This window comes from Sturnus vulgaris, chromosome 7 (genome assembly GCF_052056855.1).
Source record: "Sturnus vulgaris isolate bStuVul1 chromosome 7, bStuVul1.hap1, whole genome shotgun sequence".
NCBI lineage: Eukaryota > Metazoa > Chordata > Aves > Passeriformes > Sturnidae > Sturnus > Sturnus vulgaris.
In genome coordinates, this window is record NC_142249.1 from 4,480,491 (window position 1) to 4,729,205 (window position 248,715).

The 248,715-nt window shown below is 53.4% G+C and overlaps 8 protein-coding genes, 6 long non-coding RNA genes and 22 other non-coding genes across 39 annotated transcripts; 19 read left to right on the plus strand and 17 right to left on the minus strand.

Moving 5' to 3' along the window:
- Positions 1-21,285: 21,285 nt before the first annotated feature.
- COL6A2 (collagen type VI alpha 2 chain) lies at positions 21,286-46,235 on the plus strand. 2 transcript variants are annotated; one of them, XM_014889906.2, is made up of 28 exons: positions 21,286-21,511; positions 25,540-25,677; positions 26,355-26,953; positions 27,401-27,421; positions 28,611-28,676; positions 29,075-29,128; positions 29,210-29,254; positions 29,444-29,470; positions 29,801-29,827; positions 29,974-30,018; positions 31,304-31,357; positions 31,757-31,819; positions 32,108-32,170; positions 32,660-32,749; positions 33,507-33,569; positions 33,949-34,011; positions 34,136-34,198; positions 34,667-34,729; positions 35,147-35,197; positions 35,532-35,567; positions 35,809-35,871; positions 36,119-36,181; positions 36,371-36,406; positions 36,616-36,661; positions 36,785-36,937; positions 37,109-37,561; positions 37,838-37,876; positions 44,874-46,235. In XM_014889906.2, exons 2-28 carry the CDS (start codon positions 25,569-25,571, stop codon positions 45,479-45,481), a joined length of 3,063 nt encoding a protein of 1,020 aa, XP_014745392.2. In that variant the 5' UTR covers positions 21,286-21,511; positions 25,540-25,568; the 3' UTR covers positions 45,482-46,235. The 2 variants fall into 2 exon arrangements, with proteins under 2 accessions (XP_014745392.2, XP_014745393.2); XM_014889907.2 differs by lacking the exon at positions 44,874-46,235 and adding an exon at positions 40,549-41,829.
- A 356-nt stretch (positions 46,236-46,591) lies between these two features.
- Positions 46,592-48,934, minus strand: LOC106861492 (uncharacterized). Of its 2 annotated transcripts, none has more exons than XR_015804744.1 (4): positions 48,751-48,934; positions 48,286-48,321; positions 47,790-48,040; positions 46,592-46,951 (listed from the first exon to the last, which is right to left on the minus strand). It is a non-coding gene; the product is annotated as an uncharacterized LOC106861492 (long non-coding RNA). The 2 variants fall into 2 exon arrangements; XR_015804743.1 differs by having other exon boundaries at positions 48,746-48,932.
- An 849-nt stretch (positions 48,935-49,783) lies between these two features.
- On the minus strand, positions 49,784-56,194 carry FTCD (formimidoyltransferase cyclodeaminase). Its single transcript, XM_014889910.2, has 14 exons — positions 56,013-56,194; positions 55,068-55,251; positions 54,587-54,715; positions 54,386-54,474; positions 53,988-54,167; positions 53,762-53,899; positions 52,813-52,944; positions 52,094-52,155; positions 51,296-51,425; positions 51,024-51,185; positions 50,598-50,641; positions 50,379-50,517; positions 50,026-50,121; positions 49,784-49,932 (listed from the first exon to the last, which is right to left on the minus strand). Exons 1-14 carry the CDS (start codon positions 56,064-56,066, stop codon positions 49,846-49,848), a joined length of 1,626 nt encoding a protein of 541 aa, XP_014745396.1. The 5' UTR covers positions 56,067-56,194; the 3' UTR covers positions 49,784-49,845.
- LOC148223105 (uncharacterized) lies at positions 51,291-53,559 on the plus strand. The gene is made up of 2 exons (XR_015804745.1): positions 51,291-51,556; positions 52,840-53,559. It is a non-coding gene; the product is annotated as an uncharacterized LOC148223105 (long non-coding RNA).
- A 274-nt stretch (positions 56,195-56,468) lies between the features above and the next one.
- On the minus strand, positions 56,469-56,552 carry TRNAS-CGA (transfer RNA serine (anticodon CGA)). Its single transcript has one exon. It is a non-coding gene; the product is annotated as a tRNA-Ser (tRNA).
- Positions 56,553-56,678: 126 nt separating this feature from the next.
- On the plus strand, positions 56,679-56,750 carry TRNAP-AGG (transfer RNA proline (anticodon AGG)). The gene has a single exon. It is a non-coding gene; the product is annotated as a tRNA-Pro (tRNA).
- A 927-nt stretch (positions 56,751-57,677) lies between these two features.
- Positions 57,678-57,749, plus strand: TRNAA-UGC (transfer RNA alanine (anticodon UGC)). Its single transcript has one exon. It is a non-coding gene; the product is annotated as a tRNA-Ala (tRNA).
- A 300-nt stretch (positions 57,750-58,049) lies between these two features.
- Positions 58,050-58,121, minus strand: TRNAP-AGG (transfer RNA proline (anticodon AGG)). Its single transcript has one exon. It is a non-coding gene; the product is annotated as a tRNA-Pro (tRNA).
- Positions 58,122-60,105: 1,984 nt separating this feature from the next.
- Positions 60,106-60,189, minus strand: TRNAS-CGA (transfer RNA serine (anticodon CGA)). Its single transcript has one exon. It is a non-coding gene; the product is annotated as a tRNA-Ser (tRNA).
- A 126-nt stretch (positions 60,190-60,315) lies between these two features.
- TRNAP-AGG (transfer RNA proline (anticodon AGG)) lies at positions 60,316-60,387 on the plus strand. The gene has a single exon. It is a non-coding gene; the product is annotated as a tRNA-Pro (tRNA).
- A 280-nt stretch (positions 60,388-60,667) lies between these two features.
- On the minus strand, positions 60,668-60,739 carry TRNAA-CGC (transfer RNA alanine (anticodon CGC)). Its single transcript has one exon. It is a non-coding gene; the product is annotated as a tRNA-Ala (tRNA).
- Positions 60,740-61,303: 564 nt separating this feature from the next.
- TRNAA-UGC (transfer RNA alanine (anticodon UGC)) lies at positions 61,304-61,375 on the minus strand. The gene has a single exon. It is a non-coding gene; the product is annotated as a tRNA-Ala (tRNA).
- Positions 61,376-65,213: 3,838 nt separating this feature from the next.
- LOC106861481 (feather keratin 4-like) lies at positions 65,214-80,079 on the minus strand. The gene is made up of 2 exons (XM_088167608.1): positions 79,956-80,079; positions 65,214-68,792 (listed from the first exon to the last, which is right to left on the minus strand). The coding sequence occupies exon 2, from the start codon at positions 65,912-65,914 to the stop codon at positions 65,630-65,632; it is 285 nt and encodes a 94-aa protein (XP_088023734.1). The 5' UTR covers positions 65,915-68,792; positions 79,956-80,079; the 3' UTR covers positions 65,214-65,629.
- On the minus strand, positions 70,642-70,723 carry TRNAS-GCU (transfer RNA serine (anticodon GCU)). Its single transcript has one exon. It is a non-coding gene; the product is annotated as a tRNA-Ser (tRNA).
- Positions 71,298-71,371, minus strand: TRNAT-AGU (transfer RNA threonine (anticodon AGU)). Its single transcript has one exon. It is a non-coding gene; the product is annotated as a tRNA-Thr (tRNA).
- On the minus strand, positions 71,968-72,039 carry TRNAA-UGC (transfer RNA alanine (anticodon UGC)). Its single transcript has one exon. It is a non-coding gene; the product is annotated as a tRNA-Ala (tRNA).
- On the minus strand, positions 72,377-72,448 carry TRNAP-AGG (transfer RNA proline (anticodon AGG)). The gene has a single exon. It is a non-coding gene; the product is annotated as a tRNA-Pro (tRNA).
- Positions 72,692-72,773, plus strand: TRNAS-CGA (transfer RNA serine (anticodon CGA)). The gene has a single exon. It is a non-coding gene; the product is annotated as a tRNA-Ser (tRNA).
- Positions 74,172-74,243, plus strand: TRNAP-AGG (transfer RNA proline (anticodon AGG)). The gene has a single exon. It is a non-coding gene; the product is annotated as a tRNA-Pro (tRNA).
- TRNAP-CGG (transfer RNA proline (anticodon CGG)) lies at positions 74,820-74,891 on the minus strand. The gene has a single exon. It is a non-coding gene; the product is annotated as a tRNA-Pro (tRNA).
- TRNAA-CGC (transfer RNA alanine (anticodon CGC)) lies at positions 76,027-76,098 on the plus strand. The gene has a single exon. It is a non-coding gene; the product is annotated as a tRNA-Ala (tRNA).
- Positions 76,642-76,723, minus strand: TRNAS-UGA (transfer RNA serine (anticodon UGA)). The gene has a single exon. It is a non-coding gene; the product is annotated as a tRNA-Ser (tRNA).
- Positions 78,180-78,261, minus strand: TRNAS-CGA (transfer RNA serine (anticodon CGA)). Its single transcript has one exon. It is a non-coding gene; the product is annotated as a tRNA-Ser (tRNA).
- Positions 78,505-78,576, plus strand: TRNAP-AGG (transfer RNA proline (anticodon AGG)). Its single transcript has one exon. It is a non-coding gene; the product is annotated as a tRNA-Pro (tRNA).
- TRNAS-GCU (transfer RNA serine (anticodon GCU)) lies at positions 79,575-79,656 on the minus strand. The gene has a single exon. It is a non-coding gene; the product is annotated as a tRNA-Ser (tRNA).
- Positions 79,801-79,873, plus strand: TRNAM-CAU (transfer RNA methionine (anticodon CAU)). The gene has a single exon. It is a non-coding gene; the product is annotated as a tRNA-Met (tRNA).
- A 106-nt stretch (positions 80,080-80,185) lies between the features above and the next one.
- Positions 80,186-80,267, plus strand: TRNAS-GCU (transfer RNA serine (anticodon GCU)). Its single transcript has one exon. It is a non-coding gene; the product is annotated as a tRNA-Ser (tRNA).
- A 184-nt stretch (positions 80,268-80,451) lies between these two features.
- Positions 80,452-101,374, minus strand: MCM3AP (minichromosome maintenance complex component 3 associated protein). The gene is made up of 28 exons (XM_088167609.1): positions 100,588-101,374; positions 100,285-100,508; positions 99,573-99,651; positions 98,176-98,323; positions 96,997-97,193; positions 95,859-95,998; positions 95,273-95,470; positions 94,799-95,067; positions 94,461-94,623; positions 93,750-93,910; positions 93,038-93,282; positions 92,061-92,251; positions 91,353-91,453; positions 90,377-90,508; positions 89,619-89,732; positions 89,321-89,473; positions 88,720-88,917; positions 88,356-88,424; positions 87,529-87,663; positions 86,966-87,119; positions 86,287-86,545; positions 85,870-85,967; positions 84,647-85,037; positions 84,272-84,529; positions 83,666-83,795; positions 82,830-83,024; positions 82,049-82,199; positions 80,452-81,923 (listed from the first exon to the last, which is right to left on the minus strand). The coding sequence occupies exons 1-28, from the start codon at positions 101,357-101,359 to the stop codon at positions 81,765-81,767; spliced, it is 5,484 nt and encodes a 1,827-aa protein (XP_088023735.1). The 5' UTR covers positions 101,360-101,374; the 3' UTR covers positions 80,452-81,764.
- A 245-nt stretch (positions 101,375-101,619) lies between these two features.
- On the plus strand, positions 101,620-102,427 carry YBEY (ybeY metalloendoribonuclease). The gene is made up of 3 exons (XM_014889912.2): positions 101,620-102,020; positions 102,107-102,175; positions 102,290-102,427. The coding sequence occupies exons 1-3, from the start codon at positions 101,682-101,684 to the stop codon at positions 102,374-102,376; spliced, it is 495 nt and encodes a 164-aa protein (XP_014745398.2). The 5' UTR covers positions 101,620-101,681; the 3' UTR covers positions 102,377-102,427.
- Positions 102,428-102,429: 2 nt separating this feature from the next.
- Positions 102,430-110,353, plus strand: POFUT2 (protein O-fucosyltransferase 2). Its single transcript, XM_088167610.1, has 9 exons — positions 102,430-102,603; positions 103,211-103,461; positions 104,532-104,676; positions 104,968-105,078; positions 107,236-107,302; positions 108,747-108,872; positions 109,340-109,520; positions 109,770-109,893; positions 110,183-110,353. Exons 1-9 carry the CDS (start codon positions 102,431-102,433, stop codon positions 110,334-110,336), a joined length of 1,332 nt encoding a protein of 443 aa, XP_088023736.1. The 5' UTR covers position 102,430; the 3' UTR covers positions 110,337-110,353.
- Positions 110,354-111,178: 825 nt separating this feature from the next.
- On the plus strand, positions 111,179-116,791 carry LOC148223128 (uncharacterized). The gene is made up of 2 exons (XR_015804746.1): positions 111,179-112,458; positions 114,499-116,791. It is a non-coding gene; the product is annotated as an uncharacterized LOC148223128 (long non-coding RNA).
- A 9,602-nt stretch (positions 116,792-126,393) lies between these two features.
- On the plus strand, positions 126,394-133,489 carry LOC148223129 (uncharacterized). Of its 2 annotated transcripts, XM_088167612.1 has the most exons (5): positions 126,403-131,010; positions 131,314-131,381; positions 131,496-131,819; positions 132,525-132,673; positions 133,306-133,489. In XM_088167612.1, exons 1-5 carry the CDS (start codon positions 130,890-130,892, stop codon positions 133,325-133,327), a joined length of 684 nt encoding a protein of 227 aa, XP_088023738.1. In that variant the 5' UTR covers positions 126,403-130,889; the 3' UTR covers positions 133,328-133,489. The 2 variants fall into 2 exon arrangements, with proteins under 2 accessions (XP_088023737.1, XP_088023738.1); XM_088167611.1 differs by lacking the exons at positions 132,525-132,673; positions 133,306-133,489 and having other exon boundaries at positions 126,394-131,010; positions 131,496-132,501.
- A 507-nt stretch (positions 133,490-133,996) lies between these two features.
- On the plus strand, positions 133,997-135,419 carry LOC148223130 (uncharacterized). Its single transcript, XM_088167495.1, has 5 exons — positions 133,997-134,110; positions 134,270-134,407; positions 134,643-134,819; positions 134,952-135,107; positions 135,270-135,419. Exons 1-5 carry the CDS (start codon positions 134,000-134,002, stop codon positions 135,417-135,419), a joined length of 732 nt encoding a protein of 243 aa, XP_088023621.1. The 5' UTR covers positions 133,997-133,999.
- A 34,436-nt stretch (positions 135,420-169,855) lies between these two features.
- LOC148223131 (uncharacterized) lies at positions 169,856-170,644 on the plus strand. Its single transcript, XR_015804694.1, has 3 exons — positions 169,856-169,975; positions 170,135-170,272; positions 170,508-170,644. It is a non-coding gene; the product is annotated as an uncharacterized LOC148223131 (long non-coding RNA).
- Positions 170,645-235,885: 65,241 nt separating this feature from the next.
- LOC148223132 (uncharacterized) lies at positions 235,886-236,674 on the plus strand. Its single transcript, XR_015804695.1, has 3 exons — positions 235,886-236,005; positions 236,165-236,302; positions 236,538-236,674. It is a non-coding gene; the product is annotated as an uncharacterized LOC148223132 (long non-coding RNA).
- Positions 236,675-245,039: 8,365 nt separating this feature from the next.
- On the plus strand, positions 245,040-245,828 carry LOC148223133 (uncharacterized). Its single transcript, XR_015804696.1, has 3 exons — positions 245,040-245,159; positions 245,319-245,456; positions 245,692-245,828. It is a non-coding gene; the product is annotated as an uncharacterized LOC148223133 (long non-coding RNA).
- Positions 245,829-248,715: the final 2,887 nt, after the last annotated feature.

Below are 248,715 nucleotides of genomic sequence, written 5' to 3' on the forward strand. Positions count from 1 at the left end.
TCTTGCTTTCACACTTCAGTTGAGCACTTGCCCAGCTCATGATGATCCTAACCTAATGCTGTGCTTCAAGTGAAATATTCATTCCTCAGCAAGCTTTAAGAGGGGATCATTGTCACAGCTGGCAAGTTAGGCTCATATCTCCCATGCCTGGGGAGGAGGGAGGGCTGGACTGCACTACCCAAGCTGTGTGCAAGCATCTCTGGCCTCTAGGGCTGGGGCATGGGACACTCAATTCCCAGGGCTGGGGTAGAGGTGGGTAGTAGAGCATCCCTCGGCATTGACACTCCCACTCAGGGCAGGGAGGCTGGACAACAACCAAAGGAAAGATGGGCAGCAGCCTTTGGGGAGGGAGGAAACCCTAAAAGAAGCTACATAACTGCACTCCTTCACTTACTGATCTCATGGTCCTACAGTGAAACCAGGAACCTCGTGAATAACCTGATGACTTGTTTTATGGTTCAAGCTCCATTCTGGAAAATCCCTCTGAGCCCAGTTAGTGGGATTTTTAATATTTTTTTTTTTTTTTTTAAGAGCCGAGCTGACTTTTTCCCAGCGAGCTCTCTTAGAGTACTGTTTCTATAGGACCACCTTGGAGTTAGGCACCTGGGCCCTAGGGAAACCCACTAACTCTACTATACATTGAATTAAGGCCTCATCCTCAGCCCAACGAAGTCAAGGGAAAGGCTGCCATCATCTCCCAGGGTCTTTGACTCACACTCTACAGATATATTGACAAAGGTGCTATCACTTACGTGGGTGATGTGGGCCCTTGGTGTTTACACAGTTGTTTCCAGGACCACACTGAAAATGTGGTTTGGCTGGGTGAGATTTTGTTTCAGCACTTCTATTGGTGCTCTTGCTATGAATTCATGCACTTCAGAGAAACCAACAGTGACTGCCAGGTATCGGCACCCCAAACTCTTTACTTTGTATCCAAAACCCCATTGTACCAGTTAGTTTTATTTTATGCCTGTGTTTTACTAAAATTGTCCACTTTGGAAATTTGTCAAATAAATTGTTTTCCACAGTCTCTTTGGGTGTTTGTCTGATTTGACTTCCTCCCTCCCAGGTCTTGATTTTATATCCTGAGAGATCTCTAAAAGATCCTTGGGGGAACTCCTAGGCCCATGCCTCTGTGTCCCAGGGCTTGTCACAGCTTTTCACTGTGGATTCAAACAAAGTCACTTGTTCCTCAGACAGTGAGGACATTGAACAGAACATTGTCTCACGTCCTCCTCTTAGTCATGCTGCCTCCACCTCTGTGGAGATGCGTGTTGGGTTCCCTGCAGTGCTGGGGACACCTCACTCACAGCTGGCAAGTCTGAGGAGCAGCTCTGGGGCGGCTCTGTGGGTGGCAGCTGTTTGTGTCAGATCTCCTTCCCTCCTCTCCGTGGAAAGTCGGAAAAAAAATACCTTCACATTTGCCCTAAGAAAGGTGGCTTTTGTTACAGCTCAAGAAGTACCTATTAATGGCTTGCCACAGTCACTGGCATGAGTCAGGCATGGAGGAACGTGACAGGGACAAGCCCTTGGGCTACTCGTTTGTGGCTAAGGATGCCCAGCCTGCAGGATGGGCTGCTGCCAGCAGAAAGGGGTGGGAAAGGGAGCTTCTGCACACTCCCTGCTGTATGTTTCCCCCTCACATCCCACCTGGGACATATCCAAGGCAGGGATGTAAAAGGCACCTAGGGAAAGATCTCCCTGTCTTTGGGCTAGTTTACAGCTTTTTGCTAAAAAAGGTAGGTGTCAGGAGGGATCTTTCCTGCTTCTGTTAATTTTCCTCCTCCACTCCTAATGCCTTAGCATCTTGCCTCTGCAGAAAGGAAAAGAAGATCCCAAACCAGCAAAGAAGGTCAGATTCTGAGCCTCAGTTCTGGTGTGTTTGTCAATTTTCCCCATCATTTCACCATGTCATTTAGAGAAAAATATAAATGTTCCCTTAAATTCCAATTTGCCCAGAAGAAATACCATTTTAACCAGAACCGGGTGGCAAGCTGGCTTTCCAGGAGACAGGGACCAGCAGGAATTTTTCAGAAGTGCCCTGTATTTATGCCCCTTGTATTTAGCAGTGTTGCCCTGTCTCTCCACACTTGTGCACTGCTCAGGTAGGACTGTGGAAGCCCTGTCAGATGTCTGGGACAAAGCTGGCCCCAACATGCTGGACTTAATTTGTCTTCCATTTCTGGTGATATTCACTGCCTTCTTTTCAGTCTCAGTTTTTGTGCTTCCATTACAGGGAAGGTCAAAAATGCCTCTGCCTGCGGGTCTGCTTTGTTAAACTTCAGATGTTCTCCAGATGTTCAGCGAGGGTGTTTATATAACAACAGCAGAATTTGGGCCACATTTCTCTGTTTTTCTCTGACTAAATGCTCCTCGTTTGAGGCAATGCTGATTCACAGCCCTTCATGGGAAGGTGACGGCTGGGGAAGGACTGGATTGCTGAAACCATTTTACCAGTGTGGTAGGACTCCTAAATCATATACCCAGCTGCTCTGGGATGATTTCAAACTGCTTATTTAAGAGTCTTTCCTGTGCCTACGACTTTCCCAAGAAGTGATCTGTTGCCTTGCCTCTCCTAGCTGTGACAGCCAAATAACTGAGTGTTCAAATGCCTCCTGCTCCTCTGTGTTTTGGGGCTTGCTTTAGCTCGTATTCCCAAGCATGCTTTAGTTTAGGGCATGCATTATTTAGTCCAATTACATGACTTTTCCTCTTAAAAGAAGTAACATTTTATAAGGAGAAAGAATCGTGGGCAAATAGTAGAGAAAAGACTGTAACCTGTTAAGAAATAAGGAAATATGGGGTTGACACACAGAATTAATTCTCAGCAAACTCAACACCATGGAGGAAGACTATTCCCTCCCTGTCCCCAGCACACACTATCACCATCATCATTCTCCATCTCCAGGTCAAGGATTTAGAAATGGTGGCCTCCCATAATGCTGCATGGGATGAAGGAGCATGACCATAATAATTTTAGTTTTTGCCAATTCCCATCCATAATTAGGTCACTTAGATTTTAGGAACCTATGTAATAATGGGACTAAATAAGTTGTTATGGTCTGGCTAGGCTGAGAAGACTTTAATTAGACAAACAATTTATTTTTTATATCTACACTTAACAGTGCCTTCCCTGGTTGTCCACAGCTAAGCCCACAGGCAAACACAGATGCTCTACCGAAGTCTTGCTCATCAAATATTCTTCTCATTGTTTTAGGGAGTTCAGGCTGCATCCACAGTGTCTGTTTTCTATGCTTTTCCACAGAAAATGTATATTGTATCAGCAGAGATTCTAGAGGATGTATGGTAGGAGAGGGACTGCAGCCAGGTGGGCCTTACCAGGAAGGTGAGATGTACTTCTGAGCACAGTAAGGGGCACTGTTTCATTTCTATTTCCTTATTTTTCTTGTTTCTTTTAGTTTCTTACAGGTGTGGGCATCCCTGTCACACACAGAAACTACAGAGGTGCTCCCAGGAACACACTGCAGCAGTGACATGTCCTTCCACAGAGGATAAGGAATGTATGGAATTATATATTTACTTATTCCCCTGAAGTATTGCTGCGGCCCTTCCACCTGCCTGCAGCCTAAGCAGAGCAGCGCTCCTGGTCCCATCCATCTCTGCAGACACCAGCAGGAAACACTTCTCTGCTTTGTCATCCGTGTGAAAATGTTGGCGTTTAACATCCAAGCTTCTGAACCAGACAAGAATGCAGCTGGGGTGTCTCTTCTTGATGGTAATATATTAAAAAGGGAAAATGGAAAGAAATAGCAGAAGTTGGAGGCAAAGCAGACCCTTCCTACCCTTTACCACGTACATCTGGAGAATTTTTTTGTATTTTTTCTTCACTTTTGGTTATGGCACTTTAGAATCATAGAATCATAGGAGAGTTTGGGTTGGAAGGGACCCTAGATATTATTTTGTTCCAAACCCTTGCTGTGGGCAGGGACACCTCCTAATAGACCAGGTTGCTCCAAGCCCCTGGACAACACTTTAACACTTCCAGGGATGGGATGTAAATAATTCTTCTTCCTTGTTCTGGATGCCTCTAAAGGTCTTGGGAGATGAACTGTTTCTTGAGATGAATTTCCTAGAGGGGAAAAGCCATGCAAGAAACTTCGAGGGCCATCTATTGCTACATCATCTGATTTGACTGCACAAAGCTGTAGCAGTCTTGGTACAGCCACAGACTTCAGGCTCTGCCTAAGAACATTTTTTTTTTCCATAATCTAGTGACCACATTAAAGATGCTGCCTCATCAAACTCCGGTTTCTGTAGCCACCAAGAATAAGGCATAAGGAGGTCATTAAGCCCATTTTCTACCTTTATGGTATGTTTTACCCCACACAGAGGTCATGTTCTTCCTTCCCTTGTGGAGTTACTTATCAGCTGAGGTTTCTTACTTGTGCTTTCTTTTTTCTCTCATGACCTGACACTCAGTTCTTGTTTTAGGTGTCAGAAGCCTGCAGGAGAACAACAAGGTCAGGCTGTGGCAGAAAGTCCAAAGGCTTGTTCCCTAATATTGAGACCTCTACCCATCATAAAGGTGGTGTTGGGACCTGGCAAAGCCATTCCATGGAGCAGATTAAAAACCTAAACTAGACTTCCGGCTAGAAAAACCCCAAGACAATTTATTTTGCACAGTTGTCCTGGAGACTGGGAAGGGATTAAGTCACAAATTGTTTGTGCATGGGCAGCTTTGAAAGAACTTTTGAGGAAGACAACCTCTGTTTTACATGTGGATCAGTAGAACACAGCTGGAATTATCCTCAAGCTTCTACCAGCCAGCAGCAAATCATTTTTGAAGCTGAAATCTCACCCGCTATCCTGGAAAATATGAGCCTCAGAGCTCTCAGTCAGAGGCAAGCCCAGGAGAGGCTTGACAAGGGGAAATATACAGCATCCTTCTGCAGAATCAAGCTGAGGAGGAGAGATAGCCTGCCAGACCTCGTGGTGCCCACATCCCTCAGATGTGGCCTTCCTGAAAGAGGTTGGATGGGGCTTGGAGCAACCTGGTCTAGTGGAAGGTATCCCTGCTTATGTCATGAGGGGTTGGAACAAGATGAGCTTTAAGGTCCCTTCTAATCCAAACCTTTGAGCTAGTCCTTTCTCAGGATCACCTCTGCATCTACTTCATTTTTTCCTTCCATTGAGGTTGGGCCCTGAAGTCTGCCAGGCCAAAAATCACTAGAAGTTGGTAGTTTCATTACTAATCTCTCCTTGCCCTTTGCATAAGGGGTGATGCTCCTTGATGTCCTTCCTGTTTTCCAGAAACAAGCTTTTCTAGTGTTAGGAGTGGGGGGATTAACCCCTACTGTCATTAAACCTCACGTTAAACCTCAGACGCTGGTACACACCAGAAGGGGACTTCTGCAGTGTCAGAAATGCCTCTCTGGCAGTCACACCGACCCAAACCAGCCCATCTGCACGACTTGTGCTGCAATCCAGGCATCTCAAGGCCAGCCCTGGCACCCAAAGCCTTTGACACAGAGGTTTCAAGACATGTCCTGTAGGTAAAAATTTTGCATTCTGTACTTGCAATTCTATATTCTGTTTGCATTCTATAGAAGCTCCCTTCGCCTCCTCTGAAGCAGTGGCAGGACAGGCCGCACGCACTGTGGGTCTGGGGACGCCATTTTGGAAGCAGGCTTCTCCTTGTGGCACAGGCCTGGTGTAACAAAACCCTAAAGGTCCTTAAATATGAGCCTAAGGTTGCCTCCTTCAGTTTTGGTCTGTCTTTCTTTTTCTTCTGTCCTCACAACCAAATCCCATTCCCCTCAAGCAGCATTTTTCATGGCTTAAGAGAAAGTGAGCAGGGCAGGGACCAGCAGCAATAAGCTATGCCCCACCATTTTCAGTGCTCCAAAAGCAGGGGGGGGAGGTGTGTGTGTCAGAGCCTGGTTGCTGTTTAATTGCTGGCTTGGCTTTAGAAAGCACTTCAAACCTTCATAAATATGGAAGTGCTTGTGCATAACTTCTGAAATCCCTGCAAATCCCTCTCTTGCCCCCAAAGAATCCAAACCCTCAGGAGCCACAACGTTGTTTGCTCTTTCATCTGAGTCATTCTTACTTCTGCATAAATGGGAAGTTTGGCCTGGATTATTTCTCTGGATTTCTGATAGCACCACTGGTGGTAAAATTATCCCTGCACACAACATTATGTTTTGGTTAACGTGAGAGCTGAACAGTGACACACAGTATTTTCCACAGGGCTTGAAGTCCCTGAGATTTTTCAGGGCAGCTTGTAAACCCAGCTTTTCTGGAGCAAGCCTGTCCAGGATAAATCCCAGGCCATGAGTTGCACACTGCAGATTTTCCTGGCTCCAAGAGCCAGAAGCACTGGGCACGTACCGAACAGGACACAGCCGAGGGATGAGCCCCATCTGGAGCTCCACAGCTCCTTTGAAATATGTGTCAAAAGGGGTCTGGCATGCAGGGGAAATGAGAACATGTGGCAGATTACTGTGCCTGAAACCAGCCGTCCCCACAGCAGCCCAGGATGTGCCTTGAGGGGCTGCAGTGTCCTGCTGGAAGTGCTATTTACTGCTAGGCAGAAACAGGCTGACCTTGCACAGGTTTCCCTCTGCACCATTCCCCCGGGCCTCACAGCTGCTGGGGAATGTTCAAAGAGGGACTCCAACATGGGGAACAGGAAGGGGAAGCTGACTGAAGAGCACCTGAGGTCACTTGGAGAAGAGGAGACTGAGGGGAGACCTTGCTGGCATCTGCAGCTTCCTCATCAGGGGCAGTGGAGGGACAGCACCCATCTCTGTGTGATAATTGAGAAAAGATTCGTGTTAATCACAAAAGCATTGGAGTTTGTATAAACCAGAACACTAAGCTCTGAAGTGAAGCATGGACACTAGATAAAGGAAATTATATAAAATCATTCTGTTTAAAACCACCTTGTTATGTTATATTATGTTATATTATGTTATGTTTTCCAAATAAGTTGCATCTACTACCAGCTTGCAAAATCAGACTTCCCAATAGCCCTTCCTGCTTTTGTTTGATCAATACTGCCTATCTCAAGGACCAGACTCCCAGAACTTCACTGGTGGTTATCTACAAGGACCAGATGGTTATCTGTGAAACTATCACCAGATTCTGTGAATTGGGATAAGGATGTTTATTCGACCACCACTGCTTACCTGGCAAAATTGTGACAGCTAGAAGAACACAAATTATTGATTACAATGAGAAACCACAGTATAAGAAGAGGCTGCAGGCCGGGGTTCAGTGGAGCGTGGAGTGGGCAGTGACCCCTCATGTTCCCCAGCACTGCTTGCTCTGTCTATATCAAATAAAACAATCTAAATTTTGCTGAATATTGAAACTTTTATTTCTCATTTATAACATCTGTGATCAGTGACAGGGCCGAGGGAACAGCTAGAGCTGTGTCTGCAGAGGTTTAGGTTGGAGATCAGGAAAAGGTTCTTCTCCCAGGGGGTGCTGGGGCACTGACCAGGCTCCCCATGAAATGGGCACAGCCCCAAGACTGCCAGAGCCCAAGGAGTGTTTAGAAAATGCTCTCAGGCAGAGGTTGAGATTGTTGGAGTGCCTTGTGCAGGACCAGGGCTTGAACTCAATGATCCTTGTGGGTTCTTTCCAGCTCAGGATATTCTATGACTCTGTGATTCTAAAAACACAAATTGAGTGTTTCCTCTCCTCATCGTCACTAGGGGATTTGGGATCTCCTGTGAATCCAGGGTTCCTCGGTTTCACATTGTATGTGTTTTTTTTTTTTTGCAGAGCCTGGGAAGCCCCTTATTGATGTGGTAAGACATGGCCATAAACCACTCTGATGGTAGATGCTCCATGACTGAATGGTGAGTCACGCATGGCATAAACCAGGCATTGTCACATCCCAGGATCTGTCTCACATACTTTAAACGAAGTAGTTGACAAAGATATTTGAGTAATACTTTTTGTTTGTGATGTCTGGGGGGTTGTTAGGTAAAGACAAGAGCAGGAAAACTATTTTGGGACATATTTTGCTGGAGAGGTGCTGCAAAACAAAGAAATTAGCAGTTTACCCAAGACCAAGACTGTGGGAGACATGGAATCAGAACCTATTTCCTTTGATTCCTGTATGCAACAGATTTTGTAAAAGCAGGGCCGAGAAGTGAACATGTCTGGAGTAAAATTGTCCAGAGCTGTATCAGACAGGTCAGAGGGTGACAAACTTGTCCATACAAGTCATCAGTTTTAAAGGGGGCCCTGGTGGCTGTTTCAGAAGTGAATGGTTCCTTAGGATCCCAAGAGTTCACACCACCCTTCAGCTCTTGCAGAGTGATATGTATTAGGAAGAAATATTTGGAAATCTTTACTCAGAGGGTGGTGATGCCTGGCACAGGGTGCCCAGAGAAGCTGTAGCTGCCCCTGGATCCCTGGAAGTGTTCAGGGCCAGGTTGGACTGGGCTTGGAGCATCCTGGGATAGTAGAAGATGTCCCTGCCCATGGCAGGGGGTGGGAATGAGATGAGCTTTAAAGTCCCTCCCAACCCAAACCACTCTGATATTCTCTGATTCTATGATTTTTATGCTATTTTTCATAAGCTTGCATAGTTGAATCAAGCCTGTGACCATTTTGTCTCCAGTTTGTTTTCAGTCCCATGATTCTGATAGCCAGATTAGAAGCATGTGTTCACTGTGCAGTTTTGAAACTGAAACTGAAAGGCTCAGTTGACCCCCCAAACACAGTTTTTGCTGCATTAAAGTTAATGACTTCTTGTTCAACACCAGATAGGACTTAGGTGCTGCATCAGAAAAATAGATTTATTGCAGTGCACTTTTTTTTCCAGGAAATTTGCATCAAGATCCTCCAAAAAGACCCTTGAATTCTATTAAAATGTTTGAAATGTAGTCTTAAATTTTAATCTCTCAACGAATCAGAGTCCGATAGCTTTTACTGATACATTAAGAGAAATGTAATAATCAAGTGATTTTAACAGGACCAGAGGTAACAGGCACAAACTGAAACATAGGAAATTCCACCTAAGCACTAGGAAACACTGGTTTTTTTGGAGTAAAGCACTGAACCTGGTTGCCCAGAGATGTTGTGTGTTCTCCATCTGTGGAGATGCTCAAAACCCTGGACACTGTTCTGGACATCCTGTTCCGGCTGACCCTGCTCGAGCCATGGCTTTGGACTGGATGGTGCCTGCCAGCCTCGACCATTTAGCTGTGACTCTGTAACTCTGCTGGTCACCAGAGGCAACAGAAAGTCCTCCCTGCAGAGTCCTGGCTTAGTCGAGGTTTCAGAGGGCTTCAGGGTTTCACTCTGCAGTCCCTGCTGCAGGCACTACATAAGGCAAAGGAAAATTATAGAGGAATCTTCTCCCCTCTTGAGTACATCACCTTGACTCAGAAAGGACTTGGAAAGTATGGGTTAATCTTTATAAGCTTAGAAAAGGTCCCTGACTTCATATCTCAAGGTAATCCTGCTGGATTTGGGACCACCCCTGCTTCAGAGCACCCAGAGCCAGGCTTCAGGAGCTGGGCACCCCCTTGCTTACTGTTTCCTAATGTCTTTGTGCTTCTGATCACCAAGCTGTTTCTGGAAATAGCGGAGGGATGGCAGAGGACATCTGCATGGTTTTTGTCTGTGTGAAAGAGCAGCAGTTAAAGAAAGTACAGGATCTTGTGCCGACTCTGCTGCTTATTCATCCTGCAGTAACTGACTTGGCAGCTGGTCTGACCCCATCCCTTATAAAAACGTTTCCATTTATGGCTGGGATTTTTTTTCTCCTTTTGCCTCCAATGGTCACACAGCTGGAAAGCCTCCAAAAGGGAGAAGCTGTGGGTTTACATCGGGAGAAACCAGCTGTGTATATTCATACCTTACATTTGAAGCCTCTCTCACAGGAACACGCCACCCAGGATGCTCCAGGGATTCCTTAAGGGATCATTTGGCCAGAGGTGGGTGCTGTGCCTGTCTGGTGGCAGAAGCACAGATGTCATTGTGGTTGTCAATATTTTCCTTGCCCAGGGCTCAGATAAGCTGAGAAGGAGAAAGCTGCAGCCATGTGACCTGGTTGTCCCTGCGAGCAGCTGGACATGTCATGCCTGATCCTGCCAGGGACCCAGGAGAAGGGTGGCCATGACAGCAGATGCTGGAGACCCTCGGGTCTGTGCCCATCCTGAATAGCTCCTGAGTGCTCCTTGCTGGCCTCTGGGAAGAGAGCATCTGGTCACATGGACTCAACATGTGGGATCCAGGCTCTCTCCAGTCGTTACAGATGTGCAGGTTTATGCTGTGCTCTGCTCCAGCAAGACAATGGAAAAAAGCATTCCTAGCTTATGAAGAGCTTTAGGGCAGATAAAGCAGAGTCATGACCCGAGCTGGAAAAGGGATGTGCCTCTTGTGAGCTTATTGCCTTGCCTAGAGCTGGAGCCTCTGGGGGAATGGCACTGGGATCCTGCACCCCATCTCGTGACTTGTCTTGTGCCAATTCTCCATGTCCTGCCCACATGGAGGACATGGATCAGTGGCCTGATAACAACTGAGAAAAAACCCAAAATAATTTTCCTCACCCAGGGCACCAGATGGGGAAAAAATAACTTATCTTTCATTTAAAGCCAGATTTCAGCAAGGCACTAAAAATCCTGTACTTTTTGCTCCTGCTCCATGTATTTTTGTGGAAATTTAGTGTGTGAAAGAAATGGCTGCAGGTGGAGTGGGACTCCCTTCCCTGCCTACCTTTTTTTACAGATAGGGTTCTAAGATGGGAGCACTGACCTGACAGCCTCCTCAGGTCACAGAAAACCTCACCATGTCTGAATTGTTTCCTTTCAAACCTTTGGCTGGGTTCTGGATATTCTGTAGAAACACGGGAATTCTGGAGAAAGCCTCTGCAAACGGAGCATCAATTTTTCCAGCCAAAAAGGCCTAATCTTTGCCAGAGCTGATTCCTCCACAATCAAAGCATTCAGCTCTTCTGAACAGGGAGTCACCATGGGAAGAACAAACACGGTGTTATTGCTGGGACCTGCTGAAGGAAGTCCTGTCTACAGCTCTTGTTATGACAAGGATTCAAGAAAAGATCAGAACCACTTAAAACCACCCTATCACAGTGTAGAATCCCTCACTCTCATCCCTAATCCCCAAGTTATCCCTTTCCAAAATCATGAGTCCTACCAGTCCTTTCTCCACCCAAACAAGGAGAACAGGAGCTCATAAAGGAGTGAGACCCCAAAGTGCTCCCCCCCGATCAGGACCCACACTGGGATGGGTGCTATGCCAAGGGCTTTCCTGATGGCTTGGATCTGGGACCATCTCACAGGGATGGAAAGTCCAACTGGAGATTTAGGGGCTCCAAGGGGCTGCTGATGGGGCACTAGTGGGGAATCCTGGTTGGGGGGCAGCACTGAAACTGCCACCAGAGAGAGGAGAGTGACCCCACTATCACCCAGAGGGGAACCCCAACATTAGCACAGAGAAATATGGGGAGCTGGGAGTGGGTGGGATGCAGCCGATGGCTCATGAGAACAGGCTGCTGGGACACAGAGTGCAGGGCAGGAAATCTTTTGGAGGCACAAGTGGAGGGATATGTGGAGCAGTGGGTCAATCGTGCTGTTCTGAGGGGTAGCCCCATGGAGTAACAGGGCATGGAGACTGCAATAGGTGAATATTCAAGTGATGGATGTGTTTTGGGAAAGATGGAGGTTATTGTAGGACCGCCATAGGGGCACAGAGTGGAGATTGTCTCCTATGTGTGTTTAAACTTGTAACACCTTCTTAATTTTTGGTGTTTTGTAGGGTGAGGGAGTTATCATGTGCCACTCAAACTGTCCATGAGGAAAGGTAGCACCTGTGGAGTGTATCTGTTAAAGATGTGATGATGATGATAAACGACTTTGTCATGAAGGAATGATACAAACACATATCTGAACGGCAGCTCTTAAATATATATTCTTCTGAAATATGTGCTTAGGGCTGCATGAAAGCAACTCCCAGTTCTGACAAAGGTCCCTTAAGTCACACAATGCTCTTGAAACTGGGGCTGGGGCTGCTTATAGGTGTGAGCAGCTCCAAGGCAGCAAACCCATTTGATCTTTGCTGGAATTTCTGGTGTGCTCCAGCCATGGATTTTTCTTGTTGGCTGCAGCATCCACACCCAATGTTGCTGAGGGACAAAGACCTAGCACCTCCTGTGCTCCCACATCTCTTCCCAAAGATTTCAAGAGCAAAACCTTTGACTGAAAGTAAGCTTGCTGTTTGCTCCGAGAGGCAAATCAGGTCAGAGGCTGTACCAAACCCAACTGCTAAGTCCTGCTGCCAGCCCTCAGTCCCCCTCCTCCAAGGAGGTGTCTGTCCACTGTGGTCTCTCAATGGGATCCATGTGTTCTTGATGAGAGGCCTGGAGAGCTTAATCATCCCTGGCCCGGGGTTTTCTATCAAGCACTCCTACAGCCTTCAATTATCTGGATTCCCCAGAAAGGATGTGGGAGGCTGATATCCCCACAGGGCTTCCAGTGGCTCTTCCACGTCCTTCCCCCATCGCTGCTCCAGCATCCTTTCTCACTGTGCTTGTCCTCATGCCTCCCCGAGGGTGGAGGCTGCTGGATGGTACCTCAGTCACAGACTCACCTTTTCTCTCTTTGTGTCTGGCAGAGATGTGCTGAGCAGACCAGCCGTGAGCTCTGCCTTGGAGGCAGGGAGGTATGCAAAGGAGAACCTGGGCTGCTCTTGGGGATCCTCATGTTGGCCTGAGCTCACACAAATTCAGCTATTAAACCTTGAAGCTTCTCCTGTGAGCAGGTGAACCTGCCACAACCTCTACCACAGGTTTAGGAGAGGCAAAAATTTTTTACTTCATGGCAGAGCACATTTTTAATTCATTGACAGCAGTTTTGCTGCTGTCTGAAGAGGCACTCAGGTGGGTAACACGAACACTTTTGGGACTCTTTAGAGTGATCCAGGGGAAATCTCCATGTAAAGCAAAACTCTAGCTTCTATGCCCAAGAAGACAATTATTTTAAAAATGAATAATGCATTATTTCTTGTTCATTTCTGTGTCTCTCTTTGCATTTTTATCTTTGCAGATAGAGTCTGCCAGAGCCTGGATGGAGAGCAGACAGAGGGGGGGTGAAGAAGTGTAGGTATAAGAACTGTAGGTAAAAATAAGAGCTGCAGGTAAAAGAAGAACAGTAGGTTAAAGGACTGTTTGTAAAAAAAAAATGCATGTAAAGGAAGTGTATGTGGAAGCCAGTGAGTACATGCCTGCACTTCCCCTCCTCGCTCTTCATTTTGTTTATCACACACTGAAGCTGGAAAATCTCAAGCCTCTTTGGACTGCAGATAAGCATTCCAGTTCAGCTAGCAGCCTTAAGGAAAACGAGCATAAACATAAGATAGTATTTATTGTGTGCATGATTCAAATGATTTCATTTGGTGTTGGTGATTGAGCTCGTGTTAATGCTCCAGTTAAGTGCACAGACTTTCACTTGCTCTGGTAAAAGAGGATGTTTTATCTCTGGCAAAAATATTTTAATGTCCTTGTGACCCTGACCTCTTGGCTTGATTTAAGGTACCATCAGAAAGGAATCCAAGGAAAGACAGAATATAGCTCTCCTAACTCACTCTGCAGAGTACTTACATTGTCTCAGGGGAATACCTATTTAAGAAAGAATTTGTTTTGTTTTGTTTTGTTTTGTTTTGTTTTGCTTTGGGGGTTTTTGTTGGGGTTTAGTTTTTGTGGGGTTTTTTGGTGTTGCTTTGTAGTAACACCATTGAAACCAGCTCAGATAAGAATCTGTGTCTTAACACTGATTATGTATCTAATTATATTACATTTCTTACATTCCCAAAACTCCTGTTCAAACTTTTATGACATTTGGTGTAAATACAGTTTACGATGGGAGAGGGGAATTTTTTATTCCCGTGTGGTATTTGGCCAGGAGGACAATTCATTACGGAATTCTAAATTTCTTCAGCATAAAGAGAGCCACGAATGGGACGAGTGCCTTGTTTTGTGTTAGAGCAAGAATTCCAGCATGTGTGTAAGGGAAGGGGGAGGTGTAAAGAATTGTGCCAAAAGCACAAGCAACACCCTGCTGTACATGACCCGGGAGCTGAGCCGAAGGGCTGCACAGGGTTCCCTGGATCTACATCAAATACGTGAGGAGCAGCAGCAGCCATGGAGCAGTGGAAAAGCTCAGCAAGCCCAGGAACAGCAGCTGGGAGGCTGCCCACAACCCTCCCCAAACAGGGATGTCTGGAGAGCGGGGCAGCTTCCAGCAGCCTCCACCTCGGTGGAGGGAAGTGTTGGGAAGGAATTAGGAAAACCTTATAAATCCGAGTGCCTAGCAAAAGACTTTGAGAATATGGAAAATATAAGTGAAATAGAAATGGTAGCAATTTTCGACTGTGTGGCTCAAAGCAACTGAATGCCTGAAGGCCCCTTTGTTTAGATAATGTTAGATGCTGCAAATACTAAGAAGCAAACAGACATCCTCCCTAGGCATGGCAGGAAGGGTCCCAGATAAAATTTAGAGATAAGAAAAGCAGGAAAACATGGTAATATAGTGATTCCTATAGGTTGCATGCAAATGTTAGAAAAATTGTATCTTGTATTAGATTGGTTAGTGGAAATTAGAATATTCAACATAGAAGAAGATTTAATGTATTGTAAACGGGAAAATCTCTCTCTTATGCTGTTACTCTCTTCGTTCTTACTTTCTTAAGCTTTCTTCTTTTACTCTCGCTCTATCCCTCTCTCCCTCCTGCTCTGAGCTGCTGCTGCAGTTCCTAGCAGGGCCTTATATAAACCCATGCCCTACGAAATAAACTGCAGACTTCAAGACCAGAATAAAGAGAGCGCCTGAGTTTGTCCTGACCGTCCCAAGGCAGCGATTCCTACAGGGAAGCAAGTCCTGAAGGGCTCAGCACATAAAGCCAGGCCAAGGAGGGCTGGAGACAAGTTGGGATTTTGCTTCCTGAGTGGATGGTTGAGGTGGACACAGATTTCAGGGGTCTCACTCCGGTTCTGAGGAACCTCTGTGTGTGTGCCTGTGACATACACTGTTAGCAAGACTTGAATCAGCTGCAAGAATTTGGGGTTTCAAATTATTTTGCAAATTATTAGGATTGCAAATTTAACCTTGAAAACTTTGGCCCTGTAGTGAGGTCATGAAAGGGGCAACAACAGAATCCATTGCTCCAGGACTGCACTGGTCTTCCAGAGATTTTGGGGGAATGGAAGTGAGTGAGCAGACACAGCTCCCTGCCAATGCAGGAGCTCATTCCTGAGACTCCCCCTACCTCCTGAAGGGAGGTGAGGATTAGGGGTTTTCGAAAGCCTCAGTCTAATGCTTTCTCTTGATGAATATCTTTAGTAGCAAGTTGCAACCTTGAAGTCACAGATTTTCTTTTAGGATCTGAATAACAGGTCCCTACAGCCAGCAAAACCTCTCATTGGTTTCAGTGCTAGGTTTTTTTCACATTTCCTTTCTAATTCCTCTTTACAAGTCCCATTGAAATGGGAATTAGACATAATCTGCCTCAAAGATTCAGCTCCATACAAGGGCTAACGTTAGAAACATTTCGTTTAAGACCCGAGGGCAGAATATGGTGGTTGCAGAGACAAAACTGGGATTAAAGACATGATTACCATTTCGAATAAATCAGCTCAATTACTGGCCCCCAGGAGGCCTTGCGAGGCCATGTCCTGAGGAAAGTCACTGAAACCAGGGCCAGCTCCCTTCCAGCACAGCAGCCCACATTGACATATCCCCAGATTCAGGGGGGAAAAAAGCCATTTTTCCCCTATCTGCTCCATTTCAGCCCCCTCTTTTCCCAGGATGAGGCAATAATTAATTCCTTTCCTTTCTATTTATACCCATTAGTCATTGCAAAAGTGTCCCCCACAGATTTATGGTTCAATATAATGAGTATGTCTTGAGGGAATATTATTCATGCAGTTAGCTGAAATCTAAAAGAGAAAGTCTCTATTTTATTTGTAACTTTAGCCAGAGTAGTCATTTTGGGTGGGGGCAGGGGGGATTGGGAGGTGGTGCTGTAGACTGCACCTCCAGGCTCCAGAAAATGTTTAGATAGGAACAAAAATGAAATTTCTTTCCTAGATTTGTACATGGCATTAAGGACCATGGGTGGGGTGGGATGGGATGTGACTAAGTTTAAAAAATGTACTTTTTTTTTTTAACCATCACCAGTAAAAGGCTAGAGAGCGGGATGAGGTTTCCTCTACAAACTATGTGGGGTTTTTTTCCCTTAATTTCATGGAAACACCACTGCAAGTTTTTCCTTCTCGTTTCTCTGGTGACAAGAAAACAAAACATATGCAGCTGGGTCATTCTGCTCTCTCTGTATTGTACCACGAAGCCCCAAAGACACACACTGTGTGTTTTAACTCTTTTCCCTCCCTACCCAGGGCTGCAAAACTACAGGTGGCTACAGAGATATCCTGGATATCTTGGATATCCAGCATGTGCTCCACACCACAGAGGCATCAGCCATAAACTCTGAGGTCCTGCCCTGCCAAGGGAGCTGAAATGGAGTTGCTTCACTATGCAAAGGTTCTTTTCCATGAGTCAACAAGTTTTGGGACTCAACCATCCTGACTGGATGCCTGGAAAAAAAATGTGCTGCAAGAAGGGAAAGCATCAAAAAGCACAGATTGGGAAACTGGTAAAAGGGGAAGTATTCTGGGAGAAAGGGTTTCAGCTTATCCTTTCCCCACTCTGTCTCTTTTCTCTGCCTGCCCATTTTTCATAGAGTAAAAGAATCCCCCGAGCAGGAAGGGACCCACAGGGATTATCCAGTCCAGCTCCCAGCCCTGCACAGACACCCCAACAATCCCACCCTGTGCATCCCTGAGAGCATTGTCCAAACGCTCCTGGAGCTCTGGCAGCCTTGGGGCCACTTCCCTGGGGAGCCTGGTCAGTGCCCCACCACCCTCTGGGGCAAGAACCTTTTCCTGATATCCGGCCTAAACCTAAATAATTTGCCTGTTGTGTTCACATAATGATCTTGTGTTGGTGCTGCCTGGCACTGCTGGGAGAGCCCTGGGCACTCATCCTTTGCCTGGCATCGAAATGCCTGAGATGGCTCTGCCACCCCCTCCATGATAGTGAGCAGTCCCAGAAATGCTCTGGGATTTTGCCCTTCCAGAAGGGATCAGCTCCAGAAGACGCTGACCCACCATGGAAAAGCTGACTCTAGACTATAAGCTTGGACTGAGGAACTGAAGGTACTTCTAAAATAAGTTCATAATGATGGCCTTAATTACTCTCAAGACCCTTGGCACAGGACCATCCCTTCTGTTTCTTCAAGCTGATGCCCTCAAACCCATTTTGAGAAGGGAAATCTTGAGCATATGGGAGCTAAATATTAGACCAAGGGCCTCCACACTAGTGGGGTCTAAACAACTATTTCAGGAAGATTATTAGAACTCATGGAGAATCAGGCTCTCTCACCACCATATCTGCACAGCCCAGAGTCCCTGGGATATCTTCATCCCCTAAGGATCTTGAGCTCTAGCAAAAAAACACAAAGCTACAGATACAGGCCTGTGCCTGGCAGAGCTTCAAAACTGCTGTAAGATTGGGAAAACCTTGGGGCTGTTTAAAATAAAATTCTAGAAACTCCAAACAGTCCTTCCTCATGTGTTAGCAAGCAACTATTTGCAAGCACACAAAAGCTGTGTATAAAAACTGGATGCTAAGTAAATAAGATCTGCAAGAACACAGGGGTCTAGAAAGTTAACACTGGGATATTAAAATAGGAAAAAGTATACAAAGCCTCAGATTGTACTTGTGTGTTCATGGGCACTCTCTAAACATCCTGGAGCAGTTGGCTTTAATGGCCTAAATCTCAGGAAATGCTGCTAAAATATGGTATCAAATGAATATTTGCTTTTTTTCTTCAAAAGATTGCCCTTTGTGCCTCATCTTACCATAATTTGAGAATGTCAGGCTCAGTGAGGGCTGTTGCTCATGCACATGAAGTGGACTAATCCAGAAAAATAAGTTTATTTTCTTTTCTTTAATATATATATATATATATATATATATATATATATATAAGTTCCTTTAATAGATATCTTCTCCTGGGCACTATCTGCCAGAGATGCCTTGGAGTCAGCCAAGTCTGTTTTGGGAAGATGGTCCAGCACAGGGGATTTGTAATGGGATTCTGCTGGAGACCACCTAATGAAGAAGAGGAGGTGGATGAAGTGTACTTCAGACTCTTGGAGAAATCCTTAGAGCCACGGGCTGGACATAAGCACCACAAGAGGTTTCTGGAATGGTTTGAAGGCAGGTTCCTGATGGAGCAGATGAATGAACCAGCCAGGACAGATGATCTTTTGGACCCACTACACAAACACAGGGAAGAGCTGGCTGAAAATGAGAGGGTTGGAGGCAGTCCTGTCTGCAGGGACTGGGATACTTCAGGGGGTGAGAGAGATCAGCAAGGCAAAGAGCAGAATTACAGCCCTGAGCCTCAGAGGGGCAGGGATTTGCCTGTTGGGGTGAAAGAATACAAACACATTGTATGAATCGAGCTCGGAAGTCACAACCCTGGAAGTGTCCAAGGCCAGGCTGGACAAGCCTTGGAGTGACCTATCTAATGGAAGGTGTCCCTGGCCAAGGCTGGAAGTGGAACTGGATGAGCTTTAAGGTCCCTTCCAATCCAAAGCATTGCTTGGTTCGTGAATAGGAAGCAAGAATTTCAGAAAATTGCAACTACAAAAGAGCATAAAATCCATCCTTCTGTTTGTCATGAGTGAAAACGCTGAGAATATCAACTGCATACTCACAAAGAGTTGAAAACCAGCATCCATTGTTCTCAGTAAGCATTTAACAATCTTGGCCTCATTTTTGGTTCTCTGCTCACAGTTAGAAAACGAGGCACTGCTGCATAACATCAAAATGGTATGAAGGGTGGTTGCAATTGCAGACACAGAGGCACTACAGTAGCTGCTTTCCATAAAGCTGTTTCACATCTACACACATGGTTTAAAACGGGGAGTTCACATTTTACTGGGGGCTACAAGTTAGATGATAAAATAAAAAAAATTAAAAAAAAGAGCAGATACACAGTTTATAAAGGAACAACTAAACAAACCATAAAACACATTTCAGTTTACAAGGGAATGTAAATGAAAGAGTAGCCATCTGTGCCTTACTTCCAATTCTATAGAGTTTTAGAGGAGAGCAGATAATTCTTTCTACCCTTCATCTTCCTCCATTTCCTCTCTCTCCATTTTAAATATAGAGGAATACTCAGTATCTGTTCAGTACAGTGTGTTCTTGAGCTGCAATAATAATTTGCAGGTCAGATAGGATCATAGAATCATTAAGATTGGAAAAGAACTCCAAGATCACCAAGTCCAACACAGAGGGTGAGTAACTAATTCATATCCACGCACATTCTGTGCAAAACATCTTTACATTAAATCCGCAGTTCCACTGAAAGGAGGAAGCCAGAAAGGAAATTTATTTGAGGATTAGGAAAAGGAGCTAAAGAGAGCACACCCATTTTCCTTCAGAGCTTCCTATGTCCTCATTCTTGAGAAAAAAACCCTCAATTGCAGAAAACTAGCCCAGGCCTTTAAAATCAGCTCTAGAAGAATATGTAAAAAACGGGGAAAACCCCCAACAAACAAATAAATTAAAAAAGCAGCAAAATGTTTTGAGGTTTTTTTGTCCCATTTTCCACCACTTCAGTGTGCCTGTGTGTCAGACTGCCCCAACATAAGGCAGGAACTTTCCAGGTGTGCCCATCTTATGACAGAGGTGTGAAGATGACAATATTCCTACGAATGTCATGCAAATATCTAGGCAGATGAGAAACACCAAGATTCCTTTTTCTTATGGAGGGAAAAGTGTACAGCAGGGAACTGTTCTGTAAAATATAGAGGGATCCTCTCAGGGACAAGGCATTTTGTCATGTCAAGCTGCAAGGAAAGTTTTGATTTGACATGAGAAAGTTCAAGAAGCACACTGAGAAAGTTAAATGTAGGTCCTTTGCTCAAGAAACTGCAGAAAAAAAGACTAGACTCGCCAGTCTGGGAGGAGAAGAGGGAGATGTGGAGGTGTGGGTCTGTGCTCTGCTCCTTTCCAAACTCTGGGCACTCAGCAGCGCTGCAAGGGACAGATGTGCTGTCCAGTTGTTTGTGATAAGGCTTCTTGCTGGAGAAACAGCTTCTGCAGGAGCAGGTTCACCTGGAAACAGCTGCATTGAATGGATTAGAAGCATCACAGGTGGGTACCCATGGACATAACAGAGCTTGGACACAGCAGCAAAGCAGACAAAACACATGGCCTGGAATGAGCAAATCATCCTGGATCACTGGCAGCAGGATGATTTGCTCAGACATCTCAGGTGCTGTCTGGTAAATGGCTGTCAGCAAAAGCTGGACCCTCCTCTCCACTAAAGATGCTCCAGAGGAAAAGGGACCAACCCATTCAGAGCTGCAGGAGAGGTCTTGGAAGGCAGTCGCCTCACAAAATACTTTTGCTCTTCAAAACAAAGTTATAGCTCAAGGAACAACAGGCTGTGTTCCTGAAAGTCACTGCTGCTCTCCATATTTTTTATTGGGACATTTGCCCCTACTTTTCATTTAGCAGAGCTAAAAATAGCTCATGAATTTAAAAGTAACTTTAAAAGTACTACAACAGCAAAGCCCTTGAGCTCAAGGAGTGTTTGTACAATGCTTCCAGGCACATGGAAGCACATTTTTGGTGCCGTTCTGTGCAGGGCCAGGAGCTGGACTCGATGATCCTTGTGAGCCCTTTCCAACTCAGACGTACATGGATTACAGGGAGTACATGATTGCATGGTTCTATGAACCCAAACCCAGAAGTTAATTAACTGAAACAGGTAATACTCAGACTTGCCTGACTCTGAGCAAGACTTGGATATTTGCAAGGGCAAATGATTCCACGATTCTGTGCAAAGCTGCGTTTTTTGAAATGTTCTTGTTTTCATTTGTTCCACTCAGGGCACATTACTAGGATGGAAAGAGAAGTAGGACAGCAGAGGGGAAGAAAGTGAAAGACTGTTTGATGGTATAAAGATGTGGGGCAGCAATGCCAACCCCAAAAAGGGGCCTCTCATCATGGAAAAATGAGACTTCTTCCAGCTCCCGTAAAACAAAGATGCCTTCAGCTCCAGAGGGGACAGCCTCGCCCCAGCCCAGCCCGAGCCGCGTGGGAGTGGAGGGGAGGGACCCTGCCAGGTCTCGGTAGACCCACAGTGACTCTGCGTGGATGTTCGGAGCTACTGCAAACGAAACTCTGCCCGATTTTGGAGGAGGAGGAGGAGGAACTCAGAGGGCAGTTCCAGGCGGCCGGGGAATAGCGGGACTGGGCTGGAGCCGCCTCCGCTGCTCTTCCCGCTCCCTCATCCCGCACATCCCAGCAGCCGGAGCCGCCCTCCAGCCGGGGATGCAGGAGCCTTCCTGACACTGGCCACTCCACAGAGTCCTTTTTCCTTACGCTTCGGAGGGATTTGAGGGAGAAGTTTTGATGACATCATTTTCCAGGTAGGCAGACTTTTTTTCACTCCGAGTACAGGGGTTCTGTGGAGCTCCAGCCGGGAATAACAGAAATCCTCCTGAAATTTCAGCCTATGCCTGCTGCTGCTTACCGACTTTCCAGCAAGGTGCCTATTTCACATTTAGACAGTACCTGCTATAAGAGAATATAATTTTTTTTCCTTTGCTGTCAGGTCTTGGCTAGTTTGGACGTTTTTCCAAGGTTTTGGGGTTTTTCCAGGCGTAAGTAGTGTGGGCCAAAAACTGCCAGGGCCAGAGGTCTAGCAAATCCCTTAGTGAAGGGGGTGGATTTCTTGAACCAAAATCTTCCCCGGGGTAACTGAGCTGAGTTCAGCAGCTACAGGGAAGTGATAGCAGCAGGGCAGAGACTGCTCTGCTGCATGATTCGCCCTTGATTTTGGGGATTTCAGAAGATACGATTTAGACTCATCTCTGGCCCTTGTCTCCTGTTTATGCTGAATTATATCAGCACAAGCTCCTCTATTTTGGGAGGTGGCAACACATTTAGGAATGCCTGTGAATTCATTGCACTTGGTGTCAGGGGTTTGCTCCCCCCAGCCTTCCTGCAGCCCAGGCTTTCCCTGGCTGAAAATCCCGGGATAATTACATTGGGAGACCTGGAGAAGATCTGGAGTCCCTGTAGCTGACACCTCTCCCTTGGGTGCTCTGCCCAGGGATTAAAATTAAAAGGCACGTTTGGGTAGTAGCTGCAAAGAGCAGCGAAACTCCCTCCCCATGCAGAGCACAAACCACGGGCACACAAAGGGGAAGGAAGAGGAGGTGCATTTATAAGAGTTTTGTTCCAAATGGGACATATTTTCTTTTCTAGTTTCACATATCAGACATTTGAGTGGAGAAAATGCTGCATGCACAAGCGAGTGGCACCACAGGCGTTGCCTGCCGGGCATGGCCATGGAAAATGCTGGGACTGAGCAGCAGGGAGGCTTCAAACTTTATTCTGTATATTTTAGCACAGCCAGCATAACTTTCCTGTCTTGAGAATAATGCAATTTGTGTGGCTTTAAATTTATATGGCTTTCCATAAGCTTCTTGAAGGCAGTGTTAGCTTAGAGAGCAGAGCTTATTGATTTTTGTGAATTTGGGAACAGTTTGCTCAGTTACAATGGGTATTCTGGTGTTGGAGGAGACATGCACAGTGCACCAGGGGGAACTTCAGGAATATAAATGCATGGGATAAGGCAGACCATGGCTCTGCCTGGCCAGGTGCATGAGGTGACATTTCCACTGCATTGGGATCTGCTCTAAGGGATAATCAGATGCGAGAGTGCAAATAACCATTTGCACATTTGAGCCACTGCAAGTAATTTGTTTGCCATAATATCACTTCTGGTTCAGTTGCTCATGCTGGGAAGAGAAGCAAGCAGAGAACTTGGATCTTCCTGCGAGGCTACTCTTTTTGCAGGGCTCTGTCTAGATAAATCCATATATTTTTCAGTTATGTGTCTAACAGCCAGGTTACCTGGGATCTCCATGTGGGAGCAGCAAGGACCATGCATTTTTCTGCACCTGAGGTAGGAGCACAGACCCTCATTCAGGGAGAATGGTGCAAAATAGTGCCCTCAAAAAATGTTCAGAGGACCCACTGCTTGAGATTCCCTATTGTTTTTCCCTTGTGTGCATCTCATGGGGAAAGAGGTGATGCACTCAAAAATACAAATAGTGAGAGAAGGCCTCAAAGGAACAAAGGTCCTGCTCTGTCAGAGAGAGAAAAGTCAAGGATAGAACAGGATGAGCAGACCCAAATATTCAGGCATTATGACTCAGCTCTCAATTTGCTCTTTGAGTTAGTTTTTTGAACCGTGTTCAAAAATTGCCTTCAACATGCACAAAACAGTTATTCTGAAATACTGGTGAAATCTGAGGTTTCCATCTTGGCATCTTGCAGCAGCAGGTGAGACTTTAAGTCAAATATCGGATGTTATGGGGTTTGGAACTGCACCACAACAGCCGGTGGTGCTCTGAGGATGGCAAAATGGGCAGCATCGACCACTCCACCCTTGGAGGCCCCTGAGGTGGGGACTGGAGCTCCCAGCAGCCCCCCACCGTGTATCCAGGGGGGTTAATACCAGGTGGGATGCTGGGAGAGCAGGAGACTAACATAGCTCAGGGTGCAGAGTGAGATAGAGGAGATGGTGCAAGGGGACCCTAGGGAAGTGAGCTGTGTCTCATGTTTTCAGGAGTCGCTTTCCTGCCTCGTCATTCTGCCCATGGAGAGTCCAAGCATGTGGATTCACTGACCCAGTCCCAGGCCTCAGGGGCTGTGGGCAGGAGCTATCCTGGTTGCCCATGCAGGCCAACTGCTCTGCTCTACAGTGCTTTCCCACTCACATACACAGAGGGAAAGAAGGAGGCAGAGAGGGAGGTGGTTAAACTCAGGATGCAATGATGAGTCAGACACTTGGCCAAAGCCCTCAGTGCTCCCAGCCTCTCCAAAAGTTAATGTCTCTGTCTTCCTCAGCTAAAGGCTGGCTCTAAAATGGTGCTGTCTGAAGGCTCAAAGCTGTTGTGTCCTACAAAAGATCAGGATCTCCTGCACCCCTGTTTTATCACGGGCAAACAAAACAAGGAAAGCCTGCAATAGGCTTAGAGGGGTGAAATCTTGATCTTAACTAAAGTGCCCTTTTAGCATCAAAGTGTTTTATCCTTACCATAGCACTTTTATTCTCTGCAGCAGCATGGAAGTTGAGCCACGCTGACTTGTGCAGGGGCTTCATGGAATCATGGAATGGTTTGAGTTGGAAGGGATGTGAAAGACCATCCCTTCCCACTCCTTGCCATAGGCAGGGGCACATTCCACTAGACCAGGTTTCCCCAAGCCCCATCCAGCCTGGCCTTTGTCACTTCCAGGGATCCAGGGGCAGCCACAGCTTCTCTGGGCACGCTGTGCCAGGGCCATCCCACCCTCAGAGGGAGCAATTCCTTCCCAATACACCACATAATCCTGCCCTCTGGCAATGGGAAGCCATTCCCCCTTGTCCTATCATCCAGGCCCTTGTCCAAAGTTCATCTCCAGCTCTCTTGTTGACCCTTTTTGTACCGACAGGTGCTGTAAGGTCACCCCAGAGCTTGTTCTTTACTAGACTGAACAATCCCAATTCTTTCATAAGAACAAGCCCTAGTGAGGAGGAAGGCTGTCACTGTTGTAGGGTCTCAGCAGCACTGACACCAACCTTTCCAGCATAAACCAGTTTGCAGAAGCCTGCAGCTGGCACTGTAAACTGGAATGGGGCATGTCCCACCAGGCAATAGCTGGGGCACCACATGAGAGAGGTCTCAAGGGATGCCAGGGAGGGCTGAGTTGCCTGTATTCTTCAGTAGTGCTGTTCCTCAGGCAATCCAGCTGAATTGCTCACCTGCCCTCCCCCTGCTTTGCCAGTACCACCAAATGCATATTCAAGGTCCCTTCAAGCCTTGGACTCTTCCAAAAGTTACCAAAAAAAAAAAAAACATTCAAGAAAGAAGCTCTCTTTTTGGACTGGATTCAGGTCTTTTTTTCATAACAGACATCCCACAAGCTCCTTTTTGGTTAGTGTTGAGATGGCCACCATGCAGAGAAGCATCTCTGGGCCACCACTTGTTGGCTGTTTCTGGGGTCCTCTAGACACAAAGGTGAGCATCTCCCTCCATAATCTGTGCTGTTGACAAGTATTGCTTGAGTGTTGCCTGAGAATATCCTTTCAAATCCCATGTTCCTTTGAGCACTTCCATACATTCCTAAGAATTTTTCAGACTAGATCTCTAACTCTACTGCTGCTTTAAGTTGTCATAACCCTACATGAAATAAACTCCCACATGCAGCTGGGCCTTGGAGGCCTGGTGATGCTTTGAGCACTGAAGATGTGCATTTCTTTTAGAGTTTTTTATTTTTCCTCTCACTTATTTATTTTTCCTTTCACTCCGTGGGTTTACAAGGAGCATTGGCTGGCTTTGTGTCATGCCAGCAGAGTCAGGAGATTGTGTATCATGTTTAAGGTGTAACTTGTGTTTTCCCACAGGCATCTGAATATCCTGAGGGGCCACTGAGATGTTCCCACAAGCCTTGTTTCCCACACTCCTTTGTGTGGTCCTAGTTCCTCTCCACGCTGCTCAGCTTGATGTCGATGTTGGGGATGTCAGTCCTACCTCCTGTGCAGGTATTAACCAAATAATTTGGGTCACCTATGTGGGCAGCAATTTTAGCAAAAACAATGCTCAGTTGTACAATCTGCTTGCCAGGAACTGACAGTGAGACATTCCACCTCCCCGGGCCCTTTGCACTCCTGTGGTAACAATCCATCTGTGGGAAACACTGTCCTCCACCCAAACCCACCTTTCCAGGCTCACTTTGGTGTGCAGAGAGGTAGAGATGGAAAAGCTGGGGTCTGCCAGTAGTGGTCTCTCCCAGCAGTAACAAACACCAGTCAGTGTCCAGCACTCAGTTCTCTATCCAATGCCAGAAAATTGTTCACTTTAAATCTGGTGATTTCCCCACTTTTCAGTTACAATGCAGAGGTGATTGAGGGCTCCAAGGCTGACTCCTACCAAAAAGAGCAAGATTTTCAAGATTGATTCAGTACTGAGCAGTGCTAGATTAATGGTTGTACTCGATGATCTTAGAGGTCTTTTCCAACCTTAATTATTCTGTGATTCTGTAGCAGATCTTAGAAGTGCTGGTCACTGGGGAACCATCTGACCCAAACGCAAGTGTCACTTGTAGATCTAGGTGGGACTTGTGCCTTTTCTGGCATCATTCTTGGTCCAGGTGTCTGGGGGATAGCAAAGGGGGTGCATGAAGTGCTCTGACATGGTCCGAATAAATGTCCCTGTGCAGAAAAGAGGAACTGCCCCATCAATGTCTACTTCATCATCGACACCTCGGAGAGCGTGGCTCTGCAGACTGTGCCCATCCAGAGCCTTGTGGACCAAATAAAGCGGTTCATCCCCATGTTCATCGATAAACTGGAGAGCGAGCTCTACCAGAACCAAGTCTACATCACCTGGCAGTTTGGTGGGCTCCATTACTCAGACGTGGTAGAAATCTACAGCCCTCTGACTAGCAGCAAAGACATTTACCTGCCCAGGCTGTCCGCCATCAAGTACCTAGGCCGGGGCACCTTCACGGACTGTGCAATCTCCAACATGACCCAGCAGATCCAGACCCAGATGGCCAACGGCGTGAACTTCGCGGTGGTCATCACCGACGGCCACGTGACGGGCAGCCCCTGCGGGGGGATGAAGATGCAGGCCGAGAGGGCTCGAGACATGGGCATCAAGCTGTTCGCCGTGGCTCCCAGCGAGAAGGTGTACGAGCAGGGCCTGCGGGAAATCGCCAACCTGCCGCACGAGCTGTACCGCAACAACTACGCCATCACCCAGAGGGACACCCTGGAGATCGACGTCAACACCATCGACAGGATCATCCAGGCCATGGTGGGTGCAGGGAGGGGAGCGGGGAGCACAGGAGGAGCAGCTCACGGTTGGAGGATGCTGTCCCTTCTGTTGGGTTTTGGAGATGACCCCTAGTCGGGAAAGTGGAGCTTTTTTCTGGTACTTAGCCTGGACCCCTTAGTTTGTGCCTCCGTTTCTCAGCGTGTCTGGGAAGGCTGCCACCCTAATCCTGGCTCTTGCTGAAGACCAGGCCATAGCCCAGCCTGCTCCCCATCCAGGGACACGTGGAAGCATGTGCCACATGAGACCTGCTCATCATAAGCAGGGTCTTTGAGACCTTAGCTGTGAGGTGCTGTTAATCAAGGGCTCTCCAGAGGGCATCTCTATAGTCAGGGTCCCTTTACCACCTCCTCTCCGGGTGAGCTACTGTCTCCCCCATGGGATTGAGCACCTTAACTGATCTTCTTCCTCCTGTTCTCTCCTTTGCAGAAACACGAAGCCTACGGTGAGGTGAGTGAGCAGCATCTTTATGCCTTTGCCACGCTGAATAATGGCTTTAAAGAGTTAAGATTTTTGCTAAGGGTAGAAGTAGTTTCCATGACCAAGATGTAAGTTAGGTAGGTAAATGGTAGGTTAATAATTACTAGATGCTTAGGCTAGAGCTAATTGGTGTAATTATCTGTTGTCATGAACTTACGTATAGAAGAATGTAAAATAAGTAAACCGTTAATCACAAAGCACGAGGCCTTGGATCGTGCCAGAGGGTCACCAAGACCTGATGAAGACTCTCCTGACTTCATCCTTTGAGACCACTGACCCATTTCAAGACCACCGACACAATTCAAGAGAAGAACTGCACACGTGTGAAGGACTAATAGTCTCATTTTAATATCAGATGGGGATGGGAGGTGCTGTATTGTATTGTATGAAAGATCTTGGGGAATAAATAGATGGCAAAGAACCTTGTTCGGGGCGGTCACACCTTTCAGAGGTGACTCCCATGCCACCCGCTGGTGAATAAACATACCACTTTCTAGCTTTAATTAGTTAGAGGGTCTTTGTCCGTGATAATGCTGGTTTTTAATGATTCAACACAACGGGGTTTTAAGTTGCCCCAGTTAGAGCTGACCAGAACAGCACGGACCTGCATGGGATGGGTCTCTGCCCACCTGTGGATCAGGGCAGAGTCTGGGGATACCTTACCATCGCCTTACCCAGGGATTATGATGGCATCCTGGACTCACTCCCTGCCTCCCCCTCGCCTGCAGTGGGTTCTGGTCTATGGAATAGACTTGTTTCATCACTTTGGAGGCACATTCCATAGGTGCTGCCCCTGCTGAAGCTCCTGCCCTGCTGGTACCACAAGGGCAGGGTTTGGCACACAGGTGGGGAAGTATGCAAGGGGTGCTCCAAAGAACACCAGCCCAGATGAGCAAGCTCCCACCGCCTCTGGCACTTGGCAGTCTTGTTCTTCCAGTCTGGGCCCAGAGTCAAACTATAGTAAACATGATCATGGCAACTTTCCACTCTTAATTTACGGGCAGCATTTCTTTGTGTGCTTGCTGCTGCCTCAGCCCTGACACAACAGATTTTAAGCCTGAGTTGATGGGGAGAGGTGCGTGGAGAGCCATGGGTGCAGAGCTGAGCTGAGTTTGGGATGCACACTGTCAGTACCTCAGTTTAATTTCCTGTATTTCAGTGCTACAAGATGAGCTGCCTGGAGATTGCAGGTCCACCTGGTCCCAAGGGATACCGAGGGCAGAAGGTAAGTTGCTCTAAGCTGTGGGAGAGGCAATAATGTCCCTGCCTACCACAACCACTGCAGGATGCCCTAGACTTCACCTCACCTCAACTGCCTTCTCAGGTAGCACCCAGGTGGTAAATATCCCCAGCATCTGTCTTGGCCCTGGGAGACACAGCCAGCACTGGTGTGCCGATGTCTGTGCCAAGGCTGATGCACTGCCAGCAGTGCAAAGGGACACCCGAGCACCTGAGGACATCAGGACAGTTGTCATTGAGTTTCCCACTCTCAGAGCAGAGCTCTTACATGCAGGGGGTGTCCCACTCTCCTGCTCCAGCTCTGTGTGCTCTGATCTCCCAGAAACTGCCATTTTCTCAGTCAGCACCAAGCCTGGACTTACGCTGGGTTTTTCCTTTCCTTAGGGTGCAAAGGGGAACATGGGTGAGCCAGGCTCCCCTGGGCTGAAGGGACGACAGGTGAGTTGTGGAAAATCTTCCCCTCGGTTTGCTACGTCTCTGATGACCTCAAGCTAACTCCCTGCGCCTTCCTTCCCGAAGGGCGACCCAGGCATTGAAGGTCCGATCGGATACCCTGGTCCCAAGGTGAGAATCCCAGAGCCGATGGCTGAGCTCTTTGCATTCTCTGATTTTTGATAAAGCAAGAGAAGCTTTGCTTCTCCCTTTCACCTGCCCATTTCCCACCTCAGACCCCTGCACTCAGCTCCTGCTCATTGCCCAGACACTAACACAGAGATTTTCTCTTTTTTTCTTTTTTTTTTCCTCTTTGTCCAGGGCGTCCCAGGGCTGAAAGGAGAGAAGGTGAGAAAGAAGAGACAGAATGGCTGGCTGGGCACTTGGCAGGGGCCACGCTCCTTTCTGATGCACAGAGGAGAGATTAGCTGTGATGGGGAAGGATAATAACAACCCTATTAACGTGTCATTGTAGACCTGGGAGGCATTTACAAGGGGATTGCGGGGCCTGTCTCCTCCTTCAGGCTTTGATCATGGTCTAGTGAAGCTGGAATGGGTTTAGGATGTAAATGGAAGGAGAGAGGGAGGTGGTGGGGGGAACAGGGACCGAAGGTGAGGTTGTGGGGGGGAGAGGGGGATGCAGGCAGTGTCTGACTTCCTGTCCTCTTCTTCTCCCAGGGAGAAATTGGATCTGACGGACGGAGGGTAAGAAAGAACGTTTTCTAACTTGCACGTTTTTCCAGCTCCCAAATTCCTGGACTGTGTGTTAATAGATCCCTCTTCTTTTTTTTTTTTTTTTTTTTTTTTTTTTTTTTTTTTTTTTTTTTTTTTTTCATTTCCCATGATCCAAGGGTGCCCCTGGCTTGGCAGGAAGGAACGGCACAGATGGACAGAAGGTAACTGGGAGCACCGGGAGCATGCCGTGATGCCGCTGCTGCTGTTCCATTTCTTTACCCTCTCTCATTCCCACAGGCTGTTTAGTTTCTACTATCCCACATGCCGGCTTTCTGTTCCTGTGAATTTATCTGTACATTATTCTGCATGTCCTGTAGAAATGCTTGAAGTATTCAGGTCGCAGGAGTGAATTTCAGAATATGCTGGGTTGGAAGGGACCCACAAAGATCAAGTCCAACTCACACAGGATGCCCCAACAATCTCACCCTGTGCCTGACAGCATTGTCCAAACTCTCCTTGAGCTGTGGCAGGACTGGGCCTGTGATCATTTCCCGGGGGAGCCTGTCCAGTGCCCCACCAGCCCCTGGGGGAAGAACCTTTTCCTAATATCCAGCCTAAATTCCCCACACAGCTCCATGCCTTTAAGTGTCATCCCTCTGTCAGCAAGCTCTCTGCAGGACCTGGATATGTGACCTGGTCTGTGCACCTGCTGAGAAGGTGATAAGGCCAGATAATTTGGGTGTAGATACCTTATCCTGCATGTAAGTGAGTCCTACAGGACATGGACACAGAAAGCTTCACAGAAATTTGGGATCCAGGGCAGTTGGTCACTTCATCTCTAAACCACAGCTTGTACGTAGTATTAAAGCCCTAAAGCCAAATTCAAAGGCCTCACACCAAAGTCCCTGGCTTTGCCCACTGGTCAGCACACCCTGGTTTTGCACAGTTTCCTATACCCAGCCTAGTGTATCTGTGGGTAATAACAGTTCTTCCCACTCCTCAAGTGCTGCTGAAGGTCTAAAACATCCTTCAGTCGTCCCCCCCTCTCTAAAACACTGAAGTCCTTCAGTTCTCCCCAGCCTCTATCCTAGAGCTGGCTCATCACTGATGACAGAGTTGTTTTGGGACACACAGCAAGGCAGTCCCTTCTCTCACGGTGTCTGTCAGGCAGAGTGGTTGCTGCACATCTGAGCTGCTCTGACAGGAGAGGCATGAGAGGACCAGCACAACCCTGGACGTGAGTGACCACCAAATCCAGCCTCAAGGACATTCCTATCTCTCAGGGTACACTCATGGGATGAGCCTGCCTGATTTCCTTTAGTCTGCTTTCTTCTTCTCTACTTTTCTCCCTGCTTAAGGAATATACTTGATATTTATTCTCTAGCTGGTGACAGATAAAGTCAGCAGATGATGCTAACATTATTAACTGTCAGCAAGAAAAGCTGTGTTTTCCTATCAGCCACTGATAACTACTCAGTCTTTTCCTTTTGAATGTAATCTCTCCAGGGCAGGCTGGGGAGAATTGGACCACCAGGATGCAAAGGTGACCCTGGTGACAAGGTAGGAACGCTTTACTCTTTCACCAGCATATCAGCTGTGTAGCTTCTGAGTGAGGTACATATGTAGAAAGATGGCCAAGGAGAGGTTACTGGCCCATTTTCCCACTAACTGTATAATTTGATCCCAGATTGGAATGGGGATCACAGTTTGATTTTTTTTGTGCCTCCTTTCCATGGCAAGCAAGCTGGTAGCCCCTAGTGTCCCTCTCGTCCACAAAGAGAGAAGGAACTGCCCCTTTCATCAACATTAGCAACAAGCAAAAACTACTTTAGCCTCTAGAGCAACTTTATAAGCACTGGCTTAGAAATGTTATTTGATTAGAAAGTTTTATTTGATTTATTCTGCATGGAAATTATTCCCAGTGTGAAGTGTGTGGTTCTTTGTCGTTTCCCTTCCCAGGGCCCTGATGGCTACCCAGGAGATGCAGGAGACCAAGGATTAAGAGGAGATCCAGGCATAAAGGTATAAGTGCTCTGGTCAGACAGCAGGGTGTGGGCAGAGGCAGCCAGTGGGGACAGCTAAACACCATTCCCCATATTTATATATATATATATACATATATATATATATATCTACATATATATATCTCTTAATCTTTCACTACTTATGGAGCCCATAGGCTTTGGGATGGGGATCCCATCACGAGGCACAGGAGCTGAGGGAAAGGCCTTGCTGGCCTTGCTCCTTGGGCTACTCGTGGTGCAATGTGCTGGTGAGGCAGGCAATGACCATTGACTCTGGCTGTTTCAGGGGGATCCTGGCCGTCCTGGTAGCAGTGGACCCGTGGGGCCCCCAGGAGAAAAAGGAAGCCCGGTAGGTTCATGCAGCATTCAAATGTCTCCAGTGTTTTACTGTGGTCTGTTCATAAAATCCCAGAATGGTTTGGGCTGCAAGGGACCTTAAAGCTCATCCAGTGCCACCCCCTAGCATGGACAAGGACACCTTCCACTAGCCCAGGCTGCTCCAAGCCCTGTCTAGCCTGGCCTGGAACACTTCCAGGGCTGGGACAGCCACGGTTTCTCTGGCTTTGGGCAGGACCGGATGGATGCTGTAAAGAACAGTTGACGAACCTGTTGTCAGCTGATGGAGTGAAGGTGAAGAAGGATCACTCTGCTCCAAGGCTGGAGCCCCTGCTCATGGCAGTGCCATGTGGGCATCCTGGGTGTGTGGAAGCAGAACCTGGGTGCTCATACACCCTTCTGCTTGATGGGGGACCACTTGACACAGGATAAAAAGGGGGCGGGGGTGCGGAGTGTGCACGCCTTGACCTCTCTTCCAACAAACTCTATTTTCTTCTCCAAGGGACTTCCAGGCAACCCTGGAGCTCAAGGACCTGCTGGAAGCAAGGGAAGGAAAGGTGAAGTGGGACCTCCTGGACCCAAAGGAGAGGCTGTAAGTGGCTGAATAGATCCTTGGACATTAGGCACACTGCAGGAACCTGAGGCAGTTTCATGGATGAGTGCTGAGAAACTCCCTTGTTCGCCTTTGTGCATCCCAAAAGATGTGCAGATGCCCATCTCTCCCATCCTCGCAGAGCAGAACTCCCATATTCCTAAGCCTGATGTTAACTGTTCACCTTAGAGAAGCATCCTGTGTTCCCACATAATCACAGAGGCCTGGCCTCTGTGGATGCCCAGGGACACTTTGGTGTTCTCTGACAAGTTCCTCAAACCTCTGGCTCCTTACAGGAGCTCAAAGAGTCAGGATCTGGCAGCCATTATGGCAGAGCTCTGTGGAAAGGGCAGTGTCACATATCAGTGGTGCCACGCACTGCAAATTTTGGGGAGTGGGTTGGAGAGGATGGGCCCTGGCACAGCTCCACCAACACCAAGGGGCCAGAACCCAGCCAGCCTGTGTCCTTGTGCAAGATCCAGTGGGGAAAGCAACACTGGATGAGCTGGAAGAAAATCACAGTCTGTAACCCTGAGGGAATGAACTAGGCATGTTTGTGGTCGCTGTGGTGAAACAACAGTCTGTCTGTGGCTTCCCAAAAGGAAGCATGGGCATCCCTGCTGCCCTGCTGCTGGGAGCACACTTGCTTAGGGGGCAGGTGTACATCCCTTGGGTCCGGAGGGAAGAGGGAGGGCAGCCAGGGGTCACTGCCCATCCATCCTCTCACCCCACTTATGTGACTTCTGTGCCTGCCAAGGGGCGACGTGGAGATCCAGGGACGAAAGGCAGCAAAGGCTCTCCTGGAGGCATAGGAGAAAGGGTGAGTAAAGCAACTGCCCAGATTATTGCAAATGAGCCCCAAATTAACAGGGCTGAGGTATGTGTAATGTGCTACGGCCCAGCCATGCAGTGTTCATGCAGTGTCCATACAGCACCAGAGCTGGGAATGCAGATCCCACTGTGCTGTGCTCCCACTGTGCCACTGACACCAGGTACAGCCCCCTCCTCCAGGGTTTGGTCCAGAGAGGGGGCGAAGGGCAGCAAAGCTCAAGGCTGAGGGACACATTCAGAGGGCACACTGCCCTGACACTGCTTTAAACGAAGAAACACCAGGTTTGAGAAGGACATCATGGAGCACTGCCGTGCACACAGACAGCATTGGAGACATCCTGACCGGGAATATCTTTCCCTTCTCACAGGGAGATCCCGGTCCAGAGGGTACTCGTGGTCTGCCCGGTGAGGTTGGAAACAAAGGAGCCAGGGTAAGCATGGAACAAGGCTTGGTGACAGCCAAGAGGAAGGAGGAGCACTGGTACTATCCAAGGCAGCTTGCCTGGCTTTCCTCCTCATGCACTGTGTGTTCCTGTGTCTTTCTTTGCTCTGCAGGGCGAACAAGGACTGCCAGGACCCCGAGGCTCTTCGGGTGCTGTGGGAGAGCCAGGCAGGATAGTAAGTGACATTGGGGCATGTGTGTGACCATGCCCTCCTTCCGTGGTGAGAGCTTGGCCCTGCTGACACAAGCTGTCTTCACTGTCCCTCCCAAGGAGAGCATGCATGACCTTCTCTCAGGGAGGCTAAAAATCGGGTCTTCCTTCCCATGACAGTGTGGAAGGGATCTCTGGAGCAGGTGGGTCACTGGGGAGAGGGAAGATGAGACTCCACAAGCCCTCATTTGTCCTGGGTTTGTGGTTAGTCCATCATACCACTGTGGCAGTAACCCTGTGACATCCAGATGGCTCTATGGGCATGGGAACCCCACTGCTGAGACTGTCACTGCCACAGTAAACTAGGAAGGGAGATGGTCCTGCAGCACCATTTTGAGAGCTGGTTTCTCCAGCATGGTCCCCTGTGTGCTGGAGGGCAGCAGGGAACATCCTCACTCACTCCCTGCCTTTTCTCCACAAATCTGTCCTGTAGGGATCACGCGGGGACCCTGGTGACTTGGGTCCAAGAGGTGATGCTGGACCACCAGGACCAAAGGTAAAGTTTATGAAGACATTTGAAAAGGGAGGTTTGGGTTCCTATTTACTTATTTATTTATTTTTAAAAATTAAAAATAGGCAGTTTTCACAGCAGAAACTTGTGTGCCTCAAAAACAGAGTCGGACGTGAGCCTCCCTATGAGGCAGAGATGTAGGTCTTGCTCTGGCCAAGGCAGCTCTGATTACACTCCTCACCCTGAGCAAACTCAGGGGCATCCCTAGCACATGACATCCCTAAGACCCTGCAAATCCTTGCTCTGCAAAGCTGTTCCCAGTGCTCCAGGGCCAGCTGCAGAAGCCTTGGCTCCTGCTGGTATCTCACCCCCAGAGAAGATGAAAATGGCTGTAACTGTCACAGACGAGCAGGTCAGAAGGGCCAGGTTTGGTATCTCACGGGTCTTTTTCTTCTACCAAAGGGTGACAGAGGCAGGCCTGGCTTTAGCTACCCTGGACCCAGAGGACCTCAGGTATGTATTCCTCATCCAGCATGTGAGGAAATCTGTTTGAGTGAATGTTGCTGTTGGATCTGAGCAGACTGAGAAAACAGGGAGGGAGGAAAAAAATGCTCAGGGTCACAGATGTGTGGAGCCTGTGAAGGAGAAAGGGGGTTGAACACCCAGGGCTGAACCTGGCCACAGTCCATCAGGTGCTGGGGACCCCAGCTCCAGTCATGGTGATAGTCTCTGAAGCTACAGCTGCTCTTCAGCTTCTTGCCCCTCACTGCAATATTTGGGTGTATGGGTGCACAGTGTGGGGCCAGTCCTAGACAGCTGCTGACCTCTCCCTCCTCTCCTTCTGCAGGGTGACAAGGGTGAGAAGGGGCAGCCAGGACCCAAGGTGAGTGTGCTTGTCTCCATCACATGGGTTTTTTTGTACTGACTGGAATGCCAAGGAGTTTTCTCCCAGCCCTCTGGGTTAATGGCTGAGGAGCCAGCCCTGCCAGCAGTGCTCTTAGCTGCTCTGGTTTGGAGGATGCTCTCCCAGGCCAGGCAGGCATGTGTTTGTGATGCAGCAGAGCCAACCCTGAGCACATCCAGATGTGCTCCATGCTGGATCTGTTTCTCCTTCCATTGAGCAGGGAGGACGAGGTGAACTTGGACCAAAAGGAGTACAAGGGACCAAAGGAGAGAAGGGGGAGCCGGTAAGCAGACTCCCTGTACTGCCCCAGGGTCAGTGTCCCACTCCCACACCCCTGCCACATGTGCTGGGGATGACAGTGCCACTCTCTCTCTGCCTGGTGCCTGTCCCCAGGCTCAGCTGTGGCAGGCTGATGACTGTGTTTAGCCGGGCCGGGGCTGACCAGGAGGTCAGGAGGGGCCCTGAACACCGAGGGCTGCATTACCAACATTGCTCAGGAAATATTTGACCCTTCTTTACTTCTTCCCCAGGGTGATCCTGGCCCAGGAGGAGAGCCTGGACAGCGTGGTCCACCTGGTGAAGCAGGCCCTGAGGTACAGTCCCATGGCATTGTACCTGAGCAGATGCTGTTGGAGGGGACACAGCTGCTAGTTGTGTCCACTGGCTCACCGTGGGCCTTCCCCTTCTGCAAAAAGCCACATTTTTGATGGCTCTGACATCTAGTTCCCAGAAAAAGAACTCTTGGGAAATCTGTGCCTGAAATCCCTGTACTTTTCTTGCAGGGGACCCCTGGCCCACCAGGAGACCCTGGTCTGACTGTAAGTAACCCCTGCTACTCTTCCCCCTGGGGCAATCATGGCTTCTCTGTGCACAGCCCAACAACAAAACAGGACATCAGGTCCTGCTGCTGCCTGGAGGAGGTGGCCTGTAGCTTCCCATGGGATCCAGGGAAAGAGGGGAGAGGGCTGCCTGGAGGGAAAGGGGAACCTTAGAGGGAAGCATTTACTCTGCACCCCTTTCCTGGCAGGACTGCGACGTGATGACCTACGTGCGAGAGACGTGCGGATGCTGTGGTGAGCTGACATCACCTCTCCCCTGGGAAGGGGAACAGCTACTTGAGGGATTAGGACAGGGATTCCCAGAAGGTTCCCAGCATCACTGACACCTGTGTTTTCCTCCCCTTGCCCCTCTCCCAGACTGCGAGAAGCGCTGCGGTGCCCTGGACATCATGTTTGTCATAGACAGCTCCGAGAGTATTGGCTACACCAACTTCACCCTGGAGAAGAATTTTGTCATCAATGTGGTCAGCAGGCTAGGCTCTATTGCCAAGGACCCCAAATCACAGACAGGTCTGGACTCTGTGGGGACACAGTGGGGCATGGGGAAAAGAAAAGGGTCTTGGATCCCTTCAACCTCAGTGGTTATTTTCCAAGGCTTTTCAGACCAATTGGGGATCACTTTGGCTTTCTGCACTTTTCCCCAAGGATGCAGAGCCAAGTAATGCAACACTTTCTTGGCAGGTGCCCGTGTTGGGGTGGTGCAGTACAGTCACGAGGGGACTTTTGAAGCCATCAAGCTTGATGACGAGCGCATCAATTCCCTGTCGAGTTTCAAGGAAGCGGTGAAGCGCCTGGAGTGGATCGCTGGAGGCACCTGGACACCGTCCGCCCTTCAGTTTGCCTACAACAAGCTCATCAAGGAAAGTAGGAGAGAGAAAGCCCAAGTGTTCGCTGTGGTGATCACAGACGGGCGCTACGACCCCCGGGATGATGACAAGAACCTCGGGGCTCTCTGTGGGAGAGATGTGGTGGTCAACACCATTGGCATAGGAGACATGTTCGACCAGCCGGAGCAGAGCGAGACCCTGGTCTCCATTGCCTGCAACGAGCCCCAGCGAGTCCAGAAGATGAGGCTTTTCTCAGACCTAGTGGCAGAGGAGTTCATTGACAAGATGGAGGATGTGCTCTGCCCAGGTCTGTGCCAGTCCTTGTATGGAGCTGGGGTTTTGAGCCCCGGGGTTTGGGGTAGTGGGCAGAGATGTGTCCCAGCAGGTTGGCCAGCAGCTGGGTCATCCATGGTGGGGTCTGACCTTAGCCCTGGACTAAGAGTCCTTCCTCAGATACAAACCAACCTTTTGGGGCAGTCCTTTGGTGTTCTTTGTAAGAGACCTTGTCCTGCCATTCTGACTGCAAGCTGTGAAAGGGAATGGCAACACATGGCTCAGTTTTCCTTGTTTCTTTTCCTTCCAGATCCACAGGTTGTCTGCCCTGAGCTGCCCTGTCAAACAGGTAAACATTTCAAGTAGCTTCATGCCACCTGCACAGACTCTGGTGGGGGAAATGCACGAGGCTCAGGAGTAAGAGAGGGGGTGCAACCTTGTTCAATCCTTTTGGAAGGCAGGAGTTTGGGAAATAGTGTTACTTTACATGAAGAGACGCTCCAGGGTTTCATCTCCTGCTCTTTTCCTGTCTCTTTGAGCTCTCTGCACAGGTATGTATGAGTGCACTGTGTGAGTGCACCAGCGTGGCTCATCCCTGATATTTCTCCCCACCCAAATTCCCGGGAGCCACCAGGTTTTGACCTCCAAACTCAAGTCAAAATCCCCTTGCTAAACACCCACTCACATGACCTTTATAGCAGGATGCTCCTTGGGAGTGATGGGCAGAGCAGATATTAGGAATCGGCTGGAAAATGGCAATTTAGTGGACCCAAAGCTTTGGCTTCTCTAATGCTGGCTGTATTTAATTAACGGTTAACTCAGTTAAAGGAAAAGGCTGTAAGGTTCCTCTGGTGCTCTGTGTGCTGAAGGTAGCTTTATTGGCTCACATTTTGCTTGTTAAAGGGCAGATGTGCATCCCAAATTCCTAGAGATCCTGTCTGTGTGAGTCCCCGTGTCTGTTTAAATACTGTAGATGCACTCAGTGCTGATACACAGAGTGTATAGAGGACCACAGTTTTGCCCGTTCTGCAATTTTTATCTCTTCTCTTTCCATGAATGTTTTTGTGGCAGTCCCCAGCTTAAACTGAGCCTTATAGAGAATATCAGATTTCATTTTTAAATAAGTCCCTTTGTTTCCATGCAAAGGAAATGAAATCTGGTCCCAGGATATACAGAAATCCAGAGGAAATATATAATTATTCCTGTCTAAAATCTCTTGCTGTTATTTTTCAAAATACATCTTTTGAGTATTTGCATGTGGCCATGCCGGCAGCACAGTGTCCAGCCATGATGCTGAGCTCCTCTGCCATGTCCTCTGAGGAGCTTTGCCTGCACATCTGTGCACAAGGAGGTGACATCCCTAGGCCACACTGGTGATTGCTCAGGTATCTTCAAAGGTTTTGCTCTTTGCAGCCTTCCCATTTCCGAGGAACGCGAGCAGTGTCACGCTCATTTCTCCTGGGCTTGGGCCATCAAAGCCCTCCAAAGTGAGGGGAAGTTGTCAGTCCTTTCCGTGTAGTGCAGTTGGGTGTTCCTGTTCCTGATGCAAGGTGAGAACAGTTCGCTGGTGCCTGGTGACCTGGGGACCAGAACAGGAATGGATTGAGCAAGCATCTGAGGGGGTTCCCTCTTTCGTGATTCACTTAAGCTATGCCATACACAAACCAGGCTAAGTGTGGGCAAGACCTGCACCCCAGAGAACTTGGGAGGTAGAGTGATGTGGCTGGGTAAGGTTGGCCTCCTGTCAAAGTGCCCTTTCAGCATGGGCAAAAGTTGTTTTAGGTCTGGTAGACGAAATTTTAAGTAATAGGTTCAGGAGTCTTTGGGCAAGGAGCCTCCACCCATCGCATTGGATGGTCCATGCTGCACTGCTGTCATCTTTTAGAAGGATTTGCAGTGGTCACACTTTCCTAGTGGCAAGGCAACATGTTGGCTGGGATGGGACATAAGGCACATGACTGAGCCTGGGGCTTCTCTGGTTCTCAGAGAACATCCCATGAGCTCGTGCCAATTCCCATGCAGATCCTCTGGGCGGAGATGGTGCCCTTCAGAGGGAATGTGAGTTAGGCAGTGCACATCCAGTGCGTGTGTCCTGGACTGGCCAGACAGACAGATCAGGGAGGCAGCTAAACCAGCCCCGTTCTTGGCCCCATGGCTCAGTGTGGTGGTTCTGGCACTTGGAGGGGCAAACCAACTTCCCCAGCTTCAGCCTGGGTGTTGCCAGCAGAGCACAGGCAGAGACAGGTACCACACAAACCCTGTCTTCCCCCCATGCTGCCTCAGGGCTTTATCTGAGATTTTCCCATTTTCACAACCATCCCCTTGTCCCTCATCAGTTAGCACTGCTGTGCTGACAGGATGCTGAAGGGTTGAATGCTGAGCAAATCTGAACTAACCACTTGCTTTGTAGAAACCGCATGACATCCTGAGAGGCTCTTGCTAACCAATGCAAAAGGCTTTGCTTTGAGCTTTGGGGTTTTGTTCAGCGTTAAATTCAGCACAGTCAGGTGCAGACCGAGGCTCTCAGGGTCCCGACGAGCCCAGATACCACACGGCTTTGACTGGGGTCACTGCCCTGAGGCTGAGTGCCAGGCAAGGAGGTCACATAATGCCGTCCTTCAGATGTCTTTCTGCCTTACAGTACCACGTGTGCAGTTTGCACATAGCACAGTCCTTAGCTGCATGATGGGTGAATCCCATCTGCAGAAGGAAGTGGCCTTTTTCCTGAGCACTGCTCCTTCTCCATCATGCCTATGCCAGATCAGCAGGAACGGGGGAGTTCAGGTTCTGTGTTATTTTCTGGAGTCGTTCAGTTGATGTGTTAAAGATTTCAGGGCAAATCTCACGGTTCCTCAGACACAAATGGCAGAAAGATTTAAAATCTGTCTTTGGTCGTTACTTCTCTGTCCTCGTTAGCTCTGTTCTTCTCTGGTGCAGTGCAGGTAGGAAAGCCAGGTAGCTTTCAGAGACACAGCCACTGCTAGCAAGCCCTGAAAATATTCTTTTGACGCTCACTTGCAGATGACAGGAACCTTGGGAGCGTAAACCCAGTTATTTTCCGCCCCATGGAAGAGGGAGTCAACATAGATTTCCCCAGCACCATACACTCGATCGCCCAGTTCCTAAACTCCACGCGGGAATCCCAGGATCCCAGCATGTACACCCAGCTGGTGGCCACTTTGGCCTTTACTGCCGAAAAAGCCAAGTTTGCCACTGGAAATGAGCGGCAAGAGTGGATGGACTTGTTCATTGACACCTTCAAAATGGTGCACAGCGAGATTGTGGGGGACCCAGAGACCGTGCTAGGGCTGTGCTGAGACCTCTCTTGGGGGTCACATGGAGGCAGAGACTGAGTGGAGGTGGAACTCATCGCTCCTGTGTGGCAGAGGGGACAGCACAAGGGGAGATGCTTTTAGTTCAGTAGAGACAGAGACAGTGGAATGGCTTGGTTACGCTCATCTGGGGACAGGACACAAGGAGCAGTCCCCTCCAGCTTGGCTAGCATGGTGGCTTTTCTCAGCAAATGCCAAGGGATGCACTTGCTCTGCCTGCTGCTTTTTTGCCGAGAGCCTAATGATGCATTTTCCTCACACCTCCTTGCATGTGTCCTTGCTGACCCCCTCCAAAGCATCTTCTGCATCCTTTCTCTTGGTTACTACAGGCTCTCTCTGGGTCCTGCAGGTCCTGGCACCTGGCTAAGCAAGGTGCATCCCTGCTCACCACAGTGTTTCTATGGAGCCCCTCATGAACAGCTGGGGGTTTGGAGGGAAGGAGCAAGCAGCATGGGAGAGGGAGCAACCCTCTCCCTCCATTGGGAGCGCTGACACCTGGGCAGTGCTTCTCTCAGAAGTTGTGTGGGCTCCCCTGGCCTTTTTCTCTGCTTGTGCATTTGTGTTTCCTCTGTCATAATCCATAACATGCACATATACATGTCCATATACAAAAGGCAGATATTCTGTCATATAGGGCCAGGTGGTACAAAGCAAAACTCCTTGACTGATGTGAGTTGTTTAAAAGCAAGCTTGATGTAGTAGAGCCTACTTGATCCACACCTAGTGCTCCTTTGGCTCAGAGACCACACACCCACCACTGCAGGTCTCTGTGTTTAGACAAGGCCTGGTATCTCCATCCACTCAGCTGCCCCTGGTTGCACAAAGTCCGGCAGGCAAGTGCCATTCCCACCTCCAGTTTAACTGCTCTCAAGCTCTGTTTAGAGGTAGTGGGATCTCATGTGCAGACACAGGAGTAGAAGCGCTTACTCTGACTGACATGGTATTATTGCAATAAAGTATACTGAGCAAATGTTATATTTAATGGGCAGAAGGGAGATGTGCCATCTTCAAGAATGTGGCTGTAATATTTCCAGGTGTAAAAAGAGGAGCCAGCTGCCAAGCTCAGCCATGGGAATTGCCCACTTGGAACTTATTGCAGTGTTCTCCCGAGGTTCCAGCACTTTTTCCTCCCGGGGACAAGTTGTTCAGAGAACTCTGCTGCAATGAGTATAGAGTAGAGGGAAAAGAGTTCTGAGGGCTTTCCATGATGTGCTCTGTGTTTTAAGTCAAAGGCAAAAAAGATCAGCCTGTGCCTGAGTCTGGTCATAATTTAAACATTCCAGATAGTCTGTGAAAAGCCAAAATCCCTATTCTGTTTTGATTTTTTTTACCGCAAAATTAGTATGACTTAGCCTGCTTGGATGCAGGAGTGAACTCAGAGTAGTTTAGCTGCTCCAGCCATGATGCTGGAGGAAAGGCTGCCAAACCCCACTGATTTGAAAAGATCTCAGGGATGGAATATTTTGCTGAACAAAGAGAGGATTGAGGAAGATTTCAGCAAAGGGGGTGTTGATTTTATTTAATTTCTTCACACGGTGGACATTTATTCCTGGCAAAACATTGGAAACAAAGTTTTTTATTTCTCAAAAACCTTCAGCTCTTTAGAGGTGGGGAGAGGGAGAAAATGTCTTTTTCCATGAGAAGTATTTGTCCTCATCCTTGTTAGAGGCAAATGAGTGAAGCAGTGGTTTTTTTAGCATAATCACAGCTAAACCCTCTGATAAAACCAGATGGATTTCATCAGAGTAGCAGTTCCTTCAGTGAAGCCCTTGGGCAAAGGAAGGACAGTTAAGGAGCTGGGTAAAGGATGGTTCACACCTCCCCAGAGACACAGGAGGGGCTGGGAAGGGGGGAAACCCCAAAAAAGCCTGTGAGGTCAGTCTCCAAATTACTTTCATCTCCACTGTCAACACGGCGAAAAGTTAGAGGAAATACCAGTTCCTCAGGCTTTCAAAGAAGCAGAAGGTGATGTGATTGGGTGGAGTTGCTCTGCACACAGCTAATGGCAGAAAAATCAACGATATTTCTGCTTATTTCTGCTGCCTTTGTTAGGTGTGCTCAGCTGTCATGCACAGGCATTCATGATCCACATGAAAAGGATCAGTGCACCAGTGAAAAGCATGACAGGAAGATTTTAGTTGGCCTAATTCGTGGTGGTGCCTTTGAGAGCTTCTCTCCCTGTCAGGATGAGAATCTTGCTGCAGGAAAGGCTGGTCGGGTCCTCAGCCTCTCAGAAATGGGAACAAGCTGCAACCAGAGCTGAACAGGACAAACCCAAGGCTTTGCTGCCTCACATTCCCACGGGATAACTTATATGTGAAGGCACCCTATCAAAGAGCTGGAAGGCAGCCTTCTCCAGCTGTGAGGGCTGAGCAGCGAGCGAAATGTGTCTCTGGGGAATGCTCCTGTCAGATGTGCACTACGCTCTCACTGAAGCTCCATGGGGTGATGCTGCCCTCTGCTTAGCCAGGAGCTCTTCTGGCTTGCCTGTCATCTCAAAAAACATGTGGGCAGGCCTTGGAGGAGGCTGTTAACACTGCCCCAACACGATGCACAGCCCCTGCTCCCAGCTGCTTTCACAGACCCTCACGTAGCTCTTGCGCTGTGTGGTTGCAAGGGGGATTCTTTCCTGCCTTTCCCCCTCCACGGCAGCTCAGAGCAGGTGAGTGCAGGTGCTGCCAAGGCGAGGTGTCCTTGTGGCAACAATGCCTGCATACCAGGAACTGCAGCACCAACTTATGCAACATTTCTCATGGAAGACTGGGCAGAGGTGAGTATGTGCCTTTATTGCTTTAAAAGAGGTAACGAGAGGACAAAAGGCAATGGCCTCGGGTTGCACCAGGGGAGATTTAGATTGGATATCAGGGGAAATTTATTCACTGAAAGGACAGTCAGGCACTGAAACAGGCTGCCCAGGGAAACAGTGGAGTCATCATCCATGAAAGTGTTCCAAAAACATGATGTGGTGCTTAGGGATGTGGCTTAGAGGTTAACATGATAGTGCTGAGTTAATGGTGGGACTTGAGGATCTCAGAGGGCTTTTCTAACCACACAGAATCTGTGATTCCCTGATTCTGTGCTGAACCCAGGCATAGCACTGTTCAGCACCAGGAAAGTCTTTGTCAGGCTGGACTCGCTCATAGTGTGGAAATTCAATCTAACGTTACACGCCTACCCCCAAAGTTACCCCTGTTGCCAGAAATGGATGCTCAAGGTGGGGCTGCTCCAGAAGCTCCTGTTCCTTGCCAGTCATGCAACACGACGTAGCACCATCTTTTGGACTTCAACCTTTTGAGTCTCAGAGCCACAGAACTGCTAGAAAGTTCTATGGGCATTGCCCTGCTGCTAGCTCGGAGGGAACTCAGAGGAGCACTGAATGCATTGCACATAACTAAAGAAAAGGAACCCTGACTATCAGCTGACTCCAAAGATAGCTGCCTTCTTCTTTTTGTTTTTTCCTGAGTTTATTCACTGCATATATTCAAACATTCTGTAAAGCTGGACTGGGCTTGGAGCAAACTGGTCTAGTGGAAGGTGTTTCTGCCCATGGCAGGGGGTTGGAACGAGATGAGTGTTAAGGTTCCCTCCAGCCCAAACCATTCTGAGGTTCTCTGATTCTCTGATTTTACGATGAGAGTAACTCTGACAGTAGACCACTCTCCCAAGGTAATTGAGAGGTTTGAAGGTGCTGCTTGCCATTAATCTCTGGATATTCCTCTCACAAATAAGAGCTGGAAACTGATGTAGGGCAGTGGATGTAATTCTGGGACTGAAATGCACAGGCCTGCCTAATTTCACAAGGGTCTGCCATCAGTTCCAGAATTAACATTCACTAAATGCCCAGTAGCTGAGGGCATCAAAAGCAAAGCTCCTACATTTCGAGCTGTAGACACGCTTTGGCAGCAGGGTTGGGCTGGTCCTTCTTTGTACAAGGATGCTCAGAGGCAACTCCAACCCGAATTAACCCGTAGCCTTCTCATCCTCCCAGCTCCTGTCTTCTTCTTCCCCCTGCAGAGCTTGCCGTGGCCCAGTGCACCCAGCGCCCCGTTGACGTTGTCTTCTTGCTGGACGGCTCAGAGAGGATTGGGGAGCAGAACTTCCAGAGTGCCCACCGCTTTGTGGAGGATGTGGCCCGGCAGCTGACTCTGGCCCGGAGCAACAGCGACCACATGAACGCCCGGATCGCGCTGCTGCAGTATGGCAGTGAGCAGGACCAGGACGTGGTCTTCCCGCTGACCCACAACCTCACCGAGATCTCTGACGCCCTGGCGCAGATCAAGTACCTGGACTCGTCCTCCAACATCGGGTCAGCCATCATCCATGCCATCAACAACATTGTGCTCAGCCCAGGCAACGGGCAGCGGCTTGCCCGGCGCAACGCCGAGCTCTCCTTCGTCTTCATCACCGACGGTATCACGGGAAGCAAGAACCTGGAGGAGGCCATCAACTCCATGAAGAAGCAAGATGTCATGCCCACGGTGGTGGCTCTGGGGAGTGATGTGGACATGGATGTTCTGCTGAAGCTTGGCCTGGGGGACCAGGCAGCCATCTTCCGGGAGAAAGACTATGACAGCCTCTCCCAGCCCAGCTTCTTTGACAGGTTCATTCGGTGGATTTGTTAAAAGGAGGGCACACAATCCTTCTGTCACTGATATACACACTCCTGATATTACCTGTTGTATTTTCTCCCCCCTCTATGGTTGCTAGCCCAGAAGAGCTGCCCTCTGGGTCCTCCTTTCTAACCAAAATCCAGAGCTCTTTATAGATTTTCATGATGAAGAGTCATGTATCTTACATTTATGGTGCTAATTAAAGATCAAAGCAGGATACAGAGCCATATGAAATACTTCTGTAAAGCTTTGCACACACCAAGCCGTGACTTGTGTATGTACTGTAATCCTAGGAGGGCTTATCAGAGATGCAAGAAACCTTCCCAGTGCAGCAGGACCAATGAGTAACTCTAGTCTTCAAAAACTCTCAATATCCCTTAGTGCCTCTTGCTCCTCCTTTCTGGGAAGACCAGGATGGTGTGAGAGGTTTTTCTGCCTTCCACAGATGCTCCTTTGCGGGGTTTATCTATCTTAAATATTGAAAATCATCTCTAAGATCTTTATTTTCCTGCCTTGATTCCTTCTGTCATTCCGCCCTTCATCAGAACCTGCTCATCTGTTACTCCACTCAAAATTTCCCCTGAGAGGGCCAGCATGACTCCCAGCACCAACAAAATACGGAACAACTACCAGAGCTGCCTCCCAGTCATCCCAGTGTGCTCAAAGCATCGCTGGTACTTTCCTCCCACTGGTACCTGCTGAGCAATGCCCAGATTTGAACTTGAATTGTGCTGTCTGCAAAAATAAACAAATCTTTTTCACCCTATCCTGAAAAAGCCTTTTTTTCTGTAGTTGTGGGGATTGTAAAATTTATTTTCAGTGAGCAGCTGATTCTCCTGGTTTCAAGCTGGTAAATCCAGATAATCATGGAGTCACAGAATGGTTTGGGTTGTGAGGGAACTGAAAGACCATCTCATTCCATTCCTCCTGCCATGGGCAGTTTGCTCCAAGCACTGCTCTTGAACACTTCCAGCTGTTCGTGCTCCTCATCTGTTCGTGGGAGAATCCCTCTGCCATGGTAAACTCCTTCCTATAAATTATTACCGTGGCATGGAGAATGGCAGCCCCCATAATTACAGCGTCCCCCAGCCATTCCCTCTGCTACACCCGGGAAAGCTCACAAGGCATGTAAGGAGTTTTATGGGATCCATGTTAATAGCCAGCATCGTTGCCCAGGAAAAAACACACAGACAGCAGCAGATTGGAAATCAGCATGTGATGACTTTTAGCAGGCTCTCCCAAAAGATAGAGGGTGGAAATGTTGTCCATTGACTCAGAGATTCCAGGTCAAAGGATTTACAAGCTACACACAAGAAAAATCACTTGGCAGGTGATTTCCAAGGGAAAGGAGGAGGGAGGGGAGCGAAACGCCGAGGGTTCCCAGGAGGAGTTTGGCTTCATGTTTTGCTGATCACCGCGGAGCAGGTGGGACACGCCAGACGTTCAGTCAGAGTCAGAGCTGCTGCTGGAGCCACTAGAGTGCTGGGGAAGAGAAAACAACTTTAGGACAGCAGGAAAACGAGTCTCTGTCACAGCATTCCTGAGAGGGGTTAGTGACCCTGGGGTGGCTGCCCCATATTGTGGGAGGGCTGGAGGCTTTTTATGATTTTTTTTACAAGGCTCTTAAGGACAATAAAGGAAATTCCAGAAAGAAAATTCTCGCTCTTTGCCAGCAAGGACCAATGTCACAGCACATCACTTCCAGAGCTGTTTCCCGGTGAGAGGACCGGCTGGTATGATTTGTTTGGGAAATGCTCCCACCTCCAATGTTGGAAATGGGGCCTTGTTCAGCAGTTCCTCATTCAGACCTCCACAGGATGATGCCTATCCTTGGAATGGTATTTTCTGCAAAATCTACTCCAGAGCACTCTACTCCAGGAAATTACTTCTCCTTTTTTGGGGTTTTTTTTGTGAGGTTTTTTTGTTTTTAAGGGGGAACCAAACAGTTCCTTTGCTGCAAGACACTGAGTAAATGTCCATTATGGAAGCACGACTTGCTTCATTCAGGTGAGCAGGACAAAGTCCTCGGATTTAATACACTGCACTGTGCACCTCATGCATGTCACCACTTTAAATAGCCTCAAGGAATTTCATGGACTGCTTTTCAAATTACTCACTTAATATGACTCATTCTTGCCTATTTATTAATCTAACGAGTTTCCACATCTAAAAAAAGCTACTGAAGATTGGGCAGTATTCTCCAGCCACTACAGGGAAGGAGAGGAGTCCCAGGTGCTCGGGCCAGATGTTGTGATATGGGGAGGGGGTCCAAAAGACCACAGCAGAATTAGGGAAGGGCTCACTGCTGCCCCACTCTTACCTTGCCTTCATGGTGCTTGCAGTCCTTCTTCTTATGGTGCTTCTTATGGTGCTTCTTATGGTGCTCGTGGTGCCCATGGGGATGATGCCCATGGGGATGATGCCCCGGCGGGGGGTGCCCATGGAGGTGATGGCCAGGCGGAGCAGGGCACGGGGGGCAGACTGCCACGCCACCAGGGTAGGGACCTGTGCCAGGACCTGCATATCCAGGAGGGGCGGGAGGGCACACAGCAAGGTGTGGTCGTGGTGCGCCTAGGAAGAAGAGAGGGCTGTTGGTGGCCAGAGACAGGCTCTCCCCAGACAGACAGTGCACGGAGCTGGTGTACCCCGCCACACAAAGGGCCCACCCCGGTCTACCTCTCCCTCCCAAAGGACACCCCCAACCCTTTGGGATGGAGGTAAGCCCCCAGGTGTCTGTGGCCATGGCAGAGAGCTCCCCTCTAAGCCCCGATGGCTGTGTGGTACCCACAGCCTTGCCTGGCCCCATGGCCCCTCACCTTGGTTGGGATCACACATCCTCAGCGGTCTCCAAGCTGAAAGGGAAGGACAGGCACCATCAGTCACCTCCTGCCATGGGACATTGCCCGGCCAGCAGCTGGGTCCTGTCTCCTCTGTCCCACATGTCTGCCCCCAGCACAGAGACCATGCTCGCTTCCCCACGAGTGCCATCCCCCCCAGACTCTGACCGCTGTCCTATCCCTTTGCTGACAGTGCCCACCCCCACAGCGACTGTCCCCCCTCCAAGCACCCCCAAAGCCCAGACGTGTGGTTTCCGTTGCTAATGGACATAAACCCATACTGGCCCAGCCTGGGTGCCAAGCTCAGGTCCCCGTGGGCCACAAGGGACTGGGGACACGTGCCTGGGTGCAGCGCCAGCCATGGGGGCAGCGCACCCTGACCCACGGGCGCCTATGCTGCTGCTGCCGCCCCCGTGCTCTCCCGCTGCCCTGCGCTCACCAAACCTGCGGAGAAGTTCCCAGAAGAGGCAATGCCGGAACCACTCGGGATTCCGTCCTCGACACGGCTCTCCCGGCTGTCGGGCACCCTTAAATAGCGGAGCCCTGCCCCGGTGAGCCGGGGTGAGGCGGGCAGGGGTGACACCGGAGCTCTGTCACCGCGCTGTCACCATGGACACGCGAGAAACGTCAACGCGCCGCTCCCAGACGGCACAAAGGTCCCACGGGAATGATAAACACAGACGATGGAGGGCGGAGACTCCAGCCCCCGGCGCCAAGGGATGGATGGAGTGAGTCAGCTGGCCCCACCGTGAACCCCAACTCGGTGCTCCCCGCTCAGGCACAGTGCCCAGGAACAGGGGGGGTGACCTCGCCACAGACGGGGCCGCGGGACAGCAGGGTGCGGGGGCCAGGCACTGCTCAGGGTGCTGCCTCGGTGTGCGGGTGGAGGACACAGGACCTGCTGTCACACCCGGTCAACAGGGAGAGGAGGCAGGGCTGGACGCCCTGATGTTCAGGTTTTCCTCTTGGAGGATCTACTAGGAAGGTGCAGGGTTTCTCCCATCTCTACACACCCCATCTCCCTGCTAACATCCCTGATGGTGCCTCGTGTTTGACAGTGCTCCCTTCCCAGGCAATTCAACAGGCTGGAATTGTCACACACGTCCTGAAAGACACCTGGCAGAAAGGGACTGTGCCAGGTCCTAACCCAGATCTCGGGTAGGAGCGTGATTCATGGGGGTTTCTGGACACAGGGACTGTGCAGGGTCAGTACGTGCTCATGCAAAGGGATCTCCTTGCAGGCAGTGCCACAGGGATCCTGCCATCCCGCCATCCCTTCTGTTGGGACCATTGTGGTCCCAGGCACTGCCAACCCAGACGTCTACTTCTGCCGCAGAGATGGCAGGATGGAGCCTGGGGTCCAAGTCCCAGACAGCAAAAACCCCCCTTGTCCAGGGAGACGCCAAGGGATAGGATGCTGGATGTGCCTGAGCAGAGCAGCTCTCCAGAGCCGGATACCAGAGAGCCTAGGCAGGGACAAGAGTATTTCCCAGCTGTATTTGCTACTGCAGACCCCCCCAGAGCACTCCCGAGCCCTTCTCAGGCCACCCGCTTGTCCAGCAGTGCCAGCACGACCGCCGAGCCTTGCTTCGCCTCTTCCAGCATCCCGGAGACCTTCTGCGACATCTGTATGGGGACAAGACGCGTCACTTGCCACTCGTCAGGCCAGAATAGCCATCCGCTGGCCGCAAAGGGACACGGCGGCGCGGCTCGGCTCACCACACGCTTGAACTTGTCGTCGGCGATGTCCTTCAGGTTGATGGTGACATTGAAGTAGGCTCCGAACACGGCCGCTTCCAGCATCTTGGCTGCCACCTGGGAAAACTCGGGCTTGCCAGAAGCTGTCCTGGTGAACCAGCTCCACCATAGGGAGCTGAAGCAGGTCAGACCCAGACCCTTCCTCTGCAGGACTCCCACCCCGCACCACCCAGCAGCACGCAGCGCCTTCCAGCCTGTTGGCATTCTCAGGAAGTGGCTGACAAAGAATTACTGCGTGGAAACTCCTGGCCAGTTTGGGAAGCTGGACAGATGCAGCCTGGAGATCGGGGCGAGTGTATGAGCTGGGGCCATACCTGGACATCAGATTTGCAGGCCAGGTTGCAGTGCCGTGCCAGCTCCTTCAGAGCAGGCCAGAGCCCGCTCACCTTCTCTGCCAGGCCATAGGGTACCCCCACGGCCGTCTTCAGCCCCTGCTGCATGGCAGCCGTGCGCCTGGGAGGGGGAACAGCCCGGCCGTGAGTGCTGCTTGGCTGTGTTGCCTCGGTGAGCCAGTGCCCACCAGCCCAGCTCACCTCTCCTGCTCCTCAGGGGTGTTCTTGGGCAGCTTCATGGCTTCCTGCACGCAAAGAAAAGCAGGTTTGCTGCCGTCACCTGGACCATGCCTTATATCGGGGGTCAGGGCCGACCCCATAGCTCCCACACTCTTGCAAACCTCCCTTATGTGATAATGTCCCTTCCCCTGGCCCTGGGTTTAGTATCCCTGGAAGTGTTTGGAAAGCAAGCAGACATGGCACTTTGCCATATGGTTTAGTGGGCATAGGTGTCCTCAGTAGAAGGTTGGACTTGATAATCTTGGAGGTCTTTTCCATTCTTAATGATTTTATGATTCTAAGGTCAGAGCCCTGCTCCTAAGGAATCCAGAGCACAGCAATCCCAGCCCTCCTCTCAGCTGGAAAGCCCCCCTGTTTCCCTGCAAGATGCCTCTGGTGAGACCTCACCATGTAGCTGCTGAAGGCACGGGAATCGGCATCCACCATTGCCACCAGCTCCTCCATGGCCTGATGGAAAGGGGGGATCAGCTTCCTCATGATGGGGTCCAGGTCCTCAAACTGCCGCTTCCCATAGCTCATCAGCCCCACCATGCTGCCCAGCGCTGCTCCCTGCCGGGGTGAATCCTCCAGTAGGACACAGTGCCCACTGCTGCCACCACGCCAGCTCCACTTGGCACAGCCAGCACCCCCAGGGCTCCATCTCGGTGCGGGACACGTACCAGGGCTCCCGCAGCTGCGGACACGGAGCCTCCTCCTGGCGCTGCCGACCTCGCTCCGACTGCTCGCACAAAGGCACCCAGAGGCTTGGCCACCAGCCCTCCATCCACCTCTCCAGCCTCCACCAAGTACCTGCAGCACAGGTGGTTTACAGCACTCCACGTGCACCAGACAGACCCTTCTCACCCAACACCGCCCTCTCCAGCATCGACCCTGTGGATGAGTAGGGACCTGACCCCAAAAAACCCAGCCTAAGGGTCAGGGTAAGGACTGGGAACCCCGTGGGGAACTGGGAACCCCGTGGGGAACATGGGGACTGGGAACACAGGTGGTGTGGGGGTTACTATGCATTAGGCAGGTTGGACCGATGTAAACATCCCTCCCTGCAGCCATGGCCCAGGATGGGAGACAAGAACTTCACCTCATGGGTGGATTTCCCTTCCTCTCCCCCCACAGACTCATGTTTCCCACCAGGTGCTGCAGCATGTGCACCAGAGGCAGTGAAATTTTGCATGGGGATAGGGTAAGGAATTTAAAATTCAAATCTGGCCACGAAACCTGCTCTCACTGCCTGCTGAAGCAACCTGGAGTTCCCCCACTTCCCATTCAGAACCATCAGCATTTGGGAGCAGGGACCACCCTGTTCCTACACAACACCCAGCAGAGATGTCCCAGGCTGTGTAGATGAGCTGGGAGTAGCCACCACTCCCAAAACAAGCTGAGTGCATGATGTAGGCAGCAGGATCCCCCATCCAGGAAGGAATGGGCACCATGACAAGAAGTAGAATGTGGGTCCCTACTCGATGATGCGTTCCCGGGGGTGAAATGGAGACAGGGAGTCCAGGCCCAGACGATTGACCACCTGCAAGGAGCAGCACCGCTTCGTCAGCCCTGTCACCTCTGTCCTGCTGCATCTGCATTCCCCACTGCTAATTAACCATGGGTGAGTCAGCGCTGGGACTGGGTCACCACCCAGGGAGAGGACAGCTGGCACCACCAGCCCATCCCATCCCTGACTTGGGGGTGGTGTGCAGTCACCTCCAAATGACTGGGAACTGTACTGATAAATCATTAGCTTGCTCTTATCTAGCACGTTCCCCACAGGCTAGAAAAGTCCCTCCCTCCTGCAGTGGAACAGCAGAGCCTCTCTCTTCCTTTCCAGCTTACTTTCTGTCCTGGGAGAGCCTCCCATAATGCCACACACTGTCCTTTAGTTTTGGAGACACCTCCTTTCACTCCTGGTCTCCATGCAGGCAAGACAAGCAACTGCTACCCACACTCAATCCTCACGGGTCGTGATTCCTGCTCCCTGTGCATCTGGGCATCCTCAGCACAATAAAGCAACTTGTTCCACTTGCCGTCCCCCCCAAAATCCACCCTGGAGACAAGTGTCACGCCTGGGGCCTGAGGAGTCCCAAATCTCTGCTCAGTGCCACTTTGGGAGGCTGGTGAGGAGCGGGATGTGTCTCTCTCATGATCCCACCCTTAGCAGGGTAGGTAGCAGGAAAAGCCACATTACCAGCCTGATCTTCTGTTCCTCCTCCAGGATGAAGAGTTTTTCCTTCTTGATGTAAAACTCGGCTGCGTCCAGCATAGCCTTCTTGGGAACGAGGCCCACCAGCTGAGACCCCACCACAGGGAGATTCAATTCCTGCAAAGGACATCAGAAATGTGATTTTCCTCAGAGCTCTGCTGCCACTACTACCCCAGCCTGGTGGTCCTCACCCCTTCCCAGGACATGGGAAGTTCACAGAAAAGCTTTCAACAGAGGAGCTGGGGCTCTCAGCAAGTTGCTGAGTTTCTGGGGGTTTTGTGCCATCCAACACTTTGGCTGAGCTAAGTATGAAAGAAGCCAGAGTCTGACCTGAGGGTGGGGAAGAAAACTTGGTGGGAGACTGTGGAGGGAGCAGAAAACATTCATAAAGAAGAAAGTCTCCCTGCATCCTCAGAACAAGCCCCTTGGAAAACCATAGCTTAAAGATAAGAAATGGCTTGTGAAATGATGAATACAAAAAGGAATCCAGTTCCCGCCCTTGGTAGATCCTCGATCTTCAGTATTAGTGGCTCATTCTCTTTTAGTATCCGCAGGCCAGCTTTGAATGTAAAATCCCTCAGGGATTGGTTAGAATGTAGAATTCCCTTGATAATTGGTGCAAACTGTAAAACCCCCAAAAGATATAAAAACCCCTGTAAAACAATAACCGTTGGTATATGCTAGATTGGATGCCTTCATAGAATAAACTATGGATTTGTGGCTTTCTACATATCCTGGTTTATTTACCCCGCTGGTCTAAGAGCTCACCGCGAGCCAAATTTCTATCTGGGCAAGGCTCGGGAACGTGCTCTGTCGCTGAGGGCTGCAGAAGCGGTCTCAGAGATCCCAAAGGGAGCCCAAAAACCCAGCCAGCGACAGGAGACATCCTCTGGGAAGCCCCCTTGGGAACAAACACCCCAGGCCCCCCACCCACCTGCGCATCTCGGCATATCTCTTCATAGACGGTGTGGAGCGATGTGGTCTCAAAGTCCAGCAGGTTCGTCGAAACCTGGGCCATGTTCTCCTCCTCCAAATACCAGCCGATGCCCTGCACCTTCTTCAAGCGCCCGGGCTGCCAACAACTGCCACATTCAGGGCACAGCTCAGGAGGTGAGGGAAAGGCAGGCATGCTCCTGGCATGCCCGTGTTCCCAGGGGTACCTGGTCAGGGCCACGGCCCTGCTCGCGGATGTTGAGGGCGATGCGGTGAGCCAGCTCCTTGGTGCACAGCAGGTTGATGTTGTACGCAATAAGGAAGGTCCGAGCACCAGTCACTGTGGCCCCCCACCGGGGGACAAAAACTGGCGGCCCAAAATCAGGAGCCCACTCTGGTTTTGCAAGCTGGGGAGGAGAGAGGAGAGCGTGTGGGCTGGCAGTGCCCCAGGAGCACATGCCACCCTCCCAAGGAGGACATCTCCCTCTCCAGCTGGAATCTGCCATGATCACCTGTGTCACCAGCTCCTCTTGGTGCAAAGGGACTACACCAGCCCCTAGCATACTCCCTGAAGCCAGGGAAATATGGATCAGATCTGCCCAGCCTGTGCCACCACCAGGCTCACCTTCTCAGGGAGCGCCTCATACTCCCCGGCACGGATGGAGGGCAGGGCTTTCCTGCTCTCGCTCTGTGCCGCTGCTCCATACAGGTAAACTGCAAGACACAGCCGGGGGTGAGCAGCGCCAGGGAGGGGCTGGCACTTTCTCCAGCAGTTGGAATCATGGAGGGCGGGATGGAACATGGAGAGGTTCCCGACTGCACGCACCAGGCACACCCAGCTCTGCTGCCAAGCGCTGCCCGAAGATGCGGGCACAGGTGACACACTCCTCCATGCTGACGTTCCTCACTGGTACAAAGGGGCAGACATCCAAGGCCCCCATCCGAGGGTGCTCACCTGGTGGCAGGGCAGATATAGGAATGGAAGGTGGGAAGAACAAGCAGAGAAGAAGGGAGAACAACCCTTTCCCACACTCTCACAGACTTGACACATTGCTGTGAGAAAATTATAGAATCACAGAATAACCCAAGTTGGAAGGCACCCATCAGGATGATGGATTCAAAACCCTGGCCCTGCACAGGGCAGCCCCAACAATACCACCATGTGCCTGAGAACATTGCAAACACTTCTTAAACTCTGTCAGGCCTGGGTCTGTGACCACAGTCCCTGTTCCAGTGCCACGATTGGTCCCAGCAGCATGGCAGCCACCTTTGTGCCAGGCCAGCCCCTGAGCCTCCCCCACGCTCACCTGAGTGTTGGCTCATGTCAATGAGCTGCCCAGCCACACGGGCTGCACTCAGTGCCCCTTCCACCACAGCCTCAGGGGACCCCACAAAGGTGTAGACGGTGCGGTTGGTGGAGGCGCCAGCATCCACATCCAGCAGCACACATCCTGGGGTCCGGGAGATGGCCTGTGCCACCGCATCGATCACCTGCCAGACAGAGGGTGGGAGCAAGGGGGCTGACATGGCTGGGACTGCACATCAGCCATGACTTTTCAAGAGAGGGGACATCTCAGCTCTCCCCCTTCCCACTGATGATAGGGTTGAGGATGACCTCGTAATCAGGGGGATGCAGCCCTGCACAAGCATCCCACTCCCATCCAGGGGGTTTGGGGCACCCCTGGCCATGGTGAGGGAGAGACATCTGGTTGCTGCTTCATGTCAGAGTGCCACCACAAATTGCTGTTCCTGAGGATACATCTACTTGCCAGCTTTCCAACACATTTGGTTCTGCCAAGCCTCTTCCCTGGAGGAGATGGTGTTTTTACAGCCATGCTGGGTTTGCTAAACTCTCTTGCCACTGGCAGAGCCAAAGTTCAGTTGGAGGCTGTTGCCCAGGACAGACTCCATTAACCTGGACAGTCTTTTGGCACAGCAACTGCAAGCAATATTTCTCTGCAGAGGTATCCCAGACCAACCCCAGACCTGGTGCTACAGGTGCTGCAGGTGCTACAGCAACCTGCAGGCAACGGTGGAGGAGGTCTGAGCCCCCACTTCTCATCGATGTGCCATAAGGGAGCCAAGGCTACCTTTAGGCATTTTTGGTACTAGCCAGGCAGCAAGAGGTGCACGGCACTGCAAAGGAGGCATGGCAGAGTCTAGCAGTGGGTACTGCCCTGCAGGGGGAAACCTGGCTGTCAGCACCTCAGTGTCACCCACCCCTCCCTCAGCCCTTCCATGTACTCCCTCACCTCTTTGTTATTCCCCTCTGAGAAGTTGGGGACACATTCCACCAGCTTGGCCATGGTCCCAGGGTCTGCTGCACCCCTCAGTCCCCGGCTCGGGTCTTCACACCGTGGGGGTTTCCTGCCCTTTCCTCTCAGCAGCCGACCCGTTGCCTCTTTCCCAAGCCGAAGTTTGTCATTAACTAAATCGATCTGTGGCCAGAGGACAGAAAGGGGCTTGGATAAACACCATGGTACTGGCCCTGCTGTGCTTGGAACAGCTCCAGGCACAAGGGCTCTGTGGGGCCAGATGGCAAAACGCACCAGCACCAATTAAGGGATGAAGGAAAAAAATCTGCTGCAATCAGCAAGATGCTGTGGTTACCACACGGGACAGCCAAGTCACTCCTATATGACCACTATTGCCAGTGGAGGGGACAGCTCCTTGCAGGACCTCCCCTATGGATACTGGGTGAAATTCGTCGCTGTGAGCAGGATTCGAACCTGCGCAGGGAAAACCCCTATTGGATTTCGAGTCCAACGCCTTCACCCCTCGGCCATCACAGCCCCGAGCCCCGCGGCAGGGGGGACACTCTGGCCCCGGGCTGGACCGCGCCGCGTTTTGCCGAGAAGCGGGGAAGTGTCCGGGATGTCCCGGGCCAGAGCGGGGGTGCGGGAGGTTTTACGCACCCCGGCTCGTTGGTCTAGGGGTATGATTCTCGCTTAGGGTGCGAGAGGTCCCGGGTTCAAATCCCGGACGAGCCCTTCTTTTACCACATCCACTGCTCGCTAAGCCCACAGCTCGGCACACTGCAAGCGTGTCCTCACATTCCCACTCGTCACCTCCGTCCCGGCCGCTACTGCAGCCGGCCCACACTCACTTGGCACACCTACACTCGGCCCTTGCATGGCCTCTGCGCCTGCAAAATCACCTCCCTCCTCTGCCTCACAGTTATTCCCTGTAGGAAACGCTGCTTTGGGAGGATCGGGATAAACTCAGGCGCTCTCTTTATTCTGGTCTTAAAGTTCGCAGTTTATTTCGTAGGGCGTGGGTATATATAAGGCCCTGCTAGGAACTGCAGCCACAGCTCAGAGCAGGGCAGAGAGAGGGATAGAGCGAGAGTAAAAGAAGAGAGCTTAAGAAAGTAAGAACGAAGAGAGTAACAGCATAAGAGAGAGATTTTCCCGTTTACAATACATTAAATCTTCTATGTTGAATATTCTAATTTCCACTAATCAATTTAATACAAGATACAAATTCTCTAACATTTGCATGCAACTTATAGGAATCACCATATTACCATGTTATACTGCTTTTCTTATCTCTAAGTTTTATCTGGGACCCTTCCTGCCATGCCTAGGGAGGATGTCTGTTTGCTTCTTGGCATTTTCAGCATCTAACATAATCTAAACAAAGGGGCCTTCAGGCATTCAGTTGCTTTTAGCCACACAGTCGAAAATTGCTACCATTTCCATTTCGCTTATATTTTCCATATTCTCAAAGTCTTTTTTCCTAATTCATCCTTCCAACAATTCCCCCTCTTCCAACCCCCTCACCAGCCCACTCACGCCTCAGGGACCCCCAGTGCCTGTAAAGCCCTGAAGCCCCTTTCCCCAGCTTCAGCGGCCCGGGAAAGCAGCAGACACAGCCATTTTCCCGGAAAAAGAACGCCAGGGTAGAGGCTGTGGCAGGGGGATGTAGCTCAGCGGGAGAGCGCTTGCTTTGCATGCAAGAGGCCCTGGGATCGACCCCCAGCATCTCCATGTCCTTTTGCCTCTCCAGACTCCTCCCTGCTGGATGCAGGGCAGCCAGACACCCGCACATCCCCCCACAAAAAAATCCCTAGGGCTGCCTGTGGCCACGTCTGACCTGCCATTGCCTCCTGGTAGCCCAAGGCAGACAGCAAGGAAATGCCCGTGGAGATTGCCCTCCCTACCCAGCTGCTGTGGAACGTGGAGGCTCCCGGTGTCCCTTCCCCACGGGGTTCATGGTGTCTCTTGGGGTGACCACGGGTGCTTGGGGCACCAGCTGGGTGGCAGCGGGGCGCTGGGTGCCCAAAAGAAGGGCTCGTCCGGGATTTGAACCCGGGACCTCTCGCACCCTAAGCGAGAATCATACCCCTAGACCAACGAGCCGCGGTGCGCAGCTTCTCCAGCCCCCCCCTCCCCCGGCGCCCTCTGGCCCGGCACACCCCGGACACTTCCCCAGTGCCCGGCAAACGCCGCTCCATGCACACGCTGCTGCAAGGGGCCCTGCCTGCACACGGACACAATGCGTACAACCCTTTACAACCCTTCCACACCTCACACACGCCACCAACTCACACTTCCCACACTGCTCACTCTACTCCCCCCTTACCTCTACCTCCCCTCCACTGCAGGACCCCATGGACAAACAGCAAAGGGCCCCCATGCACGGACAGCCCCTGGCACACAGACACAGCCATTTGCTGCTACTGAGGACAAACACTGCTCACAGGGGATCACCTTTGCAGGATGCTCCATGGAGAAAATGGCAGAAAAAGTACTGCACATTGCAACTGCTGCAAATGGCTGGTGAGGGGCTTTGGGGGAAAAAAGAGGTGCTAGGGTGGGTGTGGACACACAAATTTAGAGAGCTAGGGAATTACACTTTGGAAATTCTTTTCAGGCCTGGATTTCTCCTGACTCTCAGGTCCACTCTTAGGCTGACAAGCTGACTGGAGGAAGTCTCCCAGGGTGATAACTTGGTGAAAAACAAAGTGGAATTCATAATAAATATTAACACCTGGTGTCTTTCCTGTGGGATACATCCTGAGGTACTGTCCCAAGGATGTTTTTCCCAATTGTCCAATGAACTACTGCCCTGTCCTAGCTACACGTAACACACTTTAAATACGGGCTGTCCATACAATAAAGTTGGCCTTTTTTCCCCAAAGAAGTAGGTATGTGTTGCTATCCTTTCTCTCTCTTTTCAGCGCAGTAACCACAGGGTGGGAGGTGCTGGACCTGGCCTCTCATGGCCACAGCAAGAGGCACCTCCCTGCTCCCAGTGATGCCTTGGGTTTTAGCTTTTATATTTTTCAGATTCTCTCCTGCTTAATGTGTAACTCTGAAACTTTATATTAGGTGTTAGTAAGTTCTCTTCACAGGGTATGAGAGGTTGGTTCTCTCACAAGTTCTCTCACCAGAATATTGGAGGCTGCACAGAACCCCAGCTGCCTCATTGGGCAGCTCCAGGTGATCCCACAAGGGCCCCACATGGCTCCTTGTACACTATGGTTTCCTCACTGTCTCAGCTGCAGGTTTCCCCTGACAAACTCTCTGATGTCTGGGCCCTTAAGGCAATTTAAAATCACAGCACAGGAACACAGGAGCAACTCAAGGTGGTTAGTCTGGGAAGGGACCCTAAACCATGGTATCCCCACCCCAGCCTGGGCATCCCAGGACCACCTCCCTGCCCTTGCACAGGGGATGGAGCTCAGTGGGAGAGCACTTGCTTTGCATGCAAGAGGCCCTGGAGTCCACCCCCAGCATCTCCATGTCCTTTTGTCTCCCTGGACCCCTCTCTGCTGCAGGCAGGGCTGCCAGAGCTCCCTAGGAAAGGCCTGGCGCTGCCTCCTGGCACCTCAAGCCTATGTAAAAATGCCCAAGGCTCTTTCTCTCCCCCGCCCGGAGACTGCAGGGCACTGGAACGCTTTTTTTCCTTCCCTACGAGTCTCGGGATGCCTCTAGGGGTGAACATGGGAGCTGGGAGGAGCAGTTGAGAAGGAGGGCTGATGGTGCACAAAACCTCTTGTGGGAGCTGGACCAACAAGGCAGGGTGCACTGCTCTCCCAGGGATGTGGGACAGGGTGATTAGGGAGCATCCACTCAGCAAGACAGGAAACTGTTCTATCTCCCCATGCCACTCCCCTCTGTATCTTTTTCCTCTCCCGAGTCTGCAAAACCTGGAGAATCCCGGGTGTGCCTCAGCCCCGGGGGCATCACAGTCCCTGCCTAGGGCACTGAGCTGCTCGCGAGGAAGGAGCGGGGCTGCCCTGGGCTCCAATGACCTTCTCATGTCAGCTTCTCTCGGGAACCCCAGGGAGGGCACCCCCACACTCCCCGCGTGGGTATCTGAGCGATGGGTAAAATCCGTCGCTGCGAGCAGGATTCGAACCTGCGCAGGGAAAACCCCTATTGGATTTCGAGTCCAACGCCTTCACCCCTCGGCCATCACAGCCCCGAGCCCCGCGGCGGGGGGGACACCCTGGCCCCGGGCTGGACCGCGCCGCGTTTTGCCGAGAAGCGGGGAAGTGTCCGGGATGTCCCGGGCCAGAGCGGGGGTGCGGGAGATTTTACGTACCCCGGCTCGTTGGTCTAGGGGTATGATTCTCGCTTAGGGTGCGAGAGGTCCCGGGTTCAAATCCCGGACGAGCCCTTCTTTTTGGGCACTCATCGCTGGATTCTGCGACGCTGCCTTACACAGGGGACACTGCGGGCCCGACACGGCCCTGCCATGGTACTGACTGGTCCCCTCCTGAGCGGAGAAGGGACTGTCGGGCCAGTGGGGACGGCAGAGAGTGGGGTCTGTGCTGCCATTTCGGCCGCACAGCCACGGTGCAGGGAATCTCCTTTAGGAAAACTTCATGTAAAAGGAGTTTATCATCGCCGCCTCGTGGAGAAAGTGGGAAAAATAAAAAAAAAAATCACAAAACAACTGGAGATGCTGGGGATTGAACCCAAGACCTCTTACATGCGAAGCAAGCGCTCTCCCACTGAGCTACATCCCCTGCCGTAGGGAGTAGTGGGAGGGCAGATTCTCCTGGCAATGCAGCCGTCGCATTTCTGTGTCCAAAGTGATGTTAGCGGAATGAGAGGCGGTACAGCCTCTCATCACGGGATGCTATTTGCAGGTAGCTAGGGGATGCAAGAGCTGATCATCCCGCACCTGGTCAGCAGAGAGCAGCAGGGGTGCAGTCCCCGAAGGAGGAGTTGTCCTAACAATGGGTTGTCTCCATAGCCGGGGCTTTATCCAAAAAACGGGTCGCTCCCAAGAAGGAGGAGCTGTATCCAAAGGAGGGTTTATCCAGGAGCTGAACTCATGATCTCTTGCATCCAAAAGTGCAAGACACCTATCCCTACATCAGCGTCTGGAGTGCTGCACCCCTTTTGCCTCCCCAGCCCTACAGTTTGGATTTTGGGGTATAGCGGAGGCTGTGCTTTTCCCCAGCACACCCACAGCCTTGAGGAGAAATTTCCAGGCCAGCCATGCCAGGAGGCAACCCCAGGGCCTTTTGAGGGTACTCTGGCAGCCCTGCATCCAGCAGGGAGGAGTCTGGAGAGGCAAAAGGACATGGAGATGCTGGGGGTTGATCCCAGGGCCTCTTGCATGCAAAGCAAGCGCTCTCCCACTGAGCTACATCCCCTGCTCTGACAGCACTTTGCTGCTGACCCTTGAGGCTCCATACTGCCTGCAGGAATTTGCCAAGCCAGGATATGGGACCAGCCCTGTTCCAATCCCTGTCACAGCCTCACATATCCCAGTGTGGCTTTGGGACAAGGGACAGGAGCTGTGAGTGCTGAGTAACCAGCAAATTCCCCCACCTGCTCGTTTTTCCCAACTCCCATGGGAATCAGAAGGGTGCTGGTGCTCCTATGGGTGCCATGGGGGCGCAGCTCCAGGGCAAGACATGGGGGATTTTTCAGGACACACAGCTCCTGAGGGTTGGGCTGCCTGTAGCTGTGCTGAGGTGGGAAGATGAACTGCTGCAGGAGTCCCACCTGCTGGGGACCTCCCTTCACACAAGGAGAACAGTGCAGCAAGATGATTAACAATCTTCCAATGCAGATTGTAACACATGGCTGTATCAGAGCAGAGATACCCCCCATGCAAACCCCTTGAGCAGACCGAAGGGAATTGGGAGGATGGTTCAGCTACACCTTTCATATCACAGAGTGGTGGAGGGGATCAGGCAAGGGAAACTGCACCCCACGATTTCCAGGTCTTGTAACCCTCCACAGACACCCAGCGCCTTCAAGCCCATGTAACCAGTGCTGAGAGGAGCTACCCCACATAGCAGTAACTACATCACCCTTCTCCTCTTTGGGAGGTATGCAGACACTTCTCAGCAAACGTGAATTAGGAGCCCTGGAATGTTTAATCAAAGAATTATTGAGTTTAAAACTTAGATTCCTTCCCAGGACCCTACAAACCATTGGGATCTGGGCTCCGCTTTTATTGCGCTCATTCCAGACTCTCCCTGAGGGCTGCCCTCCACAGCAAGAGCTCAGAGCAGAGGAGGGTGTAGGACAGCCAGGAGCAATGTCTGCTGGTGATGTGGGCTCAGGGTGACACAGGGCTGGTGGAGCTAACAGGGATGTGGGATCTAAGTCTTATGAGCCCCATTCCCACAGGGAGCACCAGGAGGGCTAGACCAGCATGCCAGTGCCTTTTAATTTGCCTGCTTCTTCCCCTGTGACTCACACATGTGGGCAGCCTGTTATTTTCCTATTTCATGGGATCTCCAGCCCCGGGGAAGAAGCGGAGCCCTTGGAAGAGCCACTGCCTGTCTGGCTCGCCAGGTGTGGCAAGGAGGGCACCCTGAGCCCCTCCCCTGTGCTTGATCCATGGGTGTCTGGGGTGGGATATCCTCAGTGGTGCCCTCTCCTCCCTCTTCTCCTGGCTATGCAGCCACTTTCCCCTTTCTCAATCTGGGAGGTTGTTCCAGGCTCCATCCAGCCTGGCCTTGGACACATCCAGGGACTAGCCACATAAGTCCCATCACTCTACCTGCCATGCCTGCAGGCTCCCAGCTCCAGGGCCTCTGTCTCTCACCTGGATGGCTCCAGGTGTTTTCCAAAGTGCTCTGGCCAGCAGTCCTTGCCCCAGTGAGGAGGATGAGGGATGCTCCCTGTTGATGCAGCTCACTCTCCCGGCATTGTCCTCAGCCAAGTGCCCCAGTGCCAGTCTGGGATACACCTTTTGCAACAAAGGAAAGGCACAGGTGGTGGGCCTGTCTCTTCATCCTTTCCCACTGCTGTGACACACCACAACTTTTGTCTTCTCACGTGGATGTGCAGAGAAGCTGCAGATTGAGGTGCTGTGTTGACCCACCAATGATCCAGCCACCACCAATCCTTCCAGCCCTATCACCAGCACCATGCTGCCTGGGGCTTCTAGAGTATCATAGAATATCCTGAATTGGAAGGCACCCATAAGGATCATCAAAGTCCAACTCCTCGCTCTGAACAAGACACCCCAACAATCCCACCCTGTGCCTGAGAGTGTTGTCCAAGCACTCCTGGAGCTCTGACAGCCTTGGGGCTGTGCCCATTCCCTGGAGAGCCTGGTCAGTGCCCTAGCACCCTCTGGGGAAATAACCTTTTCCTAATCCAGCCTAACTCTTCCCAGACAAAGTCTCCATTATGAATGGTCCCAGCATTGTTCACAGCAATCTCCCCTTTTCCACCACAGGTCTCTGTGCTTGTTCTTCCTCAAATCGTGACTTCCCCTCTCCTTCCCACCTCATCCACCCCTAGGGTGGGAAGGCACCCATGCTTCAGGAGCCTGAGGATATTGAGTGATCACAGAAGAAGGTTTCCTCCAAGGTCATGAAGCAGCTGAGAGAAGATGGAAGTTAGCAGGAGACATGAACCTCAACAGGTATGGGCCAGAGGGTGGCACCTGTGCCATACTCCAGACTCTTCTCAAAAATACTTCTGCTGCTTTTGAATGCTATAGGTGGGCAATGCTGGGGCCAAATCCCAGGACCCAGCTATTTCCTTCCATGTGCTTCCAGTTGTTGAGCAATATTTTTCATCCCTGTCTTGTTATGAGTAGTTTCTCACTGGAGACTTTGGCTGCATTGCCTCTACAGAAACCTGTATTTAGGGCCTGATCAGCAGGTCTGGGGGGTCCTGCCTGGGGGAAGGGCTGGCCTGGGGGAGAAATGTGGTGAAATCAGGACTGCTCTTGAGCTGGGAGCCAAGGAGGCACGGATCCCAGCTGGAGTCAAGGCTCCCATGGGAGACAGAGTCCCCAGACCCTCGGGATAGGAAGCCGTGGAAGGCACCAAGGTCATCATTTCCCTGTCTGCACTAAGACACCACAATTTTCAAGTCAAATCAAGGAGCTGTGTAGATTTTTGGAGACATTGGATTTTCGGAAAAAACAAAATATGTATAACCTCACCAGTGGAGTCATTCGGTGCAAAGCTACATAAAAAATGTCATTATTCTGTCCACTTGCTCCCTCCCGGACTGTTCTGTGCAGCAGGCTTGAGGAAGGCAGCTGCACAAGGCCCAGAGACCTAGAGCTTCCCAACAAAACTTTTTCTGGAATTCCAAAGCTTTCTGTAATTTTTTATTCAAAATTTTGCATCCTATCTCTACAGACAATTTCCAGAGCTGGGATAAAAAATATCTGAGCAGTCCATGGAAGAAGGAAACCTCCCTTCTCCTGGTGCCCTGGCCACTGAGCAATTGCCATGTAAATTTTCTCAAAATTAGGAGCACCTCTGGGAAGGTCTTCTGGGCAATAAAACTGGTTGAGCTTGGTCAAAGGCTTTTCATGACCAATAGGCTTTCAAGCTCAGCATAATCTCTCATTACCAATTCTCACAAGCTTTATTCAAATACTCCTATTCCTCCTTCCATCAATTGAAAAGGTTCTGCCTGATGAACCATAGCATCTTAAAAAGAGGCTTTACTCAATTCATGACATCTTCAGAGACTCCAGTGTCCCCTATCCATAAAGCAACTATTGTCTGTTCTTTTTTCACTCTTCGCTGTCATCCATTACACATAGGGCGAGCTTGGCATAGGAAGCCCATCCAAAGGAGCCCATCTCCCAAGAATCCCACTTCTACCTTTTTTTCCTGATTCCATATCCACCCTCCTTAGCTCAGCCCGCCCCCCCGCCCCCCCCCCCCCCCCCCAATCGCTGCAAAATGTAGGGTAAATGCCATTTTTCATGTCAAACCTTCACATTTCCAGCTTCCCGAGGAAACAGGCAATGAAGTCCGCTCCTGCGGGAATTCCTCCCTGAGCAGGTGCTTGCTATGGGGCAGGAGGAGAGATTTCCAGGATGAGAAAGTTGCCTTGAGACTGGTGTGGCAAACTACACACTTCTGTCAGCACAGGGAAGAGCTGGGCAGCAGAAATCCCCATTTCATGTAAAAAACAAACCTTCCCGGCAGCTACAAGCTGCTCCAGAGGAGGTCACCCCTCCAGGCTCCCGAACAAGGAACAACAGAAGACTCAGGCTACGATGTAGCAAGTCTTTAATTAGCAGAAATTGAACCAGTTCAGAGTACAAGTGCATTTCCAGAGCTCAATAAAGAAATGGATAAAACCCGCTTTGGGACAAGCTGATCCCTACAAGGTGTCCCCTTGCCCCACCACCCCTGAATATCATCTGCCATCTACAGCCTGCTAGAAGCACTTATTGCCCAGCCAGCAGCAAATGCCGTGTAGAACATGGAAATACAAAGACTTAGATAAAGGTGTACAGAGGCATGGTCCGGAGCGACAAGCTCGCACAGCTCCCATCCTCCTGGGGCAACTGCTGCGAAACCCAGGGGCATCTTCTTAGTCCTCTTCCCCAGTCTTGGTGGCGTGCTTCCCTTGCCCTTCCCGACCACGCCGCTGGCACGAGCAGAAAGGAGCCCGCCGGGCACACTCTACAGCCCGGTGCCCAGGCACAGCAGCCCCGCCTTGCCCAGCCCCCGGGAGCCCACGGGGACGCCGCAGTAGCGCAGGTAGCTCCCGACCGCCGCCGACGCCGTGGAGCCCACCGTGGTGTTCTGCGGGAAGGAGCTGAGGATGGGCCCGGGCAGCGTGACCACGACCGTGGGCGGCTGGATGAAGGCAGTGGAGTCCCCGCAGCGGCGGAAGCAGGGCTGGTTGCAGCTGGTGGCCAGGGGCCGGGGAGCGCAGGAGGGCAGGCACAGGTCGTAGCAAGGCATGGCTCGGCAAGGGTGCGCACCTGAAAGCCAGAGCCGGCGTGTAAAGGCAAGGCAGGGGCCGGTCTGTTCCTGCTGAGCCCTCTTGCAATACCTCACTTAATAAGAGGCATGGGAGGTCGAGGGTGTTCGGATGGTTTAGAAACGCCAAAAGAAGGCTTTCCCCCGCCTCTCCCCATAAACAGCTCGGGAGAATGAGGGGAGTTTGGTTTGACCTGCAGGTGGTCTGGGAAAGTTGGAGGCACCAGATGCTGGGACCAGAGAACAGACTCACTCCAGCTCTGAGCTGACAGGGAGCTTGTTTTGAGCAAGGCACTCACAAGATGCCGTAATTGAAGGAAAACCCACTTCAGTCAACACGAGGTGAGCCATCCCATCCCAAAATAAAAGGGACCTTTAATGCCCATCCATAAACAGGGACACATCGATCTCTGCAACCCAGGCATGTCCTGTTCTAATTTATTTTTCTCCTTCACACGGAAAATCGTGCAGGATTCTACTGATTATATGGTTGCAAACCCTGTAAGCCCTGCATCCTGCAACCCCTTGCACTCTTCATTTTGGGGCAGAAATACACCCTTTCCTGATGTCCTGTGCAGCTGCAATGGAGGAGGGAGGGGTGGGGAAGGGGATGGAGCCCATCTCGACTTACCCAGGTGGATGTAGCAGTGGCGGCAGCAGCAGCAGCTGGAGCAGGTGCTGGGGCCAAGCACTTTCCCCACAGTTTTATAGGGTGGCCCAGACCCCCAGGGGAGTGGGTGCGTGCCTTGCGCCTGAAAGTGCCCAACAACCAGCAGTTTTCTCCTGGAAAGCTCACCCGACTGATTAAACAGTTCCCTCTTTCATCTCTCATGTTTTGCTTCCATGTAATACTGAGTAAGATTGAAATGATTTGGGCTACAGGCATTAATTACCTTCCTTCCTAAGGCCAAGGGACATTTTAGGTCTTTATGCCACCGGGCAGGAGAGTGTTTCAGCAGAATTTAGGGCAGACATATCCCCAGCTTCTTCTCAGCACGACCAATTCAGCTGCCTGGTGCACCTGAGGTGAGACCAGGGATGTAAACTGAATGTAAGGAACATCTATTTGGACTGAAATCCTGTGCCAGGAGTCTCATGGATGGCAGGAAAGCTGCGGGGCTGTAGGAGTGAGGATATGAACAACGTGGACACAGGGATCTGACCTAGCCCAGCATGAGCAATTTGTTATGGGTTTGGATGCACTTAGAGGATTTTCCTTTTTTTTTTTTTTGTTGTAATTCCTCACACCTGGGGTATGAGTCCTGCTTGGAAGGCACATCAGATTTTAAAACAAAGTGATCATGGGCTCTGAAGTCCACCCCCACAGGTGACACACACCTACACTGGCTGATTTTGTGCAGGGAGTTGACTTCCAAGAGCCCTTCCATCACGCTCTTCAGATAGGGTAGTAGCAGTGAGCCAGAAGGTCACAGGTGCCCTTCCTCGTGATGGAGTGACATCGTCAAGACAGGGTTAATTACAGTAATTACAGGCTGTGGTGTGACAGCTGATCGCTCTGCTGGAAGCCTGTTAGCTACTAAACATCCAGACATCCCAACCTGCACTTAAACATGAATCACCCTCACAACAGGGAGAGGGACTTGCTGATGTCGTTGAGCTCTAGGGGCAAGGAAAGTTTGAAAAAGGCTTTTCATTTCACACCAGCGGAGCCCATTTGACGGAACAAACATCTCCTACCCTGGGATAAACCCTGACAGTACCGTGACACATGTACTATGGGTGTGTGGGGTTGTCAGCATCCTGTTAAAGACGTGCCTTGTGGGGCTTTTGGGGTCATTTGAGTTCTTGAGATGACTTGGCCATGATGGATTGCACAGAATGGTCCCTAGTAACTCCTCTCTGCCCTGTCTGTCAGGGCAACAAAGCCTTCCCAAGGTTCTGGGGTCAAACTCAACTATTTTTTAACATCATTCTGGAAGGGGAAAAAGGAAATCAGGTTTTCCAAGGTTCAGCAGAGGACATGGGCTTCAGGGAGAACCAACCTGGCAGCTCATGGAGTAAGGCAGGACACTGTGGGTTCATCATTCATAATCTCCTAAATGATGACTTGGCAAGCAGGAAAAGATGAGGTTTTAGTTTAAGCTTTACTGTGCTGCTTTTTGCACCACTCTTGAATAATAAATTGGTACCACAAGTGCACTTTGGACCCACAGCCTGAGAATTAAACCTCTCTTCTACCAGTCTGGTTTTCTTTCCCTTCATTAATCAATTTATTTTTTTCTTGTTTCGGTTTGGTTTTTTGGGTTTTGTTTTTGTTTTTGTTTTTTTTGGTTGTTTGGGGGGTGTTTTTTGTGCCTCTGTGGCTCTTCCTAGGTGACTCCCTTCCAGGCTTCCAGGCACAGGGTGGAAAGCCTCACTGTGTGTTTCAGTTTTGAAATCCAGTTTAACCACTTGAGGTTCTGCTCACATTGGACCATCATGTCCCAGAATAATATCTGTGGATGTAGTGATGCTTGGGATAAATGCAATGGGGCACTCAGAGGGGGAATGCTGCCAAATGTGAGCCGATCTGTGGACTGAAACAAATCCTTTTCCTAGACAAGACAGCAGGGGAAACAAAAGGTGCATGTTAGGAAGTTAAAATAATGAGATTTGTGTAATGACTGAATTTTTTTTAAAAGGAAAACAATAGGGGAAAGGGCAGATATTTGGGAGATAAACAAAGATTGAATTTTCCAATCTGTATTCATTTCAGGAATGAGCACTTTCCACTTGAGATGTGACTTTCTCTGGAGGAACCTCAAATCTGAGAAAATTTCACCAAATCAAACATGTCAGATCCATTTTCTTAACTTCTGCATGGATCCAGGATGTGTGGCCATCTCAGTCCTGCTTCTTCCTGCAGATAAGGACATGAAAAATATGGCCCAGGATCAATAATCCGTGTGTTTCCCTTCCTTCACCAGCCCAAGCAGCACATTGCAACTCTAATTTCCCCACTTTGCATTTTCATTTCCAACAACCCAAGGGCTGAATGTGTCTGAGACTGGCTGGAGGGCGGAAGCTCCCCCCTGTCCTAAAATTTCTCCTGAAAGCCAAAGGCAAGGGCACATCTTAGAGCAGCAACAGGCCTAGAGAATCCCATCTCCAAGGAATGTCTGCATGGAGGGTGCTCACCCAGGGCTTGCCTCCCAGCAGCAGGATAGTCAGGGACCACTCCTAGATGGCTGATGGATGAGTAGGACACCCCAGTGCCAGGAGGCAGAATCCTGATGCAGCCAGATCCAGGCACGGAGCATCCTGGCTTCCTGTGTCCTTTCCAGGGCAGACTCGGGATGCTCCAGGGCCACCGTGTGCAGCGCAGGGAGCGGAGCCCAGCTGGTGCCACTGGGGAGAGCCTGGCTCCAGCTGCCAGGCGCTGTCCCGGGGCTGCAGATGAGCCAGTTCCATGCTGCCACAGGATCTCTGTAATTGCCGGGTCCCTGGGTGAGCTGACGCCCCACAGCACCACCCACAGTGGCACATTCCCTTCAGGAGGACTTGTCACCACTCACCAGGACAGGGATGTGTGTGCTAGAGCAGGGTTGAAGGGTGTCCCAAGGGAATCAGTGGGGATCCTCTGCTGGCTTCCTGTGCCCTGCAAGTCCCAGGTCCCGTGCTCTGACAGCAATCTCCCTGCCATGCACTGCCATACCCCTGCACTCACCACCCCAGCCCATTTCACCATCTCCAGCTGCAAGCTGGTGTCTCTCCAGGGCTGGACCCAAACCCAAGCATTTTTCCCGGGAAATCTCCTACAGATCTCTTGCAGGGCACCTGGCTTTCCAGGCAATGACATCCCCCTTTTCTGGCGTGGCAGAGCTGGCCAAGCACCACAGAATCTCATGGCAGTGGAATGGGATGGGGCTGGTGTTTCCCTGCAGCCTGGTCATGGCTTCTGGCTCAGGAGACACTGATGGAGGGAAGCAGCTCTTCACTGGTTCCCAGGGACATCTCCCCAAGGCGTGGAAGGAAATGTAGCCATAGGCAAGGTCAAAAAGGTGTGGGCAGCTAAGCCTGAGCATCCTTATCCTTGCCTTGAAGCCATGGCATTGCTTGGCCACATCCTCATCAGCGGAGAGGAGTAGAGGAGAGAAGGGAAGGCAGTGGCAAGACTGGCACGATGCCTTTCCCCAGGTGCCTCAAAGCATGGACACTGCCAAATGCAGGACTTTCCTCTCTGAGAGACCATTGAGATTCCAGAGGCAGTTTTACCTCTTTCCTCTTCATCTTGCAATAGGTCACGCTCTCCTATCTCCAGGAATCTCCACTGTGAGCACTGCTCCAGGCACAGGAGGGAGCTGCCAGCGCCCAGCAGGTCTGCCATCCCCAGAACAAGCACCTCTGGGACACGGCAGAGACGTCCAGGGTGGCTTTTGGCTCCCATCGGCATCCCTGGAGATGCCCAGTGCTCACCTTCCCTGCCTACAGTTCAGTCTCCCTGCCTACAGTTCAGTCTCCCTGGAGAAGAGGCGATGGGATGGCAGGAGAGAGGCTGGCAGGTGGGCTCTGGCACCCTGCTCCCATGGGACATTGCACAAAAGGGACACGCCAGTCCCTGAGCCCCCAGGAGCAGGTTCAGCCCGCGGGAGTAGCAGTCCAGGGGCAGACGTGATGTGTGTTTGACGCAGCAGAGCAAAACACGGAGAGCAGGATACTGAGCGGGCTGCACCAAAAAATCTGCTTCAGGAGAGGGGTACCAGGGCACCCGACGAGGATGGGATTCGAACCCACGCGTGCAGAGCACAATGGATTAGCAGTCCATCGCCTTAACCACTCGGCCACCTCGTCTCCTTCGGTGAGATCTTTTTTTAGCAAAATTTTTTTTGTCTTTTTGCCCACAGACAGCAATACTGGAGCTGGCTTTTTCAAGGTGTCCTTTGGTGACCAAGGCTGGACAGGCAGAGCCCTGGCAGTCCCTGTCACAGCGGGGCAGGGACACAAGCAAGCATTTGTGATTTATTTGACCCTCTCCCCGTTCCCTTCTGTGTTCATGGGGTGGCAAAGGCTAACGTGACACTATTGCCATGAAAACGCGTGCACCAGGCATCTCCACTACTCACCCACATCCAACCTGTGTCCAGAGGCTTTTACTACATGATTCGGGACCAGCTGTGCAAAGTAATTGGGAAGATGGTGGGGGTCCAGACAGCATCTAATGTATCTCTAATCTCCCAAATTCCCTGGTTTCTGGAAACAGTTTAGGCCATCTCTCCAAAGTGAGGTGAGAAGGGAGAGGAAGCAGAAGGAAAAATTTTACCTCCAGAATAGAGTCACGGGCGACAGAGTACTGGGGACTGACAGTGCTCAGAGCAGGACAAAGACCCCCAGTTAGGGACAAGGAGGAAAAATAGCCTCCAGGCTGAGGCACCACTGGGAGTCGAACCCAGGATCTCCTGTTTACTAGACAGGCGCTTTGACCAGCTGAGCCATGGCGCCCACGGCCCTCCTACAATGGGTGCTTGTTAAAACACCTGACCCTCTGCCCACGTCCCTGACCATATGTCCCGCACTGTTGCCCCAGATTTGGAGTTCCCTGGCTGCAAACCCCATCTCTTTTTTGCTGCTAGGAACACTCCTAGTGTTGACCAAAATCCCTGGCACAGAGAGCCCAACACATCCTGTAAGCATCCTGTTTGGGTTTGGGGGTCCCCAGGTCATACAGGGACATACTGCCCCTCCCCTTGCCCTGGCAGAGTTGTGCCACCTACCACCCTACATTGCCCTGTGGTGACAGCCTCAGTCTCATCTCCCTCTCTGGCTGCTTCCACCTCAGCACCAATGGCCACCCAAAGAGAGTTGTCACCCCAAGAGACACCATGAACCCCGTGGGGAAGGGACACTGGGTGCCTCCACGTTCCACAGCAGCTGGGTAGGGAGGGCAATCTCCACGGGCATTTCCTTGCTGCCTGCCTTGGGATACCAGGAGGCAATGGCAGGTCAGCCGCAGCCCTGGGGATTTTTTTGTGGGGGGATGTGCGGGTGTCTGGCTGCCCTGCATCCAGCAGGGAGGAGTCTGGAGAGGCAAAAGGACATGGAGATGCTGGGGGTCGATCCCAGGGCCTCTTGCATGCAAAGCAAGCGCTCTCCCGCTGAGCTACATCCCCCTGCCACAGCCTCTACCCTGGCGTTCTCCTTTCTCCGGGAAAATGGCTGTGTCTGCTGCTTTCCCGGGCTGCTCAAGCTGGGGAAAGGGGCTTCAGGGCTTTACAGGCACTGAGGATCCCTGAGGCGTGAGTGGGCTGGCGAGGGGGTTGGAAGAGGGGGAATAACTGTGGGGCAGAGGAGGGAGGTGATTTTGCAGGCGCAGAGGCCATGCAGGGGCCAAGTGTAGGTGTGCCAAGTGAGTGTGGGCCGGCTGCAGTAGTGGCCGGGGCAGAGGTGACGAGTGGGAATGTGAGGGGCACGTTTGCAGTGTGCCGAGATGTGGACGTGGTAAAAGAAGGGCTCGTCCGGGATTTGAACCCGGGACCTCTCGCACCCTAAGCGAGAATCATACCCCTAGACCAACGAGCCGGGGTGCGCAGCCCCTCCCGCGCCCTTCCCTCCACCGCCCCGCTCCAAACGCGGCGCGGACGCCGCTGCCCGGGACCACGGCCCGCGCCCGCAGCCCCGCCGCCACACTGCGCCATCAGCGCTGCGCACACGCCACCCCCAGACATCCCGGACACCCGCACTCCGCACTCCCGCACGCTCACCCGCACCCCGCGTCGCTGCCTGCTCCGCTGGCACGGCTCTGAGCCCGCCACGGGGCTCGGGGCTGTGATGGCCGAGGGGTGAAGGCGTTGGACTCGAAATCCAATAGGGGTTCCCTGCGCAGGTTCGAATCCTGCTCACAGCGACAGGTTTTACCGAATGCCCTAATATCCCCCCACGGGGGTCCCGGGAGGAGCTGATATGGGAGTGTCATGAACAGCCAGAGCACCCTCAGCCCTATCCCTCTCTTCTCCCTCTGGAGCAACTCAGTGCCCCAGGCAGAAACTTTGGTAGTCCCAGGATTCTCCAGGTTTTGCCGACCAGAGTTGGAACATGTCCCCAGAACGCTGCATTCATTGCCCCTCATAGCCCTGTCCCACATCCCTGGGTGAGCAGTGCACCCTGCCTCATCAGTCTGGGTGTTCAATTCTTGTTTTGGGTGCAAGGTCCTGGATTCAACTCTTGGATGAATCTGCCTATTGGGCATCCCCTACCCTCCTCCTTCTGAGCTGCTCCCCCCAGCATCGATGTTCACCCCAAGAGACACCCTGAACCCTGTGGGTAAGTTTAAAAAAGGCCTCCTATGCCCTGGAGCCTCCAGGCAGGGTAGGGGAAGAGCCATGAGATTTTTATACAGCCTTGGGATGCCAGGACACAGCACCAGGCCTTTCCTGGGCAGCTCTGTCAGCCCCGCAACCAGCAGGGAGGGGGTAGAGAAGGCAAAAGGACATGGAGGTGCTGGGAGCTGATCTGAGCTACATCCGTCTCCTCCAGCAGCATCTTGCTGCTAGTCCTTTGGAGTCCGAATGCAGCCAGCCAGGAAAGGTCACCATCAGCACTGGACATGGTGGGTGGCCAAAAGTAAGGGCTCGTCTAAGACTTGAATCCAGGAAATCTTGCACCCATAGCAAGAATCATACCCCTAGAACAACGAGCCAGGGCCCAGCCCCTCTGTTCCTCACTCTGCATCACCCAGACCCTTCTGGGGGCTCGGGAGCAGACGGGGCTCTGTATGGCCTCTCACACTCTGGGAGCAGGGAGGTGCCTCTTGCTGTGGCCATGAGATGCCAGGTCCAGCACCTCCCACCCCCAGCACGTCTTTTTTCCCCCAAAGCCCCTCATTAGCCATTTGCAGCAGTTGCAATGTGCAGTGCTTTTTCTGCCACCTTTCTCCATGGAGCATCCTGCAAAGACGATCCCATGTGAGCAGTGCTTGTCCTCAGTAGCAGCAAATGGCTGTGTCTGTGTGCCAGGGGCTGTCCGTGCATGGGGGCCCTTTGCTGTTTGTCCATGGGGTCCCGCAGTGGTGGGGAGGTAGAGGTAAGGGGGGAGTAGAGTGAGGAGTGTGGGAAGTGTGAGTTGGTGGCGTGTGTGAGGTGTGGAAGGGTTGTAAAGGGTTGTACGCATTGTGTCCGTGTGCAGGCAGGGCCCCTTGCAGCAGCGTGTGCATGGAGCGGCGTTTGGCGGGCACTGGGGAAGTGTCCGGGGTGTCCCGGGCCAGAGGGCGCCGGGGGAGGGGGGGGCGGGAGAAGCTGCGCACCGCGGCTCGTTGGTCTAGGGGTATGATTCTCGCTTAGGGTGCGAGAGGTCCCGGGTTCAAATCCCGGACGAGCCCTTCTTTTGGGCACCCAGCGCCCCGCTGCCACCCAGCTGGTGCCCCGAGCACCGGTGGTCACCGCAAGAGACACCATGAACCCCGTGGGGAAGGGACACTGGGAGCCTCCACGTTCCACAGCAGCTGGGTAGGGAGGGCAATCTCCACGGGCATTTCCTTGCTGTCTGCCTTGGGATACCAGGAGGCAATGGCAGGTCAGGCGTGGCCACAGGCAGCCCTAGGGATTTTTTTTGTGGGGGGATGTGCGGGTGTCTGGCTGCCCTGCATCCAGCAGGGAGGAGTCTGGAGAGGCAAAAGGACATGGAGATGCTGGGGGTGGATCCCAGGGTCTCTTGCATGCAAAGCAAGCGCTCTCCTGCTGAGCTACATCCCGCTGTGCAAGACCAAGGGCGGTTGGCCAAGTCCCTTAGGCTACACTCCACCCTCCCCGCTGCTGCTTCCAAAGCGCTCCTCCTGTTTTAGGGAGCTGGCCACCCAAAACACTGTGCCCATCCCTGCCGTACAGCCACTGCTTCCTGCCTTCCCACCCCCTGCCCTAGCCTGACCACATTCCAAGGCACGTGGGTGCCCAAAATAGGGCTCGTCCGGGAGTTGAACCCGGGACCTCTCGCACCCGAAGCGAGAATCATACCCCTAGACCAACGAGCCCGCTGGTATTGCGGAGCAGAAAACCCTTTTTTCACTTCGAGTACCCACAGACCTGCCTGGGGTGAGATGGGACCTGTGGGAGGGAGCTTTCTTTGCCTCTGACGAATGGTCACCGTTGAAAGATCACCTTTATTCTTCCCCAGCTGTGGAGATGTCACCTGGGCATATGTAGCAGGTTGCTCTGCCTTAAATGAGGGCAACAACTCAAACAATGCTCTATTTCCCAAACTGTCAGTTTTAAATGAAGAAAATGGGGTCACGTTGCTTTTGGTATTGAATAAAGCTGAAACCAGCCTGACTCATCAATCCCAAATTTAAACATTCTGATAGTGAGATGAAGATATAGTAGAACTGGTAAAATACCAGGATAAAGGAACAAACAAGTAATATTACTGATAACTTTATGAAAGCTGTTGAGCAGGCACAGCTGGCCTGGACATATCTTGCTCACAGTCCATCCTTTTATACTATAAAAGTATAAAAGTCCCAAATTTGAATGCAGGGTTTTCTGACAGATCCTTTCTTGAAGTGTATGTGTGGAGATTCTCCCCTGGAGTGGGGACACTCCTCAAGGTCACTCCTTAAGGCTGAGCCAAAGAGATTTGCCCTTAGTCATTGGTCTGGGTGAGAAACATCAACCTCTACTTAATAATTGGTTTTGGTAGCTTTAACACGTTTTCTTTAATAGAATTGCTTCAATATTCCTTCACAGTGCACTATATTGTAACAGTTGTTATAGTGCCTATATTGTGTAGTAAATAATTCTGATTAAGATCTTTTTTGTCTAATCATCATAATAAATAATATATATATGTGTATCTGCTTTATTTTTAATCCTGCAGGATAAAGCTGTATAAAGCTTCTACTACACCTATACAATATTTTAGAGATGAACCACTGATGAAGTCTGCAGCTAAGGTTGGATCCAGCCACACGCAGACTCCTCTTGGAAAAGTTTAGAAAGCCAGGGGTTCCTCTCTGCACCTCATGATTCAGTGGGAGTTTCTAAATTTCATCTGAAGCTCCCACTCTGCCCAGCACAGCATGGCTATGGGCTGAACCCCTCTGGTTTTAAAATGGGGCCACGAGGAGCAGAGGGGGTCAGCAAAACGCAGAGGTGTTGAGAGCCCAGACAGGGGATGTAGCTCAGTGGGAGAGCGCTTGCTTCGCATGTAAGAGGTCCTGGGTTCAACCCCCAGCATCTCCAGCTTTTTTTCCCTCTTCAAACCCACTTCCTCCACAGGCCAGTGATGATAAACTCGCATCTACCTCTGGAAGATCTCCCCAAAGGTGGAGGATGCACCATGGCAGAGCTTCCCCCTCAGGGTGCAGTGGCAGCATGACCCCCACTCAGCCGCCCCCCACTGCCCTGGAAGCTCCTTCCCAACCCAAGAGTGGACCAGCCCTGACCATGGCTGAGCTGTGCCTGTGCTCACGGGCACCTGGCAACACCGTGATCCTGGCAGTGATGGGACTATCCTAGCCCAGGGGCTGCACAGCTGGGGAGGCTGCCTGTGCCCTCTGTGCCAGGCAGTGCCTCCCCATCCTTGCCCTGACACCGCAGAGGCCATGCCTAGCCACAGGTGCCCAAAAGTCATCCAGGAGCTGAGCCTAAAAGTCCACAAGCCCACCACTGGCCCAGTGCAAGAGCACTGCACCTTCCCTGTCTACTGCTCTCCAGAGATCAAAAAGCCTGAGGGAAGGGATCACCCTGGGACCCCATCCCCATATGGCTGTGGGTAAAACCTGTCGCTGTGAGCAGGATTCGAACCTGCGCAGGGAATCCCTATTGGATTTCAAGTCCAACGCCTTCACCCCTCGGCCATCACAGCCACTGGTATGCCCTGCTAAGGTGAGGACAGCCCGGCACACCCCACTTTGCCTCAGCTTATGCCATCCCCCGGCCTGGCATGGTGCTCTGCTCAGCCTCAGTACCCACACCTGGAGGGTTGGGAAAAGGGAACATGCAAGGATATTTACTGATGGCTGGAAAAAATTCAGGTGCCTTTGCCATGAGACAGGCAGCACAGGGAAGCATCCTCCAAGGATGCCCAGAGATACAGCAGCTCTCGGAGGGAAAAAGACATGGAGATGCTGGGCGTGAATCCCAGGGCCTCTTGCATGCAAAACAAGTGCTCTCCCGCTGAGCTACATCCCCTTGTGGAAGGCAGGGAGAGGGCCTGGCTGAGTCTCCTCATCCCTGGGGAACACACTGCCAGCCTCGGGGGTCCATCCTGCCCACCCAGCCAGAAAGAGGCACCCGGCCCTCTGTGCTAGGGCCCTGGTTATGCCACAGTCCCATGTGCCAAAGAAGGTAAATGCCCAAAAGGTGAGCTGAATCCAGGATCTCTCACACCTTAAGTGAGAATCATGCTCCAGATCTGTGCCCCAAAATTCTGGGACTTGAGCAGGGTGGCTGATGCTGCCTTTTTCCCCTTGGCAGAGCCTGATACAAGGAAATCCATCTTACAGTGCCCAGGAGTTGGGGCCAGTACTTGTAGGTGTCCATGGTGCTTAAATTCCCTAGATCCAGTGGCCATAGGGCCACGTGGATTATGAAGACAGCCGGGACTCTTGGGCACAACCCTGCCCCTGCACAGGGGCATGTAGCTTCACCGGGAGAGCACTTGCTTTGCATGCAAGAGTCCTTGGAATCAACCTCCAGCATCTCCATGTCCTTTTGCCTCTCCAGATCCCTCCCTGTTGGAGGGGTCCCCCAAGATCCCCCCCAAAAATGCTGGTGCTGTCTGAGGACATGGCAGGCCCAGGAGTGTGGGGGGACAGCAGTGGTGCACAGTGGGTGCCCACACCCCATGCCAGCCCCCTGAGCTGCCACACTCATCCTGCCAGCCCCAAGCTGCAGTGACTGGAGGGGAACAAGGGGAAGACCCCAGAGGGCTCTGTACCTCCAGAGAAAAACAAGACAGGTGCCGAACAAAGGAATGATTCCTCTGGGAGTGAGACCCACGTTTTCTCATACCTGAAGACGGAAACACAGCCCAAACCTGCATTGCTGGGCACCTTGACCCCACTGCCTTGGGCTTGCGTGGGTTCCAACTGGCCCATGGGTAAAAGGAGATAATCCCATCCCCAAGACCCAGGGGTGTCCCAGCTTCTCCTGGTGCTCCAGCCCCTCTGGGACAACAGGATTTCCCCAGGCCCTAGAGCCGGTAGTCCATGGCTCCCTGCCCTACGATGCTACATATTCCCTGAGAACAGGAAAGAAAGGATATGACGCCGTGAATCAACATCACGGGGTCAACTCCCATCCAGACAGGTAAAACCTGTCGCTGTGAGCAGGATTCGAACCTGCGCAGGGAACCCCTATTGGATTTCGAGTCCAACGCCTTCACCCCTCGGCCATCACAGCCCCGAGCCCCGCGGCGGGCTCAGAGCCGTGCCAGCGGAGCAGGCAGCGACGCGGGGTGCGGGTCAGCGTGCGGGAGTGCGGAGTGCGGGTGTCCGGGATGTCTGGGGGTGGCGTGTGCGCAGCGCTGATGGCGCAGTGTGGCGGCGGGGCTGCGGGCGCGGGCCGTGGTCCCGGGCAGCGGCGTCCGCGCCGCGTTTGGAGCGGGGCGGCGGAGGGAAGGGCGCGGGAGGGGCTGCGCACCCCGGCTCGTTGGTCTAGGGGTATGATTCTCGCTTAGGGTGCGAGAGGTCCCGGGTTCAAATCCCGGACGAGCCCTTCTTTTGAGCATCACCACCCTGCTCCCGCCTGGCTGGCGCAGGGCCCGACGGAACCCAGCCATCGACTTTTACCTCTCAGGGACACCTACAGCGCTGGGGCTTTGAGCTTAGCGTGGCACACAGAGGGGCTGTGCCTTGCCCCTGGAGTCCCAAGCCATTGGCCCTGCAGCGTGACCTTATTTTTGAGTTGGCAGTGAGATGGGGATGGGCTGGGAAGGGCTGTGTCTCTGGCCATGGGACACCTCTGCCTCGGCTGGTCAAAGCACCTATCTAGTAAACAGGAATCCTAGATTCGACTTCCAATGCTGCCTGGGTCTGGGAGGCTGCTTTTCCTCCTTGGCCCAAGCTGGGGGCACTGTTAGGGGATCCCCACTGCCCCGTGGGGGCAGTTTGGGTGCACGCTTTTACTTAAGGCTGCTTTCAGGGTCCCCAGGGTCCTCCGCTGGACGTAGCAATGACCAAGGCATCCCTCCCACCCAGGACCTGCTCTTGTCTCTGCCCCATGGGACATGCAAAACTCACAAGAAGCAGCAGGATCTGTTCCCTCGGCTTCGCTGTGCAGCCCATAGCCCACCCTCCAGGCTCCTACTCCTGGGCGGGCTGGCTGGAGGGACCCGGCAGAATCTCAGTATCTTCTCAGGTTGCCCAATGGCAGAATGAGCCACCGGAGAGGGCTAATCCCCTCTGGAGAATCTCCCCGTGGGGAGAAGGGAGCTGTTTGGATCCCTCTCCAGGTAGGTCACCCAGAGCCACACTCACCATCCTCGTGCCAGTTGGGAGCCCTTCCACATAAAGACCGTGGCTGACCATTTAGACACTACGTCAGTTTCTCCTGCCATCCCCTTCCCAAAATCTCCAGGGCAGGGGTGACTTTTGCTCCTGGGGAGGATACAGATGCCAGGGTAGACCAGACATTTCGGGGTACCCTTTCCCCTCCCGCCGAGTCCCCGTGCGCCGCAAGAATGCGAGGTCACCCCGAAGGTGGGAGCAAAAACCCGACGAGGATGGGATTCGAACCCACGCGTGCAGAGCACAATGGATTAGCAGTCCATCGCCTTAACCACTCGGCCACCTCGTCCTGCCGTGGGGGCCTACCGCCCCCTGCCGCGGCTGCCGCAGTCCCTTCCCGCCCTGTCCCGGAGCCTGGCACGGCTCCGGTCCCGGTCCCGGTTCCGTCGCCTGCTCGCCCGCTGGAGGCCCGAGGCAAAGTTCCCATTCCGACGCCCTCTTAGCGCAGTAGGCAGCGCGTCAGTCTCATAATCTGAAGGTCCTGAGTTCGAGCCTCAGAGAGGGCAACGTTTTACGGTTTTTCTGGGGGTTTCCTTTTGTCTCTCCGCGACCATGCGAGGTGGCTCCGCAGTGCGCCCGGACACTTACCGAGGCCTTCTTTTGGCCCCCGCGGCCGGCGGTTTCCACGGGGCCGGACCCTCACGGGCACAGGGCCGAGGGTTTCCACGGGGGCCCGACCCTCACGGGCGTGGGGCGGGCGATTTCCACGGGGGCCGGACCCTCACGGGCGCGGGACCGGCGGTTTCCACGGGGGCCGCACCCTCACGGGCGTGGGGCGGGCCGTCTCCAGGGGTGGAGGAGGGGGCGGCGCGCGGCAGGACGAGGTGGCCGAGTGGTTAAGGCGATGGACTGCTAATCCATTGTGCTCTGCACGCGTGGGTTCGAATCCCACCCTCGTCGAGATTTTGCTGCTGCCGTGGGTCGTCCGTCCACCGATAAACGATATGCGGGAGGCCGGGAGCGAGACCAGCTCCCCGCACTGGGACCCCAGAAACCCCCCCGGGTAACAGACAACAGCCACCCCTTCCCCTTCGATAGCATCCCATACCCTGAGCTTTGAGTTTTTACAAAGGAACGAGGCACCTTTCAAGCAACTAAAAATTTTATTAGGTACAAAACACAATTTACAGCAAATAGTATGAGACATGCTCCCAAAGCTCTGTTGGGTTTTGACAGCTGAATTCCAGGTAAACTGAGAACACAAAAAGTAGGGCACAGGCTTCCCTTCACAGGGAACCAGTTAAACTCAACAAAACTCAGCCCAACAAAAGCGCATGGAGCAGGAACAGCCTCAAAGCACACCCTTTCCAATTTAAACTTATTTCAACTTAGCAGTAAGCCACTCTTGCTATTTTGGGTTTAAGAGAAATAATATAAATGAAATGCTGAAATTTTAAAAAAACTATAAAATTACTTTTTTGGAAGGCAAATTGACAGTTTCAGACTACTGAGGATTTCAGCTTGGGTTGGGCAGGCAAGATAATCAGTTCAGTACAGTAATTTATATTCTACCAGCAGAAGGTTCTGTTTGAGAAAAAATTGCTGGTTTTGTAAGAAAAAGGAAAAGATGATCTGTATTGGAGTACTGCAGACATGAACTGTATCTTCAAATTATTTACTGGGTATTAAACTAAAACCAAGGGCCTTCACCTTCCAAAGGTTTTTAAATGCTGGAGAATGCAGGCTATCTGCTCTTCCAAAAAAAAAGGAAAATTTTTCTCCGTAGCTGTTTACTGAAGACTGAAAGAAGCATGCTGTTTTCCAGCATGACATGGAATCTGTGGAATAAGCACCTCACCTATTTTTAATTCTGAAAACATTGAATAAAATAGAACTTGAGCCCAGAACAACAAAAATCCTTCTGAATTTGCACTGAGCAACAAGAAGTACAAAAATCATGGCCAAGTGCTGTTCCAACTTGAGAATGACAGTTCTGACATTCCTGGAAACAGAATAGGAACTTCAAACCACAGTGCTGCTGCAAGGCAGTTGCTGCATGAAGGAAACACGGACTGAGACATTTCAGAGACTGTGTCTATGTAGAGCAATTGCTCCAGTGTTCCAGGGGCCCGTGCTACCCTACAGCTGAACCTGATGAAGCTGTGTTTACCCACAACGAGAGCTGGGAGAAAGAAAAAAACCATCATTTAAGGCCTTCCAAGAAAAATCATTTGACTTGTTTCCATGCCTGTGGGGCAGAAGAAGAGGGAGTCTCAGACCATCCATGCACACCGGCCCTGTGCAATGCAGCCATGTGAGAAGGGCTCAGGCCCCATGGCTGCTCCGTGTTCTCATCCCAGGAGATCGCCTGCTCGTTCTGGAACATGCCCCAGGAGTGCATCTGCCCAATCACCTGGGCCTGGATTTCTTTCCTGAGTCTCCGTGTCTCAACTCGGCTTAAATGTCCACCATGTCCACCAGAGCAGAGAGGTGGAGCTTGGAGGCAGCCTCAGCCTCCTTGGTGGCTCTGAGGAGCTGCTGCAGGTGTTTGAGTCTGTCCGACAGCACTGAGCTTTGCTCCAGCTCTGGAACCTTGCGTCCCTCCTGACTCCCAGCCTGGGCAGAAGGAAAGGAGATGAGACTGAGACTTTCTCCCAAGGTAATTCCCAATACAGGTTTTGCAGCTACTGCACTCCTCAGAACTGCAGAACTTAGTTCAGCTCAGAACCACTTTCTCTTACCTCCTGAGCAGCTGACATAGCACTCTTCACCAAGGGGCAGGTGGTGGCTGGGGAGGAGAGCAGGGACTGGGGGAGGTAGAGAGGAAGACCCAGGAGATCCCCAAGGGGCTCCATGTCCTCAGCTAGATAACGGTGCAGCTGCTCTTCAAACCTGGATGGGAAGGGCAAGAGCACCAGTCAGATGGCAGCTGGCTTTGTCCCTGTAACCAGTGTGTTACACTAAAAGGTTTTTCTGGGTTCAGAAGCATCTGATCTCCACAGCCATATTCAGAACAGTCTGATGTGCCCCACTATAGCTATCAAAATCTATCACAGAGGACTGTGGTACAGAAAAGAACCACACAAGACTGAAAAGATTCAACTTATGGGAAGCAGAAGAGAAAAAAACCTCTTGGACCAGTCTCAAAAGCTTTAGTTCTTCTTCCCCTTTGTGATCTGCATTGCTACAAACTGACATCCCAGAGAGGACTTTATAGACATTTGTGACACTGAGAGACACACAGTACTGCTGTGTACAGACCATTGTACTGCTTCAGTTCTAGTGGCGTGACTGACCACAGTTTCCAACCACTCCCAAGAACTCCAATAATTTCTATTATCCTGGACTATTGCCATGATGCAAGAAGGAAATAGGAGGGAACTGCCCTGATGAAAGCAGATGGAACTTGAGACAGACTGGGCTCTTTTCTAGTACAGTTTAACTTCCTATTCATAGAAGTTACAAATTGTTTACAACCCTGGGCCGAAGCTGCAAGGAAAAGATGCTGCTCTGGGAATTTACCTCTTGTTTTCTACTTTTTCCAGTTGCAACTGTGCCAACAGACGCTCCTGGGCCAAGGACGTGTCTCTGAATTCATCTGTGCTGGGAATGGTCACTTCCTGATCTGGCAGCATGCTCATGCCAGAGCCATACTGACCTGGCACCATGGAGATGCCATAGGGTTTCTTAGAAGACTTGGGAGATTCTGTCTTTGATCTGAAGGGGGGAGGAAAAAAAAACAACAAACAAAACCACATTAATTGGGATGAGTATGTTGATTTTTCCCTATTAGCTTAAAGCTTGGAAACAGCAGGGAGTGAGAAGTGATTATTTTGAGAAATAATACCGTTGTGCTAGTGTGCAACACACCACCACCTGTCCATGAGATTAGAGAGGAACTAATCTGACAGGAGCATAGGATTCAGCCCAAACATCACCCACTACACAGCAGAGCTGCAGCTAAGCTTCCAAGAGAGAAGACAGTGGCTTCCCTCTGAATGTGGCTAGGGAAGTGAGCTAGACTTGACATCTCAAATATTTTAATGCCACACAGCTCTAAGGCATCCTTCCCCCTCAACCTATCTATCATTTTCTCAGACTCACATTGTTTTCCCTCCATGCTTTGCACAACTCCAAAGCCTCAGCAGCAGGGGGTTTTTTTGGCAGAAGTTGATTTCTACACTTCCAGCACTCCCCAACCAATCAATTTCTCTGAGAGCTGAGTAACCTTGTACAAATAAAATCTACTTCCTACTCTGTTTCAGCAGAGCATTGTACATCATTTTAGGGAGAGGTACACAAGCAGGTTCTGGGAGGATGGCAAATGCTGGTTTCCAGCACTGTGCAGGCCACCTCACCTGTCGTGGCCTTGCCGGATCTCCTCCTGTGTCCGCAGCCTGGCTTGATCCCACGAGAAAGGCACGGTGTAGTTCTTTAAATGCTCCTTGAAGAAGTACACACGAATCTGACCATCTTTACTTACAGCTTCTGTGAATAAACCCAAGCCCAACGTTTATCATTTGCACATGTTCTCTCCTTCAGAAGAAAAGCTCAGTATTAAAAAGGCAATTTGGGGCAAGAACAATTGTTCACTTCCAAATAGGTTTCAAACAGAGTCTGGGACAAGCTTCATTAATCAATGGAAGTAATAATTAACTGTGGCAGCCTGCCCTCCCTGCTGACACCGCTTCTGAGGGGTAACTCTTGGCCTTTGCTTAATGCAAACCCTCTCCCACTGGGAGGGCAGGGCTGAAGGACTCTGACCAGAGCCACATTTGTAGTCACAGTATCAAGTCAAGCCACAACCAAGACTAAATACACACTCCAAGGGGAAGACACATGCAGAACACAGTGACCACAGCTGCCTCCCTGCTACACATCACTTGCTGCCATATGGAAAGGCACCACTGTACTAAATATCATCACAAAAGAAACATCATCCATGCTGCAGGAGGATACAATACCTGGAGTAACAGGCAGTTTGGGTGGCTTCCAGTCTCTCAGTTTATGATCAATACAGACTGCCAAGATACAATCCCAAGGGATTTCATCAACAGAAGGTCCATCTTCATTCGAGTTCCCAGTTGTTCTGGTTTTCCAGTTTTGGTAGGTTTTGCTCAGCAGATTCTCCACCTGAGACTGGATCAGTGGTTGAGTGTGGGAAGAACTTGCAATCTGAGAGACATACTGAAAAATCATGTGGCAAACAGGACGCCAAGGAGCTGTGGAACAAAAAACCCAAAGTAAATTGTAAGAATGTGTGACAGAACCAACACTGCACAGGCACATCTTGGAGAACAACGTGCTACCAAGAAGATACCAGAATGTGAAGTACCTACCACCTAAAGGAGGCAGATCTAAGTATGGGATCTGGAAGGACAGCACAGCCTTCTTCAGCCAGGCCAGGTGATCTGGCATGTTCCACTGCAGGTGGGGCAACACCTTGTTACCCCCTGCTTCTGAAAACTCTGTGACAGGCCAAGACAAGTCACAAAGGTGCTCTGAGGATGCCACATCTGACAGGAACTGCAGTACACTGTTGTAGAGCTCTATGATGACCCCAGGCTCCTGGGATGGCAGCCCAGCTAAACGCCTCTCCTTCCAGTCATGGTAGAAACGCTTGGCAAATTCTCCATCAATCCCATTCTCAATGTACTCTTGAAGGGTCTGGCTGTAGAGCTCAAGGGAGGCAGGACACTGGGACATCAGCCAGCCCACAGCTTCAGAGACCTATGACACACAAAAGAGGGAGGGCTGAAAACTGCTCTGCAGTGATTGGGACACAAAGAATTCAACCCTAAGTTTGAATAACACTCTCCAAAGAATATGCAGCAAAAGGCAAATAAATCAGGTATCATCATGCTAATATTTGCAACAATAATTCTCCAGCTAGGTGTCCACAAACTGAATTTCCACACAGCAGGCTCAGGAACAGACAAAGAAGAGGTTGTTCACATGAAGTACAGGTATGCAGAGGAATTCTCTGCTGCAGGATGCTGGGCTTGTTGAAAACCTGTCCAGGAAAAATTGGACAGATCCACAGAAATTAGCCAAGGGTGACTATATAATGTCTGATCCTGGCAATCCTTCAAGGGCAGACCTAAGTTGTGAGAGTTTGTAGGGGAGCATCACTCTGGGCTTGTCAGGAGAGATCTGTATTCATGTACAGAACATGAGAGGTAGAAGCTTCTTAGTCCCATCCACCAAAATGGGATAACTCTGGATCATCTCACAGCAGCCAGAACAGCTACAGCATGAAGGGCCTTCAGCATTTTAAGACTAAGAGCTTAAAGATAGAAAGGTTTACCCACCACCAGCACTCCTCTGTTAGGCAGCAACACAGACAGAGCAGACAAGAGTGGGTTTAGGTAATTGATGAATTTTGATCTCAGTGCAGTTTTCAGTATTAATTTTTTTTGTTGTTGTTTTTGTTGTTGTTGTTGTTGTTTTGTTTGTTCGTTTGTTTGGGTTTTTTTTGTAGCAAATGCCACTGATCTCTGGTCAGTGAAAACAGAACAGTCACAAATAATGGAAAATAATTCCTGTATCTTGCTGTTCTTACCCTTCTGGTGCCTTCTAAATCATTGACAGAGCCTGGGAGCCCCACAACTGTGTAGTCTGAAATAAGATGGGCTGAAATCAAGTCCTGGAGCATCAAACCTTAAAAAATAAAAAATCTCATCATGTACACAGAAAGAACATGTCCTTGGGCCACATGCTCTGCATTACATGCATTGCATTGCTGCTCCCCCCTCCATCTCTGCCCACAGACTCTCAGGATCAAATACTGTGTGTGAAAGAAAACTAGAAGCCAAAACTGGTGAGCTCTTAAGGCCTGAGGAAAGCTCTGAAATGTGCTTTACTTCACAAGCTCTCCCTTTACTGGATGCTGTAACTGAGAGGCTGCACTAGCCACAACACTTCTACTTGGGGCAGCCCTAAATATTCATTGTTTCAAGACACAAAAACAATTACATACCATCTTCTACTTCTTTCTCCACAGCCTCCTCTCCCTGAACGGGGACTAGAACCACCAAGGGAACTACGGGGTGGAAAGGTTTGGCCTGAAGCAGCTGTTTCAGCTGCAGCAAAGCTGAAAGCCAGTAAACATCATCTTCTGCAACATCTTCATTTCTCACTCTGGGGGGCAGGAGAAGAATGAGGCCACTGGTCCCAAGCAAGTCCTTTTGTGTCTCAGCCATATCAAGCTCTGAGTCAGAGAGCGCACCATGTGCCACCTGGACAGGCAACAAAGATGACAACAGTAATGCAGCTAAACAGAGCTATTTCCACACCAAAATCTGCAGTTTATCCTTACTGCCATTCAGCTTTGACATCCTTTCCAGGAGCTCTACACAACCTAAGACAACAAGCTGTTGTCAGGCCAACATAGATGTGTCTGATAGATGAGCTGAGCACAGAAGTGCTCTTCAGCACCTGCTTTGGGACCAGGAATTGATGATTAAGATTCTACTATGGCAGGTATTTCTCAACTGATTGAAAACAAAGGAAAAAATCTATCTTTTTTTCAGACCATTTCAACAACCCTATCCCTCCCAGTACCATTTCCCTCCACTCGATAGGACACCATATGCACTGGAAAAGAGCCCACCCTGCTTTTATGGCCCCTTAGATATCATGAAATTGTTCTCACCTACCTTTATACACACACTGACTTGAATGCTTCTGCCCCCCTGCATGCCAGGAGAACTAAATAACGTCAGCGTTTGAATTTTGCATTCTGTATGTGAAGCATTTTTCTCACATCTTTTGTGTCCCATAAACTTGGCTTTCAACCAATCCATCAGCATCCTAGCAAACAAAAAAAGAGGGCTTTGGGGGGTTTTGTTGTCGAAACTGCCATTTTAGGGTTTTAGTATGAGCACCTCTGAGATTCCACAATCTATCATAATCCTATATATTCAGATTATGATAAATAGTCCTAATAAATAGCTGTAAGTTTTAATGAAATTGTCATCTATCAAGGTTTTGTTTTCAGCATGAGAAAAAGGAATTAAATAACGTTAAAAAATACAGATCACTGTAATAAATTACAGCTATATTGTTTAGAGTGCTCTGGAGAAAAAGAAAAAGTAAGCTGGAAATTTGACATGGAACAGGCAAAATTACATCAAAGACTGTGTATTATTAATCTTCTACCTATATAAAAGAAGTCTGCCCTGTTTGAGAAAGGGACCCAGCAACCAACTCTTCAATGTACCTATTGGGATCATCCTTGGAATATTCATCATCACTGGGCAAAACCAAGAGCGCCTTCCAAAAAACCTGTTGTTGTTGAACTGGAATACGTTCCAAGATTAACGAGACGAGATCCAGAGGAGTCCAAGCTAGATCACTTAAAGAGAGACAAAAAACTGGTGAAAAGATCCACCCCAGGGCTCTTTCCCAGCTGAGGAATGTCTGTCTTGCACTGAACAAGTTACAGTACTGTAAGTAGTGACCAGCTGATTCTTTGAATCTGTTGCTCATCCTTCAGGAACTGTAGCTGCTAAACCTGACTCATGAGCCTTACTCTGGGGATTTCAGGAGCACATGTGGACTGCTTCCCTTCCACACTGATCCAACACACACCAGGCCACTGGAGAGCAAGAGGAGCCATGGGAAGCCAGACCTCCTGCTGCACTTCAAACGTCTCAATCAGTACTTTCCAACCACAAGCCAGGTCATTGATGGCTCATTTACTCCTCTCCCCCCATAGCCCATCCCATCCAGGTACAAAGCCACACCCCATAATACCCATCAGATCCTTAAGATTACACCCAGGAGGATCATCTGGTCCAACACCTTCATCATTTACTGGAAGGTGTCCCTGCCCATGGCAGGATGGACTACATGATCTTTAAGGTCCTTTCCAACCCAAACCATCCTATGGCCTTCCTGTTCCACTTATTCCAAAATAGTCCCAGGAGCAAGGCTGCAAGTGGACATTCAGGCATGGTTAACCATACCTTTTGGCCATTTCTGGTACCTCTGGCATGTCTGCTGCAGCTTGCTTCTAAAGAAAACAAGAACCAAACCCCAGCCTACCTTACCAACTGCTGGCAGAAGTGTTGAACTTTAATTTCATGCACTGTCTTGTTTCTCAGCAAGTTTAATCTGGAAATGAAATATTGTTCGTTGTATTTTTTGGTATAAAGCAGGTACTTTAAACAAATCTAAGAACACTGAGGCCTGAGAAATATTACAGAGGCCTCAGAATATCGCTGTTAACAGAGTAATTTGTTTAGATTTTCAGTCTTGGTCATGGCTTTTGTGGAGAAAGTAATTTGGAAGCTACTGAAGAATAAACAGTTCTGCAAACCCACTAACATTCACAACGGAAGAATTTTTGGTAACTTATCTCCCAAAAATCAACCAGATTGCCAACTGATGCCACTGGAAGTATCCTTACCTCGTGCAAGAGATTCCCAGCTTTCCTCCATTGCCCAGGTTTACAAATCTCTTGCACAAGTTCTCCATGGCTATAGGCCACTCTGCACTGGGGGACAGTGCTTTCAGCTGATGTTTGGAGTCCAAACCACAGGGTGCAGCTGGAAATGCCCTCATCTGACGTTTCAGCTTTGACCGAGCTGCCACTGCTTCCCTCCACCTTTGGCAGAGAAGAGATAAAAGGTCACATTCAGACCTCTGTCACCAGATATTTGTATAATGAACACCACAACAACCACAACACACTGAGCATATGTGCAGGAAAACCAGTGACCAGCAGAAAGAATACAAGGATAAGCTATTACAAGTTTCTAGATGGAATGAAGCTGGAATCTCCTACTAAGCTTATTACCTGGCTACAACAAGGTGGTAGTCCCCTCCCTGTGTACAGTAATTCAGCAGAAGCTGGTACTAAGACTGTAAGGTCTACCCTTATCATGAAGATAAGAAAGAAAAAACTGTCTCAAAAAGAACACAACCAGACAGCAGTAGTTCTATCTCCATTAACTGCTCCATGCCAATGCTCCTAAGAGAAGAAGCTGTGTCCCAGGGTGGTAACTCACCGCTGTAAGTATTTGCAGAAGCACTGGAGCTCCTGAAGGGTTTCCTTGGCAATCTGGAAAATCTCATCATCCAGAAAGAGCTCCATGAAGTGGCCACACACTTCTTCTGAACACCGGGCAATCCGGGCATGCCGGTCTCTTTCTAAGGCACACCTGGTTCCAAATAAAAGAAACCAAGACTGCTGAGGTGAAGACCTCCAGGAAAGCCAATTCAGAGCTGAGATGCAAACAGGGAAATCCATGACATTTAGGAAACCCTTGGGAAAGCAAACTACAGCATGCAGCACGTTGTACATACCTTAACTCATTGGCTGAAGCTTCTTTAACACCCTCCTTTATTACTTCTTCCATTAATTCCATACCCAGCAACTGGCTCAACTGCTTTATTAACTCTTCTCTTTCCTGCTTTTGCCTGGAAGGACAGAGAAAAGATTTACACAAGTGAAAAAATTTACACTGACAAACCTGCTGCTTAGTTACACAAGCACTACATGCAGTCTCAAACAGCCAATTCGCCTAACATTATTTCCCACTATCTGGTTTCTAAATAAACAGCTTTGCATGGATCCAGGTTTCCCTCAAAAACACAGATGACAATGGAGTTCCCTAAGCAACCTGATCTAGTGAGTGGCATCCCTGCCCATGGCTGGGGCTTGGAACTAGATGATCTTTATGGTCCTTTCCAAACCAAACCATTCTAGGATTCTATTTCTTTTTACCCCAATAAGCTACAAATAAGTAGTTCACTCAGAAGGAAAACTTCCTGCATACAGGAGATGCATGTCCCTTCTCTGGAAGCTCTGGGCTAACAGAAGTTCCTAAAATTCCCACCCACTATTTTCACCATAGCTCTGAGGCAAGCAAAGTGCTAATCAGCAAAGGGGAACCCTGCCTGCACAATCCCAGGGGAGTTCACGATGAGACTGTTGTGCCACTGTGGCAGAAAGACACGGGGTTTGAGCAGAGACACAAGGACTTGGGCTGGCTCCAGCTTGTCCTTGCATTGTCCAGGGTGTAGCCAGCCCACTCTGCCCCACAGCGAAAGCAGTGCCTCACCTCTCCTCCTTCACTCTGCGCTGTTCCTCCTGGACACGCTGCCTTTCCACACTGAGCATGTTTCCAGCCACTTCTCTGAGGATCTCCCCCATCACCTCAGTCACAAGCTCCTCCACGGTGGCCTCTGAGGCACTGTGCAGAAACAGCAAATGTCTTCTCAGAGCCAGAATGATTTTTCATTCAAAGCCTCAGGTCTACGCTTTTCTCAGCCCCATCTTGCTCTCTGTGGTGGGCTGACTCCAGCCATTAGCCAAGCAACCACACTGATACTAGGTCACTCCCCTCCCCACACTGGGACAGGGAAGAAAGTAAGAAGAAAAAAGGAAAACTCATGGATGGAAATAAATACACGGTACAGAAAGGCAGAACCCTCCATGAAGCTAAGTAAATGCAGCCAGTCATCACTCCCCATGGGAAGAGCAATACCCAGACAGTATCCAGTCCATGTCCACCCTGAAAACCACAAATATCCAATTTCTTCCTCTAACCCAGTCTTATTGCTGACCATGACATCACAGGGAATGGACTTTAGCCAGTCTGGGTCAGCTGTCCTCATTCAGCAATTACCAAGGAGTGGAGGAATAACAACTGTTTGGGTCACATCCCACATCTACAACTCTACTGACTGCCCTGGAAAGGAAACTTATCAGAAGCAGAGAAGCAGCCAGACCTGGACTTGCTCCTCTTGTCCCCCTTTGGACACCTTCCCTTCCATGAGAGGGGTTTCTTGACAGGCAAAGCTTCCAGAGGTTTGGGTCAGCCTTCCCTTAGGCTAGAGCTGGGATGTGACAGACATCTGAAGTAAGGTCTGCTTTCCCTTCCACTGCATCAGTAACACAGCCTCCATCACAGACCTGGCAGTGCTTAGTTTTACCATCTTAACACAGTGGTGTTCTCACTGGTGTTATGGTGCTGCTATGGCAAGGGGCAGCTGTGGTGAGAGACTCGAAGAGAACCTGCAAGAAATGCTCTTTACCAGATGGCAGCAGCCACGTAAGCTGCTCCTGCTCTGCTCACTTCTCTGCACTCTCCTTTGAGGACATCGTGCACCAGCCCATCCACCACTTCGGCAATGTCCTGCAACACAGCAGAGGAAGCAGCTGAACCGAGGTGCAGTCCCTCTCGGGAGTAAATCGGCAGTAAGGCTCTCCAGTCTTGCCTAACTGGTTGTAATTCACAGCAGCATGTGTATTTCTGCTTACAGACTGAGCCAACTTAACCAAACACAACAGCATGCAAACTTCAGACTATTTAGACTATCTAAAAGATTTTTGTACTTAATATGGGCAAATCAAATAACTGAGGAAAGACTCCTATTTTCTTACTTTAGACTTGCATTCTAGCTGATTGAATTCCAAATTATCAGGTCTACCCTTCACTGAAATTTGCTGTTATCTAGGCAGAATATGACAACTGTACTGTACAAAGCAATGAGACACTCAGACTGGTTCAGCATCAGCACACAAAAACTTGCCTGGGAGGGAGAAAAACAGCACAGGTAGATAAGGTACACATTCAAGACCCAGCATTAATGGTCACCTACCCACAGGAAGAAACTTTGTCATGTCTTATTTGACATACATGCATGTTCCAGAAAAATGAAATACCCTAAGAACTGGGTTATCTTTTGTTACATTTCACAGATCTTTCCCAAATATTTCCTGATGGGTTTAGATTTCCCTACCGTGTCCAAGTAGCCAGGCTGAGGCTTTGAAGGGGGAAGCTCAGGCTGTGCAGCAGACTGGGAGATGGGCTGTGCAGAGGGCAGGACTGGCACCAGCTGACAAGGCAGCAATGAGGGCAGAAGATGAGGTGGGGGCTGGACTCTCACTGCTGTGGCCTCTAAATCCACACCTCTGCTTTCCACTCTTCCTTCTTGGGAGGGAAGAGGAGAAAAATTAAGGAAACCAGACCAGTCATGAACAGAAGCAAATTCTATCTTCAAAAAACAGGCTTCCTGATAAAACTCAACAGGTCGTAAAATAAATCTGTAACAGCAGCTTGTTGCCTTAAAGTTAAAAATATATCACAGAAATTAATTTATATTTATGTTTTATACAAAACATTTAAACATTTAATTGCACATTACCCCCTCTACCAAGTGCATTTCCAACAAAGCAATTGTTTTAAGTTAGACACACCTGGTACCTACACACACTAGCTGTACTTCCAGCAAGGACAGAAAAGCACACATTCAGCTAACCTGAAAACTGGCATGTTTATACACACAGTGGCAACAAACAGCTGCAAATAAAAAACATGCAAACTGCAAAGGGAAGTTGGTTTACTGAAGTAGCCAAACATCCGTTATTTCACTTATGTTGGCAAAATTTAGCTCATTAGAAAATTTTCTGAATTGAGAAAATTCAGAAACATTGTTCTTGGCTTTTACAGATACATAAATACACTTCGGCAACCTAGTCTAATGGAAGGTGCTTCTACCGTGTCAAGGGTGTTGGAACTTGATGAGCTTCAAGGTTCCTTCCAACTCAAACCACTCTGTGATTCTCTTATGATTTAAATTATAATCCTTTCATTACATCTAAATTTCCATGCAGTTTCAATTTCCGAACCACAATTTCTGCTTTGCAGAATAAACATGCTCAGAGCTGCCTGGACAGTGTGCTCTGAGCAGTACCTAAAATGCAGGTTTGTTCTCACCTGTTGCTTCCACACTGGGTTTTTGGCTACTGCTGGCCTGATCCGTGGAGGTGCTTCCACCAATGTACTTGTTCTGCCCGTTGAAGCTGGACATGGGCACATGGTGGGGTACTGGGGGCAAGGGGCCCCCATTCACAACCTCCCCAACAGAGACAGTGAGTTTCTGGCTGACAAACAGGGATTTCTGTGGTTTGGGTAATCCATCTGGCTCCAGGAAAGCTGAGCGATTCAGCTCCACGTAACCCCTGGGGAAAAACAAAAGTAACAACCAAATACGTCCTCAAAGCTCCAGTCAAGTACAAGCTTTCAATTCTGAAGCTTACTGTTTCAAAACAGAATGTTGACAGGAATAGATGGCTAACTGGCATCCTCAAAGGTTTTTCTTTTCCTTTTCAAGTCTCTCAAAATTCCAGGTTTGGATGAACACACCTTACAATGCATGGATTTTCACGCCAGACACATCTGTGAATTGCTGTCCTCCAACATCCTCTAAGAGCTGGTTTGCACTGCTCAGCTTCATCCCACCCTACAGGCATCACTGTGATGCCAGTTAGCCATGAAGCAGAACTGTGTCCTTATTTCCTACGGAGACCCACCCCTTTTTCTTGGCCTGTTCTTTCTCTGGTTCCAACCTGCAGGAGTGGCTCCCCAACATTACCCCTTTGCTTGGCAGCAGGCTAATGCCCCCAGGCACAATTTTCCTCACACTTACCCATCTGATACACTCAGGCCATAGTAACTTATAAAATCAGCTGCCTCCTCGCCGTCTTTGAACAGCAGCATGCGGACCAGGTGGTCCAAGGGGAATGCTGTGCTTCTCTGGGTACTCACAGTGTACGCAATATTGAGGGATTTGAGACCATCCTTACGAATCTGAGGGAAAAGAAAAAGCCACATAACTACTAGGAAAGAACCCAAAATAAAGCACGCAATAAACATGACAATCATGTTTAAATACACCAATACTTTATCATCAAGTATCCATACAAACAATTTCTTAGAGTTGCAACTTTGTTTTTAAATTCTATGCACTTGCTTTCCAGTTTCTGTTCCTCTTTCATGATATTTGTTTTGAGCATATCCCGTTGTGATTCTTGTGCAGAAAAAACACCTTGCAAAGTCTTCTGAAAATGCAAGCTCATATTTCCTTTGCAAGACTCTCAGGCCTGCTTCTCTGCTTCCCAATTATGTTTCAAGGAAATATTTATTTGTACACAATTACAAGGAAAAAAAAGCATTTCAGTATTTGCCTTTCATATCACAGCAGAAGGGTCCTGATAAATGTTTAACGCTTCTAAAGAGGTAGTAACAATACTATTTTTAAGGCTTAATATCTACTAAGTTTTCTGCAGATTTCTCCCCCAAATTCCACATTGTCTTACTCATTAATATTTAAAAAAATATCCATCTGTTTTTTCCTCACCTGGTTGAAATAACAGTGTAAGAGGCAGGCATTCAGATAGGAAGCTGTTTGCACAAGCTTGAAAAACCTCACAAAATTGTTGCTGTTTAATGCAGCAAAAGCCTGAACTGCAAATCTAACTTCAGGCGAGTTTCTAACCTCTGGATGAAATTGCTGAACTTCTCTGTGGAGACAAAAGACAGGGACAAAACTTTTGCTTCAATATTGAAAAAACACAATTCAACAGCAACCTGTTACACAGAATTAGAATCAGGAGCATTACAATTTGTCTGAATTTAATCCTAAACTCAATTCTTCCCAGAGGTGAAGAGAGAAAACAAGTGATGTCTTGTTCTCACCTGAGAATATCACCCTTGTTGAGATTCAGTAAGACATTATAACCCCGGAACTCTGCTTCACTCTTGCAGTAAATCCCCTTATTAGCCAAGTCCTGATACATCTCCTTCAAGCTCTGCAGGCATTTAGTCATGTTCTCATTGTTGATTTTGGCATCAAAGGAGGACATGGGCTCCTCACACAAGTGGTGAGCACAGTGGATGTGAAAGCGAGTGCACTTCTCAATCAGAGACACCATCAGTGGGTTGCAGAGGTGTTGCTGGGTTATATCCTAACAGAATGAAAAAGAATGCATTACATATATTTTTAACTAGTTGAAAAGTGCAGTCACCTGGCACTACCTCTGGAAAACCCGTGCTTTGAGTCACTCTGCAATTCAAAACGTTTCAACAACTACTGCTTTTGGCTTCCTTTTTTTACAGCATCATAGGATCTTTTGCATTTTATCACCAAACATCTCCATCCACAGTGCTTACCTTTCTTATTCCACGAGTTCTGTTCCAGACAAAGTCATACCATTCTCGGTAATTTCCTTCTCCTTGGTCCATAATATTTGTCACTAAGTAGTCCATGGTCATGCTCAGCACCTCAGAGGGTCTCAGTTCATGGGGCAAAGGTTCCTCCTGATCTGCTGAAGACCTGCTATATTCCTTGATTGCTGCTGCATGATCCACCTGCGAGAGGTAAAGAAAAGAATCAAAACCTGAGAAGTATGTACAACTTCCCAGCAGTAAAGAGGATTTCACCCCACCCATGCCTTTAACTTCAGTAAGGAGTAGGCTATTGAAGTGTTGACTTAGTCTCAAATTCATAACCTTTAAGACAATAAAGAGCTATAGATAATTACATATAATGTGTAATTATAGCTTTAGAACTATAGTTCTAAATAACTGAATAAAAGACACGACAGAGTGAAAAAGCAAATCTTGTTTTCCGATGGGGAATTGAAAGATAATTATTAAACAGCCAAAAAATTTTTGCACCAGAATTACCTGTAATCAACTAAACAATACGACAGCTCCAATGAGCATTATGCACACTGGTATCCTGGGAATCTCATACCTTGTCAGTTCCTAGGAGCAATTCAAAGATGCTGAGTTGGTTTCTTGTCTCCCTCATGTAACGTTCCTTTTCAGGACACATATCTGGGCAAGTGCCAACAACAGTTTTTGCTTTGCCAAGATCAGTCCTTTTTATTCGTGCTAAAACAAAACAAAAAAAACAACAAACAGAAATAATTGAACAAACATTAAGCATCTCTTGGGTTTGGGGTTTTATCCTTCACAGTAAGCTACTACCCTAATGTGCCAAAACAGCCCTGAGCATGCAAAGCTGTACCCAAACCTTGATATAGTCAGAAATGCACAAGGATGGGGTTCTCCCCACTCTGAGGCCTATCCAAGTATTGCACATATTGTGAGTTTTGCTGAAAAGACTGAAGCCTTTAAAAGATACCCAATCTTTTGTGTCCAAAGGAACAGCAGTTTCAAAATTCTGCATTGAGTGGACAAGAAGTTTGTCAGTATTAAAAATAAGATCTTAAATTAGAAATAGGATCAGTTTTGAAACTGCAAGAACAGCATGGAAGGTTTTACAACCACCACTGTGAAAGAAAAGGACATTTCTTGAAATAATTCTCAGCTGTGTACTTGTTTGAATTTGGAGAAATACTAGAGGCACTGGCACAAGTTGCTCAGAGAAGCTGTAGTAGCCCCACCACTGGAAGTGTTCAAAGTCAGACAGGATGGGGCTTGGAGCAACGTGGGATACTGGAAGGTGTCCCTGCCCATGGCAGGGGGATGGGACTGGATGAGCTTTAGGGCCCCTTCCAACTCAAACAATTCTATGACTCTATGAAATGCAGTTAAGGCTTTGGGTAACTTTCTTTAGAGAGAGTCTGCAGAGATGCAGATCTCCCTATGGGGTCTCTTTCACAGAAGATGGGCATTCCGCCCTTCCCTTTACACAAGACATTGCATGTGCAATAAGTAAAATAGATTTGTGTGTTTGAAAAAAATATTCTGTATTTTAAAAAAATACAGAAAATAATACACTAACAGAGTATTTTATAGACTGTTCTGCATTAAACTCTCTTTTAAGCTATTTCCATAATATCACAATAGCTTTGCAACAAAACCCAAACACTTACTTCTTTCCAGCAGAGAAGCAGATGTCACACTCGTTAACTTATGTTAATTACCTTGTCGCATGATTTTGTCCCTCTGATCCAAGAGCCTGTATCTCTCTTCAGATGTCTCAGCCACCAATCCCACCAGGTTACTGAGAGATGACAGCGAAGCTCCGAAGCCCTCTGAGCTTTGCCCTTCAGAACTGGAATCAAATAGCTCTGCTTCAAACTGCAGCGCCTTTCGAAGGCCAGGCTTCTTCGCTGGAGAACTAAAAACAGAAGACTTTTTTATCAATAATAATATGTTAGTGTATGCCCTGCTCTTAATCAGTTCACTGTTCTTTAGGGTGCCAGCATCTGTTTAGAAGAGTATTTTGTTTACATGAAAATGTGAACAATGTGTGGATATGCTGAGCTAACACCAACACCGGGAGTTATCTGGTTACACCCTCAGCACTGCTCTGACAACGCTGGCAAGAGTTCTGACATTGTGGAGAAAGACCTAACAGAAAAGGTATTACTAAAAGTGTCACTGAGGGGACAGAAATGGATGGCTCTTGTAGCATTTTGCATCACTATGGCACAGCAGTTTGTATTTAGGAACTGGAGACAAACCCAATGTGCTTTCTATAGCAACAGAGATTATTTAAAGATTTTTACAGGGCCAACTACAAACATGCTTTTTAAATCAAGGGATACTTATTCCTTCACAACATATTACTGATTTTATACTTACATGACTCCACATATGAAATTACTTTTGTCAGACTAGACACACTAATGAGGTATGACAAAGATGACAACCTTGTGGTTCTGTGACTGCCACAAACCAGGAATACTGTTCACTTGAAATGAGACAATGACCAAACTATTCCAAAAAGGAGACTCTCATTCCACAGAACTCTAACTGCCTCCAAAGGAAAATGCTTGCTTGAGAAGCTCGTTGAATCATGACCACAATGTCATTACTGCTTGGTCCTAGTTGGGCTCTGCACTGTTTGTTTACTTCCCTCATGCCTCATACTGCAGGTGCTTTTATGAACAAAATCCAGAGGCCAAAGTAAAAGACCCTAATAAACTGTTAGGAGTATCCTTCAGACGAAGTGTGAGAGCTGAGTGCTTCTAATTCAGAAACCAGAAAAGGGAAGCAGCCTCCCTGAAGAGAATGTGACTGTTTGGCACACAGTGATCACCATTTTTCTCCAAGCTCACCCTTTCCTGCCAGGTGGATTCCCAGAGGAGAGGACATACCTTCTCCCAGGCATGACACTGCTGGCAGAAGATCTTATTAAAGGTTTTCTAAGAGGGGAATGCTGATAGCTTTGCTCTTCACTGCTATGCCTTCCTTCATCTTCGCCTGCTTTCTTCTGCTTGGATGAAAATTCTCTTTTTGTTAGATCTGAAATGACACATAAATATGAAACCAGGTACCTGCCAAGCAGTTTAAGCAACAGCTTTTTCTTGACCCCATAGAGCTGGTGATGAAAACTGAGACTCTCAGTTTTGTACACGCATGCAAAACTTTCACAACAACTTGCACTAGGAGCCATACCAAGTTTCCATCAATTGCTATCAAAGTCATTGCTCTATAAAGAATAAGTATTTTTCAAGTCAACATCACTTAGTAATAACTGTAATTATCAGTAAACAAAGTCTGATCCTCAACTGAATCACAGTTCTCTCAGGCTTGAAATAGAATCCAGAAGTCATAACTCCCTATGGGATATGAAATTGATTTCACCTGCATAAATCACAATTCCAAGTATTCCTACTGAAAGTATTTATTTCACATAAGCTTAGACTCAGATTGGCATGAGTTAACACTTGCAGTAAGGGAGAATTTCTTCTTCTTCCAGAGACAATTTTTCCAGTGGGATTTCTTAAACCCTCCTAGAATAGTTATTTCAGTACGCTGCCATATGTGCTGCCAGAGACATAACACCTCAATAAAATGACAGCTGGCAAAGAGGCAGCCCTAGAGCTGCTGCTTCAAGATGTTAATTCTCAGGGAGACAACTGGGCAGCTGTTTGTTTTCTGGAAGGCAAAGCGTTGGTTGGTCAAAGCTGAGGTGAACCACCCATCTGCTGGCAGCTGAAGTGCACCCCCCGGTTAGGATCTCACAGGCACACACACTGCACTCATGGAGCTAAAGAAAGGGAAGCACTTGACATTATAAGTATTTCCCCAGAGACTGAAAAATCTCCTCTTGTCCTAATCCCAAGCAGGGTCTGGAATCCAGGTTTCCCACTTCTAAATTCTGTAGGTTGTTCTATTTTGGTTCAAACAGTGTCTAACTATTGATGCACAAAACAGCAACCTCAGCACAAACTGCAGAGATTCTCAGGACGCTTTGTTTAGGTTGGTTCTCAGAACCTTTTCCTGAAAGCTGAAGTCCACATCCCAGTCCATGATCTGATGCAGGCAGCAAGGCATTTCAGACTGGATTTTCTTACAAAGAACATCCTAATTCTGGACAGAAGCATGAAGTTGATCACCATATTGCTGTTGTATGACTGCATTAAGGATTCAACCACAATCTCTCCTACTAGGAGATAATTTAGGTACCATACTCAGCACATCTGGGGAAAAAAACAGCAGCTGGCACACTATTTATACATCGTCCAGTGGTCTGGAAAGACAGACTTACTTGTTTTCTTCTTTTGCCAAAATGTTACTATATCTTTGTGCAACTCTTTCGCTTTTTTCCTGGCAAGAACTGCAGAAGCCTGAAAGAAAACAAAAGCAGAGCATGGAAAACCTATTGGCATCACAACACCGAAATGCACAGAGCAGTTTTTGCCACAGAAACATTTACCAATTCCCAAAAAATTCTGGTTGCTGTATTTTAACCTGACTTAAGACCTACGTGCAATCAGCTGAACTGGTCAGCAGAAAAATGCTGTTTTGCTACAAAGAGTGTAGTTTTCATCAGTGCTGGACCCACCCCAAGCACTCAGATTTAAGTCTTTCTTCAAAGAATGAAGAAACAGTTGGAAGGAGCCTGAAAGACCATCTAGCTACATCCCCCTGCCTTAAGCAGGGACACCTTCCACTAGACCTGCTAGACTAGGCTGCTCCAAGCCCCCCAATCATCCTGGCCTCAAACACTGCCAGGGATGGGGCAGCCACAGCTTCTCTGGGCAACCTGTGCCAGGGCTTCATCATCTTCAAATAATCTCTCCCTAACATCTAACTCCTCTTTTAGTTTACACTTTCTCCTCTCCCAGTCTGTCCCTGTAAAAAGTTACTTTCCCTCTATATTATAAGCCCACTTTAGACATTGGAAGGGGCTCTAAAGTATCCGTGGAGACTTCTCCAGGCTGAACACTCCCAAGAGTTATACCGCTTCTGATACTCACATGATCAAAAAAGTGGAGAACAGCCATTTTTTTATTGCGCCTGGTCATGATGCGACGAACTTTTACGAACTGACCAAAGTGTTTTTCCAGCACAGTCCTGTCGTTGAGGTAGTCAGGGATGTTCTTGCACTGGAGGGCCGTCAGCTCGGCGGCTGGGAGGCCCCCCAGCGCCTCCGTGCTCTCGCTGCCGCGGCTCCGGCGAGCAGGGGCGGCGAGGGCCGCATCTGTGACGAGAAGGAATACGGGCAAGTCAGCCAGCGGGGAGACACCCGGGCGGCCGGGCTGCCCCAGACTCCTGCCCACCTTCTCGGGAGGGCTCCCGGGCCTCGGCCGGCGGCGGCTCCTCGCCGGGTCCCCGCTCGGCCTCGGGGCCGTCCCCGCGCTCCCGCTGCTCGCGGGCCTGGCTGCGCAGCAGATCCTCCAGCGTGCGGCCGAACAGGATCCCACCGCGGGGCCGGCACAGCATCACCGCCCGCTTCTCCGGCGGCGCCGCCGCCCGCCCGCTCGCCGCCGCCCGCCGAGGTGAGCGCTCCCGCTCCTCCTTCCGCTTCAGCCCTTTGGACGGCGGCTCCCCGAGATCCTCCGGCAGCACCCTGGGGCCTCTCTCTTCCGGCCGCCCCAAAGGGGCGGCGGGACGCGAGAACGAGAAAGGCTCCCGCGCCACCGCTGCCTCAGGGCCCGTCTCAGACGCGAAGCCGAAGGGCGATGAGAAAGCGAAGGCGGCGGGAGCGGCAGGGCCCTTCTCCGCCTCACCGCCTGACACCGGCTTGAAGGCGGCGGCGCTCTCGGGCGCCTTGAAGCGGAACTCGGGCGCCGCGAAGGCACCGCCGCCGCCGCCACCCGACGCTTCGCTGGAGGTCGGGAAGCCGCCTACGCTGGTGGGCGGCCTGAAGCTGAATCCCGCGTTCCCCGCCGGGGCCGGCGCCTGGCCCAGCGCATAGGGCGGCGCAAAGGTGGCGGCGGGCGCAAAGGGGAGGCCGGCTTGGCCGCCGCCCTGGCCGAACACGGCGGGCTGCCCAAAGCGCAGCGGCGGCGGGAAGGAGGGCGGGCCACGAAACGCGCCCCGCGCCGACATCGCTGCGTCGGCTGCCTCGGACCGCCGAGCGAAGCGGAACCCGCATGCGCGGCGGGGAGAGGCCCTGGCCATGGAGCTGAGGGCGGAGTCCTGTGGGGAAGTGGGCGGGGCTACGGCGGCAGCGGGGCAGCAGCGTTTGTGGGCGTGTTTGGGGGCGTGGTCTGGATGGGCGTGGTTTCAATAGTTAGGCGGGGACATTAACGGATGATAGACGGGTGGGCGGGGTCCCGGCGCAGGGGCGTGGTCTCTTCCGGTGGGCGGAGGGTCTCGATTCGTGGGCTCTGTGGTGGGCGGGGTCTCCGCGGGTGGCGGCGCCGCCGCCATGAGCGTGGCGCTGCGGAACGCACAGCGCGCTGTGCCCCTGCGCCGAGCTCCGCTCCGCCGCGCCGTCTGCGCCCTGCGTGCCGCCCTGGGCGCCTCCCGCTTCGACGTGGGGCTGGTCTGCGCTGGCAACGCGTTAATGCAGCGTCTGAACGGCGACTATCGACACTGCCCGGAGCCCACCGACGTCCTCTCCTTCCCCTTGCACCAAGTGGCAGCGGGAGAGCTGCCGCGGCCGCGCTGCCGCGACGAGTACAACCTGGGGGATATCTTCCTGGGGGTGGAATACATCCACCAGCAGTGCCGCGAAACCGGGGAGGATTTTGACGATATTCTAACGGTGAGCCCCGCTCGGGTGTGGTGGGCGGCGAGGCGAGCACGGGGCTCGGTCGCTAATATGTGTGTTGCTCTCCCGACCCCGCGCAGGTGACCGCAGCCCACGGATTGTGCCACTTGCTCGGCTACCGGCACGACACGAAACCCGAGTGGGAGCAGGTGCGGGATGCGCTGGGGCCGGGGAGGTTGTGCGGGGTCTGGCATGGGGCGGACCGGATGCCCCGGCGACGGGAACTGCGGCTCGCCCGGTGCTGACGGCCGCTGCTCCCGCAGATGTACCAGAAGGAAGCGCAAATCCTGGAGGAGCTGAATCGCCTCACAGGCTCCCGCCTGCGGCCCCTCACCGCCGGCCTCTTCTAAGAGACCGAGAGGGGCCGGGGCTCGGCCGGCGCCGCCCCGGACGTGGCGTGGGGGATGGCGGCGCAGGGGCCCGGCAGCCGCTGCCCCGCGGTGCTGCTGCTGCTCGGCTTGGCCACGCTCGCCCGCCTGCCGCCGCCCGCCGCCGCCTCCGAGCCGCCTCCCTCCGCCCTCCTTGCCGGCCACGCCGTGTCCTCGCTGCCCGCCGCCGCCGCCGCCCCCCGCACCAGGTGAGCAGTGACGGCCCCGTCGCGTCCGGCCCCGGACCGGTGCTGCCCGTCGGGCTCTCCCCCCGCCGTGCGGTGTCCGCTTGCGCAGGTGCCCCGCCGTGTCTTGGTCATCGTCTGGTAAAGGATCTCCTTCACCTGCTGGCGCCTTTTTGGGTCGATTTTGGAAGGTGTCATTGCAGCCGTCCGACGGCTTTCGTCGGTGGAATATCCTGAGTTGGAAGGGACCCTACAGGGATCATCCAGCTCCTAGCTGCGTTTTTTTCACCTACTTCTCTGGAGCGTGTTCTCCTGCCTTCGTGTCCAGCTTACAAGAGTTAGCCTGGGTGGCATGCCAGTGGTTTCAGCATTTTCATTAGATTCTTCACTCTTTGACCTGCTGCAAGAAAGGCTCCTGGCATGTGCTACCTCGCCAGGAGACCGTAGTGGTCCCTGCAGGACACACTGCTCTAACTTACCATACTTCTTCCCATTCCAAGTACCTCAAACTCAAAAAGAGGAACAGCTTCCTTCCCAACAGTTTCATCACAAGATTGTAGGGTAAAAAAGGAAAACGTGTAATAACCTCAATGTGCTCCCAGAAATAATGGTATTGCTTTGTTCTCCTTAGATACCTTTTGTACGATGTAAACCCCCCCGAAGGGTTCAACCTTCGCAGAGATGTCTACATTCGCGTTGCTTCCCTTCTAAAGACCCTGCGGAAAAGCGAAAACTGGGTGTTGGTTCTGCCTCCCTGGGGACATCTTTATCACTGGCAGAGCCCTGACATCCTCCAGGTCCGGATCCCTTGGTCCAAGTTTTTTGATATCCCAAGCCTCAATAGGAACATCCCTGTCATCGAATATGAGCAGTTTCTTGCAGGTGGGATATAGGATCATGCAATCTACTATTAACTAAATATTTGATATAATTTCTTAACAGGTTTGTCCATATAGGGGTTTTTAACCTTTTCTGTGGGAAAAAAAAAATCTTAGAGGTGTCAAGAGGAGGGGTGGGAAGGAGTTTTGCTGAGCTACACAACTACTAGGATGGAGTAACCCAATTACTTGGCAGCTTGTTTGATGTAGCACTGCCGTCTTCTTGACTTCTGCAACCCCTGAAGGCAGGCAATTAATGCCTGTGGTGAAATTCACCTGTGGTATTTCTGTGTGGTTTTGATCATAACGACAGGACCATAAGGAGTGAGGCAGCTTGTTGAAGTACAGACAAGCCATCTTTTTTTGGGTGTTGTGTTTGGACAGTAAAAGTTGTAAAGCGGGTTCTTCCCTGAACTTACTTTTTCGTCGTTGATGCTGCACATACTTGAAATACCCCTTGCTTTTTGTGTCCAAGAGAATGGCTTTCCATAAGAAAGTGAAGTAAGTTCCTTTAGGATTTAATGCCACGTTAATCACCAAATGTTCAAATCTGTGGCAGTGTCATAGGCTTATTCAGCAAAGGAAATAAAGGCCACCAAACGTCACACCTCTGCAAAGAGCTCTGAAGGGAAAGCCATTTCCTGCCTTTCAGGAAAATGCATGTAGAAACTCTGAAATTTAGGGGAGGAAAGGCTTGTATTTGGCATTTTTCTTGGAGGCACTCCTCCTGTGGCAGCTGCTTACAGCACTGAAAACCAGTGAAAAACAGTGCATACAGCACTGAAAACCTGTGTGCTTCGTGGTGTGTTTTACCCAGCTGACAGTGATTCCGTTGTGTTTGGTACATTAAATCACACAGAGCTGGGTGGGATAGCAGGTGGTTACATTGTCTGACCATTTGAGCTTTTCTGGCTCACACAAAACTTCCTTTCCTTTTTTATAGGGAAAACACAGAAGAGAGAGTCGTGTAATATTAGCATTTCTAGAGGATTTTTAACTGCAACTGATGCTTGGTCATACCTTTATGGTATAGGTTTTCATGCTTACAAATCCTTTGCTTTGCTTTCTGCTCAGAGTCGGGTGGGCCCTTTATTGAACAGATTTATGTGCTGCAAGGCTACGCAGAAGGGTGGAAAGAAGGAACATGGGAAGAAAAAATAGATGAAAGGCCGTGCATTGATCAGCTGATGTACTCCAAAGACAAACATGGCTACTACAGGTAACATCGAGCAGTCCTTCTGGTCTTTTCAGTTGTATTCAGAGAGATACTTGCCTGCTGTGAATATCTGCTTGGAGTTCACTTTGTTTTTGAAAAACTGAGCAATAATAAAATGTTGTATTGGTATGAGAAGATCTAATTCTATATAGTTGTTGCTCCACATAAAAGCAGCATAAAGGAGGCGACTGGTTTATTTGTATCATATGTGGGTTTTTTTAGGATGTTTTGTTCTGTATATGTCATTAATTTAAAATACAAGTCAGTGAACCAATCCTTTGTGTTCCATCTTAGGGGCTGGTTCTGGGGTTATGAGGAAACACGAGGCCTAAATGCCTCTTGCTTGTCTGTGCAAGGATCTGCCTCTATTGTGGCTCCCATCCTTCTGAAGAACACCTCAGCACAGTGAGTTGCCTTGTATAACTATTTACTGTTGTATTATTGTTGTACAACCCCATTGCTGGGTGGGAAGGGCAGGGGGAATTTAAAGGCTGTGTCCCACTGTTGAGATACTTCATCACTGAATTATTGCACTCTGTTAAAATCATTACAAAAGGGATTTGCACTGTAAGAAACACTTAACTGTAAGTTAAGTTAAAGATTGCAGTGCTAAAACCTAAGAGCAAATACCTTTGAGCTCCTTTATATTCTCTCTCAGGCAGCTTTTGTGACTTCTACCTCCAAAGTAGCATCAAATATCCCCTAGATCATGCAATGGAAGAGATGCTGAGCCATCAAGTGTTCCATATTCTACTCCATACCACATGTGATTTTTACACCTCTTGCATATTCCCCCTCAGTAGTCTCCTCTGCAGTGGGAAGAGTCCTGGCTCCGTTATTCTCCATGTGAAAGCCATTCCATGCCTTTGGTTGTCACCACTGCCAATCTCCAAATGTTTGCAGTTCAGCAGAACCCTGCACACAGAGTGTGGATAAACCTGTTACATTGCAGTACAAATGACCTGCTCTGTCAAGTGCTTTCTTCTTTTTCTGCTAATTCTTGACACACAGGTTCCTTATTTTGATCTCTGAGCATTACCTTGATGTTTGCATCAAACTGTCCTCATTCCTGACCATCAAGAAACTTTAGTTACTAGATGAAGCCAGGTTGTTTTTTTCTTTTTTTACTACATTCACTCCTATGTTAGATTTCATCTGCCACTTTATTGGCCAGTGATCAGTCTTCTCTAATTCTTCATAGTTGGCCTTGGCTGCTCTGAGGAATTTAAAATAATCGTTAAGCTGTGTGACCTGATTTCATGCCCTTCTATAGGTTGTTTAAGAATATGGTGAAGAGACCTTCCACTTCTGACCTCCCTCTGCAATGAGAACCATACATTTATCCCTGTCTCTAAACATTTTTTTCTTTTTTTTTTTTTTTTTAATCCAGGCAAGAACCTTTCTATGCCAAGTTTTCCTAAAGGCCTTTAATGAAAGCTGTCAGGAAATTTTGTTAGGCAATGCCAGTGAGATGTCCCTTATCTTCATGTGTGCCAGTGTCTTTGAACTACTCTGATTGTTCAGAGCTCTGATCTCCCATATTGCCCTTCTGACTGGACGACCAGTTGTGTGGTCCTAGGGCTGGGTTTTTACCCTTCAAGTGTGGTCACTTCAAGGAAGCTTCTCAATGCCTTTGGATTAGTAACCTCATTTACTTCAAATCTTCCTGTTAGATGCAGTGCTGCTTCTTCACCAGCACAATCTAGTGTGTTTTCCGGGTGATTTAAAGCCTTCTGTGGAGGTGTCCAGCTGATTATCAGCAGTGATAATCCCAAGTTGATTGGTTATTTGCTTCCTCTCTTTTTAGTAGAAGGAGATGCAGGTAATGACCTTGATCCCTTTTAGCAGAAGCATTTCTCTGTGTGTTTGCTTATTGGTGTGCTTACAAACTATGTCTACATCTCTTGTGCTCTGGGATACTTGAAACTTTGAAAATCTCTTCTGCTTCTTAGAACTTGAATAGTGCAGTTACGTTTCCAGTACACAATCCTGAGCTGTGTTTGTTTATGAGAAGCACAAGTTGCTGGCTACTACCTCACATTTTGATAAGGTCTCTGTATTCTTTGATCTGTTGTTTTACTGTAGGACACTTTGTTCTACACGTGGAAAATACCTTCTCTGTTTTCATGATCTTCTGCTTCGTCCCAGAGGCTTTCATGTGCTCTGAGGCTGAGCATTGTCACTTTGTCACATTGTCACTTCTCCCCTTTGGATCACTCCTGCTGTCACAAATCTTGTTTCTCCTGTAGCAGCTACTGCAAGGACTGTGAGGCGTGGTTAATGCTTGTTAGTGTTTAATTTTCAGAGTCAGGGTACCATTTATTAAGGAAGAGAGCAGGCACCAGGAGTGGTGTGGTTCCCTTCTCTCCCCAGCAGACTGTGGGTCACAATTCACCTTGGAGACAACTAGAATTTGCCTCACAGGAGCCTGTCCCTCATTCCCCATGCCCCCTTTGCAACCAGATCATAGTCTGTGCTTTATCCTACCAAATATGTAAAGAAACGTCATAATGTAAATTCTGTTCCTAAGGGAACTGCACTCAGTTTTACGATTTTCAATAGGTCAGTGATGTTAGACAGAGCTGAAAACCTTCTTCATGACCACTACGGAGGGAAAGATTATTGGAATGTGAGTATTTTATGAATAGCTTGTCTAGACTTTTTACTTGGCTCTGCTAAAAAATTCAATAACTAGTGTGTGCTTCAGTTTTGCCTTGGATTTCTTGTCTTGACAGTAACTTGTGTCTTCTGTTTCAGCAATTTGTACTAACGTGGCTTTCAGACTGCTGTGGATTAATGTGACACAGGAATTCATCTTGCTGTCTTGTGCCTAAAGGCCCAGTGCTGCAGGGCATGGTGATTAAAAGGACCTCCTCTGTACAGCACATCTACAATCAGAAGGGAGCACTTTCCTATCTAGTCAACCTCAAGATTAGTCTTTTCAAAATAATTCTGTAAAGTGCTCGTTAGTGTCCCAAATCCCTCCCCATTGGCTTCAAAGGCAAAATTCCCATGGGTTTCAAGGCAAAGGTCTATGGTGAAATAATTCCTGTCATAAAGGTTTTAAGAAAATGCTACAGTTCGGACACAGGAAAATGGAACATGATATGGAGTGCTTGATATAGTTAAAATTCCTAAGAGAAACTGACTCTCATGATATGACAAAACAAATTACCCGGACCTCAGTCTTGTAAGCATCTGACTGTTCACTTGGGAATATGGCATGTTTTCAGAAGTGGACCAAACAGCAGCTTGCTAGACATGAATTATTCATTGAGAGTGACCTCTCAAAGAAAGAAATACAACCCAGCTACCATATTTGAGTATGACTTGACCTGTAAAAGTAGATATGAAATCCACATGGCTCCATAACACACATTTCTTAGCAGTGGCACTTTAAACATTTAAAAACCTGATGTCCAAACAGAAGTTTACTCACTACAGCTTGGGTCTGGAGCCTCTTCTTTTTTTCCCCACGCACCCCTGAGAAGCAGGGGACCTGTCTTCTCTGTTTCTTTGCAGACAAAAAGGGAGAAAGTGGGATTTCCTTCATTCTTTTGCCTGTTAATAAAAAGGTCACTTATGGCTGTGTGCAGTGGTAACTGCATCATAGAATCTTAGAGATTATTATTCACAGGTTAAGGAAATAATTCCTTTTTCATCACTTTTCCACTGAATTTCATAGGCGTATCTGTGGCTAGATGCCTAATATTTTTAAAGCAGATTTTATTCTTAGAGGTGTTTTGCACACTTAAGTGTTTGCCCAGCTTTTGTTTCCAAACATGAGGTATATTGCTAGGGTGTTTAATTTGGTATTTTATGTGTTCTGTTGTGTAAATAACTGCAGTGTCGTCCCTATACCTGTGTATTGCAGGGGCAGGTGAGTCCGCTGGTTATAAATGTGGTGGTAATTAGAAATTAACTATTAAAGCTTGGATAAAAGGTTAGAAATAGTTACTTAGAGTACTGCAGGAGTAACTGCATCCTGGAAGTGCTGTGTGTGTGAAACTGTCTCCATCTACTCATTTTTAGCTCTTCTTTTTCTGACTCAGTGTCTGCTCTTATTCCAATAGACCCGTCGGAGCATGGTGTTCGCTGAGCACCTCCGCATGGTGGGAGACGAGTTCAGGAAGAAATACCTTCAATCCACTGATGAGGCAGACAGGACTCAGTACAAGGAGGACTGGACGCAGATGAAGGTAAAATCCTTAACAATCTGTTACAGATTGTAACAGATGCTTCATTTGTGTGCTGCAGGGCGTGTTGGAGGCTCCGTGTGGGTGACACTCTTCTGCTCGCATCGAGGTGGACACGCATGTTCCTTGTGACCCTTCTCTCAGTGTGACAAGTTCTAACACAGTCTGTCCACGTGTTCAGTAAAGGAAACTTGAATTTCTTCTTGTTTTCAGCACTATGTGTGGGTGTAAAGTTCAGCTGCCACCTTACAGTTGAGGTTGTATTTGGTCAAGGAGAGGAATTTTTGCTTACAAAAATTTAGCACTCCAGTTTCTCTTGCATGATGGAGGCCACCCGGGATCTAAATGTTGCAACAAGTGTCCCAAACTAGTTCAGTCCATACTTAAAAATAGAGTGATTCTGTGCCTTAGCCTTTTCTGTGTGAATGGTGATGCTCTCAAGTTTTAAAATTTTGATCTTTCTCTCATAGGTTAAGATGGCCACAGCTCTAGGTGGCCCATACCTTGGGGTTCATCTCAGAAGGAGAGACTTCATTTGGGGTCACAGAGAAGATGTGCCTTCCCTGCAAGGAGCAGTAAAGAAAATCCGCAGCCTCTTGGAGATGCTTAAACTTGAAAAAGTTTTTGTAGCCACTGATGCTGTTGAGGAAGGTAGGCAGATCACAGGCACTTCAGGATTGGTAACTTTTGACAACAAGTGCAGCAATTACCACTGGCTCCCCTCCCTGCCTGCAATGCTGGGAATTTTGGCAACTGTATTGTAAAATTTGGTGGTTGATTTTGGTGTCACTTGCTCTGTAACTGTTCATCCAGGGTTCCCTTAAACAAACACATTATGTGGCAGCAGCAAGTTGCTCTTCATAATGTAGAGATAAATTTGTATCCTTCCTGTTTTTTAAGAGATCGAACTGCTCAAGAAACTGCTGCCTGAGATGGTGAGGTTTGAACCCTCTCTGGAAGAGCTGGAACTCTATAAGGATGGGGGCTTGGCTGTGATTGACCAGTGGATTTGTGCACATGCAAGGTAGCAAACCTGACTTATTTCAGCCAAAGCTTAATGTCACTGTCACAAAACTGAATATGGTTTTTTGGCCCATAGTTGTTTACAAATTGTGTAAGACATTATAATCAATTATATAATTGAAATGTGTATAGTAGATGTATAATAGTTATATTGTGTGTATATATATGATAATTTCTTTATCATTTCACTGAACAGTGAAGTTCATTGGACTGAAATCTAAGTACTTGCATTTTAAAAACTCCCCCCTCTCCCCAAACCCTCTTTGATTTTTTTTTTTTTTTTCCCACAGATATTTTATAGGCACCTCAGTTTCAACATTTTCCTTCCGAATCCACGAGGAAAGGGAGATCTTGGGATTTGATCCAAAAACAACTTACAATCGGTTTTGTGGCGAAACGGAGAAAAACTGTGAGCAGCCAACTCACTGGAAGATTGTATATTAAACACAGAGAAACACAAAGGTTTCAATACTGTTGGAGCTTAAAATAATAAGGAAAAATGTTGGGGAATTACCTGCCTTGGAACAAAGTATGACCCGGTCCTGTACTCTTAGCTCCTGCCGCCCTTCCACTGTGGGTGTGACATGAGGTGGCTGTCCTGCTAAGTGTCTCGGGACCTCATAGCATTTGTGGGTCCCCAGTATGTCCTGCTCTGTCACAGCAGGGCCTTGGGCAGTGGTGGAGTGCCGTGACCTTCTAGAGAAGCATCCTGAGGAGGATGCCCTCAAGGCACAGGCACGTCCTCCTCTGTGCTCACTCCCGGGCAGAGTAGGGTACCATTGATTTACGTAGAACAGGGAGGCATGTCAGAAGCAGCACTAAGAGAGGGAGTGCCTAAGGGCATTCTCTCCAGGGGAGAGAGGCAGACTCTTTTGCTGAAAGGCTTTCAGCCTCCACACTGCTCTGGCTGCCTTCCCTGAGTGGTCCCATGTGCACCAAGTGGTTGCTACAGACCGCAGTGGCCTCCTGGCTGCAGAACTGGGTTATGGGAGGTGGCAAAGCAATGCCCAGGATACGCCTCTTCAAACCAGCCTTGCCTGTTGGAGCATTTCTTACCTCTCCGTGGTTCTCTCTGTGGGCATGTGGTCGTTTTTTAACTGCGGAGCTGGCCGTGCCACTGGGAGTGCTCGCCCTGGGAGCACCAGTCTCTGCCCAGGGAGGAACCAAGCTGCCACCAGAACAAAAGCAGGAGGGGCTGCTCCCACTGCAAAGAGCCTGCAAGGCCCGTCCACTGGGGACTTCTCTTTCATGTGAAGGCACATTGCCTAGCGGAGCAAGAGGTTGGTACCTGGTGGAGCTGGGCCAAAATTCCATTTTTTGGAGGCAGCTCCCTCTTCTGCCTGCTGCAGCACTGGCCAGGGCTGGGAGAGGAGGGGTGGGTATGTTCAGCACTGCTGCTGAAAGGGGGGCACTGCTGGTGGCCTCTCAAGAAGGGTCCTGGCTGCTTTGGGGCCTTGCTTTTCCACTGGCTTGTGTCCACAAAGGACAGAAACAAAGAAGGGAGTGCCATCACCACAGCACTGTACTAAGGAGTCCATCAGCCTTCCCCACAGGGAAGGTGGTTAAACCCTTCAACCGATCTGCAAAACTCAGCACCACTGCAGATCTGCAGAACAGCAGTTTATCCACAGGGGGCTTATGACACTCGTTGCCCATTATGTGCCTGGAGGAATCCAAGTGCTTATTCTACATCTCCACAAGTGTGGCTAAAGCCATGAAAACTGAGCAATAACAAATTCTCACTAATTTGTACCAATAGTAACAATTCTCACCAAGTGTACCAATAGAAACAAACATTTAATAACATTATTTCTTAGACAGCTGTTGGGGATGAACTCAAATGGAAAGAAAAAATCTAAATTTAAAAAGATCGAGGTGTTGGTGCACGCTGATACAGTGTTTCTGGTTTTGGGCTCCGCAGGTGTTTTTTTTCTTCTTCCCTTCTTATGTGAGCTCCTTTTAATTTCATTACATTTGCATTTTTGTCATCTATTTTTAGCTAAGTAATACTGATGGTGTTACTCATACAGTGGCCAGGATTCTTCCTCTAAGTCAGCCGTGCTGCTGAGCACATCAGGGAGTAATTTGTAACCCCTGGTGCCGGTGTTAACAATTGCAGCAAAGTTTCAGGCGAGTGTTTAAAGTGTCCCCTTGTTGCTGGTTGGTGTCTGCCGTGTCCCTTCATCGCTATCAAAAGTCTATTCACCTGGGGTATTGGGCTGCTGAACTGGGCTTTCCAGTGAGATTCAGCTGCAAACGGAATTTGGGAAATAGCCTCCCCCAAAATGTTCTAGGATCACACCTCTAAAATGGCTCCAAAAGGCAACAGCTCCAGTACGAGTCCTTGCCCCACCCCTGGCTCACTGACACGCACACAAGAAGCCAATCAGGCCAGGCTCCTTGCCCCTCTGCTGCCTCCTCCAGCTCCCCTCCGGCCCGGGGAAATGGAGGAAAACGCAAATACATCGAGGGAGAAAGAACAGTCAGCGGAGCTGCCTGAGCCGCCTCCCTGCCCGCAGCCGGGAGCAGCCAGCAGGAGGAGGCAGCTGCTCTCTCTGACAGGAAGGTGAGAGGTGCAGGGGGCTCGGTTTGCCGGGCACGGCTTCCCAGGGAGAATTCCGGCTTCCCAGGGAGAATTCCTGCTCCCCGCTTCCAGCTGTCGCTGAGTGCTGCGTGGAGTCCGGGCTGAGACAGCTGGAGGCGAAGTGTCGTGATCGTGTTCCCGGGAACTCTTTCTCTCTGCTGGGATAACTGCCTAGGGAATGATATTTCTGACAGCCCAGTCCTACCTGTGTCTGCTGGTAGAGGGTGGAGGTGAAGAGGCAAATGCCAGAGTTCCTTGGGGATGATGGAGTTGTGGTGTTTGGCTGTGCCAGTGGTTTCTGGTCACTGCTGTCCTACAGTTGTCCCAGCCCCAAGCAGGAGCTCCAGTGGTGCCTCTGTAGTTGGTTGGGAGTGTTTGCTGGGAAAGTGCTTGAAATGCAGCATCCCTGGGAAGATCGTTTGGTTCCAGAGCCTTTGGGCTTGTCAGCTTTTGAGTTTGTTGGAAAAGTCACTGGAAAGAAGAATGACTATGAAGTTTCCTACTTCAGCCCAGCAGATCCCAAAAGGTCCTACAGGAACGTTTGTTCTATCACTCCCTTTGGGATAACTTCATCTCCACCCTGCCATGAGCCATTCCTTCATTAACTAATTAATTGATTGATTGCAGAAATGTTTTCTGATACGTTTGTCTCTTTCTGCTTTTGAATTTACGGGTATTCCCTGATGTCATTCCCCTGCCCAAATTCCCTGCAGTTCCTAGCTGGAAAAACCTGGGCTAGTTTGGACAGAGATGACATTTTTAGCTAAAAGCCTGGGGTGATTGAGAGGGGCCACAAGAATGGTTTGTGTAGGAAAATGGGAATTTGGGGACTATATCTGAGTTTATCTGTATGGCATTTTTGAGGAAAAGCCTGGGGTGATATTTAGGGGACAGAATGCACATTTTTGGGGTAGGAAAGATTTAATCAATATTGTACAGCAAAAAAGTTAGGGGTAAAAGTTGATGTAATCTGAGGGGGACAGAATGACTATTTTGCAGGCAAAATAAGGAACTCGGTAGTGGCCAGGTAGGGAAAATTTTGGAGGCAACACTTCACAAAATCTCTGGGATAGAGAATGAAAACTTTGAGGGAAAAATGAGGTGATGAGCCATGAGCATGTAGGGAAAATGTGGAGGTATAAATCTTGAGAAAAGCTCCATGTTCTTAAAGAATTGCTTGGAAGTAAAACTGAGGGAATCAATCAGTGTTGAAAAAGTAGGGGAATTTGGGGGGTAAAACTTGGAAAGATCTAAGAGTTCAGAAAGAATGTCTTTAGGTAAAAAGGATGTCTTGTTGAAGTTGAGCATCTGGATTGTGGCATTTATGGATTACAGAGTGTTTTTCCAGAAAGCAACAGATAAAGAAGGTTCCCAAAGCCTCGGTATCTGTGTTGAAAAATCCCTCCCAGGGACCTAAAACTCCTAAAGATAGGGACGAATTAGCATGGGAAGGGAAAAATCCACTCCCAATAGGAGAGAAAATGTTAACTAATGGAAGAGAATGATGTCCTTAAGGAGCAGGGAGCATTAATTTCTTGGTTTGCTAAAATGTATCAAAACGTCTGGAATCACAGTCTCTGTGGAAGTCGGGATTTTCTCAGCCATCTCCAGAGCCCAGCACTGGGCACAAAGCATTTCCTGACTTTACTACACTGAAAGTTCAGTACTAGAGGGTTCTGTTATCCCAAGGATTTGGGGGATATTTGACAAAAACTTCTAGTGGTCCAGGTTGGCCTAAGCTTTTAATGCCCTCTGGATTCACAGGATTGGGGATTCCAGCATGCACCAGACAGGTTTTTTCAGAGAAATCCTTCAAGCCCTAAATCTGTGTGAGTCCAAAGCAAAAACTCTTGGGAGCTGAAGGCAACAGGATGTTTCTTGGGAATTTTGAAGTATTCGATGTGTCCTAAAGGTTAAGTTTGAATGAAAGGCAGTTGTCCAGGATTGTGTGTTCGGAATTGCTGTTTGAGGGATGGCCAGGTGTGGTTTGGATTTGTGGGCACCAAGCGTTTCTTGTGTCAGCTTTAGGTCTGGATTGGTGGGAACTGTTGGAGAAAAGAGAATGGAAATGCACAGCTGTTCTTGGAGAAATGATCAGGTTGGGAGAAAAGAAGGTGTGGAACTGCTGGAAGCTCCTGGACTAAGGGAAAGGTGAGGGAAAGGATCCAAGGATGGGAAGCAAAAATTGTGGAACAAAGCTCTAAAAGGGGGGGCGGGGTGGGGGGTAGTGCACCACGGGGGAAAGAGGGAAAGAATCCCTGCTCCAGGAATCCAGCAAGAGCCAGGAGAGTATCATTTTTTCCATTTACCAGCTCTCGGTGGAATCCTAATAATGAAGGTCAAAGGAAATTATTAATTTTTTTATTAGGTTTGGAATGAAAGGTTCTCTGTTCCAGAGGGGAATGTTCACCTATTAAAATTCTGTTGCATAAAGGAAGAGAGAGGAAGCAGCTGGGGAATGAACAGGTGGATTTTTGGTGGATACAGGGAAAGCCATGGGAAAGAGCTCTTAGTTAAAAAGCACCTCATGGGTACTACCAGGAAAAGCCTCAGCTGCCCTTTTTTTCCAAGCTCGAACATTCCAGAGGAATTCCAGAGTGGTTACCACATCTATTTCTGTATTCCTTGTATGCCCAGTGCTTTGTTGGGAAGAGATAATATTAGGAAATGAACAAATTCAGGGATGTCATTCCTGATAGTAAAGCCCTGGAGGCCCAGGTTTTGATATTCTTCCAGCACCCAAATGCAACAGAGGGAGTCTTGGAGGAGTTGGGAAATGCTGTAGCTCTATTGGTGGAATTCCTGGGACATTGAAAGCAGCAGAAGCAGTAAGAATTAAATTGGAGCTCTGACTTTGGCCAGATGGGTTGGTGAGTATGGAATCAGTCCTGCCTCCTTGTGACTGAGTTGTTTTAATGAGTCATCAGCAGGGACTGCTTTTAGCTGGCTTTAGTTTAGTTTCTTTTTCACAGTTTCTTGTTGTTTTGACGCTGACATTGCCAAACCTTTAAGTTTGCTAAATGAACCCTGAAAAGGTTCAACAAACCAATCTTGAGGGAATTGGGGATTGGCTAGCTGGGATTGTACAGCACTTCAAGGCCACGTTGGGTTTACCTCCTGATTTTGGTGTGAAGGGAAACTCTAAGTTAAGACTAATGAAAATAGCAAACAACTCTCTCATGAAACTCAGCTTTCCAAACCTTTGCTCAGGATAGAAAAAAAAGATAGGAATGCCCTTGATAGAAAAGTGTCTGTCCAGCAAAGCAGATTTGATTTTATTGCTGACTTTTCCATTTCAGAGGATGAGGGTTTTTCGAGTTCCTGATATCTACTGTCTTGTTCCACAGCTACTGCCTTGGTGATGCTTTTCAGGAAGCTCCCAGCGGCCGTCTGGGAAAGGCTGTGCCACTATGGAAGATGTCCATCAGCTCTGTACTGAGAAGTTTCAAATCCAGAAGAATACAGCCTGGTTCTTTTTGCTGATGACACCTGTACAGGTGCATCTTGTCTTGTGTGCTCCCCCTCCCGTTCCCCTTCACTACTTTACCCTCTCTTGTTCTTTTTCTTTTAAGGAATAAATCCTCAATCTATTTAATAAACGTTGCTCAATCCCTCTCTCTGTTCTGTCCTGCTTTTTGTCTCCCTCCCTGCCCGCATCTCCTTCTTTCCTCCTCTCCTTTTCCCTTTGTCCTGCATCGTGACTGTATTTCTTTGTCCCTCTCACTGTCCTTTTGCCTGTACCTGTGTGTACCTGCTGCCCAGTGCTCCTCCCTGACTTTTCCCCTCTCTTGGTGAGCCTCTGTCCTGCTGGCTGTGCCTCTCTGTCTCCATCCCTGTGCTGCTCCTTGCCCGTCTTTGTCCACCCCGGCACTTGCAGTGCCCGTTTCCTCTCTGGGTCCTTGTTTCCCTCTTTGTCTCTGTATCCCTCAGTCCTTGCTGTGTGTTTGGCACTCTCTCTTTTTGTCCATCCTTCTCCGTGCCTCACCCGTGTTCCTTTTTTATTCTCGGTGGCTCCATGGTGCTCCCTGTGCCATTATTTCCCATGGGATACCTGTGTCCTGTTCAGTGTCTGTTCTTTTTTATTCCCTCCCTCTTGTGCTGCCCATCCCAGGTTTTTTTTTTTTGGTTGGTTGGTTTGGTTTTTTGTTTTGTTTTTTTTTTTTCAAATTCATCCTGCACCCTGTTCTTTTCTCTCTGCTGTGACTCCCTTCTTCTGGGGGCTGCCCCCCTTTCTTGTGTCAGCAGAGTCCCATTTTGGGGGGAATGTACACGGGAAAAAAGGCTTGAATAAAGGGCTGCGCTGCTGTTCACGGCAGTTTGACTAGTGCTGTGCCTTCTTTACAGGTGAGGAAAAAAGGCTGAGGAAGGACGGGGTGGAGACTCGGGCGCTCCGATGTCATTTGGGGCACCCATGCTGCCTTGGAGGAGCAGGTGGATGGGGAATGCCGAGGGGTCATGCTGAGTTGCCCTTGGTTCCCGGGGTGAGAAAAGTCCTTGAAGTAGCCAAGCTGAGCTCTTGCTGAGAATTCCAAGCCTCACGTCCCTGTGATTCTTGATACAACGTTTAAATAGTTACCCTTGAGTTGAGACAGTATCAAGTCGATTCCTTCAAGCGGCAGAAATGTGTGGCAGAGTGCCCTTTTCTACCCTCTTTCAGGACTGGAAAAAACCACAGAACTAGTCCCATCTTTACCAAAAGCTTTGGCCTTGCAGCAGCTGAAGCCAACGAGGGCCCCTCTGGTCCTGCCCATGGTGTGAGTGAGTCATGAGTTCCTCTCTTTCTCTTTGCTGGGATGAACTTTGTAGGGAATGCCATTTCCAGCAGCCTGGTCGGCTGGAAAAGGGAAGAAAGGAAGAGGAAATGGGGTGCCAGAGCTGTGTGCCATCAGGCTGTGTTTCCCTTTGAGGACAGAGAGTCTGGGCTGAGGTGAGATTCCTGGGCGTGCTTGGATGAGCAATCCAGGGAACAGAGAGCTCAGAATTGCATCCACTCCTGGAAACATTGCCTTAGGTCTGCTTAGTTTGTGTCTGTGAGAAGTGGGATTTGTGCTGGGGAGAAAGGTGCTGTTGGGAAGACAAGATGGAGCAAGTTCCCTTCGGGGATGTGCAGTGAGGGACTTAGTTGCAGGGAAGTATAAACTGTATTTAAAAACTGTATCCATATATTTATAAGCTGTATTCATATTTCCCTGAAACTGGGGCTGGAGGAGGTGCAGGATTTGTTCTGGGCCTATGAGGATGAGCCCCTGAGCCAACCGTGGATGCTTGAAACATTTCCACAGAAAGGTAAGGCGGTCATGATTCCAGAGGAGAAATTAAAGGTGATTGATAATTCCCAAGGAAATTCCCCACAGATCGTGAGCAATCAGACAGTGTATGAAAGCAGAGTGCATCTTCTGGCTTTTTCTGCTCTGCAGTCTGCTCTCTGTCTTTGCCGAGTTTTGCGTGCTCCCATTCAGGGAGCAGCGTGTTTCAGGCTGGAAATTTGGGGTGGTTTTGTTGCTTTAGGCTTTGGGGTTTTTCCCAATTGAATCAGCCCTCCCATAAATACCCTGTTGTTATACGTGGCTGCTTTGATTGATGGGTCAGAGAGAGAGAGAGAGAAGGGAAATTACTTTTGATGACCTTGGAATTTTTCCAGACCCAAGTGACATGTTTGAGACAGGGAATTGAAGAGTAAGGAATAGTTCATCAAAAACCGAGACAATGAGGAATGCCTGACACTTACCATGCTTGCAAAAATCGGGAGGAAAGGCAGACTGCTTTGTGATAAACAGACCCAGAACTTGCAAACAGGGTGAGGGATGCAAGGCTACGAGCAATAAGTGATAAATCCAGAACTTTAAACCTGCAAGAGCTAATCTCAAGGTGTGGAATGTGCCACAAAGTTCTGGGAGTCTGGTTTTTGAGATAGGCAGTATTGATCAGACAAAGGCAGGAAGGGCTATTGGGAAATCTGATTTTGCAAGCTGGTAGCTGGTACAACTTATTTGGAAAACATAACATATTATAATGTAACATAATACAACATAATATAACATAACAAGGTGATTTTAAACAGAATTATTTTATCATATAATTTCCTTTATCTAGTGTCCATGCATCACTTCAGAGCTTAGTATTCTGGTTTATACAAACCCCAATGCTTTTGTGATTAACACGAATCTTTTATCAATTATCACACCAGGTGGGATTTGGGAGGTCTGGGTGAATTTAGGGGATTTTGGGTGGTCCCAGGTGGGCTTTGCGGGTTTCTATATGGGTTTTGGGGGAGATTTAAGGGAATTTGGGGGGGGGGGGGGGGGGGCGGTCCCAGGTGAATTTTGGAGTGAATTGGAGGGATTCTGTGAGGGACCCAGGTGAAGTTTTGGGTAAATTTGGTGGATCCCAGGTGGATTTTGAGAAGGAATTGGAGGGGCTTTAGGGAGTCCCAGATGGGTTTTAGGGTGTATTTGGGTATTTTGGGGGTTCCTGGACAGGTTTAGTTGAGGATTTTGTGGATTTAGGGGGATCCCAGGTGGGTTTTGGGGTGAATATGGGGGATTTTGGCAGTCCTGGGTGAATTTTAGGAATTTTGGGGGAATTTGAGGGACTTTGGGGATCACAGGTGGGGTTTGTGGGGTCCCAGGTGGAACTTTGGGGGTTCCAGGTGAGGTTTGGGTTGAGTTCTGGGAATTTTGGGACTTCCAGGAGAGGATATTGGAGTCCCAGTTGGAATTTTGTCTTGAATTCTGTGAATTTGGGGATCCCAAGTGGAATTTGGGGTCCCCGGTTGAATCTGGGCTCCCAGGTGGATTTTGGGGGGAATTTGGGAGATTTGGGGGTCCCAGTTGAATTTGGGGGGGGGAGTTGGGGGGATTTATGGAGATCCAGGTGAGTTTTGAGGGATCCCAGGGTGATTTTGGGGAGGCTTTGGGAGATTTGGGGGATCCTGGGTGAATTTTGGGTTAAATTTGTGGAATTTTGGGGGATCCCAGGTGAGGTTTGGGGTGTATTTGGTGAATTTTCGGAGTCCCAGTTGAATTTTAGGGTGAATTTCGGGATCCCAGGTGAATTTGGTGTATTTTGGGGTATTCAGCTGAATTTTGGGGATCCCAGGTGGATTTTGAGGGGGATTTTGGCGGTCCCAGGTGAATTTTGGGATGAATTTTGGGGGATGCAGGCTAATTTTCGGGTGAATTTTGGTGATTTTGGAAGTCCCAGATGGGTCTTGGAATGAATTTGCTGGATTTTGGGCTGTCTGGGTGTGTTTTGGAGGGGATTTGAGGCATTTTGGGGTGAATTTGGGAGGTTTTAGGGGAGATTTGAGGAATTTTGGGGGTTTCAGGTGAGATTTTGGGGTGAGCTCTAGGAATGTGGGGGTCTCAGGTGAGGATTTGGGAGTCCCAGGTGAATTTTGGGGGATCCAGGTGGATTTTGGGGGTCCCAGGGGAATTTTGGGGTGAAATTCTGGAATTTTGGGGGTTACCAGGTGAATTTTAGGGGTCCCAGGTAGGACTTTGGGGTGAATTAGGGGGATTTTGGGGGTCCCAGGTTGGGTTTTGGGGGTCCCAGGTGAATTTGGGGGATTTTGGGGATCCCAGGTGGATTTTTTAGCTGAATCTGGGGAATTTTGGAGCCCCAGGTGGATTTTGTGATTCCCAGGTGAATTTTGGGGTGAATTTGTGGAATTTTGAGTGTCCCAGGTGAAATCTGAGGTTCCAGGTGGGATTTTGGGAGATGCAGGTGGAATTTCAGGGTGAATTTGGTGGATTTTAGGGAATCCGGGCTGGAATGTAGGGTGAATTTTGGGGGATGCAGGTGAAATACTGGGGAATCCCACTTGTGCTTTGGGGGTTCTGGTTGGGTTTAGAGGTAGATTTGAAGGATTTGGGGATCCCAGCTGGATTTTGGGGTGAATTTGGGGGGGTTTGTTGAGGATTTTGGGGATTTTTGGGGTTTCCAGATGAAGTTTGGGAGATCTCAGGTGGGATGTTGGAGGTCTGGGTAAATTTTCAGGTAAATTTGGGGGTCCCAGGTGAGGATTTTGGGGATCTCAGTTGCGTTTGGGAGTGGATTTGGGACCCCCAAAATTCACCAAATTCAGCACAAAATTCCACCTGGAACTCCAGATTACACTTGAGACCCCCAAAATTCACCTGGGAATCACAAAATCCACCTGGGACCCCAAAATTCCCACTTTGAATCCCCAAAATTCCAGTAATTCACCCCAAAATCCCACCTTGAATCCCTTAAACCCTCATCTGGGACGCCGAAAATTCCACCTGAATCCCCCAAAATTCACCCTACATTCCAGCCCGGATTCCCTAAAATCCCCAAAATTCAGCCCAAAATTCCACCTGCATTTCCACAAATCCCACCTGGGACCCTCAAAATTCCACAAATTCACCCCAAAATTCACCAGATTCACCTCAAAGATCCACCTGGGAAACCCAAAATCCACCTGGGACCCCCCCAAATCCCACATGGGATCCCCAAAATTCCCCAAATTCGTTAGGGATGCTGTGTGTGCATTTTGCCTAGACAAACAAAAGGAGTCCTTCTCCCTGTGTAGTTTAGGCTTAACTCTTAAAAATTTATAAACTTAAGGTGCTTAGGACTAAGAGTGCCCGATCTATTTAAATCCATAAATAAGGGCAGAAAAGTGGTTGTTTAAGGGAAAAAAAAAAGGAAATACTGAGCCTCAATAGAGAGAGGAAAAATAGTAAAGAGCTACCTAAGGCTAGTCCACTAGGGTGTGCTTTAGCCCACTGAAGAAAGATAGTAAATGTAAAAAGTACTTTTGAAGGACTGTGGCCAGTAGTGGCCACTTTATAAATGAGATGATAGAGTAAAATGGCCACCTACTGGAACTTTGAATTATGATTTTGAATTTGAATTATGATACCTTGTTACAATTAATGTTGTTTTTGAGAAGAGAAGGCAAATGGGTGAAGTCTCTTAGGCAAATATGTTTTTTACTCTAAAGAATCATCCCGAGTGGCAGACAGACTGTGGGACTAGACCTCCCTCTGATCCTCTGGTATTATCTTTTGAAAATAATTATAAGGCAGCTAATAAAGGTAAACTAAAACTCCTCCTGCAGCACCGGCCAAAAATGCACGAAATCTAATCAAGTTTACCGCACAACTACACAAGAACAAGATCTAATAGATCTATTTAAACCTCCCCCTAGGAGACGGGAGGAAAATGAGAGCTCAGAAGAAACAGGAACACCCCCTAAAACACCCCCTAGTAGCCCAATCTCATCCAAAACTAGAAAACAAACAACAGGGGGAGAGATCACAGGTAAAGGTACCCTTCTCAACTATCCATCTAAAGGCTTGAGAAAAAGTTGCCAAAAATTAGCAGTGATCCAACAGACACTGCCAAACGTTTACAATTCATAATAAAACAGCAGAACCCTGATTAGGGCGATATGCAGTTACTGCTGAATGAATGCTCTAACTGAAACAAAGAAAGAGCTAGTTTTGATAAAAGGATGTGGCAAAAGACTTCTGTAGGGCACAACAAGATGTAAAGGAATATTTTCCACTCCAAGTTCCCAAATGGGACCCAAATAGAGCAGCAAAAATGAAAAAGCTAAAAAGCTACCAGGAGTGGATAGTACGAAAAATGAAGAAAACTATTCCTAAAATAATAAATTGGTCAACTCTATATGCAATCAAACAGGGTCTCCATCCGAATTCCTGGATCGCTTAAGGAATGTGATGCCATACATCATTAGACCCTAAGTCTGAAGTAAGAATACAATAACTAATAAATTTGTTTTTAGGGCAGTCTACAGGAAACATCATATGTAAACTTCAAAAGCTCCGGGGACCGGATGGGGGGAACTGAGAAGCTCTATTAGATGAGGAATGAAAACTTTTTAGCAACTGAGAAGAGAGAGAGAAGCAAAGAGTGAGGAAACTAGTAAGAGTTGTAAAAGAGGAGAAAGGGAAAGGAGGACAAGGACCATGCAGGCAGCGCTGGGCAGAGACCAGTGTGCAATTTACAAAAAATTTGGTCACTAGAAAAATCAGTGCCCAAAACTAAACGCCAGAGAAAGAAAAACACAAGAAAAAAGGGGGTGGTGATCACACATGTAAAAGAAGACGAAGAAGACTGAAGAAGACAGGTGAATCTTTCCCCAGCAGATCCACTAGTTATAAAAATGAAGCTAGAGAAAGAAGAGAAGGAGGTGGAATTTTTAGTTGACACGGGGGCAACATATTCAGTCTTAAATAAAGCTTTAATGCCTGTGCCAAATAAGTATGTAATGGTAAAAAGGGGCAACTAGCCAAACTGAAAAAGCAAACTTCTGTAAGCCTTTAAAGTATAAATATGAAAAACAATGGGGGATTAATAAGTTTCTGTGTATGCCCAACTCCCCCGACCTGCTCCTAGGGAGAGATTTATTAGCACAATTGCAAGCAACCTTAACATTTAAAAAAAAATGGGAATATTACTCTGAAGGTAAATGGTAAAAAATACGTAAAAAATGTTAAGTTTAATATTAACAATGATTGAAACTGGGGGAGAAATTAGTGAAAAAATAATGAGCCAAATATTTCCTAGAGTATGGGCCTCTAATATACCGGGGAGGGTGAAAAATGCACCTGCTAATTTAATCAAACTAAAGGAAAGAAAACAGCCAATCAGAGTTAAACAGTATCCCCTAAAAAAAGAAGATAAAGAAGGAATTGGCCCAATAATTTAAAATTTTCTGCAATTAAGATTGTTTAAAAAGTGGGGAGCCACAAAATTCCACCTGGATCCTGCAAAATTTACCCTAAAATCCAGCTTGCATTGCCTAAAATCACCCCAAATCCCCCCCAAAAATCACATGGGAACGCCAAAATTCCCCAAATTAACCACACATATTCAGCTGAGACTCCTAGAATTCACCTGGGACCCCCAAAATTCCACGAATTCACTCCAAAATTTAACTGGGATCCCCAAAATCCTCACCCGGGACACCCAAAATTCCACAATTTCACCCCAAAACCCATCTGCGACCCCCCCAAAACTGCTCCCATATCCCCAAAACCCATCCAGGAACCCTCACAATTACTCAAATCCTCCTCAAAACCAATCCAGACTCCCCAAACTCCACCTGCAACCCCCAAACTCCCTCAAATCTCCAAAACCCACCCAATTGCCCCAAAATCCCCCAAATTCACCCTAAAATCCAGCTGGCACCCCCAAAATCCCTCAAATCTCCCTCAAAACCACCCAGATGCCCCAAAATCTCACAAATTCACCCCAAAATTCACCCAGGGCCCTCCAAAATCCAAGAAATTCACCCCACAATTCACCTGGTATGCCCAAAATTCCACAAATTCTCCCCAAATTTCCGCCTGGGAGCCCCAAAATTTCCCCCTAAATTCACCCCAAAATCCCACCTTGGATTCCTCAAACCACCACCTGGAACGCCCAAAATTCAGGCTAAAATCCACTTTGGATTCCCTAAAATACCCCAAATTCACCTCAAAATTCCACCCTCCATTTCCACAAATCCCACCTGGAAACCCAGATTCCACCTGGGACCCCAAAATTCCCAAAATTCACCTCCAAAGTCCTCTCCTTGCACAATGCTCTCAGCTTACTGCACTTTCTTCAATGGCTGAAACAATATTTGATATAGTCTGAATTTTAAAGGTAATGAAAATTTTCTCCAAAGTGAAAAATTAATCTAGCAGTCAGGTTTGAAACCAACGGGAATTTTTGTTTTACCTGTTTGAAGATTCCCTTCACACTAAAATGCTGGCTGATGGATACCTAGAAGAAATCAATTCCCACAAAATGCTTCTGGGTAAGCCATTACGTCATCCATTACAATTTGCTTCAGTGTCCCGTTCCTGTCCAATTGAAGGTCCCTGTTTAAGAGACTCAAGTACGGAGAGAAATAAAATTAAATATGACTACAGTGCCTTTAAATCTAAATCGAACTTCCTGATCAATCTCATAAAACCTTTAGGCTAAATGTTGCCATTGATCTGTTTCTACTGAACACAATCACGTCCTGGCTTGTTAGAGATTAGTTCATTACAAAGAAAGAAACGCAGAGAAGTTAAAATATTTCCAAAGAAGCATTTGACATCCTTCCTTTTGGATGGGGAACCACACCAACACTGCTTACATAAGAGGTCAAATGACTGTCTTCCATGTTAGTTCTGCACTGTGCTCAGCGGAGCCTTTCTGGTTTATTTGCCTTTGACTTGGACATAAAGCTGAGTCTTGATTCAAGAAAAATCAACATTCACACTTGTTTTCATTTACACGGACATTGGCTTGGTCTCCTAAACAAAGAGAATGATGGGGAATTTTTGTACGAGTTCAGATAGGTAACATTCTCTTTCCGCAACCTGGCATTGTATTTTCACTTGGTCTGTTACCTCTGGCTTTGTTTTAACGGCTCAAATTATTAGGAAGAGTATCAAACCTCCAGCTCTAACCACAGTCCCACTGCGAGGTGTGTGAAGGTATGTGCATCTGCCCCTCAGGTCCATACTGCTCTTCTAATGTGCCTCTGATCGAGCAGGTAGGAAAGACCTCCTGGCTGTGTGAACAGTGCTGCTTCCTCTACGGCTTCAGAGCTGCTGCTAAGCTCTTCAGGAAGGAGAGCGGTATTGTACCCATTTTTAGATGGTTTTTAAAGTTGCCAGTGCTTGGCTGTCTTAAACGTCTGAGTTCCTAGAACTTTGAATGAGATCAAATCTATGAGTGAAGAGATGATGGTGCAGACCAACTTCTGATTCCAGTGATCCAAGAATCTGCACTACTACTTTTACCTTCTGAATAAGGCATGGATGTGATGGTATGCACAGTAATACTGATGTGCTATGGTTTTTGAATGATAGCAGTCTTCCTTTGTCCCATTCCTAAACCGTGGGCATTATTTGCCTTAACCTTGTTCAGTAGGGACATTATTCTATATTCTTACATGAAGTGAAAAGCACTCTTTTTCCATACCTTCACACAACAGCATTAAAACAAGGCCTAAGTAGTACAACCAATGTTCAAAGATGCTCTACCTTTTAAGTTTACAAAACATACAAAATTCATACCTTGTTCTAAGTTGATCTCAAGAAGAAAGGGTGTTCTCCAAATACTCCTTCAGCTCTTCCTCACAGCTCACCGTTTTCATTTTTTCTAAAATTGTATCCAGATCACTTTCATCATCTAAGGCCACATAAAAAAGCTAGTAAAAATGGTTTCGTAGATACTAAAATCTCCCCAGCTCTTTAGGATTCAAGGAAGTTAATTATGCACATATCTTCTACACCCAGAAGAGAAAGCTACCTCAGCAAAACTCATCGCCTATGAAAATCTTCCTAGATAATGAACACCTCTGACACTGCCACCCCAAGTTGGTGTTCTGAAACAATGAGAACCTCACATCCAATCAGACTCTAGACCTGCACAAGATCTCGTCATAGCAACTTGCAGCCACTTTCTACAGAAAGCAGCAGTGATCTCTATCGCTGTTGCCATACCAACAATAAGACAGGACTGTCCATTCAGCGTGAATCAAGCAGTTAGCAAAAATGCACCTGACAGAATGAAACTGAAGAGGAGAAATTCCCATCTAAAAGCCAAAGATTACATTTTTAATTTTATAGCAGGTATTTTGAATTTCAGAGGGCTCTTTGCATTAAGAAGTCCTGTCTTTATAGCACACCCTTGTTTTTATGTTTCTACCTGGATTACGGCCATTTAGCCGTCTCCTTCAAATCACTCCAAAGAAAAACATTCAAGTGAACAAGTTCTTTCTAAACTGCTGGAAGGTGAAATGAATGAGTAATTTTACGACTGGTATCCAACATGGCGTCTTCTATCTGGAGAGTAAAAAAAAATCAGTCTCCAAGTAAACTGGTAAGAATGCGGATTCTCAAAACTTCTGTTTATTCTGGCACCATAAAGCACCAAATCACATTCTATAATTTATCCCTTTAGAAACAACTGCCCGACTTTTTTTATGTATAGAAAAGATTGGAAGACATTTGGGAGATCATTTCCAGCTATTCCTGAAGTCTGATCTTAAGCAGACTGGGCCATATATCATTCATGTCTATCCTATGTATTTCAGATAGAAATGGTAATAAAAATACAATCTATTTCTATTACAAATAATAAACACAAGAATTATCAACACTTCCACATGAAACTCTTCCACACCAAACTGTTTCTCTGGAGTGTTTTGTCACACTATGGACCTCTTTCTAAGGTGACATCAATAGCCTACCACGCAGAAGGCATTGCAGGTGGGAGCACAGGAAGAACAGACTCATCCCAAGGAGTGATGAAGATATATGTCATCAAATAAAAGAAACGTACATCCACGTGCTCCACTTCTTCTTCAAACCTACATTTTCGTTTCTCAGTCATCTGAAGCATGTTGGAGTGCACAACTTCAGCATCTTCTGCTGTGCAAATATTCATATCCAACAGGGTCATCTGAAGGAAAACAAGAACAAATTATTGACATGCACAGAAGAAATACTGTGTGGCTTTCAGAGAGCCTGGCTAAACGTAGTGTTTCTTTTCTTGTGATGGACAGAGATAGATTCAGCCTCCTACATGCCATATTAGATTACTAAACAATACCATCTGGTTGGACACAAAGGGAGAAATTGAGGCAGAGGTGGAATTTCTTTCCCAAGATAAGACAGATTTAGCACAAGGGCTGAGGCTCCTTGCATCTTCCACATTCATGTAGGACAGCACTCCCTTCATTACTGGCATTTGTTACGGCTTTTCCACATTTCAAGCACAAATACCAACTACTACTGTGAAACCAAACGGATGGCTTACTTTTTGAACAGAGTAAGGCGGAGGTTAAAAAGGAATTCCACTTGTTATCTCAGTGTCTGGTGCATCTTTACTCTCTCTAATGGCACATTGGACCACGGCTATCACAGCCAAAAGCTGTGGCACTCAACTTGCACATCTGCCCTTTCTCCTGACATTTGCCCTCGACCAGCTCATACTGGATGCTCATTTTCTCCACGCACTCCACATTAGGGCTGTCTGAATGATACGGAACAGACCACAGTCAAAATTCCCATCTTTCACAGTGCAGTGTGACATGGAAACATGACAGAGGCCACGTGCTGAATCTCAGCACACGGAACAGATGCCAGCAGTGCCTACAGACACCAGACATTACCAGCCAAAGAAATCAAGACATTTTCATACACAGCTGTTTATCATTATGCTTCAAAGTAGCAAGGTACTTAACAATCGCTACCAACTTCTTTGCTACCATACAGGCTACAAACATCCCAACTGGATGTGCTCTGGAGCAAGAGAAGGCAGACACAGAGCGGGAAGGCATGCTGCAAGGACACAGAGAAAGGAAGTATCTCCAATACTTCCCCTCTTCTTCTCCAAGAGTTAAAAAGGAGTATTTTTGTAAGATTGAGAAGGGATCCACGTCAAAATTAACTTTTGATTTCCCCCAGATTCATTCTAACCGAGCCAGTTCCTGCTAGATCTCACCATGCACAGCTGTTTGTACTGGCCAAAGGAAAGCCATGCCACAGGCAGCTTCTTTGGCTCTTACTGCCACCTCCAAGCAACTGAGAAGGTATGTGGCAACACACGGAACAAAGAATAGAGCAAACATGCACTCTCAAAGCAACCGTCTGCCTCATCGTTGCCCAGGAGAAAAGAAAATATTGCTTGAATTCCAGACTGTTCTTAGGATTTCCCGACCTACCTAGACTTTTGTTTCAATTCTCCAGAGTTCTGCACCATTCGTTTCCATTAGATTTGGCACGTGTTGGAGGCAACAAGGTGCTATCAAAGCAGGAAACAAGAGTCAGGTATCCTAAAATACAAACCAGTCAGTACTTCAAATATAAAATTATGAATCCCAATATCCATACTACTGGGCTTTCTTTTATTTACAGCCATCTTGGCAATGAAAATAAACCTGAGATTGTTGTTGTTCAAGGCCAACTGTTTACTGCCCGATAAGGAACTAACTGTCATCTACCTGGTTCCTCCATCCACCGTAAAAAACCTCCCTGTAAAGATCGTAATGCATTGCACCCACACCAATGTGTCTTGTGTTCAGGATGGATATTCAAATGTAGCAACGTTAGATTTCTATCCAGACTCCTCTTATTTATTATTTTATTTTATTATTCCTCTAATTTATTACACAAATAAAATCCCATGCCTTGGAGAAAAAATGCCTTGACAAAAGCACCAACTTCTAGCTCTCCACCCATCTTTGCCCATTTCTGCTATGTTTCGAGATTTACTTCTGCATTCCTCCATTTTTAGAGCCTGATCGCCACCTATTAAGTGTAGCTGGGGCACTGAAAATCAAGAATGCATTTTTTCCATTCAAAAGAGCTGTACAGAAATAGATGTAGACCCTGCCTTACTGCTGCATTTAGCAATCACACATTGACAGGAAGCAAAGTGCATTTTGTAGCCAAGTCCTTCATTAACTCCAGCAACAATTGTTTTCCTTTATGCTATACCCTCTTTTGCCATACCCGATATATTGCAAAACCTTCAGTCTCTCTTCACTGAGTACCATCTGCTCCTTTATCAACTTTTCCATTTCCATATTCACAGTTGGGGGATTCTGTATTTCTTCACTTGCCATAAATTCTCTGCAGGATGGAAAGTAGATATGTAGAATGGAATCACATGATATATGTGATATCATACGTGGTATCATGTAGAAAGAAAAAATGATCAAGTATTACTTTGATAGAAACCAAAAGTGAACACTAGCCTCTTGGTGTTGCCCATTGTCCAAAAGAAGACTGCCAAATTTCTGAACTACACACTTCTTTTGCATGAGTTTCGAGTCCTTGACTCTCCCTTGCCATTTCAGTTGATGCCATTTTTCTTTCTCAAGCTCTGATTTCATTCGATTCAAGAGTAGCTTGGCAGTTGCCCTCTCATTATCCAGCAGTGCTCTCTTTATATTCTGTGTATTAAAAAATAAAACCAGAAGTAGAAGCAGCATACAACATGCAAAAACAAAAAAAAATTTGACTCTTCTACAGAAACTGAGGGGAGAAAAGAACACAAATGATAACCAATACCCTGTCAAGTAGAAATTTCTTCTATATTTCAGTGATTGATAGGCAGAAAAAATGAATTTCATCTGGGGAAAGAAAGACATTCTAGGAATAATCAGACTGCTATCTTGCCCCAGGTAAAACATTTACCATGGCCTTAGCGTTAATGAGCTTGTGAACATCAGCTGCCAAGAGGAAGGACATTTCCTCCAGTTTCACAGAATATTTGGTCAGTACATCTGCTATCTCTGCAATCAAAGAATAGAGAAAAGCAACAACAATGAAAAGTAGAACTCAAATATCAATTTTCCAAGTTAAAATCTACATGAAAAAGACATTTTTTCCATTCAAGTGAATTCGATTAAATTAATTCATTAACTACATAAGTATCATTCTCACGTTCAAGAATAGAATTCAAAGAATCAACGTTGCTTCTTCTGAGACACTGAAGCCTGAGTAGATCCCAACTTCAAATCAATTAGGACGGCATGAAAGCAATACCTGCTACATTTAGTACATGTAAACTACAAAGAACATCTAGAACAGCTCTAAAAGATGAATAAACCCATGAACTTTGAAGGAGACACTAGCAAGAATTGAGGAAATATGCTTTATCTGCCCAGTGCTTTTCCCAAAAGCTTGGGCACTCCGTGGGGTCAGTGAGAGTCTCTGTCTCATTATTCAGCAGCTGGCTTAGGGTAAAAATGCATGCATGCAATCACTTCATTCAGTGTTGGATAGGATTTGAGCCATTCCTAACATTCCTGTCGGGCTCTCTTAGATATTTGGGCCAAGGGATTCCTTCCAACCTGGGCCACTTTGGGTGGGCTCAGGGTGTCCCCAGGGCAGGTGTCAGTGTGTGCAAGGGCCCTTTGTGATGCAGTGCAGCCTGGTCACCGTGGCATGGAACCGTGTCTAAGGACCCTTTGTGACATGTGGTGACATGGGGGCTGGTGGTGACACGGGCACACCAGAGTGCTCGGAGCACGCGACGGGACAGGAGGCGCCAGAGCGGTGCTGTGAGGAGCCCCCGCACAGCACACTCGTTCGTGCCTGACCCCGAGCTTTTCCGAGGCGTTATTCCTGCAGGTGACCTCGTGGAAAGACTGCAGGACTTGGTGACTTGGAGCTTTCCTGAGGTATCTCTGATCCCTGTGGCTGGTGCACTAGTAGCCAGACCTTGGGGTGTGGTGACCTGAATCATTTACGAGGAGTCTCCTGCCCTTGTGGCAGGAGGCCTCAAGTGCAGGACTTGCTGTCCTGCAGCCTTCCTGAGGCTTCTCTGTCGCAGGTGCCTTTAAGGCACAGCTGCACAACTTGTTGCCTTGTAACTTTCCCAAAACATCTCTCTAGAAGGTGCCCTCGAGGCCAGACTCCGGCATGGCGGGCAGATTTCTCAATCTGTTCAAAGTGTTCAGGGCAATAAAAAGGAGAGGCTCTAGAGTTGCCCCAGCTCCTCAAGAGCCCGAAGAGTCAGAGCCGTTCCAGCCAATGCAGGATGGTGAGTGGCACACCTGGGTCTCAGGGCTGGTGCATGCATCCAGCTTGGCCCCATCCCGTCCCGTCCCATCCCGTCCGTCCCATCCCATCCCATCCCGTCTCATCTCGTCTCAGCCCAGCCCACCCACTGTGGACATGCCCAGGGACAGGACAGAAGAGGGGCCGGGCAGACACCCTGCAGCGGCCGTGCTGGCATCCCCTGGGGCATCCCGGGGCTGTCCCTGCCTGGGGAATGCAGGGCTGGGCTGTGTTCTCCGGCCTCTCCCGCAGCCCCTCAGCTCTGGCTGCGCTCGCTCTTTGCCAGGTGCTGCAGCCATGGAGCCGACACAAGAGCAGAAACCCACCCGTGGCCGCTTCCGCAGAACACTGAAGGTACCTGCAGCCATCTCCACCTGGGCTGGGCCTGCTGTCACCGCTCAGCTGAGCATAGTGCTTGGAGCATGCCATGGAACTTGCCTCTCTTCCCTGTCCTTTGTTCTCCTGCAGATGTTCCGCGAGTTTGTGCCCCTTCGCCGTAGAAAGACCAGCAGCACAGCAACAGAGAGCACAGCCGAGCCTGACTCCAGGCTGAGCGAGCTCCAGGCAGAGCCCGATGTCAGCCCAGATTTGGCTGAGCGCTCAGACCACTTCAACACAGCAGTGAATGATGACAGGGCAAAGGCTGACATGGCAGTGACTGAGGACGTGGCCATGACAAACGCTGACACCGGAGAGACTCAGGGCATCACAAATACTGACACCACTCCCGCTGTCATTCATGCTCCCACCACCGATTTTGTTGAGAAGAGTGTTGTTTCATCTGAGCTGCAGGTTAGCAGTCTGGGACCAGGGCTGGTGCCCTCCCAGGATCATGTGATCGTGATTCCCTCAAGGAACGGCCACTGTGCCTCCTTAGTCTTTGAGGCCAGAAGAGTGTGGTGGGAAGGTGTCGCTGGCTGGGTTTTTGGGCTCCCTTTGGGATCTCTGAGACCGCTTCTGCAGCCCTCAGCGACAGAGCACGTTCCCGAGCCTTGCCCAGATAGAAATTTGGCTCGCGGTGAGCTCTTAGACCAGCGGGGTAAATAAACCAGGATATGTAGAAAGCCACAAATCCATAGTTTATTCTATGAAGGCATCCAATCTAGCATATACCAACGGTTATTGTTTTACAGGGGTTTTTATATCTTTTGGGGGTTTTACAGTTTGCACCAATTATCAAGGGAATTCTACATTCTAACCAATCCCTGAGGGATTTTACATTCAAAGCTGGCCTGCGGATACTAAAAGAGAATGAGCCACTAATACTGGAGATCGAAGGATCTACCAAGGGCGGGAACTGGATTCCTTTTTGTATTCATCATTTCACAAGCCATTTCTTATCTTTAAGCTATGGTTTTCCAAGGAGCTTGTTCTGAGGATGCAGGGAGACTTTCTTCTTTATGAATGTTTTCTGCTCCCTCCACAGGAAGGGAAGCACTTCTTGGGGGAAGCTGGTCCCTTGGACAGCACTCCAAGTCCTCGTCACGCCTCTTCCAGGTGCCAGCCATGGTGAAAAGCATTCACCAGAGTCTCGTGTCCTGTGCCACTGTGGGTGTCAGTCTGCGCACTGACATTCTGAGGCTGGCTGGAGAACACCCTGCTGACGTGGTGCTGACCCTCCTGCGCTGTGCCCCAACGTGTGACAGGTACGAGGCCCACGTGCCTTGAGAGCTCAGGGCTCAACAGCCTTTAGGGCCCACCAGCCTTTAGGGCCCACCGCCCTGTACAGCCTGTCCAATGGGCTCTGCCAGACAGGCAGACAGGCCCAGGACCCTCAGGCCCCTCTGTCTCCTGAGACTGCTGCCACGCTCCCTGCCTGGCCCTCAGGGCACCGGGGCTCTGTCACCTGGGCCCTACAGCTGCACAGGGCACTGGACTGTGACTGAGACACCCCTGACACAGAGCTCTGATCCCACAGAGCTGCTGCAATGATGTGGAGAGCCATAGGCTCATCGGGATCAACAGTGGAAAAGGTGCTGCCAACTCTGCTGTGTGTGATGGAGGCCTGGCCCCTGCACAGCATGTGCACCTCTGATGGGGACAACAAGGACGTTTTTGCCCTGGCTGTGAGTTTCTGGAACTGGCCTTGGTTTCCTCCCCAGTAGCCTCTCCAGCAGATCTCCATCCATCCTCTCTGTGCCTCAGGCGCTGGGCTAAAATCTGGGCTAGGGACAGGCTCAGGCAGCACCAGGCCCACTGCTCCCCCTGCCTCTCCCCTCGGGCCCTGCCCCATGGACACCTCGGCACTGAGCGCTGTCTGGGGCTGCTTCTTTTGCAGGCAACTCTGGTGCTCTGGGTGATTATCCGGGTGCCTCAGTGCCATGAGGCCATGATGCATTCTTCCAACGCTCTGGTTACGGCTCTGCTCTTCCATGTCATCATCACCACACAGCAGATGCCAGAGGCAGTTGATAACTTCTGGAGAGCGTGCCGGGAGGATCACCACCTTCCCAGCAAGCCCAACAGGTCCTGGTCCTCCTGTCCTTCCCATGCCCTTGTGGCCAGCGCCAGTGCTCCCAGTGTGACCTGGGCTTTGCTCTGCACACAGGTTTGCAGTGCAGACCATGAAGGCTCTGCTCTTCTGTCTGCAGTATGACCCTGAGGTGATGGCCATGGAGCGCAAGCGTGGCTGGGACACGCTGCTCTCTGCTGGCACCCAGCACTATGCCATGGGTCTGCTGGCCAGGTGAGACCCCCTGTTTCCCCTCTGCCCCCGACATTTGCACTGTGTGCCTGGCGTGCCCCACACAGTCCCTGTGGTCATGGGCCAGAGAGCCTTGTCACCGAGGGACGGCCAAGCAGACTGGAACAGGCTGGGAGAGGAGGTGCCCACAAGGGGCAGCCTCCCAAAGTGCCCACATCACCTCCAGGGATGCTGGGGAAAGACTGCATCTCTGTGAGTCACTCTTGGGAGATTATTGCACCCTCCCCCCACCTCAGGGTCTTACTCCCTTTTTCCCCCTGCTAGGTTGATGCGTCGTGGCTTGATGCCCTTGTGTACCCATGTCGCACTCCACCTACTCCAGCTGCTCAGCACACAGGAGCCACGCTGGGATCTGCCTTTCCTGGCATTCACTGTGGAGGTGAGCCTCTTGGCCAGAGCTCCCTCCCAGCTCTCTGTCCTCTCGTCACCACAGCTGCCTGGGACACTGCCCGTGCCCTGTGCTGATCTCTCAGCCCAGCCCTGTGTGGTTGCGCGCTCCTGCCGGCCGGGCCCGCTGTCACTGCCCTGTGCCTTTCAGGTCCTGGACTGCTTGGATTTCACTCAATGTGCTGACAGCATCCTGGAGATCATGTCAAGGAACCTGCAGAGCAAGTACAGGGAGAGACGTCGCCTGGCACTCAGATGCCTTGTGGTGCTCAGCAAGGATCCCTCGATGGTGAGAAGGGGGCAGCGGCTGAAGCTGTGCTGGGGAAAGCTGCCCCTCGGGCTGCCTGGGCTTCAGGAGCTGCAGCAGATGCTCCCAGCTCTCCTGCCTCACCTCCCTGAGTTCATCACGACAGGCCTTTGGCCTCTGGGCCCTGTGGCAGCAGGGTGGGGTTGCAGTGCCAGCACGGCAGTGGTGGCACTGTAGCCGTTCTTGGCTTCACAGCACAGCCTTGTCTTCTACACAGGCCAAACGTATACGCAGCCTGTCTCGAAGCCTCCTGGAGCTGCTGGGTGATGCACAGAGAGAGGTGATTGGCATGTCCCTCTCTGTCTTCATAAATATCTTCCAGGAAAAACACCTCATGATATCTAGCACTGCTGCTACAAAGCTGGCTCTGCCACTCCTGTCACTACTGGAAAATGTAAGGCTCTGTGCCCCCAGCCATGAGCACTGGCTGCTGCCCCGAAACTTTGTGCCTTCCTGATGTTTGGGCCTTCGCCCAGGTGGGCTGTACAAGTTGCTTCTGAGGTCTTTTCCTCCTTCTTTCCTCCAGGATAGCAGTCATGTGCAGCAGCTTTCCGTTCACCTCTTCTGCAAGGTGATGGACTTGGTAGTGGACAAGGGAAAAACGGCCCTGGAGAGAATTGTGAGCCAGAGCCTGCTCCCACTCTTCTTCCACTGCCATGATGAGAACCAGGAGCTGGCAAAGGTAAAGTTTTGTGTGATGCTGGTGGATGTCTGGAAGGGGCTCGGCTGCCTCCTGCAGGTCCTGGCACCTCCCGGGCTGCAGCCTCCTGCACGCCTTGGCACAGGGACGCGGCTCCTGTGCCCTGAGCTGCGGTGCCATCTGCACATCTCTGCTGCTCTCCAGGCCTCTCGAGAAACGCTGCTTTGTGCGGCGGGGTTCTTGAAGAAGACGGATCTCCAACAGGCGCTGCAGACAGAAGAGCTGTGGATGTTTGCCGAGTGCCTGGTAAGGAGGGCCTGGAAGCGCCAGGCTCAGCCTGGACAAGCCCCCTGAGCGCGGTGCTCACTGTGTGCGCTTGGCAGCTGTGGCCCTGCCCAGGGCTGCACGCAGGAGCCGCACGGGCTCTTCTCCAGGCTCCTGTGGGCCCGAGCCGGGCGCCGACGGAGCCCCGGCCCAGCGGCTGCTGGCCGCGCCTCAGGGCTGTGCGGGCAGGGGAGGCCGGGGCCGGCCAAAGCGGGGAGCGCCTGGCAAAGGGGCACAAAGCCCGGCCCGACCCTTCCCTCCCGCCGCTCTCTCCAGCTGGCAGACGACAGGAGCCGAGCGGCCGAGCACCTGCGGCCAGGCCCTGCCGTACCTGCAGAGCCCACAGCAGTCCGTCCAATTAGCGGCCATCAGGTTCATGGGTGAGCCCGGGCTCCCTCCCCTCCCCTCCCCTCCCCTCCCCCTCCCCTCCCCTCCCCTCCCCTCCCCTCCCCTCCCCTCCCCTCCCCTCCCCTCCCCTCCCCGCCCCGCCGCAGCTCGGCCCCAGCCCCGCCTGCGGCCCCGGCAGCGCGGCATCCGGGCCCGGCGCCGTGGAGCCCCGGCTGCCCTCGGGGCTGCTGCCGCCCTGTGTCGCAGCCGTGCCCTTGGGCGTCAGGATGCGGCAAGGGCCCGGGCTGAGCCCTGCCGGGCCACGAGGGCGTGTGGCCACAGGGCTGGCAGCGCCGCTGGCAGGGAGCTGTGCCGCTGGACAGAGCCGTGACGGGCTCTGTGTTCCCAGGGATCGCCGGGGCACGCATGAGGAAGTAGAAGAATGAGCTCCAGGTGCTCAGTGCGGGTGAGTGAGGGCAGCGGGCTGGCAGCGGGGGCTGGCAGGAGGAGTTGCAATCCCTGTCCCGGCTGCGGAGGGCTTTGCTCCCTGTGTGGATGAAGGGTGGCGTGGGCAGAGCTCCGAGTGTTTTATTGGGACACAGGCGGGATTCTTGGCCTGCACCTTGCAGCTGATCCCGTTGGCAACTCCTCTCTGCTGGCCATTGCAGGAGCTGAGTGGGCTGCCCTTGGCAGGAAGGTCTACTTGGATTCCCACAGATCCGGGCTCTGACTGTGACTCTTCTCTCTTCCAGCCATTCACGCCCCAAGGAAACAAACCAGTCCATCCCACTGGAACCTGAATATTCAAGACCAGTTTGCCAACAGAGCTGAAGAATCAGGTTCATCTGAGCGACACAGTGAACCAGTGTCCCAAGAACAGCACCAGGAGACACTGAAGAGGACACCACGTGCATATCTCACTGGAGCTCCAGGCACAGGTGATGATTGGCACAGCTGAACCTGTGGGAAGCTCGCATGGCTTCAGCCCTCTCCCTGCCTGTACATAGCTCTCTCCCTCTAGCCCTCAGACCACGCCAATCCCTGTTTTCCCTTCCACCTCATTCCTTTGTTTTGCAAAGTATATTATCTCCTAGTAGTGGTTCTTTGTTTATCCTTTGTCAAAAGAAATAGATTAAAGTCTTTTGTTTGTTAAAATTGTGTCTATTAAATAAACAATTCATTTTGTAATAGACTTAAACAACCATTATGAAGAACTTGTGAGCAAGAGCGGTTTTGGGGTGCTGCCCACCTCAATAAAGCCAATGACTACTGCCAGAGGCCTGGGCAGAGGCAAGACTTGTTTCACTCCCCTCTCCCTTCGTAACATTCCCTTTGGCTCCCTGTGGTCCTTTGAGTCCTTGAGGCCCGCTGCCCTGGGCACAGGGGCAGGGGAAGGGAGAAGGCTGTGAAGAGCAGGTTTGGCATCTGCCTGGAGCTGTGGAGACCAACCCAAGCACCTGCAGCACGCTGCGTTACCCCCTTTTGGCCAGAGGTGTGAGCAGGAGCATCTCTGTCCAGCTGCGAGCCCCAAAGCTCTCTTTGAGAGCTGTGAATTAAAAGGCCTTGATGCACACACTGTTCACATCTCACCTGCCTGCTGTGTTTCGGCTCTTGGCAATATGCAATTGCCTCTCGCTTGGTGGAAGCTGCTGCGGGCCAGGGCCAGCAAAGAGCTGGGCTGTGCGGGCCAGGCAATCTGCAGAGTCTTGGCTGATCTTGGTGTGTCCCTGGCCTCAGCAAAGGCCGGGAAGGTTTGCCTCCCAAGGCATCCTGCTCATTGGCTCTTCCTGTGCGCCTTGGAGAGAAGAAGGTCGGCATTTCTGGCAGCTGGGCATAGGCAGGACTTAAAACGAGGGCGTGTTGTGGCCCAGGGCCAGCTGAGATACCCTGAGAGGAGGCAGCCCAGTGCTCCTTGCTCCTCTCTGCCGACACCAGATCGTTTGTCTGCTTTTGGGGTGACCCTGGCTCTGTCGGGGGTGCTGGGTGGACACGAGACAGCAGCTCCTGTCCCGCTGGGTCCCAGCAGTGCCTCGCAGCAGTCCTGCATACACATCAGGGTGCTGGCCAAGAGAGGTCCTGGGAGCTGAGGATTTAAGCTTCTGCAGGTGCATACAGGTCAAGGCCAACGGTGTTCCCTCAGAATACAGCAGTCCTGAGGCTTCCCCTCACAGCTGTCTGATGTCACCCACTCCTTGTGGCACCAGGTGCTTTCCTGTGGAATGTTCTACCTCCCCCAAGAGTCAAGAGGGAGCTGGAGAAAGAGCTTGCCAGGCCGCTCTCCATCCTTTCTCAGCAGTGCTGCTCAAGTGCAGAACTCTGAGCTGAGCACCAATGTGCAAATGGAAGAGGCGTGCACAGGGAGAGTTGGTGGGAAGGATGATCCAGGAACCATAGGCCTGGCAGCCTGAGCTTGCTACTGGGAAATGCCTTGGAGCAGATCCTCCCGAGTGCCATCCCATGGCACGTGCAGGGAACCAGGGGTCTGCTGGAGGCTGGGAAAGCTCTGCGGAGGGATGGGGTTAGCTGGGGATCCCGGCGGGCTGTTGGGGGCTTGTGTGCGGCTGATTAGGTAGGTTGGTGTTGGTGGGAGTCTTGGAGAAGGAGCTGTGTGGAAGGTGAGAGGTCTAGGCTGGAATTGGAGTCAGCTTGAAGGCAGCATCTGTGCTTTGGCACAGCTTTGGTTCTGGAGGAGGGCCAAAGCACTAGCTGTGATTTTTTGTTAGTGGTCCTGATCTTCCTGCAGGGAAGAAGAGGGGAGAGCTGTACTTTAAGAGCCACTTAGCTATCTGTACCAGGAGGAGGATTAGCCATTTTGCAATCTTCTCATTTGTTTGGGCTAATTTGGTAACACTGAGTGCACTTCCACTCCTTGTGAGCTTTTATTCCTTCCTAGAATTAGGATATTATCATCTCTTCATTGAAAACCATTTGCAAAGCAAAGAATGGCCTTTATTCGCCTCTGTGTAGTGTTCTTTTGTAAAGTGACTCTCCAATGGATGACAAATGAAGGCAAATGAGTTGCTGCTTTGAGATGGGAAGCAAACGTCCAAATCTGTCACACTCTCTGGCCACGCCAGTGAATTTGGGGAAGGAAGGCTTTCCTGAATTGAGGGCTCTTAAATGCCCGGAGCCCGCAGAGCAGCGTTGGATAGGATTTGAGCCATTCCTAACATTCCTGTCGGGCTCTCTTAGACATTTGGGCCAAGGGATTCCTTCCAACCTGGGCCACTTTGGGTGGGCTCAGGGTGTCCCCAGGGCAGGTGTCAGTGTGTGCAAGAGCCCTTTGTGATGCAGTGCAGCATGGTCACCGTGGCATGGAACGGCGTCAATGGACCCTTTGTGACATGTGGTGACATGGGGGCTGGTGGTGACACGGGCACACCAGAGTGCTCGGAGCACGCGACGGGACAGGAGGCGCCAGAGCGGTGCTGTGAGGAGCCCCCGCACAGCACACTCGTTCGTGCCTGACCCCGAGCTTTTCCGAGGCGTTATTCCTGCAGGTGACCTCGTGGAAAGACTGCGGGACTTGGTGGCCCGTGGCCTTCCCGAGGATTTTCTTTTCCAGGTTCACTCCCGGCCAGACTGCAGGACTTGGTGACCTGAATCATTTACGAGGAGTCTCCTGCCCTTGTGGCAGGAGGCCTCAAGTGCAGGACTTGTTGTCCTGCAGCCTTCCTGAGGCTTCTCTGTCGCAGGTGCCTTTAAGGCACAGCTGCACGACTTGTTGCCTTGTAACTTTCCCAAAGCATCTCTCTAGAAGGTGCCCTCGAGGCCAGACTCCGGCATGGCGGGCAGATTTCTCAACCTGTTCAAAGTGTTCGGGGGAATAAAAAGGAGAGGCTCTAGAGTTGCCCCAGCTCAAGAGCCTGAAGAGTCAGAGCCATTCCAGCCAATGCAGGATGGTGAGTGGCACACCTGGGCCTCAGGGCTGGTGCAAGCATCCAGCTTGGCCCCATCCCGTCCCGTCCCATCCCGTCCGTCCCATCCCAGCCCACCCACTGTGGACATGCCCAGGGACAGGACAGAAGAGGGGCCGGGCAGACACCCCGCAGCGGCCATGCTGCATCCCCTGGGGCATCCCGGGGCTGTCCCTGCCTGGGGAATGCAGGGCTGGGCTGTGTTCTCCGGCCTCTCCCGCAGCCCCTCAGCTCTGGCTGCGCTCGCTCTTTGCCAGGTGCTGCAGCCATGGAGCCGACACAAGAGCAGAAACCCACCCGTGGCCGCTTCCGCAGAACACTGAAGGTACCTGCAGCCATCCCCACCTGGGCTGGGCCTGCTGTCACCGCTCAGCTGAGCATAGTGCTTGGAGCATGCCATGGAACTTGCCTCTCTTCCCTGTCCTTTGTTCTCCTGCAGATGTTCCGCAAGTTTGTGCCCCTTCGCCGTAGAAAGACCAGCAGCACAGCAACAGAGAGCACAGCCGAGCCTGACTCCAGGCTGAGCGAGCTCCAGGCAGAGCCCGATGTCAGCCCAGATTTGGCCCAGATTGAGCACTCAGACGACCTCAACACAGCAATGAATGATGACAGGGCAAAGGCTGACATGGCAGTGACTGAGGACGTGGCCATGACAAACGCTGACACCGGAGAGACTCAGGGCATCACAAATACTGACACCACTCCCACTCCCACTCCCACTCTGAGCCAGGACCTTATTGTGGACTACTTCACGGACCCTTGCGTTTCTTCTCAGCAGCACGTAAGCAGCCTGGGGCCAAGGCTCGAGGCCTCACAGGGTTGTGTGCCCACTCACGCCATGGTCACTGGGCTCCCTCAGTCTTTGAGGGAACCACATTGTGGCGGGGAGGGAAACACGTCCTGGGGGAAGCTGGGGAGTTGCTCCCTTGGACAGCGCTCCAAGTCTTCCCCACGCCCTCCAGGTGCCAGCCATGGTGAAAAGCATTCACCAGAGTCTCATGTCCAATGCCACTGTGGGTGTCAGTCTGCGCACTGACATTCTGAGGCTGGCTGGAGAACACCCTGCTGACGTGGTGCTGACCCTCCTGCGCTGTGCCCCAACGTGTGACAGGTACAGGAACCACATGCCTTGAGAGCTAAGGGCCCACCAGCCTTTAGGGCCCACCGCCCTGTACAGCCTGTCCAATGGGCTCTGCCAGACAGGCAGACAGGCTCAGGACCCTCAGGCCCCTCTGTCTCCTGAGACTGCTGCCACGCTCCCTGCCTGGCCCTCAGGGCACCGGGGCTCTGTCACCTGGGCCCTACAGCTGCACAGGGCACTGGACTGTGACTGAGACACCCCTGACACAGAGCTCTGATCCCACAGAGCTGCTGCAAGGATGTGGACAGCCATAGGCTCATCGGGACCAACAGTGGAGAAGGTGCTGCCAACTCTGCTGTGTGTGATGGAGGCCTGGCCCCTGCACAGCATGTGCACCTCTGATGGGGACAACAAGGACGTTTTTGCCCTGGCTGTGAGTTTCTGGAACTGGCTTTGCTCGCTCCCCAGTCGCTTCTCCAGAAGCTCTCCGTCCTCTCGGTGCCTCAGGCGCTGGGTTGAAACCTGGGCTAGGGACAGGCTCAGGTGGCACCAGGCCCACTGCTCCCTCTGCCCCATGGACACCTCGGCACTGAGCGCTGTCTTGGGCTGCTTCTTTTGCAGGCAACTCTGGTGATCTGGCTAATAGCGCCTCAGTGCCCCAAGGCAATGATGTTTTATTCCTCCCGCCTCTTTGTGGCTCTGCTCTTCCATATTGTCATCACCACACAGCAGATGCCAGAGGCCGTTGATAACTTCTGGAGAGCGTGCCGGGAGGATCACCGCCTTCCCATCACGCCCAACAGGTCCTGGTCCTCCTGTCCTTCCCATGCCCTTGTGGCCAGCGCCAGTGCTCCCAGTGTGACCTGGGCTTTGCTCTGCACACAGGTTTGCAGTGCAGACCATGAAGGCTCTGCTCTTCTGTCTGCAGTATGACCCTGAGGTGATGGCCATGGAGCGCAAGCGTGGCTGGGACACGCTGCTCTCTGCTGGCACCCAGCACTATGCCATGGGTCTGCTGGCCAGGTGAGACCCCCTGTTTCCCCTCTGCCCCCGACATTTGCACTGTGTGCCTGGCGTGCCCCACACAGTCCCTGTGGTCATGGGCCAGAGAGCCTTGTCACCGAGGGACGGCCAAGCAGACTGGAACAGGCTGGGAGAGGAGGTGCCCACAAGGGGCAGCCTCCCAAAGTGCCCACATCACCTCCAGGGATGCTGGGGAAAGACTGCATCTCTGAGTCAGTTCTGAGAGAGGTTTGCCTGCACACGTCAGCATCTGGGTGCCTTTTTCCCCCACCAGGGAGATGCGCCGTGTCTCCGTCTTCTTGTGCTCTGGGATTGCCCGCCGCCTGCTTGGGTGGCTCAGCAGGGAAGAGCCACGCTGGGATCTGCCTTTCCTGGCATTCCTTGTGGAGGTGAGCCTGATGGCCAGCGCTGCCTCACTGAACTGCCTCCCAGCTCTCTGTCCTGTCGTAGCCACAGCTGCCTGGGACAGTGCCCGTGCCCTGTGCTGATCTCTCAGCCCAGCCCTGTGAGGTTCTGGGCTCCTGCCAGCTGGATCCCCTGTCACTACCCTGTGCCTTTCAGGTCCTGGACTGCTTGGATTTCACTAAATGTGGTGACAGCCTCCTTGAGATCACGTCAAGGAACCTGCAGAGCAAGTACAGGGAGAGACGTCGCCTGGCGCTCAGATGCCTTGTGGTGCTCAGCAAGGATCCCTCGATGGTGAGAAGGGGGCAGCGGCTGAAGCTGTGCTGGGGAAAGCTGCCCCTCGGGCTGCCTGGGCTTCAAGAGCTGCAGCAAATGCTCCCAGCTCTCCTGCCTCACCTCCCTGAGTTCATCACGACAGGCCTTTGGCCTCTGGGCCCTGTGGCAGCAGGGTGGGGTTGCAGTGCCAGCACAGTGGTGGTGCTGCTTCAGCCGTTCATGGCTTCACAGCACAGCCTTGTGTTCCACACAGGCCAGAAAAATGTGCAGCCTGTCTCCATGTCTTTTGGAGCTGCTGGGTGATGCAGATGGAGAGGTGGTTGCCATGACCCTCCGTGTGTTCACCAATGTGCTCCAGGACAAAGGCATCTTGATATCCAGCACCACCGCCCCAAAGCTGGCTGAGGCACTCCTGCTGCTCCTTGACAATGTAAGTCTCTGTGTCTCCAGGCATCGGCACTGGATGCCCAGAAACATTTTCCCCTATGGATTTTTGGACCTTTGTCCAGGTGAGCCTGGAGTAATTGCACTTAAGATCCTATCCTCTTCTTCCCTTCCAGGACAACAGCCGTGTGCAGGTGTTTGCCCTCGACCTCTTCTTCAAGATGATGGAGTTGGTGGTAGATGAGGGAAAAAAGCCGCTGATGAAGATTTTGAGGCAGAGCCTACTCCCGCTGTTTTGGCACTGCCATGAGGAGAATGAGCATGTGGCGAAGGTGAGGTTTTGAGTGATGCTGGTGGATGTCTGGAAGGGGCTCGGCTGCCTCCTGCAGGTCCTGGCACCTCCCGGGCTGCAGCCTCCTGCACGCCTTGGCACAGGGACGCGGCTCCTGTGCCCTGAGCTGCGGTGCCATCTGCACATCTCTGCTGCTCTCCAGGCCTCGCGGAAAACACTGCTTTGTGTGACCGAGTTCCTGAAGAGAAGGCATCTCATGCAACTGGTGAAGACAGAGAAGCTGTGGATGTTTGCCGAGTGCCTGGTAAGGAGGGCCTGGAAGCGCCAGGCTCAGCCTGGACAAGCCCCCTGAGCGCGGTGCTCACTGTGTGCGCTTGGCAGCTGTGGCCCTGCCCAGGGCTGCACGCAGGAGCCGCACGGGCTCTTCTCCAGGCTCCTGTGGGCCCGAGCCGGGCGCCGACGGAGCCCCGGCCCAGCGGCTGCTGGCCGCGCCTCAGGGCTGTGCGGGCAGGGGAGGCCGGGGCCGGCCAAAGCGGGGAGCGCCTGGCAAAGGGGCACAAAGCCCGGCCCGACCCTTCCCTCCCGCCGCTCTCTTCAGCTGGCAGAGGACAGGAGCCGAGCGGCCGAGCACCTGCGCCAGGCCCTGCCGTACCTGCAGAGCCCAAAGGAGTCCCTGCAATTAGCGGCCATCAGGTTCATGGGTGAGCCCGGGCTCCCTCCCCTCCCCTCCCCTCCCCTCCCCTCCCCTCCCCGCCCCGCCGCAGCTCGGCCCCAGCCCCGCCCGCTGCCCCGGCAGCGCGGCATCCGGGCCCGGCGCCGTGGAGCCCCGGCTGCCCTCGGGGCTGCTGCCGCCCTGTGACACACAGGGCTGGCAGCGCCGCTGGCGGGGAGCTGTGCCGCTGGACAGAGCCGTGACAGGCTCTGTGTTCCCAGGGATCGCTGGGCGGTACCTGACGGGTCAGCCAGGAGACATTGACGTTCTCATTGAGGGTGAGTGCGGGCAGCGGGCTGTCAGCGGGGTTGGCGGGGGGAGCTGCAATCCCTGCCCCGGCTGCGGTGGGCTTTGCTCCCTGTGTGGACGGGGGGATGGCGTGGGCAGAGCTCCGAGAGATTTCAGGGACGCAGGTGGAGGGATTCGTGGCCAGCACCTTGCAGCTGACCCCGTTGGCCCCTCTTGTGGCCATGGCAAGAGCTGGGAAGGATGTGGCCCTGTCAGGAAGGTCTGCTTGGATTCCCACAGATGCGGGCTCTCACTGTGGCTCTATTCCTCTCTCTTCCAGCCCTTCAAGCCTTGAAGAGATACGATATACTACTGGAAGAGGTGATCAGTGAAAGGCTTGCAGAACCATGCTCATCTGCCGGCTTAGAAGAACCAGCGTCCCTTTAAGACCTCCAGATGCCATGGAAGTTGAGGCTGCCTTGAGACCAGAAGAGACCAGCTGAAGCTGCAGGCACAGCTGATGATTAGCACAGCTGAGCCTGTGGGAAGCTCGCATGGCTTCAGCCCTCTCCCTGCTTGTAGAGAGCTCTCTCCCTCCAGCCTTCAGACACTGCCTATCCTTTCTTGTTCCCTCGACTATTCCTCCCTTTTGACTGCTCCTTCCCTCCAGCCCTCAGATTGTGCCCATCCCTTTTTTTCCCCTCCAGCTCATGCTTTTGCTTTGCCTTCCATCAATAAACAGTTTGGCTTCTTCACTTTGCCTGCATCTCTGTGGAGCTCAAGCGGCACAATTCCAGAGCCCTGGAACACACACAGGCCTCTCCTGCTGTTCTCTTCCGTGCCGTGCTTTCTGTAGACACTCAGAAACGAGGGCAGATCATCCTGGAAAGGTCTCTGTGTTGAACGTCCAGTTCCACAACACTGTGGAGTTAAAGGTCTTGCTGAGCACCCTGAAGGCGCTGGGTTTTAGAAGAACCAACCTGAGTATGCTCTGAGTGCAGCTCGGAGAGATTCCATAGCAAGCATCCACGGAGGGCAAAGGAGCTTTGGAATGCTGGAAGGTTTCAAGAATAGCTTCCTGAAAGCACAGCAATGCTCCATCACTGGAGCATTGGGTCAGGAAGAGGGCAGAACCAGAGACCAACAGGGCATTGTTGGGGAGCTCTGGGTGTTCCAAAAGAGCAAATGAAGCAGCAGCACAGTGCCTGAGACTCGGACGCGTGACCGTGCCAGTGTCCAGAGCGCAGTCAGGCAGTGCCGGGACCCTGGGTGCGGTTCTGGTCCCCAGAAGCGAGGAATCAGAGCCCCTGCCTCAGAGCCAGTCAGCCAAGCAAGTGAGACCAGACGGAGGGGGCACCCTTCCAGTCTCCCTTGGGCATGGCTGCAAAAGAGCCCCTGCTTCTTCTACCTCCTCTGCCTGTGTTTGGGGTGTGCTGATGGCAGAGCCAGCCAGGTGGTGCTCTGTGTGCCCAAGCCGGTTGAGAGCAGGCATGAAAAGTGCTGTGTGTACAGCACAGAGTCCTGGGAGGTGCTGGCAAGAGCATCCTGTGGGAGCAGGGCTCTGGTCTCTGTCCGGGAACAGCCTGGTTTTGTGGCCGTGACCGCAGGCAGGAGTTGAGGCAGGCGAAGAGGCAGCGGGCAGCTTGTGTTTGTAGAGGGCCTGGGTCTGCACGTCAGAACCTCCACGTGGAAACACACTTGGGGGAACACAAGCTAGAGCTGGAGTGCCAGTTCTGAAAGGCCCAGAAGGAATTGAGACTTGCCAGGACTTCTTAAGAATGTGTTGGTGAACCTGGGGAAAGCTACGCATTTGGAAAAATGCCTTTGGAGAAAAGGGGCTTGCGTCTTAAGGAAAGTGCTTCACAGGGAGATCGCAGTGAGGTAGGTGCAAGCGTCCCCCTTTGGCTCCCTGTGGTCCTTTGAGTCCTTGAGGCCCGCTGCCCTGGGCACAGGGGCAGGGGAAGGGAGAAGGCTGTGAAGAGCAGGTTTGGCATCTGCCTGGAGCTGTGGAGACCAACCCAAGCACCTGCAGCACGCTGTGTTACCCCCTTTTGGCCAGAGGTGTGAGCAGGAGCATCTCTGTCCAGCTGCGAGCCCCAAAGCTCTCTTTGAGAGCTGTGAATTAAAAGTCCTTGATGCACACACTGTTCACATCTCACCTGCCTGCTGTGTTTCGGCTCTTGGCAATATGCAATTGCCTCTCGCTTGGTGGAAGCTGCTGCGGGCCAGGGCCAGCAAAGAGCTGGGCTGTGCGGGCCAGGCAATCTGCAGAGTCTTGGCTGATCTTGGTGTGTCCCTGGCCTCAGCAAAGGCCGGGAAGGTTTGCCTCCCAAGGCATCCTGCTCATTGGCTCTTCCTGTGCGCCTTGGAGAGAAGAAGGTCGGCATTTCTGGCAGCTGGGCATAGGCAGGACTTAAAACGGGGGCGTGTTGTGGCCCAGGGCCAGCTGAGATACCCTGAGAGGAGGCAGCCCAGTGCTCCTTGCTCCTCTCTGCCGACACCAGATCGTTTGTCTGCTTTTGGGGTGACCCTGGCTCTGTCGGGGGTGCTGGGTGGACACGAGACAGCAGCTCCTGTCCCGCTGGGTCCCAGCAGTGCCTCGCAGCAGTCCTGCGTGCACATCAGGGTGCTGGCCAAGAGAGGTCCTGGGAGCTGAGGATTTAAGCTTCCGCAGGTGCATACAGGTCAAGGCCAACGGTGTTCCCTCAGAATACAGCAGTCCTGAGGCTTCCCCTCACAGCTGTCTGATGTCACCCACTCCTTGTGGCACCAGGTGCTTTCCTGTGGAATGTTCTACCTCCCCCAAGAGTCAAGAGGGAGCTGGAGAAAGAGCTTGCCAGGCCGCTCTCCATCCTTTCTCAGCAGTGCTGCTCAAGTGCAGAACTCTGAGCTGAGCACCAATGTGCAAATGGAGCAGCCGTGCACAGGGAGAGTTGGTGGGAAGGATGATCCAGGAACCATAGGCCTGGCAGCCTGAGCTGGCTACTGGGAAAGGCCTTGGAGCAGATCCTCCCGAGTGCCATCCCATGGCACGTGCAGGGAACCAGGGGTCTGCTGGAGGCTGGGAAAGCTCTGCGGAGGGATGGGGTTAGCTGGGGATCCCGGCGGGCTGTTGGGGGCTTGTGTGTGGCTGATTAGGGGGGTTGGTGTTGGTGGGCGTCTTGGAGAAGGAGCTGTGTGGAAGGTGAGAGGTCTAGGCTGGAATTGGAGTCAGCTTGAAGGCAGCATCTGTGCTTTGGCACAGCTTTGGTTCTGGAGGAGGGCCAAAGCACTAGCTGTGATTTTTTGTTAGTGGTCCTGATCTTCCTGCAGGGAAGAAGAGGGGAGAGCTGTACTTTAAGAGCCACTTAGCTATCTGTACCAGGAGGAGGATTAGCCATTTTGCAATCTTCTCATTTGTTTGGGCTAATTTGGTAACACTGAGTGGACTTCCACTCCTTGTGAGCTTTTATTCCTTCCTAGAATTAGGATATTATCATCTCTTCATTGAAAACCATTTGCAAAGCAAAGAATGGCCTTTATTCGCCTCTGTGTAGTGTTCTTTTGTAAAGTGACTCTCCAATGGATGACAAATGAAGGCAAATGAGTTGCTGCTTTGAGATGGGAAGCAAACGTCCAAATCTGTCACACTCTCTGGCCACGCCAGTGAATTTGGGGAAGGAAGGCTTTCCTGAATTGAGGGCTCTTAAATGCCCGGAGCCCGCAGAGCAGCGTTGGATAGGATTTGAGCCATTCCTAACATTCCTGTCGGGCTCTCTTAGACATTTGGGCCAAGGGATTCCTTCCAACCTGGGCCACTTTGGGTGGGCTCAGGGTGTCCCCAGGGCAGGTGTCAGTGTGTGCAAGAGCCCTTTGTGATGCAGTGCAGCACGGTCACCGTGGCATGGAACGGCGTCAATGGACCCTTTGTGACATGTGGTGACATGGGGGCTGGTGGTGACACGGGCACACCAGAGTGCTCGGAGCACGCGACGGGACAGGAGGCGCCAGAGCGGTGCTGTGAGGAGCCCCCGCACAGCACACTCGTTCGTGCCTGACCCCGAGCTTTTCCGAGGCGTTATTCCTGCAGGTGACCTCGTGGAAAGACTGCGGGACTTGGTGGCCCGTGGCCTTCCCGAGGATTTTCTTTTCCAGGTTCACTCCCGGCCAGACTGCAGGACTTGGTGACCTGAATCATTTACGAGGAGTCTCCTGCCCTTGTGGCAGGAGGCCTCAAGTGCAGGACTTGTTGTCCTGCAGCCTTCCTGAGGCTTCTCTGTCGCAGGTGCCTTTAAGGCACAGCTGCACGACTTGTTGCCTTGTAACTTTCCCAAAGCATCTCTCTAGAAGGTGCCCTCGAGGCCAGACTCCGGCATGGCGGGCAGATTTCTCAACCTGTTCAAAGTGTTCGGGGGAATAAAAAGGAGAGGCTCTAGAGTTGCCCCAGCTCAAGAGCCTGAAGAGTCAGAGCCATTCCAGCCAATGCAGGATGGTGAGTGGCACACCTGGGCCTCAGGGCTGGTGCAAGCATCCAGCTTGGCCCCATCCCGTCCCGTCCCATCCCGTCCGTCCCATCCCAGCCCACCCACTGTGGACATGCCCAGGGACAGGACAGAAGAGGGGCCGGGCAGACACCCCGCAGCGGCCATGCTGCATCCCCTGGGGCATCCCGGGGCTGTCCCTGCCTGGGGAATGCAGGGCTGGGCTGTGTTCTCCGGCCTCTCCCGCAGCCCCTCAGCTCTGGCTGCGCTCGCTCTTTGCCAGGTGCTGCAGCCATGGAGCCGACACAAGAGCAGAAACCCACCCGTGGCCGCTTCCGCAGAACACTGAAGGTACCTGCAGCCATCCCCACCTGGGCTGGGCCTGCTGTCACCGCTCAGCTGAGCATAGTGCTTGGAGCATGCCATGGAACTTGCCTCTCTTCCCTGTCCTTTGTTCTCCTGCAGATGTTCCGCAAGTTTGTGCCCCTTCGCCGTAGAAAGACCAGCAGCACAGCAACAGAGAGCACAGCCGAGCCTGACTCCAGGCTGAGCGAGCTCCAGGCAGAGCCCGATGTCAGCCCAGATTTGGCCCAGATTGAGCACTCAGACGACCTCAACACAGCAATGAATGATGACAGGGCAAAGGCTGACATGGCAGTGACTGAGGACGTGGCCATGACAAACGCTGACACCGGAGAGACTCAGGGCATCACAAATACTGACACCACTCCCACTCCCACTCCCACTCTGAGCCAGGACCTTATTGTGGACTACTTCACGGACCCTTGCGTTTCTTCTCAGCAGCACGTAAGCAGCCTGGGGCCAAGGCTCGAGGCCTCACAGGGTTGTGTGCCCACTCACGCCATGGTCACTGGGCTCCCTCAGTCTTTGAGGGAACCACATTGTGGCGGGGAGGGAAACACGTCCTGGGGGAAGCTGGGGAGTTGCTCCCTTGGACAGCGCTCCAAGTCTTCCCCACGCCCTCCAGGTGCCAGCCATGGTGAAAAGCATTCACCAGAGTCTCATGTCCAATGCCACTGTGGGTGTCAGTCTGCGCACTGACATTCTGAGGCTGGCTGGAGAACACCCTGCTGACGTGGTGCTGACCCTCCTGCGCTGTGCCCCAACGTGTGACAGGTACAGGAACCACATGCCTTGAGAGCTAAGGGCCCACCAGCCTTTAGGGCCCACCGCCCTGTACAGCCTGTCCAATGGGCTCTGCCAGACAGGCAGACAGGCTCAGGACCCTCAGGCCCCTCTGTCTCCTGAGACTGCTGCCACGCTCCCTGCCTGGCCCTCAGGGCACCGGGGCTCTGTCACCTGGGCCCTACAGCTGCACAGGGCACTGGACTGTGACTGAGACACCCCTGACACAGAGCTCTGATCCCACAGAGCTGCTGCAAGGATGTGGACAGCCATAGGCTCATCGGGACCAACAGTGGAGAAGGTGCTGCCAACTCTGCTGTGTGTGATGGAGGCCTGGCCCCTGCACAGCATGTGCACCTCTGATGGGGACAACAAGGACGTTTTTGCCCTGGCTGTGAGTTTCTGGAACTGGCTTTGCTCGCTCCCCAGTCGCTTCTCCAGAAGCTCTCCGTCCTCTCGGTGCCTCAGGCGCTGGGTTGAAACCTGGGCTAGGGACAGGCTCAGGTGGCACCAGGCCCACTGCTCCCTCTGCCCCATGGACACCTCGGCACTGAGCGCTGTCTTGGGCTGCTTCTTTTGCAGGCAACTCTGGTGATCTGGCTAATAGCGCCTCAGTGCCCCAAGGCAATGATGTTTTATTCCTCCCGCCTGTTTGTGGCTCTGCTCTTCCATATTGTCATCACCACACAGCAGATGCCAGAGGCCGTTGATAACTTCTGGAGAGCGTGCCGGGAGGATCACCGCCTTCCCATCACGCCCAACAGGTCCTGGTCCTCCTGTCCTTCCCATGCCCTTGTGGCCAGCGCCAGTGCTCCCAGTGTGACCTGGGCTTTGCTCTGCACACAGGTTTGCAGTGCAGACCATGAAGGCTCTGCTCTTCTGTCTGCAGTATGACCCTGAGGTGATGGCCATGGAGCGCAAGCGTGGCTGGGACACGCTGCTCTCTGCTGGCACCCAGCACTATGCCATGGGTCTGCTGGCCAGGTGAGACCCCCTGTTTCCCCTCTGCCCCCGACATTTGCACTGTGTGCCTGGCGTGCCCCACACAGTCCCTGTGGTCATGGGCCAGAGAGCCTTGTCACCGAGGGACGGCCAAGCAGACTGCAAAAGGCTGGGAGAGGAGGTGCCCACAAGGGGCAGCCTCCCAAAGTGCCCACATCACCTCCAGGGATGCTGGGGAAAGACTGCATCTCTGAGTCAGTTCTGAGAGAGGTTTGCCTGCACACGTCAGCATCTGGGTGCCTTTTTCCCCCACCAGGGAGATGCGCCGTGTCTCCGTCTTCTTGTGCTCTGGGATTGCCCGCCGCCTGCTTGGGTGGCTCAGCAGGGAAGAGCCACGCTGGGATCTGCCTTTCCTGGCATTCCTTGTGGAGGTGAGCCTGATGGCCAGCGCTGCCTCACTGAACTGCCTCCCAGCTCTCTGTCCTGTCGTAGCCACAGCTGCCTGGGACAGTGCCCGTGCCCTGTGCTGATCTCTCAGCCCAGCCCTGTGAGGTTCTGGGCTCCTGCCAGCTGGATCCCCTGTCACTACCCTGTGCCTTTCAGGTCCTGGACTGCTTGGATTTCACTAAATGTGGTGACAGCCTCCTTGAGATCACGTCAAGGAACCTGCAGAGCAAGTACAGGGAGAGACGTCGCCTGGCGCTCAGATGCCTTGTGGTGCTCAGCAAGGATCCCTCGATGGTGAGAAGGGGGCAGCGGCTGAAGCTGTGCTGGGGAAAGCTGCCCCTCGGGCTGCCTGGGCTTCAAGAGCTGCAGCAAATGCTCCCAGCTCTCCTGCCTCACCTCCCTGACTTCATCACGACAGGCCTTTGGCCTCTGGGCCCTGTGGCAGCAGGGTGGGGTTGCAGTGCCAGCACAGTGGTGGTGCTGCTTCAGCCGTTCATGGCTTCACAGCACAGCCTTGTGTTCCACACAGGCCAGAAAAATGTGCAGCCTGTCTCCATGTCTTTTGGAGCTGCTGGGTGATGCAGATGGAGAGGTGGTTGCCATGACCCTCCGTGTGTTCACCAATGTGCTCCAGGACAAAGGCATCTTGATATCCAGCACCACCGCCCCAAAGCTGGCTGAGGCACTCCTGCTGCTCCTTGACAATGTAAGTCTCTGTGTCTCCAGGCATCGGCACTGGATGCCCAGAAACATTTTCCCCTATGGATTTTTGGACCTTTGTCCAGGTGAGCCTGGAGTAATTGCACTTAAGATCCTATCCTCTTCTTCCCTTCCAGGACAACAGCCGTGTGCAGGTGTTTGCCCTCGACCTCTTCTTCAAGATGATGGAGTTGGTGGTAGATGAGGGAAAAAAGCCGCTGATGAAGATTTTGAGGCAGAGCCTACTCCCGCTGTTTTGGCACTGCCATGAGGAGAATGAGCATGTGGCGAAGGTGAGGTTTTGAGTGATGCTGGTGGATGTCTGGAAGGGGCTCGGCTGCCTCCTGCAGGTCCTGGCACCTCCCGGGCTGCAGCCTCCTGCACGCCTTGGCACAGGGACGCGGCTCCTGTGCCCTGAGCTGCGGTGCCATCTGCACATCTCTGCTGCTCTCCAGGCCTCGCGGAAAACACTGCTTTGTGTGACCGAGTTCCTGAAGAGAAGGCATCTCATGCAACTGGTGAAGACAGAGAAGCTGTGGATGTTTGCCGAGTGCCTGGTAAGGAGGGCCTGGAAGCGCCAGGCTCAGCCTGGACAAGCCCCCTGAGCGCGGTGCTCACTGTGTGCGCTTGGCAGCTGTGGCCCTGCCCAGGGCTGCACGCAGGAGCCGCACGGGCTCTTCTCCAGGCTCCTGTGGGCCCGAGCCGGGCGCCGACGGAGCCCCGGCCCAGCGGCTGCTGGCCGCGCCTCAGGGCTGTGCGGGCAGGGGAGGCCGGGGCCGGCCAAAGCGGGGAGCGCCTGGCAAAGGGGCACAAAGCCCGGCCCGACCCTTCCCTCCCGCCGCTCTCTTCAGCTGGCAGAGGACAGGAGCCGAGCGGCCGAGCACCTGCGCCAGGCCCTACCGTACCTGCAGAGCCCAAAGGAGTCCCTGCAATTAGCGGCCATCAGGTTCATGGGTGAGCCCGGGCTCCCTCCCCTCCCCTCCCCTCCCCTCCCCGCCCCGCCGCAGCTCGGCCCCAGCCCCGCCCGCTGCCCCGGCAGCGCGGCATCCGGGCCCGGCGCCGTGGAGCCCCGGCTGCCCTCGGGGCTGCTGCCGCCCTGTGACACACAGGGCTGGCAGCGCCGCTGGCGGGGAGCTGTGCCGCTGGACAGAGCCGTGACAGGCTCTGTGTTCCCAGGGATTGCTGGGCGGTACCTGACGGGTCAGCCAGGAGACATTGACGTTCTCATTGAGGGTGAGTGCGGGCAGCGGGCTGTCAGCGGGGTTGGCGGGGGGAGCTGCAATCCCTGCCCCGGCTGCGGTGGGCTTTGCTCCCTGTGTGGACGGGGGGATGGCGTGGGCAGAGCTCCGAGAGATTTCAGGGACGCAGGTGGAGGGATTCGTGGCCAGCACCTTGCAGCTGACCCCGTTGGCCCCTCTTGTGGCCATGGCAAGAGCTGGGAAGGATGTGGCCCTGTCAGGAAGGTCTGCTTGGATTCCCACAGATGCGGGCTCTCACTGTGGCTCTATTCCTCTCTCTTCCAGCCCTTCAAGCCTTGAAGAGATACGATATACTACTGGAAGAGGTGATCAGTGAAAGGCTTGCAGAACCATGCTCATCTGCCGGCTTAGAAGAACCAGCGTCCCTTTAAGACCTCCAGATGCCATGGAAGTTGAGGCTGCCTTGAGACCAGAAGAGACCAGCTGAAGCTGCAGGCACAGCTGATGATTAGCACAGCTGAGCCTGTGGGAAGCTCGCATGGCTTCAGCCCTCTCCCTGCTTGTAGAGAGCTCTCTCCCTCCAGCCTTCAGACACTGCCTATCCTTTCTTGTTCCCTCGACTATTCCTCCCTTTTGACTGCTCCTTCCCTCCAGCCCTCAGATTGTGCCCATCCCTTTTTTTCCCCTCCAGCTCATGCTTTTGCTTTGCCTTCCATCAATAAACAGTTTGGCTTCTTCACTTTGCCTGCATCTCTGTGGAGCTCAAGCGGCACAATTCCAGAGCCCTGGAACACACACAGGCCTCTCCTGCTGTTCTCTTCCGTGCCGTGCTTTCTGTAGACACTCAGAAACGAGGGCAGATCATCCTGGAAAGGTCTCTGTGTTGAACGTCCAGTTCCACAACACTGTGGAGTTAAAGGTCTTGCTGAGCACCCTGAAGGCGCTGGGTTTTAGAAGAACCAACCTGAGTATGCTCTGAGTGCAGCTCGGAGAGATTCCATAGCAAGCATCCACGGAGGGCAAAGGAGCTTTGGAATGCTGGAAGGTTTCAAGAATAGCTTCCTGAAAGCACAGCAATGCTCCATCACTGGAGCATTGGGTCAGGAAGAGGGCAGAACCAGAGACCAACAGGGCATTGTTGGGGAGCTCTGGGTGTTCCAAAAGAGCAAATGAAGCAGCAGCACAGTGCCTGAGACTCGGACGCGTGACCGTGCCAGTGTCCAGAGCGCAGTCAGGCAGTGCCGGGACCCTGGGTGCGGTTCTGGTCCCCAGAAGCGAGGAATCAGAGCCCCTGCCTCAGAGCCAGTCAGCCAAGCAAGTGAGACCAGACGGAGGGGGCACCCTTCCAGTCTCCCTTGGGCACGGCTGCAAAAGAGCCCCTGCTTCTTCTACCTCCTCTGCCTGTGTTTGGGGTGTGCTGATGGCAGAGCCAGCCAGGTGGTGCTCTGTGTGCCCAAGCCGGTTGAGAGCAGGCATGAAAAGTGCTGTGTGTACAGCACAGAGTCCTGGGAGGTGCTGGCAAGAGCATCCTGTGGGAGCAGGGCTCTGGTCTCTGTCCGGGAACAGCCTGGTTTTGTGGCCGTGACCGCAGGCAGGAGTTGAGGCAGGCGAAGAGGCAGCGGGCAGCTTGTGTTTGTAGAGGGCCTGGGTCTGCACGTCAGAACCTCCACGTGGAAACACACTTGGGGGAACACAAGCTAGAGCTGGAGTGCCAGTTCTGAAAGGCCCAGAAGGAATTGAGACTTGCCAGGACTTCTTAAGAATGTGTTGGTGAACCTGGGGAAAGCTACGCATTTGGAAAAATGCCTTTGGAGAAAAGGGGCTTGCGTCTTAAGGAAAGTGCTTCACAGGGAGATCGCAGTGAGGTAGGTGCAAGCGTCCCCCTTTGGCTCCCTGTGGTCCTTTGAGTCCTTGAGGCCCGCTGCCCTGGGCACAGGGGCAGGGGAAGGGAGAAGGCTGTGAAGAGCAGGTTTGGCATCTGCCTGGAGCTGTGGAGACCAACCCAAGCACCTGCAGCACGCTGTGTTACCCCCTTTTGGCCAGAGGTGTGAGCAGGAGCATCTCTGTCCAGCTGCGAGCCCCAAAGCTCTCTTTGAGAGCTGTGAATTAAAAGTCCTTGATGCACACACTGTTCACATCTCACCTGCCTGCTGTGTTTCGGCTCTTGGCAATATGCAATTGCCTCTCGCTTGGTGGAAGCTGCTGCGGGCCAGGGCCAGCAAAGAGCTGGGCTGTGCGGGCCAGGCAATCTGCAGAGTCTTGGCTGATCTTGGTGTGTCCCTGGCCTCAGCAAAGGCCGGGAAGGTTTGCCTCCCAAGGCATCCTGCTCATTGGCTCTTCCTGTGCGCCTTGGAGAGAAGAAGGTCGGCATTTCTGGCAGCTGGGCATAGGCAGGACTTAAAACGGGGGCGTGTTGTGGCCCAGGGCCAGCTGAGATACCCTGAGAGGAGGCAGCCCAGTGCTCCTTGCTCCTCTCTGCCGACACCAGATCGTTTGTCTGCTTTTGGGGTGACCCTGGCTCTGTCGGGGGTGCTGGGTGGACACGAGACAGCAGCTCCTGTCCCGCTGGGTCCCAGCAGTGCCTCGCAGCAGTCCTGCGTGCACATCAGGGTGCTGGCCAAGAGAGGTCCTGGGAGCTGAGGATTTAAGCTTCCGCAGGTGCATACAGGTCAAGGCCAACGGTGTTCCCTCAGAATACAGCAGTCCTGAGGCTTCCCCTCACAGCTGTCTGATGTCACCCACTCCTTGTGGCACCAGGTGCTTTCCTGTGGAATGTTCTACCTCCCCCAAGAGTCAAGAGGGAGCTGGAGAAAGAGCTTGCCAGGCCGCTCTCCATCCTTTCTCAGCAGTGCTGCTCAAGTGCAGAACTCTGAGCTGAGCACCAATGTGCAAATGGAGCAGCCGTGCACAGGGAGAGTTGGTGGGAAGGATGATCCAGGAACCATAGGCCTGGCAGCCTGAGCTGGCTACTGGGAAAGGCCTTGGAGCAGATCCTCCCGAGTGCCATCCCATGGCACGTGCAGGGAACCAGGGGTCTGCTGGAGGCTGGGAAAGCTCTGCGGAGGGATGGGGTTAGCTGGGGATCCCGGCGGGCTGTTGGGGGCTTGTGTGTGGCTGATTAGGGGGGTTGGTGTTGGTGGGCGTCTTGGAGAAGGAGCTGTGTGGAAGGTGAGAGGTCTAGGCTGGAATTGGAGTCAGCTTGAAGGCAGCATCTGTGCTTTGGCACAGCTTTGGTTCTGGAGGAGGGCCAAAGCACTAGCTGTGATTTTTTGTTAGTGGTCCTGATCTTCCTGCAGGGAAGAAGAGGGGAGAGCTGTACTTTAAGAGCCACTTAGCTATCTGTACCAGGAGGAGGATTAGCCATTTTGCAATCTTCTCATTTGTTTGGGCTAATTTGGTAACACTGAGTGGACTTCCACTCCTTGTGAGCTTTTATTCCTTCCTAGAATTAGGATATTATCATCTCTTCATTGAAAACCATTTGCAAAGCAAAGAATGGCCTTTATTCGCCTCTGTGTAGTGTTCTTTTGTAAAGTGACTCTCCAATGGATGACAAATGAAGGCAAATGAGTTGCTGCTTTGAGATGGGAAGCAAACGTCCAAATCTGTCACACTCTCTGGCCACGCCAGTGAATTTGGGGAAGGAAGGCTTTCCTGAATTGAGGGCTCTTAAATGCCCGGAGCCCGCAGAGCAGCGTTGGATAGGATTTGAGCCATTCCTAACATTCCTGTCGGGCTCTCTTAGACATTTGGGCCAAGGGATTCCTTCCAACCTGGGCCACTTTGGGTGGGCTCAGGGTGTCCCCAGGGCAGGTGTCAGTGTGTGCAAGAGCCCTTTGTGATGCAGTGCAGCACGGTCACCGTGGCATGGAACGGCGTCAATGGACCCTTTGTGACATGTGGTGACATGGGGGCTGGTGGTGACACGGGCACACCAGAGTGCTCGGAGCACGCGACGGGACAGGAGGCGCCAGAGCGGTGCTGTGAGGAGCCCCCGCACAGCACACTCGTTCGTGCCTGACCCCGAGCTTTTCCGAGGCGTTATTCCTGCAGGTGACCTCGTGGAAAGACTGCGGGACTTGGTGGCCCGTGGCCTTCCCGAGGATTTTCTTTTCCAGGTTCACTCCCGGCCAGACTGCAGGACTTGGTGACCTGAATCATTTACGAGGAGTCTCCTGCCCTTGTGGCAGGAGGCCTCAAGTGCAGGACTTGTTGTCCTGCAGCCTTCCTGAGGCTTCTCTGTCGCAGGTGCCTTTAAGGCACAGCTGCACGACTTGTTGCCTTGTAACTTTCCCAAAGCATCTCTCTAGAAGGTGCCCTCGAGGCCAGACTCCGGCATGGCGGGCAGATTTCTCAACCTGTTCAAAGTGTTCGGGGGAATAAAAAGGAGAGGCTCTAGAGTTGCCCCAGCTCAAGAGCCTGAAGAGTCAGAGCCATTCCAGCCAATGCAGGATGGTGAGTGGCACACCTGGGCCTCAGGGCTGGTGCAAGCATCCAGCTTGGCCCCATCCCGTCCCGTCCCATCCCGTCCGTCCCATCCCAGCCCACCCACTGTGGACATGCCCAGGGACAGGACAGAAGAGGGGCCGGGCAGACACCCCGCAGCGGCCATGCTGCATCCCCTGGGGCATCCCGGGGCTGTCCCTGCCTGGGGAATGCAGGGCTGGGCTGTGTTCTCCGGCCTCTCCCGCAGCCCCTCAGCTCTGGCTGCGCTCGCTCTTTGCCAGGTGCTGCAGCCATGGAGCCGACACAAGAGCAGAAACCCACCCGTGGCCGCTTCCGCAGAACACTGAAGGTACCTGCAGCCATCCCCACCTGGGCTGGGCCTGCTGTCACCGCTCAGCTGAGCATAGTGCTTGGAGCATGCCATGGAACTTGCCTCTCTTCCCTGTCCTTTGTTCTCCTGCAGATGTTCCGCAAGTTTGTGCCCCTTCGCCGTAGAAAGACCAGCAGCACAGCAACAGAGAGCACAGCCGAGCCTGACTCCAGGCTGAGCGAGCTCCAGGCAGAGCCCGATGTCAGCCCAGATTTGGCCCAGATTGAGCACTCAGACGACCTCAACACAGCAATGAATGATGACAGGGCAAAGGCTGACATGGCAGTGACTGAGGACGTGGCCATGACAAACGCTGACACCGGAGAGACTCAGGGCATCACAAATACTGACACCACTCCCACTCCCACTCCCACTCTGAGCCAGGACCTTATTGTGGACTACTTCACGGACCCTTGCGTTTCTTCTCAGCAGCACGTAAGCAGCCTGGGGCCAAGGCTCGAGGCCTCACAGGGTTGTGTGCCCACTCACGCCATGGTCACTGGGCTCCCTCAGTCTTTGAGGGAACCACATTGTGGCGGGGAGGGAAACACGTCCTGGGGGAAGCTGGGGAGTTGCTCCCTTGGACAGCGCTCCAAGTCTTCCCCACGCCCTCCAGGTGCCAGCCATGGTGAAAAGCATTCACCAGAGTCTCATGTCCAATGCCACTGTGGGTGTCAGTCTGCGCACTGACATTCTGAGGCTGGCTGGAGAACACCCTGCTGACGTGGTGCTGACCCTCCTGCGCTGTGCCCCAACGTGTGACAGGTACAGGAACCACATGCCTTGAGAGCTAAGGGCCCACCAGCCTTTAGGGCCCACCGCCCTGTACAGCCTGTCCAATGGGCTCTGCCAGACAGGCAGACAGGCTCAGGACCCTCAGGCCCCTCTGTCTCCTGAGACTGCTGCCACGCTCCCTGCCTGGCCCTCAGGGCACCGGGGCTCTGTCACCTGGGCCCTACAGCTGCACAGGGCACTGGACTGTGACTGAGACACCCCTGACACAGAGCTCTGATCCCACAGAGCTGCTGCAAGGATGTGGACAGCCATAGGCTCATCGGGACCAACAGTGGAGAAGGTGCTGCCAACTCTGCTGTGTGTGATGGAGGCCTGGCCCCTGCACAGCATGTGCACCTCTGATGGGGACAACAAGGACGTTTTTGCCCTGGCTGTGAGTTTCTGGAACTGGCTTTGCTCGCTCCCCAGTCGCTTCTCCAGAAGCTCTCCGTCCTCTCGGTGCCTCAGGCGCTGGGTTGAAACCTGGGCTAGGGACAGGCTCAGGTGGCACCAGGCCCACTGCTCCCTCTGCCCCATGGACACCTCGGCACTGAGCGCTGTCTTGGGCTGCTTCTTTTGCAGGCAACTCTGGTGATCTGGCTAATAGCGCCTCAGTGCCCCAAGGCAATGATGTTTTATTCCTCCCGCCTCTTTGTGGCTCTGCTCTTCCATATTGTCATCACCACACAGCAGATGCCAGAGGCCGTTGATAACTTCTGGAGAGCGTGCCGGGAGGATCACCGCCTTCCCATCACGCCCAACAGGTCCTGGTCCTCCTGTCCTTCCCATGCCCTTGTGGCCAGCGCCAGTGCTCCCAGTGTGACCTGGGCTTTGCTCTGCACACAGGTTTGCAGTGCAGACCATGAAGGCTCTGCTCTTCTGTCTGCAGTATGACCCTGAGGTGATGGCCATGGAGCGCAAGCGTGGCTGGGACACGCTGCTCTCTGCTGGCACCCAGCACTATGCCATGGGTCTGCTGGCCAGGTGAGACCCCCTGTTTCCCCTCTGCCCCCGACATTTGCACTGTGTGCCTGGCGTGCCCCACACAGTCCCTGTGGTCATGGGCCAGAGAGCCTTGTCACCGAGGGACGGCCAAGCAGACTGCAAAAGGCTGGGAGAGGAGGTGCCCACAAGGGGCAGCCTCCCAAAGTGCCCACATCACCTCCAGGGATGCTGGGGAAAGACTGCATCTCTGAGTCAGTTCTGAGAGAGGTTTGCCTGCACACGTCAGCATCTGGGTGCCTTTTTCCCCCACCAGGGAGATGCGCCGTGTCTCCGTCTTCTTGTGCTCTGGGATTGCCCGCCGCCTGCTTGGGTGGCTCAGCAGGGAAGAGCCACGCTGGGATCTGCCTTTCCTGGCATTCCTTGTGGAGGTGAGCCTGATGGCCAGCGCTGCCTCACTGAACTGCCTCCCAGCTCTCTGTCCTGTCGTAGCCACAGCTGCCTGGGACAGTGCCCGTGCCCTGTGCTGATCTCTCAGCCCAGCCCTGTGAGGTTCTGGGCTCCTGCCAGCTGGATCCCCTGTCACTACCCTGTGCCTTTCAGGTCCTGGACTGCTTGGATTTCACTAAATGTGGTGACAGCCTCCTTGAGATCACGTCAAGGAACCTGCAGAGCAAGTACAGGGAGAGACGTCGCCTGGCGCTCAGATGCCTTGTGGTGCTCAGCAAGGATCCCTCGATGGTGAGAAGGGGGCAGCGGCTGAAGCTGTGCTGGGGAAAGCTGCCCCTCGGGCTGCCTGGGCTTCAAGAGCTGCAGCAAATGCTCCCAGCTCTCCTGCCTCACCTCCCTGACTTCATCACGACAGGCCTTTGGCCTCTGGGCCCTGTGGCAGCAGGGTGGGGTTGCAGTGCCAGCACAGTGGTGGTGCTGCTTCAGCCGTTCATGGCTTCACAGCACAGCCTTGTGTTCCACACAGGCCAGAAAAATGTGCAGCCTGTCTCCATGTCTTTTGGAGCTGCTGGGTGATGCAGATGGAGAGGTGGTTGCCATGACCCTCCGTGTGTTCACCAATGTGCTCCAGGACAAAGGCATCTTGATATCCAGCACCACCGCCCCAAAGCTGGCTGAGGCACTCCTGCTGCTCCTTGACAATGTAAGTCTCTGTGTCTCCAGGCATCGGCACTGGATGCCCAGAAACATTTTCCCCTATGGATTTTTGGACCTTTGTCCAGGTGAGCCTGGAGTAATTGCACTTAAGATCCTATCCTCTTCTTCCCTTCCAGGACAACAGCCGTGTGCAGGTGTTTGCCCTCGACCTCTTCTTCAAGATGATGGAGTTGGTGGTAGATGAGGGAAAAAAGCCGCTGATGAAGATTTTGAGGCAGAGCCTACTCCCGCTGTTTTGGCACTGCCATGAGGAGAATGAGCATGTGGCGAAGGTGAGGTTTTGAGTGATGCTGGTGGATGTCTGGAAGGGGCTCGGCTGCCTCCTGCAGGTCCTGGCACCTCCCGGGCTGCAGCCTCCTGCACGCCTTGGCACAGGGACGCGGCTCCTGTGCCCTGAGCTGCGGTGCCATCTGCACATCTCTGCTGCTCTCCAGGCCTCGCGGAAAACACTGCTTTGTGTGACCGAGTTCCTGAAGAGAAGGCATCTCATGCAACTGGTGAAGACAGAGAAGCTGTGGATGTTTGCCGAGTGCCTGGTAAGGAGGGCCTGGAAGCGCCAGGCTCAGCCTGGACAAGCCCCCTGAGCGCGGTGCTCACTGTGTGCGCTTGGCAGCTGTGGCCCTGCCCAGGGCTGCACGCAGGAGCCGCACGGGCTCTTCTCCAGGCTCCTGTGGGCCCGAGCCGGGCGCCGACGGAGCCCCGGCCCAGCGGCTGCTGGCCGCGCCTCAGGGCTGTGCGGGCAGGGGAGGCCGGGGCCGGCCAAAGCGGGGAGCGCCTGGCAAAGGGGCACAAAGCCCGGCCCGACCCTTCCCTCCCGCCGCTCTCTTCAGCTGGCAGAGGACAGGAGCCGAGCGGCCGAGCACCTGCGCCAGGCCCTGCTGTACCTGCAGAGCCCAAAGGAGTCCCTGCAATTAGCGGCCATCAGGTTCATGGGTGAGCCCGGGCTCCCTCCCCTCCCCTCCCCTCCCCTCCCCGCCCCGCCGCAGCTCGGCCCCAGCCCCGCCCGCTGCCCCGGCAAGCGGCATCCGGGCCCGGCGCCGTGGAGCCCCGGCTGCCCTCGGGGCTGCTGCCGCCCTGTGACACACAGGGCTGGCAGCGCCGCTGGCGGGGAGCTGTGCCGCTGGACAGAGCCGTGACAGGCTCTGTGTTCCCAGGGATCGCTGGGCGGTACCTGACGGGTCAGCCAGGAGACATTGACGTTCTCATTGAGGGTGAGTGCGGGCAGCGGGCTGTCAGCGGGGTTGGCGGGGGGAGCTGCAATCCCTGCCCCGGCTGCGGTGGGCTTTGCTCCCTGTGTGGACGGGGGGATGGCGTGGGCAGAGCTCCGAGAGATTTCAGGGACGCAGGTGGAGGGATTCGTGGCCAGCACCTTGCAGCTGACCCCGTTGGCCCCTCTTGTGGCCATGGCAAGAGCTGGGAAGGATGTGGCCCTGTCAGGAAGGTCTGCTTGGATTCCCACAGATGCGGGCTCTCACTGTGGCTCTATTCCTCTCTCTTCCAGCCCTTCAAGCCTTGAAGAGATACGATATACTACTGGAAGAGGTGATCAGTGAAAGGCTTGCAGAACCATGCTCATCTGCCGGCTTAGAAGAACCAGCGTCCCTTTAAGACCTCCAGATGCCATGGAAGTTGAGGCTGCCTTGAGACCAGAAGAGACCAGCTGAAGCTGCAGGCACAGCTGATGATTAGCACAGCTGAGCCTGTGGGAAGCTCGCATGGCTTCAGCCCTCTCCCTGCTTGTAGAGAGCTCTCTCCCTCCAGCCTTCAGACACTGCCTATCCTTTCTTGTTCCCTCGACTATTCCTCCCTTTTGACTGCTCCTTCCCTCCAGCCCTCAGATTGTGCCCATCCCTTTTTTTCCCCTCCAGCTCATGCTTTTGCTTTGCCTTCCATCAATAAACAGTTTGGCTTCTTCACTTTGCCTGCATCTCTGTGGAGCTCAAGCGGCACAATTCCAGAGCCCTGGAACACACACAGGCCTCTCCTGCTGTTCTCTTCCGTGCCGTGCTTTCTGTAGACACTCAGAAACGAGGGCAGATCATCCTGGAAAGGTCTCTGTGTTGAACGTCCAGTTCCACAACACTGTGGAGTTAAAGGTCTTGCTGAGCACCCTGAAGGCGCTGGGTTTTAGAAGAACCAACCTGAGTATGCTCTGAGTGCAGCTCGGAGAGATTCCATAGCAAGCATCCACGGAGGGCAAAGGAGCTTTGGAATGCTGGAAGGTTTCAAGAATAGCTTCCTGAAAGCACAGCAATGCTCCATCACTGGAGCATTGGGTCAGGAAGAGGGCAGAACCAGAGACCAACAGGGCATTGTTGGGGAGCTCTGGGTGTTCCAAAAGAGCAAATGAAGCAGCAGCACAGTGCCTGAGACTCGGACGCGTGACCGTGCCAGTGTCCAGAGCGCAGTCAGGCAGTGCCGGGACCCTGGGTGCGGTTCTGGTCCCCAGAAGCGAGGAATCAGAGCCCCTGCCTCAGAGCCAGTCAGCCAAGCAAGTGAGACCAGACGGAGGGGGCACCCTTCCAGTCTCCCTTGGGCATGGCTGCAAAAGAGCCCCTGCTTCTTCTACCTCCTCTGCCTGTGTTTGGGGTGTGCTGATGGCAGAGCCAGCCAGGTGGTGCTCTGTGTGCCCAAGCCGGTTGAGAGCAGGCATGAAAAGTGCTGTGTGTACAGCACAGAGTCCTGGGAGGTGCTGGCAAGAGCATCCTGTGGGAGCAGGGCTCTGGTCTCTGTCCGGGAACAGCCTGGTTTTGTGGCCGTGACCGCAGGCAGGAGTTGAGGCAGGCGAAGAGGCAGCGGGCAGCTTGTGTTTGTAGAGGGCCTGGGTCTGCACGTCAGAACCTCCACGTGGAAACACACTTGGGGGAACACAAGCTAGAGCTGGAGTGCCAGTTCTGAAAGGCCCAGAAGGAATTGAGACTTGCCAGGACTTCTTAAGAATGTGTTGGTGAACCTGGGGAAAGCTACGCATTTGGAAAAATGCCTTTGGAGAAAAGGGGCTTGCGTCTTAAGGAAAGTGCTTCACAGGGAGATCGCAGTGAGGTAGGTGCAAGCGTCCCCCTTTGGCTCCCTGTGGTCCTTTGAGTCCTTGAGGCCCGCTGCCCTGGGCACAGGGGCAGGGGAAGGGAGAAGGCTGTGAAGAGCAGGTTTGGCATCTGCCTGGAGCTGTGGAGACCAACCCAAGCACCTGCAGCACGCTGTGTTACCCCCTTTTGGCCAGAGGTGTGAGCAGGAGCATCTCTGTCCAGCTGCGAGCCCCAAAGCTCTCTTTGAGAGCTGTGAATTAAAAGTCCTTGATGCACACACTGTTCACATCTCACCTGCCTGCTGTGTTTCGGCTCTTGGCAATATGCAATTGCCTCTCGCTTGGTGGAAGCTGCTGCGGGCCAGGGCCAGCAAAGAGCTGGGCTGTGCGGGCCAGGCAATCTGCAGAGTCTTGGCTGATCTTGGTGTGTCCCTGGCCTCAGCAAAGGCCGGGAAGGTTTGCCTCCCAAGGCATCCTGCTCATTGGCTCTTCCTGTGCGCCTTGGAGAGAAGAAGGTCGGCATTTCTGGCAGCTGGGCATAGGCAGGACTTAAAACGGGGGCGTGTTGTGGCCCAGGGCCAGCTGAGATACCCTGAGAGGAGGCAGCCCAGTGCTCCTTGCTCCTCTCTGCCGACACCAGATCGTTTGTCTGCTTTTGGGGTGACCCTGGCTCTGTCGGGGGTGCTGGGTGGACACGAGACAGCAGCTCCTGTCCCGCTGGGTCCCAGCAGTGCCTCGCAGCAGTCCTGCGTGCACATCAGGGTGCTGGCCAAGAGAGGTCCTGGGAGCTGAGGATTTAAGCTTCCGCAGGTGCATACAGGTCAAGGCCAACGGTGTTCCCTCAGAATACAGCAGTCCTGAGGCTTCCCCTCACAGCTGTCTGATGTCACCCACTCCTTGTGGCACCAGGTGCTTTCCTGTGGAATGTTCTACCTCCCCCAAGAGTCAAGAGGGAGCTGGAGAAAGAGCTTGCCAGGCCGCTCTCCATCCTTTCTCAGCAGTGCTGCTCAAGTGCAGAACTCTGAGCTGAGCACCAATGTGCAAATGGAGCAGCCGTGCACAGGGAGAGTTGGTGGGAAGGATGATCCAGGAACCATAGGCCTGGCAGCCTGAGCTGGCTACTGGGAAAGGCCTTGGAGCAGATCCTCCCGAGTGCCATCCCATGGCACGTGCAGGGAACCAGGGGTCTGCTGGAGGCTGGGAAAGCTCTGCGGAGGGATGGGGTTAGCTGGGGATCCCGGCGGGCTGTTGGGGGCTTGTGTGTGGCTGATTAGGGGGGTTGGTGTTGGTGGGCGTCTTGGAGAAGGAGCTGTGTGGAAGGTGAGAGGTCTAGGCTGGAATTGGAGTCAGCTTGAAGGCAGCATCTGTGCTTTGGCACAGCTTTGGTTCTGGAGGAGGGCCAAAGCACTAGCTGTGATTTTTTGTTAGGGGTCCTGATCTTCCTGCAGGGAAGAGGAGGGGAGAGCTGTACTTTAAGAGTGTGTTGGTTTGAAAGTAAAACCAGTGCGAGACTCCAAGTCAGTAATACAATTTAATAGGAGAAAAGAGAAAAAAATAAAATACATGCAATAATATAAAAGAAACAACCACCAACACAGTCAGAAATACAACCTGACACCCTGTCAGTCAGGGTGTTGGTAGCAGTCCATATAAATGGTGGCTGCAGTCCTCCTGGATGACAGATGTGGTTCTGTTGAAGCGGTGCTCCTGTAGAAGGTGCAGTTTTCCTCCGAAGATCCAGCAATGATGTGGAAAAAGGTCCGACTTTCCTCTGGGATCCAGTTGAAAGGTCTGCCCTCGGGTCCCAAACCCCAGTATTTTATCTAGGTAGGAAAGGCTTGGCTCCTGCCCCAGCTGGGGCATCTCCCAATGGGGTGATGTAATCTTATCAGTCACACAATAGGACTTAATGGCCCATTAACGGAATATATCTTCTGGAGGAAGGATGGGTTGTGAATAGATAACGATGATCATCCCCCCATCTTATCAGATGGCACATCAGCAGAGGATATCTCCCACAGAGATAAGGATCACCACCCCTCCCACATTTTAACAGATGGTGATAGAATACACATTTTTGCATTGTACCCCAGGACAAAGAGCCACTTAGCTATCTGTACCAGGAGGAGGATTAGCCATTTTGCAATCTTCTCATTTGTTTGGGCTAATTTGCTAACACTGAGTGCACTTCCACTCCTTGTGAGCTTTTATTCCTTCCTAGAATTAGGATATTATCATCTCTTCATTGAAAACCATTTGCAAAGCAAAGAATGGCCTTTATTCGCCTCTGTGTAGTGTTCTTTTGTAAAGTGACTCTCCAATGGATGACAAATGAAGGCAAATGAGTTGCTGCTTTGAGATGGGAAGCAAACGTCCAAATCTGTCACACTCTCTGGCCATGCCAGTGAATTTGGGGAAGGAAGGCTTTCCTGAATTGAGGGCTCTTAAATGCCCGGAGCCCGCAGAGCAGCGTTGGATAGGATTTGAGCCATTCCTAACATTCCTGTCGGGCTCTCTTAGATATTTGGGCCAAGGGATTCCTTCCAACCTGGGCCACTTTGGGTGGGCTCAGGGTGTCCCCAGGGCAGGTGTCAGTGTGTGCAAGGGCCCTTTGTGATGCAGTGCAGCCTGGTCACCGTGGCATGGAACCGTGTCTAAGGACCCTTTGTGACATGTGGTGACATGGGGGCTGGTGGTGACACGGGCACACCAGAGTGCTCGGAGCACGCGACGGGACAGGAGGCGCCAGAGCGGTGCTGTGAGGAGCCCCCGCACAGCACACTCGTTCGTGCCTGACCCCGAGCTTTTCCGAGGCGTTATTCCTGCAGGTGACCTCGTGGAAAGACTGCAGGACTTGGTGACTTGGAGCTTTCCTGAGGTATCTCTGATCCCTGTGGCTGGTGCACTAGTAGCCAGACCTTGGGGTGTGGTGATCTGAATCATTTACGAGGAGTCTGCTGCCCTTGTGGCAGGAGGCCTCAAGTGCAGGACTTGCTGTCCTGCAGCCTTCCTGAGGCTTCTCTGTCGCAGGTGCCTTTAAGGCACAGCTGCACAACTTGTTGCCTTGTAACTTTCCCAAAGCATCTCTCTAGAAGGTGCCCTCGAGGCCAGACTCCGGCATGGCGGGCAGATTTCTCAATCTGTTCAAAGTGTTCAGGGCAATAAAAAGGAGAGGCTCTAGAGTTGCCCCAGCTCCTCAAGAGCCCGAAGAGTCAGAGCCGTTCCAGCCAATGCAGGATGGTGAGTGGCACACCTGGGTCTCAGGGCTGGTGCATGCATCCAGCTTGGCCCCGTCCCGTCCCGTCCCATCCCGTCCGTCCCATCCCATCCCGTCTCATCTCGTCTCAGTCCAGCCCACCCACTGTGGACATGCCCAGGGACAGGACAGAAGAGGGGCCGGGCAGACACCCTGCAGCGGCCGTGCTGGCATCCCCTGGGGCATCCCGGGGCTGTCCCTGCCTGGGGAATGCAGGGCTGGGCTGTGTTCTCCGGCCTCTCCCGCAGCCCCTCAGCTCTGGCTGCGCTCGCTCTTTGCCAGGTGCTGCAGCCATGGAGCCGACACAAGAGCAGAAACCCACCCGTGGCCGCTTCCGCAGAACACTGAAGGTACCTGCAGCCATCCCCACCTGGGCTGGGCCTGCTGTCACTGCTCAGCCCAGCACAGCGCTTGGAGCATGCCATGGAACTTGCCTCTCTTCCCTGTCCTTTGTTCTCCTGCAGATGTTCCGCGAGTTTGTGCCCCTTCGCCGTAGAAAGACCAGCAGCACAGCAACAGAGAGCACAGCCGAGCCTGACTCCAGGCTGAGCGAGCTCCAGGCAGAGCCCGATGTCAGCCCAGATTTGGCTGAGTGCTCAGACCACTTCAACACAGCAGTGAATGATGACAGGGCAAAGGCTGACATGGCAGTGACGGAGGACGTGGCCATGACAAACGCTGACACCGGAGAGACTCAGGGCATCACAAATACTGACACCACTCCCGCTGTCATTCATGCTCCCACCACCGATTTTGTTGAGAAGAGTGTTGTTTCATCTGAGCTGCAGGTTAGCAGTCTGGGGCCAGGGCTGGTGCCCTCCCAGGATCATGTGATCGTGCATCCCCTCAAGGAACGGCCACTGTGCCTCCTTGGTCTTTGAGGCCAGAAGAGTGTGGTGGGAAGGTGTCGCTGGCTGGGTTTTTGGGCTCCCTTTGGGATCTCTGAGACCGCTTCTGCAGCCCTCAGCGACAGAGCACGTTCCCGAGCCTTGCCCAGATAGAAATTTGGCTCGCGGTGAGCTCTTAGACCAGCGGGGTAAATAAACCAGGATATGTAGAAAGCCACAAATCCATAGTTTATTCTATGAAGGCATCCAATCTAGCATATACCAACGGTTATTGTTTTACAGGGGTTTTTATAGCTTTTGGGAGTTTTACAGTTTGCACCAATTATCAAGGGAATTCTACATTCTAACCAATCCCTGAGGGATTTTACATTCAAAGCTGGCCTGCGGATACTAAAAGAGAATGAGCCACTAATACTGGAGATCGAAGGATCTACCAAGGGCGGGAACTGGATTCCTTTTTGTATTCATCATTTCACAAGCCATTTCTTATCTTTAAGCTATGGTTTTCCAAGGAGTTTGTTCTGAGGATGCAGGGAGACTTTCTTCTTTATGAATGTTTTCTGCTCCCTCCACAGGAAGGGAAGCACTTCTTGGGGGAAGCTGGTCCCTTGGACAGCACTCCAAGTCCTCGTCACGCCTCTTCCAGGTGCCAGCCATGGTGAAAAGCATTCACCAGAGTCTCGTGTCCTGTGCCACTGTGGGTGTCAGTCTGCGCACTGACATTCTGAGGCTGGCTGGAGAACACCCTGCTGACGTGGTGCTGACCCTCCTGCGCTGTGCCCCAACGTGTGACAGGTACGAGGCCCACGTGCCTTGAGAGCTCAGGGCTCAACAGCCTTTAGGGCCCACCAGCCTTTAGGGCCCACCGCCCTGTACAGCCTGTCCAATGGGCTCTGCCAGACAGGCAGACAGGCCCAGGACCCTCAGGCCCCTCTGTCTCCTGAGACTGCTGCCACGCTCCCTGCCTGGCCCTCAGGGCACCGGGGCTCTGTCACCTGGGCCCTACAGCTGCACAGGGCACTGGACTGTGACTGAGACACCCCTGACACAGAGCTCTGATCCCACAGAGCTGCTGCAAGGATGTGGAGAGCCATAGGCTCATCGGGATCAACAGTGGAGAAGGTGCTGCCAACTCTGCTGTGTGTGATGGAGGCCTGGCCCCTGCACAGCATGTGCACCTCTGATGGGGACAACAAGGACGTTTTTGCCCTGGCTGTGAGTTTCTGGAACTGGCCTTGGTTTCCTCGCCAGTAGCCTCTCCAGCAGATCTCCATCCATCCTCTCTGTGCCTCAGGCGCTGGGCTAGGGACAGGCTCAGGCAGCACCAGGCCCACTGCTCCCCCTGCCTCTCCCCTCGGGCCCTGCCCCATGGACACCTCGGCACTGAGCGCTGTCTGGGGCTGCTTCTTTTGCAGGCAACTCTGGTGCTCTGGGTGATTATCCGGGTGCCTCAGTGCCATGAGGCCATGATGCATTCTTCCAACGCTCTGGTTACGGCTCTGCTCTTCCATGTCATCATCACCACACAGCAGATGCCAGAGGCAGTTGATAACTTCTGGAGAGCGTGCCGGGAGGATCACCACCTTCCCAGCAAGCCCAACAGGTCCTGGTCCTCCTGTCCTTCCCATGCCCTTGTGGCCAGCGCCAATGCTCCCAGTGTGACCTGGGCTTTGCTCTGCACACAGGTTTGCAGTGCAGACCATGAAGGCTCTGCTCTTCTGTCTGCAGTATGACCCTGAGGTGATGGCCATGGAGCGCAAGCGTGGCTGGGACACGCTGCTCTCTGCTGGCACCCAGCACTATGCCATGGGTCTGCTGGCCAGGTGAGACCCCCTGTTTCCCCTCTGCCCCCGACATTTGCACTGTGTGCCTGGCGTGCCCCACACAGTCCCTGTGGTCATGGGCCAGAGAGCCTTGTCACCGAGGGACGGCCAAGCAGACTGCAAAAGGCTGGGAGAGGAGGTGCCCACAAGGGGCAGCCTCCCAAAGTGCCCACATCACCTCCAGGGATGCTGGGGAAAGACTGCATCTCTGTGAGTCACTCTTGGGAGATTATTGCACCCTCCCCCCACCTCAGGGTCTTACTCCCTTTTTCCCCCTGCTAGGTTGATGCGTCGTGGCTTGATGCCCTTGTGTACCCATGTCGCACTCCACCTACTCCAGCTGCTCAGCACACAGGAGCCACGCTGGGATCTGCCTTTCCTGGCATTCACTGTGGAGGTGAGCCTCTTGGCCAGAGCTCCCTCCCAGCTCTCTGTCCTCTCGTCACCACAGCTGCCTGGGACACTGCCCGTGCCCTGTGCTGATCTCTCAGCCCAGCCCTGTGTGGTTGCGCGCTCCTGCCGGCCGGGTCCGCTGTCACTGCCCTGTGCCTTTCAGGTCCTGGACTGCTTGGATTTCACTCAATGTGCTGACAGCATCCTGGAGATCATGTCAAGGAACCTGCAGAGCAAGTACAGGGAGAGACGTCGCCTGGCACTCAGATGCCTTGTGGTGCTCAGCAAGGATCCCTCGATGGTGAGAAGGGGGCAGCGGCTGAAGCTGTGCTGGGGAAAGCTGCCCCTCGGGCTGCCTGGGCTTCAGGAGCTGCAGCAGATGCTCCCAGCTCTCCTGCCTCACCTCCCTGAGTTCATCACGACAGGCCTTTGGCCTCTGGGCCCTGTGGCAGCAGGGTGGGGTTGCAGTGCCAGCACGGCAGTGGTGGCACTGTAGCCGTTCTTGGCTTCACAGCACAGCCTTGTCTTCTACACAGGCCAAACGTATACGCAGCCTGTCTCGAAGCCTCCTGGAGCTGCTGGGTGATGCACAGAGAGAGGTGATTGGCATGTCCCTCTCTGTCTTCATAAATATCTTCCAGGAAAAACACCTCATGATATCTAGCACTGCTGCTACAAAGCTGGCTGTGCCACTCCTGTCACTACTGGAAAATGTAAGGCTCTGTGCCCCCAGCCATGAGCACTGGCTGCTGCCCCGAAACTTTGTGCCTTCCTGATGTTTGGGCCTTCGCCCAGGTGGGCTGTACAAGTTGCTTCTGAGGTCTTTTCCTCCTTCTTTCCTCCAGGATAGCAGTCATGTGCAGCAGCTTTCCGTTCACCTCTTCTGCAAGGTGATGGACTTGGTAGTGGACAAGGGAAAAACGGCCCTGGAGAGAATTGTGAGCCAGAGCCTGCTCCCACTCTTCTTCCACTGCCATGATGAGAACCAGGAGCTGGCAAAGGTAAAGTTTTGTGTGATGCTGGTGGATGTCTGGAAGGGGCTCGGCTGCCTCCTGCAGGTCCTGGCACCTCCCGGGCTGCAGCCTCCTGCACGCCTTGGCACAGGGACGCGGCTCCTGTGCCCTGAGCTGCGGTGCCATCTGCACATCTCTGCTGCTCTCCAGGCCTCTCGAGAAACGCTGCTTTGTGCGGCCGGGTTCTTGAAGAAGACGGATCTCCAACAGGCGCTGCAGACAGAAGAGCTGTGGATGTTTGCCGAGTGCCTGGTAAGGAGGGCCTGGAAGCGCCAGGCTCAGCCTGGACAAGCCCCCTGAGCGCGGTGCTCACTGTGTGCGCTTGGCAGCTGTGGCCCTGCCCAGGGCTGCACGCAGGAGCCGCACGGGCTCTTCTCCAGGCTCCTGTGGGCCCGAGCCGGGCGCCGACGGAGCCCCGGCCCAGCGGCTGCTGGCCGCGCCTCAGGGCTGTGCGGGCAGGGGAGGCCGGGGCCGGCCAAAGCGGGGAGCGCCTGGCAAAGGGGCACAAAGCCCGGCCCGACCCTTCCCTCCCGCCGCTCTCTTCAGCTGGCAGAGGACAGGAGCCGAGCGGCCGAGCACCTGCGCCAGGCCCTGCCGTACCTGCAGAGCCCACAGCAGTCCGTCCAATTAGCGGCCATCAGGTTCATGGGTGAGCCCGGGCTCCCTCCCCTCCCCTCCCCTCCCCTCCCCGCCCCGCCGCAGCTCGGCCCCAGCCCCGCCTGCGGCCCCGGCAGCGCGGCATCCGGGCCCGGCGCCGTGGAGCCCCGGCTGCCCTCGGGGCTGCTGCCGCCCTGTGTCGCAGCCGTGCCCTTGGGCGTCAGGATGCAGCAAGGGCCCGGGCTGAGCCCTGCCGGGCCACGAGGGCGTGTGGCCACAGGGCTGGCAGCGCCGCTGGCAGGGAGCTGTGCCGCTGGACAGAGCCGTGACGGGCTCTGTGTTCCCAGGGATCGCCGGGGCACGCATGAGGAAGTAGAAGAATGAGCTCCAGGTGCTCAGTGCGGGTGAGTGAGGGCAGCGGGCTGGCAGCGGGGGCTGGCAGGTGGAGTTGCAATCCCTGTCCCGGCTGCGGAGGGCTTTGCTCCCTGTGTGGATGAAGGGTGGCGTGGGCAGAGCTCCGAGTGTTTTATTGGGACACAGGCGGGATTCTTGGCCTGCACCTTGCAGCCGATCCCGTTGGCAACTCCTCTCTGCTGGCCATTGCAGGAGCTGAGTGGGCTGCCCTTGGCAGGAAGGTCTACTTGGATTCCCACAGATCCGGGCTCTGACTGTGACTCTTCTCTCTTCCAGCCATTCACACCCCAAGGAAACAAACCAGTCCATCCCACTGGAACCTGAATATTCAAGACCAGTTTGCCAACAGAGCTGAAGAATTAGGTTCCTCTGAGCGACACAGTGAACCAGTGTCCCAAGAACAGCACCAGGAGACACTGAAGAGGACACCACATGCATATCTCACTGGAGCTCCAGGCACAGCTGATGATTGGCACAGCTGAACCTGTGGGAAGCTCGCATGGCTTCAGCCCTCTCCCTGCCTGTACATAGCTCTCTCCCTCTAGCCCTCAGACCACGCCAATCCCTGTTTTCCCTTCCACCTCATTCCTTTGCTTTGCAAAGTATATTATCTCCTACTAGTGGTTCTTTGTTTATCCTTTGTCAAAAGAAATAGATTAAAGTCTTTTGTTTGTTAAAATTGTGTCTATTAAATAAACAATTCATTTTGTAATAGACTTAAACAACCATTATGAAGAACTTGTGAGCAAGAGCGGTTTTGGGGTGCTGCCCACCTCAATAAAGCCAATCACTACTGCCAGAGGCCTGGGCAGAGGCAAGACTTGTTTCATCTCCCCTCTCCCTTCGTAACATTCCCTTTGGCTCCCTGTGGTCCTTTGAGTCCTTGAGGCCCGCTGCCCTGGGCACAGGGGCAGGGGAAGGGAGAAGGCTGTGAAGAGCAGGTTTGGCATCTGCCTGGAGCTGTGGAGACCAACCCAAGCACCTGCAGCACGCTGTGTTACCCCCTTTTGGCCAGAGGTGTGAGCAGGAGCATCTCTGTCCAGCTGCGAGCCCCAAAGCTCTCTTTGAGAGCTGTGAATTAAAAGGCCTTGATGCGCACACTGTTCACATCTCACCCGCCTGCTGTGTTTCGGCTCTTGGCAATATGCAATTGCCTCTCGCTTGGTGGAAGCTGCTGCGGGCCAGGGCCAGCAAAGAGCTGGGCTGTGCGGGCCAGGCAATCTGCAGAGTCTTGGCTGATCTTGGTGTGTCCCTGGCCTCAGCAAAGGCCGGGAAGGTTTGCCTCCCAAGGCATCCTGCTCATTGGCTCTTCCTGTGCGCCTTGGAGAGAAGAAGGTCGGCATTTCTGGCAGCTGGGCATTAGCAGGCCTTAAAACGGGGGCGTGTTTTGGCCCAGGGCCAGCTGAGATACCCTGAGAGGAGGCAGCCCAGTGCTCCTTGCTCCTCTCTGCCGACACCAGATCGTTTGTCTGCTTTTGGGGTGACCCTGGCTCTGTCGGGGGTGCTGGGTGGACACGAGACAGCAGCTCCTGTCCCGCTGGGTCCCAGCAGTGCCTCGCAGCAGTCCTGCGTGCACATCAGGGTGCTGGCCAAGAGAGGTCCTGGGAGCTGAGGATTTAAGCTTCTGCAGGTGCATACAGGTCAAGGCCAACGGTGTTCCCTCAGAATTACAGCAGTCCTGAGGCTTCCCCTCACAGCTGTCTGATGTCACCCACTCCTTGTAGCACCAGGTGCTTTCCTGTGGAATGTTCTACCTCCCCCAAGAGTCAAGAGGGAGCTGGAGAAAGAGCTTGCCAGGCCGCTCTCCATCCTTTCTCAGCAGTGCTGCTCAAGTGCAGAACTCTGAGCTGAGCACCAATGTGCAAATGGAGCAGCCGTGCACAGGGAGAGTTGGTGGGAAGGATGATCCAGGAACCATAGGCCTGGCAGCCTGAGCTTGCTACCGGGAAAGGCCTTGGAGCAGATCCTCCCGAGTGCCATCCCATGGCACGTGCAGGGAACCAGGGGTCTGCTGGAGGCTGGGAAAGCTCTGCGGAGGGATGGGGATAGCTGGGGATCCTGGCGGGCTGTTGGGGGCTTGTGTGTGGCTGATTAGGTGGGTTGGTGTTGGTGGGCGTCTTGGAGAAGGAGCTGTGTGGAAGGTGAGAGGTCTAGGCTGGAATTGGAGTCAGCTTGAAGGCAGCATCTGTGCTTTGGCACAGCTTTGGTTATGGAGCAGGGCCAAAGCACTAGCTGTGATTTTTTGTTAGGGGTCCTGATCTTCCTGCAGGGAAGAGGAGGGGAGAGCTGTACTTTAAGAGTGTGTTGGTTTGAAAGTAAAACCAGTGCGAGACTCCAAGTCAGTAATACAATTTAATAGGAGAAAAGAGAAAAAAATAAAATACATGCAATAATATAAAAGAAACAACCACCAACACAGTCAGAAATACAACCTGACACCCTGTCAGTCAGGGTGTTGGTAGCAGTCCATATAAATGGTGGCTGCAGTCCTCCTGGATGACAGATGTGGTTCTGTTGAAGCGGTGCTCCTGTAGAAGGTGCAGTTTTCCTCCGAAGATCCAGCAATGATGTGGAAAAAGGTCCGACTTTCCTCTGGGATCCAGTTGAAAGGTCTGCCCTCGGGTCCCAAACCCCAGTATTTTATCTAGGTAGGAAAGGCTTGGCTCCTGCCCCAGCTGGGGCATCTCCCAATGGGGTGATGTAATCTTATCAGTCACACAATAGGACTTAATGGCCCATTAACGGAATATATCTTCTGGAGGAAGGATGGGTTGTGAATAGATAACGATGATCATCCCCCCATCTTATCAGATGGCACATCAGCAGAGGATATCTCCCACAGAGATAAGGATCACCACCCCTCCCACATTTTAACAGATGGTGATAGAATACACATTTTTGCATTGTACCCCAGGACAAAGAGCCACTTAGCTATCTGTACCAGGAGGAGGATTAGCCATTTTGCAATCTTCTCATTTGTTTGGGCTAATTTGCTAACACTGAGTGCACTTCCACTCCTTGTGAGCTTTTATTCCTTCCTAGAATTAGGATATTATCATCTCTTCATTGAAAACCATTTGCAAAGCAAAGAATGGCCTTTATTCGCCTCTGTGTAGTGTTCTTTTGTAAAGTGACTCTCCAATGGATGACAAATGAAGGCAAATGAGTTGCTGCTTTGAGATGGGAAGCAAACGTCCAAATCTGTCACACTCTCTGGCCATGCCAGTGAATTTGGGGAAGGAAGGCTTTCCTGAATTGAGGGCTCTTAAATGCCCGGAGCCCTTGGATAGGATTTGAGCCATTCCTAACATTCCTGTCGGGCTCTCTTAGATATTTGGGCCAAGGGATTCCTTCCAACCTGGGCCACTTTGGGTGGGCTCAGGGTGTCCCCAGGGCAGGTGTCAGTGTGTGCAAGGGCCCTTTGTGATGCAGTGCAGCCTGGTCACCGTGGCATGGAACCGTGTCTAAGGACCCTTTGTGACATGTGGTGACATGGGGGCTGGTGGTGACACGGGCACACCAGAGTGCTCGGAGCACGCGACGGGACAGGAGGCGCCAGAGCGGTGCTGTGAGGAGCCCCCGCACAGCACACTCGTTCGTGCCTGACCCCGAGCTTTTCCGAGGCGTTATTCCTGCAGGTGACCTCGTGGAAAGACTGCAGGACTTGGTGACTTGGAGCTTTCCTGAGGTATCTCTGATCCCTGTGGCTGGTGCACTAGTAGCCAGACCTTGGGGTGTGGTGATCTGAATCATTTACGAGGAGTCTGCTGCCCTTGTGGCAGGAGGCCTCAAGTGCAGGACTTGCTGTCCTGCAGCCTTCCTGAGGCTTCTCTGTCGCAGGTGCCTTTAAGGCACAGCTGCACAACTTGTTGCCTTGTAACTTTCCCAAAGCATCTCTCTAGAAGGTGCCCTCGAGGCCAGACTCCGGCATGGCGGGCAGATTTCTCAATCTGTTCAAAGTGTTCAGGGCAATAAAAAGGAGAGGCTCTAGAGTTGCCCCAGCTCCTCAAGAGCCCGAAGAGTCAGAGCCGTTCCAGCCAATGCAGGATGGTGAGTGGCACACCTGGGTCTCAGGGCTGGTGCATGCATCCAGCTTGGCCCCGTCCCGTCCCGTCCCATCCCGTCCGTCCCATCCCATCCCGTCTCATCTCGTCTCAGTCCAGCCCACCCACTGTGGACATGCCCAGGGACAGGACAGAAGAGGGGCCGGGCAGACACCCTGCAGCGGCCGTGCTGGCATCCCCTGGGGCATCCCGGGGCTGTCCCTGCCTGGGGAATGCAGGGCTGGGCTGTGTTCTCCGGCCTCTCCCGCAGCCCCTCAGCTCTGGCTGCGCTCGCTCTTTGCCAGGTGCTGCAGCCATGGAGCCGACACAAGAGCAGAAACCCACCCGTGGCCGCTTCCGCAGAACACTGAAGGTACCTGCAGCCATCCCCACCTGGGCTGGGCCTGCTGTCACTGCTCAGCCCAGCACAGCGCTTGGAGCATGCCATGGAACTTGCCTCTCTTCCCTGTCCTTTGTTCTCCTGCAGATGTTCCGCGAGTTTGTGCCCCTTCGCCGTAGAAAGACCAGCAGCACAGCAACAGAGAGCACAGCCGAGCCTGACTCCAGGCTGAGCGAGCTCCAGGCAGAGCCCGATGTCAGCCCAGATTTGGCTGAGTGCTCAGACCACTTCAACACAGCAGTGAATGATGACAGGGCAAAGGCTGACATGGCAGTGACGGAGGACGTGGCCATGACAAACGCTGACACCGGAGAGACTCAGGGCATCACAAATACTGACACCACTCCCGCTGTCATTCATGCTCCCACCACCGATTTTGTTGAGAAGAGTGTTGTTTCATCTGAGCTGCAGGTTAGCAGTCTGGGGCCAGGGCTGGTGCCCTCCCAGGATCATGTGATCGTGCATCCCCTCAAGGAACGGCCACTGTGCCTCCTTGGTCTTTGAGGCCAGAAGAGTGTGGTGGGAAGGTGTCGCTGGCTGGGTTTTTGGGCTCCCTTTGGGATCTCTGAGACCGCTTCTGCAGCCCTCAGCGACAGAGCACGTTCCCGAGCCTTGCCCAGATAGAAATTTGGCTCGCGGTGAGCTCTTAGACCAGCGGGGTAAATAAACCAGGATATGTAGAAAGCCACAAATCCATAGTTTATTCTATGAAGGCATCCAATCTAGCATATACCAACGGTTATTGTTTTACAGGGGTTTTTATAGCTTTTGGGAGTTTTACAGTTTGCACCAATTATCAAGGGAATTCTACATTCTAACCAATCCCTGAGGGATTTTACATTCAAAGCTGGCCTGCGGATACTAAAAGAGAATGAGCCACTAATACTGGAGATCGAAGGATCTACCAAGGGCGGGAACTGGATTCCTTTTTGTATTCATCATTTCACAAGCCATTTCTTATCTTTAAGCTATGGTTTTCCAAGGAGTTTGTTCTGAGGATGCAGGGAGACTTTCTTCTTTATGAATGTTTTCTGCTCCCTCCACAGGAAGGGAAGCACTTCTTGGGGGAAGCTGGTCCCTTGGACAGCACTCCAAGTCCTCGTCACGCCTCTTCCAGGTGCCAGCCATGGTGAAAAGCATTCACCAGAGTCTCGTGTCCTGTGCCACTGTGGGTGTCAGTCTGCGCACTGACATTCTGAGGCTGGCTGGAGAACACCCTGCTGACGTGGTGCTGACCCTCCTGCGCTGTGCCCCAACGTGTGACAGGTACGAGGCCCACGTGCCTTGAGAGCTCAGGGCTCAACAGCCTTTAGGGCCCACCAGCCTTTAGGGCCCACCGCCCTGTACAGCCTGTCCAATGGGCTCTGCCAGACAGGCAGACAGGCCCAGGACCCTCAGGCCCCTCTGTCTCCTGAGACTGCTGCCACGCTCCCTGCCTGGCCCTCAGGGCACCGGGGCTCTGTCACCTGGGCCCTACAGCTGCACAGGGCACTGGACTGTGACTGAGACACCCCTGACACAGAGCTCTGATCCCACAGAGCTGCTGCAAGGATGTGGAGAGCCATAGGCTCATCGGGATCAACAGTGGAGAAGGTGCTGCCAACTCTGCTGTGTGTGATGGAGGCCTGGCCCCTGCACAGCATGTGCACCTCTGATGGGGACAACAAGGACGTTTTTGCCCTGGCTGTGAGTTTCTGGAACTGGCCTTGGTTTCCTCGCCAGTAGCCTCTCCAGCAGATCTCCATCCATCCTCTCTGTGCCTCAGGCGCTGGGCTAGGGACAGGCTCAGGCAGCACCAGGCCCACTGCTCCCCCTGCCTCTCCCCTCGGGCCCTGCCCCATGGACACCTCGGCACTGAGCGCTGTCTGGGGCTGCTTCTTTTGCAGGCAACTCTGGTGCTCTGGGTGATTATCCGGGTGCCTCAGTGCCATGAGGCCATGATGCATTCTTCCAACGCTCTGGTTACGGCTCTGCTCTTCCATGTCATCATCACCACACAGCAGATGCCAGAGGCAGTTGATAACTTCTGGAGAGCGTGCCGGGAGGATCACCACCTTCCCAGCAAGCCCAACAGGTCCTGGTCCTCCTGTCCTTCCCATGCCCTTGTGGCCAGCGCCAGTGCTCCCAGTGTGACCTGGGCTTTGCTCTGCACACAGGTTTGCAGTGCAGACCATGAAGGCTCTGCTCTTCTGTCTGCAGTATGACCCTGAGGTGATGGCCATGGAGCGCAAGCGTGGCTGGGACACGCTGCTCTCTGCTGGCACCCAGCACTATGCCATGGGTCTGCTGGCCAGGTGAGACCCCCTGTTTCCCCTCTGCCCCCGACATTTGCACTGTGTGCCTGGCGTGCCCCACACAGTCCCTGTGGTCATGGGCCAGAGAGCCTTGTCACCGAGGGACGGCCAAGCAGACTGCAAAAGGCTGGGAGAGGAGGTGCCCACAAGGGGCAGCCTCCCAAAGTGCCCACATCACCTCCAGGGATGCTGGGGAAAGACTGCATCTCTGAGTCAGTTCTGAGAGAGGTTTGCCTGCACACGTCAGCATCTGGGTGCCTTTTTCCCCCACCAGGGAGATGCGCCGTGTCTCCGTCTTCTTGTGCTCTGGGATTGCCCGCCGCCTGCTTGGGTGGCTCAGCAGGGAAGAGCCACGCTGGGATCTGCCTTTCCTGGCATTCCTTGTGGAGGTGAGCCTGATGGCCAGCGCTGCCTCACTGAACTGCCTCCCAGCTCTCTGTCCTGTCGTAGCCACAGCTGCCTGGGACAGTGCCCGTGCCCTGTGCTGATCTCTCAGCCCAGCCCTGTGAGGTTCTGGGCTCCTGCCAGCTGGATCCCCTGTCACTACCCTGTGCCTTTCAGGTCCTGGACTGCTTGGATTTCACTAAATGTGGTGACAGCCTCCTTGAGATCACGTCAAGGAACCTGCAGAGCAAGTACAGGGAGAGACGTCGCCTGGCGCTCAGATGCCTTGTGGTGCTCAGCAAGGATCCCTCGATGGTGAGAAGGGGGCAGCGGCTGAAGCTGTGCTGGGGAAAGCTGCCCCTCGGGCTGCCTGGGCTTCAAGAGCTGCAGCAAATGCTCCCAGCTCTCCTGCCTCACCTCCCTGACTTCATCACGACAGGCCTTTGGCCTCTGGGCCCTGTGGCAGCAGGGTGGGGTTGCAGTGCCAGCACAGTGGTGGTGCTGCTTCAGCCGTTCATGGCTTCACAGCACAGCCTTGTGTTCCACACAGGCCAGAAAAATGTGCAGCCTGTCTCCATGTCTTTTGGAGCTGCTGGGTGATGCAGATGGAGAGGTGGTTGCCATGACCCTCCGTGTGTTCACCAATGTGCTCCAGGACAAAGGCATCTTGATATCCAGCACCACCGCCCCAAAGCTGGCTGAGGCACTCCTGCTGCTCCTTGACAATGTAAGTCTCTGTGTCTCCAGGCATCGGCACTGGATGCCCAGAAACATTTTCCCCTATGGATTTTTGGACCTTTGTCCAGGTGAGCCTGGAGTAATTGCACTTAAGATCCTATCCTCTTCTTCCCTTCCAGGACAACAGCCGTGTGCAGGTGTTTGCCCTCGACCTCTTCTTCAAGATGATGGAGTTGGTGGTAGATGAGGGAAAAAAGCCGCTGATGAAGATTTTGAGGCAGAGCCTACTCCCGCTGTTTTGGCACTGCCATGAGGAGAATGAGCATGTGGCGAAGGTGAGGTTTTGAGTGATGCTGGTGGATGTCTGGAAGGGGCTCGGCTGCCTCCTGCAGGTCCTGGCACCTCCCGGGCTGCAGCCTCCTGCACGCCTTGGCACAGGGACGCGGCTCCTGTGCCCTGAGCTGCGGTGCCATCTGCACATCTCTGCTGCTCTCCAGGCCTCGCGGAAAACACTGCTTTGTGTGACCGAGTTCCTGAAGAGAAGGCATCTCATGCAACTGGTGAAGACAGAGAAGCTGTGGATGTTTGCCGAGTGCCTGGTAAGGAGGGCCTGGAAGCGCCAGGCTCAGCCTGGACAAGCCCCCTGAGCGCGGTGCTCACTGTGTGCGCTTGGCAGCTGTGGCCCTGCCCAGGGCTGCACGCAGGAGCCGCACGGGCTCTTCTCCAGGCTCCTGTGGGCCCGAGCCGGGCGCCGACGGAGCCCCGGCCCAGCGGCTGCTGGCCGCGCCTCAGGGCTGTGCGGGCAGGGGAGGCCGGGGCCGGCCAAAGCGGGGAGCGCCTGGCAAAGGGGCACAAAGCCCGGCCCGACCCTTCCCTCCCGCCGCTCTCTTCAGCTGGCAGAGGACAGGAGCCGAGCGGCCGAGCACCTGCGCCAGGCCCTGCTGTACCTGCAGAGCCCAAAGGAGTCCCTGCAATTAGCGGCCATCAGGTTCATGGGTGAGCCCGGGCTCCCTCCCCTCCCCTCCCCTCCCCTCCCCGCCCCGCCGCAGCTCGGCCCCAGCCCCGCCCGCTGCCCCGGCAAGCGGCATCCGGGCCCGGCGCCGTGGAGCCCCGGCTGCCCTCGGGGCTGCTGCCGCCCTGTGACACACAGGGCTGGCAGCGCCGCTGGCGGGGAGCTGTGCCGCTGGACAGAGCCGTGACAGGCTCTGTGTTCCCAGGGATCGCTGGGCGGTACCTGACGGGTCAGCCAGGAGACATTGACGTTCTCATTGAGGGTGAGTGCGGGCAGCGGGCTGTCAGCGGGGTTGGCGGGGGGAGCTGCAATCCCTGCCCCGGCTGCGGTGGGCTTTGCTCCCTGTGTGGACGGGGGGATGGCGTGGGCAGAGCTCCGAGAGATTTCAGGGACGCAGGTGGAGGGATTCGTGGCCAGCACCTTGCAGCTGACCCCGTTGGCCCCTCTTGTGGCCATGGCAAGAGCTGGGAAGGATGTGGCCCTGTCAGGAAGGTCTGCTTGGATTCCCACAGATGCGGGCTCTCACTGTGGCTCTATTCCTCTCTCTTCCAGCCCTTCAAGCCTTGAAGAGATACGATATACTACTGGAAGAGGTGATCAGTGAAAGGCTTGCAGAACCATGCTCATCTGCCGGCTTAGAAGAACCAGCGTCCCTTTAAGACCTCCAGATGCCATGGAAGTTGAGGCTGCCTTGAGACCAGAAGAGACCAGCTGAAGCTGCAGGCACAGCTGATGATTAGCACAGCTGAGCCTGTGGGAAGCTCGCATGGCTTCAGCCCTCTCCCTGCTTGTAGAGAGCTCTCTCCCTCCAGCCTTCAGACACTGCCTATCCTTTCTTGTTCCCTCGACTATTCCTCCCTTTTGACTGCTCCTTCCCTCCAGCCCTCAGATTGTGCCCATCCCTTTTTTTCCCCTCCAGCTCATGCTTTTGCTTTGCCTTCCATCAATAAACAGTTTGGCTTCTTCACTTTGCCTGCATCTCTGTGGAGCTCAAGCGGCACAATTCCAGAGCCCTGGAACACACACAGGCCTCTCCTGCTGTTCTCTTCCGTGCCGTGCTTTCTGTAGACACTCAGAAACGAGGGCAGATCATCCTGGAAAGGTCTCTGTGTTGAACGTCCAGTTCCACAACACTGTGGAGTTAAAGGTCTTGCTGAGCACCCTGAAGGCGCTGGGTTTTAGAAGAACCAACCTGAGTATGCTCTGAGTGCAGCTCGGAGAGATTCCATAGCAAGCATCCACGGAGGGCAAAGGAGCTTTGGAATGCTGGAAGGTTTCAAGAATAGCTTCCTGAAAGCACAGCAATGCTCCATCACTGGAGCATTGGGTCAGGAAGAGGGCAGAACCAGAGACCAACAGGGCATTGTTGGGGAGCTCTGGGTGTTCCAAAAGAGCAAATGAAGCAGCAGCACAGTGCCTGAGACTCGGACGCGTGACCGTGCCAGTGTCCAGAGCGCAGTCAGGCAGTGCCGGGACCCTGGGTGCGGTTCTGGTCCCCAGAAGCGAGGAATCAGAGCCCCTGCCTCAGAGCCAGTCAGCCAAGCAAGTGAGACCAGACGGAGGGGGCACCCTTCCAGTCTCCCTTGGGCATGGCTGCAAAAGAGCCCCTGCTTCTTCTACCTCCTCTGCCTGTGTTTGGGGTGTGCTGATGGCAGAGCCAGCCAGGTGGTGCTCTGTGTGCCCAAGCCGGTTGAGAGCAGGCATGAAAAGTGCTGTGTGTACAGCACAGAGTCCTGGGAGGTGCTGGCAAGAGCATCCTGTGGGAGCAGGGCTCTGGTCTCTGTCCGGGAACAGCCTGGTTTTGTGGCCGTGACCGCAGGCAGGAGTTGAGGCAGGCGAAGAGGCAGCGGGCAGCTTGTGTTTGTAGAGGGCCTGGGTCTGCACGTCAGAACCTCCACGTGGAAACACACTTGGGGGAACACAAGCTAGAGCTGGAGTGCCAGTTCTGAAAGGCCCAGAAGGAATTGAGACTTGCCAGGACTTCTTAAGAATGTGTTGGTGAACCTGGGGAAAGCTACGCATTTGGAAAAATGCCTTTGGAGAAAAGGGGCTTGCGTCTTAAGGAAAGTGCTTCACAGGGAGATCGCAGTGAGGTAGGTGCAAGCGTCCCCCTTTGGCTCCCTGTGGTCCTTTGAGTCCTTGAGGCCCGCTGCCCTGGGCACAGGGGCAGGGGAAGGGAGAAGGCTGTGAAGAGCAGGTTTGGCATCTGCCTGGAGCTGTGGAGACCAACCCAAGCACCTGCAGCACGCTGTGTTACCCCCTTTTGGCCAGAGGTGTGAGCAGGAGCATCTCTGTCCAGCTGCGAGCCCCAAAGCTCTCTTTGAGAGCTGTGAATTAAAAGTCCTTGATGCACACACTGTTCACATCTCACCTGCCTGCTGTGTTTCGGCTCTTGGCAATATGCAATTGCCTCTCGCTTGGTGGAAGCTGCTGCGGGCCAGGGCCAGCAAAGAGCTGGGCTGTGCGGGCCAGGCAATCTGCAGAGTCTTGGCTGATCTTGGTGTGTCCCTGGCCTCAGCAAAGGCCGGGAAGGTTTGCCTCCCAAGGCATCCTGCTCATTGGCTCTTCCTGTGCGCCTTGGAGAGAAGAAGGTCGGCATTTCTGGCAGCTGGGCATAGGCAGGACTTAAAACGGGGGCGTGTTGTGGCCCAGGGCCAGCTGAGATACCCTGAGAGGAGGCAGCCCAGTGCTCCTTGCTCCTCTCTGCCGACACCAGATCGTTTGTCTGCTTTTGGGGTGACCCTGGCTCTGTCGGGGGTGCTGGGTGGACACGAGACAGCAGCTCCTGTCCCGCTGGGTCCCAGCAGTGCCTCGCAGCAGTCCTGCGTGCACATCAGGGTGCTGGCCAAGAGAGGTCCTGGGAGCTGAGGATTTAAGCTTCCGCAGGTGCATACAGGTCAAGGCCAACGGTGTTCCCTCAGAATACAGCAGTCCTGAGGCTTCCCCTCACAGCTGTCTGATGTCACCCACTCCTTGTGGCACCAGGTGCTTTCCTGTGGAATGTTCTACCTCCCCCAAGAGTCAAGAGGGAGCTGGAGAAAGAGCTTGCCAGGCCGCTCTCCATCCTTTCTCAGCAGTGCTGCTCAAGTGCAGAACTCTGAGCTGAGCACCAATGTGCAAATGGAGCAGCCGTGCACAGGGAGAGTTGGTGGGAAGGATGATCCAGGAACCATAGGCCTGGCAGCCTGAGCTGGCTACTGGGAAAGGCCTTGGAGCAGATCCTCCCGAGTGCCATCCCATGGCACGTGCAGGGAACCAGGGGTCTGCTGGAGGCTGGGAAAGCTCTGCGGAGGGATGGGGTTAGCTGGGGATCCCGGCGGGCTGTTGGGGGCTTGTGTGTGGCTGATTAGGGGGGTTGGTGTTGGTGGGCGTCTTGGAGAAGGAGCTGTGTGGAAGGTGAGAGGTCTAGGCTGGAATTGGAGTCAGCTTGAAGGCAGCATCTGTGCTTTGGCACAGCTTTGGTTCTGGAGGAGGGCCAAAGCACTAGCTGTGATTTTTTGTTAGGGGTCCTGATCTTCCTGCAGGGAAGAGGAGGGGAGAGCTGTACTTTAAGAGTGTGTTGGTTTGAAAGTAAAACCAGTGCGAGACTCCAAGTCAGTAATACAATTTAATAGGAGAAAAGAGAAAAAAATAAAATACATGCAATAATATAAAAGAAACAACCACCAACACAGTCAGAAATACAACCTGACACCCTGTCAGTCAGGGTGTTGGTAGCAGTCCATATAAATGGTGGCTGCAGTCCTCCTGGATGACAGATGTGGTTCTGTTGAAGCGGTGCTCCTGTAGAAGGTGCAGTTTTCCTCCGAAGATCCAGCAATGATGTGGAAAAAGGTCCGACTTTCCTCTGGGATCCAGTTGAAAGGTCTGCCCTCGGGTCCCAAACCCCAGTATTTTATCTAGGTAGGAAAGGCTTGGCTCCTGCCCCAGCTGGGGCATCTCCCAATGGGGTGATGTAATCTTATCAGTCACACAATAGGACTTAATGGCCCATTAACGGAATATATCTTCTGGAGGAAGGATGGGTTGTGAATAGATAACGATGATCATCCCCCCATCTTATCAGATGGCACATCAGCAGAGGATATCTCCCACAGAGATAAGGATCACCACCCCTCCCACATTTTAACAGATGGTGATAGAATACACATTTTTGCATTGTACCCCAGGACAAAGAGCCACTTAGCTATCTGTACCAGGAGGAGGATTAGCCATTTTGCAATCTTCTCATTTGTTTGGGCTAATTTGCTAACACTGAGTGCACTTCCACTCCTTGTGAGCTTTTATTCCTTCCTAGAATTAGGATATTATCATCTCTTCATTGAAAACCATTTGCAAAGCAAAGAATGGCCTTTATTCGCCTCTGTGTAGTGTTCTTTTGTAAAGTGACTCTCCAATGGATGACAAATGAAGGCAAATGAGTTGCTGCTTTGAGATGGGAAGCAAACGTCCAAATCTGTCACACTCTCTGGCCATGCCAGTGAATTTGGGGAAGGAAGGCTTTCCTGAATTGAGGGCTCTTAAATGCCCGGAGCCCGCAGAGCAGCGTTGGATAGGATTTGAGCCATTCCTAACATTCCTGTCGGGCTCTCTTAGATATTTGGGCCAAGGGATTCCTTCCAACCTGGGCCACTTTGGGTGGGCTCAGGGTGTCCCCAGGGCAGGTGTCAGTGTGTGCAAGGGCCCTTTGTGATGCAGTGCAGCCTGGTCACCGTGGCATGGAACCGTGTCTAAGGACCCTTTGTGACATGTGGTGACATGGGGGCTGGTGGTGACACGGGCACACCAGAGTGCTCGGAGCACGCGACGGGACAGGAGGCGCCAGAGCGGTGCTGTGAGGAGCCCCCGCACAGCACACTCGTTCGTGCCTGACCCCGAGCTTTTCCGAGGCGTTATTCCTGCAGGTGACCTCGTGGAAAGACTGCAGGACTTGGTGACTTGGAGCTTTCCTGAGGTATCTCTGATCCCTGTGGCTGGTGCACTAGTAGCCAGACCTTGGGGTGTGGTGATCTGAATCATTTACGAGGAGTCTGCTGCCCTTGTGGCAGGAGGCCTCAAGTGCAGGACTTGCTGTCCTGCAGCCTTCCTGAGGCTTCTCTGTCGCAGGTGCCTTTAAGGCACAGCTGCACAACTTGTTGCCTTGTAACTTTCCCAAAGCATCTCTCTAGAAGGTGCCCTCGAGGCCAGACTCCGGCATGGCGGGCAGATTTCTCAATCTGTTCAAAGTGTTCAGGGCAATAAAAAGGAGAGGCTCTAGAGTTGCCCCAGCTCCTCAAGAGCCCGAAGAGTCAGAGCCGTTCCAGCCAATGCAGGATGGTGAGTGGCACACCTGGGTCTCAGGGCTGGTGCATGCATCCAGCTTGGCCCCGTCCCGTCCCGTCCCATCCCGTCCGTCCCATCCCATCCCGTCTCATCTCGTCTCAGTCCAGCCCACCCACTGTGGACATGCCCAGGGACAGGACAGAAGAGGGGCCGGGCAGACACCCTGCAGCGGCCGTGCTGGCATCCCCTGGGGCATCCCGGGGCTGTCCCTGCCTGGGGAATGCAGGGCTGGGCTGTGTTCTCCGGCCTCTCCCGCAGCCCCTCAGCTCTGGCTGCGCTCGCTCTTTGCCAGGTGCTGCAGCCATGGAGCCGACACAAGAGCAGAAACCCACCCGTGGCCGCTTCCGCAGAACACTGAAGGTACCTGCAGCCATCCCCACCTGGGCTGGGCCTGCTGTCACTGCTCAGCCCAGCACAGCGCTTGGAGCATGCCATGGAACTTGCCTCTCTTCCCTGTCCTTTGTTCTCCTGCAGATGTTCCGCGAGTTTGTGCCCCTTCGCCGTAGAAAGACCAGCAGCACAGCAACAGAGAGCACAGCCGAGCCTGACTCCAGGCTGAGCGAGCTCCAGGCAGAGCCCGATGTCAGCCCAGATTTGGCTGAGTGCTCAGACCACTTCAACACAGCAGTGAATGATGACAGGGCAAAGGCTGACATGGCAGTGACGGAGGACGTGGCCATGACAAACGCTGACACCGGAGAGACTCAGGGCATCACAAATACTGACACCACTCCCGCTGTCATTCATGCTCCCACCACCGATTTTGTTGAGAAGAGTGTTGTTTCATCTGAGCTGCAGGTTAGCAGTCTGGGGCCAGGGCTGGTGCCCTCCCAGGATCATGTGATCGTGCATCCCCTCAAGGAACGGCCACTGTGCCTCCTTGGTCTTTGAGGCCAGAAGAGTGTGGTGGGAAGGTGTCGCTGGCTGGGTTTTTGGGCTCCCTTTGGGATCTCTGAGACCGCTTCTGCAGCCCTCAGCGACAGAGCACGTTCCCGAGCCTTGCCCAGATAGAAATTTGGCTCGCGGTGAGCTCTTAGACCAGCGGGGTAAATAAACCAGGATATGTAGAAAGCCACAAATCCATAGTTTATTCTATGAAGGCATCCAATCTAGCATATACCAACGGTTATTGTTTTACAGGGGTTTTTATAGCTTTTGGGAGTTTTACAGTTTGCACCAATTATCAAGGGAATTCTACATTCTAACCAATCCCTGAGGGATTTTACATTCAAAGCTGGCCTGCGGATACTAAAAGAGAATGAGCCACTAATACTGGAGATCGAAGGATCTACCAAGGGCGGGAACTGGATTCCTTTTTGTATTCATCATTTCACAAGCCATTTCTTATCTTTAAGCTATGGTTTTCCAAGGAGTTTGTTCTGAGGATGCAGGGAGACTTTCTTCTTTATGAATGTTTTCTGCTCCCTCCACAGGAAGGGAAGCACTTCTTGGGGGAAGCTGGTCCCTTGGACAGCACTCCAAGTCCTCGTCACGCCTCTTCCAGGTGCCAGCCATGGTGAAAAGCATTCACCAGAGTCTCGTGTCCTGTGCCACTGTGGGTGTCAGTCTGCGCACTGACATTCTGAGGCTGGCTGGAGAACACCCTGCTGACGTGGTGCTGACCCTCCTGCGCTGTGCCCCAACGTGTGACAGGTACGAGGCCCACGTGCCTTGAGAGCTCAGGGCTCAACAGCCTTTAGGGCCCACCAGCCTTTAGGGCCCACCGCCCTGTACAGCCTGTCCAATGGGCTCTGCCAGACAGGCAGACAGGCCCAGGACCCTCAGGCCCCTCTGTCTCCTGAGACTGCTGCCACGCTCCCTGCCTGGCCCTCAGGGCACCGGGGCTCTGTCACCTGGGCCCTACAGCTGCACAGGGCACTGGACTGTGACTGAGACACCCCTGACACAGAGCTCTGATCCCACAGAGCTGCTGCAAGGATGTGGAGAGCCATAGGCTCATCGGGATCAACAGTGGAGAAGGTGCTGCCAACTCTGCTGTGTGTGATGGAGGCCTGGCCCCTGCACAGCATGTGCACCTCTGATGGGGACAACAAGGACGTTTTTGCCCTGGCTGTGAGTTTCTGGAACTGGCCTTGGTTTCCTCGCCAGTAGCCTCTCCAGCAGATCTCCATCCATCCTCTCTGTGCCTCAGGCGCTGGGCTAGGGACAGGCTCAGGCAGCACCAGGCCCACTGCTCCCCCTGCCTCTCCCCTCGGGCCCTGCCCCATGGACACCTCGGCACTGAGCGCTGTCTGGGGCTGCTTCTTTTGCAGGCAACTCTGGTGCTCTGGGTGATTATCCGGGTGCCTCAGTGCCATGAGGCCATGATGCATTCTTCCAACGCTCTGGTTACGGCTCTGCTCTTCCATGTCATCATCACCACACAGCAGATGCCAGAGGCAGTTGATAACTTCTGGAGAGCGTGCCGGGAGGATCACCACCTTCCCAGCAAGCCCAACAGGTCCTGGTCCTCCTGTCCTTCCCATGCCCTTGTGGCCAGCGCCAGTGCTCCCAGTGTGACCTGGGCTTTGCTCTGCACACAGGTTTGCAGTGCAGACCATGAAGGCTCTGCTCTTCTGTCTGCAGTATGACCCTGAGGTGATGGCCATGGAGCGCAAGCGTGGCTGGGACACGCTGCTCTCTGCTGGCACCCAGCACTATGCCATGGGTCTGCTGGCCAGGTGAGACCCCCTGTTTCCCCTCTGCCCCCGACATTTGCACTGTGTGCCTGGCGTGCCCCACACAGTCCCTGTGGTCATGGGCCAGAGAGCCTTGTCACCGAGGGACGGCCAAGCAGACTGCAAAAGGCTGGGAGAGGAGGTGCCCACAAGGGGCAGCCTCCCAAAGTGCCCACATCACCTCCAGGGATGCTGGGGAAAGACTGCATCTCTGAGTCAGTTCTGAGAGAGGTTTGCCTGCACACGTCAGCATCTGGGTGCCTTTTTCCCCCACCAGGGAGATGCGCCGTGTCTCCGTCTTCTTGTGCTCTGGGATTGCCCGCCGCCTGCTTGGGTGGCTCAGCAGGGAAGAGCCACGCTGGGATCTGCCTTTCCTGGCATTCCTTGTGGAGGTGAGCCTGATGGCCAGCGCTGCCTCACTGAACTGCCTCCCAGCTCTCTGTCCTGTCGTAGCCACAGCTGCCTGGGACAGTGCCCGTGCCCTGTGCTGATCTCTCAGCCCAGCCCTGTGAGGTTCTGGGCTCCTGCCAGCTGGATCCCCTGTCACTACCCTGTGCCTTTCAGGTCCTGGACTGCTTGGATTTCACTAAATGTGGTGACAGCCTCCTTGAGATCACGTCAAGGAACCTGCAGAGCAAGTACAGGGAGAGACGTCGCCTGGCGCTCAGATGCCTTGTGGTGCTCAGCAAGGATCCCTCGATGGTGAGAAGGGGGCAGCGGCTGAAGCTGTGCTGGGGAAAGCTGCCCCTCGGGCTGCCTGGGCTTCAAGAGCTGCAGCAAATGCTCCCAGCTCTCCTGCCTCACCTCCCTGACTTCATCACGACAGGCCTTTGGCCTCTGGGCCCTGTGGCAGCAGGGTGGGGTTGCAGTGCCAGCACAGTGGTGGTGCTGCTTCAGCCGTTCATGGCTTCACAGCACAGCCTTGTGTTCCACACAGGCCAGAAAAATGTGCAGCCTGTCTCCATGTCTTTTGGAGCTGCTGGGTGATGCAGATGGAGAGGTGGTTGCCATGACCCTCCGTGTGTTCACCAATGTGCTCCAGGACAAAGGCATCTTGATATCCAGCACCACCGCCCCAAAGCTGGCTGAGGCACTCCTGCTGCTCCTTGACAATGTAAGTCTCTGTGTCTCCAGGCATCGGCACTGGATGCCCAGAAACATTTTCCCCTATGGATTTTTGGACCTTTGTCCAGGTGAGCCTGGAGTAATTGCACTTAAGATCCTATCCTCTTCTTCCCTTCCAGGACAACAGCCGTGTGCAGGTGTTTGCCCTCGACCTCTTCTTCAAGATGATGGAGTTGGTGGTAGATGAGGGAAAAAAGCCGCTGATGAAGATTTTGAGGCAGAGCCTACTCCCGCTGTTTTGGCACTGCCATGAGGAGAATGAGCATGTGGCGAAGGTGAGGTTTTGAGTGATGCTGGTGGATGTCTGGAAGGGGCTCGGCTGCCTCCTGCAGGTCCTGGCACCTCCCGGGCTGCAGCCTCCTGCACGCCTTGGCACAGGGACGCGGCTCCTGTGCCCTGAGCTGCGGTGCCATCTGCACATCTCTGCTGCTCTCCAGGCCTCGCGGAAAACACTGCTTTGTGTGACCGAGTTCCTGAAGAGAAGGCATCTCATGCAACTGGTGAAGACAGAGAAGCTGTGGATGTTTGCCGAGTGCCTGGTAAGGAGGGCCTGGAAGCGCCAGGCTCAGCCTGGACAAGCCCCCTGAGCGCGGTGCTCACTGTGTGCGCTTGGCAGCTGTGGCCCTGCCCAGGGCTGCACGCAGGAGCCGCACGGGCTCTTCTCCAGGCTCCTGTGGGCCCGAGCCGGGCGCCGACGGAGCCCCGGCCCAGCGGCTGCTGGCCGCGCCTCAGGGCTGTGCGGGCAGGGGAGGCCGGGGCCGGCCAAAGCGGGGAGCGCCTGGCAAAGGGGCACAAAGCCCGGCCCGACCCTTCCCTCCCGCCGCTCTCTTCAGCTGGCAGAGGACAGGAGCCGAGCGGCCGAGCACCTGCGCCAGGCCCTGCCGTACCTGCAGAGCCCAAAGGAGTCCCTGCAATTAGCGGCCATCAGGTTCATGGGTGAGCCCGGGCTCCCTCCCCTCCCCTCCCCTCCCCTCCCCGCCCCGCCGCAGCTCGGCCCCAGCCCCGCCCGCTGCCCCGGCAAGCGGCATCCGGGCCCGGCGCCGTGGAGCCCCGGCTGCCCTCGGGGCTGCTGCCGCCCTGTGACACACAGGGCTGGCAGCGCCGCTGGCGGGGAGCTGTGCCGCTGGACAGAGCCGTGACAGGCTCTGTGTTCCCAGGGATCGCTGGGCGGTACCTGACGGGTCAGCCAGGAGACATTGACGTTCTCATTGAGGGTGAGTGCGGGCAGCGGGCTGTCAGCGGGGTTGGCGGGGGGAGCTGCAATCCCTGCCCCGGCTGCGGTGGGCTTTGCTCCCTGTGTGGACGGGGGGATGGCGTGGGCAGAGCTCCGAGAGATTTCAGGGACGCAGGTGGAGGGATTCGTGGCCAGCACCTTGCAGCTGACCCCGTTGGCCCCTCTTGTGGCCATGGCAAGAGCTGGGAAGGATGTGGCCCTGTCAGGAAGGTCTGCTTGGATTCCCACAGATGCGGGCTCTCACTGTGGCTCTATTCCTCTCTCTTCCAGCCCTTCAAGCCTTGAAGAGATACGATATACTACTGGAAGAGGTGATCAGTGAAAGGCTTGCAGAACCATGCTCATCTGCCGGCTTAGAAGAACCAGCGTCCCTTTAAGACCTCCAGATGCCATGGAAGTTGAGGCTGCCTTGAGACCAGAAGAGACCAGCTGAAGCTGCAGGCACAGCTGATGATTAGCACAGCTGAGCCTGTGGGAAGCTCGCATGGCTTCAGCCCTCTCCCTGCTTGTAGAGAGCTCTCTCCCTCCAGCCTTCAGACACTGCCTATCCTTTCTTGTTCCCTCGACTATTCCTCCCTTTTGACTGCTCCTTCCCTCCAGCCCTCAGATTGTGCCCATCCCTTTTTTTCCCCTCCAGCTCATGCTTTTGCTTTGCCTTCCATCAATAAACAGTTTGGCTTCTTCACTTTGCCTGCATCTCTGTGGAGCTCAAGCGGCACAATTCCAGAGCCCTGGAACACACACAGGCCTCTCCTGCTGTTCTCTTCCGTGCCGTGCTTTCTGTAGACACTCAGAAACGAGGGCAGATCATCCTGGAAAGGTCTCTGTGTTGAACGTCCAGTTCCACAACACTGTGGAGTTAAAGGTCTTGCTGAGCACCCTGAAGGCGCTGGGTTTTAGAAGAACCAACCTGAGTATGCTCTGAGTGCAGCTCGGAGAGATTCCATAGCAAGCATCCACGGAGGGCAAAGGAGCTTTGGAATGCTGGAAGGTTTCAAGAATAGCTTCCTGAAAGCACAGCAATGCTCCATCACTGGAGCATTGGGTCAGGAAGAGGGCAGAACCAGAGACCAACAGGGCATTGTTGGGGAGCTCTGGGTGTTCCAAAAGAGCAAATGAAGCAGCAGCACAGTGCCTGAGACTCGGACGCGTGACCGTGCCAGTGTCCAGAGCGCAGTCAGGCAGTGCCGGGACCCTGGGTGCGGTTCTGGTCCCCAGAAGCGAGGAATCAGAGCCCCTGCCTCAGAGCCAGTCAGCCAAGCAAGTGAGACCAGACGGAGGGGGCACCCTTCCAGTCTCCCTTGGGCATGGCTGCAAAAGAGCCCCTGCTTCTTCTACCTCCTCTGCCTGTGTTTGGGGTGTGCTGATGGCAGAGCCAGCCAGGTGGTGCTCTGTGTGCCCAAGCCGGTTGAGAGCAGGCATGAAAAGTGCTGTGTGTACAGCACAGAGTCCTGGGAGGTGCTGGCAAGAGCATCCTGTGGGAGCAGGGCTCTGGTCTCTGTCCGGGAACAGCCTGGTTTTGTGGCCGTGACCGCAGGCAGGAGTTGAGGCAGGCGAAGAGGCAGCGGGCAGCTTGTGTTTGTAGAGGGCCTGGGTCTGCACGTCAGAACCTCCACGTGGAAACACACTTGGGGGAACACAAGCTAGAGCTGGAGTGCCAGTTCTGAAAGGCCCAGAAGGAATTGAGACTTGCCAGGACTTCTTAAGAATGTGTTGGTGAACCTGGGGAAAGCTACGCATTTGGAAAAATGCCTTTGGAGAAAAGGGGCTTGCGTCTTAAGGAAAGTGCTTCACAGGGAGATCGCAGTGAGGTAGGTGCAAGCGTCCCCCTTTGGCTCCCTGTGGTCCTTTGAGTCCTTGAGGCCCGCTGCCCTGGGCACAGGGGCAGGGGAAGGGAGAAGGCTGTGAAGAGCAGGTTTGGCATCTGCCTGGAGCTGTGGAGACCAACCCAAGCACCTGCAGCACGCTGTGTTACCCCCTTTTGGCCAGAGGTGTGAGCAGGAGCATCTCTGTCCAGCTGCGAGCCCCAAAGCTCTCTTTGAGAGCTGTGAATTAAAAGTCCTTGATGCACACACTGTTCACATCTCACCTGCCTGCTGTGTTTCGGCTCTTGGCAATATGCAATTGCCTCTCGCTTGGTGGAAGCTGCTGCGGGCCAGGGCCAGCAAAGAGCTGGGCTGTGCGGGCCAGGCAATCTGCAGAGTCTTGGCTGATCTTGGTGTGTCCCTGGCCTCAGCAAAGGCCGGGAAGGTTTGCCTCCCAAGGCATCCTGCTCATTGGCTCTTCCTGTGCGCCTTGGAGAGAAGAAGGTCGGCATTTCTGGCAGCTGGGCATAGGCAGGACTTAAAACGGGGGCGTGTTGTGGCCCAGGGCCAGCTGAGATACCCTGAGAGGAGGCAGCCCAGTGCTCCTTGCTCCTCTCTGCCGACACCAGATCGTTTGTCTGCTTTTGGGGTGACCCTGGCTCTGTCGGGGGTGCTGGGTGGACACGAGACAGCAGCTCCTGTCCCGCTGGGTCCCAGCAGTGCCTCGCAGCAGTCCTGCGTGCACATCAGGGTGCTGGCCAAGAGAGGTCCTGGGAGCTGAGGATTTAAGCTTCCGCAGGTGCATACAGGTCAAGGCCAACGGTGTTCCCTCAGAATACAGCAGTCCTGAGGCTTCCCCTCACAGCTGTCTGATGTCACCCACTCCTTGTGGCACCAGGTGCTTTCCTGTGGAATGTTCTACCTCCCCCAAGAGTCAAGAGGGAGCTGGAGAAAGAGCTTGCCAGGCCGCTCTCCATCCTTTCTCAGCAGTGCTGCTCAAGTGCAGAACTCTGAGCTGAGCACCAATGTGCAAATGGAGCAGCCGTGCACAGGGAGAGTTGGTGGGAAGGATGATCCAGGAACCATAGGCCTGGCAGCCTGAGCTGGCTACTGGGAAAGGCCTTGGAGCAGATCCTCCCGAGTGCCATCCCATGGCACGTGCAGGGAACCAGGGGTCTGCTGGAGGCTGGGAAAGCTCTGCGGAGGGATGGGGTTAGCTGGGGATCCCGGCGGGCTGTTGGGGGCTTGTGTGTGGCTGATTAGGGGGGTTGGTGTTGGTGGGCGTCTTGGAGAAGGAGCTGTGTGGAAGGTGAGAGGTCTAGGCTGGAATTGGAGTCAGCTTGAAGGCAGCATCTGTGCTTTGGCACAGCTTTGGTTCTGGAGGAGGGCCAAAGCACTAGCTGTGATTTTTTGTTAGGGGTCCTGATCTTCCTGCAGGGAAGAGGAGGGGAGAGCTGTACTTTAAGAGTGTGTTGGTTTGAAAGTAAAACCAGTGCGAGACTCCAAGTCAGTAATACAATTTAATAGGAGAAAAGAGAAAAAAATAAAATACATGCAATAATATAAAAGAAACAACCACCAACACAGTCAGAAATACAACCTGACACCCTGTCAGTCAGGGTGTTGGTAGCAGTCCATATAAATGGTGGCTGCAGTCCTCCTGGATGACAGATGTGGTTCTGTTGAAGCGGTGCTCCTGTAGAAGGTGCAGTTTTCCTCCGAAGATCCAGCAATGATGTGGAAAAAGGTCCGACTTTCCTCTGGGATCCAGTTGAAAGGTCTGCCCTCGGGTCCCAAACCCCAGTATTTTATCTAGGTAGGAAAGGCTTGGCTCCTGCCCCAGCTGGGGCATCTCCCAATGGGGTGATGTAATCTTATCAGTCACACAATAGGACTTAATGGCCCATTAACGGAATATATCTTCTGGAGGAAGGATGGGTTGTGAATAGATAACGATGATCATCCCCCCATCTTATCAGATGGCACATCAGCAGAGGATATCTCCCACAGAGATAAGGATCACCACCCCTCCCACATTTTAACAGATGGTGATAGAATACACATTTTTGCATTGTACCCCAGGACAAAGAGCCACTTAGCTATCTGTACCAGGAGGAGGATTAGCCATTTTGCAATCTTCTCATTTGTTTGGGCTAATTTGCTAACACTGAGTGCACTTCCACTCCTTGTGAGCTTTTATTCCTTCCTAGAATTAGGATATTATCATCTCTTCATTGAAAACCATTTGCAAAGCAAAGAATGGCCTTTATTCGCCTCTGTGTAGTGTTCTTTTGTAAAGTGACTCTCCAATGGATGACAAATGAAGGCAAATGAGTTGCTGCTTTGAGATGGGAAGCAAACGTCCAAATCTGTCACACTCTCTGGCCATGCCAGTGAATTTGGGGAAGGAAGGCTTTCCTGAATTGAGGGCTCTTAAATGCCCGGAGCCCGCAGAGCAGCGTTGGATAGGATTTGAGCCATTCCTAACATTCCTGTCGGGCTCTCTTAGATATTTGGGCCAAGGGATTCCTTCCAACCTGGGCCACTTTGGGTGGGCTCAGGGTGTCCCCAGGGCAGGTGTCAGTGTGTGCAAGGGCCCTTTGTGATGCAGTGCAGCCTGGTCACCGTGGCATGGAACCGTGTCTAAGGACCCTTTGTGACATGTGGTGACATGGGGGCTGGTGGTGACACGGGCACACCAGAGTGCTCGGAGCACGCGACGGGACAGGAGGCGCCAGAGCGGTGCTGTGAGGAGCCCCCGCACAGCACACTCGTTCGTGCCTGACCCCGAGCTTTTCCGAGGCGTTATTCCTGCAGGTGACCTCGTGGAAAGACTGCAGGACTTGGTGACTTGGAGCTTTCCTGAGGTATCTCTGATCCCTGTGGCTGGTGCACTAGTAGCCAGACCTTGGGGTGTGGTGATCTGAATCATTTACGAGGAGTCTGCTGCCCTTGTGGCAGGAGGCCTCAAGTGCAGGACTTGCTGTCCTGCAGCCTTCCTGAGGCTTCTCTGTCGCAGGTGCCTTTAAGGCACAGCTGCACAACTTGTTGCCTTGTAACTTTCCCAAAGCATCTCTCTAGAAGGTGCCCTCGAGGCCAGACTCCGGCATGGCGGGCAGATTTCTCAATCTGTTCAAAGTGTTCAGGGCAATAAAAAGGAGAGGCTCTAGAGTTGCCCCAGCTCCTCAAGAGCCCGAAGAGTCAGAGCCGTTCCAGCCAATGCAGGATGGTGAGTGGCACACCTGGGTCTCAGGGCTGGTGCATGCATCCAGCTTGGCCCCGTCCCGTCCCGTCCCATCCCGTCCGTCCCATCCCATCCCGTCTCATCTCGTCTCAGTCCAGCCCACCCACTGTGGACATGCCCAGGGACAGGACAGAAGAGGGGCCGGGCAGACACCCTGCAGCGGCCGTGCTGGCATCCCCTGGGGCATCCCGGGGCTGTCCCTGCCTGGGGAATGCAGGGCTGGGCTGTGTTCTCCGGCCTCTCCCGCAGCCCCTCAGCTCTGGCTGCGCTCGCTCTTTGCCAGGTGCTGCAGCCATGGAGCCGACACAAGAGCAGAAACCCACCCGTGGCCGCTTCCGCAGAACACTGAAGGTACCTGCAGCCATCCCCACCTGGGCTGGGCCTGCTGTCACTGCTCAGCCCAGCACAGCGCTTGGAGCATGCCATGGAACTTGCCTCTCTTCCCTGTCCTTTGTTCTCCTGCAGATGTTCCGCGAGTTTGTGCCCCTTCGCCGTAGAAAGACCAGCAGCACAGCAACAGAGAGCACAGCCGAGCCTGACTCCAGGCTGAGCGAGCTCCAGGCAGAGCCCGATGTCAGCCCAGATTTGGCTGAGTGCTCAGACCACTTCAACACAGCAGTGAATGATGACAGGGCAAAGGCTGACATGGCAGTGACGGAGGACGTGGCCATGACAAACGCTGACACCGGAGAGACTCAGGGCATCACAAATACTGACACCACTCCCGCTGTCATTCATGCTCCCACCACCGATTTTGTTGAGAAGAGTGTTGTTTCATCTGAGCTGCAGGTTAGCAGTCTGGGGCCAGGGCTGGTGCCCTCCCAGGATCATGTGATCGTGCATCCCCTCAAGGAACGGCCACTGTGCCTCCTTGGTCTTTGAGGCCAGAAGAGTGTGGTGGGAAGGTGTCGCTGGCTGGGTTTTTGGGCTCCCTTTGGGATCTCTGAGACCGCTTCTGCAGCCCTCAGCGACAGAGCACGTTCCCGAGCCTTGCCCAGATAGAAATTTGGCTCGCGGTGAGCTCTTAGACCAGCGGGGTAAATAAACCAGGATATGTAGAAAGCCACAAATCCATAGTTTATTCTATGAAGGCATCCAATCTAGCATATACCAACGGTTATTGTTTTACAGGGGTTTTTATAGCTTTTGGGAGTTTTACAGTTTGCACCAATTATCAAGGGAATTCTACATTCTAACCAATCCCTGAGGGATTTTACATTCAAAGCTGGCCTGCGGATACTAAAAGAGAATGAGCCACTAATACTGGAGATCGAAGGATCTACCAAGGGCGGGAACTGGATTCCTTTTTGTATTCATCATTTCACAAGCCATTTCTTATCTTTAAGCTATGGTTTTCCAAGGAGTTTGTTCTGAGGATGCAGGGAGACTTTCTTCTTTATGAATGTTTTCTGCTCCCTCCACAGGAAGGGAAGCACTTCTTGGGGGAAGCTGGTCCCTTGGACAGCACTCCAAGTCCTCGTCACGCCTCTTCCAGGTGCCAGCCATGGTGAAAAGCATTCACCAGAGTCTCGTGTCCTGTGCCACTGTGGGTGTCAGTCTGCGCACTGACATTCTGAGGCTGGCTGGAGAACACCCTGCTGACGTGGTGCTGACCCTCCTGCGCTGTGCCCCAACGTGTGACAGGTACGAGGCCCACGTGCCTTGAGAGCTCAGGGCTCAACAGCCTTTAGGGCCCACCAGCCTTTAGGGCCCACCGCCCTGTACAGCCTGTCCAATGGGCTCTGCCAGACAGGCAGACAGGCCCAGGACCCTCAGGCCCCTCTGTCTCCTGAGACTGCTGCCACGCTCCCTGCCTGGCCCTCAGGGCACCGGGGCTCTGTCACCTGGGCCCTACAGCTGCACAGGGCACTGGACTGTGACTGAGACACCCCTGACACAGAGCTCTGATCCCACAGAGCTGCTGCAAGGATGTGGAGAGCCATAGGCTCATCGGGATCAACAGTGGAGAAGGTGCTGCCAACTCTGCTGTGTGTGATGGAGGCCTGGCCCCTGCACAGCATGTGCACCTCTGATGGGGACAACAAGGACGTTTTTGCCCTGGCTGTGAGTTTCTGGAACTGGCCTTGGTTTCCTCGCCAGTAGCCTCTCCAGCAGATCTCCATCCATCCTCTCTGTGCCTCAGGCGCTGGGCTAGGGACAGGCTCAGGCAGCACCAGGCCCACTGCTCCCCCTGCCTCTCCCCTCGGGCCCTGCCCCATGGACACCTCGGCACTGAGCGCTGTCTGGGGCTGCTTCTTTTGCAGGCAACTCTGGTGCTCTGGGTGATTATCCGGGTGCCTCAGTGCCATGAGGCCATGATGCATTCTTCCAACGCTCTGGTTACGGCTCTGCTCTTCCATGTCATCATCACCACACAGCAGATGCCAGAGGCAGTTGATAACTTCTGGAGAGCGTGCCGGGAGGATCACCACCTTCCCAGCAAGCCCAACAGGTCCTGGTCCTCCTGTCCTTCCCATGCCCTTGTGGCCAGCGCCAGTGCTCCCAGTGTGACCTGGGCTTTGCTCTGCACACAGGTTTGCAGTGCAGACCATGAAGGCTCTGCTCTTCTGTCTGCAGTATGACCCTGAGGTGATGGCCATGGAGCGCAAGCGTGGCTGGGACACGCTGCTCTCTGCTGGCACCCAGCACTATGCCATGGGTCTGCTGGCCAGGTGAGACCCCCTGTTTCCCCTCTGCCCCCGACATTTGCACTGTGTGCCTGGCGTGCCCCACACAGTCCCTGTGGTCATGGGCCAGAGAGCCTTGTCACCGAGGGACGGCCAAGCAGACTGCAAAAGGCTGGGAGAGGAGGTGCCCACAAGGGGCAGCCTCCCAAAGTGCCCACATCACCTCCAGGGATGCTGGGGAAAGACTGCATCTCTGAGTCAGTTCTGAGAGAGGTTTGCCTGCACACGTCAGCATCTGGGTGCCTTTTTCCCCCACCAGGGAGATGCGCCGTGTCTCCGTCTTCTTGTGCTCTGGGATTGCCCGCCGCCTGCTTGGGTGGCTCAGCAGGGAAGAGCCACGCTGGGATCTGCCTTTCCTGGCATTCCTTGTGGAGGTGAGCCTGATGGCCAGCGCTGCCTCACTGAACTGCCTCCCAGCTCTCTGTCCTGTCGTAGCCACAGCTGCCTGGGACAGTGCCCGTGCCCTGTGCTGATCTCTCAGCCCAGCCCTGTGAGGTTCTGGGCTCCTGCCAGCTGGATCCCCTGTCACTACCCTGTGCCTTTCAGGTCCTGGACTGCTTGGATTTCACTAAATGTGGTGACAGCCTCCTTGAGATCACGTCAAGGAACCTGCAGAGCAAGTACAGGGAGAGACGTCGCCTGGCGCTCAGATGCCTTGTGGTGCTCAGCAAGGATCCCTCGATGGTGAGAAGGGGGCAGCGGCTGAAGCTGTGCTGGGGAAAGCTGCCCCTCGGGCTGCCTGGGCTTCAAGAGCTGCAGCAAATGCTCCCAGCTCTCCTGCCTCACCTCCCTGACTTCATCACGACAGGCCTTTGGCCTCTGGGCCCTGTGGCAGCAGGGTGGGGTTGCAGTGCCAGCACAGTGGTGGTGCTGCTTCAGCCGTTCATGGCTTCACAGCACAGCCTTGTGTTCCACACAGGCCAGAAAAATGTGCAGCCTGTCTCCATGTCTTTTGGAGCTGCTGGGTGATGCAGATGGAGAGGTGGTTGCCATGACCCTCCGTGTGTTCACCAATGTGCTCCAGGACAAAGGCATCTTGATATCCAGCACCACCGCCCCAAAGCTGGCTGAGGCACTCCTGCTGCTCCTTGACAATGTAAGTCTCTGTGTCTCCAGGCATCGGCACTGGATGCCCAGAAACATTTTCCCCTATGGATTTTTGGACCTTTGTCCAGGTGAGCCTGGAGTAATTGCACTTAAGATCCTATCCTCTTCTTCCCTTCCAGGACAACAGCCGTGTGCAGGTGTTTGCCCTCGACCTCTTCTTCAAGATGATGGAGTTGGTGGTAGATGAGGGAAAAAAGCCGCTGATGAAGATTTTGAGGCAGAGCCTACTCCCGCTGTTTTGGCACTGCCATGAGGAGAATGAGCATGTGGCGAAGGTGAGGTTTTGAGTGATGCTGGTGGATGTCTGGAAGGGGCTCGGCTGCCTCCTGCAGGTCCTGGCACCTCCCGGGCTGCAGCCTCCTGCACGCCTTGGCACAGGGACGCGGCTCCTGTGCCCTGAGCTGCGGTGCCATCTGCACATCTCTGCTGCTCTCCAGGCCTCGCGGAAAACACTGCTTTGTGTGACCGAGTTCCTGAAGAGAAGGCATCTCATGCAACTGGTGAAGACAGAGAAGCTGTGGATGTTTGCCGAGTGCCTGGTAAGGAGGGCCTGGAAGCGCCAGGCTCAGCCTGGACAAGCCCCCTGAGCGCGGTGCTCACTGTGTGCGCTTGGCAGCTGTGGCCCTGCCCAGGGCTGCACGCAGGAGCCGCACGGGCTCTTCTCCAGGCTCCTGTGGGCCCGAGCCGGGCGCCGACGGAGCCCCGGCCCAGCGGCTGCTGGCCGCGCCTCAGGGCTGTGCGGGCAGGGGAGGCCGGGGCCGGCCAAAGCGGGGAGCGCCTGGCAAAGGGGCACAAAGCCCGGCCCGACCCTTCCCTCCCGCCGCTCTCTTCAGCTGGCAGAGGACAGGAGCCGAGCGGCCGAGCACCTGCGCCAGGCCCTGCTGTACCTGCAGAGCCCAAAGGAGTCCCTGCAATTAGCGGCCATCAGGTTCATGGGTGAGCCCGGGCTCCCTCCCCTCCCCTCCCCTCCCCTCCCCTCCCCGCCCCGCCGCAGCTCGGCCCCAGCCCCGCCCGCTGCCCCGGCAAGCGGCATCCGGGCCCGGCGCCGTGGAGCCCCGGCTGCCCTCGGGGCTGCTGCCGCCCTGTGACACACAGGGCTGGCAGCGCCGCTGGCGGGGAGCTGTGCCGCTGGACAGAGCCGTGACAGGCTCTGTGTTCCCAGGGATCGCTGGGCGGTACCTGACGGGTCAGCCAGGAGACATTGACGTTCTCATTGAGGGTGAGTGCGGGCAGCGGGCTGTCAGCGGGGTTGGCGGGGGGAGCTGCAATCCCTGCCCCGGCTGCGGTGGGCTTTGCTCCCTGTGTGGACGGGGGGATGGCGTGGGCAGAGCTCCGAGAGATTTCAGGGACGCAGGTGGAGGGATTCGTGGCCAGCACCTTGCAGCTGACCCCGTTGGCCCCTCTTGTGGCCATGGCAAGAGCTGGGAAGGATGTGGCCCTGTCAGGAAGGTCTGCTTGGATTCCCACAGATGCGGGCTCTCACTGTGGCTCTATTCCTCTCTCTTCCAGCCCTTCAAGCCTTGAAGAGATACGATATACTACTGGAAGAGGTGATCAGTGAAAGGCTTGCAGAACCATGCTCATCTGCCGGCTTAGAAGAACCAGCGTCCCTTTAAGACCTCCAGATGCCATGGAAGTTGAGGCTGCCTTGAGACCAGAAGAGACCAGCTGAAGCTGCAGGCACAGCTGATGATTAGCACAGCTGAGCCTGTGGGAAGCTCGCATGGCTTCAGCCCTCTCCCTGCTTGTAGAGAGCTCTCTCCCTCCAGCCTTCAGACACTGCCTATCCTTTCTTGTTCCCTCGACTATTCCTCCCTTTTGACTGCTCCTTCCCTCCAGCCCTCAGATTGTGCCCATCCCTTTTTTTCCCCTCCAGCTCATGCTTTTGCTTTGCCTTCCATCAATAAACAGTTTGGCTTCTTCACTTTGCCTGCATCTCTGTGGAGCTCAAGCGGCACAATTCCAGAGCCCTGGAACACACACAGGCCTCTCCTGCTGTTCTCTTCCGTGCCGTGCTTTCTGTAGACACTCAGAAACGAGGGCAGATCATCCTGGAAAGGTCTCTGTGTTGAACGTCCAGTTCCACAACACTGTGGAGTTAAAGGTCTTGCTGAGCACCCTGAAGGCGCTGGGTTTTAGAAGAACCAACCTGAGTATGCTCTGAGTGCAGCTCGGAGAGATTCCATAGCAAGCATCCACGGAGGGCAAAGGAGCTTTGGAATGCTGGAAGGTTTCAAGAATAGCTTCCTGAAAGCACAGCAATGCTCCATCACTGGAGCATTGGGTCAGGAAGAGGGCAGAACCAGAGACCAACAGGGCATTGTTGGGGAGCTCTGGGTGTTCCAAAAGAGCAAATGAAGCAGCAGCACAGTGCCTGAGACTCGGACGCGTGACCGTGCCAGTGTCCAGAGCGCAGTCAGGCAGTGCCGGGACCCTGGGTGCGGTTCTGGTCCCCAGAAGCGAGGAATCAGAGCCCCTGCCTCAGAGCCAGTCAGCCAAGCAAGTGAGACCAGACGGAGGGGGCACCCTTCCAGTCTCCCTTGGGCATGGCTGCAAAAGAGCCCCTGCTTCTTCTACCTCCTCTGCCTGTGTTTGGGGTGTGCTGATGGCAGAGCCAGCCAGGTGGTGCTCTGTGTGCCCAAGCCGGTTGAGAGCAGGCATGAAAAGTGCTGTGTGTACAGCACAGAGTCCTGGGAGGTGCTGGCAAGAGCATCCTGTGGGAGCAGGGCTCTGGTCTCTGTCCGGGAACAGCCTGGTTTTGTGGCCGTGACCGCAGGCAGGAGTTGAGGCAGGCGAAGAGGCAGCGGGCAGCTTGTGTTTGTAGAGGGCCTGGGTCTGCACGTCAGAACCTCCACGTGGAAACACACTTGGGGGAACACAAGCTAGAGCTGGAGTGCCAGTTCTGAAAGGCCCAGAAGGAATTGAGACTTGCCAGGACTTCTTAAGAATGTGTTGGTGAACCTGGGGAAAGCTACGCATTTGGAAAAATGCCTTTGGAGAAAAGGGGCTTGCGTCTTAAGGAAAGTGCTTCACAGGGAGATCGCAGTGAGGTAGGTGCAAGCGTCCCCCTTTGGCTCCCTGTGGTCCTTTGAGTCCTTGAGGCCCGCTGCCCTGGGCACAGGGGCAGGGGAAGGGAGAAGGCTGTGAAGAGCAGGTTTGGCATCTGCCTGGAGCTGTGGAGACCAACCCAAGCACCTGCAGCACGCTGTGTTACCCCCTTTTGGCCAGAGGTGTGAGCAGGAGCATCTCTGTCCAGCTGCGAGCCCCAAAGCTCTCTTTGAGAGCTGTGAATTAAAAGTCCTTGATGCACACACTGTTCACATCTCACCTGCCTGCTGTGTTTCGGCTCTTGGCAATATGCAATTGCCTCTCGCTTGGTGGAAGCTGCTGCGGGCCAGGGCCAGCAAAGAGCTGGGCTGTGCGGGCCAGGCAATCTGCAGAGTCTTGGCTGATCTTGGTGTGTCCCTGGCCTCAGCAAAGGCCGGGAAGGTTTGCCTCCCAAGGCATCCTGCTCATTGGCTCTTCCTGTGCGCCTTGGAGAGAAGAAGGTCGGCATTTCTGGCAGCTGGGCATAGGCAGGACTTAAAACGGGGGCGTGTTGTGGCCCAGGGCCAGCTGAGATACCCTGAGAGGAGGCAGCCCAGTGCTCCTTGCTCCTCTCTGCCGACACCAGATCGTTTGTCTGCTTTTGGGGTGACCCTGGCTCTGTCGGGGGTGCTGGGTGGACACGAGACAGCAGCTCCTGTCCCGCTGGGTCCCAGCAGTGCCTCGCAGCAGTCCTGCGTGCACATCAGGGTGCTGGCCAAGAGAGGTCCTGGGAGCTGAGGATTTAAGCTTCCGCAGGTGCATACAGGTCAAGGCCAACGGTGTTCCCTCAGAATACAGCAGTCCTGAGGCTTCCCCTCACAGCTGTCTGATGTCACCCACTCCTTGTGGCACCAGGTGCTTTCCTGTGGAATGTTCTACCTCCCCCAAGAGTCAAGAGGGAGCTGGAGAAAGAGCTTGCCAGGCCGCTCTCCATCCTTTCTCAGCAGTGCTGCTCAAGTGCAGAACTCTGAGCTGAGCACCAATGTGCAAATGGAGCAGCCGTGCACAGGGAGAGTTGGTGGGAAGGATGATCCAGGAACCATAGGCCTGGCAGCCTGAGCTGGCTACTGGGAAAGGCCTTGGAGCAGATCCTCCCGAGTGCCATCCCATGGCACGTGCAGGGAACCAGGGGTCTGCTGGAGGCTGGGAAAGCTCTGCGGAGGGATGGGGTTAGCTGGGGATCCCGGCGGGCTGTTGGGGGCTTGTGTGTGGCTGATTAGGGGGGTTGGTGTTGGTGGGCGTCTTGGAGAAGGAGCTGTGTGGAAGGTGAGAGGTCTAGGCTGGAATTGGAGTCAGCTTGAAGGCAGCATCTGTGCTTTGGCACAGCTTTGGTTCTGGAGGAGGGCCAAAGCACTAGCTGTGATTTTTTGTTAGTGGTCCTGATCTTCCTGCAGGGAAGAAGAGGGGAGAGCTGTACTTTAAGAGCCACTTAGCTATCTGTACCAGGAGGAGGATTAGCCATTTTGCAATCTTCTCATTTGTTTGGGCTAATTTGGTAACACTGAGTGGACTTCCACTCCTTGTGAGCTTTTATTCCTTCCTAGAATTAGGATATTATCATCTCTTCATTGAAAACCATTTGCAAAGCAAAGAATGGCCTTTATTCGCCTCTGTGTAGTGTTCTTTTGTAAAGTGACTCTCCAATGGATGACAAATGAAGGCAAATGAGTTGCTGCTTTGAGATGGGAAGCAAACGTCCAAATCTGTCACACTCTCTGGCCACGCCAGTGAATTTGGGGAAGGAAGGCTTTCCTGAATTGAGGGCTCTTAAATGCCCGGAGCCCGCAGAGCAGCGTTGGATAGGATTTGAGCCATTCCTAACATTCCTGTCGGGCTCTCTTAGACATTTGGGCCAAGGGATTCCTTCCAACCTGGGCCACTTTGGGTGGGCTCAGGGTGTCCCCAGGGCAGGTGTCAGTGTGTGCAAGAGCCCTTTGTGATGCAGTGCAGCACGGTCACCGTGGCATGGAACGGCGTCAATGGACCCTTTGTGACATGTGGTGACATGGGGGCTGGTGGTGACACGGGCACACCAGAGTGCTCGGAGCACGCGACGGGACAGGAGGCGCCAGAGCGGTGCTGTGAGGAGCCCCCGCACAGCACACTCGTTCGTGCCTGACCCCGAGCTTTTCCGAGGCGTTATTCCTGCAGGTGACCTCGTGGAAAGACTGCGGGACTTGGTGGCCCGTGGCCTTCCCGAGGATTTTCTTTTCCAGGTTCACTCCCGGCCAGACTGCAGGACTTGGTGACCTGAATCATTTACGAGGAGTCTCCTGCCCTTGTGGCAGGAGGCCTCAAGTGCAGGACTTGTTGTCCTGCAGCCTTCCTGAGGCTTCTCTGTCGCAGGTGCCTTTAAGGCACAGCTGCACGACTTGTTGCCTTGTAACTTTCCCAAAGCATCTCTCTAGAAGGTGCCCTCGAGGCCAGACTCCGGCATGGCGGGCAGATTTCTCAACCTGTTCAAAGTGTTCGGGGGAATAAAAAGGAGAGGCTCTAGAGTTGCCCCAGCTCAAGAGCCTGAAGAGTCAGAGCCATTCCAGCCAATGCAGGATGGTGAGTGGCACACCTGGGCCTCAGGGCTGGTGCAAGCATCCAGCTTGGCCCCATCCCGTCCCGTCCCATCCCGTCCGTCCCATCCCAGCCCACCCACTGTGGACATGCCCAGGGACAGGACAGAAGAGGGGCCGGGCAGACACCCCGCAGCGGCCATGCTGCATCCCCTGGGGCATCCCGGGGCTGTCCCTGCCTGGGGAATGCAGGGCTGGGCTGTGTTCTCCGGCCTCTCCCGCAGCCCCTCAGCTCTGGCTGCGCTCGCTCTTTGCCAGGTGCTGCAGCCATGGAGCCGACACAAGAGCAGAAACCCACCCGTGGCCGCTTCCGCAGAACACTGAAGGTACCTGCAGCCATCCCCACCTGGGCTGGGCCTGCTGTCACCGCTCAGCTGAGCATAGTGCTTGGAGCATGCCATGGAACTTGCCTCTCTTCCCTGTCCTTTGTTCTCCTGCAGATGTTCCGCAAGTTTGTGCCCCTTCGCCGTAGAAAGACCAGCAGCACAGCAACAGAGAGCACAGCCGAGCCTGACTCCAGGCTGAGCGAGCTCCAGGCAGAGCCCGATGTCAGCCCAGATTTGGCCCAGATTGAGCACTCAGACGACCTCAACACAGCAATGAATGATGACAGGGCAAAGGCTGACATGGCAGTGACTGAGGACGTGGCCATGACAAACGCTGACACCGGAGAGACTCAGGGCATCACAAATACTGACACCACTCCCACTCCCACTCCCACTCTGAGCCAGGACCTTATTGTGGACTACTTCACGGACCCTTGCGTTTCTTCTCAGCAGCACGTAAGCAGCCTGGGGCCAAGGCTCGAGGCCTCACAGGGTTGTGTGCCCACTCACGCCATGGTCACTGGGCTCCCTCAGTCTTTGAGGGAACCACATTGTGGCGGGGAGGGAAACACGTCCTGGGGGAAGCTGGGGAGTTGCTCCCTTGGACAGCGCTCCAAGTCTTCCCCACGCCCTCCAGGTGCCAGCCATGGTGAAAAGCATTCACCAGAGTCTCATGTCCAATGCCACTGTGGGTGTCAGTCTGCGCACTGACATTCTGAGGCTGGCTGGAGAACACCCTGCTGACGTGGTGCTGACCCTCCTGCGCTGTGCCCCAACGTGTGACAGGTACAGGAACCACATGCCTTGAGAGCTAAGGGCCCACCAGCCTTTAGGGCCCACCGCCCTGTACAGCCTGTCCAATGGGCTCTGCCAGACAGGCAGACAGGCTCAGGACCCTCAGGCCCCTCTGTCTCCTGAGACTGCTGCCACGCTCCCTGCCTGGCCCTCAGGGCACCGGGGCTCTGTCACCTGGGCCCTACAGCTGCACAGGGCACTGGACTGTGACTGAGACACCCCTGACACAGAGCTCTGATCCCACAGAGCTGCTGCAAGGATGTGGACAGCCATAGGCTCATCGGGACCAACAGTGGAGAAGGTGCTGCCAACTCTGCTGTGTGTGATGGAGGCCTGGCCCCTGCACAGCATGTGCACCTCTGATGGGGACAACAAGGACGTTTTTGCCCTGGCTGTGAGTTTCTGGAACTGGCTTTGCTCGCTCCCCAGTCGCTTCTCCAGAAGCTCTCCGTCCTCTCGGTGCCTCAGGCGCTGGGTTGAAACCTGGGCTAGGGACAGGCTCAGGTGGCACCAGGCCCACTGCTCCCTCTGCCCCATGGACACCTCGGCACTGAGCGCTGTCTTGGGCTGCTTCTTTTGCAGGCAACTCTGGTGATCTGGCTAATAGCGCCTCAGTGCCCCAAGGCAATGATGTTTTATTCCTCCCGCCTCTTTGTGGCTCTGCTCTTCCATATTGTCATCACCACACAGCAGATGCCAGAGGCCGTTGATAACTTCTGGAGAGCGTGCCGGGAGGATCACCGCCTTCCCATCACGCCCAACAGGTCCTGGTCCTCCTGTCCTTCCCATGCCCTTGTGGCCAGCGCCAGTGCTCCCAGTGTGACCTGGGCTTTGCTCTGCACACAGGTTTGCAGTGCAGACCATGAAGGCTCTGCTCTTCTGTCTGCAGTATGACCCTGAGGTGATGGCCATGGAGCGCAAGCGTGGCTGGGACACGCTGCTCTCTGCTGGCACCCAGCACTATGCCATGGGTCTGCTGGCCAGGTGAGACCCCCTGTTTCCCCTCTGCCCCCGACATTTGCACTGTGTGCCTGGCGTGCCCCACACAGTCCCTGTGGTCATGGGCCAGAGAGCCTTGTCACCGAGGGACGGCCAAGCAGACTGCAAAAGGCTGGGAGAGGAGGTGCCCACAAGGGGCAGCCTCCCAAAGTGCCCACATCACCTCCAGGGATGCTGGGGAAAGACTGCATCTCTGAGTCAGTTCTGAGAGAGGTTTGCCTGCACACGTCAGCATCTGGGTGCCTTTTTCCCCCACCAGGGAGATGCGCCGTGTCTCCGTCTTCTTGTGCTCTGGGATTGCCCGCCGCCTGCTTGGGTGGCTCAGCAGGGAAGAGCCACGCTGGGATCTGCCTTTCCTGGCATTCCTTGTGGAGGTGAGCCTGATGGCCAGCGCTGCCTCACTGAACTGCCTCCCAGCTCTCTGTCCTGTCGTAGCCACAGCTGCCTGGGACAGTGCCCGTGCCCTGTGCTGATCTCTCAGCCCAGCCCTGTGAGGTTCTGGGCTCCTGCCAGCTGGATCCCCTGTCACTACCCTGTGCCTTTCAGGTCCTGGACTGCTTGGATTTCACTAAATGTGGTGACAGCCTCCTTGAGATCACGTCAAGGAACCTGCAGAGCAAGTACAGGGAGAGACGTCGCCTGGCGCTCAGATGCCTTGTGGTGCTCAGCAAGGATCCCTCGATGGTGAGAAGGGGGCAGCGGCTGAAGCTGTGCTGGGGAAAGCTGCCCCTCGGGCTGCCTGGGCTTCAAGAGCTGCAGCAAATGCTCCCAGCTCTCCTGCCTCACCTCCCTGAGTTCATCACGACAGGCCTTTGGCCTCTGGGCCCTGTGGCAGCAGGGTGGGGTTGCAGTGCCAGCACAGTGGTGGTGCTGCTTCAGCCGTTCATGGCTTCACAGCACAGCCTTGTGTTCCACACAGGCCAGAAAAATGTGCAGCCTGTCTCCATGTCTTTTGGAGCTGCTGGGTGATGCAGATGGAGAGGTGGTTGCCATGACCCTCCGTGTGTTCACCAATGTGCTCCAGGACAAAGGCATCTTGATATCCAGCACCACCGCCCCAAAGCTGGCTGAGGCACTCCTGCTGCTCCTTGACAATGTAAGTCTCTGTGTCTCCAGGCATCGGCACTGGATGCCCAGAAACATTTTCCCCTATGGATTTTTGGACCTTTGTCCAGGTGAGCCTGGAGTAATTGCACTTAAGATCCTATCCTCTTCTTCCCTTCCAGGACAACAGCCGTGTGCAGGTGTTTGCCCTCGACCTCTTCTTCAAGATGATGGAGTTGGTGGTAGATGAGGGAAAAAAGCCGCTGATGAAGATTTTGAGGCAGAGCCTACTCCCGCTGTTTTGGCACTGCCATGAGGAGAATGAGCATGTGGCGAAGGTGAGGTTTTGAGTGATGCTGGTGGATGTCTGGAAGGGGCTCGGCTGCCTCCTGCAGGTCCTGGCACCTCCCGGGCTGCAGCCTCCTGCACGCCTTGGCACAGGGACGCGGCTCCTGTGCCCTGAGCTGCGGTGCCATCTGCACATCTCTGCTGCTCTCCAGGCCTCGCGGAAAACACTGCTTTGTGTGACCGAGTTCCTGAAGAGAAGGCATCTCATGCAACTGGTGAAGACAGAGAAGCTGTGGATGTTTGCCGAGTGCCTGGTAAGGAGGGCCTGGAAGCGCCAGGCTCAGCCTGGACAAGCCCCCTGAGCGCGGTGCTCACTGTGTGCGCTTGGCAGCTGTGGCCCTGCCCAGGGCTGCACGCAGGAGCCGCACGGGCTCTTCTCCAGGCTCCTGTGGGCCCGAGCCGGGCGCCGACGGAGCCCCGGCCCAGCGGCTGCTGGCCGCGCCTCAGGGCTGTGCGGGCAGGGGAGGCCGGGGCCGGCCAAAGCGGGGAGCGCCTGGCAAAGGGGCACAAAGCCCGGCCCGACCCTTCCCTCCCGCCGCTCTCTTCAGCTGGCAGAGGACAGGAGCCGAGCGGCCGAGCACCTGCGCCAGGCCCTGCCGTACCTGCAGAGCCCAAAGGAGTCCCTGCAATTAGCGGCCATCAGGTTCATGGGTGAGCCCGGGCTCCCTCCCCTCCCCTCCCCTCCCCTCCCCTCCCCTCCCCGCCCCGCCGCAGCTCGGCCCCAGCCCCGCCCGCTGCCCCGGCAGCGCGGCATCCGGGCCCGGCGCCGTGGAGCCCCGGCTGCCCTCGGGGCTGCTGCCGCCCTGTGACACACAGGGCTGGCAGCGCCGCTGGCGGGGAGCTGTGCCGCTGGACAGAGCCGTGACAGGCTCTGTGTTCCCAGGGATCGCTGGGCGGTACCTGACGGGTCAGCCAGGAGACATTGACGTTCTCATTGAGGGTGAGTGCGGGCAGCGGGCTGTCAGCGGGGTTGGCGGGGGGAGCTGCAATCCCTGCCCCGGCTGCGGTGGGCTTTGCTCCCTGTGTGGACGGGGGGATGGCGTGGGCAGAGCTCCGAGAGATTTCAGGGACGCAGGTGGAGGGATTCGTGGCCAGCACCTTGCAGCTGACCCCGTTGGCCCCTCTTGTGGCCATGGCAAGAGCTGGGAAGGATGTGGCCCTGTCAGGAAGGTCTGCTTGGATTCCCACAGATGCGGGCTCTCACTGTGGCTCTATTCCTCTCTCTTCCAGCCCTTCAAGCCTTGAAGAGATACGATATACTACTGGAAGAGGTGATCAGTGAAAGGCTTGCAGAACCATGCTCATCTGCCGGCTTAGAAGAACCAGCGTCCCTTTAAGACCTCCAGATGCCATGGAAGTTGAGGCTGCCTTGAGACCAGAAGAGACCAGCTGAAGCTGCAGGCACAGCTGATGATTAGCACAGCTGAGCCTGTGGGAAGCTCGCATGGCTTCAGCCCTCTCCCTGCTTGTAGAGAGCTCTCTCCCTCCAGCCTTCAGACACTGCCTATCCTTTCTTGTTCCCTCGACTATTCCTCCCTTTTGACTGCTCCTTCCCTCCAGCCCTCAGATTGTGCCCATCCCTTTTTTTCCCCTCCAGCTCATGCTTTTGCTTTGCCTTCCATCAATAAACAGTTTGGCTTCTTCACTTTGCCTGCATCTCTGTGGAGCTCAAGCGGCACAATTCCAGAGCCCTGGAACACACACAGGCCTCTCCTGCTGTTCTCTTCCGTGCCGTGCTTTCTGTAGACACTCAGAAACGAGGGCAGATCATCCTGGAAAGGTCTCTGTGTTGAACGTCCAGTTCCACAACACTGTGGAGTTAAAGGTCTTGCTGAGCACCCTGAAGGCGCTGGGTTTTAGAAGAACCAACCTGAGTATGCTCTGAGTGCAGCTCGGAGAGATTCCATAGCAAGCATCCACGGAGGGCAAAGGAGCTTTGGAATGCTGGAAGGTTTCAAGAATAGCTTCCTGAAAGCACAGCAATGCTCCATCACTGGAGCATTGGGTCAGGAAGAGGGCAGAACCAGAGACCAACAGGGCATTGTTGGGGAGCTCTGGGTGTTCCAAAAGAGCAAATGAAGCAGCAGCACAGTGCCTGAGACTCGGACGCGTGACCGTGCCAGTGTCCAGAGCGCAGTCAGGCAGTGCCGGGACCCTGGGTGCGGTTCTGGTCCCCAGAAGCGAGGAATCAGAGCCCCTGCCTCAGAGCCAGTCAGCCAAGCAAGTGAGACCAGACGGAGGGGGCACCCTTCCAGTCTCCCTTGGGCATGGCTGCAAAAGAGCCCCTGCTTCTTCTACCTCCTCTGCCTGTGTTTGGGGTGTGCTGATGGCAGAGCCAGCCAGGTGGTGCTCTGTGTGCCCAAGCCGGTTGAGAGCAGGCATGAAAAGTGCTGTGTGTACAGCACAGAGTCCTGGGAGGTGCTGGCAAGAGCATCCTGTGGGAGCAGGGCTCTGGTCTCTGTCCGGGAACAGCCTGGTTTTGTGGCCGTGACCGCAGGCAGGAGTTGAGGCAGGCGAAGAGGCAGCGGGCAGCTTGTGTTTGTAGAGGGCCTGGGTCTGCACGTCAGAACCTCCACGTGGAAACACACTTGGGGGAACACAAGCTAGAGCTGGAGTGCCAGTTCTGAAAGGCCCAGAAGGAATTGAGACTTGCCAGGACTTCTTAAGAATGTGTTGGTGAACCTGGGGAAAGCTACGCATTTGGAAAAATGCCTTTGGAGAAAAGGGGCTTGCGTCTTAAGGAAAGTGCTTCACAGGGAGATCGCAGTGAGGTAGGTGCAAGCGTCCCCCTTTGGCTCCCTGTGGTCCTTTGAGTCCTTGAGGCCCGCTGCCCTGGGCACAGGGGCAGGGGAAGGGAGAAGGCTGTGAAGAGCAGGTTTGGCATCTGCCTGGAGCTGTGGAGACCAACCCAAGCACCTGCAGCACGCTGTGTTACCCCCTTTTGGCCAGAGGTGTGAGCAGGAGCATCTCTGTCCAGCTGCGAGCCCCAAAGCTCTCTTTGAGAGCTGTGAATTAAAAGTCCTTGATGCACACACTGTTCACATCTCACCTGCCTGCTGTGTTTCGGCTCTTGGCAATATGCAATTGCCTCTCGCTTGGTGGAAGCTGCTGCGGGCCAGGGCCAGCAAAGAGCTGGGCTGTGCGGGCCAGGCAATCTGCAGAGTCTTGGCTGATCTTGGTGTGTCCCTGGCCTCAGCAAAGGCCGGGAAGGTTTGCCTCCCAAGGCATCCTGCTCATTGGCTCTTCCTGTGCGCCTTGGAGAGAAGAAGGTCGGCATTTCTGGCAGCTGGGCATAGGCAGGACTTAAAACGGGGGCGTGTTGTGGCCCAGGGCCAGCTGAGATACCCTGAGAGGAGGCAGCCCAGTGCTCCTTGCTCCTCTCTGCCGACACCAGATCGTTTGTCTGCTTTTGGGGTGACCCTGGCTCTGTCGGGGGTGCTGGGTGGACACGAGACAGCAGCTCCTGTCCCGCTGGGTCCCAGCAGTGCCTCGCAGCAGTCCTGCGTGCACATCAGGGTGCTGGCCAAGAGAGGTCCTGGGAGCTGAGGATTTAAGCTTCCGCAGGTGCATACAGGTCAAGGCCAACGGTGTTCCCTCAGAATACAGCAGTCCTGAGGCTTCCCCTCACAGCTGTCTGATGTCACCCACTCCTTGTGGCACCAGGTGCTTTCCTGTGGAATGTTCTACCTCCCCCAAGAGTCAAGAGGGAGCTGGAGAAAGAGCTTGCCAGGCCGCTCTCCATCCTTTCTCAGCAGTGCTGCTCAAGTGCAGAACTCTGAGCTGAGCACCAATGTGCAAATGGAGCAGCCGTGCACAGGGAGAGTTGGTGGGAAGGATGATCCAGGAACCATAGGCCTGGCAGCCTGAGCTGGCTACTGGGAAAGGCCTTGGAGCAGATCCTCCCGAGTGCCATCCCATGGCACGTGCAGGGAACCAGGGGTCTGCTGGAGGCTGGGAAAGCTCTGCGGAGGGATGGGGTTAGCTGGGGATCCCGGCGGGCTGTTGGGGGCTTGTGTGTGGCTGATTAGGGGGGTTGGTGTTGGTGGGCGTCTTGGAGAAGGAGCTGTGTGGAAGGTGAGAGGTCTAGGCTGGAATTGGAGTCAGCTTGAAGGCAGCATCTGTGCTTTGGCACAGCTTTGGTTCTGGAGGAGGGCCAAAGCACTAGCTGTGATTTTTTGTTAGTGGTCCTGATCTTCCTGCAGGGAAGAAGAGGGGAGAGCTGTACTTTAAGAGCCACTTAGCTATCTGTACCAGGAGGAGGATTAGCCATTTTGCAATCTTCTCATTTGTTTGGGCTAATTTGGTAACACTGAGTGGACTTCCACTCCTTGTGAGCTTTTATTCCTTCCTAGAATTAGGATATTATCATCTCTTCATTGAAAACCATTTGCAAAGCAAAGAATGGCCTTTATTCGCCTCTGTGTAGTGTTCTTTTGTAAAGTGACTCTCCAATGGATGACAAATGAAGGCAAATGAGTTGCTGCTTTGAGATGGGAAGCAAACGTCCAAATCTGTCACACTCTCTGGCCACGCCAGTGAATTTGGGGAAGGAAGGCTTTCCTGAATTGAGGGCTCTTAAATGCCCGGAGCCCGCAGAGCAGCGTTGGATAGGATTTGAGCCATTCCTAACATTCCTGTCGGGCTCTCTTAGACATTTGGGCCAAGGGATTCCTTCCAACCTGGGCCACTTTGGGTGGGCTCAGGGTGTCCCCAGGGCAGGTGTCAGTGTGTGCAAGAGCCCTTTGTGATGCAGTGCAGCACGGTCACCGTGGCATGGAACGGCGTCAATGGACCCTTTGTGACATGTGGTGACATGGGGGCTGGTGGTGACACGGGCACACCAGAGTGCTCGGAGCACGCGACGGGACAGGAGGCGCCAGAGCGGTGCTGTGAGGAGCCCCCGCACAGCACACTCGTTCGTGCCTGACCCCGAGCTTTTCCGAGGCGTTATTCCTGCAGGTGACCTCGTGGAAAGACTGCGGGACTTGGTGGCCCGTGGCCTTCCCGAGGATTTTCTTTTCCAGGTTCACTCCCGGCCAGACTGCAGGACTTGGTGACCTGAATCATTTACGAGGAGTCTCCTGCCCTTGTGGCAGGAGGCCTCAAGTGCAGGACTTGTTGTCCTGCAGCCTTCCTGAGGCTTCTCTGTCGCAGGTGCCTTTAAGGCACAGCTGCACGACTTGTTGCCTTGTAACTTTCCCAAAGCATCTCTCTAGAAGGTGCCCTCGAGGCCAGACTCCGGCATGGCGGGCAGATTTCTCAACCTGTTCAAAGTGTTCGGGGGAATAAAAAGGAGAGGCTCTAGAGTTGCCCCAGCTCAAGAGCCTGAAGAGTCAGAGCCATTCCAGCCAATGCAGGATGGTGAGTGGCACACCTGGGCCTCAGGGCTGGTGCAAGCATCCAGCTTGGCCCCATCCCGTCCCGTCCCATCCCGTCCGTCCCATCCCAGCCCACCCACTGTGGACATGCCCAGGGACAGGACAGAAGAGGGGCCGGGCAGACACCCCGCAGCGGCCATGCTGCATCCCCTGGGGCATCCCGGGGCTGTCCCTGCCTGGGGAATGCAGGGCTGGGCTGTGTTCTCCGGCCTCTCCCGCAGCCCCTCAGCTCTGGCTGCGCTCGCTCTTTGCCAGGTGCTGCAGCCATGGAGCCGACACAAGAGCAGAAACCCACCCGTGGCCGCTTCCGCAGAACACTGAAGGTACCTGCAGCCATCCCCACCTGGGCTGGGCCTGCTGTCACCGCTCAGCTGAGCATAGTGCTTGGAGCATGCCATGGAACTTGCCTCTCTTCCCTGTCCTTTGTTCTCCTGCAGATGTTCCGCAAGTTTGTGCCCCTTCGCCGTAGAAAGACCAGCAGCACAGCAACAGAGAGCACAGCCGAGCCTGACTCCAGGCTGAGCGAGCTCCAGGCAGAGCCCGATGTCAGCCCAGATTTGGCCCAGATTGAGCACTCAGACGACCTCAACACAGCAATGAATGATGACAGGGCAAAGGCTGACATGGCAGTGACTGAGGACGTGGCCATGACAAACGCTGACACCGGAGAGACTCAGGGCATCACAAATACTGACACCACTCCCACTCCCACTCCCACTCTGAGCCAGGACCTTATTGTGGACTACTTCACGGACCCTTGCGTTTCTTCTCAGCAGCACGTAAGCAGCCTGGGGCCAAGGCTCGAGGCCTCACAGGGTTGTGTGCCCACTCACGCCATGGTCACTGGGCTCCCTCAGTCTTTGAGGGAACCACATTGTGGCGGGGAGGGAAACACGTCCTGGGGGAAGCTGGGGAGTTGCTCCCTTGGACAGCGCTCCAAGTCTTCCCCACGCCCTCCAGGTGCCAGCCATGGTGAAAAGCATTCACCAGAGTCTCATGTCCAATGCCACTGTGGGTGTCAGTCTGCGCACTGACATTCTGAGGCTGGCTGGAGAACACCCTGCTGACGTGGTGCTGACCCTCCTGCGCTGTGCCCCAACGTGTGACAGGTACAGGAACCACATGCCTTGAGAGCTAAGGGCCCACCAGCCTTTAGGGCCCACCGCCCTGTACAGCCTGTCCAATGGGCTCTGCCAGACAGGCAGACAGGCTCAGGACCCTCAGGCCCCTCTGTCTCCTGAGACTGCTGCCACGCTCCCTGCCTGGCCCTCAGGGCACCGGGGCTCTGTCACCTGGGCCCTACAGCTGCACAGGGCACTGGACTGTGACTGAGACACCCCTGACACAGAGCTCTGATCCCACAGAGCTGCTGCAAGGATGTGGACAGCCATAGGCTCATCGGGACCAACAGTGGAGAAGGTGCTGCCAACTCTGCTGTGTGTGATGGAGGCCTGGCCCCTGCACAGCATGTGCACCTCTGATGGGGACAACAAGGACGTTTTTGCCCTGGCTGTGAGTTTCTGGAACTGGCTTTGCTCGCTCCCCAGTCGCTTCTCCAGAAGCTCTCCGTCCTCTCGGTGCCTCAGGCGCTGGGTTGAAACCTGGGCTAGGGACAGGCTCAGGTGGCACCAGGCCCACTGCTCCCTCTGCCCCATGGACACCTCGGCACTGAGCGCTGTCTTGGGCTGCTTCTTTTGCAGGCAACTCTGGTGATCTGGCTAATAGCGCCTCAGTGCCCCAAGGCAATGATGTTTTATTCCTCCCGCCTGTTTGTGGCTCTGCTCTTCCATATTGTCATCACCACACAGCAGATGCCAGAGGCCGTTGATAACTTCTGGAGAGCGTGCCGGGAGGATCACCGCCTTCCCATCACGCCCAACAGGTCCTGGTCCTCCTGTCCTTCCCATGCCCTTGTGGCCAGCGCCAGTGCTCCCAGTGTGACCTGGGCTTTGCTCTGCACACAGGTTTGCAGTGCAGACCATGAAGGCTCTGCTCTTCTGTCTGCAGTATGACCCTGAGGTGATGGCCATGGAGCGCAAGCGTGGCTGGGACACGCTGCTCTCTGCTGGCACCCAGCACTATGCCATGGGTCTGCTGGCCAGGTGAGACCCCCTGTTTCCCCTCTGCCCCCGACATTTGCACTGTGTGCCTGGCGTGCCCCACACAGTCCCTGTGGTCATGGGCCAGAGAGCCTTGTCACCGAGGGACGGCCAAGCAGACTGCAAAAGGCTGGGAGAGGAGGTGCCCACAAGGGGCAGCCTCCCAAAGTGCCCACATCACCTCCAGGGATGCTGGGGAAAGACTGCATCTCTGAGTCAGTTCTGAGAGAGGTTTGCCTGCACACGTCAGCATCTGGGTGCCTTTTTCCCCCACCAGGGAGATGCGCCGTGTCTCCGTCTTCTTGTGCTCTGGGATTGCCCGCCGCCTGCTTGGGTGGCTCAGCAGGGAAGAGCCACGCTGGGATCTGCCTTTCCTGGCATTCCTTGTGGAGGTGAGCCTGATGGCCAGCGCTGCCTCACTGAACTGCCTCCCAGCTCTCTGTCCTGTCGTAGCCACAGCTGCCTGGGACAGTGCCCGTGCCCTGTGCTGATCTCTCAGCCCAGCCCTGTGAGGTTCTGGGCTCCTGCCAGCTGGATCCCCTGTCACTACCCTGTGCCTTTCAGGTCCTGGACTGCTTGGATTTCACTAAATGTGGTGACAGCCTCCTTGAGATCACGTCAAGGAACCTGCAGAGCAAGTACAGGGAGAGACGTCGCCTGGCGCTCAGATGCCTTGTGGTGCTCAGCAAGGATCCCTCGATGGTGAGAAGGGGGCAGCGGCTGAAGCTGTGCTGGGGAAAGCTGCCCCTCGGGCTGCCTGGGCTTCAAGAGCTGCAGCAAATGCTCCCAGCTCTCCTGCCTCACCTCCCTGACTTCATCACGACAGGCCTTTGGCCTCTGGGCCCTGTGGCAGCAGGGTGGGGTTGCAGTGCCAGCACAGTGGTGGTGCTGCTTCAGCCGTTCATGGCTTCACAGCACAGCCTTGTGTTCCACACAGGCCAGAAAAATGTGCAGCCTGTCTCCATGTCTTTTGGAGCTGCTGGGTGATGCAGATGGAGAGGTGGTTGCCATGACCCTCCGTGTGTTCACCAATGTGCTCCAGGACAAAGGCATCTTGATATCCAGCACCACCGCCCCAAAGCTGGCTGAGGCACTCCTGCTGCTCCTTGACAATGTAAGTCTCTGTGTCTCCAGGCATCGGCACTGGATGCCCAGAAACATTTTCCCCTATGGATTTTTGGACCTTTGTCCAGGTGAGCCTGGAGTAATTGCACTTAAGATCCTATCCTCTTCTTCCCTTCCAGGACAACAGCCGTGTGCAGGTGTTTGCCCTCGACCTCTTCTTCAAGATGATGGAGTTGGTGGTAGATGAGGGAAAAAAGCCGCTGATGAAGATTTTGAGGCAGAGCCTACTCCCGCTGTTTTGGCACTGCCATGAGGAGAATGAGCATGTGGCGAAGGTGAGGTTTTGAGTGATGCTGGTGGATGTCTGGAAGGGGCTCGGCTGCCTCCTGCAGGTCCTGGCACCTCCCGGGCTGCAGCCTCCTGCACGCCTTGGCACAGGGACGCGGCTCCTGTGCCCTGAGCTGCGGTGCCATCTGCACATCTCTGCTGCTCTCCAGGCCTCGCGGAAAACACTGCTTTGTGTGACCGAGTTCCTGAAGAGAAGGCATCTCATGCAACTGGTGAAGACAGAGAAGCTGTGGATGTTTGCCGAGTGCCTGGTAAGGAGGGCCTGGAAGCGCCAGGCTCAGCCTGGACAAGCCCCCTGAGCGCGGTGCTCACTGTGTGCGCTTGGCAGCTGTGGCCCTGCCCAGGGCTGCACGCAGGAGCCGCACGGGCTCTTCTCCAGGCTCCTGTGGGCCCGAGCCGGGCGCCGACGGAGCCCCGGCCCAGCGGCTGCTGGCCGCGCCTCAGGGCTGTGCGGGCAGGGGAGGCCGGGGCCGGCCAAAGCGGGGAGCGCCTGGCAAAGGGGCACAAAGCCCGGCCCGACCCTTCCCTCCCGCCGCTCTCTTCAGCTGGCAGAGGACAGGAGCCGAGCGGCCGAGCACCTGCGCCAGGCCCTACCGTACCTGCAGAGCCCAAAGGAGTCCCTGCAATTAGCGGCCATCAGGTTCATGGGTGAGCCCGGGCTCCCTCCCCTCCCCTCCCCTCCCCTCCCCGCCCCGCCGCAGCTCGGCCCCAGCCCCGCCCGCTGCCCCGGCAGCGCGGCATCCGGGCCCGGCGCCGTGGAGCCCCGGCTGCCCTCGGGGCTGCTGCCGCCCTGTGACACACAGGGCTGGCAGCGCCGCTGGCGGGGAGCTGTGCCGCTGGACAGAGCCGTGACAGGCTCTGTGTTCCCAGGGATCGCTGGGCGGTACCTGACGGGTCAGCCAGGAGACATTGACGTTCTCATTGAGGGTGAGTGCGGGCAGCGGGCTGTCAGCGGGGTTGGCGGGGGGAGCTGCAATCCCTGCCCCGGCTGCGGTGGGCTTTGCTCCCTGTGTGGACGGGGGGATGGCGTGGGCAGAGCTCCGAGAGATTTCAGGGACGCAGGTGGAGGGATTCGTGGCCAGCACCTTGCAGCTGACCCCGTTGGCCCCTCTTGTGGCCATGGCAAGAGCTGGGAAGGATGTGGCCCTGTCAGGAAGGTCTGCTTGGATTCCCACAGATGCGGGCTCTCACTGTGGCTCTATTCCTCTCTCTTCCAGCCCTTCAAGCCTTGAAGAGATACGATATACTACTGGAAGAGGTGATCAGTGAAAGGCTTGCAGAACCATGCTCATCTGCCGGCTTAGAAGAACCAGCGTCCCTTTAAGACCTCCAGATGCCATGGAAGTTGAGGCTGCCTTGAGACCAGAAGAGACCAGCTGAAGCTGCAGGCACAGCTGATGATTAGCACAGCTGAGCCTGTGGGAAGCTCGCATGGCTTCAGCCCTCTCCCTGCTTGTAGAGAGCTCTCTCCCTCCAGCCTTCAGACACTGCCTATCCTTTCTTGTTCCCTCGACTATTCCTCCCTTTTGACTGCTCCTTCCCTCCAGCCCTCAGATTGTGCCCATCCCTTTTTTTCCCCTCCAGCTCATGCTTTTGCTTTGCCTTCCATCAATAAACAGTTTGGCTTCTTCACTTTGCCTGCATCTCTGTGGAGCTCAAGCGGCACAATTCCAGAGCCCTGGAACACACACAGGCCTCTCCTGCTGTTCTCTTCCGTGCCGTGCTTTCTGTAGACACTCAGAAACGAGGGCAGATCATCCTGGAAAGGTCTCTGTGTTGAACGTCCAGTTCCACAACACTGTGGAGTTAAAGGTCTTGCTGAGCACCCTGAAGGCGCTGGGTTTTAGAAGAACCAACCTGAGTATGCTCTGAGTGCAGCTCGGAGAGATTCCATAGCAAGCATCCACGGAGGGCAAAGGAGCTTTGGAATGCTGGAAGGTTTCAAGAATAGCTTCCTGAAAGCACAGCAATGCTCCATCACTGGAGCATTGGGTCAGGAAGAGGGCAGAACCAGAGACCAACAGGGCATTGTTGGGGAGCTCTGGGTGTTCCAAAAGAGCAAATGAAGCAGCAGCACAGTGCCTGAGACTCGGACGCGTGACCGTGCCAGTGTCCAGAGCGCAGTCAGGCAGTGCCGGGACCCTGGGTGCGGTTCTGGTCCCCAGAAGCGAGGAATCAGAGCCCCTGCCTCAGAGCCAGTCAGCCAAGCAAGTGAGACCAGACGGAGGGGGCACCCTTCCAGTCTCCCTTGGGCACGGCTGCAAAAGAGCCCCTGCTTCTTCTACCTCCTCTGCCTGTGTTTGGGGTGTGCTGATGGCAGAGCCAGCCAGGTGGTGCTCTGTGTGCCCAAGCCGGTTGAGAGCAGGCATGAAAAGTGCTGTGTGTACAGCACAGAGTCCTGGGAGGTGCTGGCAAGAGCATCCTGTGGGAGCAGGGCTCTGGTCTCTGTCCGGGAACAGCCTGGTTTTGTGGCCGTGACCGCAGGCAGGAGTTGAGGCAGGCGAAGAGGCAGCGGGCAGCTTGTGTTTGTAGAGGGCCTGGGTCTGCACGTCAGAACCTCCACGTGGAAACACACTTGGGGGAACACAAGCTAGAGCTGGAGTGCCAGTTCTGAAAGGCCCAGAAGGAATTGAGACTTGCCAGGACTTCTTAAGAATGTGTTGGTGAACCTGGGGAAAGCTACGCATTTGGAAAAATGCCTTTGGAGAAAAGGGGCTTGCGTCTTAAGGAAAGTGCTTCACAGGGAGATCGCAGTGAGGTAGGTGCAAGCGTCCCCCTTTGGCTCCCTGTGGTCCTTTGAGTCCTTGAGGCCCGCTGCCCTGGGCACAGGGGCAGGGGAAGGGAGAAGGCTGTGAAGAGCAGGTTTGGCATCTGCCTGGAGCTGTGGAGACCAACCCAAGCACCTGCAGCACGCTGTGTTACCCCCTTTTGGCCAGAGGTGTGAGCAGGAGCATCTCTGTCCAGCTGCGAGCCCCAAAGCTCTCTTTGAGAGCTGTGAATTAAAAGTCCTTGATGCACACACTGTTCACATCTCACCTGCCTGCTGTGTTTCGGCTCTTGGCAATATGCAATTGCCTCTCGCTTGGTGGAAGCTGCTGCGGGCCAGGGCCAGCAAAGAGCTGGGCTGTGCGGGCCAGGCAATCTGCAGAGTCTTGGCTGATCTTGGTGTGTCCCTGGCCTCAGCAAAGGCCGGGAAGGTTTGCCTCCCAAGGCATCCTGCTCATTGGCTCTTCCTGTGCGCCTTGGAGAGAAGAAGGTCGGCATTTCTGGCAGCTGGGCATAGGCAGGACTTAAAACGGGGGCGTGTTGTGGCCCAGGGCCAGCTGAGATACCCTGAGAGGAGGCAGCCCAGTGCTCCTTGCTCCTCTCTGCCGACACCAGATCGTTTGTCTGCTTTTGGGGTGACCCTGGCTCTGTCGGGGGTGCTGGGTGGACACGAGACAGCAGCTCCTGTCCCGCTGGGTCCCAGCAGTGCCTCGCAGCAGTCCTGCGTGCACATCAGGGTGCTGGCCAAGAGAGGTCCTGGGAGCTGAGGATTTAAGCTTCCGCAGGTGCATACAGGTCAAGGCCAACGGTGTTCCCTCAGAATACAGCAGTCCTGAGGCTTCCCCTCACAGCTGTCTGATGTCACCCACTCCTTGTGGCACCAGGTGCTTTCCTGTGGAATGTTCTACCTCCCCCAAGAGTCAAGAGGGAGCTGGAGAAAGAGCTTGCCAGGCCGCTCTCCATCCTTTCTCAGCAGTGCTGCTCAAGTGCAGAACTCTGAGCTGAGCACCAATGTGCAAATGGAGCAGCCGTGCACAGGGAGAGTTGGTGGGAAGGATGATCCAGGAACCATAGGCCTGGCAGCCTGAGCTGGCTACTGGGAAAGGCCTTGGAGCAGATCCTCCCGAGTGCCATCCCATGGCACGTGCAGGGAACCAGGGGTCTGCTGGAGGCTGGGAAAGCTCTGCGGAGGGATGGGGTTAGCTGGGGATCCCGGCGGGCTGTTGGGGGCTTGTGTGTGGCTGATTAGGGGGGTTGGTGTTGGTGGGCGTCTTGGAGAAGGAGCTGTGTGGAAGGTGAGAGGTCTAGGCTGGAATTGGAGTCAGCTTGAAGGCAGCATCTGTGCTTTGGCACAGCTTTGGTTCTGGAGGAGGGCCAAAGCACTAGCTGTGATTTTTTGTTAGTGGTCCTGATCTTCCTGCAGGGAAGAAGAGGGGAGAGCTGTACTTTAAGAGCCACTTAGCTATCTGTACCAGGAGGAGGATTAGCCATTTTGCAATCTTCTCATTTGTTTGGGCTAATTTGGTAACACTGAGTGGACTTCCACTCCTTGTGAGCTTTTATTCCTTCCTAGAATTAGGATATTATCATCTCTTCATTGAAAACCATTTGCAAAGCAAAGAATGGCCTTTATTCGCCTCTGTGTAGTGTTCTTTTGTAAAGTGACTCTCCAATGGATGACAAATGAAGGCAAATGAGTTGCTGCTTTGAGATGGGAAGCAAACGTCCAAATCTGTCACACTCTCTGGCCACGCCAGTGAATTTGGGGAAGGAAGGCTTTCCTGAATTGAGGGCTCTTAAATGCCCGGAGCCCGCAGAGCAGCGTTGGATAGGATTTGAGCCATTCCTAACATTCCTGTCGGGCTCTCTTAGACATTTGGGCCAAGGGATTCCTTCCAACCTGGGCCACTTTGGGTGGGCTCAGGGTGTCCCCAGGGCAGGTGTCAGTGTGTGCAAGAGCCCTTTGTGATGCAGTGCAGCACGGTCACCGTGGCATGGAACGGCGTCAATGGACCCTTTGTGACATGTGGTGACATGGGGGCTGGTGGTGACACGGGCACACCAGAGTGCTCGGAGCACGCGACGGGACAGGAGGCGCCAGAGCGGTGCTGTGAGGAGCCCCCGCACAGCACACTCGTTCGTGCCTGACCCCGAGCTTTTCCGAGGCGTTATTCCTGCAGGTGACCTCGTGGAAAGACTGCGGGACTTGGTGGCCCGTGGCCTTCCCGAGGATTTTCTTTTCCAGGTTCACTCCCGGCCAGACTGCAGGACTTGGTGACCTGAATCATTTACGAGGAGTCTCCTGCCCTTGTGGCAGGAGGCCTCAAGTGCAGGACTTGTTGTCCTGCAGCCTTCCTGAGGCTTCTCTGTCGCAGGTGCCTTTAAGGCACAGCTGCACGACTTGTTGCCTTGTAACTTTCCCAAAGCATCTCTCTAGAAGGTGCCCTCGAGGCCAGACTCCGGCATGGCGGGCAGATTTCTCAACCTGTTCAAAGTGTTCGGGGGAATAAAAAGGAGAGGCTCTAGAGTTGCCCCAGCTCAAGAGCCTGAAGAGTCAGAGCCATTCCAGCCAATGCAGGATGGTGAGTGGCACACCTGGGCCTCAGGGCTGGTGCAAGCATCCAGCTTGGCCCCATCCCGTCCCGTCCCATCCCGTCCGTCCCATCCCAGCCCACCCACTGTGGACATGCCCAGGGACAGGACAGAAGAGGGGCCGGGCAGACACCCCGCAGCGGCCATGCTGCATCCCCTGGGGCATCCCGGGGCTGTCCCTGCCTGGGGAATGCAGGGCTGGGCTGTGTTCTCCGGCCTCTCCCGCAGCCCCTCAGCTCTGGCTGCGCTCGCTCTTTGCCAGGTGCTGCAGCCATGGAGCCGACACAAGAGCAGAAACCCACCCGTGGCCGCTTCCGCAGAACACTGAAGGTACCTGCAGCCATCCCCACCTGGGCTGGGCCTGCTGTCACCGCTCAGCTGAGCATAGTGCTTGGAGCATGCCATGGAACTTGCCTCTCTTCCCTGTCCTTTGTTCTCCTGCAGATGTTCCGCAAGTTTGTGCCCCTTCGCCGTAGAAAGACCAGCAGCACAGCAACAGAGAGCACAGCCGAGCCTGACTCCAGGCTGAGCGAGCTCCAGGCAGAGCCCGATGTCAGCCCAGATTTGGCCCAGATTGAGCACTCAGACGACCTCAACACAGCAATGAATGATGACAGGGCAAAGGCTGACATGGCAGTGACTGAGGACGTGGCCATGACAAACGCTGACACCGGAGAGACTCAGGGCATCACAAATACTGACACCACTCCCACTCCCACTCCCACTCTGAGCCAGGACCTTATTGTGGACTACTTCACGGACCCTTGCGTTTCTTCTCAGCAGCACGTAAGCAGCCTGGGGCCAAGGCTCGAGGCCTCACAGGGTTGTGTGCCCACTCACGCCATGGTCACTGGGCTCCCTCAGTCTTTGAGGGAACCACATTGTGGCGGGGAGGGAAACACGTCCTGGGGGAAGCTGGGGAGTTGCTCCCTTGGACAGCGCTCCAAGTCTTCCCCACGCCCTCCAGGTGCCAGCCATGGTGAAAAGCATTCACCAGAGTCTCATGTCCAATGCCACTGTGGGTGTCAGTCTGCGCACTGACATTCTGAGGCTGGCTGGAGAACACCCTGCTGACGTGGTGCTGACCCTCCTGCGCTGTGCCCCAACGTGTGACAGGTACAGGAACCACATGCCTTGAGAGCTAAGGGCCCACCAGCCTTTAGGGCCCACCGCCCTGTACAGCCTGTCCAATGGGCTCTGCCAGACAGGCAGACAGGCTCAGGACCCTCAGGCCCCTCTGTCTCCTGAGACTGCTGCCACGCTCCCTGCCTGGCCCTCAGGGCACCGGGGCTCTGTCACCTGGGCCCTACAGCTGCACAGGGCACTGGACTGTGACTGAGACACCCCTGACACAGAGCTCTGATCCCACAGAGCTGCTGCAAGGATGTGGACAGCCATAGGCTCATCGGGACCAACAGTGGAGAAGGTGCTGCCAACTCTGCTGTGTGTGATGGAGGCCTGGCCCCTGCACAGCATGTGCACCTCTGATGGGGACAACAAGGACGTTTTTGCCCTGGCTGTGAGTTTCTGGAACTGGCTTTGCTCGCTCCCCAGTCGCTTCTCCAGAAGCTCTCCGTCCTCTCGGTGCCTCAGGCGCTGGGTTGAAACCTGGGCTAGGGACAGGCTCAGGTGGCACCAGGCCCACTGCTCCCTCTGCCCCATGGACACCTCGGCACTGAGCGCTGTCTTGGGCTGCTTCTTTTGCAGGCAACTCTGGTGATCTGGCTAATAGCGCCTCAGTGCCCCAAGGCAATGATGTTTTATTCCTCCCGCCTCTTTGTGGCTCTGCTCTTCCATATTGTCATCACCACACAGCAGATGCCAGAGGCCGTTGATAACTTCTGGAGAGCGTGCCGGGAGGATCACCGCCTTCCCATCACGCCCAACAGGTCCTGGTCCTCCTGTCCTTCCCATGCCCTTGTGGCCAGCGCCAGTGCTCCCAGTGTGACCTGGGCTTTGCTCTGCACACAGGTTTGCAGTGCAGACCATGAAGGCTCTGCTCTTCTGTCTGCAGTATGACCCTGAGGTGATGGCCATGGAGCGCAAGCGTGGCTGGGACACGCTGCTCTCTGCTGGCACCCAGCACTATGCCATGGGTCTGCTGGCCAGGTGAGACCCCCTGTTTCCCCTCTGCCCCCGACATTTGCACTGTGTGCCTGGCGTGCCCCACACAGTCCCTGTGGTCATGGGCCAGAGAGCCTTGTCACCGAGGGACGGCCAAGCAGACTGCAAAAGGCTGGGAGAGGAGGTGCCCACAAGGGGCAGCCTCCCAAAGTGCCCACATCACCTCCAGGGATGCTGGGGAAAGACTGCATCTCTGAGTCAGTTCTGAGAGAGGTTTGCCTGCACACGTCAGCATCTGGGTGCCTTTTTCCCCCACCAGGGAGATGCGCCGTGTCTCCGTCTTCTTGTGCTCTGGGATTGCCCGCCGCCTGCTTGGGTGGCTCAGCAGGGAAGAGCCACGCTGGGATCTGCCTTTCCTGGCATTCCTTGTGGAGGTGAGCCTGATGGCCAGCGCTGCCTCACTGAACTGCCTCCCAGCTCTCTGTCCTGTCGTAGCCACAGCTGCCTGGGACAGTGCCCGTGCCCTGTGCTGATCTCTCAGCCCAGCCCTGTGAGGTTCTGGGCTCCTGCCAGCTGGATCCCCTGTCACTACCCTGTGCCTTTCAGGTCCTGGACTGCTTGGATTTCACTAAATGTGGTGACAGCCTCCTTGAGATCACGTCAAGGAACCTGCAGAGCAAGTACAGGGAGAGACGTCGCCTGGCGCTCAGATGCCTTGTGGTGCTCAGCAAGGATCCCTCGATGGTGAGAAGGGGGCAGCGGCTGAAGCTGTGCTGGGGAAAGCTGCCCCTCGGGCTGCCTGGGCTTCAAGAGCTGCAGCAAATGCTCCCAGCTCTCCTGCCTCACCTCCCTGACTTCATCACGACAGGCCTTTGGCCTCTGGGCCCTGTGGCAGCAGGGTGGGGTTGCAGTGCCAGCACAGTGGTGGTGCTGCTTCAGCCGTTCATGGCTTCACAGCACAGCCTTGTGTTCCACACAGGCCAGAAAAATGTGCAGCCTGTCTCCATGTCTTTTGGAGCTGCTGGGTGATGCAGATGGAGAGGTGGTTGCCATGACCCTCCGTGTGTTCACCAATGTGCTCCAGGACAAAGGCATCTTGATATCCAGCACCACCGCCCCAAAGCTGGCTGAGGCACTCCTGCTGCTCCTTGACAATGTAAGTCTCTGTGTCTCCAGGCATCGGCACTGGATGCCCAGAAACATTTTCCCCTATGGATTTTTGGACCTTTGTCCAGGTGAGCCTGGAGTAATTGCACTTAAGATCCTATCCTCTTCTTCCCTTCCAGGACAACAGCCGTGTGCAGGTGTTTGCCCTCGACCTCTTCTTCAAGATGATGGAGTTGGTGGTAGATGAGGGAAAAAAGCCGCTGATGAAGATTTTGAGGCAGAGCCTACTCCCGCTGTTTTGGCACTGCCATGAGGAGAATGAGCATGTGGCGAAGGTGAGGTTTTGAGTGATGCTGGTGGATGTCTGGAAGGGGCTCGGCTGCCTCCTGCAGGTCCTGGCACCTCCCGGGCTGCAGCCTCCTGCACGCCTTGGCACAGGGACGCGGCTCCTGTGCCCTGAGCTGCGGTGCCATCTGCACATCTCTGCTGCTCTCCAGGCCTCGCGGAAAACACTGCTTTGTGTGACCGAGTTCCTGAAGAGAAGGCATCTCATGCAACTGGTGAAGACAGAGAAGCTGTGGATGTTTGCCGAGTGCCTGGTAAGGAGGGCCTGGAAGCGCCAGGCTCAGCCTGGACAAGCCCCCTGAGCGCGGTGCTCACTGTGTGCGCTTGGCAGCTGTGGCCCTGCCCAGGGCTGCACGCAGGAGCCGCACGGGCTCTTCTCCAGGCTCCTGTGGGCCCGAGCCGGGCGCCGACGGAGCCCCGGCCCAGCGGCTGCTGGCCGCGCCTCAGGGCTGTGCGGGCAGGGGAGGCCGGGGCCGGCCAAAGCGGGGAGCGCCTGGCAAAGGGGCACAAAGCCCGGCCCGACCCTTCCCTCCCGCCGCTCTCTTCAGCTGGCAGAGGACAGGAGCCGAGCGGCCGAGCACCTGCGCCAGGCCCTGCTGTACCTGCAGAGCCCAAAGGAGTCCCTGCAATTAGCGGCCATCAGGTTCATGGGTGAGCCCGGGCTCCCTCCCCTCCCCTCCCCTCCCCTCCCCGCCCCGCCGCAGCTCGGCCCCAGCCCCGCCCGCTGCCCCGGCAAGCGGCATCCGGGCCCGGCGCCGTGGAGCCCCGGCTGCCCTCGGGGCTGCTGCCGCCCTGTGACACACAGGGCTGGCAGCGCCGCTGGCGGGGAGCTGTGCCGCTGGACAGAGCCGTGACAGGCTCTGTGTTCCCAGGGATCGCTGGGCGGTACCTGACGGGTCAGCCAGGAGACATTGACGTTCTCATTGAGGGTGAGTGCGGGCAGCGGGCTGTCAGCGGGGTTGGCGGGGGGAGCTGCAATCCCTGCCCCGGCTGCGGTGGGCTTTGCTCCCTGTGTGGACGGGGGGATGGCGTGGGCAGAGCTCCGAGAGATTTCAGGGACGCAGGTGGAGGGATTCGTGGCCAGCACCTTGCAGCTGACCCCGTTGGCCCCTCTTGTGGCCATGGCAAGAGCTGGGAAGGATGTGGCCCTGTCAGGAAGGTCTGCTTGGATTCCCACAGATGCGGGCTCTCACTGTGGCTCTATTCCTCTCTCTTCCAGCCCTTCAAGCCTTGAAGAGATACGATATACTACTGGAAGAGGTGATCAGTGAAAGGCTTGCAGAACCATGCTCATCTGCCGGCTTAGAAGAACCAGCGTCCCTTTAAGACCTCCAGATGCCATGGAAGTTGAGGCTGCCTTGAGACCAGAAGAGACCAGCTGAAGCTGCAGGCACAGCTGATGATTAGCACAGCTGAGCCTGTGGGAAGCTCGCATGGCTTCAGCCCTCTCCCTGCTTGTAGAGAGCTCTCTCCCTCCAGCCTTCAGACACTGCCTATCCTTTCTTGTTCCCTCGACTATTCCTCCCTTTTGACTGCTCCTTCCCTCCAGCCCTCAGATTGTGCCCATCCCTTTTTTTCCCCTCCAGCTCATGCTTTTGCTTTGCCTTCCATCAATAAACAGTTTGGCTTCTTCACTTTGCCTGCATCTCTGTGGAGCTCAAGCGGCACAATTCCAGAGCCCTGGAACACACACAGGCCTCTCCTGCTGTTCTCTTCCGTGCCGTGCTTTCTGTAGACACTCAGAAACGAGGGCAGATCATCCTGGAAAGGTCTCTGTGTTGAACGTCCAGTTCCACAACACTGTGGAGTTAAAGGTCTTGCTGAGCACCCTGAAGGCGCTGGGTTTTAGAAGAACCAACCTGAGTATGCTCTGAGTGCAGCTCGGAGAGATTCCATAGCAAGCATCCACGGAGGGCAAAGGAGCTTTGGAATGCTGGAAGGTTTCAAGAATAGCTTCCTGAAAGCACAGCAATGCTCCATCACTGGAGCATTGGGTCAGGAAGAGGGCAGAACCAGAGACCAACAGGGCATTGTTGGGGAGCTCTGGGTGTTCCAAAAGAGCAAATGAAGCAGCAGCACAGTGCCTGAGACTCGGACGCGTGACCGTGCCAGTGTCCAGAGCGCAGTCAGGCAGTGCCGGGACCCTGGGTGCGGTTCTGGTCCCCAGAAGCGAGGAATCAGAGCCCCTGCCTCAGAGCCAGTCAGCCAAGCAAGTGAGACCAGACGGAGGGGGCACCCTTCCAGTCTCCCTTGGGCATGGCTGCAAAAGAGCCCCTGCTTCTTCTACCTCCTCTGCCTGTGTTTGGGGTGTGCTGATGGCAGAGCCAGCCAGGTGGTGCTCTGTGTGCCCAAGCCGGTTGAGAGCAGGCATGAAAAGTGCTGTGTGTACAGCACAGAGTCCTGGGAGGTGCTGGCAAGAGCATCCTGTGGGAGCAGGGCTCTGGTCTCTGTCCGGGAACAGCCTGGTTTTGTGGCCGTGACCGCAGGCAGGAGTTGAGGCAGGCGAAGAGGCAGCGGGCAGCTTGTGTTTGTAGAGGGCCTGGGTCTGCACGTCAGAACCTCCACGTGGAAACACACTTGGGGGAACACAAGCTAGAGCTGGAGTGCCAGTTCTGAAAGGCCCAGAAGGAATTGAGACTTGCCAGGACTTCTTAAGAATGTGTTGGTGAACCTGGGGAAAGCTACGCATTTGGAAAAATGCCTTTGGAGAAAAGGGGCTTGCGTCTTAAGGAAAGTGCTTCACAGGGAGATCGCAGTGAGGTAGGTGCAAGCGTCCCCCTTTGGCTCCCTGTGGTCCTTTGAGTCCTTGAGGCCCGCTGCCCTGGGCACAGGGGCAGGGGAAGGGAGAAGGCTGTGAAGAGCAGGTTTGGCATCTGCCTGGAGCTGTGGAGACCAACCCAAGCACCTGCAGCACGCTGTGTTACCCCCTTTTGGCCAGAGGTGTGAGCAGGAGCATCTCTGTCCAGCTGCGAGCCCCAAAGCTCTCTTTGAGAGCTGTGAATTAAAAGTCCTTGATGCACACACTGTTCACATCTCACCTGCCTGCTGTGTTTCGGCTCTTGGCAATATGCAATTGCCTCTCGCTTGGTGGAAGCTGCTGCGGGCCAGGGCCAGCAAAGAGCTGGGCTGTGCGGGCCAGGCAATCTGCAGAGTCTTGGCTGATCTTGGTGTGTCCCTGGCCTCAGCAAAGGCCGGGAAGGTTTGCCTCCCAAGGCATCCTGCTCATTGGCTCTTCCTGTGCGCCTTGGAGAGAAGAAGGTCGGCATTTCTGGCAGCTGGGCATAGGCAGGACTTAAAACGGGGGCGTGTTGTGGCCCAGGGCCAGCTGAGATACCCTGAGAGGAGGCAGCCCAGTGCTCCTTGCTCCTCTCTGCCGACACCAGATCGTTTGTCTGCTTTTGGGGTGACCCTGGCTCTGTCGGGGGTGCTGGGTGGACACGAGACAGCAGCTCCTGTCCCGCTGGGTCCCAGCAGTGCCTCGCAGCAGTCCTGCGTGCACATCAGGGTGCTGGCCAAGAGAGGTCCTGGGAGCTGAGGATTTAAGCTTCCGCAGGTGCATACAGGTCAAGGCCAACGGTGTTCCCTCAGAATACAGCAGTCCTGAGGCTTCCCCTCACAGCTGTCTGATGTCACCCACTCCTTGTGGCACCAGGTGCTTTCCTGTGGAATGTTCTACCTCCCCCAAGAGTCAAGAGGGAGCTGGAGAAAGAGCTTGCCAGGCCGCTCTCCATCCTTTCTCAGCAGTGCTGCTCAAGTGCAGAACTCTGAGCTGAGCACCAATGTGCAAATGGAGCAGCCGTGCACAGGGAGAGTTGGTGGGAAGGATGATCCAGGAACCATAGGCCTGGCAGCCTGAGCTGGCTACTGGGAAAGGCCTTGGAGCAGATCCTCCCGAGTGCCATCCCATGGCACGTGCAGGGAACCAGGGGTCTGCTGGAGGCTGGGAAAGCTCTGCGGAGGGATGGGGTTAGCTGGGGATCCCGGCGGGCTGTTGGGGGCTTGTGTGTGGCTGATTAGGGGGGTTGGTGTTGGTGGGCGTCTTGGAGAAGGAGCTGTGTGGAAGGTGAGAGGTCTAGGCTGGAATTGGAGTCAGCTTGAAGGCAGCATCTGTGCTTTGGCACAGCTTTGGTTCTGGAGGAGGGCCAAAGCACTAGCTGTGATTTTTTGTTAGGGGTCCTGATCTTCCTGCAGGGAAGAGGAGGGGAGAGCTGTACTTTAAGAGTGTGTTGGTTTGAAAGTAAAACCAGTGCGAGACTCCAAGTCAGTAATACAATTTAATAGGAGAAAAGAGAAAAAAATAAAATACATGCAATAATATAAAAGAAACAACCACCAACACAGTCAGAAATACAACCTGACACCCTGTCAGTCAGGGTGTTGGTAGCAGTCCATATAAATGGTGGCTGCAGTCCTCCTGGATGACAGATGTGGTTCTGTTGAAGCGGTGCTCCTGTAGAAGGTGCAGTTTTCCTCCGAAGATCCAGCAATGATGTGGAAAAAGGTCCGACTTTCCTCTGGGATCCAGTTGAAAGGTCTGCCCTCGGGTCCCAAACCCCAGTATTTTATCTAGGTAGGAAAGGCTTGGCTCCTGCCCCAGCTGGGGCATCTCCCAATGGGGTGATGTAATCTTATCAGTCACACAATAGGACTTAATGGCCCATTAACGGAATATATCTTCTGGAGGAAGGATGGGTTGTGAATAGATAACGATGATCATCCCCCCATCTTATCAGATGGCACATCAGCAGAGGATATCTCCCACAGAGATAAGGATCACCACCCCTCCCACATTTTAACAGATGGTGATAGAATACACATTTTTGCATTGTACCCCAGGACAAAGAGCCACTTAGCTATCTGTACCAGGAGGAGGATTAGCCATTTTGCAATCTTCTCATTTGTTTGGGCTAATTTGCTAACACTGAGTGCACTTCCACTCCTTGTGAGCTTTTATTCCTTCCTAGAATTAGGATATTATCATCTCTTCATTGAAAACCATTTGCAAAGCAAAGAATGGCCTTTATTCGCCTCTGTGTAGTGTTCTTTTGTAAAGTGACTCTCCAATGGATGACAAATGAAGGCAAATGAGTTGCTGCTTTGAGATGGGAAGCAAACGTCCAAATCTGTCACACTCTCTGGCCATGCCAGTGAATTTGGGGAAGGAAGGCTTTCCTGAATTGAGGGCTCTTAAATGCCCGGAGCCCGCAGAGCAGCGTTGGATAGGATTTGAGCCATTCCTAACATTCCTGTCGGGCTCTCTTAGATATTTGGGCCAAGGGATTCCTTCCAACCTGGGCCACTTTGGGTGGGCTCAGGGTGTCCCCAGGGCAGGTGTCAGTGTGTGCAAGGGCCCTTTGTGATGCAGTGCAGCCTGGTCACCGTGGCATGGAACCGTGTCTAAGGACCCTTTGTGACATGTGGTGACATGGGGGCTGGTGGTGACACGGGCACACCAGAGTGCTCGGAGCACGCGACGGGACAGGAGGCGCCAGAGCGGTGCTGTGAGGAGCCCCCGCACAGCACACTCGTTCGTGCCTGACCCCGAGCTTTTCCGAGGCGTTATTCCTGCAGGTGACCTCGTGGAAAGACTGCAGGACTTGGTGACTTGGAGCTTTCCTGAGGTATCTCTGATCCCTGTGGCTGGTGCACTAGTAGCCAGACCTTGGGGTGTGGTGATCTGAATCATTTACGAGGAGTCTGCTGCCCTTGTGGCAGGAGGCCTCAAGTGCAGGACTTGCTGTCCTGCAGCCTTCCTGAGGCTTCTCTGTCGCAGGTGCCTTTAAGGCACAGCTGCACAACTTGTTGCCTTGTAACTTTCCCAAAGCATCTCTCTAGAAGGTGCCCTCGAGGCCAGACTCCGGCATGGCGGGCAGATTTCTCAATCTGTTCAAAGTGTTCAGGGCAATAAAAAGGAGAGGCTCTAGAGTTGCCCCAGCTCCTCAAGAGCCCGAAGAGTCAGAGCCGTTCCAGCCAATGCAGGATGGTGAGTGGCACACCTGGGTCTCAGGGCTGGTGCATGCATCCAGCTTGGCCCCGTCCCGTCCCGTCCCATCCCGTCCGTCCCATCCCATCCCGTCTCATCTCGTCTCAGTCCAGCCCACCCACTGTGGACATGCCCAGGGACAGGACAGAAGAGGGGCCGGGCAGACACCCTGCAGCGGCCGTGCTGGCATCCCCTGGGGCATCCCGGGGCTGTCCCTGCCTGGGGAATGCAGGGCTGGGCTGTGTTCTCCGGCCTCTCCCGCAGCCCCTCAGCTCTGGCTGCGCTCGCTCTTTGCCAGGTGCTGCAGCCATGGAGCCGACACAAGAGCAGAAACCCACCCGTGGCCGCTTCCGCAGAACACTGAAGGTACCTGCAGCCATCCCCACCTGGGCTGGGCCTGCTGTCACTGCTCAGCCCAGCACAGCGCTTGGAGCATGCCATGGAACTTGCCTCTCTTCCCTGTCCTTTGTTCTCCTGCAGATGTTCCGCGAGTTTGTGCCCCTTCGCCGTAGAAAGACCAGCAGCACAGCAACAGAGAGCACAGCCGAGCCTGACTCCAGGCTGAGCGAGCTCCAGGCAGAGCCCGATGTCAGCCCAGATTTGGCTGAGTGCTCAGACCACTTCAACACAGCAGTGAATGATGACAGGGCAAAGGCTGACATGGCAGTGACGGAGGACGTGGCCATGACAAACGCTGACACCGGAGAGACTCAGGGCATCACAAATACTGACACCACTCCCGCTGTCATTCATGCTCCCACCACCGATTTTGTTGAGAAGAGTGTTGTTTCATCTGAGCTGCAGGTTAGCAGTCTGGGGCCAGGGCTGGTGCCCTCCCAGGATCATGTGATCGTGCATCCCCTCAAGGAACGGCCACTGTGCCTCCTTGGTCTTTGAGGCCAGAAGAGTGTGGTGGGAAGGTGTCGCTGGCTGGGTTTTTGGGCTCCCTTTGGGATCTCTGAGACCGCTTCTGCAGCCCTCAGCGACAGAGCACGTTCCCGAGCCTTGCCCAGATAGAAATTTGGCTCGCGGTGAGCTCTTAGACCAGCGGGGTAAATAAACCAGGATATGTAGAAAGCCACAAATCCATAGTTTATTCTATGAAGGCATCCAATCTAGCATATACCAACGGTTATTGTTTTACAGGGGTTTTTATAGCTTTTGGGAGTTTTACAGTTTGCACCAATTATCAAGGGAATTCTACATTCTAACCAATCCCTGAGGGATTTTACATTCAAAGCTGGCCTGCGGATACTAAAAGAGAATGAGCCACTAATACTGGAGATCGAAGGATCTACCAAGGGCGGGAACTGGATTCCTTTTTGTATTCATCATTTCACAAGCCATTTCTTATCTTTAAGCTATGGTTTTCCAAGGAGTTTGTTCTGAGGATGCAGGGAGACTTTCTTCTTTATGAATGTTTTCTGCTCCCTCCACAGGAAGGGAAGCACTTCTTGGGGGAAGCTGGTCCCTTGGACAGCACTCCAAGTCCTCGTCACGCCTCTTCCAGGTGCCAGCCATGGTGAAAAGCATTCACCAGAGTCTCGTGTCCTGTGCCACTGTGGGTGTCAGTCTGCGCACTGACATTCTGAGGCTGGCTGGAGAACACCCTGCTGACGTGGTGCTGACCCTCCTGCGCTGTGCCCCAACGTGTGACAGGTACGAGGCCCACGTGCCTTGAGAGCTCAGGGCTCAACAGCCTTTAGGGCCCACCAGCCTTTAGGGCCCACCGCCCTGTACAGCCTGTCCAATGGGCTCTGCCAGACAGGCAGACAGGCCCAGGACCCTCAGGCCCCTCTGTCTCCTGAGACTGCTGCCACGCTCCCTGCCTGGCCCTCAGGGCACCGGGGCTCTGTCACCTGGGCCCTACAGCTGCACAGGGCACTGGACTGTGACTGAGACACCCCTGACACAGAGCTCTGATCCCACAGAGCTGCTGCAAGGATGTGGAGAGCCATAGGCTCATCGGGATCAACAGTGGAGAAGGTGCTGCCAACTCTGCTGTGTGTGATGGAGGCCTGGCCCCTGCACAGCATGTGCACCTCTGATGGGGACAACAAGGACGTTTTTGCCCTGGCTGTGAGTTTCTGGAACTGGCCTTGGTTTCCTCGCCAGTAGCCTCTCCAGCAGATCTCCATCCATCCTCTCTGTGCCTCAGGCGCTGGGCTAGGGACAGGCTCAGGCAGCACCAGGCCCACTGCTCCCCCTGCCTCTCCCCTCGGGCCCTGCCCCATGGACACCTCGGCACTGAGCGCTGTCTGGGGCTGCTTCTTTTGCAGGCAACTCTGGTGCTCTGGGTGATTATCCGGGTGCCTCAGTGCCATGAGGCCATGATGCATTCTTCCAACGCTCTGGTTACGGCTCTGCTCTTCCATGTCATCATCACCACACAGCAGATGCCAGAGGCAGTTGATAACTTCTGGAGAGCGTGCCGGGAGGATCACCACCTTCCCAGCAAGCCCAACAGGTCCTGGTCCTCCTGTCCTTCCCATGCCCTTGTGGCCAGCGCCAATGCTCCCAGTGTGACCTGGGCTTTGCTCTGCACACAGGTTTGCAGTGCAGACCATGAAGGCTCTGCTCTTCTGTCTGCAGTATGACCCTGAGGTGATGGCCATGGAGCGCAAGCGTGGCTGGGACACGCTGCTCTCTGCTGGCACCCAGCACTATGCCATGGGTCTGCTGGCCAGGTGAGACCCCCTGTTTCCCCTCTGCCCCCGACATTTGCACTGTGTGCCTGGCGTGCCCCACACAGTCCCTGTGGTCATGGGCCAGAGAGCCTTGTCACCGAGGGACGGCCAAGCAGACTGCAAAAGGCTGGGAGAGGAGGTGCCCACAAGGGGCAGCCTCCCAAAGTGCCCACATCACCTCCAGGGATGCTGGGGAAAGACTGCATCTCTGTGAGTCACTCTTGGGAGATTATTGCACCCTCCCCCCACCTCAGGGTCTTACTCCCTTTTTCCCCCTGCTAGGTTGATGCGTCGTGGCTTGATGCCCTTGTGTACCCATGTCGCACTCCACCTACTCCAGCTGCTCAGCACACAGGAGCCACGCTGGGATCTGCCTTTCCTGGCATTCACTGTGGAGGTGAGCCTCTTGGCCAGAGCTCCCTCCCAGCTCTCTGTCCTCTCGTCACCACAGCTGCCTGGGACACTGCCCGTGCCCTGTGCTGATCTCTCAGCCCAGCCCTGTGTGGTTGCGCGCTCCTGCCGGCCGGGTCCGCTGTCACTGCCCTGTGCCTTTCAGGTCCTGGACTGCTTGGATTTCACTCAATGTGCTGACAGCATCCTGGAGATCATGTCAAGGAACCTGCAGAGCAAGTACAGGGAGAGACGTCGCCTGGCACTCAGATGCCTTGTGGTGCTCAGCAAGGATCCCTCGATGGTGAGAAGGGGGCAGCGGCTGAAGCTGTGCTGGGGAAAGCTGCCCCTCGGGCTGCCTGGGCTTCAGGAGCTGCAGCAGATGCTCCCAGCTCTCCTGCCTCACCTCCCTGAGTTCATCACGACAGGCCTTTGGCCTCTGGGCCCTGTGGCAGCAGGGTGGGGTTGCAGTGCCAGCACGGCAGTGGTGGCACTGTAGCCGTTCTTGGCTTCACAGCACAGCCTTGTCTTCTACACAGGCCAAACGTATACGCAGCCTGTCTCGAAGCCTCCTGGAGCTGCTGGGTGATGCACAGAGAGAGGTGATTGGCATGTCCCTCTCTGTCTTCATAAATATCTTCCAGGAAAAACACCTCATGATATCTAGCACTGCTGCTACAAAGCTGGCTGTGCCACTCCTGTCACTACTGGAAAATGTAAGGCTCTGTGCCCCCAGCCATGAGCACTGGCTGCTGCCCCGAAACTTTGTGCCTTCCTGATGTTTGGGCCTTCGCCCAGGTGGGCTGTACAAGTTGCTTCTGAGGTCTTTTCCTCCTTCTTTCCTCCAGGATAGCAGTCATGTGCAGCAGCTTTCCGTTCACCTCTTCTGCAAGGTGATGGACTTGGTAGTGGACAAGGGAAAAACGGCCCTGGAGAGAATTGTGAGCCAGAGCCTGCTCCCACTCTTCTTCCACTGCCATGATGAGAACCAGGAGCTGGCAAAGGTAAAGTTTTGTGTGATGCTGGTGGATGTCTGGAAGGGGCTCGGCTGCCTCCTGCAGGTCCTGGCACCTCCCGGGCTGCAGCCTCCTGCACGCCTTGGCACAGGGACGCGGCTCCTGTGCCCTGAGCTGCGGTGCCATCTGCACATCTCTGCTGCTCTCCAGGCCTCTCGAGAAACGCTGCTTTGTGCGGCCGGGTTCTTGAAGAAGACGGATCTCCAACAGGCGCTGCAGACAGAAGAGCTGTGGATGTTTGCCGAGTGCCTGGTAAGGAGGGCCTGGAAGCGCCAGGCTCAGCCTGGACAAGCCCCCTGAGCGCGGTGCTCACTGTGTGCGCTTGGCAGCTGTGGCCCTGCCCAGGGCTGCACGCAGGAGCCGCACGGGCTCTTCTCCAGGCTCCTGTGGGCCCGAGCCGGGCGCCGACGGAGCCCCGGCCCAGCGGCTGCTGGCCGCGCCTCAGGGCTGTGCGGGCAGGGGAGGCCGGGGCCGGCCAAAGCGGGGAGCGCCTGGCAAAGGGGCACAAAGCCCGGCCCGACCCTTCCCTCCCGCCGCTCTCTCCAGCTGGCAGACGACAGGAGCCGAGCGGCCGAGCACCTGCGCCAGGCCCTGCCGTACCTGCAGAGCCCACAGCAGTCCGTCCAATTAGCGGCCATCAGGTTCATGGGTGAGCCCGGGCTCCCTCCCCTCCCCTCCCCTCCCCTCCCCGCCCCGCCGCAGCTCGGCCCCAGCCCCGCCTGCGGCCCCGGCAGCGCGGCATCCGGGCCCGGCGCCGTGGAGCCCCGGCTGCCCTCGGGGCTGCTGCCGCCCTGTGTCGCAGCCGTGCCCTTGGGCGTCAGGATGCAGCAAGGGCCCGGGCTGAGCCCTGCCGGGCCACGAGGGCGTGTGGCCACAGGGCTGGCAGCGCCGCTGGCAGGGAGCTGTGCCGCTGGACAGAGCCGTGACGGGCTCTGTGTTCCCAGGGATCGCCGGGGCACGCATGAGGAAGTAGAAGAATGAGCTCCAGGTGCTCAGTGCGGGTGAGTGAGGGCAGCGGGCTGGCAGCGGGGGCTGGCAGGTGGAGTTGCAATCCCTGTCCCGGCTGCGGAGGGCTTTGCTCCCTGTGTGGATGAAGGGTGGCGTGGGCAGAGCTCCGAGTGTTTTATTGGGACACAGGCGGGATTCTTGGCCTGCACCTTGCAGCCGATCCCGTTGGCAACTCCTCTCTGCTGGCCATTGCAGGAGCTGAGTGGGCTGCCCTTGGCAGGAAGGTCTACTTGGATTCCCACAGATCCGGGCTCTGACTGTGACTCTTCTCTCTTCCAGCCATTCACACCCCAAGGAAACAAACCAGTCCATCCCACTGGAACCTGAATATTCAAGACCAGTTTGCCAACAGAGCTGAAGAATTAGGTTCCTCTGAGCGACACAGTGAACCAGTGTCCCAAGAACAGCACCAGGAGACACTGAAGAGGACACCACATGCATATCTCACTGGAGCTCCAGGCACAGCTGATGATTGGCACAGCTGAACCTGTGGGAAGCTCGCATGGCTTCAGCCCTCTCCCTGCCTGTACATAGCTCTCTCCCTCTAGCCCTCAGACCACGCCAATCCCTGTTTTCCCTTCCACCTCATTCCTTTGCTTTGCAAAGTATATTATCTCCTACTAGTGGTTCTTTGTTTATCCTTTGTCAAAAGAAATAGATTAAAGTCTTTTGTTTGTTAAAATTGTGTCTATTAAATAAACAATTCATTTTGTAATAGACTTAAACAACCATTATGAAGAACTTGTGAGCAAGAGCGGTTTTGGGGTGCTGCCCACCTCAATAAAGCCAATGACTACTGCCAGAGGCCTGGGCAGAGGCAAGACTTGTTTCATCTCCCCTCTCCCTTCGTAACATTCCCTTTGGCTCCCTGTGGTCCTTTGAGTCCTTGAGGCCCGCTGCCCTGGGCACAGGGGCAGGGGAAGGGAGAAGGCTGTGAAGAGCAGGTTTGGCATCTGCCTGGAGCTGTGGAGACCAACCCAAGCACCTGCAGCACGCTGTGTTACCCCCTTTTGGCCAGAGGTGTGAGCAGGAGCATCTCTGTCCAGCTGCGAGCCCCAAAGCTCTCTTTGAGAGCTGTGAATTAAAAGGCCTTGATGCGCACACTGTTCACATCTCACCCGCCTGCTGTGTTTCGGCTCTTGGCAATATGCAATTGCCTCTCGCTTGGTGGAAGCTGCTGCGGGCCAGGGCCAGCAAAGAGCTGGGCTGTGCGGGCCAGGCAATCTGCAGAGTCTTGGCTGATCTTGGTGTGTCCCTGGCCTCAGCAAAGGCCGGGAAGGTTTGCCTCCCAAGGCATCCTGCTCATTGGCTCTTCCTGTGCGCCTTGGAGAGAAGAAGGTCGGCATTTCTGGCAGCTGGGCATTAGCAGGCCTTAAAACGGGGGCGTGTTTTGGCCCAGGGCCAGCTGAGATACCCTGAGAGGAGGCAGCCCAGTGCTCCTTGCTCCTCTCTGCCGACACCAGATCGTTTGTCTGCTTTTGGGGTGACCCTGGCTCTGTCGGGGGTGCTGGGTGGACACGAGACAGCAGCTCCTGTCCCGCTGGGTCCCAGCAGTGCCTCGCAGCAGTCCTGCGTGCACATCAGGGTGCTGGCCAAGAGAGGTCCTGGGAGCTGAGGATTTAAGCTTCTGCAGGTGCATACAGGTCAAGGCCAACGGTGTTCCCTCAGAATTACAGCAGTCCTGAGGCTTCCCCTCACAGCTGTCTGATGTCACCCACTCCTTGTAGCACCAGGTGCTTTCCTGTGGAATGTTCTACCTCCCCCAAGAGTCAAGAGGGAGCTGGAGAAAGAGCTTGCCAGGCCGCTCTCCATCCTTTCTCAGCAGTGCTGCTCAAGTGCAGAACTCTGAGCTGAGCACCAATGTGCAAATGGAGCAGCCGTGCACAGGGAGAGTTGGTGGGAAGGATGATCCAGGAACCATAGGCCTGGCAGCCTGAGCTTGCTACCGGGAAAGGCCTTGGAGCAGATCCTCCCGAGTGCCATCCCATGGCACGTGCAGGGAACCAGGGGTCTGCTGGAGGCTGGGAAAGCTCTGCGGAGGGATGGGGATAGCTGGGGATCCTGGCGGGCTGTTGGGGGCTTGTGTGTGGCTGATTAGGTGGGTTGGTGTTGGTGGGCGTCTTGGAGAAGGAGCTGTGTGGAAGGTGAGAGGTCTAGGCTGGAATTGGAGTCAGCTTGAAGGCAGCATCTGTGCTTTGGCACAGCTTTGGTTATGGAGCAGGGCCAAAGCACTAGCTGTGATTTTTTGTTAGGGGTCCTGATCTTCCTGCAGGGAAGAGGAGGGGAGAGCTGTACTTTAAGAGTGTGTTGGTTTGAAAGTAAAACCAGTGCGAGACTCCAAGTCAGTAATACAATTTAATAGGAGAAAAGAGAAAAAAATAAAATACATGCAATAATATAAAAGAAACAACCACCAACACAGTCAGAAATACAACCTGACACCCTGTCAGTCAGGGTGTTGGTAGCAGTCCATATAAATGGTGGCTGCAGTCCTCCTGGATGACAGATGTGGTTCTGTTGAAGCGGTGCTCCTGTAGAAGGTGCAGTTTTCCTCCGAAGATCCAGCAATGATGTGGAAAAAGGTCCGACTTTCCTCTGGGATCCAGTTGAAAGGTCTGCCCTCGGGTCCCAAACCCCAGTATTTTATCTAGGTAGGAAAGGCTTGGCTCCTGCCCCAGCTGGGGCATCTCCCAATGGGGTGATGTAATCTTATCAGTCACACAATAGGACTTAATGGCCCATTAACGGAATATATCTTCTGGAGGAAGGATGGGTTGTGAATAGATAACGATGATCATCCCCCCATCTTATCAGATGGCACATCAGCAGAGGATATCTCCCACAGAGATAAGGATCACCACCCCTCCCACATTTTAACAGATGGTGATAGAATACACATTTTTGCATTGTACCCCAGGACAAAGAGCCACTTAGCTATCTGTACCAGGAGGAGGATTAGCCATTTTGCAATCTTCTCATTTGTTTGGGCTAATTTGCTAACACTGAGTGCACTTCCACTCCTTGTGAGCTTTTATTCCTTCCTAGAATTAGGATATTATCATCTCTTCATTGAAAACCATTTGCAAAGCAAAGAATGGCCTTTATTCGCCTCTGTGTAGTGTTCTTTTGTAAAGTGACTCTCCAATGGATGACAAATGAAGGCAAATGAGTTGCTGCTTTGAGATGGGAAGCAAACGTCCAAATCTGTCACACTCTCTGGCCATGCCAGTGAATTTGGGGAAGGAAGGCTTTCCTGAATTGAGGGCTCTTAAATGCCCGGAGCCCTTGGATAGGATTTGAGCCATTCCTAACATTCCTGTCGGGCTCTCTTAGATATTTGGGCCAAGGGATTCCTTCCAACCTGGGCCACTTTGGGTGGGCTCAGGGTGTCCCCAGGGCAGGTGTCAGTGTGTGCAAGGGCCCTTTGTGATGCAGTGCAGCCTGGTCACCGTGGCATGGAACCGTGTCTAAGGACCCTTTGTGACATGTGGTGACATGGGGGCTGGTGGTGACACGGGCACACCAGAGTGCTCGGAGCACGCGACGGGACAGGAGGCGCCAGAGCGGTGCTGTGAGGAGCCCCCGCACAGCACACTCGTTCGTGCCTGACCCCGAGCTTTTCCGAGGCGTTATTCCTGCAGGTGACCTCGTGGAAAGACTGCAGGACTTGGTGACTTGGAGCTTTCCTGAGGTATCTCTGATCCCTGTGGCTGGTGCACTAGTAGCCAGACCTTGGGGTGTGGTGATCTGAATCATTTACGAGGAGTCTGCTGCCCTTGTGGCAGGAGGCCTCAAGTGCAGGACTTGCTGTCCTGCAGCCTTCCTGAGGCTTCTCTGTCGCAGGTGCCTTTAAGGCACAGCTGCACAACTTGTTGCCTTGTAACTTTCCCAAAGCATCTCTCTAGAAGGTGCCCTCGAGGCCAGACTCCGGCATGGCGGGCAGATTTCTCAATCTGTTCAAAGTGTTCAGGGCAATAAAAAGGAGAGGCTCTAGAGTTGCCCCAGCTCCTCAAGAGCCCGAAGAGTCAGAGCCGTTCCAGCCAATGCAGGATGGTGAGTGGCACACCTGGGTCTCAGGGCTGGTGCATGCATCCAGCTTGGCCCCGTCCCGTCCCGTCCCATCCCGTCCGTCCCATCCCATCCCGTCTCATCTCGTCTCAGTCCAGCCCACCCACTGTGGACATGCCCAGGGACAGGACAGAAGAGGGGCCGGGCAGACACCCTGCAGCGGCCGTGCTGGCATCCCCTGGGGCATCCCGGGGCTGTCCCTGCCTGGGGAATGCAGGGCTGGGCTGTGTTCTCCGGCCTCTCCCGCAGCCCCTCAGCTCTGGCTGCGCTCGCTCTTTGCCAGGTGCTGCAGCCATGGAGCCGACACAAGAGCAGAAACCCACCCGTGGCCGCTTCCGCAGAACACTGAAGGTACCTGCAGCCATCCCCACCTGGGCTGGGCCTGCTGTCACTGCTCAGCCCAGCACAGCGCTTGGAGCATGCCATGGAACTTGCCTCTCTTCCCTGTCCTTTGTTCTCCTGCAGATGTTCCGCGAGTTTGTGCCCCTTCGCCGTAGAAAGACCAGCAGCACAGCAACAGAGAGCACAGCCGAGCCTGACTCCAGGCTGAGCGAGCTCCAGGCAGAGCCCGATGTCAGCCCAGATTTGGCTGAGTGCTCAGACCACTTCAACACAGCAGTGAATGATGACAGGGCAAAGGCTGACATGGCAGTGACGGAGGACGTGGCCATGACAAACGCTGACACCGGAGAGACTCAGGGCATCACAAATACTGACACCACTCCCGCTGTCATTCATGCTCCCACCACCGATTTTGTTGAGAAGAGTGTTGTTTCATCTGAGCTGCAGGTTAGCAGTCTGGGGCCAGGGCTGGTGCCCTCCCAGGATCATGTGATCGTGCATCCCCTCAAGGAACGGCCACTGTGCCTCCTTGGTCTTTGAGGCCAGAAGAGTGTGGTGGGAAGGTGTCGCTGGCTGGGTTTTTGGGCTCCCTTTGGGATCTCTGAGACCGCTTCTGCAGCCCTCAGCGACAGAGCACGTTCCCGAGCCTTGCCCAGATAGAAATTTGGCTCGCGGTGAGCTCTTAGACCAGCGGGGTAAATAAACCAGGATATGTAGAAAGCCACAAATCCATAGTTTATTCTATGAAGGCATCCAATCTAGCATATACCAACGGTTATTGTTTTACAGGGGTTTTTATAGCTTTTGGGAGTTTTACAGTTTGCACCAATTATCAAGGGAATTCTACATTCTAACCAATCCCTGAGGGATTTTACATTCAAAGCTGGCCTGCGGATACTAAAAGAGAATGAGCCACTAATACTGGAGATCGAAGGATCTACCAAGGGCGGGAACTGGATTCCTTTTTGTATTCATCATTTCACAAGCCATTTCTTATCTTTAAGCTATGGTTTTCCAAGGAGTTTGTTCTGAGGATGCAGGGAGACTTTCTTCTTTATGAATGTTTTCTGCTCCCTCCACAGGAAGGGAAGCACTTCTTGGGGGAAGCTGGTCCCTTGGACAGCACTCCAAGTCCTCGTCACGCCTCTTCCAGGTGCCAGCCATGGTGAAAAGCATTCACCAGAGTCTCGTGTCCTGTGCCACTGTGGGTGTCAGTCTGCGCACTGACATTCTGAGGCTGGCTGGAGAACACCCTGCTGACGTGGTGCTGACCCTCCTGCGCTGTGCCCCAACGTGTGACAGGTACGAGGCCCACGTGCCTTGAGAGCTCAGGGCTCAACAGCCTTTAGGGCCCACCAGCCTTTAGGGCCCACCGCCCTGTACAGCCTGTCCAATGGGCTCTGCCAGACAGGCAGACAGGCCCAGGACCCTCAGGCCCCTCTGTCTCCTGAGACTGCTGCCACGCTCCCTGCCTGGCCCTCAGGGCACCGGGGCTCTGTCACCTGGGCCCTACAGCTGCACAGGGCACTGGACTGTGACTGAGACACCCCTGACACAGAGCTCTGATCCCACAGAGCTGCTGCAAGGATGTGGAGAGCCATAGGCTCATCGGGATCAACAGTGGAGAAGGTGCTGCCAACTCTGCTGTGTGTGATGGAGGCCTGGCCCCTGCACAGCATGTGCACCTCTGATGGGGACAACAAGGACGTTTTTGCCCTGGCTGTGAGTTTCTGGAACTGGCCTTGGTTTCCTCGCCAGTAGCCTCTCCAGCAGATCTCCATCCATCCTCTCTGTGCCTCAGGCGCTGGGCTAGGGACAGGCTCAGGCAGCACCAGGCCCACTGCTCCCCCTGCCTCTCCCCTCGGGCCCTGCCCCATGGACACCTCGGCACTGAGCGCTGTCTGGGGCTGCTTCTTTTGCAGGCAACTCTGGTGCTCTGGGTGATTATCCGGGTGCCTCAGTGCCATGAGGCCATGATGCATTCTTCCAACGCTCTGGTTACGGCTCTGCTCTTCCATGTCATCATCACCACACAGCAGATGCCAGAGGCAGTTGATAACTTCTGGAGAGCGTGCCGGGAGGATCACCACCTTCCCAGCAAGCCCAACAGGTCCTGGTCCTCCTGTCCTTCCCATGCCCTTGTGGCCAGCGCCAGTGCTCCCAGTGTGACCTGGGCTTTGCTCTGCACACAGGTTTGCAGTGCAGACCATGAAGGCTCTGCTCTTCTGTCTGCAGTATGACCCTGAGGTGATGGCCATGGAGCGCAAGCGTGGCTGGGACACGCTGCTCTCTGCTGGCACCCAGCACTATGCCATGGGTCTGCTGGCCAGGTGAGACCCCCTGTTTCCCCTCTGCCCCCGACATTTGCACTGTGTGCCTGGCGTGCCCCACACAGTCCCTGTGGTCATGGGCCAGAGAGCCTTGTCACCGAGGGACGGCCAAGCAGACTGCAAAAGGCTGGGAGAGGAGGTGCCCACAAGGGGCAGCCTCCCAAAGTGCCCACATCACCTCCAGGGATGCTGGGGAAAGACTGCATCTCTGTGAGTCACTCTTGGGAGATTATTGCACCCTCCCCCCACCTCAGGGTCTTACTCCCTTTTTCCCCCTGCTAGGTTGATGCGTCGTGGCTTGATGCCCTTGTGTACCCATGTCGCACTCCACCTACTCCAGCTGCTCAGCACACAGGAGCCACGCTGGGATCTGCCTTTCCTGGCATTCACTGTGGAGGTGAGCCTCTTGGCCAGAGCTCCCTCCCAGCTCTCTGTCCTCTCGTCACCACAGCTGCCTGGGACACTGCCCGTGCCCTGTGCTGATCTCTCAGCCCAGCCCTGTGTGGTTGCGCGCTCCTGCCGGCCGGGTCCGCTGTCACTGCCCTGTGCCTTTCAGGTCCTGGACTGCTTGGATTTCACTCAATGTGCTGACAGCATCCTGGAGATCATGTCAAGGAACCTGCAGAGCAAGTACAGGGAGAGACGTCGCCTGGCACTCAGATGCCTTGTGGTGCTCAGCAAGGATCCCTCGATGGTGAGAAGGGGGCAGCGGCTGAAGCTGTGCTGGGGAAAGCTGCCCCTCGGGCTGCCTGGGCTTCAGGAGCTGCAGCAGATGCTCCCAGCTCTCCTGCCTCACCTCCCTGAGTTCATCACGACAGGCCTTTGGCCTCTGGGCCCTGTGGCAGCAGGGTGGGGTTGCAGTGCCAGCACGGCAGTGGTGGCACTGTAGCCGTTCTTGGCTTCACAGCACAGCCTTGTCTTCTACACAGGCCAAACGTATACGCAGCCTGTCTCGAAGCCTCCTGGAGCTGCTGGGTGATGCACAGAGAGAGGTGATTGGCATGTCCCTCTCTGTCTTCATAAATATCTTCCAGGAAAAACACCTCATGATATCTAGCACTGCTGCTACAAAGCTGGCTGTGCCACTCCTGTCACTACTGGAAAATGTAAGGCTCTGTGCCCCCAGCCATGAGCACTGGCTGCTGCCCCGAAACTTTGTGCCTTCCTGATGTTTGGGCCTTCGCCCAGGTGGGCTGTACAAGTTGCTTCTGAGGTCTTTTCCTCCTTCTTTCCTCCAGGATAGCAGTCATGTGCAGCAGCTTTCCGTTCACCTCTTCTGCAAGGTGATGGACTTGGTAGTGGACAAGGGAAAAACGGCCCTGGAGAGAATTGTGAGCCAGAGCCTGCTCCCACTCTTCTTCCACTGCCATGATGAGAACCAGGAGCTGGCAAAGGTAAAGTTTTGTGTGATGCTGGTGGATGTCTGGAAGGGGCTCGGCTGCCTCCTGCAGGTCCTGGCACCTCCCGGGCTGCAGCCTCCTGCACGCCTTGGCACAGGGACGCGGCTCCTGTGCCCTGAGCTGCGGTGCCATCTGCACATCTCTGCTGCTCTCCAGGCCTCTCGAGAAACGCTGCTTTGTGCGGCGGGGTTCTTGAAGAAGACGGATCTCCAACAGGCGCTGCAGACAGAAGAGCTGTGGATGTTTGCCGAGTGCCTGGTAAGGAGGGCCTGGAAGCGCCAGGCTCAGCCTGGACAAGCCCCCTGAGCGCGGTGCTCACTGTGTGCGCTTGGCAGCTGTGGCCCTGCCCAGGGCTGCACGCAGGAGCCGCACGGGCTCTTCTCCAGGCTCCTGTGGGCCCGAGCCGGGCGCCGACGGAGCCCCGGCCCAGCGGCTGCTGGCCGCGCCTCAGGGCTGTGCGGGCAGGGGAGGCCGGGGCCGGCCAAAGCGGGGAGCGCCTGGCAAAGGGGCACAAAGCCCGGCCCGACCCTTCCCTCCCGCCGCTCTCTCCAGCTGGCAGACGACAGGAGCCGAGCGGCCGAGCACCTGCGCCAGGCCCTGCCGTACCTGCAGAGCCCACAGCAGTCCGTCCAATTAGCGGCCATCAGGTTCATGGGTGAGCCCGGGCTCCCTCCCCTCCCCTCCCCTCCCCTCCCCGCCCCGCCGCAGCTCGGCCCCAGCCCCGCCTGCGGCCCCGGCAGCGCGGCATCCGGGCCCGGCGCCGTGGAGCCCCGGCTGCCCTCGGGGCTGCTGCCGCCCTGTGTCGCAGCCGTGCCCTTGGGCGTCAGGATGCAGCAAGGGCCCGGGCTGAGCCCTGCCGGGCCACGAGGGCGTGTGGCCACAGGGCTGGCAGCGCCGCTGGCAGGGAGCTGTGCCGCTGGACAGAGCCGTGACGGGCTCTGTGTTCCCAGGGATCGCCGGGGCACGCATGAGGAAGTAGAAGAATGAGCTCCAGGTGCTCAGTGCGGGTGAGTGAGGGCAGCGGGCTGGCAGCGGGGGCTGGCAGGTGGAGTTGCAATCCCTGTCCCGGCTGCGGAGGGCTTTGCTCCCTGTGTGGATGAAGGGTGGCGTGGGCAGAGCTCCGAGTGTTTTATTGGGACACAGGCGGGATTCTTGGCCTGCACCTTGCAGCCGATCCCGTTGGCAACTCCTCTCTGCTGGCCATTGCAGGAGCTGAGTGGGCTGCCCTTGGCAGGAAGGTCTACTTGGATTCCCACAGATCCGGGCTCTGACTGTGACTCTTCTCTCTTCCAGCCATTCACACCCCAAGGAAACAAACCAGTCCATCCCACTGGAACCTGAATATTCAAGACCAGTTTGCCAACAGAGCTGAAGAATTAGGTTCCTCTGAGCGACACAGTGAACCAGTGTCCCAAGAACAGCACCAGGAGACACTGAAGAGGACACCACATGCATATCTCACTGGAGCTCCAGGCACAGCTGATGATTGGCACAGCTGAACCTGTGGGAAGCTCGCATGGCTTCAGCCCTCTCCCTGCCTGTACATAGCTCTCTCCCTCTAGCCCTCAGACCACGCCAATCCCTGTTTTCCCTTCCACCTCATTCCTTTGCTTTGCAAAGTATATTATCTCCTACTAGTGGTTCTTTGTTTATCCTTTGTCAAAAGAAATAGATTAAAGTCTTTTGTTTGTTAAAATTGTGTCTATTAAATAAACAATTCATTTTGTAATAGACTTAAACAACCATTATGAAGAACTTGTGAGCAAGAGCGGTTTTGGGGTGCTGCCCACCTCAATAAAGCCAATGACTACTGCCAGAGGCCTGGGCAGAGGCAAGACTTGTTTCATCTCCCCTCTCCCTTCGTAACATTCCCTTTGGCTCCCTGTGGTCCTTTGAGTCCTTGAGGCCCGCTGCCCTGGGCACAGGGGCAGGGGAAGGGAGAAGGCTGTGAAGAGCAGGTTTGGCATCTGCCTGGAGCTGTGGAGACCAACCCAAGCACCTGCAGCACGCTGTGTTACCCCCTTTTGGCCAGAGGTGTGAGCAGGAGCATCTCTGTCCAGCTGCGAGCCCCAAAGCTCTCTTTGAGAGCTGTGAATTAAAAGGCCTTGATGCGCACACTGTTCACATCTCACCCGCCTGCTGTGTTTCGGCTCTTGGCAATATGCAATTGCCTCTCGCTTGGTGGAAGCTGCTGCGGGCCAGGGCCAGCAAAGAGCTGGGCTGTGCGGGCCAGGCAATCTGCAGAGTCTTGGCTGATCTTGGTGTGTCCCTGGCCTCAGCAAAGGCCGGGAAGGTTTGCCTCCCAAGGCATCCTGCTCATTGGCTCTTCCTGTGCGCCTTGGAGAGAAGAAGGTCGGCATTTCTGGCAGCTGGGCATTAGCAGGCCTTAAAACGGGGGCGTGTTTTGGCCCAGGGCCAGCTGAGATACCCTGAGAGGAGGCAGCCCAGTGCTCCTTGCTCCTCTCTGCCGACACCAGATCGTTTGTCTGCTTTTGGGGTGACCCTGGCTCTGTCGGGGGTGCTGGGTGGACACGAGACAGCAGCTCCTGTCCC

Bases quoted from the DNA above. Each gene is read 5' to 3' on its own strand.
- FTCD (XM_014889910.2), bottom strand. From the start codon at position 56,066: ATGGCCAAGCTGGTGGAATGTGTCCCCAACTTCTCAGAGGGGAATAAC. The intron at 54,475-54,586 runs GTGCGTGCAGTC...TGTGTCTTGCAG, and splicing joins AGCAGAGCTGGGTGTGCCTG to TTTACCTGTATGGAGCAGCG. The intron at 50,518-50,597 runs GTGAGCTGGGCT...TCCCCCTCCCAG, and splicing joins ACCCCTGAGGAGCAGGAGAG to GCGCACGGCTGCCATGCAGC.
- COL6A2 (XM_014889906.2), top strand. From the start codon at position 25,569: ATGTTCCCACAAGCCTTGTTTCCCACACTCCTTTGTGTGGTCCTAGTT. The intron at 31,820-32,107 runs GTATAAGTGCTC...TGGCTGTTTCAG, and splicing joins GAGGAGATCCAGGCATAAAG to GGGGATCCTGGCCGTCCTGG. The intron at 35,198-35,531 runs GTATGTATTCCT...CTCCTTCTGCAG, and splicing joins CTGGACCCAGAGGACCTCAG to GGTGACAAGGGTGAGAAGGG.
- YBEY (XM_014889912.2), top strand. From the start codon at position 101,682: ATGAGCGTGGCGCTGCGGAACGCACAGCGCGCTGTGCCCCTGCGCCGA. The intron at 102,021-102,106 runs GTGAGCCCCGCT...GACCCCGCGCAG, and splicing joins ATTTTGACGATATTCTAACG to GTGACCGCAGCCCACGGATT. The intron at 102,176-102,289 runs GTGCGGGATGCG...CTGCTCCCGCAG, and splicing joins CGAAACCCGAGTGGGAGCAG to ATGTACCAGAAGGAAGCGCA.
- LOC148223129 (XM_088167611.1), top strand. From the start codon at position 130,890: ATGGCGGGCAGATTTCTCAATCTGTTCAAAGTGTTCAGGGCAATAAAA. The intron at 131,011-131,313 runs GTGAGTGGCACA...GCTCTTTGCCAG, and splicing joins GTTCCAGCCAATGCAGGATG to GTGCTGCAGCCATGGAGCCG. The intron at 131,382-131,495 runs GTACCTGCAGCC...GTTCTCCTGCAG, and splicing joins GCTTCCGCAGAACACTGAAG to ATGTTCCGCGAGTTTGTGCC.
- MCM3AP (XM_088167609.1), bottom strand. From the start codon at position 101,359: ATGTCGGCGCGGGGCGCGTTTCGTGGCCCGCCCTCCTTCCCGCCGCCG. The intron at 99,652-100,284 runs GTGAGTATCAGA...GTTTTCTTTCAG, and splicing joins TTCTCCACTTTTTTGATCAT to GCTTCTGCAGTTCTTGCCAG. The intron at 85,038-85,869 runs GTAAGAACAGCA...TGTGTGTCATAG, and splicing joins ATTTAGAAGGCACCAGAAGG to GTCTCTGAAGCTGTGGGCTG.
- POFUT2 (XM_088167610.1), top strand. From the start codon at position 102,431: ATGGCGGCGCAGGGGCCCGGCAGCCGCTGCCCCGCGGTGCTGCTGCTG. The intron at 102,604-103,210 runs GTGAGCAGTGAC...TGTTCTCCTTAG, and splicing joins GCCGCCGCCCCCCGCACCAG to ATACCTTTTGTACGATGTAA. The intron at 109,521-109,769 runs GTAGGCAGATCA...CTGTTTTTTAAG, and splicing joins CACTGATGCTGTTGAGGAAG to AGATCGAACTGCTCAAGAAA.
- LOC148223130 (XM_088167495.1), top strand. From the start codon at position 134,000: ATGCGTCGTGGCTTGATGCCCTTGTGTACCCATGTCGCACTCCACCTA. The intron at 134,111-134,269 runs GTGAGCCTCTTG...TGTGCCTTTCAG, and splicing joins TCCTGGCATTCACTGTGGAG to GTCCTGGACTGCTTGGATTT. The intron at 134,408-134,642 runs GTGAGAAGGGGG...TCTTCTACACAG, and splicing joins TCAGCAAGGATCCCTCGATG to GCCAAACGTATACGCAGCCT.
- LOC106861481 (XM_088167608.1), bottom strand. From the start codon at position 65,914: ATGCCTTGCTACGACCTGTGCCTGCCCTCCTGCGCTCCCCGGCCCCTG.